Source organism: Camelina sativa, chromosome 17 (assembly GCF_030686135.1).
Source record: "Camelina sativa cultivar CO46 ecotype springtype chromosome 17, ASM3068613v1".
Taxonomy (NCBI): Eukaryota; Viridiplantae; Streptophyta; class Magnoliopsida; order Brassicales; family Brassicaceae; genus Camelina; species Camelina sativa.
The window spans coordinates 38980878-39231887 of NC_141896.1; the positions used below are offsets into that span (position 1 = coordinate 38980878).

The 251010-nt window shown below is 36.3% G+C and overlaps 33 protein-coding genes, 2 long non-coding RNA genes, 1 other non-coding gene and 8 pseudogenes across 57 annotated transcripts; 22 read left to right on the plus strand and 22 right to left on the minus strand.

The window, feature by feature from the left end:
• Positions 1-23591: 23591 nt before the first annotated feature.
• LOC104758722 (serine/threonine-protein kinase WAG1 pseudogene) lies at positions 23592-25272 on the plus strand (annotated as a pseudogene). Its single transcript, XR_015586276.1, has one exon. The product of XR_015586276.1 is annotated as a serine/threonine-protein kinase WAG1 pseudogene (transcript).
• Positions 25273-26971: 1699 nt separating this feature from the next.
• On the plus strand, positions 26972-27391 carry LOC104758723 (small polypeptide DEVIL 22). Its single transcript, XM_010481646.3, has one exon. It carries the CDS (start codon positions 27103-27105, stop codon positions 27247-27249), a length of 147 nt encoding a protein of 48 aa, XP_010479948.1. The 5' UTR covers positions 26972-27102; the 3' UTR covers positions 27250-27391.
• Positions 27392-27772: 381 nt separating this feature from the next.
• Positions 27773-31194, minus strand: LOC109124463 (uncharacterized protein C630.12). 3 transcript variants are annotated; one of them, XR_015586759.1, is made up of 13 exons: positions 30783-31114; positions 30393-30437; positions 30106-30284; positions 29883-30018; positions 29703-29799; positions 29521-29580; positions 29340-29440; positions 29230-29259; positions 29052-29109; positions 28844-28918; positions 28606-28763; positions 28260-28517; positions 27773-28182 (listed from the first exon to the last, which is right to left on the minus strand). XR_015586759.1 is itself a non-coding variant. In XM_010481647.3 (13 exons), exons 1-13 carry the CDS (start codon positions 30918-30920, stop codon positions 27933-27935), a joined length of 1590 nt encoding a protein of 529 aa, XP_010479949.2. In that variant the 5' UTR covers positions 30921-31194; the 3' UTR covers positions 27773-27932. The 3 variants fall into 3 exon arrangements, 2 of the variants coding, with proteins under 2 accessions (XP_010479949.2, XP_087351370.1); XM_010481647.3 differs by having other exon boundaries at positions 29225-29259; positions 30783-31194; XM_087495244.1 differs by lacking the exon at positions 27773-28182 and having other exon boundaries at positions 28256-28517; positions 29225-29259.
• Positions 31195-31543: 349 nt separating this feature from the next.
• On the plus strand, positions 31544-34478 carry LOC104758725 (peptidyl-prolyl cis-trans isomerase CYP59). The gene is made up of 6 exons (XM_010481648.3): positions 31544-31702; positions 32236-32351; positions 32442-32546; positions 32714-32831; positions 32939-32989; positions 33080-34478. The coding sequence occupies exons 2-6, from the start codon at positions 32254-32256 to the stop codon at positions 34250-34252; spliced, it is 1545 nt and encodes a 514-aa protein (XP_010479950.1). The 5' UTR covers positions 31544-31702; positions 32236-32253; the 3' UTR covers positions 34253-34478.
• Positions 34479-38614: 4136 nt separating this feature from the next.
• LOC104758726 (protein STRUBBELIG-RECEPTOR FAMILY 6) lies at positions 38615-43020 on the plus strand. Its single transcript, XM_010481649.3, has 16 exons — positions 38615-39251; positions 39594-39726; positions 39821-39892; positions 39980-40045; positions 40129-40200; positions 40289-40360; positions 40444-40515; positions 40589-40654; positions 40738-40800; positions 40877-41199; positions 41284-41570; positions 41653-41924; positions 42001-42133; positions 42215-42348; positions 42441-42597; positions 42682-43020. The coding sequence occupies exons 1-16, from the start codon at positions 39155-39157 to the stop codon at positions 42826-42828; spliced, it is 2166 nt and encodes a 721-aa protein (XP_010479951.1). The 5' UTR covers positions 38615-39154; the 3' UTR covers positions 42829-43020.
• A 58-nt stretch (positions 43021-43078) lies between these two features.
• Positions 43079-46029, minus strand: LOC104758727 (26S proteasome regulatory subunit 7 homolog A). The gene is made up of 10 exons (XM_010481651.3): positions 45717-46029; positions 45266-45347; positions 45074-45165; positions 44906-44983; positions 44729-44790; positions 44401-44545; positions 44064-44282; positions 43789-43970; positions 43522-43697; positions 43079-43422 (listed from the first exon to the last, which is right to left on the minus strand). Exons 1-10 carry the CDS (start codon positions 45801-45803, stop codon positions 43265-43267), a joined length of 1281 nt encoding a protein of 426 aa, XP_010479953.1. The 5' UTR covers positions 45804-46029; the 3' UTR covers positions 43079-43264.
• A 382-nt stretch (positions 46030-46411) lies between these two features.
• Positions 46412-48517, minus strand: LOC104758728 (uncharacterized protein YDL183C). 2 transcript variants are annotated; one of them, XM_010481652.3, is made up of 8 exons: positions 48035-48517; positions 47765-47829; positions 47566-47664; positions 47365-47412; positions 47204-47273; positions 47034-47105; positions 46824-46946; positions 46412-46724 (listed from the first exon to the last, which is right to left on the minus strand). In XM_010481652.3, the coding sequence occupies exons 1-8, from the start codon at positions 48227-48229 to the stop codon at positions 46584-46586; spliced, it is 813 nt and encodes a 270-aa protein (XP_010479954.1). In that variant the 5' UTR covers positions 48230-48517; the 3' UTR covers positions 46412-46583. The 2 variants fall into 2 exon arrangements, with proteins under 2 accessions (XP_010479954.1, XP_087350158.1); XM_087494032.1 differs by having other exon boundaries at positions 47365-47407; positions 48035-48420.
• Positions 48518-48609: 92 nt separating this feature from the next.
• On the minus strand, positions 48610-51128 carry LOC104758729 (O-fucosyltransferase 14-like). Its single transcript, XM_010481653.3, has 3 exons — positions 49741-51128; positions 49055-49304; positions 48610-48963 (listed from the first exon to the last, which is right to left on the minus strand). Exons 1-3 carry the CDS (start codon positions 50958-50960, stop codon positions 48787-48789), a joined length of 1647 nt encoding a protein of 548 aa, XP_010479955.1. The 5' UTR covers positions 50961-51128; the 3' UTR covers positions 48610-48786.
• Positions 51129-52166: 1038 nt separating this feature from the next.
• On the minus strand, positions 52167-53331 carry LOC109129984 (F-box protein At1g53790 pseudogene; annotated as a pseudogene).
• Positions 53332-53758: 427 nt separating this feature from the next.
• On the plus strand, positions 53759-57063 carry LOC104758730 (uncharacterized). Of its 11 annotated transcripts, none has more exons than XM_010481655.3 (8): positions 53886-54059; positions 54136-54217; positions 54516-54908; positions 55008-55060; positions 55333-55370; positions 55474-55792; positions 55878-56179; positions 56265-57063. In XM_010481655.3, the coding sequence occupies exons 2-8, from the start codon at positions 54193-54195 to the stop codon at positions 56869-56871; spliced, it is 1737 nt and encodes a 578-aa protein (XP_010479957.1). In that variant the 5' UTR covers positions 53886-54059; positions 54136-54192; the 3' UTR covers positions 56872-57063. The 11 variants fall into 11 exon arrangements, with proteins under 11 accessions (XP_087350928.1, XP_010479958.1, XP_010479957.1 ...); XM_010481657.3 differs by having other exon boundaries at positions 53934-54059; positions 54136-54205; XM_087494806.1 differs by having other exon boundaries at positions 53956-54059; positions 55008-55070.
• Positions 57064-57490: 427 nt separating this feature from the next.
• On the plus strand, positions 57491-59869 carry LOC147924895 (F-box protein At1g53790-like). Its single transcript, XM_087497000.1, has 3 exons — positions 57491-57953; positions 58052-58135; positions 59478-59869. Exons 1-3 carry the CDS (start codon positions 57491-57493, stop codon positions 59867-59869), a joined length of 939 nt encoding a protein of 312 aa, XP_087353126.1.
• A 384-nt stretch (positions 59870-60253) lies between these two features.
• LOC104758731 (putative F-box protein At1g61060) lies at positions 60254-61403 on the minus strand (annotated as a pseudogene).
• A 6114-nt stretch (positions 61404-67517) lies between these two features.
• LOC147924896 (small nucleolar RNA R71) lies at positions 67518-67624 on the minus strand. The gene has a single exon (XR_015587832.1). It is a non-coding gene; the product is annotated as a small nucleolar RNA R71 (small nucleolar RNA).
• A 14948-nt stretch (positions 67625-82572) lies between these two features.
• Positions 82573-82995, minus strand: LOC104760022 (putative F-box protein At1g53815 pseudogene; annotated as a pseudogene).
• A 4044-nt stretch (positions 82996-87039) lies between these two features.
• Positions 87040-88388, plus strand: LOC104758733 (RING-H2 finger protein ATL60-like). Its single transcript, XM_010481658.2, has one exon. It carries the CDS (start codon positions 87310-87312, stop codon positions 88234-88236), a length of 927 nt encoding a protein of 308 aa, XP_010479960.2. The 5' UTR covers positions 87040-87309; the 3' UTR covers positions 88237-88388.
• Positions 88389-88547: 159 nt separating this feature from the next.
• LOC109129986 (putative F-box protein At1g53360 pseudogene) lies at positions 88548-89950 on the minus strand (annotated as a pseudogene).
• Positions 89951-93033: 3083 nt separating this feature from the next.
• Positions 93034-98821, minus strand: LOC147924897 (putative F-box protein At1g53360 pseudogene; annotated as a pseudogene).
• A 1897-nt stretch (positions 98822-100718) lies between these two features.
• On the minus strand, positions 100719-109027 carry LOC147924898 (F-box protein At1g53790 pseudogene; annotated as a pseudogene).
• Positions 109028-114502: 5475 nt separating this feature from the next.
• Positions 114503-116756, minus strand: LOC147924899 (uncharacterized; annotated as a pseudogene).
• A 6874-nt stretch (positions 116757-123630) lies between these two features.
• LOC104758734 (pectinesterase 2) lies at positions 123631-126606 on the plus strand. The gene is made up of 3 exons (XM_010481659.3): positions 123631-124382; positions 125015-125471; positions 125816-126606. Exons 1-3 carry the CDS (start codon positions 123747-123749, stop codon positions 126505-126507), a joined length of 1785 nt encoding a protein of 594 aa, XP_010479961.1. The 5' UTR covers positions 123631-123746; the 3' UTR covers positions 126508-126606.
• Positions 126607-127131: 525 nt separating this feature from the next.
• LOC104758735 (pectinesterase 1) lies at positions 127132-130004 on the plus strand. The gene is made up of 2 exons (XM_010481660.3): positions 127132-128470; positions 129165-130004. The coding sequence occupies exons 1-2, from the start codon at positions 127378-127380 to the stop codon at positions 129839-129841; spliced, it is 1770 nt and encodes a 589-aa protein (XP_010479962.1). The 5' UTR covers positions 127132-127377; the 3' UTR covers positions 129842-130004.
• A 165-nt stretch (positions 130005-130169) lies between these two features.
• On the minus strand, positions 130170-132309 carry LOC104758736 (proteasome subunit alpha type-5-A). Its single transcript, XM_010481662.3, has 10 exons — positions 132134-132309; positions 131968-132049; positions 131761-131842; positions 131475-131555; positions 131250-131363; positions 131060-131161; positions 130853-130911; positions 130655-130757; positions 130506-130571; positions 130170-130431 (listed from the first exon to the last, which is right to left on the minus strand). Exons 2-10 carry the CDS (start codon positions 131979-131981, stop codon positions 130339-130341), a joined length of 714 nt encoding a protein of 237 aa, XP_010479964.1. The 5' UTR covers positions 131982-132049; positions 132134-132309; the 3' UTR covers positions 130170-130338.
• Positions 132310-132947: 638 nt separating this feature from the next.
• On the minus strand, positions 132948-135632 carry LOC104758737 (uncharacterized). Its single transcript, XM_087494356.1, has 6 exons — positions 135389-135632; positions 134897-135298; positions 134711-134801; positions 134140-134614; positions 133967-134048; positions 132948-133346 (listed from the first exon to the last, which is right to left on the minus strand). Exons 1-6 carry the CDS (start codon positions 135455-135457, stop codon positions 133131-133133), a joined length of 1335 nt encoding a protein of 444 aa, XP_087350482.1. The 5' UTR covers positions 135458-135632; the 3' UTR covers positions 132948-133130.
• A 1191-nt stretch (positions 135633-136823) lies between these two features.
• On the plus strand, positions 136824-138395 carry LOC147924900 (uncharacterized). Of its 4 annotated transcripts, none has more exons than XR_015587283.1 (5): positions 136824-137015; positions 137187-137251; positions 137585-137690; positions 137765-137813; positions 138073-138395. It is a non-coding gene; the product is annotated as an uncharacterized LOC147924900 (long non-coding RNA). The 4 variants fall into 4 exon arrangements; XR_015587284.1 differs by having other exon boundaries at positions 136833-137015; positions 137915-138395; XR_015587282.1 differs by lacking the exon at positions 138073-138395 and adding an exon at positions 137441-137487 and having other exon boundaries at positions 136868-137015; positions 137765-137942.
• A 2781-nt stretch (positions 138396-141176) lies between these two features.
• On the plus strand, positions 141177-142176 carry LOC104758739 (protein LURP-one-related 3). The gene is made up of 2 exons (XM_010481665.3): positions 141177-141612; positions 141712-142176. Exons 1-2 carry the CDS (start codon positions 141316-141318, stop codon positions 142069-142071), a joined length of 657 nt encoding a protein of 218 aa, XP_010479967.1. The 5' UTR covers positions 141177-141315; the 3' UTR covers positions 142072-142176.
• Positions 142177-144017: 1841 nt separating this feature from the next.
• Positions 144018-147777, plus strand: LOC104758740 (uncharacterized). The gene is made up of 7 exons (XM_010481666.2): positions 144018-144450; positions 144542-144860; positions 145098-145537; positions 146586-146738; positions 146823-146964; positions 147078-147319; positions 147415-147777. The coding sequence occupies exons 1-7, from the start codon at positions 144124-144126 to the stop codon at positions 147619-147621; spliced, it is 1830 nt and encodes a 609-aa protein (XP_010479968.2). The 5' UTR covers positions 144018-144123; the 3' UTR covers positions 147622-147777.
• Positions 147778-148759: 982 nt separating this feature from the next.
• Positions 148760-149512, plus strand: LOC104758743 (FCS-Like Zinc finger 17-like). The gene is made up of 2 exons (XM_010481669.3): positions 148760-149070; positions 149168-149512. Exons 1-2 carry the CDS (start codon positions 148883-148885, stop codon positions 149358-149360), a joined length of 381 nt encoding a protein of 126 aa, XP_010479971.1. The 5' UTR covers positions 148760-148882; the 3' UTR covers positions 149361-149512.
• A 2909-nt stretch (positions 149513-152421) lies between these two features.
• LOC104758746 (ethylene-responsive transcription factor RAP2-12) lies at positions 152422-154353 on the plus strand. Of its 2 annotated transcripts, XM_010481675.2 has the most exons (3): positions 152424-152899; positions 153257-154045; positions 154134-154353. In XM_010481675.2, exons 1-2 carry the CDS (start codon positions 152587-152589, stop codon positions 154027-154029), a joined length of 1086 nt encoding a protein of 361 aa, XP_010479977.1. In that variant the 5' UTR covers positions 152424-152586; the 3' UTR covers positions 154030-154045; positions 154134-154353. The 2 variants fall into 2 exon arrangements, with proteins under 2 accessions (XP_010479976.1, XP_010479977.1); XM_010481674.2 differs by having other exon boundaries at positions 152422-152899; positions 153257-154353.
• Positions 154354-156046: 1693 nt separating this feature from the next.
• Positions 156047-158179, plus strand: LOC104758745 (GDSL esterase/lipase 5-like). Its single transcript, XM_010481673.3, has 5 exons — positions 156047-156508; positions 156596-156720; positions 157211-157435; positions 157525-157777; positions 157874-158179. The coding sequence occupies exons 1-5, from the start codon at positions 156193-156195 to the stop codon at positions 158122-158124; spliced, it is 1170 nt and encodes a 389-aa protein (XP_010479975.1). The 5' UTR covers positions 156047-156192; the 3' UTR covers positions 158125-158179.
• A 392-nt stretch (positions 158180-158571) lies between these two features.
• Positions 158572-159075, minus strand: LOC104760024 (polyubiquitin-like). The gene has a single exon (XM_087497002.1). It carries the CDS (start codon positions 159073-159075, stop codon positions 158572-158574), a length of 504 nt encoding a protein of 167 aa, XP_087353128.1.
• A 6988-nt stretch (positions 159076-166063) lies between these two features.
• On the minus strand, positions 166064-166626 carry LOC147924901 (uncharacterized). The gene has a single exon (XM_087494156.1). The coding sequence runs from the start codon at positions 166622-166624 to the stop codon at positions 166064-166066; it is 561 nt and encodes a 186-aa protein (XP_087350282.1). The 5' UTR covers positions 166625-166626.
• Positions 166627-167637: 1011 nt separating this feature from the next.
• LOC147924902 (uncharacterized) lies at positions 167638-168504 on the minus strand. Its single transcript, XM_087494157.1, has one exon. It carries the CDS (start codon positions 168266-168268, stop codon positions 167768-167770), a length of 501 nt encoding a protein of 166 aa, XP_087350283.1. The 5' UTR covers positions 168269-168504; the 3' UTR covers positions 167638-167767.
• Positions 168505-169307: 803 nt separating this feature from the next.
• LOC104758744 (GDSL esterase/lipase 1-like) lies at positions 169308-171098 on the plus strand. The gene is made up of 5 exons (XM_010481671.3): positions 169308-169761; positions 169840-169967; positions 170066-170299; positions 170381-170636; positions 170713-171098. Exons 1-5 carry the CDS (start codon positions 169494-169496, stop codon positions 170955-170957), a joined length of 1131 nt encoding a protein of 376 aa, XP_010479973.1. The 5' UTR covers positions 169308-169493; the 3' UTR covers positions 170958-171098.
• A 7501-nt stretch (positions 171099-178599) lies between these two features.
• On the minus strand, positions 178600-179135 carry LOC104760025 (polyubiquitin-like). Its single transcript, XM_019239462.2, has one exon. It carries the CDS (start codon positions 179126-179128, stop codon positions 178754-178756), a length of 375 nt encoding a protein of 124 aa, XP_019095007.1. The 5' UTR covers positions 179129-179135; the 3' UTR covers positions 178600-178753.
• A 1055-nt stretch (positions 179136-180190) lies between these two features.
• On the plus strand, positions 180191-183162 carry LOC104715606 (uncharacterized). Its single transcript, XM_087497003.1, has 5 exons — positions 180191-180535; positions 180618-180668; positions 180775-180834; positions 181751-183070; positions 183157-183162. Exons 1-5 carry the CDS (start codon positions 180191-180193, stop codon positions 183160-183162), a joined length of 1782 nt encoding a protein of 593 aa, XP_087353129.1.
• A 17-nt stretch (positions 183163-183179) lies between these two features.
• LOC104746870 (uncharacterized) lies at positions 183180-185396 on the minus strand. Its single transcript, XM_087497004.1, has 5 exons — positions 184883-185396; positions 183834-184381; positions 183392-183736; positions 183252-183305; positions 183180-183194 (listed from the first exon to the last, which is right to left on the minus strand). The coding sequence occupies exons 1-5, from the start codon at positions 185211-185213 to the stop codon at positions 183180-183182; spliced, it is 1293 nt and encodes a 430-aa protein (XP_087353130.1). The 5' UTR covers positions 185214-185396.
• A 2962-nt stretch (positions 185397-188358) lies between these two features.
• Positions 188359-190100, plus strand: LOC104758747 (GDSL esterase/lipase 2-like). The gene is made up of 5 exons (XM_019239337.2): positions 188359-188712; positions 188794-188921; positions 189010-189240; positions 189332-189587; positions 189674-190100. The coding sequence occupies exons 1-5, from the start codon at positions 188430-188432 to the stop codon at positions 189913-189915; spliced, it is 1140 nt and encodes a 379-aa protein (XP_019094882.1). The 5' UTR covers positions 188359-188429; the 3' UTR covers positions 189916-190100.
• An 8764-nt stretch (positions 190101-198864) lies between these two features.
• Positions 198865-199389, minus strand: LOC147924903 (uncharacterized). Its single transcript, XM_087497005.1, has 2 exons — positions 199378-199389; positions 198865-199272 (listed from the first exon to the last, which is right to left on the minus strand). Exons 1-2 carry the CDS (start codon positions 199387-199389, stop codon positions 198865-198867), a joined length of 420 nt encoding a protein of 139 aa, XP_087353131.1.
• A 3357-nt stretch (positions 199390-202746) lies between these two features.
• On the plus strand, positions 202747-215475 carry LOC104758748 (GDSL esterase/lipase 3). Its single transcript, XM_010481676.3, has 5 exons — positions 202747-203109; positions 214020-214147; positions 214479-214709; positions 214777-215032; positions 215129-215475. The coding sequence occupies exons 1-5, from the start codon at positions 202842-202844 to the stop codon at positions 215371-215373; spliced, it is 1128 nt and encodes a 375-aa protein (XP_010479978.2). The 5' UTR covers positions 202747-202841; the 3' UTR covers positions 215374-215475.
• Positions 203103-207094, plus strand: LOC147924904 (uncharacterized). Its single transcript, XM_087494100.1, has 4 exons — positions 203103-203400; positions 203478-203532; positions 203663-206540; positions 206627-207094. Exons 3-4 carry the CDS (start codon positions 203663-203665, stop codon positions 206707-206709), a joined length of 2961 nt encoding a protein of 986 aa, XP_087350226.1. The 5' UTR covers positions 203103-203400; positions 203478-203532; the 3' UTR covers positions 206710-207094.
• Positions 215476-223607: 8132 nt separating the features above from the next.
• Positions 223608-224388, plus strand: LOC109130155 (uncharacterized). The gene is made up of 2 exons (XR_002036253.2): positions 223608-223784; positions 223875-224388. It is a non-coding gene; the product is annotated as an uncharacterized LOC109130155 (long non-coding RNA).
• Positions 224389-230666: 6278 nt separating this feature from the next.
• On the minus strand, positions 230667-232328 carry LOC147924905 (auxin-responsive protein IAA13-like). 4 transcript variants are annotated; one of them, XM_087494160.1, is made up of 4 exons: positions 232258-232322; positions 232032-232103; positions 231454-231656; positions 230667-231176 (listed from the first exon to the last, which is right to left on the minus strand). In XM_087494160.1, exons 3-4 carry the CDS (start codon positions 231654-231656, stop codon positions 230762-230764), a joined length of 618 nt encoding a protein of 205 aa, XP_087350286.1. In that variant the 5' UTR covers positions 232032-232103; positions 232258-232322; the 3' UTR covers positions 230667-230761. The 4 variants fall into 4 exon arrangements, 3 of the variants coding, with proteins under 3 accessions (XP_087350286.1, XP_087350287.1, XP_087350285.1); XR_015586053.1 differs by lacking the exon at positions 230667-231176 and having other exon boundaries at positions 231572-231646; positions 232258-232328; XM_087494161.1 differs by lacking the exons at positions 232032-232103; positions 232258-232322 and having other exon boundaries at positions 230667-231173; positions 231454-232013.
• A 59-nt stretch (positions 232329-232387) lies between these two features.
• On the minus strand, positions 232388-234040 carry LOC104760026 (dolichyl-diphosphooligosaccharide--protein glycosyltransferase 48 kDa subunit-like). Its single transcript, XM_087494162.1, has 6 exons — positions 233513-234040; positions 233290-233415; positions 233081-233134; positions 232833-232946; positions 232610-232665; positions 232388-232516 (listed from the first exon to the last, which is right to left on the minus strand). Exons 1-6 carry the CDS (start codon positions 233555-233557, stop codon positions 232480-232482), a joined length of 432 nt encoding a protein of 143 aa, XP_087350288.1. The 5' UTR covers positions 233558-234040; the 3' UTR covers positions 232388-232479.
• A 253-nt stretch (positions 234041-234293) lies between these two features.
• On the plus strand, positions 234294-235916 carry LOC104758749 (fasciclin-like arabinogalactan protein 2). The gene has a single exon (XM_010481678.3). The coding sequence runs from the start codon at positions 234460-234462 to the stop codon at positions 235720-235722; it is 1263 nt and encodes a 420-aa protein (XP_010479980.1). The 5' UTR covers positions 234294-234459; the 3' UTR covers positions 235723-235916.
• Positions 235917-251010: the final 15094 nt, after the last annotated feature.

The window sequence follows — 251010 nt, forward strand, 5'->3', positions numbered from 1 at the left end:
CTCGGTTAACTTTCAGTCGGTGAAACTTTCCTCGGCCAAGGTTCTGGGCTTCGGATCTAGGAGAGAATCAAACGAGGGAAGCGGAGTTTGAAGGAATTCAAACGAGCCGTTCGGGAGATACGTCGAGAAGCCACGAACGGTTCAATCGGACAGTACGGATGCGGAACGAGCGGGTGGACGTCTACGAGAGGAAACGATGGTGGGGATGATTTGAGGTGATTCGTGGGGAACTCGAGAACTGATGAAAGAGGACTCGAGTTTAAGAAGAGGACAGATGGAAACGAAGTGGGGGGGGGGGGGAAATACGGATGGATCGAGTGACGACACAAGAGGTTTGGCTCTCCTCTTGATACGGTCTCTAACAAGGTCGAACCCGGTTCGAGGCTTGTTAGTGTTTTCTCAAGGTTCAATCCCGGATTGAAGAAAGAGAAGAGTGAGACAAGTTTCAAGAATCTCTCTTGAGGAAAAGTTTTATTTTCATACAAGTCTAAAGAGGAACAAAGCTAAGAGAGAGTTTAAATACATTAGGTCAAGTGAGGACTTAGGGACACGTGGACTCTTAATGGTCCGCACAATCGTCCTTAGACGTGTTTCCCTTGTAAATGGAACACGTCGCCTCTGTTGACTTTCAACGCTAAGCTCTCAACGTTCAAAATCTAAAGGATCAAAGGAGAATATTCTCAAAGTTTCAAATTAAAACCAAAAACTAAGAGGGAAAGAGATAACCGCCTTGGCCTTGCGCGTGAAGCAACTTAGTCTTTAGGCGTTTTGCGTTTAGCTTCATGCCTCGTTAAAACCTTCTCCGGTAAACCCATTGGGACAAACCCGGAGTGAGGGAAAAGAGTACACTTCCTTGCTTAACGACTTGACCGTCTTCACTCTTGGGTAAGAGTGAAGACTAAGCGGACTGAGCCTTCGGAGTCTTCGTGGGGTGGCTGGTGTTCGACGTAGGTTCGGACAAATAGGTTGAGCCGCTGTTTGGCCGCCTTTGCTGAGCTCTTGGAACGTGTGGTGGCTCCGGGAAGGATCGTTGGAGCCTTGGCCGCGTCTGACGAGGTTGCCCTGGTCGCGTCCGATGCGTCTTGGTCTTCTTGGCCGAGGTCGTGTCCTGCGATCACATCATTCCCTCCCCCTTGAAAAGGTTTTGTCCCCAAAACATCTTCGTCTTCACCTACATTAAACGGAACGAGGTCAGCGACATTGAATGAGGTGGACGTACCAAACTCACCTGGAAGCTCGAGTCAGTAGGCGTTGTCGTTGATCTTCTCGATGACTCGGAATGGGCCATCTCCTCAAGGGCTAAGCTTGTCCTTGCGTTTCTGCTGGAACATCTCCGGCCTTAAGTGTAACCAGACCCAATCACCAGGCTTGAACAGCATCGGTTTACGTCCTCGGTTGAGAAAGCGTGCATACTGCTCGTTCCTTCGCTCTATGTTGGCTCGGACCTCCTCGTGCAAAGCCTTGGCCATTTCTGCTCGTGCGACTCCATCTTGATTCTCGGCTTCATTCGGTGGTATAGGGAGGAGATCCAGGGGCGTCAGAGGCTTGAACCCGTATGCGACCTCGAATGGCGACCTTTTCGTAGCTGAATGCACCGCTTGGTTGTATGCAAACTCGAGCCAGGAGCCTTTGTTGCTGGCGATAGCTGTGCGGAGTAAGGCGCCTATTGATCTATTGACGACCTCCGTTTGGCCATCGGTCTGAGGGTGAGCCGCGGTGGAGTAAAGTAGTTTCGTCCCGAGCTTGCGCCAAATAGTTCGCCAGAAGTGGCCAAGAAACTTGGGATCCCGATCGGATATGATGGTGCGCGGAACGCCATGAAGCCTTACGACCTGACTAAAGAACAAATTCGCCAATTGCACAGCATCATTGTTCCTATTGCATGGAATGAAGTGAGCCATCTTCGAGAACCTATCAACAACCACCATGATACTATCTTTATGCGCCAAGAAGGGTAGGCCGAGGATGAAAACCATGGAGAGATCGATCCATGGTGCGGTGGACACGGGCAAAGGCATGTAGAGGCCATGCGGGTGAGTTGTCGATTTGGAGGTGCGACAAGCAATGCAACGACCGACGTGTTTCTCCACCATACCTCGCATCTTTGGCCAGTAAAAATGCTCCTTGAGTACGGCCAAGGTCTTGGTGATGCCAAAATGACCCGCTAAACCTCCACTATGGGCTTCACGAACTAGCAACTCCCGGATAGAACCATTTGGTATACACAACCGTCGACCTCTGAACAGGAAATCCTCATGAATGTAGAACTCGTGATCAGTGTGAATCACAAACTCTCTCGCCAATAAATAATGTTGCCAAACCTCCATGGCACAAACGAGGGCGTATAACTCCTTGTCATATGTCGGGTAGTTGAGCATGGCTCCATTAAGCTTCTCACTAAAGTACGCCACCGGTTTGCCTCCTTGAGTCAGGACAGCTCCGACCCTGACTCCCGACGCATCGCACTCGACTTCAAAAGTTTTGTTGAAGTCGGACAATGTAAGCAAGGGTGCTTGCGTGAGGCGTTTCTTGAGCTCGGTGAACGCCTTGTCTTGTTCTTCTCCCCATCGAAACTCGCTGTTCTTCTTGATCACGGAGGTGAGAGGCGCGGCGATCGTACTGAAATCTCGCACAAACCTCCAGTAAAAGCTGGTTAGGTCGTGGAACGACCAGACTTGAGTGATGCTCGTTGGCGTGGGCCACTCCTCTATTGCGCGTATCTTCTCTCCATCGACCTTGAGGCCCTGCGAACTCCCAACAAAGCCTAAAAAGACCATTTCATTAGCAGCAAACACGCACTTTTTCAAGTTTGCGTAGAGTTGCTCTTCGCGGAGAGTAAACAAGACAGCCTCTAGGTGTTTAACCTGATCAGTCAAGCTAGCGCTATATACCAATATATCATCAAAATAAACCACAACGAATTTATTGATAAACGACCTCAAAACATGGTTCATAAGACGCATAAAGGTAGAGGGGGCGTTAGAAAGACCGAATGGCATTACCAGCCATTCGTACAAACCCTATTTTGTCTTGAAGGCCGTTTTCCATTCGTCTCCCTCCTTCATACGAACTTGGTGGTAACCGCTCTTCAAATCGATCTTGGAGAAGATGCTGGCGCCACTAAGCTCATCCAGCATATCATCGAGGCGCGGAATGGGATGGCAGTATTTGATGGTGATGTTGTTGACGGCTCGACAGTCAACGCACATCCTCCATGATCCATCTTTCTTCGGAACTAGGAGCACTGGCACGGCACACGAACTTAAGCTCTCTCGGACGTAGCCTTGCGCCATAAGTTCTTTGACTTGTCGCTCAAGCTCCTTCGCCTCTTCGGGGTTGACACGGTAGGCTGGCCGGTTGGGAGCTGTGCTCCTGGAACTAGATTGATCTGATGCTCGATGCCTCTGGTCGGTGGTAGGCCTTCGGGGAGTTCTTCGGGGAAAACATCGGCGAATCGCTTGAGGACGCCGCGTATGACCTCCGGTAAGGCCTCTAGTGAACCATCAAGACCTGAAAGCAATGCATCTCGAAACAACATCAAAATCACTTGGGCTGAGTCCTTAAAAGACTTTCTAACATCACCATACTGAATCAGGAAATTCTTTTTATCGTTCGAGTCTTTAGACAACTTGTCTTGCATTTCATGTACTTGCGTGGGGCTCAAGGGTTTCAAGCAAATACGTTTGTTGTCATGAACGAAAAAGTATTGGTTAGTATGGCCGCAGTGTGTGGTGCGCTTATCAAACTGCCATGGGCGCCCCAATAAGAGGTGGCTAGCTTGCATAGGCACCACATCACAAAGGACTTGATCCTTATACGAACCGATACTGAATGGGACCGTGACCTGTTCCTTTACTTGGATCACAGTCTTATCATTTAACCATCTCAAGCGATAAGGGCGGGGGTGGTTTGTGGTTTCAAGAGAAAGTTTCTTGACAAGACTGGAACTTGCCACGTTAGTGCAAGAACCTCCATCTATGATCAAGCCACAAACGCGACCACTTACAGTGCATCTCGTATGGAAAATGTTGTCACGTTGGTTGGCGACATTCGTGGCTACACCGGCGTTCAGGATGCGGCGTATCATGAGCAGTTCTCCAACCTCGGGTTCCGCGACATCTTCTTCCAGCTCGGCTTCTCCTCGCACAATTTCTTCGGTGGCCTCATCGTCGGACTCGATCTCGCCAGCCTCGGTCAGTATCATCGTCCGTGCGTTCGGACAATCACGAGCGTAATGGCCTCTCCCTTGACACTTGAAACATACAATGTCGCGGCTCCGGACGTCGGTAATGTTGCGTCGCGGATCTTGGCGCTCATTGGTGGCCGGCTCCCTAGGTTTGAAGCTCGAGTCCGCGCTGGTCGCCTCTGGCTTTTCTGGCAATCGGTTTGATGGCGACGCGTTAGGAGTCCAATTGGTAGCCCCTTGAGTTCGGCCACGAGGCGCAGAGGCGCTCTTCTTCTTGATTTGATTTTCAATTTGCACCGAGAGATGCAATAACTCCTCAAAGGTTTGATAGGGCTGGTGCTCGACCTTGCGTGCAATGCGTTCTTGCAATCCGTCCAAGAACTGAGCCATGAGTGATTCTTCGGAGTCATCGACTTGCAACCGGTTGCGCAAGTGTTCAAATTCTTCGTAATACTCCTCCACGTTCCGTGCGCCTTGCGTTAGTCGCCGAAACTTTTTCTGGAGCTCGCGGTGGTAGTATGGAGGTACGTAGCGCCTTCGCATCTCTGCTTTCAAGACCTCCCAAACAGTGATAGGTCGGTCACGGTTGCGTCGCTGTTCAGCTTCGAGTCGATCCCACCAGGTAAGGGCGTGATCGGTAAATTTTGCCACCGCATATTGGACCTTTCGCAGCTCCGGATAGGTATGAAACGAGTACAAGTGGTCCATGCGACTCTCCCATTCAAGATAGGCCTCGGGATCTGACTTGCCCGCGAACGTTGGTGGAACCATCTTGTGGTTCGGCTCGTAACGTCTCGGGCCTTCGTCGTCTTGTTCTTCATAGCGGTGTCGTCGTCTAGGCCTCGGTTCAAAATCCTCATCGGACTGATCACTCGCCGGCTCGCGTCGTGGTTGCCTTGCGGGTAACGGATCTTCGCGAGGAGGATTCATAAGCTCAATCCTCGTGAGGCGATTAGCTAGTTGCTCTAGGCTGGTTCGTAATGCGGCGAGGGTGACACCAATCTCTGGTGGCGCTGGTGGAACTTCTTCGGCCATCATACGGACTGGTTGTTGGTGACGTGGCGTGGCTCCGCGGTATAAGTTTGAATTTAAACCTTGCAAAAAGAAATACCACACGTGAGTCTCACACGCTCAAGAGGACCACACAAAGATTCGTTTCACCAACAATGATTGAGGACAGCTATGACACATTCAAACCTATGACTAAAACAAATAAAGCAAAAGCAAAAGTAAAAGTACTACGCGACAAGAACTGCTTTATGCCTAAGACCGGAAACACAAAAATAAAACGCGTAACTAGCTTTATGGATCTAAAAGTGAACTCGCAAGAACACAAAGGAACAGAGATATGAACACGACGAACAAATTCGAATTCTAACAACCTAAGCGAACGAAAGACAATCCTAAGCATGCACCAAATTAAACCAACAAGAACAAGCGAGTCCTATGGAATTAAAAGATGCAACTTTAAACTCAAAGATTTAAACTTTAAAGGAGCAGAAAGTTCTGGAAAGAAACAACCTCGTAGGAGCTTTGAAGCTCTGATACCAAGCTGATGTGACCCGAAGACACGGTCACGGTACGGTCGCGGCACGGACGCGGCTTGAGCTCTCGGTCAACTTTCAGTCGGTGAAACTTTCCACGGCCGAGGTTCTGGGCTTCGGATCTAGGAGAGAATCAAACGAGGGAAACGGAGTTTGAAGGAATTCAAACGAGCCGTTCGGGAGATACGTCGAGAAGCCACGAACGGTTCCATCGGACAGTACGGATGCGGAACGAGCGGGTGGACGTCTACGAGAGGAAACGATGGTGGGGATGATTTGAGGTGATTTGTGGGGAACTCGAGAACTGATGAAAGAGGACTCGAGTTTAAGAAGAGGACAGATGGAAACGAAGTGGGGGGGGGGGGGGAATACGGATGGATCGAGTGACGACACAAGAGGTTTGGCTCTCCTCTTGATACGGTCTCTAACAAGGTCGAACCCGGTTCGAGGCTTGTTAGTGTTTTCTCAAGGTTCAATCCCGGATTGAAGAAAGAGAAGAGTGAGACAAGTTTCAAGAATCTCTCTTGAGGAAAATTTTTATTTTCATACAAGTCTAAAGAGGAACAAAGCTAAGAGAGAGTTTAAATACATTAGGTCAAGTGAGGACTTAGGGACACGTGGACTCTTAATGGTCCGCACAATCGTCATTAGACGTGTTTCCCTTGTAAATGGAACACGTCGCCTCTATTGACTTTCAACGCTAAGCTCTCAACGTTCAAAAGCTAAAGGATCAAAGGAGAATATTCTCAAAGTTTCAAATTAAAACCAAAAACTAAGAGGGAAAGAGATAACCGCCTTGGCCTTGCTCGTGAAGCAACTTAGTCTTTAGGCGTTTTGCGTTTAGCTCCATGCCTCGTTAAAACCTTCTCCGGTAAACCCATTGGGACAAACCCGGAGTGAGGGAAAAGAGTACACTTCCTTGCTTAACGACTTGACCGTCTTCACTCTTGGGTAAGAGTGAAGACTAAGCGGACTGAGCCTTCGGAGTCTTCGTGGGGTGGCTGGTGTTCGACGTAGGTTCGGACAAATAGGTTGAGCCGCTGTTTGGCCGCCTTTGCTGAGCTCTTAGAACGTGTGGTGGCTCCGGGAAGGATCGTTGGAGCCTTGGCCACGTCTGACGAGGTTGTCCTGGTCGCGTCCGATGCGTCTTGGTCTTCTTGGCCGAGGTCGTGTCCTGCGATCACATCAGAAACAGTTATATATAATTTGTGAAATCGTAAAAAATGTAAGAGAGTTTTCTAAAACTCTATTACTTGCAAGTTGCAACTTTTTCTTTCACTTCCACAAATACATGTAAATTTCAAGAAATCAAAAATAATATGTAATATAACATTCATATGTATATTTAAAGATTTTTCATAACTATATACACTAGATTTTTGTAAACTTAAATATATATAAGTGGTTTTGAACTTTTCGTATCAGTGATTTCGCTTTAGTATTATATTTCTCAGAATTCTACAATTTGATGATAGTAATAACATGATAATTTATTGTTGATGAAACCATGGAAAGCTCAACCAACGAACATGGACGTGAGCAGCAGCTTGAACCTGAGGAAGCATTGGAGGAGCAGCTTGAACCAGAGGAAGCACCGGAGGAGCAGCTTGTACTAGCGGAAGCAGCGGAGGAAGCACAAATCATTCCGGCGGGTCCTATAACAAGGTCACGGTCCAAGAGGTTCAACCAATCAATCCAATGTCTACTCAAGGAGCTGGACAAGAAGCTAGAAGACGTGACTCAAACCACTATGACGTTGCTCACAGCTCAAGGTGCTCGGTAAAGGATAAAGTGTTACTTTGGTGCTCTTTTTCCCTTGGTCAAGTTTTGTCCCATTGGGTTTTCTTGACAAGGTTTTTAATGAGGCCTAAGTAACATTTTTATGCCCCTTTGCCAGCCCAATTCGTGGTCCAAGGTTCCCCACAAAGGCCTTGGCCCATTTTCTATCTCTTTCTCATTCAAACTTTGCATTTATTGCTTTGTAATTTCCAAGACTTTGTGCATGAGCTTGCATGAGTGTGGACTCTTGCATGAGCTCCACCTCTTCTCTTCTAGATCCTTCTCCTTCGTTCCCCTTCTCCTATTTAAAGACCTTGTATCTCTCATTTGTTTCTCATCAAACATTTTTATCAAAAACCTTTCTTTTACTTGTTTGATCTGAGAAGTGTGTAATATCTTCTCAACTTGTTTTCTTCTTAGTGAGTCATATCTAAGTTGAACTCGAGCTTGAAGTCTAAGAGATTTTCATCTCTCTTGGAAGTTCACTTCAATCCCCCTTTCTATCAGCTGCATCATTTCACCATTCCATCTCTCTCAATCCGATGCATAGTCAACCCCCTTCACCTACCATTTGTCTGATCTATTGCATCTTCGGTCTCTTGATCTTCATCAGTCCGTCCATCTCTCTCCAAAACCTTGCGAGTGTGTTCTTGGGAAGCAGATTCCTCTCTAGGAGTCTATCATGTGGTATCAGAGCAACCACTCTGCAACCAGGTTTTGAAATTCCAATCGTCATTTTTTATGTTTTTTCAGATCTGTCGCTTCATCTTGCGAGAATTTTATTAAATGTTTTACTCGTTCAAAAATTATAAACTCAACTGTTTGAGAACCAGGAACGAGTCTAGTAATTTTGAAAATTGATTTGAGAATTTTTGGATTCGTTTTCATAATTTTCCCATATCTGTTTTCATTTACGTGTTTTTAGAACTATTTACTGGTGGATCTTTGTTTTTCTTTTCAGGTACCATGGTGACATCAGAAGAGGAAGAGTCATCTACATCTAGTCTTGAAAGTCAGTCACCGCAGCTATGACAACCATGCTTGATGCTAGACTTGGCACTCTACACTTGAATCAACCAAACCCGGAAGCAAATCAGCGTCAAAGGCAGAACCAGGAGGAACCAAGGCAAGACGACGAAACCAGGCGGTATTATAGCCATGGTTCTTCACACAGCAGTCAGCGGAGGCGTCGACGTGAAAGTCCAGTACCAAGAGATCCGTTGGGAGGTCTTAAGTGCAAAATCCCAGCCTTTCACGGAACCAGCAACCCGGATACCTACTTGGAGTGGGAACAGAAAATTGAGTTAGTGTTTGTTTGTCAAGAGGTCACCGAGGTCAACAAAGTTAAACTTGCCGCAAACCGAGTTCTACGACTATGCTCTAAGTTGGTGGGATCAGCTTGTTACCAGCCGCAGACGTACCGGAGACATGCCAATCGATACATGGAACCAGCTGAAAACCGTCATGCGAAGGAGATTTGTGCCGAGTTATTATCACCGCGATCTTCATCAACGATTAAGGAACTTAGTTCAAGGAAGCAAGACTGTCGAAGAGTACTTCAAGGAAATGGAAACCCTATTGCTAAGAGCTGATGTTCATGAAGATGGAGAAACTATGATGTCGCGATTCATGGGAGGTCTCAACCGCGAAATCCAAGACCGTCTAGAAACCCAGCACTATGTGGAAATTGAGGAGATGCTTCACAAAGCAGTCATGTTCGAACAGCAAATCAAGAGGAAGAACTCTCGATCCAGCTACAGCACCGCTAAGACCAGCTACAGCTCAGGAAAGTCAAGTTATCAAAAGGAGGACAAGCCCGGCTACTGGAAGGACTACAAGCCATTCGTCAAGCCAAAGCCATTTGAGTCAGACCCAAAAGGTAAGGGTAAGGAAGTGATCACGAGGACAAGGGATATTCGTTGCTTTAAGTGTCAAGGACTTGGGCATTACGCAAGCGAATGTGTCAACAAAAGGATCATGGTTCTTAAAGATAATGGCGAGGTAGAGTCTGAAGAAGAGCGTTCGGAAAACGACTCTGTGGAAGAGGGTTTGGAAGCCTCAGCTAAAGGAGAGCTGCTTGTTGCTAGGAGATCGTTGAGTGTTCTAACCAAATCAGAGGAGCAAGCGCAAAGGGAAAACTTGTTCCACACGCGATGTATTGTCAAAGACAAGGTATGTAGCTTGATTATTGATGGTGGAAGTTGTACTAACGTTGCAAGCAGGACTATGGTGGAAAAGCTTGGCTTAGAAGTACTCAAACATCCAAAACCATATGCGCTTCAATGGCTCATCGAAAAAGGTGAGATGTCCGTTAAGGAGCAAGTCAAGGTGCCGCTTTCTATTGGTAAGTATTAGGACGAAATCATGTGTGACATACTTCCGATGGACGCTAGCCACATTCTTCTTGGACGTCCATGGCAATCAGACCGACAAGTTCACCATGATGGCTTCACCAACCGACACACCTTTGAACACAATGGCCGCAAGACGACTCTCATTCCCATGACGCCGCATGAGGTCTATCTAGATCAGCTTAGCATGAAACAACGAACCGCCAAACAAACTGAACCAACCGATAACAAGGGTAAGAGCAAGGTAAGTCATAATAGTTTGCTATTTGTTTATAAAGAAACTCTTGCTTGTTCTACTAACCCCGAACCGGTGCTACCGAGTAAAGTTGAGTTGGTTTTGCAAGAATATAATGATGTGTTTCCGGAGGATAATCCCATTGGTCTGCCACCAATCCGAGGGATCGAGCATCAAATCGACTTTGTGCCGGGAGCCGCTTTACCAAACCGACCAGCTTACCGCACCAACCCAACCGAAACCAAGGAGCTTGAAAGACAAGTGAACGAGCTGATGGACAAAGGACATATTCGAGAAAGCATGAGTCCATGTGCCGTTCCAGTGTTGCTAGTACCTAAGAAAGATGGGAGTTGGCGAATGTGCGTGGACTGCCGAGCCATCAACAACATAACGGTTAAGTATCGCCATCCTATCCCTAGATTAGATGATATGCTTGATGAATTGCATGGCTCTAGCATCTTTTCTAAGATTGATCTTAAAAGTGGATATCATCAAATCCGTATGAAAGAAAGTGATGAGTGGAAAACGGCTTTTAAAACCAAACAAGGGTTATATGAATGGTTAGTCATGCCGTTTGGGTTAACTAATGCGCCTAGCACTTTCATGAGATTGATGAATCATGTCCTTAGGAAGCATATTGGTGTATTTGTTCTGGTCTATTTTGATGACATTTTGGTTTATAGCAAGAACTTAGAAGATCATGTCATGCATCTTAGACTTGTTTTGGATTTGCTTCGCAAGGAAAAACTTTATGCGAACTATAAGAAGTGCACCTTTTGCACAGATAATCTTGTTTTCCTAGGCTTTGTTGTGAGTGCAGATGGAATCAAGGTTGATAAGGAGAAAGTCAAGGCAATCAGAGATTGGCCGAGTCCTACCAATGTGAGCGAGGTGAGGAGTTTTCATGGCCTAGCAGGGTTCTACCGACGGTTTGTCAAGGACTTCAGCACTATTGCCGCCCCACTAACGGAAGTGATTAAAAAGGACGTTGGTTTCAAATGGGAAACTGCACAAGAAAATGCATTCCAGGCTTTGAAAGAGAAGCTCACTAATTCCCCTGTTTTAATTCTTCCAAATTTTATGAAAACTTTTGAAATTGAGTGTGATGCCTCAGGGATAGGCATTGGAGCTGTTTTGATGCAGGATCATAAGCCCATAGCGTTCTTCAGTGAGAAGCTAGAAGGAGCGACACTCAATTATCCGACCTACGACAAAGAGCTTTACGCTTTGGTCCGAGCCCTACAAACGTGGCAACACTATCTCTGGCCGAAGGAGTTTGTCATTCATACTGACCACGAGTCTCTTAAGCACCTCAAGGGTCAACAAAAGCTGAACAAACGTCATGCGCGGTGGGTCGAATTCATAGAAACTTTCCCATATGTGATCAAGTACAAAAAAGGTAAGGATAATGTCGTTGCCGACGCATTATCTCGCAGGTATGTTTTGCTTACTTCTTTAGATGCAAGATTGTTGGGTTTTGAGCAAATAAAGGACTTGTATGCTGATGATTCTGATTTTAGCAAAATATTTCAATCTTGTGAGAAGTTTGCTTTTGGAAAATATTATCGCCATGAGGGTTATTTGTTCTTTGAAAATAGACTTTGTGTGCCTCACTCTTCTTTGCGAGAATTGTTTCTAAGGGAAGCTCATGGTGGTGGTCTAATGGGTCACTTTGGAGTTGCTAAAACCTATAAGGTGATGCAAGAACATTTCCACTGGCCGCACATGAAACGAGATGTTGAACGACTTTGCGAACGGTGTGCGACTTGTAAGCAAGCTAAGGCTAAGGTTCAATCCCACGGTTTGTATACCCCTTTACCTATTCCTTTGCATCCTTGGACTGATATATCTATGGATTTTGTGGTTGGATTGCCTAGGACTAGGGCAGGTAAGGATTCTATTTTTGTGGTGGTTGATCGCTTTTCTAAAATGGCGCATTTTATTCCTTGTCATAAAACTGATGATGCATCTCATGTTGCTAGCTTGTTCTTTAGGGAAGTTGTTCGATTGCATGGCATACCTAAGACTATAGTTTCTGACTGTGATACTAAGTTCCTTAGTTATTTTTGGAAAACTTTGTGGTCTAAGTTAGGAACTAGATTGCTTTTCTCTACTACATGTCATCCGCAAACAGATGGGCAAACTGAGGTTGTGAATCGAACTTTGTCTACCTTGTTGCGTGTGCTTATCAAGAAGAACCTTAAGACTTGGGAGGATTGCTTGCCGCATGTAGAATTTGCTTATAATCATTCTATGCATTCTGCGACTATGTTTTCTCCATTTGAAATTGTTTATGGGTTCAACCCCACTTCTCCTTTGGATCTAATGCCTTTACCTTTGAGTGTGAGAACAAGTCTTGATGGCAAGAAAAAGGCCGATTTAGTTAAACAGGTTCACAAAAAGGCTAAGGAGAATTTGGAGGCCCGGACGAAGCTGTATGAGAAGTATGCGAACAAAGGGCGAAGAGAGGTCATCTTCAATGAGGGTGATCAAGTGTGGGTTCATCTTTGGAAGGAGAGTTTCCCGGAGGAGCGAGCATCCAAGCTAATGCCGAGGATTGATGGACCATTCACAGTGCTGAAAAGAATCAACAACAATGCCTACCAACTCGACCTCCAAGGTAAGTACAAAGTTAGTGGCAGTTTCAACGTTTCTGATCTTCTTCCTTATTGTGCAGATAATTCGGATTTGAGGTCAAATCCTTTTCAAGTGGGAGAGGATGATGAAACCATGGAAAGCTCAACCAACGAACATGGACGTGAGCAGCAGCTTGAACCTGAGGAAGCATTGGAGGAGCAGCTTGAACCAGAGGAAGCACCGGAGGAGCAGCTTGTACCAGCGGAAGCAGCGGAGGAAGCACTAATCGTTCCGGCGGGTCCTATAACAAGGTCACGGTCCAAGAGGTTCAACCAATCAATCCAATGTCTACTCAAGGAGCTGGACAAGAAGCTAGAAGACGTGACTCAAACCACTATGACGTTGCTCACAGCTCAAGGTGCTCGGTAAAGGATAAAGTGTTACTTTGGTGCTCTTTTTCCCTTGGTCAAGTTTTGTCCCATTGGGTTTTCTTGACAAGGTTTTTAATGAGGCCTAAGTAACATTTTTAAGTCCCTTTGCCAGCCCAATTCGTGGTCCAAGGTTCCCCACAAAGGCCTTGGCCCATTTTCTATCTCTTTCTCATTCAAACTTTGCATTTATTGCTTTGTAATTTCCAAGACTTTGTGCATGAGCTTGCATGAGTGTGGACTCTTGCATGAGCTCCACCTCTTCTCTTCTAGATCCTTCTCCTTCGTTCCCCTTCTCCTATTTAAAGACCTTGTATCTCTCATTTGTTTCTCATCAAACATTTTTATCAAAAACCTTTCTTTTACTTGTTTGATCTGAGAAGTGTGTAATATCTTTTCAACTTGTTTTCTTCTTAGTGAGTCATATCTAAGTTGAACTCGAGCTTGAAGTCTAAGAGATTTTCATCTCTCTTGGAAGTTCACTTCAATTCCCCTTTCTATCCGCTGCATCATTTCACCATTCCATCTCTCTCAATCCGCTGCATAATCAACCCCCTTCACCTTCCATTTGTCCGATCTATTGCATCTTCGGTCTCTTGATCTTCATCAGTCCGTCCATCTCTCTCCAAAACCTTGCGAGTGTGTTCTTGGGAAACAGATTCCTCTCTAGGAGTCTATCAATTGTACTATATTACTTTTAATTTTGTTAAACTGATTTATTTTCTTTTTGAAATGAAATATTTAGTTACAAAAAAAAGACGACTTAGAAGCTATTTCACATACGCCATTAATATATAAATAAGAATCTGATTTATTTCTTTTTTATATAATGCAAGAGAATAATGAATATAAGGATGTGGTTATCCCGTTGCTATTCTTTTGATTTGGCAAAATTCAAAATAAGGGGTCTCATACAACAAGTAACAGCCATATTAATTTTCACACGGGAGCAATGGCTGCTGACAATTTTTATTTTATAATAAGTTAATACCTAGAGAAGACAGTTTTAATCATTGAAGAAAGAAAAGGGTGTATAGTTCAATGTATCTATATGAAACCCATATGATATGTTTATGTTACAAAATTAGAATATAGTGTTTTTTTGTGGGCACCATTATAATAATTGTTATGTTTTGATCTCAACGAACGTTGTTACATGCATGTGACCATTTCAAAGTTGCTGAATTTGAATCTAATGCTTTAAATTTGGACTGATCCTAATATGTGGGGTTTAAGTTTTAGAGATCAGCGATTATAATATTTTTTGAAGAATATTACCAAAGAGCTAATGAATAATGTGGACTGCACCTCAAAGAAGAATCATACAACATATATACCCTCATCATATTTCACTGTTATTATAATTGGTTTAAAGAATCTATATATAATAGCAAACCCACTTTTGGGATCAACTTTAATCTAACGGATAAGATTGTTTTTATTATCTCATCTAACAATTTAGAATTATTAATGATCCTAACAGTTGTAAGTTTTTTTTTTCCAATGATCGTGTTTATTCGTCGTATCCTCATCTTTTAAAAATCGCACCTATTAATTTTTACACCTTTTTGTTTCACACCTTTTTGTTTTTATATATATACAAATTATTGTACACTTTGAAAAAAACTTTGTTCTTTGAGTATTATTAATGATCTCACTCTTTGTTAATGATCTCAAAAGTTGCAAAGTTTTGATCCAACAATTGTCTTTCTTCGTCGCACCCCCAGCTTTCCATGTTGGCACCCGTTAGTTTTCACACCTTTTTGTTTTACACCTCTCTGTTTATATAAAGTTGCAATATTTTAATCCAACAATTGTGTTTCTTTGTCGTACCCCTAGCTTTCCATGTTTGCACTTGTCAGTTTTCCCACCTTTTTGTTTCACACCTTTTTGTTTCACACCTTTTTGTTTTTATATATATACAGATTTTCATGGACTTTGAAAAGATTTTTTGTTCTTTAAGTATTATTAATAATCTCACCCTTTGTTAATGATCTCAAAAGTTGCAAAGTTTCAATCCAACAATTGTGTTTTTTTGTCGCACCCCCAGTTTTCCATGTTGACACCCGTTAGTTTTCACACCTTTTTGTTTTACACCTCTTTGTTTATATAAAGTTGTAATGTTTTGATCCAACAATTGTGTTTCTTTGTCGTACCCCTTAGCTTTCAATGTTTACACTTGTTAGTTTTCACACATTTTTGTTTCACACACAATTTTGTTTCACACCTCTTTGTTTTCACACTTTTTTGTTTTTATATATATACAGATTTTTATGGACTTTGAAAAGAGTTTTTGTTTTTTGAGTATTATTAGTGATCTCGTTCTTTGTTAATGATCTCAAAAGTTGCAAAGTTTTGATCCAACAATTGTGTTTCTTCTTCGCACCTCCAGTTTTCCATGTTGGCACCTGTTAGTTTTCACACATTTTTGTTTTACACCTCTTTGCTTATATAAAGTTGCAATGTTTTGATCCAACAATTGTGTTTCTTCATCGTACCCCTAGCTTTCAATGTTTGCACTTGTTAGTTTTTGCACATTTTTGTTTCACACCCTTTTGTTTCACACCTATTTGTTTCCACACATTTTTGTTTTTATATATATACAAATTTTATGGATTTTGAAAAGAGTTTTTGTTCTTTGAGTATTATTAGTGATCTTGCTCTTTGTTAATGATCTCAAAAGTTGCAAAGTTTCGATCCAACAATTGTGTTTCTTCATCGCACCTCCAGTTTTCCATGTTGGCACATGTTAGTTTTCACACCTTTTGTTTTACACCTCTTTGTTTATATAAAGTTGCAATGTTTTGATCCAACAATTGTGTTTCTTCATCGTACCCATAGCTTTCAATGTTTGCACTTGTTAGTTTTCGCACCTTTTTGTTTCACACCATTTTGTTTCATACTTATTTGTTTTCACACCTTTTTGTTTTTATATATATACATATTTTTATGGACTTTGAAAAGAGTTTTTGTTCTTTGAGTATTGTTTCACACCTCCAAGTTTTAAAAATTATGAGTATTATTTTCTTTTAATTTATTTATCGACATGATTAACTCATCTTCGGTAAAATTTGGATTGTTTTATTTATTAATTCTTTCATCTAACTTTTGTTTGGTGTCGTTTTCCATTTATACACGCATCGATCATTTCTTCCAAGTATTAATCTAGGTAATTGATTGTGATATCTAAATTTTCATAGATTTATCTTTTTAGTCAATTTGGTTGGTTGCAGCTATGAGCTCTTTCTCCCTGTTTCTCTTATTATTTTTTATAAATTTCGATAGAATAATGATTTAAATTTTGTTTTATGTAAATATCTTTCAAAATTGATTATCTGAGTATGATTCAGTAAATCTAAATTTATATACCTTTAACATTATTCTCTTATTGTCACTAAATCGATTTTCATTTTTTTATATACAACAAATATTATATATAACTGATTTGGTTGATCAATCTTAATTAGTCATTATTTATGACTTTTATACTATACAATTAAAGAATTACCAGAAAGTTTTCACTGGAAATGTGAGATTAACAATGTTAGTCATTTCAAGTTTTTACTTTCCCGTGCGGTAACGCACGGGCCAACATCCTAGTATATATAAAAGAAAACTTCTAAAAAGTACTATAAAATATAGCACATTATATTTGACACTTTTACAATTTCATCATTCATTAAGTATTCTCAGTGATATTTCTGAATATATTATACAATATTATGACTAGTTTAAAAAACTATACGGTATGTATATGCTCGTATGAATTTTCATGTGTAGCTTTTACATATTGTATATGTATATAATTGATATATACATATATAGGCGAGAGAATGTTTCTCTTTCTGTTAGAGGTAGTTGTGACAAAATGCAACTACACATCACATGAAAGGTCATATTCATTCAATCTTCCAAATATTCTTCTTTTCTAATTTATTAGTCCAGCTTGGATTATATATAAGCCCTTGTTGGTTATAATAATAATAGTACTACTTGCATTATTTAACGTTTTCTTTTCCGCAAGTTGTAACTGTAAGTGTTACAACTTTTAATTACAGCCTACAAGAGTTAGATTAGTAATCTCTTTTTCCAAAGCAGTAAAATGTGAATTTTTTATTCTTATATGTCTTGATAAAGAACCGGCTGACAGCCGATATAGTTAGTTGATTTAATCCCATTAACTAAAATTTCGTTAAGTATGATGTCCTAAGTGACATTATTATGATGTTTAATCATCGGTTAGCACAATATATGGGGAAGATCCTCGTGTTTTTTCCTAAGATCTTTTTGGCTTTAAAATTTTTCATCTATATGCAGCTTGTGTTATTAAATTGTAACTTATAATAATTTTCATATCTGTCAATATGACTTAACATTTTAGTTAGATCCAAAACAAAACGACCACCTGTCTTTGTTTAGAACCAAAATAAACGTTTCTTTCATCAGGTGGTCTTCATCGTTTCTTCATAATATAGCATAAAATGAAATATATGATTAGTTACTTTGGGGAGAAATTTGGGTATAACATTGTTGTTAATTTTCTTGAAATTGCATTGACGTTGACGACAAAATAAAAATAAAAGTGTAACTGTTTTAAAAATATTTGTTATGAACCGAATGGAAGCACCAACATAGTTTGCTTTGATTGATTGAATCTGATTGATAATTGACGATAGTGTTTATACATAACAAATTAAAGCCAAACTTTTTCGAAACGACTAAAATAACTAAGAAATTGGCAACTAAACAACGAAATATTCAAATATAGTATAAAATGGAATCAACTTCTTTAACAAAAAAAAACAAAAGAAAGAAAGAAAGGAGACTCTTACCACTATTAAAAACCAGTAATGCATGTGTATACATTCAAGATTGTTGAGCTTGGCTCACTTCAGCTTCAGAGCTCTGGCTATTGCTTGCTTAGAGGAGGAAGCAGGCGTGTGATACTTATATCACAATAAGTCAATAACACGTAGAGATGTCAACATAAGAAAAGAAAAAAATTGTTAAAAATATCTCTTTTAAAATACTTTTTTTTAAAAAAATACCCTATATTTTGAACAATTTCATTTTTGTTCTTTTTTACATAATTACAATATGTTAAATTAGTTTTTAAAATATTTTTTAGGTTTGGATTCTATATTTTACATTTAGAGTATAGTTTTAAGGGGATAGAGTTTTAGTATTTGGAGTTTAGAATTTATACATTTTGTATATTAACAAAAGGTATTTTTGAAAATAAACAATATGAAAATGTATTTTTTTAAAATAGCTTAGGAAAATATGTATTTTTGAAAATGTTCCAAATAATAGTCACGTATTGCAGAATTTATATAAATATATATATATATATCATGTTATTTTTTATTTTTACATGATATTACAATATTTGTTAATATTATGTAAATTTTTACAGAAAAAAAAAGAAAATAAAAACATACATTTGTTAAAAAACCACATTTTTTTGTTTCCCGCAAAGCCCATAGTTTATTAATTATTTTTGAGTCCATAGTTAATTAATTATTTAAGACCAAATTACAAAAGCAGCTAGAAAAAATATACCCATAACATCCTACTATATTAATTGGGAAGTACAAATTTGAAACTAACCTTAAATGTGTAAAAAATTACATTCAATTGCAATTAGAAAAACTTAATTAAAATTAATAAATTAATGAAATACATATAATTAATTAAAAACGAAAATCAGGGACACATTAAATAATACAAATTGTAGAAAAGTAAAAAAATATATTAGAATCAAAACTAATCCGTATTTAAAAAAAAATTAACAGCTAAGATTTTAAAAATCTAATCAAATAAAATTTACAATTACAAATTTTATCCTACTATATTAATTGGAAAGTACAAATATGAAACTAACCTTAAAATGTGTAAAAATTACATTTAAGTGCCATTAAAAAACTGAATTAAAATTAATTAATTAATTAATTAAATAAATTAATTAAAAATGGAAACCAGGGACACATCAAATAAAATAAATTGTAGAAGAGTAAAAGAAATCTATTAGAATCGAAACTAATTCGTACTTAAAAAAAAATTAACAGGTAAGATTTTAAAAACCAAATCGAATAAAATATAAAGCTAAAAATTTTATAAAAATAATTTACACCACATGTTAAAATTATTACATACAAGAAAAGGAAGCCAGGAAAAAAAAATGAATGTTGTTTTCAAAGATGTTTTTAGAACTTTTACTAGCTATATTTAGTTGTTTTTTTATATATGTTAGTAAGGATTGTGTTTAGTTGACAAAGGTTTAAACAATTTTATTCATTAAATGCAAATGTTTCAATAAAAATTTTTAAAATACAAAAATTATAATATAAGTAAACCAAATTTTTATTCACAAACTATTATAAATAACATAATAATAAAATAAATAATTACAAATTTTGTTTGGTTGAAAAAAAAGGGGCATTCTCAAAAATGCCCCTTTTTCCATATCCCTTTTTAAAAATACCCCTTCATGTTGACCATTTTTAAAACTACCCCTCTTTATATACAAAATGACCAAATTACCCTTTTTGAGTGACAGCAAGAATGTACAGTCATCAAAATCGAAAATATTTTTCCGCCAAAAAAATTTCCCGCCAAAAATTTTTTTTCCCGCCAAAATCGAAAAATTTTCCCGAAAAAATTATTTTTTCCCGCCAAAAAAAAAATTTTTCCGCTAAACTCGAAAATTTTTCCCGCCAAAAATATTGAAATTTATACATTTTAAAGACATTGTAAACGCTTTTAAAAAGTTTTTTAAAAGCGTTTACAATGTTTTTAAAAGGTTTTTAAACACATTGTAAACGCTTTTAAAAACCATGTAAATGCTTTTAAAAAGCTTGTAAATGCTTTTAAAAGGTTTTTAAACACCTTGTAAACTCTTTTAAAAACTTTTTAAAAGCATATACAAGGTGTTTAAAAACTTTTTAAAACCCTTTTAAAAATCTTATAAAAACTTTTACAAGGTTTTTAAAAACATTGTAAAAGCGTTTACAAGGTGTTTTAACACCTTTTAAAAATCTTTTTAAAAACCATTTGAAAACCTTTTAAAAACATTTTAAAAATCTTGTAAAAGCGTTTACAAGTTGTTTAAAAAACCTTTTAAAACTCTTTAAAAAATCTTGTAAACCCCTTTACAAGGGGTTTATAAGGCTTTTATAAGGTAGAAACCTTATAAAACCTTTTAAAAACCTTGTAAATTTTTTTTGGCGGGAAAAATTTTTTGTCGAAATTTTTTATCAAAATTTTTTTGGCAGGAAAATTTTTTCGAAAAATTTTTGGCGGGAAAATATGTCGAAAATTTTTTGGCGGAAAATTTTCTTTTTCTTTTTATTGAATAAAATAATTTTCATCTAAAGGTAAAATAGTCATTAAAAATTAAAAAAGGCCAAAAATAAAAATGGCCAGAAAAGAGGGTATTTTTGAAAAGGGGTATATCAAAAGAGGCATTTTTAACAAATTCTCAAAAAAAAATTACAAATTTTAATCAAAAAATGTTCAGCCCACGATTTTCCATTAGTAACCGATATTAAAAAAAAAAACCTCATTTTAATATCACATTAGTAATTCGAATAAGAAAAAGGGGTTAATGTGTACTTTAATTTTCGTAACGGAAAAATCTAATCGAAGAAGAATAATTTTTTCGAATTAGTTTGATACTTGCATGTTAACAACCTGATCATCACGACACAAGCAGCCCACAACTTCAATTTTTTTGTGTCAATAAGTAATTTAAAATGATGGAATCTCTTTTGTATACTTACATAACATTAATCATTATATAGTTAGGAAGTTAATGGGTGTCATTATTGAAGAATAATTAGTAGTAGTAATTAACTAAAATAATACAGTATACTCATACTTACATTTAATTAAGCCAGGGTCCAGAGGGAGCATATGTAACGCGACAAAGGTGGGTCCTGTTCCACCACGTGGCAGACAAAAATAAGATTTTTATCGAACATGGATCCAATTCCCATATTCTTCTTTTAACATATGCGAATTTACATTTCTGTTTTCTCTTACAATTATGTGTATACTCTCCTGTTTTAAAAATCGCTACGTGCTAGTCGGGCGGTCAAGATGGACATAGCGCCTAGCGAAAAAATTGGAAATTATAGAAAAATTAATCAAAGACTAGTTTTAGAGTTATTTTATTAAATTAATAATAATAAAAAATATATAGTATTAAATATATGTATAATTCTGTTTATATTAAAATAAAAATATCAAATAAAATATAAAATTATAGAATTGTCTTTAAAATTACGATAAACACATAAAAACGTAATTTTAAAAGAAAATTTATGATTTTTATTAAAAGTTTGTACATTAATTATTGTAAAACATCATAAACTCTTAATTTAAATGTTTAAATAACAAAAAATATATATCTTTAATTTATATCTGGCTCTAAAAATAACCATTATATACAAAATTAAGCGGGAAGTAATCGGAGTAGACAAGTTATAATCAAATTAGACAGATATATTTATATAATCGATGCTAGGCGGGGATTAGTCATTAATCAAAGCGGAGAGGGTGGGCCTAACGATTTTGCGGAACGTAATCGGTGCTAGACGGGGATTTTTAAAAGAGATATATTCCAATGAAAGTACTGTGCACACAAAATGAAAAAAAAAATTCTATTACACTAACATTAGATTTAAATATATTGAATAAAATTAATTAATTAGTTTATTTAATCCAATAAATTATATTATTGGAGCCGAGAATATCATGTAAATGTCCCAAGTGCCGCATTTCTAATGTTTTTTTTCTTTGGATTCCACGTGTATCATTTCTGTTTGTATTACAATGGTGTTTGTGTTGTGTTGTGTTGTTTTTTAGCTTTTGGTTTTTTGAGACTATTTGTATTTCTCTGTAATTTTTATCAAAACTTGCAAAATAGTATAAACTATTTCACATTAATTTAAAGAATTGTATATATATTACCTAGGGCAAGGTATAGTATAGTATAATCTTGATGTGAAGGTCGGCTAAACTTTGGTTTTAGGCGGTCGCTTTAGCTTCTTCGTTCTTTTTTATAAAAATCCATTGCATATGCCATTAGTGGCTCATTATCAAAATAGTAATAACAATAATGTTATTAATAATTATTATTAATATTATTATTATTATTATTATTATTAGTATTATTATTATTATGCCATTTGCTAGCTGTTATGTACTTCTTATTTAAATATGGATCCGGTCAAACAAGGTTATGAAGCATTAATGCACTTGAATTTATTGTCACTGCGAAAAGGTTAAAAGAAATCTAACCTTTTTTTCCTTTGAAGATATTCCTGCATTCATAATACTGATACTAGTGTGAGTGAGCTAAATATAACATTGTTGTTTATCTCGTTATAGCTTATATATATATATATATTTTTTTTTTTTTTGTGAAGAAGCTTTTTTCATGTTTGATTGTACAGTACTTTTCTATATTTTATATCTCTTTATATAAAGAGTTTTATAATTTGATGTCAAACAAATAAAAAAAAATTAGTTTTCGAGCTAGGTTTTTTTATTGTAGGTTTGTGAAATTAATGAATTGGTTCCATAGGATTTGAAGACGATTTATGACGTTTGTAACATTGAACTGAACGGCTTAATTACGTTGGGCAGTGAGTAGTGACGCACCTAAGAAAAAGGCATTACGTTGTTCGACGTGACAACGATACACAAATAAAACAATCCATAAACGTTTCATATGCTATTGAGCCTGTCTGTTATATAAACAACCCATAAACGTTCCAATTTCCCCTTATATGATTATACTATATATAAAAATGACATACGATGCTAATTCTTCAAAACGTTAAAGCCGACAAGCCGTTACTCCTTCGTCAATCTTAAAAAAAAAAAAACAAAAAAATTATCTCCTCTTTTTTTTTCTTTAAAAATAAAAAATGCTTATGACTTTATTGTTACTCTCGACAGAATCCCAATGCAATATATTACTACAAAACAACGTGTTAATTACAGTATTTGGTTGCCAGCCAACGTTCTCTTTTTATAAAACACTACTCCATTTTGCATTTTCAACTCAAAATTGCAAACCAACCTCTTCTTTTTTACTCTATCCAACCAATCTACCCGTCAAAATATTAAAATGATAAGAATTATATAAATGTTTTGAACGTATAGCATTGAATAGTATAACACATAAAATTTCTGCTATAAGAATTAATTTCTCTTAAAACGTAATTCTATATATATAGATGGGAAGAAAAAAACCATTTGCTTCAGTGCTTACACACCAAAAACAATTACAATCCGAGTCATCATTATTAATTAAGAAAATGACACATTGGGAGGTCAAACTACATCTCATATTTGTCCTTTCACACAAGTCAACCCTAATTTACTCCAAACACAAACAAAACGAAATTAAATAATCACTAATCAACCATTTCGTTACCCATCTCCCCCCCTTTATATATAACTCCTCATCATCACCTTCAACCTTAATAATATAACAACCCACAAAAACCTAAGAAATATAAACTTCACCGGAAAACAAAAATGGAAGACGACGTTTATTACCTCGACACAGATCTCGATCTCAGCTTCACCTCCACCACCACAGACCGTACATTCACCTCATCAAGCGCTAGATCGAGTCTCGCACGCTCAAGCCTAACCCTAAGCTTTAACGACAGACTCTCAACCGCGACAACTCCTTCAACCACCACTTCTTCCGCCGCAACAACACTCCACCACCGTCGCTACGATCCTCACTGGACAGCTATCAGAGCCGCAACAACTCTCTCCTCCGACAGAAGACTCCATCTCCGCCACTTAAAACTCGTCCGCCACCTCGGAACTGGTAACCTCGGCCGTGTTTTCCTCTGCCACCTCCGTGACTGCCCTAACCCTACCGGATTCGCGCTTAAAGTAATCGACCGTGATGTTCTCACGGCGAAGAAGATGTCACACGTGGAAACAGAAGCTGAGATCCTCTCCATGCTAGACCACCCGTTCTTACCTACACTCTACGCACGTATCGACGCTTCTCACTATACTTGCCTCCTTATAGATTACTGCCCTAACGGTGATTTACATTCCTTGCTCCGTAAGCAACCTAATAACCGACTACCGATTTCTCCGGTTAGATTCTTCGCCGCCGAAGTACTCGTCGCCTTGGAGTATCTCCACGCTCTAGGAATCGTTTACCGAGATCTCAAACCGGAGAATATCTTGATTCGTGAAGATGGACACATCATGCTCTCAGATTTCGATCTCTGCTTCAAAGCCGACGTGGTTCCAACTTTCCGATCTCGACGTTTCCGGAGACCTTCGTCTCCTCCGTCTTCTCCACGGAGAAGTCGCCTTCGAAGAGGTTGTTTCTTCTCCACGGAGGTAGAGTACGAGAGAGAAGAGATAGTAGCGGAGTTCGCGGCAGAGCCAGTTACGGCGTTTTCGAAATCGTGTGTTGGAACTCATGAGTATCTAGCGCCGGAGCTAGTAGCCGGAAACGGACACGGAAGCGGTGTAGACTGGTGGGCGTTTGGGATATTCTTATACGAGATGTTACACGGGACGACGCCGTTTAAAGGTGGTACCAAAGAGCAAACACTGCGCAACATAGTATCCAACGACGACGTGGCATTCACGTTAGAGGAGGAAGAAGAAGGTATGGTTGAAGCGAAGGATCTGATTGAGAAGCTGTTGGAGAAAGATCCGAGGAAGAGGCTAGGATGCGCCAGGGGTGCGCAGGATATCAAAAGGCATGAGTTTTTCGAAGGGATCAAGTGGCCGTTGATCAGAAACTATAAACCGCCGGAGATCCGAGGTCTGGTGAAGAAGACGAAGGGACATGGTGGTCACGTGACTGCTGTCGTCACGCCACGGAGGAAGAAGTGGTTGTGGAGGGCGCTGTCGCATTTACTGCGCAGTAAAGGCTTGAACAAGAGCAGCAGTAAAATTCAGAGCAATAATAATTACTATCATTATGTGGGTAAAAGCTGTAACGCTAGTGGCAAACGCGTTTAAGGCGTTTTATAACCTTGAAAATATATCTCATACGATTCTCTCTAGAGGTAGCAAAATTAGCAGTCTGATCATTTTTGATTTTGACATATTCTTTTGTTGGTTCTGAAATTCATACAAGAAACTATATAAGTAAATTTACCTTTTCTTCATCTTAACCAAAAGGAGTTCTAAATTATAAACTACCAAACGAGTTCAGGCATGCATACTTTTCTTTTGTTCTCTTTTCACATTTGTCTAGCTCAGAAGTGGGAACAGAGATTAATGGGCCTTAGCATTGGGTCCATTTGTATAACAACCTTGTTTTTTGTTTGTTTTGGGTGTACGTATTAGAGTTTTGGGAAATTGAAGAAAATCAGAAGCAAAGCAAATACATTCAATGCTTTGTCTTCTTTACCACAAGTATGTATCCTCTTTTCATGCTCTACCTTTCTTCCTTTTCTACTCTTTCTTGTAGATTTCACTCTCATATATATTTGATTTAGGAAAAATGTCATTAAAATCCCCAAGTCTACATTTTCGTTGATTTAAATCCCGAACTCTGCTTTTGGAGAAAAAAACACCAATTATTTGTTGACTTCCAAATAAATCGCAAACTCTCGTTGACCTAGTCTTTTGAGACACAACATTAAGTGGTCAAACGGAGAAATTAAATGAGATTAATTATCTGTTAACGAGATCCGTTAATAGCAAAACGACGCTGTTTATAACACCCTAAAACTCCCAAATTAAGAAATTGATTCTCAATTTCCCTAGTTCACAAACCCTAATTGATCTCAATTTATCTTTTCTTCTTTAATTTCTCTTTTCTTCTTCGATTTCTCTCTTCTTCTTCGAGTTGACGAGATGAGTTCTAGCTCAAAGACATCGGTGGTAGCTTCGTTTGACCATGGAGTGCCATTGAAGTACGTTTGTGGAGCCGGTGTAACGATCTTTACATGGAGAACTAAAGATAATCCTGGTCGACCGTTCTTCCGGTGTATAACAAAAAAAGATCTGGAATCTTCTCATCATCGAAGATATCATGTTCGATTAGGGTTAGATTAATTAGGGTTTGTGAATTGGGAAAACTGAGAATCGATTTCTCAATTTGGGGGTTTTAGGGTGTTATAAACAGCATCATTTTGCTATTAACGGATCTCGTTAACGGATAATTAACCTTGTTTAATTTCTCCGTTTGACCACTTAACGTTGTGCCTCAAAAGGCTAAGTCAACGAGAGTTTGGGATTTATTTGGAAGTCAACAAATAATTGGTGTTTTTTTTCTTCTCCAAAAGCAGAGTTCGGGCTTTAAATCAACGAAAATGTAGACTTGGGGATTTTAATGACATTTTTCCCTATTTGATTTATATGCAAGTTGTTCGTGTGATTTTCTTTTTTTTTGGAGTTATATTTATAGGAATACCAAATTATCATCACTTCAGTATATTTGCTTAATTCAAAAGGTACACAGTTTATAAGTGACTAAGTGAGGGATCTTTTAAATAGTTTTGGCCGGCTGTATATTATTTGTTGTTGGGGAAGGTAAAATACATATCCAAAAGTAACTTGTATCAATGAACTATATATTATTAAAGCTATATATATGATGAGCATACAAAAAGTTTATAATAGAAGATATAATAAATTATTGATGTTTTGATGATTCCATGAAAGATGAAACTATACTTCCTTGGAGAATCAAAAAAGAGATCCATGCAAATCCCAATGTCAATTAATGAACCAAAACTCATACCATGTTCATCTGTTTCTTCTTTCCTTCGTATCTAATTCACCTTTTCCCCCAAGATTTCTCTTCTTCCTCTTCACTCTATATATATTCTTCAATCCCCTTTTCTACTTCCCCCACAACTCTCTTTTCTTTACCCACAAAAGGGTTTTTTCTTTTCTTCATCAAATTCTTCACACAAAAGTTTCAATCTTTTTATTTGTTTTCTTTCATTTCATATAATATAAAAAGCATAAAACTTTGATTGTGGCATTAATGGCTGAGTTCAAGAGTAAGTTAAACAAAGGTCACGCCTTTACAAGCAAATGTGCTTCCTTGGTGAAGGAGCAACGAGCTCGTCTCTACATTCTCCGTCGTTGTGCTACCATGCTTTGTTGCTGGTACATCCAAGGCGATGAGTAAAGAGATGACTCTTCCTTAATTACATATAACATCCGAAACGCTATATATATACACATATATCTATATATTAATATATATATCACCCTGTCCCTAATATCTAGTTCTTGAAGCTCCATGGACATTGAAGCTCTCCTTTGGCTGTTTGGCAAAATCCTTTCACAAGAAACTTGATTCTCTCTTCTGATATATGCTGGTGCAACAAAACCCTTTTACAAGCCTGTCGTTTTTTAACCTAAAGGATCAATCTTTTAGGTTTTTTTTGGTTTGCTTTGTATCAGACAAGACAGAAAGAGAGCAAGAAATTTATCCGCTAATCAAGCCAGAGTTTTTACTGTGTCTGAGACAGAGACACTGGAGATGCTAGTTCCTTAATTAAGAAATGGAAGATCTTTGAAGGGTTTTGATTGGTTTCACTTTGGACCGGAGAAGACTGTGTTTTGTTTCATCAGTGACATTTTCCTCTGTATAATTTCAGTTTTGTTTCTCTTATATTGCATCATATTCTAATAATTAAGACCAAATAAATAAGTCTATGGTTATGTTGAACCATATAGACTAAACATGTCTCTTTTGATTCTCATATATTCTAATAATACAACAACAGTTTTCACTTTTCACCACAAATCCTACAGATGATAGTTTGCTTGATCCAAAATTTCATGTCAATGAGATTTATCTTTAGTTTATCCCTCTTGCTCAATCCAATCCTTGAACAGCAACATCATGTAAATGGGAACGTTTAACGCCGCAATGACAATGATCATCATGATTGTACGTATTACTCTCTGGATCACAAGTTTTGTTCTTGATTTTGATGCTGATCTCGTCAGAGGATCAGACCCACCAGCACCTGCATTTACATCTGAGTCCATCACAAGCTCAATCTGTTCGTTAGTGTTCTTTCTAGCCGCTGATCTCAACACCGCGTTACCCCTAGAAAGAAAATAAGATGACGAGAAAATCAAAACTTGAGTCTTGTACTGAGAATCCAAAGGATGTTGATCTCTTACTTTTCTACAAGAGCTTTATCGCTTTGACGTTTCAAAGGAGTTGGAAGAACTTTCTTCACAAGATGCATAGATCCTTCTGCGTCCCATACCATTTCATACTCGCAGTTCTCATCTTCATTCTTCTCCTTCGTGACGCTGCTTAAAAAGCTTGACTTCATCACATTTGAGATACAGTCTGCAGTGTTGTTTAAGAAGCTTATCCCATGATTTGGCCACAGAAGGAGAGCAAGAAGGGACATAGCGAATAGAGAAAGGTACCTGGTAGTTCAAAATTAAACTCAAAAATTCATAAACATGCATCAAGACAATAATCATAGAGCCAAGAACTCTCTGGTCAGGAGCATACCACATGTAAATGTATAATTGGCACGGAAGGAAGCATAATTGGGTGTGTAACATTTTATCTAGATCAGATGAGTTTTGATGGATGGCGTTGGGAACAGATAATAGCATGAATGACGGATATATATTTCCTTGTTGCCAGCTTATAGTACCTAAAGTATGCTGTAATATGATATTCACGTATCAAAAGATTGTCCATAGTGGGATCCAAATATTTTGTGGCCATTACTTATTTGTGTTACCTCAATTACAGATCCTGCTTCCGACTTGTGGGTTACAGTGCACTGGTCATGATCATGGCCAGACAGAACGAGTATCTGCAGCAAAAAATGGTAAAAACGTTGCTGCATTGTTTGGTTTAGTGTTAATGAGAGTTGTGTTTGAAGTGACATTCACAAGAAACACAGACAGAACTCTCCCATGAACATAAAATAGAAGAATTTATCTTACGGGTTTGATCATCTCCAGTAACTTCTTTGATGATTCTGAAGTAACATAATTCTGGTATCTGCAAATGAAGTTAATAAACAAAAATGAATACATTGGATTAGTTATGCCCTGATTCTGGTTAATTAAAAACTAACTCAAGTTCTGTATAATAAAATGGAAAGGTAGAAGTTTACATTACTTCTTGATCTTGAAAATGGCGCCAAAACCGCTGTACATGAAAGAGTAGAAATTAGACCAATACAAACTGTTCTTATCTGAACTACACTACGATCCGTGTTGAAAAATCACCTGATCAATGACAGAAACGCCACGGTGAGGGCCGCATGGGGTTTGATCAGGCCGATATAATGGGATGTGGGTCAATAAAACTCTAGGATGTGACTGTGCATCTAAAAAGATGAGAAAATTGTACGTGTAAGCTTCAGAAAGATAGTAAGTGCAAAAGAGGATTCAGTTGAATAACACACACCCGTGGAGACATTTTGTACAAACTTCCAAACTTCTGATGCCAGATCCTTTTGAGGATTCCCTGCAAAATATACATCAGCTTTTTAGTTACAGATCCTTTGTTTATCTTTGAGGATAAATTCTAAGCATGTAAAACAATATCTTAATGATCAAAGCGTAGATCAGAGCGAAGTTTGTAATTACCATCAATAGCTTGTGCATCAATACTGATGAACTCAACACTTCCAATCATAAATCTGCGGTTTCTGATCCCAAAAACTTTTTGGTATCGATCAATCACCTGTTGAAAATGTGAAGTTATATCAATACATAGGTCGCTGACAAATGTGATATATTTGAGAAAAAGGTGATAAGTGTTAGTACGTCTTGCTTATGGGACGCAACCCGAGAATAGCCAACATCATGGTTCCCAGGGATGTAAAATGTAGGGATGTCCCCAACTTTGCCTTGTGAATTCACACCAAATACATGTTTAAACCGGCTCAAAGATTCCTGCCATCTGATAAAAATAACAAGTTAAGCATCTCCACGAACCATTTGAGCAGAAAGAAGAACAAGTGAAGAGACAAGAACAAGGAGATCTTACTCTTCCTCAGGCAGAAATGGCCCGCCATCGAAATAGTCACCTAAAAACAAAACAACGTCTGGTTTGAAGGGCAAGACAGACTGAAAGAACGATCTCCGCATGTTTATATCAGCATAAAACTGAGCAAGCTCCAAAGCAAGCGTCTTTGACGACAAACGAAACGATGTCTTATCCATGAGCTGCATAAAGACACCACCAACAACAACAACAACAACACATAATCAGATGATCAAACTCCACTAACAAACACAAAACCAAAATCTAAAAGCATTTGAAAAGCTCTTCACCTGGGGATCAGTAACAATGGCCACTTTAGTAAAATTCCCATCACTCTGTAAGAAAAACAAAAAGCTAGCAGATATGAACAATCACAACTCAACAGTGACTAAAATAGTGATGAAATCAAGCTTCTGCAGATCTATTGAGATTCTTTACACATTGGCTATTTTTAGATCAGTGAAAGATAACATTCCCAATAATAGTACTACCGAAGATGACGGATTTCAATTTCAAAGCTTCGATTTTTATAGACATTTTCAGTAAATCTCGCGACTTTCAGAGAGAAATAAGCAAATACACAATCGAACTCGAATTAGATTCACTGAATCCCCAAAATTGAGCATTCAGTTATTGAAAAAGATGAGAAATGTAATTGGAGACTAGAGAGAGGGAGAGACCTTATTATGGTGAGGCCAAGAACAAGTGAAGAGAGAAGGAACCCAATAGGCGAACATTTCGCCGTAGAGGATCGTGGCTGCCCAAATGAGACATAACCCCACCGTGAGCTTATGGTGGTGTTTCATTTTTCCGAGCATCTGAATCTCCCCCCCCCCCCCCCCCCCCCCTTCCTTCTCGGCTTTTGCTTAGATTATCTGGTGATTGTTGTTGACCAAAAATAGCGGTCAAGACGTGACGCGACGCGACGCGACGCTGAGAACGCCGAGACTGCGGAATGTGGAGAAATCCACAAAAACGTCGCGTAGTTTTAACACTAAATAAAAAAAACAGCAAGCATAGTTTTTGGGCCTATCCTTTATATTTGGAAATGGTAAATAGTAAAACAAAACAATGGTAATTTGCTAAAATGACAATGAGTTTGAGAAATTAGGCAATGATATAAATTGTACTATATTGTTTCTAATGGATTGCATAATTAATTATTGCTATTTCAATTAAAAGTATATGATTTAATCATTTTTATAATAAATTAAATATTTGTTTAATATATTATTCGATGTGTTTTAGTTTATATTAATGAAATTATACATTAAATATTTAAAGAGAAATTAATTATATTATTATTTCACCAATAGAAACAATATTTAGTAATAAAATTTTTAATTTAAATTATACTACTGTATATCAGTTATGGTTAAAAGTACGGTTAGCATGTGATTTTGGTCATGCCTATTATTGGGCTTTTTCTCATTCGAACATTGACGGTCCCTAAGTTAGGCCCATTAAAAGAGCGAAATTCAGAATAAGTTAGGCACACATCACAGACGACGACGGGAATCAAGAATCATCATTACTCGCGAATCGCGACAGTTTCCGGCTAACTCCGAGAGCGCCTCCTTTGGTCGTATTGTTTTCTGAGGTTAGTTCGTACTTCTCACCGGTCGTCTCTTCGTGTTTTCCTCGATTCAATCCTATATCATCACATTGCTCGCGAATCTCGATTCTTTTTTTCTGCATAGGTTTAGGGTTTTTTTTTGTTCGTTTTGATGTTTTAGATGAGCGAGATGATATCGATTTTTTTGCAAAGGAAAACAGTTGTAGTCACATTTAAGGAGATGATTTAGGGTTTTAGTAGCGATTCATCGGTTTGTTTTGAGATAAATTTAGGGATTTCATGTTGTCGAATGCTACTGTTTGGTTCTTCGTTTGAATAGTTTTGTTGTATACATATGAAGGAGATGATTTAGGGATTTAGTAGCGATTCATTGTTTTTTTTTTTTAAGATAAATTTAATAATTTCATGTTGTCGCTACTACTGTGTGGTTCTTAGTTTGAATGGCTTTGCTGTATACCGTCTTTATCTAAGGTAGAGTCTATTTTGTAGTATGAATTCTCTATCAGTTTATTTGGTAACCTTACAATGCCTTCCTTCGGTGATTTTTTTGGTTTCAGGTTCTAGAAGAAGTAAACATGTCAGTTCTTATTGTGACGAGCCTTGGGGATATAGTGATTGACCTTTACTCGAATAAATGTCCTTTGACCTGCAAGAACTTCCTCAAGCTTTGCAAGTAAGTGTCTCTTTTGCCTATCTACTACCTAAGAAACGTTTTCTATGGTACAGTCTCCACGGGGTTTTAACTTTCTTTATTTGGTTTTAGGATCAAATACTACAATGGGTGTCTATTTCACACTGTGCAAAAGGATTTCACAGCACAGACGGGTGATCCAACTGGTACTGGAGCTGGTGGAGATTCAATCTACAAGTAAGATTTGTGGACTTTGTACTTATGATCATTCTTTTGCCTTTTGTATCATTTAATTAGTTTTGCCTTCTGTGTTGCCTTTCCCACCTCCTTGTTCGTGTTTTCTCCAGTCAATGTTTGAACTTTTTTTCTTAACCATCTTGTGTTTGCTATGTTGGATTTTTCAGATTTCTGTATGGTGAGCAGGCTCGTTTTTTCGGCGATGAGATTCATCTTGATTTAAAACATTTAAAGACCGGCACTGTTGCAATGGCCAGTGGTGGAGAAAATCTTAATGCTTCTCAGGTAAGCTGGTCTTATATTTTCGTTATGAAATCTCTGGGTTCAGTATAATTATCAGTGTGTTCGTGATCAATATATCCTCATGTGAATCTTTTCTACTCTTTTTTCAGTTCTACTTCACTCTTCGCGATGATTTGGACTATCTTGATGGGAAACACACTGTAAGTACAAAATTGTAAATGATCTGCGAATTCTTTCTTTTGTATATATCGTTTATCTTTTAATATGCCATTCTATATACCATTTTTCAGGTGTTTGGGGAGATTGCTGAGGGGTTGGAAACTTTGACTAGGATAAACGAAGCTTATGTTGATGCAAAGAACAGACCTTTTAAAAACATTAGAATCAAACACACATATATACTTGATGATCCATTTGATGATCCCCCACAGCTGGCTGAAATGATACCAGATGCTTCCCCCGAAGGAAAACCAAAGGAAGAGGTCAAAGATGACGTGCGACTTGAAGATGATTGGGTTCCAATGGATGAAGAACTTGGTGCTCAGGAACTGGAGGAGGTTATTCGCGAAAAGGCAGCCCACTCTAGTGCTGTTGTACTTGAAAGTATAGGCGATATTCCTGAGGCTGAGGTAAAACCACCTGACAATGTGCTGTTCGTCTGCAAACTGAATCCTGTGACTGAGGATGAGGACCTCCATACCATCTTTTCACGCTTTGGAACCGTTGTATCGGCTGATATAATCCGTGATTTCAAGACAGGTGACAGTTTGTGCTATGCTTTTATAGAGTTTGAAATCAAGGAGGCATGCGAACAAGCTTATTATAAGATGGACAATGCTCTGATCGATGATAGACGAATACATGTGGATTTCAGTCAGAGTGTGTCCAAACTTTGGTCACAGTTCCGGCAGAAAGACTCCAAAAAGGGGAATGGATGTTTCAAATGCGGCTCGACGGATCATGTTGCTAAGGACTGTGTGGGTGGTAATCAGTCTTCAAAGTACATTGTAAAAGATCAAAACAGACAGCACGGAGGAGGTGAAGGCTATGATATGGTTTTTGAGGGTGATGCACCTGAAATGCCCAAGAGAGAGCATAATAGTCATGAGAGGGATGAGAGGGAGAGGAGGGACAAGATTGGTCGGAATAGTCCTCATGGTAATGGGGAAGGCAAAAGACGTCACAGAGATGATGAAGTTGATGATGGTAGAAAACAGCGTGGCCGGGAAGAGGTAAGAGAAAAGGAGAGGAAACGCAGAGAGAGAGAAGAAAGAGACAGCAGGGAAGATGAAGACAGAAGAAGAAGAAGACGCCGTGAAGAGATGAGAGATGGGGATAGGCGTGAGGAGAGTCGAAGATATAGAGACGATGATCATCGGAGCCATAGAGATTATAAAGAGAGGAGAAGTGAGAGAGACAATGGACATGGAAGAGAAGCGAGACATGAAAGAAGGGATAGGTGAAAAACATGGTCTTGGCGTTTAGGGTTTAAGGTGGGTTTTGTATGAAGTGACTGAAGTTTTTTAAATTCTGGAGAGATGTATCTCTTGAGTTTGTGACTAGTAGTCAAGGTCTGAATTGTTTCACCTATGAAGTTGTGAGCCATTGGAGATGAATGGTTTTAAAACATGACTACTAAACTAGACTTCCTTTGGTCTCTTTCTTTATATAAGGCTTTTTTGACAACCATCCATATTCCTATCCACTTTTTAATTGATTTCTATGGTCTTTGTTTTTTTCTCCGTTATGTTATGATTTTCACGTTATCACATTCAATAAGTTTCAAACTAGCTTCAATAACACACACAAGGTAACACACATCAGCCGTTTTTATAATGTAACAAATTTGTGATCATTCTTCCAAATCGAGCTACCAAATTAACGCAAGTTAGGTTACCTATTCTTTTTGAATAATACTAAAAGGGAAAAAAACGGCACGCCGTATGTCTTGGCTGGAGCAAAAACGACAGCGCATCTGTCGTAATTAGTTTAATCATTGAACAAATTAAGAGGGATTAAAAAAAGGTTTCCCACCGACAAAACTGGAGAAGTTGTCGTGGGAATTTGGAAGCAACCTGGTCGTTAATTTTCGACATAACACTTCGTATTTATTTATAATATTTTTTTACATTCTTTTCTGCGTATAATATTTGTGCTGTTAAATTTGTGAAACATTGTTACATTCCTTTCTTTGTATAATATATTATTACATTGTTAAAAATGGTCGTATACTCGTATATTGTTAAGATTTTAAATTTGTGCTATTACATTTGTGAAACCAATATATTGGTTGAACATAAACATGAACACGAGCGAGTTAAGATTCTCTGTATGACTGTATCATTATATAAATAACAGAAATACGAATTTCCAATAAGTTATCCTCAATAATATATACATATACGTACCAAATAACTTATATAAATTATATGTTAATTAAATAAATTAAATGTCTTTGTCATCCATACTCGGTTCTTGCTGGCACTTTGCTTGACAGTTCAAGTTTAGATTCAGCTACCCAAATATATAATCATTGAGAAGTCAATTTTTCTCACATATTCAACTCCAAACATTAGCACATACTTACACGAAACTGAGATAACAGAGAACTCTATGAGAGATTTCAAATCTGAAGTACTATGATTTATCAAAGCATCATATCTTCATAAAACATAAGTTAGCACAAAATTTGTGTGCTTCGTGGATCATGAGAAAAATGATATTTATAGTTAAAAGAAATCAAAGACAGCGAAACAAATATGATCACGAGATGTTCAACGAAGAAGTTATCTCATATATTTAGTTGCAACTTGCAACTTACAAACCACATAGTACAATAATATTGATAAACAATTATTTATATTATTAAAATATCATGATAAAAATGAATTACAAACTTTGAATTACTAAGTATCATGAATGGGTTCACGATCTTCTCGGATATAAAGTAAAAAATTTGCTTACGTAGATTAACTTATTCTTCTTACGTGAAAAAACAAATTTGCTTTATTTTCGTATACAAGATTGACTTTAGTTTAGTAAAGGAAACACATTTGCGTCGTCCTCTTATATTTAAGAGAATTAGTTAAAAATGCCCCTTTTGATATATCTCTTTTCAAAAATACCCTCTTTTTTAGCCATTTTTATTTTTGCCCTCTTTTAATTTTTAATGACCATTTTACCCTTAGATGAAAATTATTTTATTCAATAAAAAGAAAAACAAAATTTTCCCGCCAAAAAATTTCCGACATATTTTCCCGCCAAAAATTTTTCGAAAAAATTTTCCCGCCAAAAAATTTTTGTCAAAAAATTTTTGAAAAAAAATTTCGACAAAAAAATTTTCCCGCCAAAATTTTTCCCGCCAAAAAAAATTTACAAGGTTTTTAAAAGGTTTTATAAGGTTTCTACCTTAGAAAAGCCTTATAAACACCTTGTAAAGGCTTTTACAAGATTTTTTAAAGAGTTTTAAAAGGTTTTTTAAACAACTTGTAAACGCTTTTACAAGATTTTTAGAAGGTTTTAAAAGGTTTTTAAAAGGTTTTCAAATAATTTTTAAAAATATTTTTAAAAGGTTTTTAAACACCTTGTAAACGCTTTTACAATGTTTTTAAAAACCTTGTAAAAGTTTTTATAAGAGTTTTAAAAAGGTTTTAAACACCTTGTAAATGCGTTTAAAAAGTTTTTAAAAGCGTTTACAAGGTATTTAAAAACCTTTTAAAAGCATTTACAAGCTTTTTAAAAGCATTTACAAGTTTTTTAAAAGCATTTACAAGGTTTTTAAAAACGTTTACAATGTGCTTAAAAACCTTGTAAACACTTTTAAAAGTTTTTTAAAAGCGTTTACAATGTTTTTAAAAGGTATAAATTTCAATATTTTTGGCGGGAAAAATTTTCGATTTTGGCGGGAAATTTTTTTTATTGGCGGGAAAAAATAATTTTTTCGGGAAAAATTTTCGATTTTGGCGGGAAAAAAAAAAATTTTGGCGGGAAATTTTTTTGGCGGAAAACTATTTTTGATTTTGATGACTGTACATTCTTGCTGTCACTCAAAAAGGGTAATTTGGTCATTTTGTATATAAAGAGGGGTAGTTTTAAAAATGGTCAACATGAAGGGGTATTTTTAAAAAGGGGTATGGAAAAAGGGGCATTTTTTAGAATGCCCCTATATTTAAACTTAAAAAACGTAAAAGTAAAAAAGTAAAAAAAAAAAAAAGAAAAGAAAACGATCAATTCAGCAAAAAGCGATGATGGGACAATATGTAAAGAAGAGAGTAAAGAGCCAATCATATCCATTTAGCCCAACCTTCATAGTGATCTCCATCGTATGAAAGCTACCTCTATGGTGTTAAAAAAAGAAGAAGAAAGAAAGCTACCTATAGGCTATATCTAAATAATTAAAGAGATGACATTCAAAATAGAATCAATAATATACATCAACCTCCAAAAGCGCGTATGTTATGAAATGTACGGGGAGCGTCATCGTAACTACTACTGTACTATTTTATTACTCACTAGAATTTGTATTCGCATATGGGCGGGATTTTTAATTAAAAACATTTTCTATCAAAAATATAAATTTTTAAATTCAAATATAATTATTCAATTTTTTGAGTATAATATATATATACACTAAACTTATTTTACAAAGTGATATACAACATATATATTGTTGATAATAATGTTTTTGTGACAAATAAATAATTTGATATATATCACGTGGTAATTAAGATCACCTTACAAATCACAGAAAGAATAAACGTCATTGATGACTACCTCGTGATGTTTTATCTTTCAGAGAGTTTATTTCTTATTCATATTCCAAGAAAACACTCTTTTAAAAGCTTTGATGTTGATTATCGATTGTTTACCTAATTATATATAGGGTATATATATTATTTATGATTAAATGTTGATACTTGATACTAACATAACACTATTCCGTATGAAAGCTGAATATACCAAATTTCATGAATATTACGTAGTGTAAAAGTAAATATATAATATCATATTGTTATAACATTTTTACTGAGCTTGATTTACCAATCGAAGCAAGTGCAGCTTACTATATATAAATGAACTCTAGACCAATTCATGAATGTATCTATCTTATTTTACTTTCTATGATTATATGACCAAACGGTTAAGGCTGACTTAGAATCTATTAATCTATTTAATAATATATATTATGTATTTTTCTACAAACTCATTCGTTTCACACAATGAATAAGATGTCAAAGATTTTAATTTCGTCACGTGTTTATCTTTTCAAGTTTTAGTGGTTTATTTTCAAACACTTTTAAATTACAATTCTTTCGTCATTATTTATGGTGCACACAATGCCTTTCGACATCTACTTTATTTTCACATCTATTGGCTCATATATAAAACATATTAGACTGTAAATTGATTTTCAAGACATATTAAAATAATATCTCTTTAATTTCTATCTTTAAATACTCAAATTTGTATTAAAAGCATTTGATTAAATTTATGAAATATCAAATTTGTTTTTCTTTTTTATCATGTATAAACGAATAACTTCCCTGTTTAAAATTTTATAAATTTAATTATATAAATTTTGTTTTATTTTTACCATAAATTTAAAATTTACTTCCATTTGTAAAACTCATTAACACATTTAAAATTTTAAACTATGATCAGATTATAAGAAAAAGTTGGATTATATTATTACTACTAATAAAATTTATAGATTTTTTTTTTTAATTTTAACATTTCATTTATTTTATATAATTAAATTTTTATTTAGTAAATTATTTATTAATTGTAAATAACATAAATATGCATTTCTTTTAAAGCAAAAAAATAATGTTGTTTAGATAGATGCTTAGGTGACAGAATGAGAGGATAGAGAGAAAATCTAACTTTATGTTTTATGTAGATGTATGGGGTCAAAAACTCATAATTATGATACACCAAGAAATTAACAAATCATTGTGGAAGGAACAAAATAATACTCTAATTAATGTTCATATAATTGAGAAGAGCAAAAAATTTGAAGCATATTATATTATAAGCTACTTATTAATTATACAGAAGGAAACAAAATGAGCCTAATCTTTATCTTTGTGCCTTTGGCTTCTTCTTACTGCTAAAATCGTGCTTGACAGCTTTACTCTGTAAAAATTCGTTTTTTTCTTTACGAGCTAAATAAAACAGTATATATAATGATGAATCTCACTTAGCCAAGAAAAAAAAAAATTACTATTAGATTTCAAAAAGAAAACAAACACAAAAAGTTTCTAAATTTCTTTCCTTTTCTTTATAACTTTTCACAAGACTAGATTTTGGAATCTCGTTCTTGAGAGAGAGAGAGAGAGAGAAAGAGACAGAGACAGAGGAAGAAGATGAGGAGGGTGAATTGGGCGGTGGTGGCTCTGTTTACAGTATGCATTGTTGGGTTTGAGCTTAGATTCATCCATGGAGCCACAGATGCATCAGACAGTGAGTTTCTTCTTCTTCTTCTTCTTCTTGGTCTGAGAATCTTGTTCACTTTTTTCCGCTTATTGGGTTGTCCAAAGTCTCAATCTTTTTCGTATATCCTTCAATTTGATTCTGTTTTCATTCTTTCGTCCATATTCTCAAAGTTTCAATCTTTGCCTTTTCTCAAATCTCAAATCTTTGTTGGGTTTAAATCTTGAACCTTCCTCTTCTCTGTGTATCTTCAAACTAAAACTGAGAACAAAGATTTTAATTTATAGTATAGACTTGGTGAAAGCAGAGCTGATTTATGATTTATGGTTTGTGTGCTTTAATTGAATGGTCTCTGATTTCTATTTATTGCAGCTTCGGCATTAAACACATTGTTCAGCAGTATGCATTCACCAGCTCAGCTAACACAATGGACTGCAGCAGCTGGTGATCCTTGTGGCCAGAATTGGAGAGGTGTAACTTGCTCCGGGTCACGAGTTACTCAAATGTTAGTGATTTTTTGTATCTAATTTCTTGTTTGCTAGTTTTAGCCATTTGGTTTACATCTAACGTAAACTGTGTTATATCTATCTACTTGGCAGAAAGTTACCAGGTCTTGAGCTCTCTGGAACACTTGGATACATGCTTGATAAATTGACTTCTCTTACCGAGCTGTAAGATCTATCTGTCAAATTTCAAACTGTTAAATAAAGTTGAGATAACTAGTTTTCTAAGTTTGTAATCTTTTATGGAACTTGCAGTGATCTAAGCAGCAATAATCTCGGAGGTGATTTACCATATCAGCTTCCTCCAAATCTGCAACGATTGTATGTTCCATCAACCCTCCTTTTTATTTTGGTTTTCTAATTTAGTAACAGTGTGTTCGAGTTTATAATCCTCGGTGTTTCAGGAATCTTGCAAATAACCAATTCACTGGAGCTGCTCAATACTCCATTTCTCATATGACACCACTTAAGTATCTGTAAGTAATTCCTTCACTTCATATTTCTCTAGACATCATCTCTTATAAAGATGTGAACATTAATGTTATGTCTTGTGCAAAAATTCAGCAATCTTGGTCACAATCAGTTTAAGGGACAGATAGCTATCGACTTCTCAAAGCTCAACTCTCTCACAACCTTGTAAGATCCTAGTAAAGATTCGTATTGTGCCTCTCTCAGTTTTGATCGTAGTCAAATATTTGACAAAATCACATGTGTTGCAGGGACTTCTCTTTCAATTCTTTCACGAATTCTTTACCAGGAACTTTCACCTCTCTAACAAGTTTAAAATCATTGTAAGTTTTCAGGAACCTCTGATTAAACTGAAACTGTACCAGTTACTAAACATGTGACTTTTTAACTTCACAGGTACCTTCAGAACAATCAGTTCTCAGGTACAGTCGATGTCTTAGCCGGTCTTCCTCTTGAGACTCTGTGAGTAACCAAACCTTATTACACGTGAAGCTGTTTTTTCTTTTACATTCATTAACGTTTGGTTCTTCTTGAATGTAATTCAGGAACATTGCAAACAACGACTTCACGGGCTGGATCCCCAGTTCGTTAAAGGGCATTACATTGATGTAAGTTCTCATTTCACACACATTTGCTTCTTTCTATAAAACTTTTGATCTCACTTTTCTTGTTTCTTGCTAACAGAAAAGATGGCAACTCATTCAATACTGGGCCTGCGCCTCCACCACCACCTGGAACACCTCCAATCCATGGATCCCCGAGCCGTAAATCTGGAGGACATGAAAACCGGTCTAGTGGTGATCAGTCCACCAGCAATGGAGATTCCAAGAAATCAGGAATCGGAGCTGGTGCAATTGCAGGCATAATCATTTCATTGTTAGTAGTTACAGCTCTTCTTGTGGCTTTCTTCTTGTTCAAAAGAAAAAAAACAAAGAGATCATCATCATCCTTGGACATTGAGAAAACCGATAACGAGCCTTTCACTCTTGCTTCAAACGACTTTCACGGTATGCACACATACACACAACACAACATTTCGCCTTTATATAAGTTTGAAACGTAATTTAATCTAAGACTCCATATGGTTGCAGAAAACAATTCCATTCAGAGTTCTACATCAGTTGAGACAAAAAAACTGGATACTTCATTGTCTATTAATCTTCGGCCTCCACCAGTTGATAGAAACAAATCATTTGATGATGAAGATTCAACAAGAAAGCCTAGTACTGTCAAGAAATCCATGGTGGTGGTTCCTTCACATGTGAAAGTCTATTCAGTTGCAGATCTCCAGATTGCTACTGGCAGTTTCAGCGTAGATAATCTTCTTGGAGAGGGGACTTTTGGACGAGTATACAGAGCTGAGTTTGATGATGGAAAGGTAATATTGTTATCTTATAATGTAATTCTAAACTTTCTCTTGAAACATGTCATGATGTTTTTGGAACACTCTTACCTTTCAGGTTCTTGCTGTGAAGAAAATAGATTCGTCTGCTCTTCCACATGGCATGACCGATGATTTCATTGGAATGGTATCAAAAATCGCCAGTTTGAATCATCCAAATGTGACCAAGCTTGTTGGTTACTGTGCTGAGCACGGACAACATCTCGTGGTCTATGAGTTCCACAAAAATGGATCATTACATGACTTCTTACACTTATCAGAAGAGGAAAGTAAAGGCTTGGTGTGGAATTCACGAGTCAAGATTGCTCTTGGGACTGCACGCGCATTAGAGTAAATTCCAAAAACAATTCATTGCTTAGCCAAAGAAACTGAGTATTTTGGTTAACAGAAAGTATTGTTCTTGCAGGTATCTGCATGAAGTTTGCTCACCATCTATAGTTGACAAGAATATCAAATCAGCTAATATTTTACTCGACTCAGAGCTGAATCCTCACTTATCAGATTCCGGTCTGGCAAGCTTCCTTCCCACAGCTGATGAGGTTTGCATACACAGTCTCTTATCCAAATTCTGTACTATTCTTCAACTTATTTGGTTGCTTAGATCATTCTGATACTTGCAGTTAATAAACCAAACCGATGAAGGGTATAGCGCACCTGAAGTATCAATGTCAGGTCAATATACTTTAAAGAGCGATGTTTACAGTTTTGGAGTAGTGATGCTTGAGCTCTTAACTGGGAGAAAACCATTTGACAGGTAAACACTATTATGATTATAACTCAGCTTGATTTAGATGAGGATTGTGTTTCTGAATTTAAGTCTTACAACTGGTAATATAACTTGAGCAGCACGAGGTCAAGATCTGAGCAGTCATTGGTTCGATGGGCGACGCCACAACTTCATGACATTGATGCCTTAGGCAAAATGGTTGATCCAGCTCTTAAAGGGCTTTATCCTGTTAAATCTCTCTCTCGATTTGCAGATGTTATCGCTCTCTGCGTCCAGGTAAAATAATCAAAATCAAAATCTTGTAAGTAACTTGCAAAATCAAGAAAGTCTTAACTGATGTTGGGTTTTGTTTCTTAACAGCCGGAGCCGGAGTTTAGACCACCGATGTCTGAAGTTGTGCAGGCTCTGGTTGTGTTAGTGCAGAGAGCTAACATGAGCAAGAGAACTGTCGGAGTTGATCCACCGCAACGTTCTGGTAACCCCGACACCACCAATGATTACATGTAAAAGTCCTCTCTCCGTCGGATGAAGTCACAGAAACAACAAAAAGAAAATTGGAAGATAAATAGCATTGTATAATCCCATTGTTTTATTGTATTTGTATGTTGTTCCAATGGTTGTAGCCTCTTGAACAAAATTCTTTCTTGATTTCTTTCAACATCGGTTCTATATTGGCTTGGTTCAATTCGTTCTTGATCATTTACTTGTTATCAATTTCAAAGGACGTGACATCAGAAAAGACCAACTTAACAAAGAATTTATGGAATCCAAAAGTATCTGACACTGAAATTTGAAAATATCCGAGTTACTGGAACAAGAAGTAAACAAAGTACTGCAAAAGAGAATGAAGGGGAGAGACACAAAGAACAAAGAGTGTTTCTGAGTTTTGCTTTAGGAGCCTTGTGATGAAGCAAATACGACTTCGATCTCTCTCTCTCTCTCTCTAATTGTAGACCATGTACTTGGGAGTGGCACTGAACTTTTGGTAACCTTTGATGACTTTGTTTACTGCGTCCAGAAAGTCTTTCTCAGTTACAGTCTTTCTCCTAGCTCTGATTGCGTACATTCCAGCTTCAGTGCATACACTTCTGATGTCAGCTCCTGCAAAAGACAAGAAGATTAACAAAATCCAAAGTCAAAACAAATTTTAAAGGCAAAAAAAAAAGTATGAGAGCTGTTTCATGGTTGAGGGATCATTACCAGTTGAGTTTGGGCAGAGGCGAGCAAGGAGTTCGAAACGGATGTCTCTTTCGCAGTTCATGGTTCGTGTGTGAATCTTGAAGATCTGTGTTCTGCTCTCCAGATCAGGAAGACCAAACTCAACCTTACGGTCAAGACGTCCAGGACGTAAAAGAGCAGGGTCAAGTGTGTCAGGCCTGGATTAGAGAGTTAATACAGAAAACACCAATGAGTCAATCGGTTAGGGTTGTGTAGTTTACTTAAAATGGTAAGGGGATTGTGACTGACCTGTTTGTTGCCATAAGAACCTTGATGTTACCACGTGCGTCGAATCCATCAAGCTGATTCACAATCTCAAGCATAGTACGTTGGACTTCATTATCACCACCTACACCGTCATCAAATCTTGCACCACCAATGGCATCAACTTCGTCAAAGAACACAATGCAAGCTTTCTTGGACCGTGCCATCTGAAAAGAGAGTATTATACAGTTCAGAACAAAATCTACCAGCATTGGCTGACAAACTCAGATAGCAAAAACGAGTGTTTACAATCAATTTACCTGAAACAGTTCACGAACCATCCTAGCTCCTTCCCCAACATACTTCTGAACAAGCTCACTGCCAATAACCCTGATAAAGCAAGCATCGGTTCTATTGGCCACAGCTCTAGCCAGAAGAGTTTTACCGGTACCAGGAGGACCGTAGCAGAGAACACCCTTGGGAGGATCTATTCCAAGCTTCACAAATTTCTCTGGATGAAGCATTGGCAGTTCAACAACCTACAACAACAAAGAAACTGTTAATCTTTGATGAAGATATTACATCACACCACTTGGTTAAACTTTAGCAAAACATTCTAAGACAAGAACACATAACATCAACAAAAGTTCAACATACCTCTCGCATCTTTTCAATCTGCTCCTTGCAGCCACCAACATCATTGTAAGTTACATCAGGTTTCTCTTCGACTGTCATCATGGTCACACTAGGATCGATTTTCGGAGGTAGAGGGATCTGTATCTGATATTTATTCCGATCAACTCTGCAAGTACAAATCAAAGACAGAACGTTCTCATAAGTTTTTTCATCCATATGAGAATTGCATTAACGACTAAAGGGGTTCCTCTGAAGCAAATAAAACATCTAGAAAGATACAACGGAGAACTGATAATTAGTACATAAAACAACAAAAAGATACAAAACTCAGTTCATAAACAGAACATACCCCACACGCATGCCTTCTTCAATATCAGTGGGAGAAACTTTATCGCCAAGTCCAACAACAAACTGGAGTTAAGAACCAAAAACTAAATCAGTATAACCAAACATAAAAGTCTCTGAAACACACAATTGATTATGCAGCTAACCAGTAACAGCAGCAAAGTGCTATAATATAATGTACCTTAGCAATTTGTTTGACATTGATAACGTATTTGGCGTCTTCAGTGTTTGGACTTATAATCTTTGTGCATCTCGCAACCTGGACAGAAAAAAACGTTTACCTTAGTCCCTTATAGTCACCATGAGACAAGAAGACCTATCAGACAACTACCTAAAAAAGAAAGCCTACCTGAAGAGGTTGCTCCTCTTGCATCATTTGCTTATCAGATACAAGATCCCATTGACTGGGAGGAGCTAAACCAGTATCAGACTCCTTGATACCTGCAAGTTACCATATATATAAGCAAACCAGTGACCATAAACATATGAAATCACTAGCTAATCAAAGTAAGCCCAACACTTTGAGTGTGCACAAACATACCACATAGATCGTTGATCTTCTTAGCTAGATCTTTAATTTCTTTCTCAGCTTTCTTGATAGGTGCAGAGTAAGGCCCTAACCCCTGCATAGGAATGATAAATACCAAGGTCACCATATGGAATAAGAACAGATACAGTGAGGCAGATTCACTCGTCTAAGTAGCAAATAGCACAAAATTGACCTAAGTAGAACAAATCAAAGCTCATCATAGAGCAATTAAGAACGAATCTAGCTCGAATTACTCATGAGAAAACAACAAATTGGTTTACAAAGAGACGAAACCCTCACATTCGAGGAAACCAGACCTAGCAAATTTGACTAACACATGGACTCGTAACTAAAATCTACGCTGGATCCGAAACCTCCGATGAACCACAAAGAGTAAAAAATCGAAACAAATCTGAAACTCCCAATCAAATTTATTTAGGGTTCAGAGAGGGGGGAAGCTTACATAAGTCTTAAGGAGAGCGATATCGTCTTCGTCAAGGGGGCGAGGATTCTTCTCGTCTCTGATCTCGTCTTCAATATCCCTCACCATTTTTTCGCCGGAATTTGGAATCGGAGACTTAAGATTCTCTGAGAAGAGATTGAATTAACGATTTATGTGTTTGTCTTGCACGAGAGGAAAAGAAAAAGAGCTCTATTGGTCTCGTTACTGTATCTGAAGCGTATATGAAGAACCACACGTGTAAACTGGGCTTTCTAAGCGAGGCCCATATTTTGTGTCTTGTTCGAGAGGTCAGATCAAACTGAGGGATGAACCCGAGATTAGAAACTGAGGATGAACCGAGATTTATTTTTCAATTATTCGGTTTTAATTGTAAAATCCGGATAACCAAAACAGTTTTATATATAACCAAACCGACTAACCAATTTTTCTTAACTAACAAAAACCAATATTTGTTATAAATTATACTTATATCAAGCATATATACTGTATAGTAAATAAATAATTACTTATTTAACATTTGAAAGTTGTATTAAAATTATAACCAGATCATAACCGAAAAAAATCCCAAACCGAATTCCCGTGAAACCAAACCGTAACCGGACGTCTACCCCCTCCCAAGCGTAAATTAGACCGTTAATCGCAGACCATATTTTCTTTTACGTCTGTAGTTCTTGTTTCATACTATGATCCAATCATTTTGAGAATTTATGTTCTAGAGTATCCTTGTAGTTCAAAATCGTAACAAGAAGTTTCTAAAGCAACAAGGAATCAAAAGACAAAAAGAAAAAGAATTGGAGCGTAATGTTATAGCTTCAAACAGCTGAAATCATTATGTTCTAAAGAAAGAAGCCTAAAATGCCAAACGAGTTAAACTAGATTGCGATATTTAAGAACATCGTTCTTATTGAGATGAAAAGATTTGCAAATCTCTAATATGGTCGCCTCGTCAAGTCCTTCCTCACCAGCTTCACGGATTAGCTGATGTAACTCTTCTGATGGAAGCAAAATCTGTTTCATGAGAAAAAAACAAAGACAAATTAGAAAACAAACTTTCCATCAAGTTTCTTTGATGACAGAGAGATGGAGAAAGAGATAAGATCAGCTTACACATGTGGGAGATTGGGAATGTTTTTCCAGGTTGTTTTTCTTGCTTTCGTCTGCATCATCACTTGAGTCTGGTTTCTGAGGATTCGACTGGTTTGAGATGAGCTTAAGCAGCTTCTCACTTCCCTAACATGTCAATAAAGATGATCTTGGGTTTATATAAAACCTCTACGACAATATGGAGTTATGTATCGAGAAGCAAAGATGACAGACCTGAAGAGCCCGCCAGTGAGAATATGTACGGAATAAGACCCAGAAGAACGGTATGTTTGGTAATGGCAATACCTAAATGGAAACAACAAAAGGCTTTGGTGGTTATCATACTCGAAAAAAGATAAACCCGAGTCAGTTGCTAAGGTTTCTTGAGGGCTATAGCTGCATACCATAAATGCACTGGTCACTGGAAGCAAAGTTACTGAACCAACTAGGTACTTCTTGTGCAGGATTGTTCCACTGCAACAAATCCAATTAAAAACACATCCGTGACAGAAGGTAATTGGATTCTGAATCTACGACTACACCTGAAACTAGCAAAGTGATTTACCTCATGGCAATGTGCCGTAGTCTCCTGCGTACAAGTCTAGGATCTAAACTGAAACATTTGACACGGATTAGCTAAAACGGTAAACCAATCCAAACTCACTAGAATTATACTTATAAGTTATAAAGACATGAACAAATCATTCATTCGAGAGATACTGGTCCTCAAGTCTAAAGAATTCAAGAAAAGGAGAGAGAATAGAACCTCGGAGGGTAAGTGATTTGTACAGAAGTGACCTCCTTAGATATAGACTTCAAGAAAATCTCAGTCGGCTTAACACGAGCCAAAAGCTTCAATCCAAACCTATACATTCCAACCCAAAAAAACCACAACTTGACATTAAGATTATCAACAAACATAGACCAAAAAGCCAAAACTTCAAGAAATGTCTCAAAATACAAACCCATGAATCTTGTTCTTCATTGATCCATCTGGCGCTTTCTCAAGACCCACCCAAGCTTTATTCATCTACCATTACAATCACAACAACAAGAACAATTCTTCAGACTTAGTATTGACTGATTTTTAAAAAATCCCTTTTATCTCATTCCTAGTGGTCCTAGATGAGGTTCGTTGCCAACAAAATCTCACTAGACGCCACATTGAACAGAACAACACACGGGTATTGTATTGTAAACTTTATATATATATATATAAAGAGAGAAAGTTTCACCTTGTCAGAGATGAAATCAACGAGAAGCTCTGCGTTGGCATTGATGGGCTTCGATTCAGAAGATAATTTCTTCCATAAACCTCGTAAAGTGGTCGGAGTAACACCGGACGGCGATTGAGCAGCGAAAGGATCAACAGATCTGCTGAAACACCACTTCTTCCCTTTGATCGGGAAAACCACCAATCTCGCTCTCATGATCACTCTCAAACTCTGAAAAAAAGCTTCGATCTTTAAGTTTAGGAGTTGTCAATTTGTTATCTGGGTATTGCTTCTTAGACAACGTGGGTTGTTGTTTTGTATATTCAAAGGAAAAAAATCAATCGAAGCTTTTAAGGTAATTTATAGCTATGAACCGACAAAGCCTAATATATTTCACGAGGAAAGACGAAGAAGCGGCGGCGCGTCTTTGGGTATATATGGACAAATTTTATATATAAGCGTGTTCGTGTATATGTGTGTTATACTGAAACAGTCTTTGAGATTTGGTATTAACAAAAGTTGTCTTATTGATATGATATTGACAGATTAGATTAGTAGCAAATAACGAATGGTTAGTATTAACTTAACCGAAGCTATGATAAACTGACACATCACTCAGATTATATATTAGAAGAAACTGTAGCATGGCTTTATTGTATGTATGATACACTAGTAGTAGACTATATATACACCAAAAAGGAAGAAGAGAATTAGGCCGTTTATGATGATGAGAACTCACAAGACAGAGACTAGTTTGCGTGTTAATGGTTTGTTTATTCATGATCTGCTACAAAATTAGGCTGCTCGTTTGCACAGAGATACTCATCGCATTCTGAAGCGGTTCCCCAGTCTTTTCTGAGTCTGAGGATATCCTCTGTAAAGGTGGAACCCGAGGCACCAATGAATACGCTTGACATTGCGCATATTGTCTTATCCAACATTGCTTCCACCTTTTAAAAATAAGAAAACACCAAAGTAAGATTTTTGTTGACTTGTGTCTTATCATCATTCATCCAATATGGGGGAGGAAAGAAGACACACCTGTGAGTCACCTTCGAGACCATGTCTGTATAACAATGCATCCCATTTCTCAGCTGAATCACGAGCTGGTCGCTTCACAAGGGGGATAGTCTTTCCATTCAGGATCAGCAGCGATTGTAGCAGACTAGTTTCGCTTTCGGCTGCATCAGTAGAAAGGTATATAACCGGTGCCTCGACCTTCTCAATCAGACGAGTGATGCAGTTAGCAGCTTGAGGAATCGGGTAAAAGCAACTCGGATTCTTGGCATTACTGGCACAAGACAGAAAATTTGTTAGCTACGGTTCTTGATTTAATCTTCATAATGAAATGAACAGAGCTTCACCAAAAGCTACTATGAGTATTAAAAACAGGAACAAGTGATATTAACTTATAATACCATACTTATTCATAAATATGATAACCTGGTTAATGGAATTCACTAAACTAAGTCGATGTGAAACTCCAACTATTCATTCACATTAGTACAGCCACACTACTACATGTTAGTATGTTACCATATCAGTAATGCTATAACTTGGTCAAGACTAAGATACCTACATTGTCACCAAATCTAGAATTTAGATAAGCACAACAGTTCTTTACCATTCTAAAAGAGAATTAGAAGAGAAAAACTCAAGCATATAATTCTCATATTCAGTTACTATACTACCAGAGAACTCAAAGAAGTATTAAAAATAGATCATACCAAAACTTCAAGAATCCATGCCTGCGGAAATGAAGAGAGACGTAGTTCTTGCCAAGGAAAGTCTGAATAAATCTCTGTGCAGTGAGCAAAATAAGCCGGTTAGGTTCAATCAAAGTCTTGCACTTGTGAGCAACAGGACCACCAGGCTGCATCACCCACTCTCTCTCAACATTAGCATAAAAAACATCCCCAATCGCAATCACATCATCATCTGATCTGAAATTAGTCTCCACTTCCTCAGCAGTCTTGTTACTTGGCCTCGCAATATCTTCTTCCCATGGCGTGTCTAGCTTCCCTCCAATAGTAATCCCCAAAGCTTTCAACTTTGTAATATGCTCTTTATCAACATAACAAGGCTCCGGTTTGGAGAAGTAACATATGAATCTATCAATATGAACATGATGATGCTTCTTCCTATTCTTATCCTTCTTCCAAAACTCCTCAAAAGAAACCACAACAGTTCTCCCTAAACAAGTATTGATTCTATCAATATCAATGATTCTACTGTAATGGTAATCAAATCTATGGCTAGGGATCACAAGAACACGATTCAGCAATGCAGCAAAGAACATATGCTTCTCTAAGCAAATCAAGTGATTACTCATTTGACCAGACAAGCAAATGGCGAATAAGAACTTATCCGGCCTCGGCTTCCATTGAATCGTCCTCCTCCCATTCAACTTCCGATCTATTTTCCGGCAACTTCCGCCGGCGAGTTCAACATTTCCAGTATTGTGCGGAGACAGTAATGCATTTTGGATCTGTCTGTTCAACGAAACCTGCCGGAAAACTGCAGATTTCACGTCTTCGATCGATAAAGTGTAGTTCCAGAGAGAGAAGAGATCGCTCTCTTGCTTCCTGAGAAGATACAGCGCTTGAAGTAGATCCGATTCATGAGCCCGACGACCCGTCAATGTATTTGACCGGAATACAGAGTCGGGGACTTTGACGGAGAAGTAATTGGTGAAATCGGTAGATAAGTAAATGAGGGTGATGACGATAGGGAGGAAGATAACAATGGACTGTTTCTTAGTGAGGTTGAGCTTCAAACTCCGTCTTAAACGTGATCGGAGACTCTCCACGTCGAAGGTAGGTCGTTGCTCTGCCGCCGCCGCGTCGCTGCCACGATATTGGTTTATTTGAGAATCTGATTCCTCAAGCAGATTCTGGATATCGGCTTCTTCATCTGGGGACGACGACGAAGAAGACTCTTTCACCATTGATGATGCGTCACTCACAGTCGTTGCCGGAAATCAACCCGGAACCGTCGACCCATATAGCTAGACTTTTATCTAAGATCCGACCCGGTATACACCACGTGGCATGTCTTCATGTGTTCAACATGTCACATGTCTTAAAATGGAAATCTTAATACGACGCCGTTTATTAAGAGAACTCTTTAAAGGCCGTAGACCAATAAAAAGGTAATACGCGTCGGGTCACTGGAGGTTAGGTGACCTTTCTTTGTTCACGTTACGGTGACCAGCACAAAGTAGTGCGTCGTCGTTTCATATCAAGATAAAATTACTAAGGCCCATTAGCCCAGTAAAGGGTAAAACGGGTCGGGTCATTAGAACGAGTCGGGACTCGTTATCCACCCTTTGTTGCTAGGCCTGGGCAAAATATCCGGATCCGAATATCCGATCCGAACCCGATTCAAAAAATCCGATCCGAATCCGTATCCGAAATTGTAAAATATCCGAACGGGTTCTAAATCTCCAAATCCAAAAACCCGAATCCAAACCCGATCCGAACCGAAATTCGAACGGGTATCCGAATATACCAACATTATTAATATATAGTAGTAATATATTAGTAATATTTATAATTTTAATAATATAAGTGTTTAAAATATTCAGATTTTTAGATATTTTCGACAATTTGAAGTATTTAAACTGTTTATTAGTAAATTTGGGTAGAAAAATACTTTAAATTTTTAGATATATTGCGTATTATTGAATATTTTAGACTAAATTAGATACTAAAATTTTGAGTTTTGTGAACTTTGGATAATCTGAATCCGAACCCGAAATACCCGATCCAAACCCGAAGTCTAGAAATACCTGAACGGGTTCTATACCTCTAAACCCGAAAACCCGAAAACCCGAAATATCTAAACCGAACCCGAACGGGTACCCGAATGCCCAGACCTATTTGTTGCTGCGTCAAAGCCAGACAGAACACGGAAGTATCAATCTTGTTAGTTAAAATTTTGCTATTGTGTGGCTTTAGTCTTTTAGTTATCTGGGTTTTTTTTTGTTTGGTTACTGTTTAGAATTCTACTTCAGTATTGATTGAGACTCTCTTTTTTTTTTTTTCAATTTTGTTTCTTTGTCAGTCCTTGGAACAAAAGAATGAAATGTTACATTTCAAATGTAGACACTAATCAACTGAAAAAAGAATAAACTAGACAAAGAGTTGAAAACTTAGATAAGTTTCAAATTTTCAGCATAGTCTAGAGAGGTGTAAAGTCTCTTACCCTTAAACATTGCAAGACTTTGTTGAATTGGAACACTTGTGAGACCCTCACTCTCAAGGTTGAAGTAATATATGTAAAATGCGTCTACTGGACAGTAGCAGGGTGACAAGACAACTTCACCTCCACTAGTCATTCCAACAATGACTAATTCTATACGTTTAAAATTGTCGTTCCACAAAAGAGGCAATGTGTAACTATATTCGGTCCAAATATATTTCTCAGCATCTTCAAGAACCCACAACTCAAGATGACTTTGAGAGACAAAACGAAACTGAAGTGTACCTAATTTACCCTTGTAGTTGATCAAAGTACAAGAAGAAGTCATTGGCATGGATTCATCTATGTTGATAAAGCTAAACTTCTCACACACAACATCAAAGCACGCTACCATGAAAACTCTGATTGGCATATAGAATATAGCTGTATAATACAAAATACCATCAACGCATATTCCATTTGATATAGGATAATGAGGTTCGCATTGGACTTTCCTCCATAAATGTTTTCCAGAGTCCAATGTCAAAACTTGATGCTCATCACACGTATTAGGGATATAGCCTGACTTGATGAACAACACTTTTAACTGTTCGTGAATCGAATCATACCCTAAATAAGGTCTTGTCCTAGTATGAACAACACTCTTCAATTCCACTTTGGGTAGGGTTACAGACTGCCCTGTGACTGGGTTACAAACAACTAAAGTATCTACACTCCCCTTATCTCGATGGCAGATGAATCCACAAAGAGGAGAAGCCATCTCAAACGAAAAATCTGCGGGAGAGTTCTTACGTTGAACTTGGTAACGGGTGGGTACAAGAGAGGTATTATTCTCATCTAGATTCTGAGGGAGAGGTGAAGAGAAGAAGAATAACTTGCCATTATTTTGCACGGTGAAAAGGAGTAGGGGTGAAACTGAAAGAGTCTTCGTCAAGAACAAGTCAGCGAAATAAGGACTGCAAAGAAAAGATTGCAAGAGTTTCGATATGCAACGAAACCTAGCTATAGACTTTGCTGGAACTCTCGAAAGAATATCCATGAGGAGATCCATTGGGATTTCTCTTGAACATCCCACAGGCGGCTTGCCTTGTTCAAGATCCCTGGAGGATACTTTATCACCAACCACAACATCAAACTGGAAATTACCAACCAAAACTAAATCAATCAATATATAACCTTAAGTAAATTAGTATGCATCAATCAAAATTTAGGGTTCTAAAGGCGAACGCTTACACAAGTCTTGAGGAGAGTACGAGGATGCTTCTCGTCTTCAATCTCCCACCATTATTATTATTATTATTATTATTATTAACTTTGTTTGATCGGAGATTTGAGATTCTTATTAAGGTTTTAAAAGTTAGAAGTATCAAGGAAACAGAGATCTATCAAGATCAACTAGAATCTAGAAGATATACATTAGAAAATACATACATTTTTTATCTCTTATGTATTATTTATATTTGTATTTATCTTAGAACTTATGTTAATGAATAAACCAAACCTTTCTAAATTATATCAAGAAGAGATAGAGATATTTGAATTGTATACAGACAGAACCAATTTGAACTTCGAAGGGTTTGGTCGTAAAAAAACAAAACGACCCGGATGATACGTCGGCGTATTCATTATATACAAGGTTAAGGCCCATTAGCCCAGAAAAGGGTAAAACGGGTCGGGTCATTAGAACGAGTCGGGTCTCGTTATCCATCGCCTCTCTCTTTGTTGCAGCGTCAAAAGCCAGACAGACCAGAAGTATCAATCTTGTTCGTTGAAATTTTGCTATTGTGTGGCTTATCCTTGTTTGTCTTAAATTCCTGCAAAAACCCCTCGCCTCTCTAAGACAGTAAGAGAGGAACATCAATTTCCTTAAATTTTATTGTTCCGTATAATCTTACAAGACATTCTGGTTGGTGTTGCAGAGCAGAGTGATTCGATTTTTTCTTCTTTTTAGTTTTCCTTGGCTGAATGAGCTCCCAATGCCTTCTTTAGGTACCTTTCCTGGTAAAGTTTCAAAATTTTCCAACATTTATCCACCGTCTGATGGCTTTTACTCTTTTGGTTTTCTTGGGGTTTGTTTGGTTACTGTTTAGAATTCTACTTCAGTTTTTTTGAGACCCCTTTCTTTTCTATTAGGTATCTTTCTTGATTAACAATTCATTGCATTCCAATCCTGGAGTTGAGAAAAGACTATTGCTTTGCATAGTTTCTAGAGAATGTTCACTGGTGTTTTGTCCAGTTTCTTAGCTCCAGGAGATAGCCCTTTGATTTTTGATATCGAACCTTCTGTGTAATTTTGCAGATATTGCTACTATCCAACCTTCCTTGCAAGCTCATCTTGTTCCATTGGGGGCTCAGAGTATTATCCATGCTAAAACTCTACCTAATCCATGGAGACAATCCCGTTTCTCCAAGAATTTGAAGTTTTACACGGGTCATACTCATGTCCGGAGAGGCAAAGTCCTTATTACTGCAGTGGCCACTCTTGAAACCAAGTTTCCTGCTCAGAAAGAAAACGTACAGAGCTCTTCCCTGTCTTCTGCTTCTTCGGTGTCCTCTGATGCTCGAAATGGAAGTGCTGATGATGGCGAAGAGTTGCAACAAGTGGATGATAGAGAAAAGTTGAGAAGGATGAGGATTTCTAAGGCAAATAGAGGGAACACTCCTTGGAACAAAGGCAGGAAGCATAGTCCGGGTGAGTAGTCTTTGCTTAGCTAGCCGTATGTACAGCAGTATCAGTTGGTTCTAGATTGGACACATTGTTAATAACTCTTTCACTTTTGATTATATGCAGAGACCCTACAGAAGATTAGAGAACGGACAAAGATTGCTATGCAAGACCCAAAGGTGATGTCATGTAAGAATGGTACTATATGTAGTTTTAGAGGAGTCGCCGGTAGTAACTCTAGTGGGTCTTGTACCGATATCAATTGTTAGTGTCTTAGTGCACACAAGAAAATGTTCTTTTGTCAAACAGATACTACCCTTTTGTTATTCTTGTCTTGAGGTATATACCTTTAGGAAAGCGTTGCAGGTAAACTTATGTTATGTTAGGGCGTTTTGTGTTTGCTCTAATTTTTCAACCTCTCATAGAACCTTTGTGTCTTCGTCATGTACAGATTAAGCTGAAATTAGCAAATCTTGGGCACGCACAAAAGTCAGTACCGGTTTTTCTTTTGCCTTTAAACTTGTTGGACCTTTTGGTTTTTGTTCTGCTTTTGTTATAACACTATCTTCCCAAATTTGCATGATTTTTACAGCAAGGAGACACGAATGAAAATTGGGGAAGGAGTGCGGATGCGATGGGCAAGGCGGAAGGAGAGGAGAAAAGTGCAAGAGACATGTCATTTCGAGTGGCAAAACTTGATAGCGGAAGCTGCTAAAGAAGGATATACAGATGAGGAAACGCTTCAGTGGGATTCTTACAACATCTTGGATCAACAGAATCAACTGGAATGGCTTGAAAGTGTTGAGCAGAGGAAAGCCGCTAGAGGAGCTAAAAGTAACAGAAGAGCACCAAAATCTCCTGAACAAAGAAGGAGAATTGCAGAAGCAATAGCTGCTAAATGGGCTGATCCAGTGAGTTGTCTAGTAAATTTAACCTACTTGCTTGATGTTTTGTGTTCTTGACCATGTTTAACTCAGTTTGCTTTCTCTTTATCAGTCTTACCGTGAAAGGGTTTGCTCTGGCTTGGCAAAGTATCACGGTATAACTGAAGGTGTCGAGAGGCGCCGTAGAAGACCAAGTGGCAATACAGAGCCTAGGAAGAAAAATCCTGCAAAGAAAAGTACAAGGGATTCAGAAACCGAACGGCAAAGCCAAGTTCAAGTAGTGAAAGTACGGAAGCGGAAAACGCCGGTGTATAAAGATCCTATGGCAAGTTCAAAGCTAGAAATGATAAAAAGCATCAGAGCAAAACGAGTGGCGGAAGAATCAAAGAAGATGGATGCTGTGGACAGAGCAAGGTCAGTCCCCACTTAAAAAAAAACAGAATTGTTAATAGTTTCTCTGTTTGGAGTTAAAAGAATTAACTTTTTTTTTTATGCGTAGGCTTTTGATCTCAGAAGCTGAGAAAGCTGTAAAAGTGCTTGAGATTGCTGCTTTGAAAAGCCCGGTTGCTCAAGCATCTTTGTTAGAGAGTAAAAAGCTCATCGCAGAAGCAACACAGCTGATTGAATCTATGGAGATGAGGCAGATAGCTTCAGATGAAGATGAGACTGACCCTAATAATATTCTTCAAGAGGTAGACAGTGAAGTCGAGACCAAAGATACACACGATCAAGAAGAACAACCAGGAGAGATTAACGGAACACACACGTTCCTGATCAACGGAGAAAGTCTTCTTCACTTGAACATGAGATGTAGCGATTTGCCAACATTCAACATAGAAGGTACTACAGATCAGTTTGTTTCTGATAAGGAATCCAACACTTCCCAGGGAGATAGAGAAGATATCAAACACGGGATAGCTCCCCAACCAAATGGAACCAGAGTTCATCTACCAGCAGAGTCTAATGGAGCTGTCAGACATGGTGAGGATCATCCTCTTCCGAATGGTTACCACGGAATGGAAGAAAAGGTTGCATCTTTGGAAACAGGAAACGTAACGAAGAAGTGGGTTCGTGGAAGGCTAGTCGAAGTCACAGAAGCAGCTTGATGTTGTAGCGATTTAGCAGAGAAAAAGGTCATATTTTTCATATTAGTGATTCAAAATTTTGGCTTATAATATTGGTCTCATGCTTGAGAGAGAGAGAAGCAGTTTCCAGTTTGTGATGTGCCAGTTGTATCTATAAACTCAATTGTATCTCAGAGTTTCAGCTTAGTAAACCAACTCTACAAAGTTGCACTACTTCCATAAGCTAAGTTTACAAAACAGAAACTCTTTTGACTGCAGGAACTTCACTTCTTTACTCTTGTTAGAATGTTCCTCTCAAATTTGTACTTTTAATATTAAACTCTAAATAAGTAAATACAATTTCCAAACCATTTACTTATTAGTACTATCAGATTTTAATATTTTAAAATATATATTCCTAATTTTTAAATTATGTGTAATTTCCTATTTATTCTGATAAGTACTACTTTCATACAATAAAAACTACAAAGTGCACTTTAGATTCCCGAATTTGTCCTCCGTTACGACCTCTGTTTTCATACAAGACACACAGTCAATTTTAACTGACGTGGAAGAGTTGTCGGGTCGCCTGACTATTTCAGGATGCAATTCAATATCATCTTCTTCAGTGGTGTCGGATTCGATCCCATCTGATGTCCTAATGGACATCATGAGCCTGTTCGTTTCGTCCTGTGTGCTGCCTGCGTCAACGAAACGAACACGCCCCATCTCGAGACTGCCGGCGAAATCTGTAGGCAAGTGCCGTTGCGTGTGCAAGTTTTGGGCTTTGATACTTGGGCGTCCCGAGTTCGAAGAGTTGTTCCTGACCAAGTCTTTGTCTCGTCGTCGTCAGTTTCTGTTCGCCATCATAGGTGACCCTGGAGTTCCTTTCTTCACTTCACAACCTCATCGTATTCAAAATCCGCCTCTTGTATGTGTGACTCCTCACCATACGTATTTGCCTGCTGCTCGTGGGTTATCTAAGATTTCTCAACCTGTTCGTGGATGGGTCTGTATTGAAGATCGGATAGAGATGTTTGTGGTTTGTAATCCAATCACAGGAGAATCTGTAATCTTACCTACCTTGAAAGAGAAGATGATGATCTGGGTGAAATGTCTTTGGGGTATGATCCGATTGACAAACAGTTCAAGGTGTTGTGCTCGACTTGGTCACCATTCAATTCACTAAGTATTCCTGCGGAGCATTATGTTCTAACGTTAGGAAGTGCTGAAGAAGAAGAACAAATGGTTTGGCGAACCATTGAATGTTGTAGACCTATTCGTCATCTTGTACAAGGCGGTGATGGTATTTGCATCAACGGTCTTTTGTATTATATGGCTGAGTCCAATAACTATTATTTTCATAGTTTGTTTTGACACTAGGTTTGAAAAGTTGAGCTTCATCAACAAACCTGACGACATGTGGCCAGTAGGTATTGATATGTTCAAATTAAACCCTAGATCTACTCTCTCAAATTAAGAGATCACTGCAGTACTTAGGGTTCGAATTCCACAAGGACTCAAGACTACATAATAAATTATAGAGTTTTATAATTATGCTAAACAGATTAAATTGAATTAAAATAAACAATGCAAAATATTAAATAAAAACTGTTGTAAATTCAATGGATCAAAAAGCTAGGCCTAGGGAATTTCTCAGGAAATTATGAAATATTAAATCAATCAATAAATTAGGATTCAAACAATTAAGAACAGATCTAGAACTCTAAACACTTTTGTAAATTAAATCAGTTCTCACTGCAAATAATATCTAAATTTAAAACCGGAAAGTCCAAATCTCTTTGTAAAATTCTAGGTAAAAAATCAGCAATAAAATCAGGTTTAGATTGTTCACAAAATTATTAAATCAAATCTCTTTGCAAGAAATAATTTTGCTCATCAAAAGGTTTTATCAGGAAAATCAATTATATTCTCATATCAATTTATTTTCCTAAAGTATTAATTCTAGATGGCCAATCAAGGATTAATATGAAGAACAACCTAAGATGAAGATCTAGATAGATAATGAATCCTAAATAATCAGATCTAATAATTCATAAAATCCCTGTGAAAAACCCTAAACCTAACAAGCAAACTACTCAGACATAATCATTGAAGAACAAAACATAATTCTGAATAATAAGCAATAGAGATTTAAAAGAATAAGAAGGAGTTTAGAAATTCTTCTCTCAAAGAGTTCAGATCTCTCTCAAATAGCTCTCCAAAAATATCTCAGGGTTGCAGGAAAAATAAAATTTGATAGAATAAAACTTAAAGGTTTGGAAAATCTAAAAACTATATATATATATATATATGTATGTCCTAAAACACGTCAGGGACTAGTTTTGCAAATATGGAAAACTTCGGGCAACTTTGTAAAACTTCCAAATTTGGCTCTCTCGTCGGTTTGGACTGGGTGTCGATCGATGCTAAGACAGTGTCGATCGACACCATCTCCTCTGATCGATTCCAAGTTGATTTCTTGCGGATTATTGCTCCAAACTGATCCAGATTGCTCCACTTTGCTCCTTTCATGCCAAAATCCAAAAAACCTGTAAAGACTCAAAAACATCCTAGAAAACAAATCAAAAGACACTAAAAGACTCTTTATATCATGGTTAAAAACCACAAAAACCATGATATATCAGGTATTGACTCACGACTCGTTAACCACAAGGGCCAACTGGGTATTATGCAGTGTTCAAACCCCAGTAGAATTGATGGACACGCTACAAGTTTTTGTTTGTGGCTTCTTCAAGGAGGAGGTATCCAATGGACCAAGCATATCTCCCAGTTGCCTTTTTTGTGGTGGGACCTTGTTGGAGAGACTGAGTTGTGCATAGTTGGAATCAGGGCAGGTACATGTGAACTTGTCTTGTCACCGCGGTTTCTATCAGACCGGTCTATCTATCTTCTCTACTTCGATCTCGAGCGAAACATTGTTACAAGAGTTAGAATCCAAGGTTTTGAAGGGTTTAACTCTAATCCATTACTAGCTTGCTGCTTCTTAGACTATGTGGAAAATCTGAAGCTTATATAAGGGTTTTTGCTTTGTTTTGGCTTTAGACTTTGTAGCACTAGCATGAGTCATAATGGAATGTTGTTATCCAAACAGGATACACGTTATATTATTACACGAACACGTTTAGAAGGAATTACATGTTGAAAATCATATGGTAATAAGCAACTAAGAAGTGGGTTCATGGAAGGCTCATCGAAGTTACAGAAGCAGCCTAACTTCTTCTATCAACTGGACATGAGGTAATGTGATGTTATAGCGATTTAGCATAGAAAAAGGCATGTTTCAATTACTAGTGATTCAAAATATTTTCGATTATTAAAGAATTATAACAATCGGAAATCAACATTAGAATCATAACTCATAACAAAAACAAATAAGGGAAATAGTAAAAGAAGTAAACACTTACATCAGCTTCACATCCTCCACAAAGTTTGGAAATGTTTGAACTTCATGATACACAACATAATCAAGTCCTGGAACTTGAACACTTACGCTTGTGATAATGTTTTTCTCGAGGTTGTAATAGAGAATGTATAAAGAATTCTGTGAATATATTCGATACAATACAACCTCGCCACTACCAATCATTCCAGCGGAGAACACTGATTTTATTCGGGTTGGATGCATCACTTCGGGCATTTTGTAGAAATGGTCTGACCATTTATGTTCCTCGGCATTCTCTAAAACCCACAAATCAAAATAATTAGAGTAAATATCACAATGAATAATACCTAATTTACTACCCTTGTAGTTTATCAGAATCAAAGGTCTGAAGATCTTTGCTGCCAAGTAATGATCAATGTTGACAAAACTGAACTTCTCAGACTTAACATCAAAGCAAACGATGGAACGTTTTTGGTCAATGATTGCTTGATAATACAAAACACCATTGATGCATATTCCATCATCTTCATGAGGTTCATGAGGTGTGCAACATTGGATCTTTCTCCAAGAAAGGTTTCCAGTCCCTAATGTCAGAACTTGATACTCGTGTGAGCCGTCACAAGACAACCAGGTCATACACATGACCTTGAACTGCTTTCCAATCGGATCATAACCAAAGTAATTTTTTTTCCCTTGACGTATGAATCGCCTCTCTTGTCACTTCAGGTGTTCTTACGTACTCTCCTGTGATAGGATTAGAAATCACCGCATATATATAATCCTCTCCAATATACTGACGACAGACCAAACCATTGACCGGAGGACATATTTTACTACAGTAATTTGTGGCTGACCTTGTGTGAAGAGTGGCTACAAGAGATTGATACTTATCTGGATTTTGAGGCTGAGGTGAAGAAGAGATGAACATATTCTGTCCGTAGAGCCCATTTTTAACGATGAAAAGGAACCTTGGTGTAGCCGGAGACTTGATCGGGATCAACAGATTGTAATTTGGACGGCGAATGATGGACGACCAGAGCTTTGATACGCAACGACACTGAGCCATAGACTTCACCGGGAGTCTCGACAAGATTCTGATGACGAGATCAACAGGAATCAGATCAAAGACCGAATCATCTCCGGCGACGTGTTGCTTCGTTTTTGTCATGGCAATGGACTAAAAAAACCCTAGACTGTGAACCAAAGTAAGCGGCTCTTTCAAGTCATGGCAATGGACTAAAAAAAACCTAGACTGTGAACCAAGGTAACTAATTAAAGCGGCTATATTGGGCTTTTTAGGACCAAAATATACTCACTAATTATAGGCATCATAGAAAGAGTTTAGCTTATTTGGCGTTGAGCATACATCTTCTTCCCTTAGTAAAACAATTTACCATAGCTTTTTTTTGATATGTAGCTGGATTCATTCATTCAGCCATTGAAGGGAAATTATTAATTTTGTAGATATGTAATTTTTAGGTGTTTTTAGCCATGATATAAGTCTTATTTATAGAGTCTTTTTGGTATTTTTAGAATCTTTTGAGTTTTTATAGGATTTAGCATGGATGGAAGCATAATGGAGCTAAATAGGAGGATTTGGAGCTTAATCAAGCATTGAGGCTGAGCTGTAGAGTTGGGAGACGAATTCAGAGATCAGCATCGGTCGATGCAAGTGATGGTGTCGATCGATGCAGAGCCAAAAAAAGAAATTGGAAGTTTTCCCACAAGTTTTGAAGATTTACAAAGCTGCCCCAAAATTTTTCATATTTGCATCATTAGTCTCTGGACGTGTTTAGGAATATAAATAGGATTTTTGGGTCATTGTTTAGATCTAAACTTTATTTTTCCTTGCAACTTTTGAGAGCAAAACACTGAGAGATTTTTAGAGAGCTTTTGGAGAGAAGTTTCATAACTCCTTTACTTTTTCCTCTTAAACTACAAGAAAACATTGTTGATTCCGACCAAATCTCCGACCAATTTATTAGTCAGTAATTTTTACGACCAATTTCCAACTGTTAATTGACAAATATAAAATTCGGTTGTAAATCGGTCGGTAATTTCCAACCTTTTTAAATGATTGGAAATCGGTCGGTCAATTTCGACTGATATATCCGTCAGTATTTACCGACCGTTTTCTGACCAATTTTCCAACTGCTTTTAATTTTTGGTCGAGAATTGGTCAGTAATTTCCAACCTTTCAAAACGATTGGAAATCGGTCGGTAATTTCCGACGAAATCTCAAACAAATATATCCGTCGATTTTTACCAACCGTTTTCCTACCAAAATTATTCTAACAACCCTAATTAAAGGCAACCCTCATCCTCTCTATATTTTCATTCTTTATCTTTTTTACGCTATCTCTTCGTTCTTCATCTTCTCTGACCAAAATCTCTTTTTTTTTTCTAACCAAAATCTTTCAAAGCAGATGAATCAATTGATGTTACTGAAGAGGAGGAAGAAAAGTCTCGCAGATCCAAGCCAGCTTAGGTTATTTTTTCTTCCATCATAGATGTTTAAATATTTAGATTCTTTGAATTGATTTCAATTTTGTTAATTTCATAAGAACACCAGTTTAATTAGGGTTTTCAGTTACATTTATTTTGATGCTCTACTTAGAGAATCCAAATTAGAAACTTTGATTTTAAAATCAAAATTAGGGTTTCAAAATGAATTGGATTTTTTTTTTCCAGATCTATGGTTTAGTTTTTTTTTTGTTTACTAGGTTTGAACCCGCGGTACACCGCGGGACAAAAATTTATAGATTATATATATTTTTTATGTTCTTTACTTAAGAGTTTGTTTATTAATTTTGATACTATTTATGTGATTTTAATAATATGTTAATTTTTAATACTATTATTAGTGGATATGTTTTAAAAATTAAATATGTTAGTTACTTATATTTACTCATTATTTTAGTTACATATTAATAAATTGATTGGAACCTTTAGTACACCGCATGATAAATAATTTATTGCGATAATAATTTTTAGTTTATTCAGTTTTCAAATTTACAATATAATTTTGTAATTAGTTTAGTTCATATTATTATTTATATAATTTAAAATTATATACATGTTTTTAGTGATTGTATTTTCTAGCAAATGTGTGAATTTATATTAATGTATTAAAATGATTTTAGTGTAGTAAGTTCGGACAGACCAATACTTGTTATCCGTATTTAACCATTTTGAAGAATAATAATACCAATAAATGAATAAATATTATTTCATTTACTCATGGTAAAAACCTAGCATCGGGGATTGATTTTTTACTATATGTCCTGTTACTCGACCCGTTACACCCAAATTATTACCTAACTCGTAAGTACAATTTTATTAATATAATATAATTGATCAGTATTTTATTTTGATGTAGTGTATTCAATATACAAACATATATCTAATTTATATTATTTATACATAATGGAATAAGAGAAATAATAGATAGAATTTTTATCATTATTTATAGTTTCATTTTGTAAAAACATAATATATTGTAAAAAAGCATTTCAGTAAAAAGTGTGTTACATGAATATGTGAAATCTTTGAATTTGTGAATAAGGATGTAAGTAACATAATGTAGTGTGCATTATTAATATAACTTCATACAGTTTTAAATTTGGTTGTAAATGTGTATTTTCCTAGTTTGGAATAGTTCTATATTTTGTTTTGGTAGAAAAAGTTGTGTAGCATTTATAGATTACCTTTTTTTTTTTTTAAACTCTACTTTAAAAGTGAAGTAAAGTATAATTATGTATTTTTTAATTATTATTTTTATGGAGTTCCATGTCAAATGTATGACTAATGACGACTATGTGTTGTACATGATCGACTCTGCCTCCACAAGGTTAATCTTTCGGTTATTGGGCTTGCTCTTGCATGGGTTTTGCCCTTTATTTTTATTTTGTTATTTATGTTTCTATCTTAATAAAAACGAAACAGAAAAAATAATTTAACTAAAAACCCTGTTAAAAAAGACTGTAAATGACATCTTCTTAGTTACTATCGAAGAAACAATTTCTTGTCGGCAACACACACCCGTCTCTTGTTTGAATATTTTTTTTTTTATTTGCGAAATAATTAACAATAAAATGAAGAAGCGCACTTGACTCATCTCCATGGACCCGTGAAACAAAGCCGCTTCAATTTGATTTGATGTATGAATAAATTGTTCCGGTGTCAGCATCTACATTAGGGTCTTCTTCCTTGGACTCACGCTTGATTCTCCGGGAAATAGTCGATCCAAGAGACAAAGCCATTGAATTGAACACTACAAACTTCGATTTAATTCTTAAAGACACCAGCAAAGGTAAATTAGTTTATAAAATTTATGTTTCTGCAATAGAATTTTGGATAGTATGGTCAAATTTTTGTGATCTTTCTTTGATTGGTCTTGGATGATAAGTTAAGAAAATTGGCAAAGTACTAACTCTGCAAAAAAATGCACTCACATTAGTAAAAACAACCCTTCTGGAAATAAAAGAAAAACCAAATTATTCATTAGATGATCGTGATCAAGCACGAATACGCCAACATGAAAAAAAAAAAAAATTATATTATAAAGTTCAGAAAGCAACAATTAAAACCAAATAAAAAAAGCCTTGTATTTCTTCTCACTCATCCATCTACTAATTCTTTATCTTGCAATAATCTTTCTTTTTTTTGTTTTTGTTAAAAATAATCTAGTTTTTCCTTCATCAACCTTATCACCCTTCACGCTTTCAGTCTTCAGTTTAATCGCTTCATTCATCATTTGAGCATTGCTTATCTATCAAAACTGATATGTCTGTATTTTGCATCTCCTTAGCCTGTATTTGTCATGCCTTTAGCTAGGACAACTAGTTGTTTTGCATCATTTTAGAACCTCTTTCGTACATTTTGCATGTTTAGGAAGTTTCTGCATCATTCTTGCATACATTGCGCATTTCGGAGTTTTTCAGGTGTTTAGGAGACGTTGGAAGCGCACACAATCGAGCTGCTCCTCACTTACACAATCGAGCGCTCCTCACTTCCTAAACCGAGCCCTCCTCACTTCCTAAAACGAGCCATGCTCCTCACTCCCTCAACCGAGCCATGCTCCTCACTTCCACATTCGAGCGCTCCTCACTTCTACAACCGAGCCATGCTCCTCACTTCCACATTCGGCTGCTCCTCACTTCTACAACCGAGTCATGCTCCTCACTTCTACAGTCGAGCCCTCCTCAGTTCTACAATCGGGCTACTCCTCACTTCCACAATCGAGCCATCACTCGAGCCACCGGTCTAGGGATTCAGCTTTTGACGTCTTCATGAAAGTTGTAGAGAATTGAGTCATCTTTCCAATGCCGTTTATTTCAAGCCAATCGGAGGTGCGGTTCAAGAGTTATCATCGTTTTAGTGGATACGTATACACCCAGCTCGAGCCACTTTCACAGACCATGCTCGAGCCATTTTCACTCACACCACTGGAGCCACTCCTACTCATTCCACTCGACCTCACTCTAGGGAGAGACGACACACGACTCGACCGCACATGTCAGGAAGACGTTCCGTCTTATGCGCTTCAGGAGATTCCCAAACCGACGCTTCACCTTGTCGTTTTAAGTTTTAGGGATTTACATGTTTTTTACTATAAATACATTTTGTTAAATCTTGTTTTGGATATCTTAGTTTTTATCTCGTTTTGTTCTTAAGGTTTACCTAGCCTCCAAAAAACGTTCTGAGACTTGTATTTCCGATATCTTTGAGATTATTGAGATTTTGCATCTGATTCCTTTTACAAAGTTGTTCACCTTATTTTTATCCACCTAATGATGCTTGATTCAATGATTTATGTGTTTGCATGCTTGATGATGAATTTCGGATCTGAGTAGTGTAGTAGTTCTTGAGGATGGGATAGATTAGGTGGAGGATCTTAGGATGTAGAGTGTTTAAGCTTTGATTGTATGACTCCCTTCTGGACTAGAATTAGAAATACTAGTTTCTCTCTGATCAATTGGAACTAGGTTTTAGACATCTCCGCACCCAAAAGGTGTTCGATGAAATGTCTGACCAACTAGTGCCAGAGACTTACGTTCCTAGCCTAAGAGATTAGTTGTCTAGGATGTTTGTTGACGTGAATGAACTTGTTTTTCATGCCATGCTTGATCATGTTTCTCTAGCGAGAGCTAGGATTGGAAGTGGTTGAGTTTGAGTAGCTTTTGTCAAGAGATTGGATTAGCTAAGAAGTGATGCTCATTATTTAGGGATGGTTTGCTTGTGACATGTTAAACACGCTATAGACTAGGATACTCCACCGACATCAATTACTCCCATCCTTAGGACTTCTTTCTTTCTGATTTTTATTACATTCCCGGAACTGTTTCGTTTGTTCATGCTTAGAATCGTTCTCAGTTTCTCTCATTCTTGCTTGCTTCTTGTCATACATTTTCGTTTCTGTTTCTGTAATTCATTTCATTTTGTATTTTGACCATTCTAGGATTGTTAGAAAAACTCTCTCTTGAATTGGCTTAACTTGTGATTGCTTGATTGCATCTTGAGTGACTAGCATCATCCCATTTGGATTGACACCTTAAGTATTACAACGCATAAGGTTAATTGAACCTACTAGGAGAAACAAAAATCTTAGTATCAATTTGGCGCCGTTGCCATTTGGGAATCGTTTTGTTACATTTAGGATTTCAAGTTTTGCAAGATTAAGTTCTGTTACACAATCAATCTGAGTACTAACTTGTTTTGGTTGTCTGCTTGTTTGTTTTGCATCTCAGATACCTGTTGATTGCAACCTTGCATGCACACCAGATCAAGAGGGCATCAAAATCTCGTTCCTGTTATTGACGAAATCAATCGGTTGCAACGCCCACGACAGGCTCGTCAACCCACTGATCATCCCGCACAAGTCACTATGGAACAACAGCATGAACCACATCAGGGACCGCGAAACATTAGTGCTGGGGATGCCCCGAACACTCATACTCAGCGTGCTGGAATCGTCCCTCCCGCAGTGCCGAACAACAACTTTGAGATCAAAAGTGGTTTGATCACCATGATCCAAGGAAACAAGTTTCACGGGTTGCCTATGGAGGATCCACTCGACCACTTGGACGAGTTCGACCGTCTTTGTGGTCTCACCAAGATCAACGGCGTGAGTGAGGATGGTTACAAGTTGCGCCTCTTCCCATTCTCCCTGGGAGACAAGGCTCATCAATGGGAGAAAAACCTTCCCAAGGGATCAATCACCACCTGGGATGGCTGCAAGAAGGCATTCCTGGCCAAGTTTTTCTCCAACTCTCGAACAGCACGTCTCAGGAATGAGATTTCCAGCTTCACTCAGAAGAGCTCAGAATCATTCTGTGAAGCATGGGAGCGTTTCAAGGGTTACCACAGCCAGTGCCCACACCATGGTTTCAGCAACGAGTCATTACTGAGTACTCTCTACCGTGGTGTCCTTCCCAAAATACGTATGCTGCTTGACACCGCTTCTAACGGTAACTTCCTGAACAAGGACATCGATGAAGGTTGGCAACTGGTGGAGAATCTCGCTCAGTCCGACGGCAACTACAACGAGGATTATGACCGCACATTTCGCGGCGACGCTGGGTCTGAAGAGAAGTACAAGAAGGACCTCAAGAATGTAAATGAGAAGCTTGACCGTATCTTGCTGAGCCAGCAGAGGAGCGTCCACTTCGTCTCTGAGGACGACCCTTTCCAAGTTCCAGATGGGGAGGGTGAGCAGAGTGAAGAGATCAGCTATGTTCAGAATCAGGGTGGCTACAACAAAGGTTACAACCCCTACAAGACGAATCCCAATTTGTCTTACCGAAGGACCAATGTTGCTAATCCACAAGATCAGGTGTACCCTCCTCAACAACAACAGCAAGGGCAACAAAAACCTTTTGTGCCTTACAATCCGGGATTCGTTCCAAAACAACAGTTCCAGCAGGGTTACCAAGCTCCCTCGGGACCACCGCCAGGATTCCGCCCTCAACCAGTTCAGCCTACACCAACTCCAGATCAAGAACTGAAGCAGATGATGCAACAAATTCTTCAGGGTCAAGCTAGCGGTTCCATGGATACTGCGAAGAAGTTCGCTGACCTAAGTCAGAGGATGGAATGTTCCTACAATGATCTGAACGTCAAATTCGAAACTCTGAATTCGAAGATAAGGTACATGGAGGGCCAATCGGCTTCTACTTCTGCACCAAAGCCTGGCCAATTCCCAGGTAAAGCTGTTCAGAACCCCAAGGAGTTTGCCAATGCCATTACGCTGAGAAGTGGGAAAACATTGCCTCCCAGGCAAGGAGTTCCAGACGTCACTGAGGACAGTGCAGAATTAGATGGGGAGGATTTTGGTCAGGATGACACTCAGATGGAGAACCCCGTCGAGGCAGTCAAAGATCCAATCGAGCCAGTGAAGCAATCCGAGCCTGAAGCTGTTAAGGAGCCTGCTGTTCCTGAAGACAGACCTGCGAGGTTCATCCCTCCACCGTACAAGCCTCCTCTACCATTTCCAGTGAGGTTTAAGAAGCAGCTTACTGAGAAGTACAAAGCCTTGTTCGAAAAGCAAGTCAAGGAGATTGAGTTGAGAATGCCATTGCTAGATGCATTCGCACTTGTTCCTCACTACCAGAAATTCCTCAAGGACTTAGTGATGGAGAGATCAAAAGAAGTTCAAGGCATGGTGGTACTAAGTCTTGAGTGCAGTGCAATCATCCAGAAGAAGGTTGTACCCAAGAAGCTCAAAGATCCTGGATCATTCACTCTTCCCTGCTCCATTGGGCCCATGTCTTTTGAGAGGTGCTTATGTGATCTTGGCGCTTCAGTGAATCTGATGCCATTCTCTGTGGCTAAGAGGTTGGGTTTCACAAGGTTTAAGGGATGCGACATCTCCCTCATCCTTGCAGATAGATCAGTGAGACTTCCACATGGTATCTTAGAGGACTTACCTGTCAGGATCAGAGACGTGGAAGTACCAACTGACTTCGTGGTTCTGGAGATGGATGAAGAACCTAAAGATCCTCTGATTTTAGGAAGACCGTTCCTAGCGACTGCTGGAGCCATCATTGATGTCAGAAATGGCAAGATTGATCTTAATCTGGGCGATGACTTCATCATGAAGTTTGATATCAAGGATACTTTGAAGAAGCCAACAATAGGAGGACAAGTCTTCTATATTGAAGAGATGGATAAGTTGGCTGATGAGCTGTTGGAGGAATTAGCTGAGGAGGATCATCTCAAAACTGCTCTAACCAAGGATGGAGAAGAAGGGTTCCTGCATGGGGAGACCACTTGTTACAAGAATATGCTAGATTCCCACAGAGAAACGGATGGATCAGAGGAATTCGAGCAGCTATCTGACGCAAAGGAGGTACGTGCAGTTGAGACAGAGAGTTCAGAACGTGATATCTCCCACTCGACCGCGATCATTCCAGACTCCCGTGCTGACGACTGGTCGGAACTGAAAGCTCCGAAGGTAGAACTCAAAACTCTCCCTTCCGGACTCAGGTACGTTTTTCTGGGAACCAATTCTACTTATCCTGTCATAGTGAATGCTAGGTTGAGTGATGATGAATTGGGGTTGCTAGTAACTGAGCTAAAAAAAGTTTAGAAAGGCCATAGGTTATTCTTTAGATGATATCAAAGGAATCTCACCTAGTCTTTGCACACATAGGATCAATCTTGAAAATGAGTCTTATGCTAGTATTGAACCCCAAAGAAGATTGAACCCTAATCTGAAAGAAGTAGTAAAGAAAGAAATCCTAAAACTGCTTGATGCTGGAGTTATCTATCCTATCTCTGATAGTACTTGGGTATCTCCAGTGCACTGTGTACCTAAGAAGGGAGGCATAACTGTGATCAAAAACGACAAAAATGAGTTAATCCCAACTAGAACCATCACAAGACATAGGATGTGTATAGATTATAGGAAGTTGAATGCTGTATCTAGGAAAGATCATTTTCCTTTGCCTTTCATTGATCAAATGTTGGAAAGACTAGCTAGTCATCCCTATTATTGTTTCCTTGATGGGTATAGTGGATTCTTCCAAATCCCTATTCACCCAAATGATCAGGAAAAGACAACCTTTACTTGTCCCTATGGCACTTTTGCCTACAGACGCATGCCATTTGGTTTGTGCAATGCTCCTGCCACCTTTCAGAGGTGCATGACTTCAATTTTCTCGGATTTAATTGAGGAGTCAGTGGAAGTGTTTATGGATGACTTCTCTGTATACGGTTCCACTTTCTCCTCCTGTTTGTTAAATTTGTGCAGGGTATTGACGCGATGTGAGGAGACGAACCTGGTGCTGAACTGGGAGAAGTGCCATTTCATGGTTGAAGAAGGGATTGTTCTGGGACACAAAATTTCTGAGAAAGGGATTGAGGTTGACAAAGCTAAGATTGAGGTCATGGTTCAGCTTCAACCGCCTAAGACAGTGAAGGACATCAGGAGTTTTCTGGGACATGCTGGGTTTTACAGGAGATTCATCAAGGACTTCTCAAAAATTGCAAGACCTTTGACAAGGTTGCTGTGCAAGGAGGTTGAGTTCGAATTTGATGCAGCATGTTTGGAAGCCTTCAGCAAGATCAAGGAAGCCTTGGTTTCAGCACCCATAGTGCAAGCTCCTAATTGGGATCATCCTTTTGAGATCATGTGTGATGCTTCAGACTTCGCAGTTGGAGCAGTTCTGGGATAGCGAATTGACAAGAAGCTTCATGTCATCTACTACGCCAGTCGCACCTTGGACGAGGCCCAGGGAAGGTATGCTACCACGGAGAAGGAACTCCTAGCAGTTGTGTTTGCATTCGAGAAATTCAGGAGTTATCTTGTAGGTTCGAAGGCATTGTGTATACCGATCATGCCGCTCTGAGACACATATACTCGAAGAAGGATACCAAACCGAGACTGCTGAGATGGATCCTGCTTCTCCAAGAGTTTGACATGGAGATAGTAGACAAGAAAGGAATAGAAAATGGAGTTGCAGACCACTTGTCAAGGATGAGGATTGAAGATGCTGTTCCAATTGATGACTCAATGCCTGAGGAACAACTTCTCGTCGCCCAGGTTTGTGAGCGGATGCATGACACAGGGGTTGAGAACCTAAAAATCAGATGCATGGCGATCACTTCTGAGACTGCACCCTGGTATGCAGATGTTGTGAATTACAAGGTATGTGGAGAAGTTCCTGATGACATGGATCCATACAGGAAGAAAAAACTTTTTAGAGAGGTCAACCACTACTTCTGGGATGAACCCTATCTGTACAAGAGAGGTTCTGACGGTCTGTTCAGGAGGTGCATAGCAGAAGGGGAAGTGCAGGGAGTGCTTGAGCATTGTCATGGTTCCGTCTATGGAGGTCATTTCGCCACATTCAAGACAGCTCAGAAGGTTCTCCAAGCAGGTCTCTGGTGGCCAACCTTGTTCAAAGACGCTCACAACTTCATCACCAAGTGTGACGCTTGTCAGAGGATGGGCAACATCACAAGAAGGAATGAGATGCCCCAGAATCCGATCCTGGAAGTAGAAATATTTGATGTTTGGGGTATAGACTTCATGGGACCTTTCAACCCTCCATCTAATGGTAACGTCTACATTCTGGTAGCAGTTGATTACGTTTCCAAATGGGTTGAAGCCATTGCCAGTCCTACCAATGATCACAAGGTAGTTCTGAAGCTGTTCAATAGTATAATCTTTCCAAGGTACGGGATACCCAGAGCAGTGATCAGCGATGGTGGTACTCATTTTGTCAACAAAGTGTTTGAGAGTAAGCTGCGAAAATACGGGGTCAAGCACAAGGTGTCTACTGCATACCACCCTCAGACCAGCGGACAGGTAGAAGTCTCGAATAAGCAGATTAAAGGTATCTTGTCAAGGATTGTTGGGTTTTCAAAGAAAGATTGGTCTGTGAAGCTGGACGAGACTCTCTGGGCGTACAGAACAGCATTCAAGACGCCAATAGGCAGAACACCATTTCAGCTGGTTTATGGTAAAGCATGTCATCTCCCTGTAGAAGTTGAGTACAAGGCGCTTTGGGCTATTAAGTTGTTGAACTTGGACATTGACACAGCTCAAGCTAAGAGAACTCTAGACATCCATGAGCTGGAAGAAATACGACTTGATGCTTATGAGAGCTCTAAGATTTACAAGGAAAGGACAAAGAATTTTCATGACAAGAAGATTATTGTCAAGGATCTCAAGGCTGGGGATCAAATTTTGCTTTTCAACTCCAAACTTAAGTAATTTCCTGGAAAGCTTAAGTCTAGGTGGTCTGGACCGTTTGACATCAAGGAAGTTCTGCCATTCGGAGCCATCACTCTTCTGAACAAGGATGGTACTGAATTCACTGTAAATGGTCAGAGAGTCAAGAAATATTTAGCTGATCATGTCCGACCAGAGGGGTTTTCTGTGCTCCTCCATGAACCCCAAAAAGCATAAAAAGCTGAAAAGTCAAGCTAGGGACTTTAAACAAGCTCACTTGGGAGGAAGTCCCAAAGGTATCACTGTAAATATTTTTAGGATCCTTGTGTTTTTAATTTTTGTTTTTGGTTTTCCGTGTTCAGGAATCTACAGAAGGGAGTATGTGCAACAAGGATAGAGGTACAGAGAAAAGCAGAGTGAAAAAGGAGAGGGAGTTTAAAAAAAAAAAAAAAAAAAAAAAAAAAAAAAAAAAAAAAAAAACGAAAAAACGAAAAAACAAAGAAAAGAACCACTTGCTCCTCTCCCTTTTTCTTCCCACGTGAAAGCAGAGTGAATTATCAAACCCTCATTATTCCACTCTCCCTCATTCTTGGTATTCCACCCACGTGCCTATCACCTCACCCACTATCTCTCTTGTTCCCTCTCATGAAACACATAAACTTTGTGTCATCTCAAACTCTCTCTTGTCACCTCATCCCACCAATGCTCACCCACCACACTTCCTCTCCCCCATACTCGACATTCACTCAACCATTTCTCCTTCAACACCGGCGCGGAGCTGCAACTCGAACGACACCGTCTTCAACTTGTGATTCTCACCCACTCGATCCACCCCGCTCGATAGCACCAACCGAGCCGTCGTCTTCACCTGCTCCGGCGAAGCTGCACATCACAATCGAGCCGTGTCTGAGAAGCCTCAATCGAGCTGTGTCCGGGGAGCGTCAATCGAGTCGTTGTCGTGACCACTCGACGCGTCCGCTGTTGAACTCGTCAATCGAGCCGTGTTCAAGAATCACCAATCGTGCCGTCCTCATACCATTAATCGAGCCACGGTCGAACGTCTTCAATCGAGCCACGCTCGATTCTCTCCTCCACGCACGATTCGAGCAGTCCCTCAAGCTCTCAATCGAGCCACGACCCGCGCACGAATCGATCGGTTATCTCTCTCTTAGCACTCTTCATTTTCAACTCGGTAATTAGTTTTGTTATTGGCTCACTAATCTATTAACGCTTAATTTTGAGTTTACATGTTTCAGAGAAACAGAAAAAGTACAGAGCTTATACATGAGATGAGAGAAGCATACAGTTGTGTTGCTGGAGAACGTTCATCCCCCGAATCCATGGCGAGGCGTTTCATGGAAATGAAGAACATGGTTGACGTGGTTGTTGGGGGTTCAGGCCAAGCAGCGGGGTCAAGCAGACCAGCAAATCCGTTTACTAAAAGCAAGAGTCGCGGGAAGAGACCGGCGCAAGCTTCAAACTCAAGAGAGGAGGGAAGTGATTACGAACAGGAGGAACCTAAGTTGCGCTCCGAACAAGCTCCCAGAAAATCTGTAAAACGGAGGAGCGCTGAGACGAAACTAACTCCCAAGGAATACTATGAGTTGTTCCAGCAGGTGGAGTTCGCTGGAACAAGATATCCCCATGTCGAGACTATGCAGCAACTCGGGATTTTGGAGGATGTTCAATATCTGTTTAGGCGGTGCCATCTGGAGAGAATCATGAACACACCCAAAAACGGATATAGGGAGGAGACAATTCAGTTCCTTTGTACTCTGGAGACGCACCTGTATGCGGATGAGCCGGGAATGATGTCTGATGGAGGTCTGGGCTACATTACATTTCGCGTTCACGGCCAGTTCTACAATCTCACCTTCAGAACCGTTGAAGAGATGTTTGGATTTCCCAGCGGAACGGGGACTACGCCGCAGTTTGATCGGGATGAGATGTCCGCACTCTGGGCAACGATTGGGGGCACGCCCTCATTCACTTCATCGAAGACAAAAGCGCTGAACATGCGAAGCCCAGTGTTGCGCTACTTCCAAAAGGCGGTCACCAATGCATTTTACGCCAAAGAGATTAAGGGGTACATGACAAATGGCGAGCTTGAGATGATCGATCTGGCGATTAAGGGACTCTCATTCACTGCCATGGATTGCACCGCGCTGCAAGGTGACATATCCAACACTTCCGTCTCCCTCTACCTTATCAACTACATGATGACATACAAGAATTGGGTATCGCGAGTCAGCAACAACAGCACTCCTGGAGTGATGTGCATGGGAGGCGTAGTGACTTGGTTCCTTGAGGCTGCTGGTGTTCCCCTAAACTCTGAGCCGCACCCACCACGTTGGATTGACATCAACAACCTGCGACAGTTGAGCACTCTGGAGCGGGGTCTGAGACAGGGACGGTTGATCTACAAGTTTGTGCATCCTGCGGTCGGTCCCTCGAGATTACTCCTCCCTTGCGTCGAGTTAACTTCAATCTTAGGGGGAGAGCATATCGAGTTCATCCCTCCCACGGATCTCTTATACAATTCTGACGCTGAAGGGGAAACGTGCGCCGAGCCAATGGAAGAGGACACAGCGGAATATCGCCCAGAGGAGTACCGCCCAGAGCAGTTCCACTTCGAGGAGTACTCGGATCCGAGAATGTCAAAGGGGGTCAGAGCAGCTCATCACAGACTCAACCTGCTTCAACAATGGGGGAAAGCCAGAGACAAAACGGTGAGCCGTTTCACCAAGACTGTCATGAACTTCATGCGTAAGTTTAGCTGTTCCACTTCCACAACCGCGGTCCCTAGGTCTATCCCCGAGGATACCAGACCAATGCCAGGACGCCCTTCCGCGAACCTAGAGCGAACACCTTCTCCGATTCCATCTCCAGCACGTCAATCCTCATATGTGCCACGGCAGCGCCAACCTTCTCCCGTCCCTTCACGCCACTCGTCACATGAATCTAGGAAGAGAAAAGGAAACGGTTCGCGTGGTTCAAGAGCCTCCTCAAGTCGTCGATCAGCGCGTCGTTCTGCAGCTCAAGCTGAGCAAGAGGTTGAGCAACAAGTTGAGCAGCAAGACGATTATCAGCCTACGGATGTGGTAGTATTAGTCTCGGACCATGGTGAGTCCAGAGTCGACGACATGCAGTGTGACGAGCAGCCGAACATATATCAGAACACGCAAGCTGTTGAGCAGCAAGTCGACCAACCGGCTGACGTCACACCCGCGGATCCTGCACAAGGCGAAGGGCAGAGTCAGTTTCACACACCAACTCCTTGGGCGAGCTCAGACTCCTTCTTCTACTACTGAGGTACTCCGACCCTCCATTTGTACATACCATTTCATTCCTGCATTGTTTCTGTTGTGATTCTTAAATCCTCCGGCAAATTTTTCTTACACAGGAGACTGTGTAATTTAAGTTTGGGGGAGGGTTTGAGATGATGTATCTGATGTTGTGTTCTGTGATTCTTATTTTAATTTTTACACCATATCATATTTGAGTTTGCATCATATCTATTGCATAAAAAAAAAAAAACAAAAAAAAAAAGACAGAAAAAATCGAAAATCTCCACAAAAACAGAGTGTTCATGTAGTTTGCATTCGCATTTTAGGATTGAGTCTAGTGTTGTGCATGTAGGGTTGTTGCATTTAGCATAGGGGTTGATGATGATTGTAACCTTGTTAGCATGCTGGATTCAATAGGATAGGATCAAGACCCTTGTTATTAGTTCTTTGATGCTTATTGATTGAACTTGAAAATGTAAAATTGAAGCATGTTTTGAATTGATATCATTCCCTATCTACCTGAACCTAATCTTGACTTGCAATTATCATGTGATGCATTGAAGTTGAACTCATGGATACCATACACATACTTGGATTGTCTTTCACATTTTTACCACCCTTGTCAATCCAAGTAGCTGATTCCCATCTTTGGAACAGTTCCCCGCACCCTTAACCAACCGTTCTTTCAAGCCAATTGTTTTCTTGAGTGTCAGGCCTTTTCCGAGTTGAGCTTGTTAGAAAGTGTTAGGTTCTAACCGACAAGAGTAGGATCCTGTGTAGTTCTAGTTCGCGTTATCCGGACTAGTAGGACTAGGTGAGAACTCGAATTTTGGGTATTGGGTATGGATTTGTGCAGAAAAGTAAAGAAGTGGAAAGTCTTTAGGAGGGGGATGTGTTTACATAGTTTACAAGTCTAGTAAAGGATTTGGGGTGAGCAAAGTAAAAAGAGTTATTGGTTCTGGGCATAAAATAAAAAGATTAGACAAAGAAAAGAAAAGAAAAAAAATAAAAAAAAATACTTAAGATGTCTAGAGTCCCTAGAAGGAAAGAAAACGAACCATAATGATAATAAAGATCTCCCAATCCGCTAGAATGAAAAGAAGTGAACTCTTCCTAAGACTAAGTGTAAAAAGTTTGAGATGAAGTTTCTGATGAAGGGTAGAGATAGGACCAACTTCGGTTTGGAGTGTTCTTTGGGTAGACAGGGCGCTGCTCTTGTATGTATCAGTTGGTTTCAACCTTTAGCCTTCTCTTAAGCTCAACTCCTTTTCGTGAGAGAACCTTGTTCTGTATTGATAAAACCACGTGATGAGGAGACCATCTATGTCTCAAACCTTTACCCTAGCCAAATGAGTTCAATGACATTGTTTAGCTTGATTCACGGTTCTCTGTTAATGAATGTTAAAGGGGATGATTGATAGGATAGCATGTGTAGATTTGAAATAAAGTTCCTTCACCATGCATCATAGAACTAAAAACAAGGACCTTGATTCTAACTACTCTATTCAGCATGTTTTAGGTTCTGAGACCCCATCTTCACACCTCTCTTCCATACTCTGTTCTTGATAGTTTGCTTGAGGGCAAGCAAAGAATAAGTTTGGGGGAGTTGATATGTCTGTATTTTGCATCTCCTTAGCCTGTATTTGTCATGCCTTTAGCTAGGACAACTAGTTGTTTTGCATCATTTTAGAACCTCTTTCGTACATTTTGCATGTTTAGGAAGTTTCTGCATCATTCTTGCATACATTGCGCATTTCGGAGTTTTTCAGGTGTTTAGGAGACGTTGGAAGCGCACACAATCGAGCTGCTCCTCACTTACACAATCGAGCGCTCCTCACTTCCTAAACCGAGCCCTCCTCACTTCCTAAACCGAGCCATGCTCCTCACTCCCTCAACCGAGCCATGCTCCTCACTTCCACATTCGAGCGCTCCTCACTTCTACAACCGAGCCATGCTCCTCACTTCCACATTCGGCTGCTCCTCACTTCTACAACCGAGCCATGCTCCTCACTTCTACAGTCGAGCCCTCCTCAGTTCTACAATCGGGCTACTCCTCGCTTCCACAATCGAGCCATCACTCGAGCCACCGGTATAGGGATTCAGCTTTTGACGTCTTCATGAAAGTTGTAGAGAATTGAGTCATCTTTCCAATGCCGTTTATTTCAAGCCAATCGGAGGTGTGGTTCAAGAGTTATCATCGTTTTAGTGGATACGTATACACCCAGCTCGAGCCACTTTCACAGACCATGCTCGAGCCATTTTCACTCACACCACTGGAGCCACTCCTACTCATTCCACTCGACCTCACTCTAGGGAGAGACGACACACGACTCGACCGCACATGTCAGGAAGACGTTCCGTCTTATGCGCTTCAGGAGATTCCCAAACCGACGCTTCACCTTGTCGTTTTAAGTTTTAGGGATTTACATGTTTTTTACTATAAATACATTTTGTTAAATCTTGTTTTGGATATCTTAGTTTTTATCTCGTTTTGTTCTTAAGGTTTACCTAGCCTCCAAAAAACGTTCTGAGACTTGTATTTCCGATATCTTTGAGATTATTGAGATTTTGCATCTGATTCCTTTTACAAAGTTGTTCACCTTATTTTTATCCACCTAATGATGCTTGATTCAATGATTTATGTGTTTGCATGCTTGATGATGAATTTCGGATCTGAGTAGTGTAGTAGTTCTTGAGGATGGGATAGATTAGGTGGAGGATCTTAGGATGTAGAGTGTTTAAGCTTTGATTGTATGACTCCCTTCTGGACTAGAATTAGAAATACTAGTTTCTCTCTGATCAATTGGAACTAGGTTTTAGACATCTCCGCACCCAAAAGGTGTTCGATGAAATGTCTGACCAACTAGTGCCAGAGACTTACGTTCCTAGCCTAAGAGATTAGTTGTCTAGGATGTTTGTTGACGTGAATGAACTTGTTTTTCATGCCATGCTTGATCATGTTTCTCTAGCGAGAGCTAGGATTGGAAGTGGTTGAGTTTGAGTAGCTTTTGTCAAGAGATTGGATTAGCTAAGAAGTGATGCTCATTATTTAGGGATGGTTTGCTTGTGACATGTTAAACACGCTATAGACTAGGATACTCCACCGACATCAATTACTCCCATCCTTAGGACTTCTTTCTTTCTGATTTTTATTACATTCCCGGAACTGTTTCGTTTGTTCATGCTTAGAATCGTTCTCAGTTTCTCTCATTCTTGCTTGCTTCTTGTCATACATTTTCGTTTCTGTTTCTGTAATTCATTTCATTTTGTATTTTGACCATTCTAGGATTGTTAGAAAAACTCTCTCTTGAATTGGCTTAACTTGTGATTGCTTGATTGCATCTTGAGTGACTAGCATCATCCCATTTGGATTGACACCTTAAGTATTACAACGCATAAGGTTAATTGAACCTACTAGGAGAAACAAAAATCTTAGTATCAAAAACTGAAAACGCAAAATAGATGTTTAGATTAAAGCGAGTAAATCTAACCAAACAAACAAACAACAATCTTACCAGCATCATTCTCCATTGTCCTAGAAAATAACATTTTTCAAAACGTTTTAGATGCTCTTTTTCACGAAAACATGGAGTTTTGTACCCTGTAAAAGAAAGTTTACGTGAGTATTTCTACATGATATAAAAGTTTAAAAAGGTGAGATAATATTATAAGAATATGTATATTACCTTCACATCACTGAGCACCATGTCGAATGTTCCACCAAATCTTGTTGTGTATGTACTTCAGGTATGGAGGACCTTCATTTTCACACACCACAACGTCTTGTACGGGTTCACGTCATTGAGGAATGCCAGAGACTGAGTCGCTATTGCTAATTACTATGAAAAGAAGAATTAAAAAAGTTTTTACTATGAGATAAGTTGATGGCTTGATGAGTTAGGACATCTAATGATATTCTATATTTATAGAGAACTTAGATAATTAGGTTATTACTTTGATCGTTGAATAACTTGGAGAGGAAGCACAACATCTTAGATACAATCAACCGTTTAAGGATCTTTTTAAATTAAAAGTCAAATGAAGATACCATAGTTTTAAGCAAGATTAGAAGATATATGAAGATTGATTGATCATTAAGATCTTTTATGATTGAATGATTGTTTATGATTGAATATTTCATGCAATTCTCTTTAGGAAATAGCCGTAAAAGTCGAGCATGTAGTTAATACAGTGGAATAAAGAGAGAATATGCTTTGACCAAAAAAAAAAGAGAATATGCATGCTTTTGATTGAATGGTTAAGATTGCATCTATCATTTAAAGCTTTAAGAACCCGATTAGTAAATTGGTTAGTATTTGATCCAATTAAAAGACCCATGGTTAGACACGCGGATCCTATGTTAATTTTGCAATCGATTAATTATTCTCACATTTGGCCTTTTTGATTTCAATTAAACGTTTCCTTTTGTCATAATTCGATGGCAATTGCTGTAATTAGTGAAGACATTTTGGACATTTTTTCAAATGTACTCCTCTTTTAATTATAAGAAGATAGAATCAAGAATTAGATTCTTGGGTCATTTACTCTCTTTTGTGATTTCAAGTGCTCTTTCTCTTTTATGCAGATTTGGTCATGAAGTCAAAACATGGAGAATTCAAGGTGATGACCATGTGTGAAACTCCATTGAAGAAAAAGGAAAAGAGTAAAGATCCAAGAAGAAGATGAAGATGAAACTAAAGAGTAGATTAATGTTTTAATTTAACTAAGTGTATTATTTTAATTTATTTTGTTGAGATTTCAAAACTATTTTTCTGGTTTTAATTGACAATTTGTCTTATTTATTTAGCTTTTCTAATTTTAATTTGATATAAAAATTCTAAATATCAATTATTAGCATCCATACGTTTTAATACTTTTGGTTGGAAAATCGTCGTAATTTTTTTCCGACCATTTTTAAATCGTCGGAAATCGGTCAAATATTTCTGACAAATTTCCGACCGTTTATTACCAACGAATTTCCAATCACCTTTTCGGTTGGAAATTTCCGACGAATTTCCAACCAAATAAATTTCCGACCAGCGATTTCCGACTGATTTACTGTCGTCGGTTAATGGTTGGAAATGCTTGTTTCCGACCATTTTCCGACTGATTGGACCGTCGGAAATTGCTTTGTTTTCTTGTATCTCTATTTTATTCATGATTTGTGTTTTTACAATTATGTCTGAGTAGATCTGTTTGTTAGATTTAGGGTTTCTCATTAGGGATTTCATTGTTTATTAGATCTGTTATTATTTAGGATTCATGTTTGTTAGGTTTCTCATTAGAGAAGATTTATGTTTGTTAGGTTATTTTTAATGCTAGATCTTTGATTAGTCATCTGGATTTAGATTTTAGGATTATTGATTGATATGAGAATATAATTGATTTTCCTGATAAAAACTTTTGGTGAGCAAAATTACTTTTTGCAAAAAGATTTGAATTAGTGATTTTGTGAACTTATCTAAACTTGATTTTATTGCTGGTTTTTAACTTAAATTTTGCAAAAAGATTTGGATTTTCTGGTTTTAAAATTTAGATAATATTTGCAGTGAGAACTGATTTATTTTATAATTGTGTTTAGAGTTCAAGAACGGTGCTTAATTGTTGAATTCTGTTTACTTAATTAATTGATATGATTTTCCATGATTTCCTGAGAATTTCCCTAGATATAGGGTTTTTAATTCCTGAATTTACAACATTTTTATTTTCTGTTTTTGCATTGATAAATTACAATTTTGGTTTAGCATAATTAAAATATTATTAAATCTATTGTGTGAATGTTAGAATCAATATGTTTCGACCATTTATGTTTCTCCATAGCTCATAGAAACTACGTACGATTATCAATATTACAATCACTCACACCTCCTTTTAGTTCATGATCAATATCAATCTTTCTTGTTCAACGTATAAAAACTGAAATTCTCAGACCCAACATTAAAGCAAACAAAATAATGGTATATATGTTTTTTTATCATTGGCTTAGAAGCCGAAAACATAACTAATCACAGAAATAGTCACCTCAAAATATGGAGAAATATAAGAAACACAAAGATAGATAATGCTATTAGTCCTGCATGAAAAGAACACACTTACATAAGCTTCACATCTTCAACATAGTTTGTAAATGCGTGAACCCTACTGTACTGAGAAAACTCTTCAAATAATAAACCTTCCAATTTTACTTTGGTGAAAGTGTTGCTCTCAAGATTGTAGTAGAAAATGAAGAAAGGACATGCATAGCTCGTTTTACTTTGGTCAAACACAAACACCATTTCGCAACTACCAATCATTCCAGCAGGACGTACATGGCTCATTTTTTTTAACCATCGAAGAGGAATTCGTTTGACACGCTTTGACCATATATGTTGCTCGACATCCTCTAAAACCCACAACTCAAAAGAATCAAGGTAGATACCACTCTTATAGGCACCTAATTTACCCTTCTACTCGATCAAAGTGAAACCGAAAGAGTCTATCCTTGTTGCCAAGTCTCAACACTAACAAGAAAGAATTTCTCAGACCGAACATCAAAGCAGACGATTGTAGGTTTTCCCTTCTCCATCTCCGATGGATAATAGATAACACCATCAATGCATATCCCACTCTCGTTTAGATTTAGAGGATACAGAGTTGTGCAACATTGGATCTCTCTCCATAAGAGATTTTCATTCTCAGTCCCTATTGTGAGAACGTGATACTCACTGGAACACTTTTTGAAATCGAAAGGAAAACTCCACCAGGTGATACACAATACCTTGAACTGTTTGTCGATTGGATCATACCCATGATAATATTTTTCTTTTCTTGCCTTTGAGCTTACTTTCTCCATTCTCAGGTTCGGTAAGGTTAAAGACTCTCCCGTGAAGGGGTTAGAAATCACAGTAAATGTTGAAACTGTCTTCATCAGTATGTTGACGACAGACTAGTCCTTGGATAGGTTGACATACTTCATAGAGATCTTTTCCAGAAGTCTTATGATGGAAGGTGGCTACAAGAGACAAGTTCACATCTGGATTATGAGGTGAAGTGTAGAAGAACAAATCTCCTGCATATTCGATGGTGAGCAGGATCCGCGGTGGTGGATCTGGGAACGTGATCGGGAACAATAGGTTGTTGTTTGTACGGCGAATAACCGATGACCAGAGCTTGGATACGCAACGACACTGAGCCATAGACTTCATCGGCAATCTCGACATGATATTGATGACGACATCAACAGGGAGCACCGGATATTCTCCAGACGGTTTATTGGATCCACACTTGGACATGGTCTGCTCCTCCTGATTTGTCATAGCGGTGGAGTAAGCCCTAAGTAAGCTTCTAAAAAACTATACTCACTCGGTTTCATATTAAGTGTCAATTTAGACTGTAAATTTTGTTACAAAATAAGTGTCAATAGATGTTTGTTAAATTTTCCAATTTTATCTCTACTAATTTAATGTATTAACCAATAGAAAAAGTTGTATAATATATTAATAAGGGGTAAAATAGAAGATTTAATGATTTTCTTAATATGTGTGAGAAATCCTAAAATAACACTTAATATGAAATGGAGGGAGTATTTTTTTTTTTTTTGTAGGCTATCTTGTTGTTCTAAGAAATCATTTGGCATTCTATTTTTGCAACATTTGTTATTTTCTTTTTAATATTTTTAGTGTATTTTTTTCAGTTAACTTCTATGACATACATTATCTTATTTATATTTATATTTAAGATAAAATATAATGTGATATTATACATTATAAGATGTTTAATTTAAATCTTTAATTTGTGCAGTATATTGTCTAAAATCATGGTTTTTCTTTTTCTCTAAAAAGTTGTCATTTGACACTCTCTTCTTGCAACATGTGTCATTTTCTCTTTATAATATTTTTAGTGTATTTTTTTCAATTAGATTTATATGACATACATTATTTTATTTTTATTTTTATTTAAGACAAAATATAATTTGATATGATATTATACATTATAAGATGTTCAAATTTCATTAATTTGTGTTGCATATTATCCAAAATAATGCTTCTCTCTTTTATTTCTTTTTCCTTTATTTCTTTATTATAATAGATATATAATTTATTTTGCTTGAAATTCCTTCAGATATTATTAGTTACATTAAAAAATTATATTTAACAAAATAATAAATGTATGTATTTATGAACATTCTCGCATATTTTATTATATTTCATATTCTATCACATATTTTGTAACTCTCATATTAATTTCATTCTGTTGAAATTCCTATCATATATTTATAGTTATATTAACTAAAAAAATTATACTTAAAACAACTAATAAATGTATTTTTGCTGAACCTTCTCACATATTTTATTAAATTTAAAATTCTATCACATATATTATAACTCTCATATTAATAATCATATACATCTTTAAGGTACTAAATTTCATTTTATTGAAATTATTTACTTATGTTATACTTTGACACTTTTGTAACTTCCATAGTATTATTAATATTGTAATAAATGACTAATAACAATTAGAAACATAATAAATATTAAAATACATTAATATGTGTTTATTACATTTTGTAACTCTCATATAGCTTATGTAACTCCTTATAAATATAAATTGATATAAGAATTAGTGCACTAACTACCTAATTAAATAATGAATTTATAATAGGCTTCTAACTCCAATTTTTCCTATAAAAAAAGACAGACATCTCAATAACCATCATATCTCAAACCTCACATAAATTTGTAAACTCTATAAATTTTCAACTAATTAATATTATCTTAGTGTATTTCTTTATTTTATATAATAAAGTAAAGTTTTCTTAATCTCATACTTTAAAAAACTGACAAAAGGCACTCATTCGTCACAAAATTGTGTACATAAAAAAATATCCAAAAAAGATATCTTGACATTTTAGCAATGTCCTTTTCGAAATTTCTTGACATTTTAGTAATATCTTTTTTTGACATATCTTGACATTTTAGTAAGGTTTTCTTTTGACAAGCTCTAAGAAGTTTTTATTTGGCATTCTCTTCTTGCAACATGTGTCATTTTCTCTCTAATATTTTTAGTATATTTTTTTTAATTAACTTTATATGACATACATTATATTATTTATATTTATATTTAAGTCCGTTTGAGCAAAAGTAACCGGTTCGTGAAAGTCTACAGAAAACAAGAAATTTAGGTCGAAAAGTATCTCTTTATTGATCAAGATGTTGATAACAAGTACAAGAAACAAGCCACAGCTAATCAACTAGAACCCTAATATTGCTCTTAAGTCGGTTGCTGTGGTTTTGTTGCGCCTCTTGTACTTGCTCCTTATCTCGTGTCCTTCTCCCTTTGAGAGGTCGCTTATTTATATGGTTTTTGAACCCTAGTTCCTCGTGGGAACTGTCTTCTTCCTTTCCTTTTTTTTTTGATAACTTCCTATTTTATTTATGGTTAGTTTCCAATTACTTGTCGGTTGTTTGTCCTCCAAGGTAAAGGATTGGGCTTCTCGTATATGTCGGTAGGCCTTTTTACAGGTTGTTTATGATCTTTAGGAGGTTGTCTAGAACCTTCCATCAAATGAACCGGTCTTCTTAACAACCGGTTAAATATCATCAATAGCCTTTGAGCTCTTTTAGACAACCGGCCACATGGTTTAGCAACTGTCACATGTTGTTTAGTCGATGAATTATTTTTACCCAACAAAGACAAACTATAATTTGATAGTATACATTATAATATGTTCAAATTATTCTTTAATTTGTATAGCGCATTGTCCAAAATAATGATTTTCTCCTTTATTTCTTTATTTTATATATAATAGATATATAATTTATTGTATATGTATTAATTTTTTAAAATGTAACTCCCATAATGTTTGGGAGAAAAAGAAAAACTTATTGATGTAAAAAATATAACACTCATCATTTTAATACATTTTGATGTATTAATCACTACAAGAAAACCTGCAATTTGGGACTCCAGTTTGTGACTGTTTTTTGTCGCAAAAATTTGCTACTTTTGTGATTGTTTTACTACGTATTAACGAAATTAGAAAAAATAAAGGGAAACACGTCGCCTATTAACGCCAAAAATACAACGTCGCAATTCCATCTCAATTTAGCGAGACCATATACGTACTCTTTTGTGACTCAATATATTTAGTCGCAAAACAGACGCATTTTGTGACTACTTTACAACTACCGTTTTGGTCTTAACAAGCAGTCTCAAATGAGTCGTGATATGGCGACCTATTTACAACGACGTTTTCGAGTATCATTTAGTACAAAGTCGTCGCGGCATGTCAACAAAAAACGTTGAGGATGTGAAAGTTAGATGTACTCAACTTTTGGAACTCCTTTAAAAACGGTCGCAAAATAGTCGCAACATGTTGGCAAAAAACTTGAAGAATGTGTGTCAGGTGTAATGAACTTTTGTGACTCTTTCTGAAATGGTTGCAAAAGCTTCACAAATTTTCTCCTATATATATGGCACCACTTCTTCCTTCATTTACATCCACATCAAAAAAAGAAAACAGAGAAGAAGAAAAAAACAGATAAGGAAAAAAAGAAGGAAAAAAGAACGGAAAAAAATGGAGAAAAAAGAGAGTAAAAAAGAAAAACAATGTGGAACAATCCGCTACGAGCATGGATATACAATCAGATCGATCCATCCACTAATCTTATCTCATTGGATTATTCGGCGGGTGTGGAAGAGTTCATCACTTTTACCAGTAGTCGTGCACAAAATAGTAGAGATAGTTTTTATTGCTCTTGTGTAGTATGTCAGAATTCAAAGTCTTTGAAAGCTGTCTCAATTTCGAGTCATTTGCTAAGTAGAGGGTTTATGCCTAACTATTATGTATGTTATGAACATGGTGAAGATTATGATGTTGTTGGGGAAGGAACTAGTAATATACATATGGTTTACCCCTACTATTATGCTTCAACCATACTCCTTAAGATGGGTTTTGTTAAGGCCCAATCTACTCACTAAATTGTAATACATCATACCAAGGAATAATCAATTAGCGAGCCTCACCTTTACTGATAAAATATAGGTTTTTTATTGGTCTTCTTATGCTTGAGACTTGAGAGAAGCTGTTCTAGTATGTGCCAATTGAATCTATAAACTCATTGTATGATATATATACAAATATATCATTTGTACTGTATGTTTAGTTTCAGGTTATAAAACGTTCTTATCTCAAAGCTGATGTTTACCTACATGATCTGGAGAAATTGACTAAACCAAGTCAAAACCCCAATAGCGTGTTCCACTGACTTGTGTCCATAACTTTATAAAAATTCTTGAACCAGTCTTGATGCTCATCTACATACATATTGCCGTGGATCCTGGAGCGAGAAGACAAATTCTTCAAAATTAATGGACCTCCAATTAGATTTCAACTTCAAAAACATCTCCTTATTTCATTTCATTCCGTTTGAATAGCTTCACCCCTTTTTATAAAGCATCGATTTTTCGGGTTTTAAATATGTTCTGTTCTTCTAAGTCTTCACAATCTTTGTCTTGATGTGAGAATCTTTCGTTTTCCTTTCTTTCCACGCAAAAAGTCTTGAGTTTTCTTCCCTTGAATTTTGAACCAAATTCATTAGGTTTTTCACCATTTTTTTATCAGCGATATGGACGAAGAATCTAGTAGTTCTGTTTTCAGAAAATTCGAAGGAGAAGAGACTATGGGAAAAGTACTTCTATTTGCAACCGTATCAATTTTCACAGGGGTTATGTTCCTCCTCTTGCTTCATCTCTACGCTAGACTCTTTTGGTGGCGTGTGGAACAACATTTCAACCTAAACCTAATCCAATCCGACGATCCTGGCTCCACAGTCATCGGCCGTAACCATCGAAGACGTCGTTTCGTCTTTGCTCAAGCTCAAGAAGATCCTCCTTGTAATACCGGTCTTCATTCTAAAATCCTCCAATCGATCCATGTTGTTGTTTTCAAGTCAACGGACTTTAAAGACGGGCTAGAATGCGCCGTTTGTCTCTCTGATCTCGTTGACGGCGATAAAGCTAGGGTGTTACCAAGGTGTAATCATGGGTTCCATGTTGATTGCATCGACATGTGGTTTCAGTCTCATTCCACTTGTCCTCTCTGTAGAAACACAGTTGGTTCCGTGGAAGAGACGGCACATGGAGAAAGTTCTGAAGACCGTGAGGCTTTATCTCAAAATCAAAACTTTGAATCAGGGAACTCGAGTAATCAGCATAATCCATCTCAAGATCAGAGCCCTGTTTTTGGATCTTGCTCTGTTAGAAGCGCATGCCTCCTTGTTACTGAAGATTCTCCTACTGGAAATTTTGCAGATTCTTCTAACGATCATCAACAAGAATCTACTGATACATGTGACAGAGCACAAGAAGTGACTACGGTTGTAGTGGACATTCATGCGGATACAAATGAGAATTTCTCCGAGAGAGTCGGCGAAGAAGAACCTAAGTCACCGATGTTCACAAGGCTAAGTTCGCTTAAGAAGTTTTTGAGTAGAGAGAAGAAAGGTGTAGTTTGCATTATTGGTTCAAGCGGGACCAACAACAACAATGTTTAAATAAATAAGAAATATATGTTGAACCCAATCAAGAGAGATCTCGAGATCAAAATATGAATTGGTTATCTTTGTATATGATACTAGTGTTACATAAACATTACATATGTACGTACACAGTTTGTTTTGATTCAAATCTCTTTTGTTTTTTTTTTATATTAGATATGATGATCAAGCCATGGTTGATATAGTTTAGAATCCAATTCTTGCAATGGTATGGACTGAAAACATAACTAAGAAGTATATACACTGATCAACTGAAGTAAGACAAAGTTTTGCAAGTGCAACATCATAATATAGGGGTTTTAATTAGATCTGTTTTTAAGATAATATCCAAACATTAATTAATCGGAACACACTTTAAATTTTACATAAAGTCTCACCTACTGAAATCCAAAATATAAAGTCTCACCTACTGAAGCCTTGAACTCATAGTCCAGAAAGGTGGAAACAGAAGTCATACTATGCTCAAACTTTTCAAAACCCTGAATATTGATTCTTGTAACCGTGTGCCTCTCTATATTGTAGTAGTAAATGCAGAAAGGGTGATAGCCTGTGACCGGAGAAAATACAATCTCACCGGTACCAGTCATTCCAAGAAAGAAACATGCTTTGTCGAGTTGGGATGGCAATATGCATATACGTTTCGACCATATATGTTCTCCAGCATCTTCTAAAACCCACAACGCAAATCTTTCTTCATAAGACCCACAACGCTGATGTGCACCTAATTTACCTTTGCAGTTGAACAATTGTAACCTCCTATTAGGGACAATGTCTTTATGTAATTTAACAAAGCTGAATTTCTCAAACCTAAAGTCGAAGCAAACCATCTTAGAACATCCATCAGGAAATGTAGCTCCGTAATACAGAACACCATTTATGCATATGTTATAATCCATGGAATCATGGGGAAGTACTGGGTCTTGGATCGTCCTCCATCGACGTTTTATTCCAGTCTCCAATGTCAAAATCCGATGAGTATCGGGTGTTCCATCACGAGACCATGTGATACACAACACTTTGAACTGTTTGCTGATCGGATCAAAGCCAAAATAGCTTTCCGTAATACCGCTAGCTTTCACACTGGGTAAAAATATGGACTCCCCAGTGCCGAAGGAAGACCAATCCACGGACTACTTGGGGACTGATATCCCATGGAATATATTTGCGAAGCCGAAAACACTTTTTATAAGGGGTGGCTACGAGAGAAGAGTTGTCATCTGGATTTTGAGGTTGAGGCGAAGAGGAGACAAATGACTCTTCATTAACTGGATCTTCATTATCTGAGTCTTCATTATCTGAGTCATTAACTGGGACGACGAAAAGGAGCCGTGGACGAGACACAGATTTAGTCAGGAACAGCTCTGTGAAATCAGGACGACGAAGTATGGATTCCAACGATTTGGATACGCAACGAAACCTAGCTATAGAATATGCCGGGACTCTCGAGAAGATATCAATAAGAAGGTCAACAGGGATTGGGTCTGAGTCTTGTCTTACCAAATTTGAAGATTGTGCGATCAATAGATCCTCCGAGAACTGCTGCTCCAGATTATTTTTCATGGCGGATGTTTCAAACCCTAGAATCACTTTTTCAGAGCTTACGCGAACGAAATCGAACTGACTTTATAGTGCCACGATCATAATGGGCCCTCTCTAGGCCCTGCTATAATTAGGGCCAATGCTTAATCGCCGATTTTTATCCATTTCCGTGTTAACGTTTTGTTTGGTGAGCATTTTTATTTTAGTGATCTTAGCCCTAATTTTTTTATTTTTTTTCTTTTCCTAATTTCTAATTGAAAAAAAAAGACAAAGAAAAAAAATCGTCAGAGGTTGATTAGTAGACTACCATGGCGGATGTTATAGGTAGACTTGATTACCGTCTCGATCTACACTACTAGAAATACTTGGTAAAATGTTTAAGTTTAATACAAAAGCGTTGTTTGTATTTAAAAAACAAGACCAGATGTTAAATCTATTGGGATACAAACCAAGTCCAAGTCCTACATCTGAAGTTTAAAAAAATTATTATTAATATATAAAGGGTTAGGGTCAATCTACTAATTGCCAATTGGTTTTTAGTTAGAAAACCAAAATAAGCCCAAAATTTAACATGGTATCAGAGCCCAAGGTTAAAATTCTGGTGGACCTAGAAAAGTGGATACAAACATGTCTATTGTTAACCCAAGTAATAGGCCCCAAAAAGGGGTTTATTATCGGTCCAAGTGGGATCGATTCGAGATGGAGTTATCATCTCGAGGAGACATGTGGTCTTTGGTTTGAAGGGGAGATTGTTGGGATACAAACCAAGTCCCACATCTGAAGTTTAAAGAGATTATCATTAATATATAAAGGATTAGGATCAATCTACTAATTGCCAATTGGTTTTTAGTTAAAAGCCCACCCAAAATTTAACAAAACCAAGATATGCGTATGCCTTCAACTCACGGTTCAGTGTGGTCTGACTATGCCTATGATTCGGTTACGAGATCATAAATTGAAACTATTGTTGAGAAAAAGTCCCGTGTCAAAGCAATCTGAACGCTCATGTAAACTTCACATCTTCTACGTAATCTAAGAACAAGTGAGCTTTTGTACTAATCACAAACACTTAGCTGTAGATGATGAGAGAATACGACAACGACAATCACGAGAGTATATATATAGAGATGATGAGTTGAGATCGTTGGAAGATCTGTGTTGTTGCATCGAGAGATTGTTTGGTGATCATCCTTCGAGAATTGCAGATCATGGCGAATGTAAATCCTATAGAGTCCTAAATAGATGATGGAGAACGAAATATGACAGCCAGAAGATTACTCATAATAAAGTTACAAGCTGAACATTATTGACAATGGAGAGATCGTGAAGAGTTTCTGCCTTTTGTCCATGCCTTTATCTAAGTTACAAGCTACTCATAATTAAGTTCCGACTTTGGTTCATGCCTTTATCTAATGATAAGCACATAACCGAAGTGAACCGGTGGTGTCAGCTAGGTTAAATGTAGAAAATAGATGTGGTTTCGTTATTGCTTTGTTATTTCTCCTATATTAGTGAGATGTATCACCCACCTCTCCAGGTACGTTTCTTAGTGGTAGATTTAGTAAATTGTAGTTAGTTTATTTGATTCATGGTGTTATATAAAGACATCGCTAAAGAACCTAGAGAGTATATGAAGAAAAATATTGTTAAAAAATTTGTGTTTTTTTGTTGTTCTGATGACCGAAATTAGCTTTTATAGCTGACATCTAATTTAATAAAGCAGAATTTCTCAAGCCTAAGAGGTGTATTGAATTTAACATTTGAAAGACTTTGTAGGATATTAATATTTTGAAATTTTGCAAGATTTAAAGAGTTTTTAGAAGAATTGATTATCTTTTAAAGTTTTTATATTAAAAAAAAAAGTAAATAAAATGTGAATCTGTGAGATTCTATTATAAACTTTGGGTGATTTTAAAATATTTCACAAGACAAAAAAAAAAGAGAATTTGACTCCAATCTCTTCAAGGACATTCTTTTTTTTCATCAGTTTTGATGCAGAGCACAAATGTAATAGCAAACCAACCCAGAAAATTAGGAAATTTGGTGAAAATATCAACAACAGCCATAGGAAGACAAAGAAAAAAGCAGATCACGGTTTGGGTTTACAGATTGAAAGTTACAGCCACTTTTCCAGAATAGATCTAGGATGATAGAACCTGCGAGTAGCCAACTTTGAGACCAATTTTCCATAAAACCACAAGGAAACAGTAGACGATATTTATATCATTGGAAATATATTGTTCTCACGTTTCTAGAACATCTTTCAGAGCTCAATTCCGAGGTCTGCAGGCAAATAAAACGAAGAAGAAAGAATCAACCCTGAAACAGATAATTATCTTTTAAATATATTTTTCTCACCATTCTTTGGTTTCTCTCTGCAAGTACCAGCAACATCTTTAAGAACCATATGCTACAGGCTCCGTCTTTGATGCTCTTTGCTTTTTGTTTCAACAGTCTTTTCCCCCTTGTTGATTTTGTGTCTCAACTATTAAAACAAAAGCATCCAAGCCAAGACAGATACATACATCAACACAACTCCAAGAGTTCCTATATAAAAAAAAACTGAGCCTCCAAACCTTCTTAACAGCAAAAAGGGTTTAATCATAGTTGTCTTTGTGAATCACACCAACAAGATCAAGTCTGCTCCAGAATTCCATCAAGATTAAAAACAGCCAAACCTCATATGACACCACCAAACTCAAGCTCAAATAACTACCAGAATGATTATTAATAACCAGAGCTAAGAACTTGGCTGTTATGTGAGTGATTTGGGAGAGAGAGAGATGAAGAAGAAGAACAAGTAAGTGTAAAAAGAAAAACCAGTTTGTTTCACCAGTAGGTGGTCTCTCTGCAGTCATCCTTCTCTCTCAATTTTGATTTCATAGAAAAATACATGATTGAGGTAAGTTGCAGGTATCGATAGTTTTTCTTTTGAAATCCATCAAAATTCCAGCTAAAAGGGTATGATTTTGAGGGAGATATTTTACAACTAAAAAACAACATAAAATCTCTTAAAATCTTTTAAAATAACATTTTTTAAAAAAGTTGTGATGTTTGAATAACAGTAGATTTCAAGTAAGTTTTATAAACTATTGATTGAATAACAAGAGATTGTGTATTATTTTAATTGATTTTATATGAATGTCAAGTTGAATAACATTGGATTTTGAAAGATTTTAAAAATCATCAATTGAATAACAAGTGATTTTAGGAATACTTTAAAATCTTTTAGAATTTCAAATTTAATACCTCCCTCTAAAGTCGAAGCAAACTATCTGAAAACATCCAGCTAGAAAATAAACTTTGTAAATTGTAATACAAAACACCATTGATGCAGATTCCATCATACATAGAATAATGGGGAAGTACTGGATCTTGGATGGTTCTCCATAGACGTTTTCCAGTCTCCAGTGTAAAAATCCGATGAGTATTGGGTGTTTCATAACGTGACCAAGTGTTACAGGAATTCCAATGTTGAGCCAAATAAAACAAATAAAGGAAGCTGGAGGATGTTCAGCAAATAAAAGAAGTTTAGAGAGAGTTTTTGAATAAAGTAAATGAGTGAATAAAGAAGTGACGCGTTCCTTCAGTTTGGGTATGACACGTATTGTCGGTGGTTTTGGATGAGAGCAAAGGCACATGATCGAGAGTGAGGAGTCAATGATGGTTCGAGCTGGAAAATAAAAGAGTGAAGTGAGTCATCACTCGGATCATTACGAAATTTGTTGAGAAAGTTGATTTTGTAATCGTCTCTCCGCTTTTCTCTGTTTTGGTGTGTTGCTCTTGTTACTAGAGTGGTTTCTTGCTATCAAACTCTTGTACACTTGAGATTGAATCTTTGTTTATTCACGAACATTGGTTCTTATTTGGAAATTTCTAATAAAGTGTGTTTATCGTTATCAAAGGTATCAGAGCTCAATCGACCTCGGAATCCATGGCCGAAACACGTTCACAGACGATTTTGAAGGAGACGAAAGCTCGCAAAACTGGTGTTGTGGTTCGTGAGGTGGAAGAGGTGCTCAGTTCGCAGATCTGTCAAGTAATCTTGAAAACGGACGCACTGGAGGAGAAGTTACTGGAACAAAACCAGAAAATGGACAAAAATATTCAGGAGATGTTCACGGCGATACGTTTACTAAATGGATCAAAGGAGCCGATTCAAGTCAACTTGGTACGAGATCTGAGTCCACCTCGAGCTTCGACCTCGCAAGATGTGTGTACGGAAGCTCATAGAGAGAAAGGTATAGCACATGCGACGTCTCCGGAGTATCATGATGGTTTAACCAGGCTTGGTAAGATTGATTTTCCCAGATTTGATGGTAGTGGTGTTAAAGAATGGCTGTTTAAGGTAGAAGAATTTTTTGAGTTGGATAAAACACCACAGACGAGGAACAGCAGCAGTTCATTTGATGGCCACGCTGCCCATTGGCATCAAGCACTGGTTCAATCGGGTCTCTACTATCATCTACTTCAAGATTGGAAAGCATACAAGCAGAAGTTGAAGGAGAGGTTTGATGACGTGTTGGAGGATCAGATTGCTGAACTCAAGAGGTTGGTAGAGACTGATGGGATTGTCGATTACCATCAGAAGTTTGAGTTGCTCCGGACAAGAGTGAACATGTCAGAGGACTACCTGGTGAGTGCTTATATGGCGGACTTTGTATGCATACGCAGATGCACGTTAGGATGTTTCAGCCTCAGACTGTTCATCATTGTTTGATGCTGGGAAGGCTTTATGAGAAGGCTCACCCACTGAAACCTTCTCAACAGAGTACGGTGGTGAGTAAACCAACTGGAGGAATGAGTTACAGTGGTAAGGGATTGCTTGGTGTTTCTCCCAAAAAGGAGTACCACTCGGAGAAGAAACCAGTAGACAAGGGTGAGAGTTTGGGGGCGAAGAAGTTCCTTTCTAATGCGGAGATGAGTGAGAGGCGAGCAAAAGGGTTGTGTTACTTCTGCGATGAGAAGTACACACCAGATCACTATCTCAAGCACAAGAAGAAGCAGTTGTTCCTTATCGAAGTAGGTGGGGAAGATGAGGATAGTGAGAGTGAAGAGATAAGTTCTGATGAGGAGGAAAACCAACCAAGACCCTGGGTGTCAGTTAGTGCAGTCTCGGGAGTGGAAGAATATGATACCATGCGGGTTAAGGGAATGTTTGGGAAGAAGATCATTTTCATGTTGGTTGATTCATGGTCTAATTATAACTTTATGGACCCATGATCAGCTGGGAAACTTGGATGTGTGGTAGACGTTTCTCAGTTAACTCAGGTGTCTGTGGCTGATGGGAGACGACTTCCTGTGAGTGGAGTGGTCAACAACTTCCAATGGAAGCTCCAGAATACTACCTTCACTGCAGACTTCATGTTGATTCCCTTGGGCAATTGTGATATGGTGTTGGGAGTGCAGTGTTTGAGGACCTTAGGAGTGATTTCATGGGAGTTTACTCAACTGGAGATGAGCTTTAAGTATGGTAAGCAAATAGTAATGTTGCATGGTATTAACCCTGATTTGGTTCGTGAAGTAAAGGCCAGTAAGCTGAAAAAGATCAGAGAGCAGGAGGCACAGATATCTACGATTTACGCAACTGAATTGGGGGACTATGAAGACGGTAGATTGTGTAATATGGAGGTTGATATGCAAGCTCAAAAAGAATCGAAGGAAGTTCAAGTTGTTCTGCAGGAGTTTGAAAACATTTTCGAAGAACCCACCACCTTACCTCCCTTTCGAGCCAACCATAATCATAAGATTCCACTGAAAGATGGAGAAGACCCGGTGAATATTCGTCCTTACCGTTATGCGGTGCAGCAGAAAAACGAGATTGAAAAGATTGTGGGGGATATGTTAAGCGCGGGAACGATACAAGGTAGCTCTAGTCCGTTTACCTTTCCAGTGGTGTTGGTGAAGAAAAAATATGGTACATGGAGGTTGTGTGTGGACTACCGAGGGTTAAATGATTTAACAGTGAAGGACAGATTTCCCATTCCACTGATTGAGGATCTGTTAGATGAGCTGGGGGGATCCAAGATCTATTCCAAGATTGACTTACGAGCTGGATATCATCAGGTGCGTATGGACCCGGCTGATGTCTACAAGACAACATTTAAAACGCATACAGGACACTATGAGTACTTGGTGATGCCTTTCGGTCTCACCAATGCTCCAGCCACTTTCCAAAACCTCATGAACTCGGTGTTTAGGGAGCATCTCAGGAAGTTTGTACTCATCTTCTTTGATGATATCTTGGTGTATAGTGCTGATGAAGAGGAGCATGTGAAGCATTTGCGCATTGTTTTTCAACTTATGGTGGAGAATCAGCTGTTTGCAAAAAGAAGTAAGTGCAGTTTTGCAGCTGACAAAGTTGAATACTTGGGGCACTACATTGAGGGAAGAGGAGTGTCCACTGACCCGAGTAAGATCGCAGCGGTGGAGTCGTGGGTAATACCAACTACCTTGAAACAGTTGAGAGGGTTTCTGGGGTTAGCGGGTTACTACAGGCGTTTTGTACAGAACTTCGGATCCATAGCAAGACCGTTGATAGCTCTAACTAAGAAAGATGCGTTTGTATGGTCGGATGAGGCACAAGAAGCATTCGAGGGATTGAAGAAGGCTCTCTGCGAGGCACCAGTGTTAGCTTTGTCTTGTTTTGACAAACCTTTTGTGGTGGAAATGGATGCGTGTTCTCAGGGCATTGGTGCAGTCTTGATGCAAGAAGGCCATCCGGTGGCATATATTAGTAGACACTTGAAGGGAAAGCAGTTGCATCTCTCAATTTATGAGAGGGAGTTGCTAGCTGTTGTTTTTGCGGTTCAAAAGTGGCATCACTATTTGCTTTCTGGACATTTTATCATCAAGACCGATCAGAGGAGTCTCAAATACCTCCTCGAACAAAGGTTGAACACACCAATTCAACAACAATGGTTACCGAAGCTTCTTGAATTCGATTATGAGATACAATACAAAGAGGGGAAGGAAAATCTAGTGGCAGATGCATTGTCACGAATGGAAGGGTCGGAAGTTCTGAATATGGCACTGTCAGTGGTGGAGTGTGATTTATTGAAGGAGATTAAAGAATAGTATGAGGCTGAAGAAGAGTTACGTGACACTATTGCTGCACTTAAACAGAATCCGAAGGCCAAACCAAATCTCTCATGGGTTCAAGGAATTCTACGCAGAAAAAGCAAGATAGTGGTTCCATCTAAGAAGGAGATTCGAATATCGATCATGCAGTGGCTTCACAGTGATGCTAGTAATGGACATTCAGGGAGAGATGCGACTCATCAGCGAATTAAAAGCTTGTTCTACTAGAAGGGTATGTCTAAAGATATACAGCAGTTCATTCGAACCTGTGAAGTATGCCAACGTTGCAAATATGAGACAGTGGCTTCTCCAGGATTGTTGCAACAATTGCCGATTCCTGAGACGATTTGGACTGATATCTCTATGGACTTCATTGATGGGTTGCCAGTTTCGGAGGGGAAGTCAGTCATTTTCGTGGTGGTGGACAGGTTGAGTAAGGCGGCTCACTTCATAGCTTTAGCCCATCCTTACTCAGCACTAACTGTTGCACAAGCCTTCATGGATAACGTTTTTAAGTTGCACGGCTGTCCTAAATCTATTGTCAGCGATCGAGACACGGTGTTCTTGAGCACCTTTTGGAAGGATCTGTTCACTTTGCAAGGTGTAGCTCTTAACTGTTCAAGTGCTTACCACCCCCAAAGTGATGGTCAGACAGAAGTTGTCAATCGCTGCCTCGAGACATACCTGTGTTGTATGAGTAGTGACAGACCGTATGAGTGGTGTAAGTGGCTGCCTCTTGCAGAATTCTGGTATAACACCACTTTTCATTCAGCTTCTCAGATCACTCCGTTTGAGGCGGTCTATGGTCAACCTCCTCCTATTCACCTACCTTATTTACCTGGAGAATTTGCGGTGGCAACAATGGCTAAGAGTTTGCAAGAACGCGAAAACATGATCCTCATTCTAAAATTCCACTTGCTCAGAGCACAACACAGGATGCTGGTTTTTGCTGATCAACATCATACGAAGAGGAACTTGGAGATTGGGGACTATGTGTATGTGAAGTTACAGCCTTATCGACAACAGTCTGTGGTTCTACGGGGAAATGAAAAACTGGCTCCTAAGTTTTATTTCCTTACAAAGTGATTGATAAATTTTGCAAGGTGGCGTACAAGTTATTGTTTCCTGAGGGCTCTCAAATTCATCTGGTTTTCCATGTTTCTCAGCTAAAGATCTTTGTTGGTAACTATCATACTTCCACTAAGTTGCCTACGATGTTGCATGATGTCTTGCTTAAGGAACCAGAGTATGTGCTGGAGAGGAAGATGGTTAAACGTCAGGGTCAGGCTGCAACTAAGGTCTTGGTTAAGTGGACCAATGAAGGGGAAGAGGATGCTACATGGGAGTTCCTGTTTGACTTGCAGAGACGTTTCCCTTCCTTCAAACCTTGAGGTCAAGGTTCTCTCAGCAGGGGAGTTTTGTTACAGACAATGTTGTGTCTGTCTTGATGTGACCAGAACAACACTTTGTACTGTTTGTCGACGGGATCATATCCGAAATGGCTTCTCGTCTCAATATCCACATTGGGTATGTTTATGGACTCTCCTATGACAGGATTACAAATAATCGTCGCCAAGTTTTTTCCTACACCTTGAAGATAGACCAACCCGTAGAGAGCGGGACAAATGTCAGCAGAAACATCTCTTAGAGGATAATTATGATAACGAGTGGTTACAAGACACAAGTTCTCATCTGGACTTTGAGGTTGGGGTGAAGAGTAGAAGAATAACTTTCCATTAGCATGGAAGGTGAACAAGAGTCGTGGACGAGTGGAAGACCTGGTCAGGAACAGCTCGGTGAAATCCCATCGATGAAGTATGGATGCCCAAAACTTTGATACGCAACGAAACCTAGCTATAGAATATGCGGGGACTCACGAGAAGATATCAACAAGGAGATCAATTGGTATTGAGTCCGAGTATTGTCTTCTTGCGATTAAGAGCTGCTGGTCCAGATTTTTCATGGCGGCCGGATTTTAAAGTTTCCTTCAGACCTAGAATCACTTTCAGATCTTAAAAACTACAAAATCGATCGGCTTAATCGATGATCCTAAATGGGCTCAGTTGCGCTTAATACCCACTCACTCACCCAATATTAGCCAGTATGGTACGAACTCACAAAAGAAAATGATATAATTTCCTCCTAAATGAAATTGGCTATGAGAATTTAGGGTTTGGTTGTTTAACACACAAATATTTGTGTTCAATGTATACTGCAATGCAAATTTATGTTCAATTTTAACATATCAAAATAATACCATTGTTTCTAACTATTATCTAAATTCTTACTAAGAAAATAGAGAGTGAGGGACAAACTGTTGGGCATAATTTTATCATCATAAATAGATAAATATAATTTATCTAGTCAACGCATATTTTGCTGGATAAAGTCAACATAAATATGAATTTATCTTGTAAAAGGAATATCTTCCTGATTGGTTCAATGGACCGAGAATCTCGTGACTGACTCTGTCACGAGATCGAGAATCTTGTGACTGACTCTGTCACGAGATCGAGAATCTTGTGACTGACTCTATCACGAGACCGAGAATCTCGCGACTAACTTCGTCAATAGAACGACAGTCATGCGACTAGATCCGTTAATGGACCAAGAGTCTAACGACCGACATCGTTAATGGGCCAAGAGCCTCGTAACCGACCTTATTATGGATAGGGTCGGCAAGCCCTAAGATATATCCTAAGGGATTAGGGTAAAAAGATCTCTATATAAAAGGAGAGCAGCGTCCACGAGAGGAAGGATCGAGAGCAAAGCAAGAGACCTAAAACACAAGACACACGACTCAACTCTAGAACGAGATTGGTTCGCTGTGCCTTGAATTCTTGTATTTGAGCTCGAGATTTTGATCAATAAAAACAACTATTTAACATCTATTTCTTGTTTCCGTAGTCTCTAGGGGGGGTGTATTCAACTTGACATTTTAAGTAATTTGTGTAAAAGTTACAAATCCTATGTTATTCAATCATGAATTTTAAAAAGTCTCTTGAAATCTACTGTTATTGAAATGATGATTTTAAAATCTACTTTAAAATCCACTGTTATTCAAAACAGTTTGTGGATTTGGATTTTAATAAGTTGTAGGGATTTTGGAGGATTTGAGAGGATTTGTTTAGTTAAAAATACACAAATCCAAATCTCATAGTTTTAGGTGGGATTTCAAAGAATTTTACTATAAATCATATTAACTTCCCTAAAATCTATCAAAATTTCAAATTTTCTAAATCCCATCAAATCCTCCAAAATCATTATTTCAATACACCCCCCTAAATGAATCGATTATTTTTGTCCAAACACCTTTATCTAAGTTACAAGCTAGCTACTCCTAATTAAGTTCGGACTTTTGTCCATGCCTTTATCTAATGATAAGCACATAACATTAGATATGGTTTCGTTATTGCTTGTTATTTCTCCTATATTAATAGTTAGTTTCTTAGTGGTAGATTTAGTATTTAGTTTATTTGCTTCATCGTGTTATATAAAAACATAGCTAAAGAACTAAGAGGATACGAAGAAAAATATTGTTAAAAAATTTGTGTTCTTTTGTTGTTCTTATGAATAATTCTCTTTGACTTTGAAGACTGACTGAAATTAGCTTTTATAGCTAACATCTAATTTAATAAATGAGTATTGGGTGTTGTGTTCCATAACGTGACCAAGTCAAACACAACACTTTTTGAACTGTTTGCTGATCGGATATAAAAGCCAACAGAAATCAGAATTCCCTGTGAAACGAGGGAACACTAAGATCATGTGTTGAAAATTTGAACCAAAAACTAAAAGTAACACAACCATAAGACCTTGGAATCCAAAGTATACAATTTTTAAGTAATACGCAGTAACAATTACATAAGCTTCACATTCTCTAAATAATTTAAATTGGTCACATTCTCTAAAAAATTTAGATTGGTGTAAACATTATGATGCTTAAACTCTTCAAATCCCTGGATATCGACTTTTATTAATGTGTTCCTCTCAAGATTGAAATAAAAAACACAGAATAAGCCTCCTAGGTAGTAGTGCGGTGCCAAAACAACTTCACCTCTACTAGTCATTCCGACGATAAACAACATGGTCTTCGTAATTATCTTAGAATACAAAGGGGGCAATACGTAGATATGCCGAGACCATTTATGATGTGATCGCAGGACGCGACCTCAGCCAAGAAGACCAAGACACGCCGGACGCGACCAGGGCAACCTCTTCAGACGTGGCCAAGGCTCCAACGATCCTCCCCGGAGCCACCACACGTTCCAAGAGCTTAGCAAAGGCGGCCAAACAGCGGCTCAACCTATTTGTCCGAACCTACGTCCGACACCAGCCACCCAACGAAGACTCCGAAGGCTCAGTCCGCTTAGTCTTCACTCTTACCCAAGAGTGAGGACGATCAAGTCGTTAAGCGAAGAAGTGTACTCTTTTTCCTCACTCCGGGTTTGTCCCAATGGGTTTACCGGAGGAGGTTTTAACGAGGCATGGAGCTAAAACGCAAAACGCCTAAAGGCTAAGTTGCTTCACGCGCAAGGCCAAGGCGGTTATCTCTCTTTCCCTCTTATTTTTGGTTTAATTTTGAACTTGAGAATATTCTCTTTTGATCCTATGTTTGTGAACGTTGGAGAGTGTTTGTGGCTAAGCGTGTTAGTCAAAAGGTGGCGATGTGTTCTCTTTGTAAAGGGGACACGTCAAAAGGACGATGTGCGGATCAAGATGAATCCGCGTGTCCTTAAGCTCTTATCTAGACCTAGCTATTTAAACTCTCCTTAAGCCCTTGTTCCTCCTTAGACTTGTATGAAAATAAAACTTTTCCTCAAGAGAGATTCTTGAAACTTGTCTCACTCTTCTCTTTCTTCAATCCGGGATTGAACCTTGAGAAAACCCTGACAAGTCGCGAACCGGGTTCGCCCTTGTTAGCGACCGTATCAAGAGGAGAGCCAAACCTCTTGTGTCGTCTAACGATCCATCCGTATTTTCTCTCATCACGTTTCCATCTGTCCTCTTTCATCTTTCTCGAGTCCCCTCGAATCACCTCAAGTCTTTCCGCTATCGTTTCCCTCGAAGACTTCCACCCGCTCGTCCCGCATCCGTACTGTCCGATTGAACCGTTCGCGGCTTCCCGGAGTATCTCCTGAACGGCTCGTTTGAATTCCTTCAAACTCCGTTTCCCTCGTTTGATTCTCCCCTAGATCCGAAGCCCAGAACCTCGGCCGTGAAAAGTTTCACCGACTGAAAGTTGGCCGAGAGCTCAAGCCGCGTCTGTACCGCGAACGTACAGTGACCGTGTCCTCGGGTCACATCAGCTTGGTATCAGAGCTTCAAAGCTCCTACGAGGTTGTTTCTTTCCAGAACTCTCTGTTCCTTTAAAGTTTCAGTCTTTGAGTTTAAAGCTTGCATCTTTTAGCTCCATAGGACTCGCTTGTTCTTTTTGGTTTAATTTGGTGCATGCTTAGGATTGTCTTTCGTCCGCTTAGGTTGTTAGAATTCGCATTTGTTCTTCGTGTTCATATCTCTGTTCCTTTGTGTTCTTGCGAGCTCACTTTTAGATCCATAAAGCTAGTTTCGCGATTAGTTTTTGTGTTTCCGGTCTTAGGCATAAAGCAATTCTTGTCGCGTAGCACTTTTACTTTTGCTTTTGCTTTATTTGTTTTAGTTATAGGATTGCATGTGTCATAGCTGTCCTCAATCATTGTTAGTGAAACGAATCTTTGTGTGGTCCTCTTGAGCGTGTGAGACTCACGTGTGGTATTCTTTTTGCGAGGTTTAAATTCAAACCTATACCGCGGAGCCACGCCACGTCACCGACAATCAGTCCGTACGATGGCCGAAGAAATTCCACCAGCGCCACCAGATATTGGTGTCACCCTCGCCGCATTACGAACCGGCCTAGAACAACTAGCTGATCGCCTCACGAGGATTGAACTTATGAATCCTCCTCGCGAAGATCCGTTACCCGCGAGGCGACCACGACGCGAGCCGGCGAGTGATCAGTCCGATGAGGACTTTGAACCGAGGCCTAGACGACGACACCACTATGATGATCAAGACGACGAAGGTCCGAGACGTTATGAGCCGAGCCACAAGATGGTTCCACCAACGTTCGCAGGCAAGTCAGACCCCGAGGCCTATCTTGAATGGAAAAGTCGCATGGACCACTTATACTCGTGCCATGCCTATCCGGAGCTACGAAAGGTCCAATATGCGGTGGCACAATTCACCGATCACGCCCTTACCTGGTGGGATCGACTGGAAGCTGAACAACGACGCAACCGCGACCGACCTATCACTGTTTGGGAGGTCTTGAAAGCAGAGATGCGAAGGCGCTACGTGCCTCCCTACTACCACCGCGAGCTCCAGAAGAAGTTTCGGCGACTAACGCAAGGCGCACGGAACGTGGAGGAATATTACGAAGAATTTGAACACTTGCGCAACCGGTTGCAAGTCGATGACTCCGAAGAGTCACTCATGGCTCAGTTCTTGGACGGATTACAAGAACGCATTGCACGCAAGGTCGAGCGCCAAACCTATCAAACCTTTGAGGAGTTATTGCATCTTTCGGTGCAAATTGAGACTCAAATCAAGAAGAAGAGCGCCTCTGCGCCTCGTGGCCGAACTCAAGGAGCTACCAATTGGACTCCTAACGCGTCGCCATCAAATCGATTGCCGGAAAAACCAAAGGCGACCAGCGCGGACTCAAGGTTCAAACCTAGGGAGCCGGCCACCAATGAGCGCCAAGATCCGCGACGCAACACCACCGACGTCCGGAGCCGCGACATTGTATGTTTCAAGTGTCAAGGGAGAGGCCATTACGCTCGTGATTGTCCGAACGCACAGACGATGATACTGACTGAGGCTGGCGAGATCGAGTCCGACGATGAGGCCACTGAAGAAATGGTGCGAGGAGAAACTGAGCTGGAAGAAGCTGTTGCGGAACCCGAGGTCGGAGAACTGCTCATGATACGCCGCATCCTGAACGCCGGTGTAGCCACGGATGATGCCAACCAACGTGACAACATTTTCCACACGAGATGCACTGTAAGTGGTCGCGTTTGTGGCTTGATCATAGATGGAGGTTCTTGCACTAATGTGGCAAGTTCCAGTCTTGTCAAGAAACTTTCTCTTGAAACCACAAACCACCCTCGCCCTTATCGCTTGAGATGGTTAAATGATAAGAACGTGATCCAAGTAAAGGAACAAGTCACGGTCCCATTCAGTATCGGTCCGTATAAGGATCAAGTTCTTTGTGATGTGGTGCCTATGCAAGCTAGCCACCTCTTATTGGGGCGCCCATGGCAGTTTGATAAGCGCACCACACACTGCGGCCATACTAACCAATACTTTTTCGTTCATGACAACAAACGTATTTGCTTGAAACCCTTGAGCCCCACGCAAGTACATGAAATGCAAGACAAGTTGTCTAAAGACTCGAACGATAAAAAGAATTTCCTGATTCAATATGGTGATGTTAGAAAGTCCCTTAAGGACTCAGCCCAAGTGATTTTGATGTTGTTTCGAGATGCATTGCTTTCAGGTCTTGAAGGTTCACTAGAAGCCTTACCGGAGGTCATATGCGGCGTCCTCAAGCGATTCGCCGATGTGTTCCCCGAAGAACTCCCCGAAGGCCTACCACCGATCAGAGGTATCGAACATCAGATCGATCTAGTCCCAGGAGCGCAGCTTCCCAACCGGCCAGCCTACCGTGTCAACCCCGAAGAGGCGAAGGAGCTTGAGCGACAAGTCAAAGAGCTCATGGCTCAAGGTTACGTCCGAGAGAGTTTGAGTCCGTGTGCTGTACCAGTGCTACTAGTCCCGAAGAAAGACGGATCATGGAGGATGTGCGTTGACTGTCGAGCCGTCAACAACATCACTATCAAATACTGCCACCCCATTCCACGCCTCGATGACATGCTAGACGAGCTTAGCGGTGCCAGTGTCTTCTCAAAGATCGATCTGAAGAGCGGCTACCATCAAGTTCGGATGAAGGAGGGTGACAAGTGGAAGACGGCCTTCAAGACAAAACAGGATTTGTACGAATGGCTGGTAATGCCATTCGGTCTTTCTAACGCCCCCTCTACCTTTATGCGCCTTATGAACCATGTTTTGAGATCGTTTATCAATAAATTCGTAGTGGTTTATTTTGATGATATATTGGTATATAGCTCTAGTTTGACTGATCATGTAAAACACCTAGAGGCTGTCTTGTTTACCCTCCGCGAAGAGCAACTCTACGCAAACTTGAAAAAGTGCGTGTTTGCTGCTGATGAATTGGTCTTTTTAGGCTTTGTTGTGAGTTCGCAGGGCCTCAAGGTCGATGGAGAGAAGATACGCGCAATAGAGGAGTGGCCCACACCAACGAGCATCACTCAAGTCCGGTCGTTCCACGGCCTAGCCGGTTTTTACCGGAGGTTTGTGCGAGATTTCAGTACGATCGCCGCGCCTCTCACCTCCGTGATCAAGAAGAACAGCGAGTTTCGATGGGGAGAGGAACAAGACAAGGCGTTCACCGAGCTCAAGAAACGCCTCACGCAAGCACCCTTGCTTACATTGCCCGACTTCAACAAAACTTTTGAGGTTGAGTGCGATGCGTCGGGAGTTGGAGTCGGAGCTGTCCTGACTCAAGGAGGCAAACCGGTGGCGTACTTTAGTGAGAAGCTTAGTGGAGCTACGCTTAATTACCCTACGTATGACAAGGAGTTATACGCCCTCGTTCGTGCCATGGAGGTTTGGCAACATTATCTATTGGCGAGAGAGTTTGTGATTCATACTGATCACGAAACCCTCAAGCACCTCCGCGGCCAGACCAACCTCAAGAGACGTCATGCAAAATGGTTGGAGTTCATTGAATCGTTCCCATACGTCATTAAGTACAAGAAGGGCAAGGAGAACGTAGTCGCCGACGCCTTGTCAAGACGGCATGCACTAATCACTACAATGGACGCGCGCGTATTGGGTTTTGAAAGCATCAAAGATGCTTATGCTGGAGATGCTGAGTTTGGAGATTGCTTCCAGAACCATGGGAAAGGAATCTACACCGAGTTCTACATTCATGAGGGTTTCCTGTTCAGAGGTCGAAGGCTGTGTATACCAAATGGTTCTATCCGGGAGTTGCTAGTGCGGGAAGCCCATAGTGGAGGTTTAGCGGGTCATTTTGGCATCACCAAGACCTTGGCCGTGCTCAAGGAGCATTTTTACTGGCCAAAGATGCGAAGTATGGTAGAGAAGCACGTCGGCCGTTGCATAGCTTGTCGCACCTCCAAGTCGACAACTCACCCGCATGGCCTCTACATGCCTTTGCCCGTGTCCACCGCACCATGGATCGATCTCTCCATGGATTTCATCCTCGGCCTACCCCTTTTGGCGCATAAAGATAGTATCATGGTGGTTGTTGATAGGTTCTCGAAGATGGCTCACTTCATTCCATGCAATAAGAACAATGATGCTGTGCAATTGGCGAACTTGTTCTTTAGTCAGGTCGTAAGGCTTCATGGCGTTCCGCGCACTATCATATCCGATCGGGATCCCAAGTTCCTTGGTCACTTCTGGCGAACTATTTGGCGCAAGCTCGGGACGAAGTTACTGTACTCCACCGCGACTCACCCTCAGACCGACGGCCAAACGGAGGTCGTCAACAGATCAATAGGCGCCTTACTCCGCACAGCTATCGCCAGCAACAAAGGCTCCTGGCTCGAGTGCATTCCGATCATCGAGTTTGCATACAACCAAGCGGTGCATTCAGCTACGAAAAGGTCGCCATTCGAGGTCGCATACGGATTCAAGCCTTTGACGCCCCTGGATCTCCTCCCTATACCACCGAATGAAGCCGAGAATCAAGACGGAGTCGCACGAGCAGAAATGGTCAAGGCTTTGCACGAGGAGGTCCGAGCCAACATAGAGCGAAGGAACGAGCAGTATGCACGCTTCCTCAACCGAGGACGTAAACCGATGCTGTTCAAACCTGGTGATAGGGTCTGGTTACACTTAAGGCCGGAGAGGTTCCAGCAGAAACGCAAGGACAAGCTCAGCCCGCGAGGAGATGGCCCATTCCGAGTCATCGAGAAGATCAACGATAACGCCTACCGACTTGAGCTTCCAGGTGAGTTTGGTACATCCACCTCATTCAATGTCACTGACCTCGTTCCGTTTGATGTAGGTGAAGACGAAGATGTTTTGGGGACAAAACCTTTTCAAGGGGGAGGGAATGATGTGATCGCAGGACGCGACCTCAGCCAAGAAGACCAAGACACGCCGGACGCGACCAGGGCAACCTCTTCAGACGTGGCCAAGGCTCCAACGATCCTCCCCGGAGCCACCACACGTTCCAAGAGCTCAGCAAAGGCGGCCAAACAGCGGCTCAACCTATTTGTCCGAACCTACGTCCGACACCAGCCACCCAACGAAGACTCCGAAGGCTCAGTCTGCTTAGTCTTCACTCTTACCCAAGAGTTAGGACGGTCAAGTCGTTAAGCGAGGAAGTGTACTCTTTTTCCTCACTCCGGGTTTGTCCCAATGGGTTTACCGGAGGAGGTTTTAACGAGGCATGGAGCTAAAACGCAAAACGCCTAAAGGCTAAGTTGCTTCACGCGCAAGGCCAAGGCGGTTATCTCTCTTTCCCTCTTATTTTTGGTTTAATTTTGAACTTGAGAATATTCTCTTTTGTTCCTATGTTTGTGAACGTTGGAGAGTGTTTGTGGCTAAGCGTGTTAGTCAAAAGGTGGCGATGTGTTCTCTTTGTAAAGGGGACACGTCAAAAGGACGATGTGCGGATCAAGATGAATCCGCGTGTCCTTAAGCTCCTATCTAGACCTAGCTATTTAAACTCTCCTTAAGCCCTTGTTCCTCCTTAGACTTGTATGAAAATAAAACTTTTCCTCAAGAGAGATTCTTGAAACTTGTCTCACTCTTCTCTTTCTTCAATCCGGGATTGAACCTTGAAAAAACCCTAACAAGTCGCGAACCGGGTTCACCCTTGTTAGCGACCGTATCAAGAGGAGAGCCAAACCTCTTGTGTCGTCTAACGATCCATCCGTATTTTCTCTCATCACGTTTCCATCTGTCCTCTTTCATCTTTCTCGAGTCCCCTCGAATCACCTCAAGTCTTTCCGCTATCGTTTCCCTCGAAGACTTCCACCCGCTCGTCCCGCATCCGTACTGTCCGATTGAACCGTTCGCGGCTTCCCGGAGTATCTCCTGAACGGCTCGTTTGAATTCCTTCAAACTTCGTTTCCCTCGTTTGATTCTCCCCTAGATCCGAAGCCCAGAACCTCGGCCGTGAAAAGTTTCACCGACTGAAAGTTGGCCGAGAGCTCAAGCCGCGTCCGTACCGCGAACGTACCGTGACCGTGTCCTCGGGTCACATCAATTTATGTTCCCCAAAATCGTCTAGAACCCACAACACAAGATGTGTTCCCTTCCAATCTGTAAACTCAAGTGCACCTAATTTACCCTTGTAGTCGATTAGGGTCCAAGAAGAATGCAGTTTCATGCCTTCATCTATGTTGATAAAGTGGAACTTCTCATACCTAACATCAAAGCAAACTATCCTAGAAGATCTTTCGAAACTATCTAGGTAATACAAAAAACCATTGATGCATATCCTATTCCGATCAAAACTAGGATAATGGGGTTTGCACATGTTGTGTCTGTCTTGATGTGACCAGAACAACACTTTGTACTGTTTGTCGACGGGATCATATCCGAAATGGCTTCTCGTCTCAATATCCACGTTGGGTATGTTTATGGACTCTCCTGTGACAGGATTACAAATAACCGTCACCGAGTTTTTTCCTACACCTTGAAGACAGACCAACCCGTAGAGAGCAGGACAAATGTCAGCTGAAACATCTCTTAGAGGATAATTATGATAACGAGTGGCTACAAGACACGAGTTCTCATCTGGACTTTGAGGTTGGGGTGAAGAGTAGAAGAATAACTTTCCATTAGCATGGAAGGTGAACAAGAGTCGTGGACGAGTGGAAGACATGGTCAGGAACAGCTCGGTGAAATCCCATCGACGAAGTATGGATGCCCAAAACTTCGATACGCAACGAAACCTAGCTATAGAATATGCGGGGACTCTCGAGAAGATATCAACAAGGAGATCAATTGGTATTGAGTCCGAGTATTGTCTTCTTGCGATTAAGAGCTGCTGGTCCAGATTTTTCATGGCGGCCGGATTTTAAAGTTTCCTTCAGACCTAGAATCACTTTCAGAGCTTAAAAACTACAAAATCGATCGGCTTAATCGATGATCCTAAATGGGCTCAGTTGGGCTTAATACCCACTCACTCACCGAATATTAGCCAGTATGGTACGAACTCACAAAAGAAAGTGATATAATTTCCTCCTAAATAAAACTGGCTATGAGAATTTAGGGTTTGGTTGTTTAACACGCAAATATTTGCGTTCAATTTATACTGCTATGCAAATTTATGTTCAATTTTAACATATCAAAATCAAACATTTTTTTTTAAATATATAGATTGTTTTTTTAAAAATTGGCTATAAACATATAGGCCCTGAATGGTGGTAGATTCTAGTTCTACTATAGTTTTTGGATTTTGTTTTTCGAAAATTTATTTTTTCTCCAATAAGATTTTAGGATAACTAGATTCCCTAAATAATAGATAGGGAAAGTAGTTTTTTTTAGCTTTTCTTTGTAATTATTAGTAAAAACTATAATCCATAAAATTTGAGATTTTAATAAAAAGTCACGACATTTTCCTTGAAAACCAAAATCTATAAGCCAAAAACTTTAATCTACAAAACTCATTTAAAAACCAATGCCCATTCATGACGATAGGGTTTGGTTGTTTAAGATGCAATATCTGCTTTCGATTTGTAATGTTATGCAAAAAAAAATTTCTGTTATGCAAACTTATGTTCAAGTTTAAACATATCAAAATCAAACTTTTAAAAATATATATAGATTGTTTCTTTAAAATTGGCTATACACATATAGGGTTTGGTTGTTTAAGACGGCAAATATTTGCATTCAATTTGTACTCTTATGCAAATTTATGTTCAAGTACATATTATTTTTTTTTTCTTGAAAATTTAATGGAGATGCGGGGGATCAAACCCCGTGCCTCTAGCTTGCAAAGCGTAGTTATAACCAAGAAACAGGTTTATTATAATTGTTACCGATCGTGAGTGAAGATATGCATCAATGGATTTTGGCTCGTCATCAGAGAGCCCTAATGACTTTGGCTCGTCATCAGTTTCAAACAAACCTTATGTTATGTGCCACGTCCCACGTTAAGATTTCCCCACTTAATAGAGTCCGTTAATAAGGCTAGTAATTTCACTACAAATGTTGACATGCATAGTTACTATATATTTTGTAGGTATAATAAATATTTTGTTGCAAGAAAATAATTGTTACAATTTAGTTACAAATAAATTTAGTAACTATAACATCGTCGCAAATTTTTCCATCGTAAGTCTTCGTTGCAAATTTGCTATACAGTTGTGACAAATTAATCTGTATGACTGTATCCATTGCTATACTTATTGCGTTTAATAGGCGTCGTTGTTCTTTTGTTCTTGTATTGGTAAGTCGGCGTCTCAAAGCAGATCTAGGTTTAGTAATTATGTGGTGAATAAAATGGTCAACCACGTTTGACGAATTTTCGACCAAAATAATTGACCATATTTCAACAAAACTAACTGGTCTAAAAGTTTTGACCAATTACTGACAATTTTAACTTTTTATCAAAATTTTGTCACAAATTGTCAAAAATCTGGTGGAAATTTAGGATTTCTTTTGTAGCTAAATTTGATCACATATTTTTGCTACGAATTTGTTACGTTTAATGTTGTGTACGTATCAGTATCACAGTGTTACGATATTTTGTGTCGCTAAATGTGTAGCATTTTTGCTACAAAATTATTTTGTTAGTATTTTGTCATTATATAGTTACACTTAGTAACCAATTAACTACAATATCTATTATCTTAAATTTTATCACTAATTTGTAACCGTTTGTATCTATTATTTGGTATTAACTTTTTTTTGTAGCAAATTTTTGTGCTTATATAATACAAAAATACTAGTGTAAGGGTTAATCACTTATTTCGACCCAACATACACTCATAATTTAGAAATATTAAAAGATAATTTTTAAAAATAAAAATACTTTAGTAAATTACTAGTTCTTTAAAATATAAGAGACTAGGAGAGTTACCCGCACGCTTGTGCAGACAAGAATTAAATAAAAAAAAATGTCAAATAAATATCTTATTTTCAAATAAGATTTGTGTTATTTTAAAATATGTTCAAAATTGTAATTAATTTTGTATTTTAAATTTTTAATCTCATATTTCTAAATGGACAATTAAAAAGAGTATTTAATAAAATCTTCTATATATATTATCTTGTTAAAATAATTTTTAATCCCATTTGCAAAATGGGAAAAATTTAATGAGCCCGATCCATATTATGTGGTTAATTTAAATTAGGTAGAATTTGGGTCAAAATAATTTATAATTTCGTTTAGACCATTAAGAAAATTTAGAAAGCAACCCATAAAAGGGTTTGTAGTACTTGATCATACAAACTTTAAAAATAATTATAAGTTAGCATATACAAAAAGTTTGTTAACTAACGTGCCTTCAGCTTATACTCCTCCAGTTTACCCTTCATGATGCATTATGTGCTTAATGTAATAACGTCCAGCAAATTCCAAACTTAAAAATTAGAAAACACATCCATAAGTTAGATTTGGGATACACCACTTGATATTTATGAACATTAAAAACTTACATAGCCTTGTGATTCTCAAGTCCTTCAAACTCCGATTTTCGATTAACTGCTCTAACCTTCATATCCACAAGAAGAAGAACACGTTTTCTGAAGAACTCAGTAACATGCCAAGAATTCAAGACTTTAGCGTGAATACACCAGTTCGTTCTTCTTCGGTGAAGATCAGAAATGTAATCGATTCTCATGATTTTTCCAAATTAGGGTTTCTTACTCTTCCATCACTGTTATCGAAGACGAAAATGGGATTTTGGATTTGTAAGAATACAAACAGTCACGATTAAACATAGCGTTGCGTCTTAATCGTTTTAGTGTCCTTTTTTGTTTTTAATATTTATAATTTTAATATGTATAATTATGATTATAATTACAGATTTATAGTATTTTTTATAGTCGATATATTTGATGTTAATTTAATTTTACAATGGTCTAAGCGTTTATATAATTAAAAAATACATTTTATGATACAGCAAAAATATTCATTTGCAAAAAACATTTTTGAAACTAATTTATCTTATCAATATCGTCATTTCTTGGTCTTAGAAAAGCGATTTCACTAAAGAAATTTGTAACAGTCCTCATAGTAGTTTATATATAGACATTATGATACAGATAACAATTATTTAATTTCATATAACATTGTTGATAACAATAACAAAACGGTTTTCTTCAATATGAATTTATATATCCTAATTTCATAGAAATCTTATGATTTGTGATATGTTACATGCAGCAAAAAAATAACGATGAGGATAATGGCCAAATTGCAGTGTTAAATTTATTCTCTTGATATATTTTGAAAACACCTATGATCTTTAAATTTTTTATAGTAGTTAATATGCTAGACGTTGTTAATATATCAAGAATTACGACTATTTGGTAATTAAAATTAAATAATTATATTGCATAATATTTAATTACCGCATATATTATCTGATATCTTTCGTTAATATTCATATACCATCTTTGGGAATTTTAACTTGATGTAATCATTTTGGTAGGGAAAATAAAAAATCTTAACTATGAGAATCGAAATCTTACTGTTTTATAAATGGTATGCTTTGGTCTTAGTTTTTTAGACAATTATGTTTAAATTAAATTTTAAAGGGCATGCATCTGTCATTCATGAAAGATACTCTGTCAAAAGTATCTTTAAAATTTGATATTATGCATAAATTGTTTAAAATATATATTTGAACATAAATTAAAGATTCGATAAAAGTTTTTGGCATAATACGCGAAAATATAGGTTCAAGATTAAAACAACAAACAGCTGAACTTATTCGAATAATAACAAATCTTAACATTACATCGAATCATTAGAATCACTTTCATCTTCTTCTGAGCCGTTGTAATCTTCATCGTCTGATGTATCATGAAAACAAAGACTGCAGAAGATAAAGGAACATAAGAGCTAAAACATCTTATAGTAATGACTCCAAATTAATATTCCGTCATAGTATAGGAAATTTATGAACTTACAGTGCCGGATCTGTAGTGAACGATCTTGCTTCATTACCAAGTAAAAGTTTAGAACATCTTATTTGAGACATTAGACAATGCCGACCTTTTTAAAAAAAAAGTAAGTTCCAAATCTTAAATTTGATATATTGGCTTATCTAAAACAAATGCTTTTATATTGCTTAATACCTTCAAAGACAGATATTCTCCAAAACATAAGCAGACACAATACTGGTTCACTGGCATAGGAAGGACTTGCAACATGTTGTTCCCATTTTTCACGAAATTCTGAACATGTATCACCGACGGCAATACATTCAATATGTTCGTTACTTTGCAGTAAAAAATCAACAATTGACAACTTCAGTCTTAATAATAATTATGTATTATTTTCATTGGCATAAATAAATCTAATGAGGTAGTACTTCTTTTAAAAATTTTAAAACTATTTACTTACTTGAGCATTTGTTTTAGATAAGCCAATATATCAAATTTAAGATTTAGAACTTACTTTTTTTTAAAAAAGGTCGGCAAAAGCAAGGAAGCATTTACAGGCAAATGCTATGGTAAAGAAGGGACAATATTTCAGAGTATGAGCCAATATATCAAATTTACCATGCTTCCTTGCTTCTAAACAAATGCTTTTGAAATATTGTCCCTTCTTTAGATAAAACAAATGCTTTTATATTCTATCATTTTTGCTTCAGTGCCACCAAATCTTAATAAGTCATGTTGTGATTGTGGAGTGTATGCACTTAAATACATAGAGTGTCATATGCATAATCTGGATATGAGTTTGATAAACGATGACAACATTAAAGAAGCTCGTACGAAGATTGCAGTTGACTTGTGGGAAGCAGCATCTGACCCTGTGTTCATTGAGCGAATGGCGAAGTATGAGCCTCCATCTGTGTCACCTCATATTGTAGACCTTAGTTAAAATTTTAATTGTGCTACGATTTTTATTGTTTCATCTTGTGCTTATTGGCATTATCATTTCTTTATTTATTTGGTTGTAATTCACGTCTTTTAGCTCATGTTTTTTATGTATGTTATCTTATTTAGCTTTTCAACACCATCGAGGCACACACAAATATTTCAAACACGCCTTCTATAACTTGGGGTGTCATGCTTCTAAAATTCACACAATCCAATAACATTGACAATAAACATATGAAAAAAACATAAGAAATCCAATAACGTGTATTTGAAACATAAGCAATTGAAGATTAAAAAACATAAGAAATCCAATAACATGTATTTGAAACATAAGCAATTCAAAATTAAAAATCATAAGAAAATTGATTTAACGTGAAATCCAATAATGTGAACTCTAAATAATGACGAAGAAGATTACATGTCATGCATCTAAACCTCCATGTAAGCTAACAAGACCAGCCTGAGATGAAAAAAAATATATATATTCATTGTTAAATTAAAGAAACTAAAACATGTATTTGAAATGATGTGTAAAAGTTGCTGAACAAACCTATTATTAGATCGTGTTTTCACATGTCGATCTATTGTGGCCTTCTTTACCACAACGGCCACACTTACGCCTCTTTGCTCCTTGTGACGATCTTATCTTGTCTTCCACTGATTCGTATCTTCTTTTTCTTCTTCTACCAGCTCCTCTTCTTGTCTCAGGTGGTACAATTTTTACATCACCAACAGTTTCGGGAACACACCATTCATCTTCAGGAACACCTATAGGATTAATGTTTTCCTCGTACAATGATCTCCATGCAGCAGTAGTGAACACATCATCAGCGTATGGGTACAGACTTTTCCCAATACTAAAACATGCTTTTATGGCATGTCTACAAGGAAGTTTTCCTATGTCGAACTTTCCACATGAACAAGTCCTCTTCTCCAAATCAACAATAAAATCTACTCCTTTACCTTTAATTTGTAATATGAATTGAGAAATAGGATAAGCTTTAAACTTTTCACCCTTCTCTATTCTTCTAGAAATCTTCTGCTCCACCTCAATGGTTAAAGGGTCGTTCTGCTGCTCACTTAATGCCCTACGCTCATAAAACCAGCGGTTAACATTTCTTTAATGCTATCTAACAAAGGAATTATTGGATACTCTCTTGGTGATCTCAAAGCTGAATTTATTGATTCAGCAGGGTTGTTGGTGTTTATGTCATATCTATATCCAGGAAAATGACATCTAGCCCATTTTTTCACATCAGCCTCCTGTAGATAACCTCCAATCGCCGGACTGATATTGCAAATTTCCACAAAATGTTTATCAAACTCAGCAACTCTATAAGCTTTTGACGCTTTTGCAAGACGACCAGCCACACCTCTTCCTTTATAATTTGTTACCACATTACCTATCAAGTGGTGGATGCAAATACCATGTTTAGCCAACGGATAGATTTTTCCAATCATTTTACCAATAGATATATGTCGATCTGACACAAAAGCTAAATCTTTGTCATCCGCAATAACAACCTTAAGCTGCATTAAAAACAACTCCCATGAAGCATCATTCTCAGAATCAGCAATCCCAAATGCAATTGGATACAAATTAGAGTTACCATCTATGGATGTAGCAACTAGTAGAACTCCTTTGTACTTGTTCTTTAAAAATGTTCCGTCAACTACAATGACCTTCCGAATTTTCTTGTAGAACCCTCTTATTGATTGACCAAATGAAATGAATAGATACTTGAATCTACCATCACAATCAATATCATAATTTGTATGCGTACCAGGATTCGCCTCTTTTAGCATGTGCAAGTAGTTAGGTATCTTAGCAAAACTTTTCTCTGGGATTCCTCTTACTTCGTTAATAAGAGGAATAAGTTAGCTCACATCCATTCTCCGTACGCATAATATTAATGATGTCATTGGGTTTAGGTCCCTCCTTGACACCTTCATAATTATGTTTGATGAGATTCCCGATTGTTCTTGCTGAAGGTGTTCTACCAAATTTCGTTTTCCTTGAAGGAGCACAAGTATGGCTACCCACATACTTGTTGATTTTCCAACACGTAGACTCTTCGAAGCACTCAGCACGAACACGCCATTTGCAAACATTATCAATACAGCGTATACACCAAAATCTTGTACCAGATTTAGTAACTCTGTAATCGAAGTTATGCTTCATCGCAAAAATTTCTAAACTTGCCTGTAAAGCTTCCTTGCTTTTGAAATATTGTCCCTTCTTTACCATAGAATCAACCATCATAGATCTAGCACCAACTTCAGCGTCCTTAGAATTTATGAAGTTAGAATCATTCGGTTTTGCTTTGTTCACAAATTTTGGCAGCTTTTCACACAGAAGATCGTCAACTTGAATCGTTTGGTTCCTTATTCAGATCAATATTGCTTCTATCATTCACCGTGGCTTTAAACGTCACACACAACCGTATGTTATTCTTCATTCTCCAATAAGCAACAAAATTTTTCACTTGACCATCATTCATCATAACAACCAGAGGAGAATCAACACTGAGATCAAAGGGTAAATAACTAAATTCCACATCAACCATATTTTGCTGTATTTCATAGTCTTCCAAAACCATCATCTTTAGCTCTTCAAGAGTTGAATTGGCTTGAAAAGTAAAAAGTCTCCCACGTTTTTCTTCATCAACAATAAATCTCCATTCATTTTGGCCGATACATCTCCATACACCACATGTTAGATAGATTTGCAACATACTGCAAAATGAACTCTTGAATGAAATTTAGGTTGGAAAATGTTGAAAAACCTTGAACAAAGTCGATTAAAATTGGTGTTTAATGTTTTCAGAACACGTTTTCTAAACATGTTAGAACGTAATCTTAAGAATATATATGATTAGCATAATTTCGGGATTACGTAAATATTTTGTTTCCTTAAATTTCAGATTCAGTTTCCTTGTCTAACATAGTGTAGAATATACTTTCTAAATTATGAAGAACATAGAGGAAAGTGTAGAATTAGTGTTCTAATTTTCGCAGGACACATGATAAAATGTAGATTTCATATTCTGACTTTAGTAGAATATGTATAAAGTGAAGAAAACAAATTCTAAAATTTGTAGAATATAGAGTTATGTGTAGAATATGTATTCTAATTTCTGTAGAAGACATACAAAATCCGACTTCTAAAAGTTTTAGAAGATATATTTTTTCTAAAGTTTTCAGAACAAGTAGAGTGCGAAGAATTTGTAATCTACATTTTTTAGAACATGTACAGTATGTAGAATTTATAATCTAATATCTTCACAATATATACAATTAGTAGAACATGTATTCTAAATGTTGCAGAATAATTTTTTTTCAATGTTAAAACACCAAATTTTTATCAAAAACACCTTATTACAACCTCTTTCTTATTTGTAGAATTTGTTTTTAGGTGATTGAACTTTTAAAATTGCTTAAAAGTTAGTTTTATTTTTTTAAAGGGTAATTTAGGCATAGTGGCAAATTTGGCGTAGAATGCATAATGGGACAAATTGAAGAAAAAATATTCTTTTAAATCAATTTATTTTGTATTGATGATGTTTAAGTGAATGAAAGACGATTGTCAAAAAGACTATTACAATCCAAAACGTACGTTTAATTGAAATCGAAAATTTTAGAGATAAAATCATATATATAAAAGTAGAGTTTCAGTCTCTCCTTATTGGTCCACTTGGCAATGCAATTTTAACAAAAAAAAAATTTATATTAAAACATAAATTTAAAACAATTAATTTTCACATTTAACTCACATAATATAAAACTGAAATCTTTATAGCTTTTCCCTATAAATTATGCATTAACTTTATTTCTCCACTAAGTTGTATTAATCAATTGTATTAAAACAAAACAATAAATTAGAATTGTAACTCTAATTTTTCTAAATGTAATTTTTCATCATTTCTCTTCCTATAAATACTCATTATCTTATTCTCTTAGTCTATCACTCTTTCATTCTCCATCTTCTTCCACTATTCTCAAATCTCTTTTTTGTTTTGTTTTGTTTTGTTTTGTATTTTTTTTTATTGTTTGTATGGGTTATAAAAAATCAAATCACATATCATTGTAAAAGCTTAGTTTTAGAGTTTGTATGATATGTATATCTTATATATTTATTTTAATCTTTTAAAATGTTTATCTCCATTTTCTATTTTATATTAACATCTTATAAGTCATTATTTTCATACTTCCTTACAATATTCACCACACAATAAGATCATAAAGTTGAAATGATCCATATGTAATTATCTATTATGTCTCTGGTTATCTCACATATTCATGTATCATTTTTAATAATTTATAAAGATCAATATAATATTTAAAGATCAATATAATTATCTATTTATCCATTTATAAAGACTATTTTGTTTTGTGATCCAATTGTTAAATCTGCAGAGATCAATATAATATATATATTTTTTATTATGATTTGAGGTTTTTGAAAACAAAAAGAACATAATTAAACAATTGGTTTTTTGTGTCTTTAATCAAAATAAAAAATGATCCAAAAAACAAAACATCTTTAACTGGAACTTAAATATAAAAATAAAATATCATTTTAAAAATATCATTTCACTAAATTCTCTAAAGATGTAACCACTAGTATGAAATCTAGCACTATAAATTAAATTGATGAGTGAAAACCAAAAAAATATAAGTTATCCATGGGATTTTTAAAAATTATTAAGATTGAAGAATTCATATAATTTTATAAGAAAACTAATTTAGTTTGTCACTTAAAAAGTAATATTTTTTATTTTGAAATATTATGTGTAACTGTTGAGTTTATATCAACAAACAACCAAATCATGTGAATTTTGATTCAGCCACTTGGTATTCCTTTTATTTTAGGTTATAAAAAATTAAAATATTTATTTATAATTAAAGACATGTAACTCCATTTAACTCAAATGTAACTCCTATCTAATAATTGTACATTAATTCATTCCTCCTACTAACTTATTATCTTTCAAGAGAAATTATTTTTGGTTAAATTTCATATTATTTATTTATTTTGGCTGGCTAAACTTATATTCATATTTTGGTTGGCTAAATTAATATATTTTTCATGTAAAATTATTGTTTATAATATATTTCTCATTTCAAAGTTTAAAGCAATATATCATATATATAAAAGTATGGTTTTGGTCTCTCCTTATTGGTTGATTTTCATTTAATGTTTTCTAATTTTTTTTTTTTTTTGCTTTCTAATTGCTTTAAACAATATTTAAGATCCAATAAACACAATACATTTAACTCACACATTAAAATAAAATTATAACTGAAAATAAAATAAATTATGAATTAATCATATTCTACCACTCAATTTTATTCAAACACAATAAATTACTATTGTAACTCCATAGTTCTAAATGTAACTTCCATCATTTCTTATCATATAAATAAGCATTCTCTCAATCTATCATTCTCTCATATTGACATTCTTTTACTATCTCATTTTCACATTCTCTCATTCTCTTCTACAATATCTCAAATCATTTTTCATTTTTTTTGTTATTTTTGATTTCTTATTTTTGTTGTATTGGTTGTAAAAAAAAAGAAATATCATTGTAAATTGTTAATGCTAAATTTTAATTTTAGAGACTACATGATATATATTTTACATTGTTCTTATTTTAAAAGATTTATCTCCTTTATCTAATTTGGATTATTATCTTATAAGTAATCATTCTCTCTTCCTCTCCCACCAATATCAAATGTTGTTATATCTCATATGTGTTGTAAGAGTTTGATTCTATATTTTAATTTAGAAAGTATTATATATATAGATATTACATTGTTCTATTTTTTAAAGATTCATCTCCATTATCTAATTTGGATTACCATCTTATAGTAAACATTCTCTCTTCCTCTCCTACCAATATCAAATGTTGTTATATCTCATATGTGTTGTAACTTGTAAGAGTTTGATTCTATATTTTAATGTATATTTAACATTGTTTCCAATTTTTATTTTATTTATATAAAAAATATTTCTTTTATATTTCTTGCCTTTCTAATCTATTCATATTTATTTTTAAAATTTGCATAGTTAAATTTAAATTCACATATGTTGGTTTTAACAAAACAATCAACTTTATTTGAGAATTAGATGTTCCTATTCATTTTTAAACGATCAATGTGTAACATATAAACATTTTGTCTTGCAATCACAAGTTCCATTTTCATTGCTTAACTCCATGGTTAAACTATAATATATGTTGTTCTATTTGTAGGAATAACAACATACTTATTTAATTTATTTAAAAGAGCAGATGATTAAACGAAATAAACATTTCTCCAAATTTTATAATTCAATCAGTGAGTGTACTTATTACTTTGAAAAAATTTTACATTGAAGTTCATAAAATCATATAAGAAAACTAAAATACTATATCACTTCAAATTTGGAAGGAAACACTTGATATTCCTTTTAAAAAAAGTCAAGACACATATAAAAATTTATTAATATTTCACTCACTTTAAAGACATTAAAAGTCATTTAACTCAAAAATAACTTCTATCCAATAATTTCATACATTCCTCCCACAAATAAACATATATATATATATATATATATATATATTTTTTCAAGATTGTATTTAAATATTACATATTTTTTTAGTTAGCTAAATTTATAGTCACATATATACAATATATATACATAAGAATTTATATTACTTATTAACACCATAATTCGACCTATTATTTGCTTAACTCAATATTGGTTTCAAAGTCAACTAAAGAAAAACATAAACGATCTTATTGATATTAGACCAAAACATGGGCATACAAACATAATCACTTACACGGAAGATATTTTTAAAAAATAACTTATTATTGCAACATCAACGTATGAATGGTTTACGTAAGCAGTTAATTAGAAAATCTATAATACAATAAATGTATTGGAAACAATATTAGTCAATGATAAGATTGGATCCTCAAAAGCAAGAAACAACTTCTTCATAATTCATAAAAAATAAACGCCACAATTATACATATCTGAACGAAATGGTATAAACATATAGTGTATAAATAAAAGTGACGGCAAAGCCCGTATATGCCTAATTAAAACGAAATAATACAAAAGAGAAAACAAAAAAGACCAAAAAAACAAGAAAGTGCCAACTATACTACAACCCACGCGTTGCATGGGGAAGCACCTAGTTAGATTAAAAAAACAAAACCATATATACTACTACTACTACAAACATGTGTCGACAGTAATTATTAGTGGTAGTCGTTTGTAACGCAAATAATAATTATGACATTAATGTACATAATTAGATATTAGTGCCGACCACCCTTTTTTTTGTAATTCTTTTTGATGAAAGAACAATTTTTAAACAAGCAAATTAAGGGTATAGTTGGCTAAAAAATTTCTGTAAAACATATTTCACCAAACTTATCTATATAAAGTATAGATGGACAAACTTTTAATAAAACATCCTTTATTCTCAATAAGAAATCAACAATAAACTAACCAGATAGGGATTCGAACTCACTTGGAAGTAAATACGTGACCTTCCATTGAATGAAATGCACAATTTGTCTAGTAATAATTAAATTCTATGGAAGTAAACCAGGCGCGATTTACGGCGATATCTGATTATAAAATTCCACGTACAACGAACAAATGTTTTAAAACAAATTGAAAAATGTTAATAATTTCATGACATTGCGGAAATAATTACGATGATAATTTGTCAATGCATTCAGCCACCCCATAATCTTTCGGCGAAATAATTGGTTATCTATCAACATAACAGAATCACAACGTTTTAATTTTTGTTTATAACTCTATGATATAATATAAAAATTTAAGGAAAGATTTACAAGCAGGAAAAAAAAGAATCATTGACTAAACACCTAAAGTTAACAATAATTAATTAACAAAATAAGTTTATAATAATTCACAGTGCAAATCAGAATTTTAATTTTTGATCGATCATGATCCAACATCCACCAAGTTCACTGATTATGTATATAATTAAATACAGTTTGTATGATTGCAATAAATATAAAGTAAAAGGAAACTAGATAGAAATTTTGATCAATTAGATTATAGAAGAAAAAAAAAATGTCGTCGTCTCTAATAATTAAGTTGAATTTAGGCTTAGCTGAATGTTTCTGGCGTTGTCCAAATGTGGGTGTCCAACAGGCAACGTTCACATGGTCCTTTCTCAATACCCCCAACATGATATTGATAAATTATCCTCTTCTTCTCTAATCTTTATTAAAATTAATATATTTACGCTTGTTTTTTAACTAATACTCGTGGGTTCGTTTAATTATTTCCACAAAAATTATATTAAAACAAAAAAAGAAAACAGAAACAGACTATGGTGTGATATGGATTTCAATGTTTCAAAGCATCAAATATGATTTGGAGTATTTTATCTTCTATTTTCTACTCTTCATATTTTCTACAGATATATGATTTTGACTTATAACATACCACTGGTCTTTTGGGCCAAAAGTCGCTGTTGAATGATTTTGTTGCTTCCTTACGGTTAGAAAAAAAAGTACAAGACAGCCGGAAAAACAAATGAAAATTAAAAGCCACGGAGATAAGTTGTATGATAAATTAGTATAGAGTCTTGTGTAGTATGAAATTTGTAAAAAATCTTTGTGGATGAATAATGAAGTAACCAAAATCACTCAAAATCCGAACAACATAAAGATTCCGATTGTACCAATACGAAGATGGATCCCGTGACAGTCCTGCAGCCTAGTAGACGCCAACAGCGAATATAAATTTGATTCACTTTCGTTTGTTTTGTTTGTCAACATTCACTTTTTATTCGATACATGCTTTTCTATCAGAGATTTTTTTTGTTCTTACGTTGAAAATATGTCTGTCGTTCAAAAATAGATGAGTTGTAGCCAAGAAGTACTATCATTTATAACTTTTCAAATCTTGTTTTATATTAAAACACCTATTAAAGAATATTTGTCGTTTGCAGTTATACTTACATCTAATCTAGCATAGTATATTATATGTTCCTAGCATAAATTTCCGGAATAGCATGTGATGAAGGAATATATATTCTGAAGATATAGTTGTTGACAAACAAAAACATTAATTCTATAGTTATAAATTGATTTAGAGTTAGGAAAGTGTAAGAAAAAAAAGCATCATTTATTCATGATATACCAAAACCTATTAATGATAGACAGTTTTCAACAATATTTTGATATGATTCAAAGTTTCATAATCTCATATAGATCGATTTCGGTGTGTTATCCTATCCATATACAACTAAAATGATGGACAGTTTTCAATGAAATATATTTGAAAAAAAAAATTAGTTTTATACTTTTTCTTATGTTGTCTCATGTATTATATGAGTCTCAACGTGGATGAAAGTGGTCGCTTCTTCCTCCTCGGAAATCAAAATAACGCATGGCATGTTCATGCAAAAAAAAAAAAAAAAAAAAAACTTACAATCCAAATTATCTGAATAATATTAATTATTATATAAATGTGATGATCAGCATAATTGAAAATATTATAAACAGGTATTTATTTTTATTAAAGTATATATATGATACCAAAAGTGGGCCTAAGAAAGTTTGAAATGTATCACTCAAATTATGAATACATACAGCCAAGCAAGTAAACATTTACAAAGACAAAAATATAGTATAATTTTTCATCTTAAAACTCAACAATATAAAACCCTACTCCACCATCTTCTATGTCCTCACAAACAACATTGTTGAAAACAATGGCACCAATCAAAGATTTTATATCCAAATTCTCAGATTTCAAGAACAACAAGAAACTCATTCTCTCCTCCGCCACAGTAGCCTTGCTAGTATTTGCCACCGTAGTCGGAGTCGCCACCACAAAATCAAACCAAAACAAAAACCAAGAAATCACAACTCTATCTTCAACGTCACATGCCGTTCTAAAATCCGTTTGCAGCTCAACTCTTTACCCGGATCTATGTTTCTCCGCCGTGGCAGCCACCGGAGGAAAAGAGCTGGCGTCACAGAAAGACGTCATCGAAGCGTCGCTTAACCTAACTACCAAAGCCGTGAGACACAACTACTTCGCCGTCAAGAAGCTGATCACAAAGAGGAAAGGCTTGACGGCGCGTGAGGTGACGGCGCTTCATGATTGTTTGGAGACGATCGACGAGACGTTAGATGAGCTCCATGTGGCGGTGGAGGATCTTCATCAGTACCCTAAGCAAAAATCTCTGAGGAAACATGCAGATGATCTCAAAACACTAATCAGCTCAGCCATTACTAACCAAGGGACTTGCCTTGACGGTTTCTCTTACGACAACGCTGATAAGCAAGTTCGTAAAGCGTTACTGAAGGGTCAGGTACGTAAATGTTTAACTCTTTTAAAAGTTTAGATCAGATATTAAAATGAAAAATTATGAACAAACTATCAAATTTATGCTTAGAAAGTTTTGTTATCTAGCTACTTTATCCCTATAGTCAAATTTAGTATCCGAGTGGAAAGTTGTTCAGATCTGAAAAATCTTTGAAACATTTTAAAAACAAAAATTATACCAGTGTACGGTTATATATTTCCAAATAGAAGCATATCAATTTCTTCTTCAAAACAAATTATGAGTACAAACTTGTGCTTTTTACTTCTTGTAATTTTATTTTGATGACTGAAAATAAAATGCATGGTTTTTAAAGATATACTATGCTTTATATATCAACATTTTAAATGACAAAAAAGCTCAACATTTCACAAATTTTGGTGTTAACTCGGTTTTCAACACATATGATTTATCAGCTTATTCATAAAAAACACAAATGATTAATAATATTTTGTAATATTACTTATCTTTGACATACGTTTTATTCGGAAACCAAATGTAGTGACTAGTCGGTCCATATTTAGAGCACTAACTCTTTGTATACAAACATTTGTTTTTACTCGGAAGAAAATATAAAATATATGTAACACAGCTTGATCATTGAATGGTAATCGAAACAGGTACACGTCGAACACATGTGTAGCAACGCATTAGCAATGATCAAGAACATGACAGACACAGACATAGCCAAGTTCGAGCTAATAGATAAATCTTCCACCCCCACCAACCGCAAGCTCAAGGAGATCACCGGCGACTTAGACGGCGAAGGATGGCCACATTGGTTATCCGTAGGAGACAGAAGGCTTCTTCAAGGGTCAACGGTCAAAGCAGACGCTACGGTGGCAGCTGATGGAAGCGGTGACTTTAGGACGATAGTGGCGGCCGTAGCTGCGGCGCCGGAGAAGAGTAACAAGAGGTTTGTGATACATATAAAGGCAGGAGTCTATAGAGAGAATGTGGAAGTGACGAAGAAGAAGAAGAATATAATGTTTTTGGGAGATGGTCGAGGCAAAACTATTATCACCGCAAGTAGAAATGTCGTCGACGGAAGCACCACTTTCCACTCCGCTACTGTTGGTAAGTAAATACAATTCTTCTTTGAAATTTTTTTATTAATGAAAATGGATACTGATATGAAATTGCAAAAAGATACAAATATAAAGCATATGAGTGTGAAGAAAAGAAAAGAACAAATGATTAATATTAGTTTTTGGACAGGCCATATTTTCAATTATATGTTACATACTGCGATAATAGTGCCATGACTTTTCGTAAACGTATCACGTACACAAGAGACATTTGTTCGTATGGACAAAATCATATAATGATGTGTAACGTTTCACTGGTAAAAGATGACGTAGACACCATTGTAACTAAATCCACGTACGGTTAAATAATTTTGTTTTTTTCATTCACTGTAGCTGCCGTCGGCGAGAGGTTTCTAGCGCGTGACATCACATTCCAAAACACGGCGGGTCCGTCGAAGCATCAAGCGGTGGCACTCCGAGTCGGGTCGGATTTTTCCGCTTTCTACAATTGCGACATGTTAGCTTACCAAGACACACTCTACGTTCACTCAAACCGTCAGTTCTTTGTGAAATGTCACATTATCGGAACTGTAGATTTCATCTTCGGAAACGCAGCCGCTGTGTTACAAGACTGTGATATAAACGCACGTAGACCAAATCCGGGCCAAAAAAACATGGTCACGGCTCAAGGACGGTCCGATCCGAATCAAAACACGGGGATAGTGATCCAGAATTGCCGGATTGGTGGCTCGCCGGATCTTTTGGCCGTAAAAGAAACGTTTCCGACGTACCTTGGTCGTCCTTGGAAAGAATATTCACGGACGGTGATAATGCAATCGGCTATATCCGACGTGATCCGACCGGCAGGTTGGCTTGAGTGGAGTGGGAGTTTTGCGTTGGACACTCTGACTTATAGAGAGTATTTGAATAGAGGAGCAGGGGCAGGAACTGCGAATAGAGTAACGTGGAAGGGCTTTAAAGTAATTACAAGTGTCACAGAAGCTCAGCAATATACAGCTGGTCAGTTTATTGGTGGTGGAGGATGGTTAGCGTCAACTGGTTTCCCTTTCATGTTAAGTCTTTGAAATTAAAATTTGAGTTATTATTAATTAAATAAAGATTGTGTTTGTCAAAGCTTACATATTTGTTATCTACATATATCAATAAACCGAGATTCATTAGTATATAACACCTGAATTGAACTAAAGGCATTGCAAAATCAAGACTGGTATAGTTCTTTGGTAAGCATGTTCATTTTATCTTGTGTTAAAAAAAAAAAAAATCAGATAACCCGGGAATCATGTGTTTTCGGAAGCCCAATGTAGGTGTTTGTGTCCCTTGTCGGTTTTAAGTCCCCCAAGAGATATAGATGGAGATCATGCCACTTGTTAGAAAGGCACATGGCTATTTTTAATGTTGTCAAGATAATGTTCTTTGTTTTTCTTCAATTTGTATACTTGAAAAATATCCCAATGATCCCATAAATTTTGCAGAATGTTCGCTTTCTATGGTCCTACGACGAAGTTAATAGTGTTGATCAAAAACTATATTTGTGTAGTATTTAAACCAAAAAGCATCTTGGATAGTAACTTTACTTATGAATGTTTACAAAACATGGTGTTGTTGCACTTGATTGCGAAGATAAAAACAAAAAGTTTACATAAAGGAAATTATAATCAAAGGTTTTATTAAAGAAATAATTACAACGTAATCATGAATCTTCACATGCAAATAGATCACATCACACACACTCACACACCAAGGAAGTCACCATGGAACAAGCGCGTCACGTTCACAGATTCACATTCTGCGTTCCCACACTTATATAAAAAAGACAACAACACATACACATGTGTATCTCTGACATCAAAGAACAGAACAGAACAAACCTCAAGAATCAGTAGGAAACAAAAAAAAAAGGAGTTAGCTTTAAGCCTTTTTTTTTTGTAATACTAATGGATTCTGTAAACTCTTTCAAAGGATATGGAAAAGTAGACGAAGCTCAAGATTCAGCATTGAAGAAAAAGACAAGAAAACGTATACTTCTACTATCCATCTCCGTTGTGGTTCTCATCGCCGTGATAATCGCCGCCGTAGTAGCCACCGTCGTCCACAAGAAGGATAAGGAGTCAACACCGAGTTCACCTCACGGGTTAACACCATCCACTTCACTCAAAACCATCTGCAGCGTAACTCGTTTCCCTGAATCTTGCATTTCAAGTATCTCAAAGCTTCCATCTTCAAACACAACAGATCCAGAGACTCTGTTCAAGCTCTCTCTGAAAGTAATCATCGACGAGCTCGATTCGATTTCCGATTTACCGGAGAAGCTGGCAAAGGAGACAGAAGACGAAAGGATCAAATCTTCGTTAAGGGTTTGTGGAGATCTGATCGAAGATGCTTTGGATCGACTCAACGACACTGTCTCCGCCATTGATGACGAAGAGAAGAAGAAAACTCTGTCATCTTCCAAAATCGAAGATCTCAAGACTTGGCTTAGCGCAACGGTGACAGATCACGACACGTGTTTCGATTCGTTAGACGAGTTAAGACAGAACAAAACAGAGTACGCGAACTCGACGATCACACATCATCTGAAATCCGCAATGGCTAAGTCGACAGAGTTCACAAGTAACAGTCTTGCAATAGTGTCCAAGATTCTTGCTGCGTTGAGCGATTTGGGGATTCCGATTCACAGGAGAAGGAGACTGATGATGAGTCATCATCATCAGCAGAAGCAAAGTGTGGATTTTGAGGAGTGGGCGAGACGGAGGTTGTTACAGACGGAAGGTGTGAAGCCTGATGTGACGGTGGCGGCTGATGGAACAGGGGATGTGAAGACGGTGAATGAAGCGGTGTTGAGGGTTCCCAAGAAGAGTTTGAAGATGTTTGTGATCTATGTGAAGAGTGGAACGTATATTGAGAATGTTGTGATGGATAAGAGCAAATGGAATGTTATGATTTACGGTGACGGCAAAGGGAAGACCATTATTTCCGGCAGTAAGAACTTTGTCGACGGGACTCCTACTTATGAAACGGCGACGTTTGGTATGTCTTCTTCCCTTGCTGCTACTTTTTTAATTTCTAGGAGAAATCATTCAAGCCAATTGAGAATTATAAGAGAATTAGAAAGTTTTTAGCCAATCGTTTATTAGGTTCGATTAAGTTTCTTAACATTGGTGAATTTAAGGTCAAATTTGGCATTGAGACTTGACATTGCTACATGATTTACTCATTTGGCTATGGTTTGTGACTCCTTATTAGTACTTAGTATTAGTAGTAGTAATTAGTATCATGTTCAAATCTAGAATTGAGAGTTGTCATTGTTACATACCCATTTGGCTATGGCCTTGTTAGTCGTTAGTTGTTACTCCTGATTAGTATCAACTAACAAGTAATTCATGAAATGACCTAATATCAAAGTGATGATTCTTTGTGTGATTCCGGATATTTCTTTTGCTTATCATATACTTTTGTGAATTAAAAAAAATATATGGCGCACTATAGGATGAAATGGCATACAGCATGTTGATCAGAAAAATAAAAATATATTATTAAAGTGCGTGTTATATGTCACCTAATCCAACTGGTTGTGCTTTAAACGGCAACAAAATCATAGTTATATGTCTAATTAATAAAGTTGGTTTAAAATACACTCAGTTGCCTAAGTTGTTCATGTTAGGTATTTGAAATAAGCAACACAAAAGTTGCGCGCACGCTAAACTTTTACTTTTTAACGCAGCTATACAAGGCAAAGGATTTGTGATGAAGGACATCGGAATCATAAACACCTCCGGAGCAACAAAACATCAAGCGGTGGCGTTCAGATCAGGCTCCGATTTCTCCGTCTATTACCAATGCTCTTTCGACGGTTTCCAAGACACGCTTTACCCTCACTCCAACCGACAATTCTACCGTGACTGCGACGTCACCGGGACGATCGACTTTATTTTCGGAAGCGCAGCTGTCGTTTTCCAAGGCTGCAAAATCATGCCTCGACAGCCTCTTCCTAACCAGTTCAACACCATAACAGCTCAGGGCAAAAAGGATCCGAACCAAAACTCCGGGATGTCGATCCAGCGTTGCACTATTTCTGCAAACGGCAATGTGGTCGCTCCAACATATCTTGGCCGACCGTGGAAGGAGTTTTCCACGACCGTTATAATGGAGACGGAGATTGGACCGGTGGTTCGACCTATCGGGTGGATGTCGTGGGTGTCTGGAGTTGATCCGCCAGCGAGTATCGTGTACGGAGAGTATAAGAATACAGGTCCTGGGTCAGATGTTTCCCAACGAGTCAAATGGGCTGGTTATAAATCGGTTATGTCGGAGGTGGATGCTGCAAAGTTTACTGTGGCTACGCTTTTACATGGCAGTGATTGGATACCGGCGACAGGAGTGACACATCAGCTATCTTAATTCAGTAGTGACATTATACTTGCGTTATAGGATTTTCTTTTGAAAAAACATCCGAACCCTATCTACTTTATAGTATTTATTTGACACTGGCGTGATCTGTATTTTACCCAACTTAGTTGTTTTTTGTGTATCCCTAATACTATGATATCTTCTTCAGCTGAAATAATCCAAAATCTAAAGAATTTTTTTCATCACAATTCACACGCTTGAACTCAAATTAAAGCTCACAACGATAATACTATCGCATACCACCAAGTCACCAACTTATCCTCGACTTCAAAAGGGTCAATTTAATGCTTATCTAACGACACTAAACAAAGCCAGGAAATTCCTAAGTCAAAAATCCGAGAGATGTTATTGAATGACATGGGAGACAAAAGATTCTCTTACACAACAGACTAAACATCTGTCTGACACGAGTCATCAATTTAACAGACAGAAGTAACAAGTTTTGTGACACAAGCGGATTGGTAAACTACCCGAATTGAGTTATTTCATCATAGACGAGCGATGACTGCTTCGACTTCTTGTGGAGTGTAGAGATGATAAGCTGGTGCTACCTTGGCAATATCCACGTTATTTGGAGTCACCTAACACCAACCAGAACAATTAGATTGATTTAAAACTTCTGTGAATTGTAAATTTTGGATTGAAAAGCTTGTACCTTTTCTTCCATAACTTGTTTGAGGATTGATACAGCGATCGTCTCAGCTTCTTGAAGAGACAAATCCTGAAACAGAAGGTTTTAGTGGATAAGTTGGTGATGAAATCAAATGATTAATTGAAATACAATTGGAAAAAGGTTAAAAATACTTTGTTGAACTGCTCTTGAAGAGAACTATCGGCTCCTTCCGAGCCTGAACCAATTGCCTTTGCATTGCACTGCCAGAATGTTCCAGACGGATCCGTGTAGTACCTGTAACGAGACAGAGTGATTTACTATTAGATCAACTAACTTTCTCACAAGCCATAAGTGAATCATATCAGTAGAAGAGAGCTACAAGAACTTACAAGCTCGGTCCGTTTTCATCATGACCAGCAATGAGCAGCGATACTCCAAATGGACGAGACTATAGTAACATTGATTGAAAGAGATAATCAGTAAGTATGCCCCAACTCCCAAATGATGTAGTTAAGTTATGGTAATCAATTATTTTATCCAATCATAAAGCTTATGAGATGTGAAAGCAACCAAGGATTCCAATTTTGATTATTTACCATTGATTCTTCATCTCCTTCACCAAACCGTAAAGCCAGATCACACAATGCTTGTGTTGTCGATTCTACAGTCATTGGCTCACCATACGAGAATCTATGGTTCTGATCAACAGCAAAAGAGGCCTTCAATAAAACATAAAAAAGGTCTTTGAACGCTAAAAGAAAAGAACCTAGAAACAGAAACCCTCACTTGAGTCTCAACTCTTGCATGCTCAACAAGTGTACGTGCATCAGCAATTAAACCGCTCATAGCACAACCAATATGGTCATCAATTTCCATAATCTTCTCCACACTGCTCGGTTCCTAGTAAAAAAAAAAAGCATTTAACAAAGAGACTGAGAAAGCTAATATCACCATAACTAACACACAACGCTAATACTTCAAAAACAGAGAATTCAATGTTAGAAACTAAACCAGCAATGTAGAAGTGATACGCTTCTCGACAGCAAGCACAACTCCTTCTTTAGTCTTTACTCCAATAGCAGTAGAACCAAGCTGCAACAAAACCCCACAGACATAATCAGATCCTCAACATATAAATCCAAACACATACGAAACCCATAATACATCGATTAAACAAAGAAGAGTGAGCTAGATGTGTGCAAAATAAGCTAAAAACCAATCAAAGAAAACCCTAAATCAATCATAACCCTTTTCTTCAAAATTCTCTCCTAACAAAATGGAGGAATCGAGAAGTTACCTTGATAGCTTCAATGGCATATTCGACTTGGAAAAGCCTTCCTTCAGGAGAAAAAGTGTTGACTCCTCTGTCGTACTCGGTCCTTTGGCACAACAACAAAATCAGAAACTAGATATAAGGGCAAACCACGATTGAAGTAAAGGACGAAAATTTCGGAGAACCCAGAAGCAGAAGAAGATAGATTTGGTTTAAGACGGAGATATATACCTAGTGAGAAACATCTTCTTCTTTGGCGATATCGATCTGTAAAACCTCTGTGAGTCTCCTTCGCACAAACGGAATCAAAACCCTAGAAGAAGAATAACGGATCTAAGTAAATCGAGAAACTCAGAAACTTATCACAATTGAACTTGATGAGAGTAGAGAATCAAACCAGCTGATATGATCTGCGAATCGAAGACGAAACAGTTGCTTTTGCTCTTCTTTTGGCTTTTTGATTTTCACTTCTTGAAGAACAAGTTAGATTGATTCGAAACGCACCGTTTTTTAGTGGGCTTTTTTTGGGCCTAGTTATTTACCATCGGCTTTTAATTAGGCCTTACCCTGCCCATTTGTACTGAAAATGATGCCACAGCTATAATGAGACTGGAATTTGAAACATGTCCAATTGATCTCAGTGTCAGAAGTTAAGTGTAACAATAAAAGAAAAGGACAAAAGTTGACAGTCCAGGTTATTATTTTTTGCTGTACTCAAAATTTCAATGATTCTTTTATAATAAGTTTTTTTCTTTTTTAAAGCGAATGAAACCAAACAGAAGAGAACAAAACAAGTGAAAGAGTGTTGTCTCGTAAAGTATTGGGGAAGGATGAAAAAGCTGTGACTTGTTGCGAGACTTCTACTCCTTCCAGACGCAAAAGTTTGTTTTTGGGTCAGGGTCTCTCTTATTTTCTCTCTATAATGAAACACTTTTGCATGACAACAACTATTCGAATTTAGTTACCAAAATAGACAACAAGAACAAAACTCCATTGTACAATATAGCCTTCTCTAGTGTTTGTGTTTTTTCTTGTACAACTCGACAAAAAAAAAAAAAAAAATCATAAACTTTAGTTGTGACTTATATTCTAGTGGTTTGTTTCTAGTTCAATTATGTTACCACTCCAATTCAAACCACAAAGTTACAATTCTGTATTCAACTTTTGTTTTTCTTTTCTTCTATTACTTCAAAGTAATTGACACACAAAAAAAAGTTTGCTCTACTTGATTTTTGCCATTCACTTCTTTTTTTTTTTTGCATAAACAATAAACGAACATACATTTTGATAATTTAAACACATAAACAGTAATTTTCTTGTGTTTGTTTTTGTTTATGTGTATTTTAATCTCTAATTTAGGTTTATTTTCCTTTTAACTGAGTGAGCGACAAGTATTAATTATTGCAAGGTAAACAACCACATGAGCTACGGCCAGTAACCAAATAGCCACGGCGGTTAGTCAACTTCCTGGCCGTCTCGGCGGCTCTCTGCATCTGCTCAACATGTTGTTGCCTCGCCGTAGCTCTCCAATCCTCTGCTCTTCGGTGCACCACATCCATTCTCTTCATTAGTTTCTCCTCTAAATTTGATCTCATCTTCTGTATTTTCACCTAAAACAGTAACATACCACCCCCAAAAATCAAACAGTAATTAGTTTAAAAATTATCACTCAACTGCATTCTTTAGACTGATATGATTATGTATATATCTAGATTAATAATTCTCCAACTTCCCAAGAGAGGAAACTACTTTATGGACTGTTACCTATCTTTTCACATGGGACTAGCACAAATTACAAGTACGACTATCATGTAGCTACATACCCTCCCAAAAAATCAGACATTAATTCTTGAAATATCATCATTTCGACTGGTATGATTATATTAGCTACATAACTAATGCAAAACATGTAGCTATGTAATAAAATACTATGATGATTAATTACTTTAATCTAATAAGTCTCCAATTTCCCAAGAGAGTACATTACTTTACAAAGAAGACTAATCTCTTCACATGGGACATGCACAAACTACAAGTACAATACAAACATGTCATCCTAAATTTTAAATTCGAAACTCCATGACTTTGCGTCCATAAAGAAACAAAGACTAGTCAATGAAGACATCATGCCATCTCATTTTATTTCTCTAATCTTGGCGCGTGGCTCAACAAATCCGTTACAAGCTAGAACATAACTCTAAGAAATATAGGAACGTAACGTAACACATACCTCAAGTTTTCTGGACTGAGCTTCGGCTTTAGCGTTTTCGAGATTAACCCATGCCTGGATTTTGGCTTCTTCTCTTTGATACCTACCAAAAATATTCAATTTTAAAAAAAAAAATTTACCCAAAACTCAATTCTTGATTTTTACATAATTTTATCAAGATTTTGGTTTCATACCTTTGACAAAACTTGATCTTGTCGTCTTCGTCATCCCACAAAACAGCTTTAGATTCAGAGACACTTCTCCGTAACTCACTCTCCATATCGAAATGTCTTAAACTCTTCGATATCTCTTCCTCTTCTTCTTCCCTCGAGTTCCAATGACTCGTCACCGAGTTACCATACTGACTCGCTGTTGACCCACTGAGTCTAAGCTTGTCTGCGAACTCTGAGATGTCTATAACGTTCTTGGTCTCCGTCAAAGGACCGGAAAGTTGCGAAGGCGTGTTATGTCTCGCCGGAGACGTGCTTTTAAACGGCGTGTGACATCTTGAAGCCGCTAAACTCCCGACTGGTGTCATCTCTGTTCCGATGTCTCTGTGCTGAGTTTGAGCTTGAGCTTCTTCCTCGTACCGGAGAAACTTGTCGGAATCTTTGAATATAAACCCTTCCGTTGATGGAAGAATCTGTTGCACTTCGTTTGCTAACTTATCTAAAAGAACACAAAATCCAAAACTTTCAACTCATCAAAAAGATCAAAACTTTTCAAGATTCTATATATTAAAAAAGGTTTCTTCTTTTTGTATACCTTTAAGGACAAGATCTTGTGGAGATAATGAGACAGATCCATTGTAACATTCTTCCGTAACTCTAGACTTCTCTGAGTATACAACTTCCACCTGCCCAAAAAAGTCATTCTTGATTTCAGTTTACTGATACATTCTCTCGTTTAAAGATTTGAACTTTATCCAATATGTTAAATGAGAGCAAGAACCTGGTGTTTAAACCCATCAAATTGGGTGCTTTTGAGGGAATGTGCTGGAGAATCATGACCAGAGGTGGTGGTGACCCATTTCTCAGCATCAATCCATTTAGAAGGGAAGTTTCTTCTTCTACCAGAGACATTGCTACTGAAACTGAAGACTCCTCTACCTGGAGTACAAGGAGACTCCATTAGCATCACTCTTCTATTCCCACTGCTTCTTCCTTCTCCAATGCTCTTTTGTGATGAGAAACTTGGTCTTCTTTCGTTTACCATCTCGCTACTGCTGCTACTGCTTTGGTTTGATGAAATTGGTAGTGACTTGATGAACTCTGCAGTTTCCTTTAGATTGATTCTGCTTGTAATTAGTGAGTCTTCTGCAAATGGGTTTGTGCTAACATTTGAGTTTTTCTCCTGAAGAAAACAAAACAAACAAAGTTCAAGAACACAAGTAAAAGAGATGCTTTTGAGCTGTGCAATCAAAAGACATTTGTTTTGTTTTACCATATTATGAGGAAACAGAAGCTGAGTCTGGAGATGGAGCTTATTGTTGCTGTTTCTTGTGAAGTCCATGGAGTTCTTCTCTCTTTTGTTTTTGTTTCTAGTACTACTTACTGTTGGTTTAATTTGGTTTAGTTTGTTGTCTGCATCTGATGGAGTTGTTATATTGTTTTTTGGAAGTGATGAAAGAGAAGTTGTAGATGTCTATAGAAGGAAAAAGGCTTGACTAGTTTCTCAGAGTAGACCATTTGTCTAAAGGGTACTAGTTTCATGTAATAGAGTACACATTTTACATTTTCATTAATTCTTTATTTTTTTGTTATTTCATTTTCAAGTTATTGTTTTATACTACTCTTTGGATTCTGATCTGAATCACTATAAAATGACAAAATTGTGATAAATAAACAATGTTAAATAGAAAATACTTTTGATAGAATGGCTAAACAAACAAACAAACAAATCAGAAGAATTAATTTTAAAATCATAAAATTTTCCTGATAGTTTAAATTATGGATTTCATGAAGTTTTATCACTTTAATCGTTTAAATTTTTTACGAATTATTAAAACCATAATTTTCTTAAAGTAAATAAACTGATATAAACTCATGAATGTAGATTATAATCACTTTAATCGTTTTATCATCTTATTATATACACAAAATCATGGGCTTATGTTGATTATTGTCGTGTTTATAAAAACAAGAACTTTAACAAGTTGAGTTAAACCATGCTTGGCTTATTACAGGATAAATCAAAGTGAACTAAATAGATTTGGATGGTGGTAATCTAGAAAGAAGAAAGAATTGGAGGAATAGGTGAAGAAGATATAATAGTAGAGTATAGAATTAGAGTAGTACATAGAGTGGTCATGGACTCTTTCACTCTTGGGAGAAGTACGAATGCATCAAAAGATGTGGCTCCGCTGTCTCCTATAATTTGGTGAAGTCTCTCTATATTCGTATATATTATATTAAGGCCCATGAGCTATATGAAAGAGTGTAAAGGCCCATAGGATTTCACATGTTTCAAACATTTTTTTTTCACATGTTTCAAACAAATTAACACTTTGTGACAATTATTTTTTATTAAACTTTTATAGGTGAACAAATAAATATAAATTGCTAAGTCCTTATGATATCTATATTTTATATGAAAAGCTTAGATTTTTTTAGAAAACACCAAAACAACAATTTCGAAATGCTAATAAACAACAATTTTTAAGAACAAATCTGTTAGTCCTTTTTTTTATTACACAAAATATTTATACCATATTGGACTTAGACCATTTTTACTGGGGAATACTCTTTGGAGTACTCTCATAATTGGGCCCCAAAATCCCAATTAAAAACCCATTTCCGAAAAAAAAATGAGAGTATCGCTGCTTTGGGCTTTGGGAAGCAATTGAGCACTCCTCAGAGTAACGCGACGTGGCATGTTTTGGTTCGTTGGAGAAAAATAATTTTTTTTTTTTGCCAATTTCTTTTTTTTTTGCGATCCTCTCTCTCTTTCTTCTTCCCGATTCTCTTTCTTTTCTCTCTTGAATCCTTTGATTTTTACGACTTAAACTCGATATTTTGGGAGCTTCTATTGGTTCGATTATCCGATTCAGCACTGGTGTTTTCGTTTCTGGGTAATTTGTTCCTTTCTCTTTTCCCCTAAATTTGAGTTTCTGGGTCACTTTTTAGTTTGAGCTTGAATTGTGTGTCTGTGTGGTCGTATTAATACTTTTTATACCTGATTTGAATCGATGTAGTTGTTGTAGTTTGATCTGATTTCTTTGAATTTTATTGTATTTGAGTAGGTACTCTGCATCGTTCGTGTCCAAGGAAGAGATTCCAGCTGACCAGTATGCTTTGTGTTTAAGAGGTAATCATTCACAAATTTATAATCTTTCACTTTCTGTTTCTCGTGGTTTAAGATGTTAGAGGGGATTTGATGCATATGTGTTTAAGTTTAGGATTAGCTTCCTTCACATCTGGGCAACTTTTATGTTTCAGAGGAGTTTTGTGCATAATTAAAACTCTTTCTGTTACCTTGTCATTGTGATCGGTTTAGGTTTAGATGGAATTTTTACCTTTTACGACTCAATAAAGGCTAGAGAGGTATGTTCGAGATTGGTCTCTCCCAAGTCTCTAATTGTAGCCGTTCTATAGAATGTATATGTAATTGACAGTTGTGTGTTCCTTTTCTTGTGTGTAGGATCGTTCAGTCATCTATAAACGAACTCTCGTCACCCAAAAGCTGGAGCCAAAGCTTCAAAAGAAACAATAGAGATGTGGCGAGAAGACTTTCTCGGATTCCCTAGGTAAGTAATATTTAAGTGTTTCTGTGAATAATATTGGATTACGTTTCATCACTAAAAGATACTCTGATTTGCAGCCTAATCATGGCTGCACAAGACCAAGACCCTTGGAGCTTAGTTAAAGATGTATTGCCACTGCTCTCATATTCTGCCCCCTTTGCAATATATCATCAGTATATCAGAAGATCAAATCCCTTACTAACTGCTCTCTAACCGATTGTTTAAAGGGTTATGAAGAACCAAATTTCTGTTTCACATTGTTGGTGTTTACTTGAGCTGAAGAATCAAGTTATTGTTTCACATTGTTGACGTTTGATGGGTTGCTGTTAAATTGGTAATTATATAATGGTTACTTGTTTTGATTCTTGTTTCCTGCATCTTTCAGTTCTAATAAGCAGAACAGTTATGGCTTTTCATTTCCACCAACATCATCAGCAGCAGCACCACTGACCTCATCATCATTATCAACACCAAACCCTGTCCTCCTAAACCTTCTACGTCTCCGAGCCTAACAACGAGTATATCCAGAGTTGTGACATCGTCGCATTCAATAAGACCTAGAGACTTTAAACCCTCTCCTTACCAAAACATATTTGATTTCCAGGTTTTGTTTTCGTTTGTATGGTTTGCTGAAGATGTTTCTTTTCTAGTTGCAAGACCTTTTTCATATTACAATAACACTAAATTATAAAAGCCTTTTTATTCCTATGCCTTGTTATTGAGAAATTCTCTGATACTTTGAAAAATTATTGCTCCCATCTTCTTCTATATTCTTTTCTCTAATCTCTCTTTGATGCTCTGTTTTTTGCTTGCAACAAACAAAAAGTTTTAATTGGTTATTTGGATTAAAGCTTCTTTTCCTTGAGGATTCAAGCTTGTAAAATATGTTTGTAAAATATGTTTAATATTCCAAAGTTTTATGTAATATAAAAAAAATTAATAATTGATTTTTCATATTAGATTAATAAAGTTTGATAATTAATAAACATAAATTAAAAAATAATTATTTAAATGATTGAGTAACCTTCTTTGGGTTCTCTAATGGAGGGATGATTTTGCTAAGGTTCTCTTAAGATTGTTTTGATTAATTTAGTATTATTTATAAGATTAATTTATATGTGAGTACCTTAGGAGGATTGCTCCACTAATGATGCTCTTAAGACATGTGCTGGGGGTGCTAGAGCACAGGGTCCAAGGGTCAAAAAAAAATTTTACATGTAATTTTTTTTAAAAAAAATAGTATGTGTTTAGGGGGTTTTTAGAAGATAGCACAGGGTCTAGCCGTCTAGGCAAAGTTTGAGCCGGTGCCTGGTCATACTGAAAGAGTAATCGATTAATAAAATATTGGGGGAATTAGAAATAGCATATGGATCGAGTAACTTGAAAATGTTCTAGCTGAGTTAGTCTATCAGCTACTAAATTTCATATATGTATAAGTCAAATGATTAGCTGCAAAAAGATGATCCAATATGATGCATCTCCCCCACCCCAATTCAAGTTTGACATATATATATGTGTGTCTTTTCGTCAACCTCTATGAGTAAATTCAACAAGTTGTTGGGAGCCACCTTCCATGACGATCCAAAGGATTCCACTTCCACTACAGTATCAAAGGTTCTATAATGCGTGAAGAATACTAAAACCTTCACATCATCAAGAGCATTCACGCTCTTTCCAATAGATGTATTTCTTGTGAACATGAAGATAGCCGACTCGTCTCAAGCTATATCTAACATGAACCCATCGAAGCATTTGCTCCTTTGAAATTGCCTTCCATATGACGGGTGGTGCCAAGTTGTATAATTGCTCGATCCGTTATAATGTTGTTAGATGGAGGCCCTTGTGTGGGATATCAAATGCATGCTTTACATACCCAATTGTGACATACATTTTCTGACAGACTGTTAGACTTGGTGGTATGGTGTTTTTCCCAACCGAATGACGAGCATTCTCAACTTATTTGGAGGAGATACAAAGTGACAAGGGTAATTTCAATTTTCAACTTGTTCTCTTTATCTTTTTTTTTCGACAAGCTAATGTAAAAACTGATCATTTGGCACGTAAGATATATATGTAAATGATATTCTCTGGCTCTTTTGAGTTCTTATTAAAGTTGTTGACAAGAAAAAAAGGTTTCGAACAAATTTACACTGTGTGACAATTGTTTTTTATTGAAATTTTATATGTGAACAAAAAAATATTTATTGCTAAATCTTTATGATATCTAAATTTTATATCAAAAGCTTAGATTAGGAAAAAAAAGAAACACGAAAAGTACAATTTTGAATATTAATAAACAACAAATTTTAAGAATTAATTTGCTAATCCATTTTTTTCAGTACAATATTTATCAACATATACCATATTGGACGTCGTCCTGAAAGAGTAATTGATGAATAAAACATTGGGGAGTAATAAATAGCATATGGATCGAGTAACTTGAATTTGTTCTAAGCTGAGCCAGTCTATCAGCTACTAAATTTCATATATAAGTCAAATGATTAGCTATAAAAAGAGATGATCCAGTTTGATGCATCTGCCCCATCTCAATTCAAGTTTGACATGTATATGTATCTTTTCGTCAACGTCTGAGTAAATTCAACAAGTTGTTGGGAGCCACCTTCCATGACGATCCAAAGCATTCCACTTCCACTACAGTACCAAAGGCTCTATAATGCGTGAAGAATACTAAAAACTTCACCATCAAGAGCATATTCACGCGCGTTCTTTCCAATAGATGTATTTCTTGTGAACATGAAGACAACCGACTCGTCTCAAGCTATATATATATATATATATATATATATATATCTAACATGAACCCATCGAAGCATTTGCTCCTTTGAAATTGCCTTCCATTAGAAGGGTGGTGCCAAGTTGTATAATTGCTGGAATATTCACATTTGTCAGCTCTTTTACATCGTCTCGTGCCTTTCTTATATCCGCTAACAGATATTAATTTATATAATGAAAAATCAAGTCATATATATCTTGATTTACAAAGAGTTCAGATAAGCCAAAAAGGCGAAAGCAACAATTCGACATTGTCTTCTAGGTTACAACAAGTGTGGTTAAATTGATCATGATATAGCGGGAGGTTGGAGCCAAAGTATGTGTCCAGTTGTGAAGAGGACGTGATGAATTGTCTCCCTAGATTGGCAGCATCGTTGGGAACGTGGGGCCAATGGGTATCCTGTAGAACTTGTTCTTGTGCAGTATCATTTCAAGAAACTGACAGCATTTATTAAGCAAAGAGAATGCAAATGCAATGAACCGAAATCGAAGACCAATTCTAAGCATATAAACTAATAAATGAATCTCTATTTACTATATATATTGAATGTGCATGGTATATATTTCTCTATTATTCGAATCCCACACGTGACAACGACCTTTACGTACTGTATGTACGTGTTAAAAATAACTATGTGAGATATATGTTTTACATGAATTCTTATCTCACATATTCAACATGTGGATGAAGGAAGACCTTCGTATTGATAAATATCTATTTTTTCATGATACACCATAACCTAAATTATATGTATATATTACTAGTTGAAGCTATAAATACGAAGAAGCTATAACTATAATATCTATCAGTGCCACAAATAAAGTTTTTCCATATATGCAGATATATAATCCGATTTCTCCGGTGAAAACCATGGTGAAGATCTACCCTCACCTGGCGTTTCCGGTGGATTCGGGTGTAGTAGAAGTCAAGAATATTATGTACTTAACGAAGGAGCAAGAGAGTTTCACGATTTGGATGAAGTCTTTGGTGTTCCATAGCAAAGGCTGCACGGTGTTTGATTCCAAAGGAAACTTGATCTATCGAGTGGATAACTATAACTCCAAGACTTGCGGTAATGAAGTCTACTTTATGGATTTATGCGGCAAAGTTTTGTTTACTTTACGTCATAAGGTAAATATATTTAACACTTACATCAATGTTTTTATAAGAAATCATAAGTTTATTTTATTTTATTCTACTTTGAGATTAATTTTTGTTATGTGTATATAGAAACTGGGATTATTCAAATCTTGGGAAGGATATAACTCAACCGGGACGACAAGATTTCGACTAAGAAAGAATTTCAAGATTTTACCAAGAGATTCATCTTCGTCTTACAAAGTTGTAATGGGATCGCGCATAGCTGATGGTGATCAACAATCTTGGTATAAGATTGTAAACCGCGGATCGGTTTTTGCAATCGAGGATGGATCCGGAAGAGTAATAGCAGAAGTTAAAAATAAGCAGTCGGATATTAGTGGTATGGATCTTGGAAAAGATGTTTTAACAATGATGGTGGAGCCACAAGTAGACCACTCTTTAATAATGGGTATTGTTATAGCTTATAGTCTTACCAAATGTAAATTGTGATAATTATATGGGTGAGAGTGCAACTGTAATATCAGGTGATACTCTTATATATAAACGTTGGTATAGTCTTATATATAAAGTTAAACCTAAAGTCTCGACTTAAAATGAGAAGCTCGGCGTCGTTCATCCTCGATTTATAGAATTATGAAATATGTTCATTCTGTTTCTATTTGCTTAGATCTCACTTTCAGCAGATATATAATTATAACTAACTATTCTATAAGTACATTGAGTAGTTGGAGAGAAATAGAAATATTTTCGTGATACCAGCAGAGCTAGTTTCAAGGGGCTGTTCGTCGTTATCCTGACCATGATGACTCGGTTTCTCCAGTAGCGGGAAGACCCTTTTGCGTGATCTGTGTAGGGATGCATGTATGTTAATAATACTAGTAAACGTACCAATTCCACAAACAAGTCATTTTTATGTAAACAATAACTTTAACTAGCTGAGTAATTAACCATATGCTTGTATCAAAAATTTGGATGGTAATTAAGGAAGCATATTGGAGTAAAACTGTAAAAGTAGAGTGGTCATGGACTCTTTGGAAGAAGTACGAATGCATGAAAAGATAGAGATGAAAATTATCATCATACGAATTTATTAACGACAATGGGCTCAGACTGTACTTTGTAATAGCTCATTCATAATGAGTAATCTTATTTCAGGTTTTAAATGGACTTGTCCATTTGGGTTCGTATCCGTTTTGAATAATCCATCCCATATTTGATTTTTATTTTTCAAAAAATTATGTATTTAAGAATATATATTTTTGAAAATATTTATAGGACAATATACATGTATTATTTTAAATATTGTTTACAAAATTAATGAAAAAGTTAGATAAGTTTTTCTGACACACCCGTATCGAAAGTGACCTTTTATTTATCTATGCTGAGAATTTGGATGATAATTTTAGCTGCTCAATTTTTCTGAACTCGTTTCATTACCCATGATTTTGTCCCGTACTTTACCGAAAGTATGCGGATAATGTTTTTCGTTATCCAATTTACCTGTTCTTGATTCTTATATGTTGTTTTTTATGTTCCCATATCCCAAATGAACACGTCTAGGTTCAACAACAAATAGTAATTGTTTTTCTTTTGGTAAACTAATACTCCTCCTGTTCATAAAAAAATATCAGTTTTTCTTGTTACAAAAAATGTTATTTTATGTTTTCAATGCAGTTTTTAAAATTAAATTTATGTTTTATCCCTTTTATTTGAGTTTATAAATTATAAAAAGAAACTTTTCTTAGTTTATTTATAAAGATAAAATAGAAATTTACATATAATTTTCTTAATTTGTGTGCATTACGTCAAAATTGACACTATTTGTAAAAGAGTAAGCAGTAATTTCTTACATTTTCGTTTTTAAACACATAAAAACACTCAAACACATAAACTGTGACATTTTTCAATTATTGTTTGGGTATGTAAATAATTAAAACTACTTTTTCTAGTGTTCTAGGGGATAAAAGATATGATATCAAATTTATTTGCAAATATAGAGAGAAAAAACCCTTAAATTTTGCAAATATAAACAAACAATAGAACTTACAGTTGATCTGCTTGTCAAAAACATTCTTTTGTGCAGTATCATTCCGATAAACTGTCAGCATTTGACAACGGAGAGAACACAAATACAATGGACCACAAACCGAAGACTGATTCTAAGCCTATCAACTAATAATTGAACTTATCTTATTATATTGTATGATCGTTTTTATTTATACTTTCTCTATTATTCGAATCTCACGATCACATTAGTCACATTACAACGACCATACATGTGTTACCAAACAAAAAGGACCATACATTTGTTTTTTGTTGTTTAATAGAGAGGAGAGGACCATACATGTTATCGCTATATGATTTTTCTCTGTTATTTTTATTTGGTATCTCACATTGAACATGTGGATGAAGACCTTCGTATATATATTTTCTAATGAGTCATGATACACTCAAGAAACTTCATTACTACTACTACTAGGTCGTATAAATGTCGAAGAAGACATACCATTATTCAATGCCAACCACAAAGTTTTTCACTATATGCAAATAAACAGTCGAACGATCGAGACTAAAGTTCCAATTAACCGGACTTTTTCAGCGAAGAACATGGTGAAGATTCATCCTGATGACAAGGCATTTCCGGAGGATTCTGACGTCGGAAAAGACAAGATTTCTCCGTACTTGACGACGGATAAAGAGAGTTTCACGATTTGGATGAGGTCTCTTGTGTTCCATAGCAAAGGCTGCACAGTTTATGATTCCAAAGGAAGCTTAATCTATCGAGTGGATAATTACAACTCCAAGAGTTGCAGTGAAGTTTACCTTATGGATTTATACGGCAAACTCTTGTTTACTTTACGTCAAAAGGTAAATAAAATAAAGCATTCCATTGTTTTTATGTGTCTTATAGAAATTGAGATTATTTGTGTTAATAAACTCTTTCTTTTCTTGGTTATAGAAATTGAGATTATTCAAATCATGGGAAGGATATAACCAAACCGGGACAAGATTTCGACTAAGTAAGAACTTCAAGATTTCTCCAAGAGGTTCATCTTCACCATACAATGTTGTCATGGGATCGCGACAAACTGATGGCGATCAACAACAACCTTGTTATAAGATTGTAAACCGCAGATCGGATTTCACAATCGAGGATGGATCAGGAAGACTAATGGCACAAGTTAAAAAGAAACAATCTGATATCAAAGGTTTGAATCTTGGAAAAGACGTGCTAACAATGATGGTGGAGCCACAAGTTGATCATTCTTTAATAATGGGTATTGTCGTAGCTTATAGTCTTCTCAAATGTAAATTGTGATAATTTTTTGGGTGATATTAAACTATTTTGTAAAGTTTAGGGTAGTAAATGAAAATATACAAATGTTTGAGGAGCAAAATGTTAATATCTTTGTTAACTACAGTTTTAAGTTCTTAAAGCTAATCAAAACGTTATTACAGGCATAAACCTCTAAAGTCTCTACCTTTGAAATTGGGATTTTTTCTTTTTGTTGAAGAATTCACCAAAATGTGGAGAAGCTCGGCTTCGTTCATCCTCGATAAGCATCTGAACAACAAACCCATTTCTATAACTCATTCAATCGACTCTCCTCCTCCACCATCTGCTTCAATGGCGGATGAAAACCCTAACCCTAATCCTAATCCTATTTCGGCTTATTACGAAACCAGAGCGGCGCATCATGGGATCGTGACTAGCGAGTGGCTGGAACAGGCACAAGCCGCGGTTCGACGTTACCCTGATCATGATGACTCTGTTTCTCCAGTTTCGGGGAGACCCTTTAGCGTGATTGAGGAGTTTAATAGTTGGAGACAGCAGCCTGATTTGGCGGAGGCTGTTGCGGCGATTCGTGCTCTTGCGGCTGTTATTAGGTCTAGTGAAGCGACTACTATGATGGAGCTTGAAATTGAACTCAAGAAAGCTTCTGATACTTTGAAAGTAAGAGTCTTTCTTCTTTGTTTGGGAGTTTTGGGTTTTGAATTTTGGATTACTTGGTGTTGGTATTGCTTATTGGTTTTGGATTCAATCTTTGATTAATATGCTTTTAGGTTTGCTACTTAGCATTGAGTAATTCAGTTTTGTTTGCTTCATGCTCTGACAATAACTTAGGTTAGTAGTTGTGAACTTGTGAACATGGCATTGCATTGACTTGTAGAGTTGTGATATGTGTATTCTACTTGGCATAGTAATTTATGAATGCTAAGTAGCATCTTTAAAGAACATGCTATTAGTTTTTGCAACTTAGAATTGATTAATTTTGATGATAACTTAGGTTTAGCATGTGGGTAAATGGTTGACACTGCATTGACCTTGTAGCGTTGTGGGATATACTTGGCATATATATGTCTGAGTAATTTCTCCATTCAGCGGGTTTCGTGATCGTTATGACACTCTACTAGCTCTAAAGAGAAAGTTTTATCTTTCCGGATATCTTGATGGATTGCTTCTGGTTTCCTTTGCTTCTTCTGTGATGCTAGATTTCTTTGAAATATATTCTGTGTAGCTGAAAATGAGCGACTGGTCGTTTCATTAGTTTTGAGTGATCAGATGGTATATTTGAGTCCTGCTCAACTTGTAGCATTCAGTTTTTGACGACAATACTATTAGTTTGCAACTTAGCATTGATTATTTTGAGATATTTTGGGTTTAGCTTGTGGCGTAAAATGGTAGATTTGATCATGGGCTTGCATTGACTTGTAGAGTTCTGACATGTACTTGACATTTCTGCAATCTGCGAATTACTTGGTAGTTAAGACTCTCTGGTGGCTCTAAAGAGAAAGATGGGTTGAAAGTTTTATTTATTATGTGTTCATAATTGTAATTTATATCTACTTTGATTTTAAAATATTCTGTCTATGGAGATGGGGGATTGATGGATTTCGTTAATCCTGAGTGTCAGATAAATATTATTTGATAATATTATTTGAGAGCTCTCAGTTATTTTGGATGTAGAACTCTAAAATGTAAGGTTGTCTTCATGTTTCAGGCATGGGACACAACGTCTATATCCTTGACAGCCGGATGTGATCTATTCATGCGCTATGTGACTCGAACATCTGCTTTAGAATTTGAAGACTTCAACTCTGCAAAATCCCGCGTGCTTGGACGTGCTGAGAAATTTGGGGAAATATCTTGCAAGGTCAGTGGTTTTTCTTGGAATGGAAATAACATACACAGATGAAACACTAGAAGAAGAGTTTAAACAAGAATTGCATTTTTGCAGGCCCGAAGGATAATAGCAATTCTTAGTCAAGATTTCATATTTGATGGGTGTACTATACTGGTCCATGGATTCTCCAGAGTTGTATTTGAAATACTAAAGACATCAGCGCAAAACAAGAAACTCTTTAGAGTTTTGTGCACAGGTGTTTTTCTTAGAACTCTGAGATCAATTGTGTCCGTTTTTTTCTGGACGTCTCATTCTGATTTCTATAACTGACAATCACATTTCCGTGGCACCCATGGAAACAAACTCCAGAGGGAAGGCCAGATAAAACAGGTGTCCTGTTAGCTAAAGAGCTTGCAAAGCTGGATATTCCAGTGAAGCTTCTGATAGATTCAGCTGTGGCATATAGCATGGATGAAGTAGACATGGTGTTTGTTGGAGCTGACGGAGTAGTTGAAAGTGGCGGGATAATTAACATGATGGGAACTTACCAAATCGCCCTCGTTGCACACAGTATGAACAAACCAGTCTATGTAGCTGCAGAGAGTTACAAGGTAACCACTCAAACTTTATAAATCTTTCCAATGTGGTTACAGAAACATCAGTTATTCATCATCCTCTTTGTTCTTTTCTTGCAACGGCTGCACAGTTTGCACGGCTCTACCCGTTGGATCAAAAGGACTTAGAACCGGCCTTGCGACCTATTGATTTCAATGTTCCTGTTCCTCCTAAGGTTGAGGTAGAAAGATCTGCAAGGGACTACACTCCTCCTCAGTACTTGACTCTGCTCTTTACTGATCTTGGTGTTCTCACTCCATCTGTAGTAAGTGATGAGCTAATTCAGCTTTACTTGTAAGTAAAGCTGTCTAGCCTGCCTTATTCTTCTTGCTAACGCTGGTCTGAAGACTCTCATTTTTTTAGGTAGTAGAGATATCTATGTTACATGTAATCTTTACTCAAAATTTACCTTCCAAGTTTCAATATATATAGTATGATCATTTCTTGTTTTCGATTTCTTGATTTGTAATCTGGTTTATAAAAAGTGAATGGTGTACATGATAACTAACCAGCCTTAAAAACATTACTGACTAATGACTATTATAGAACTTACGTAGCATCACTAAGTGAGTTATATGCTAACTCGCAACCATGTCAAAATTTAATGTATTTTTTATTTTCAATTGGAAATGAATTATAAGTTTTTATCATATTGCATCAATTATTGTTTGAATTATTTGTAGTATTTGTTTTAATTTATTTAAATATAATCTCTCAACATTTTCAAATGTTTGGTACAAAAAAAGGGGTGATATTTATCATCATACGATTGAATTGATATTGAAAAGTTGAAATTATTGTAGTGAAGTGATAGATGACCTATAATATAGTATGATGATATGATGTTTAGAAAATGAAAGCATGAGAAACGTGATTGAATTAAAAGATGGATGGTAACTTCTTACTACTCCCTCCGTTTCATAATATAGGATGTTCTAGATAAATTTTTTGTTTCATAATATAGGGTGTTTTCAAGTTTCTATGTAACTTTTAAATTAGTTTAATACTTTATATTATGCAGTCTTGTTTATGATTGGTTGAACTTTTTAAAAGTAGTTATTTCTTAATTTGTGTGCTTAACTCAAATTATTTAGACACCGGGTCCAAGTAAACTCTGATTGAATGTTGTAATAAAGCTAACTTTTGGATCTAACGGCTAACGTTGTGACTTGTGAGATTAATAAAACACCGGCCACACTTTTTGGCCACTTAAATATCCCACGTTTTTAAACAAAACAAATAGGAGTAGTACGTTCTTTCTTGGAATTTTACCATATACACAATTTAGTACTACTATTCATCTAACATACAATATGAGTTTAGGGTTACTTTCTCATGTATGTGAATAGCAAAAGTGGTAATTTCCGACAAGAAATTGGCCAATGTCGAAAAAAGGTCAAACCCCACATTTAAATTGAGACATAAAGACACATCACTCCACAACCAATACAGTGAAATACTCCCAAAAAACCAACCATTCGGCTTCGACTTCTTCATCTCTTTCTTCTTTTTTTCTCTCTCTACTCAGATATTCAAATCCAAAATATTATTTAGAGAGAATGACTAAAATCTCAGTTGGATTGCAGCTTGTGACAAGAGATTCAAAGGAAAAACTTAGGAACATAGTGATCAAATCTTCACTGAGACTAAACCGATATAATCCAAACATCTCGGAGCTTTGTTTTCTCAAAACATGTCATCTCTGCATGAAACAGCTCCCCCAAGGCAAAGATGTTTACATGTACAGGTACTACTTTTAATTTTTTTTTTATGATATACCTATTCTTGATAATCAAGATATGTGTTCTTGATTATTTAACTTTTTTGGTTTTTGTATAAAACAGAGGAGATTTGGGATTTTGTAGCAAAGAGTGCAGAGAAAGTCAGATTTTGATTGATGATAGAAAAGAATTAGAGGCTTCGACGAAGATGATGTTGGCTTCTTACAGACGCTGTAACTCCGGCGCCGGGAAAAACGAGTCTCGGAATCTGTTTAATGATCTCCGGCCACGACGCCAGTTATTTATTGTCCCTTGAGGCCGCTCTTAAGTAATCACTAATTATAGTTTTGTTTTTGGTTAAAACATTCAGTTATTAGTAAAAGAAAGAGGTATATGTTGATTTGATTGTATCTCCGTTGTCACTTTATAAAATGGTAAATGTTTAATTGGATTTGTTTATGTGGTAAATGATTACTGATAATCCGCACTAATTTGGTAGGTTAATTGTAGTTGTTGACCAAAGTAAAGATAACTTGTAGCTACAAGTTAATTAATTGGGGATCAAATTCTATCGATTAGTGAGATAATCTTATCCAAAGTGTCATATAATGATATAAATTAAATCACAATTAACACAACTAAACATTGATTTATTCGAAAAAGATAGTTATATTTAGATTGGATCTTGTCACGACGTATATGAACTGGATAGAAGCATAATTAAAAATGGAAAATCTTTCTGAAAAATAAATTATTCGATTTGTTTTTTTTTCTTATTCTAAGATATGGAGATATTTTGATGTATGGACATAGAGACTGGTCGAAGATATGAACAACTCATTTAATCACGTGTGGAATATCCGAATATTATTTTATTTCGTCGTGTGGCCTACTTACAAGTGTACTTCATGCTATTTTTATAGTAGTATTAAAATACTGCAATTATTTATTACTGTTTTTTTTTTGGGTCCTCGTCAACTAAACTCTTATTTATAGTGTGAGAGTAAAAAATAAACAGGTTCGTCGTCTCGGCCCAATTATAAAGGCCAATAAGTTAAACTAAATGCAAGTGCTGTTAAGCCCCCCCACCACCCTAGATGATGAGCTATAGGGCCCAAAAAGAATATAATAAGTTCACTTTGTATGCAAGTTTGATTAAAATAAAATGTATTTTTTTATTAAAAAAATAATAATAAATTATTATATTAAATTATTTATGGTTTTTCATGATTAGAAAACATAATCTATTCAATATCTAATTATTTATATATCTCTAATCTATTCATTCTTATAATTAGTTACTTTTTATATATATTTTGAAAATAGTTATTAATTATTTTTATTTAACTATTATTTTTGCTTTAAAAATAAAAAGTAACTAATTATAAGCAAAAATACATTAGAGTTATATAAATAATTGGATATTGAATAGAATATGTTTTCTAATCATGAAAAACCATAAATAATTTAATATAATAATTTATTATTTTGTTTAATATAAAAAATTAAAATATAATTTTTTTGGTCAATGTTGGTCAACGCCGGAGTCAACGTCGGTCTTCGCCGGAATCATTCGACCGGTGTATCGGATTGTATGTCTATGGTGTTGACCACATAACGTCAGATAGTTCATGCATGTGGTCATGCAATACATATACTTCGTGTAGTTGAGGATACAATATTATACTTGGCATGTGTGACCATGCATTCTTCTATACTTCATGTAGCTAGCCATCTTTTTTCCTAAACAAAAAGAATAAGGTTTATATCTATCTATAAAGACAAACAAAAGTTGGTCTAAATGTGTAGTTCCGAATCGAGTAAATATACTTGTTTGTTGTATATATGCATGATTACTTCCACTTTCTTAAAGTCAAAACAGTGAAACAAATTATTGGTCCATGAATGAAATTATCTTTGAGATAAGCTAATTTAGGAACTTGTCTCAATCGGGAGAAAAAAAATATTCGGACCCCTATACCTCCTTTCATTAGTCTGTCTTTGTGTTTCTAATATAAATATATATACATACATGAATGTACTTTTTGGTATAGAATATACCAATCCACTTGTTTATATATTGGTAGTACTACAGCTATACAGTATACACCTATAAGACTGAAATTGATAAAATATGAGAAAACTTAACTGAATTTCTAACAATTGTTTTATACATAATTTAAAAATTTTGAAATCATTGAAATATTTTTTACCAAGAACAAAACTAATAAAATAGGTTCAGTTTTGTACCGAATATTACCTAATAATTGGAACCTAACAAACTTAATTTGAGTAAACGATACTATTATTAAGGAAAAATTAAGTTGAGTTTTATGAAAATTAATTGATTTGGAAATGCGAGCATCCAACTAAGATATATGAAAACGACAAAGAATAGTTATTTTTTTTGTTTGTCATGAAACGACAAAAAACTCAACTTGCTTCGAAAAGCTTCAAGAGTATCGTACGTGTCCTTGCACACGTAGATTCGTAAATGTGGTTTGACGGTTTTACTATTTTAGCCTTATACAGAAGAAGTATTTAATGGTCCCTGTCGTGTAATGAAAATTACATTCACCACGAAGTCGTCATTTATTTATTATTAGTATTTTTTTTTTGAGAAAGAAGTTGTCATTTATTTTCAGAAGTAATCTCATTAATTATTTATTGTTTTAGATGTATTTAAACATTTTCAATAATCCGTTTATATATTCAGTTATAGTTTTAGTTTTCAACTTACCTAAGTGGATGAACAACCAAGTATAATTACTGGCTTACTGCTAATGTATATCAGAATAATTAGTTGTGTTTCATTAGGTAGATGCCGAGATGTTTAAAATAAAGATCTTTATTTGTTTTAAACAAATAGTTACTTAAAATAGGGTAAACTAGTTGTACGATATCAGTCAAAACAAGTACTTCAGTGCCATATCTTTTTCATTTTTTGAATCATTTGATTACCTATTGTTTTTTTGTGTGGTAATTAACTAATTATTAGATTACTTACTGTTTAGTTATCTTTATAAAAATGGTATAGAAAAATAAATTTGTTTCAAAATAACCTATCAAAGATTGGATTGACTTCAAAGTGTTATACTATGACTTAAATTGTAAAAAATAAAGTAAAAAAAGGAAATAGACCGTATGAAAAAAATCAACAAACGTTAGGTAAAAAATTGTTTAGACTCTGCTTTTTGTCTCCTATCAGTCAAATCTGACCAAATTTAATCCTATTTACTGCAACTAACCATAATTAAATGACTAAAATCTTGATTCATGCAATAAAATCTAAAGAAAATAAACATAAAGTAGGGTAGTATCGTAAATAGTACATCAAGTTAAGGGTATAACAGTAAATTACCATCATAGCTTCATCTTTATTTTACTCTAAAAAGCCCTTCCCTTACTTTCTCTCAAGAACAAAGCAAAGCAAAGCCGTTGAAGAGAGAGTAAAACAAACCCCAAAGTTTCAATTAATTTCTATTTTGGCCGGTAAGATTCTATTTCTGATCATTTAACACCCCTGAAGAGTCACACCCGCCATGTGTGGAGGAGCTATCATCTCCGATTTCATTCCACCGCCGAGGTCTCGCCGTGTTACCAGCGAGTTTATCTGGCCGGATCTGAAGAAGAGTGCGAAAGCAGCGAAGAAAAGCTCGAAGAAGCGTTCGAACTTCTTCGATCTTGACGATGAGTTCGAAGCTGATTTCCAAGGTTTCAAAGATGACTCTTCTATCGATTGCGATGATGATGATGATTTCGATATCGGTGGTGATGTTTTCGCCGACGTGAAACCTTTTGTTTTCGGCGCGACTCCGAAACCCGCCGTCTCCTCCGCAGCTACCGCCGCCGAAGGTAAACATATTTTGGGGATTTGGTGTGAATTAGGTTTCGATTGAATTAGCTCGGTACTGTTTCAGATATGAATGATTTGGTGTGAAATTGAAACTTCAGATTTCTCATCTCTTGAGAAATTAGTTTGACGGTGTTGTGTTTTATGAGCTAGACTTTGATTTTGAGTTGCTGTGTGAAGCATGAAGCTTGATTCGTTGTTCTTTGGATACATACATATTTATGGATATGATGATTTTGAGTTATGTTTGTTTGTTATGAGGCTTTGATTTGTGTGATTGAAACTGATTTGAGTCTGTTGATTTGATGAGTCATATAAGATCTCTTTTGACTTTGTTGTTATTTTATACGCACTACTAGGGAAGAAGGGTGCTGGTGGGGAAGCAGCTGAGAAATCTGGAAAGAGGAAGAGGAAGAATCAGTACCGAGGGATAAGGCAACGTCCTTGGGGAAAATGGGCTGCTGAGATCCGTGATCCAAGAGAAGGTGCTAGAATTTGGCTTGGAACGTTCAAGACAGCGGAGGAAGCTGCAAGAGCTTACGATGCTGCTGCACGCAGAATCCGTGGATCTAAAGCTAAGGTTAATTTCCCTGAGGATAACCCTCAGAAACGTTCTGCTGCCAAGGCTAGTCTTCAGAAACCTGTTGCTAAACCTAACCCAAACCCGAGTCCAGCTTTGGTTCAGAACGTCGACAACTCCTCCTTTGAGGATATGTGTTTCGTGGAGGAGAAACACCAAGTGAACAACAACAACAACAATCAGTTTGGCTTAGCGAACTCCATTGATGCTGGATGTAATGGTTATCAGTATTTCAGTTCAGACCAGGGTAGTAATTCGTTTGGTTGTTCTGAGTTTGGTTGGAGCGATCAAGCTCCAATAACTCCAGACATCTCTTCTGCCCTTATCAACAACAACAACAACAACAACCCAGCTCTATTCTTTGAAGAAGCCAATCCAGCTAAGAAGCTCAAGTCCATGGATTTTGAGACACCGTGCAACAACAACATTGAGTGGGACGCTTCACTGGATTTCCTCAACGAGGATGCTGTAGCGACTCAGGACAATGGTGCAGACCCTATGGATCTGTGGAGCATCGATGAGATTCATTCCATGATTGGAGGAGTCTTCTGAAGAGATCCATTCTCATGTATATAAAGCTGCATGTTAGTGAGTTTCCCGCATCGTTATCAACCTCCAAAAACTTTCTAATCTTCTGCTGTCTCTGTCTCTCTCAGGAGTTGCTGTCTGAAAGCTTGTTTGCATTGCAAGGGCCAAGAGCCTCTCTATCTTGTGGGTGTGATGAAGTTAAGTAGAACTTAATTAGGGGTTGTGTTGTGGTAGTTTTTGTTTTATAATATTCTGAACTATTTAGTGAATCTTTGAATTCGTTTGTGTTACTTTGTACCCTTCAAAACTTCTTTAAAGTTCGTCATCAAAACATGTTTGAACCTCTCATCTCTGTTTAATCAAATAATCTTCTGTGCTACTTAAAGAGAGTTTGTGAGAAATGGCAAATCACAAACTTAGTTTGAGGGACCAAACCGGACGAAGTTAAAGGATCGGTTATCGTAAATTTTGTGATGAGATAAAAAGCGGTGGTACATCATCAAAGTGGTTTGCCTAGAGAAGTGAGCCACTTTGGTTATTTTGTCGTACAATGAATCTAAAGGAAAAAGAAGCCAAACCGACGACGTTAAACGACAGAAGAATCTAAAAGTTGAACTTTCTTTTTGCAAGTGGTAACTGGTGAGTTTGCATCTTTCTCGTGACCCATTTTTTTTGATAAGAGGAAATAAATATAAAGAAGAGAGTAAATTAATAACACTCTTCTGGACAGTTCTGCATCTTTAGGTCGTTTTCACCCATCTGTATATATATATAAGTACACAATTTTACTGAAATATGTACACACACATAGATCTTTATTTATAAGGGTTGTAGGTAAATAAAAATATTGAATTATCAAAACAAAGAGTGAGATTTGTTTATCTATATATATATTTGGAGACATTTATAAAATAAATTCTGAAGTTAACATTTATTTACAGGCATGTCATTAGTATTAAATAATTAATTTAATAAATAAATTAATTCTACTTATATTTGATTTTTTTTTTTATAGAAACTAAGTGTTTTATAAGATAACAAACATAATTGTAAATGAATATAAATTTTATTTCCTTATTTTATAAGAAGGTGAGTGAAGAGCTATTGTTCTTAAAAAAATTTGAAAAACTGATTTGATAAAAAGTGACTTTTATACTATATTTTACTTTCACGAGTTTCGTATGATGAGTTTTTGCGAATTAAAATTTTTTGAACATGTTGCGTGATCCGCCTAGCATGGCAGATTTGGACTATAGAACCAACACTAAAACTATTAGTTTATTTTATATACTATAGATTTGTAGTTATAGTTTGGAAAATTAACGTATAAATTATTTAGTATATGAACTATAAAATATTACACATACTACAACACATTCTTAATATTCTAAAAAAAAAAAAATTGTATACACATAAAAATATACACTAACATACCAAACAAAACTAAGTATTTTAAATTTTTATTTTTATCTAATAACAAATTTAATGTAATTAGGTTATCAACTGTAAGAAGAAGAAAAAACATTCTAAACAAAATTATAAATTAATTAGATAAATTTAATTAATTGGGAATTCAAAAACTAAATAAATTAAAAATTATTATTTAGAATACATTAATTTATAATTTTGTCTCGCGGTACACCGCGGTGAAAACCTAATTTTTTCATTTTTATATTAGAAGGTTTAATTTTTTTTATAACAAATTGTAAAAGACAAAAAGAAACTAACTTCTTTTTCTATTACTGTTTTTTAAAAATTTACTTAAAAGTCTTTTTCTATTATTACTGTTGTTAGTTAGTTACAGTGCTACTAATAAAATGTAATCCAAATTAACATTAAAAGGTGTATGCAGGAGTTATAAGAGTTAAACGTATGACACAAAATTTGGTGTTCACAATTATAAGAGTTAAACGTATGACACAAAATTTGGTGTTCCTCCTATTGTGAAGAAATTAATTATCTCACGGTTAAGAATAATAAAACAAATTTAAACATTTGACTTTGATATATAAAGTCTTTGTATAGTATAGGGCTTTTACATAAGTGTGGACACACATTTTTATATTATAAATAGATACATAGTCTTGTCGACAATCGACATGTCTATAAGTTAGATAGAAAAGCAAATGATTTGGTCTATATATGGTTAAGTACACACACAACACGAGTCTTAGAATTTTGTGGTGAATGAGAGAGTCAACATTAATGGAGATAGTCAGAAGAAGAAGAACTATCTCCTTCTCCTTCTCCTTCTCCTTCATCTTCTTAATTCTCTTCTCTTTTAACGTTATCTTTCTCGTCGGAGCGAAAAATTCTCACGACGGTGAGAATAATGTGACGACGGCCTTGTTCCTCTTCGGAGACTCTTTCTTGGATGCGGGAAACAACAATTACATAAACACCACAACACTTGACCAAGCTAATTTTCCACCTTATGGTCAATCATTCTTTGGCCTCCCCACCGGAAGATTCTCCGACGGTCGTCTCATCTCCGACTTCATCGGTATATATATATTAGTCTTATAATAGCTAGCTCGTGGTCTTATATAAATATATATAGTATTGACGATAATGTATACGTTAATGATAGCGGAATATGCGAATTTGCCGTTAATTCCGCCGTTTTTGGAACCGGGAAATAGTCAAAAGAAGCTTTACGGCGTCAACTTTGCGTCTGCTGGTGCTGGTGCTCTTGTAGAAACGTTCCAAGGTTCGGTACGTTAATCATCTCACTAATCTTTTTATTCAATTCTAATTCTCTTATGTTTTTTTTTTTGTATTTGCAGTGAATCGAATAAATAGATATATCATTTGATTGACTTTCGTTTAATTAAATTGGTATATAAATTTGATTGAAGTTCATTTTTATATAAGTAAATATGTTTGATTAAATGATTGCATATGGAGGTGTTGAGTTTTGACCCGATTATCGTGGCTAAATTAATTGAACAATCTTCTTTATAATGTTTTTTTTTTTTGGTCCTACCGACGATTTATTTTGTATCGTCTTTTACATGCTTTATTTAGATATAAATTTATAATATATATAAGCATTATACCTTTTTATCATTATTTAATTAGAGAAAATGTAGTACCCACTTACTTGTTTAGGACAATTAGGTTTTTGAAAAATTAAGGTTAATTAGGTAAGATGTATTATTCTATGTTGTACAACGTGGTGACCAATTCTCCTAATAATTGTAAGGTGATAAATTTGAGAACACAATTGGATCACTACAAGAAAGTGGGGAGATTGTGGAGGACAAGATTTGGTAAAGAAGAAAGCAAGAAGAGAATCTCAAGAGCTGTCTATTTGATAAGCGTTGGGAGCAATGACTACTCAAGCCTTTTCCTGACCAATCAATCTCTTTCCATTTCAATGTCTCAACATGTTGACATTGTCATTGGTAATCTGACTACATTCATTCATGTAAGTTCATCATCATCATCACCATCATCTTCATAATATAAAACTTATTTTTTTTGCATTCATTTATTCCTTATATTGTTTTGTAACAGGATATATACAAGATTGGAGGACGTAAATTCGGGTTCTTGAATGTGCCGGACTTGGGTTGTTTTCCGGCTTTACGAATACTACAACCAAAGAGTGATTCTTGCTTAAGAGATGCTTCAAGATTAGCAAACATGCATAACAAAGCTCTGAGTAATCTCCTGTTTAAGATGCAAAGACAAGTGAAGGGCTTCAAGTTCTCCCTCTTTGACATGAACAAAAGCCTTAGACTCAGAATGCAAAACCCTTCTAAATTTGGTGAGTGGGCTCTTTGTGAATTCTGTTGGCTCTTCTTTAAATGGCCCATTATAACATATGTTCATAACTCGATACCCTTTTTGTGATAACTAAAAGGGTTTAAAGAAGGGGAAGAAGCATGTTGTGGAACTGGGAAGTTGAGAGGAGTATTCAGCTGTGGAGGGAAGAGAATTGTGAAAGAATATAAACTGTGTGAAAACCCTAAAGATTATATCTTTTGGGATTCACTTCACCTCACACAAAATACTTATAACCAGTTTGCAAATTTAATTTGGAAGGGTGGGCACATGTCAGATTCTCTAGTGGTTGGCCCATACAATATCAATAAGTTATTTCAGATTCCTTGATATGAATGTATTACACTATATAATACACATGAATGTTATGTTCATTTGATACAAACATTTTCGTTCATTTAAAATAATGTGATGTCATGTTTTCCGCTGCTCCTTTCTCTCGCATCAAAACTAACAAGCGTGATAGCCAAGTTGTATTGTTGTTGAATTGGTAATAGTAAGTAATGTTTACACTAATTAGTATTGAAAAAAGTCAAAAAGAAATCTGTTTCCAACAAAATTTTCCTGTATGCATGGCTAACTAGAAGGTTTTTCTAAAGAATATATGGTATAATTAGAAAATTGGAAATGAAAAGTTGCTCAAATGTCTTGATTAAAAAGAGAATTTTTATAAAAAATACAAAACATCTTGAAATGATTAAAAATCCACTAATGGCATATTCTTTTACAAGAAAAAGGAGAAATACAAATATGAAATACCAAATTAGCCGCCAAGTCTTAGTGACATATCAAGTGAAGGATCGAGTTGTTTTGGATGCTGTAGTCGTCTACTCTGAGACCATCATCGAGTTGCTTGGTTTTAAACAACAGCGTCTGCTGGCGCACTGGGATGCCTTCTTTCTCCTGGATCTTGGCCTTGACGTTTTCAACTGTGTCGCAGTTTTCCACACTCAAGGGGAAGCTCTTTCCTGCCACAGACTTTATAAAAATATACATGAATTCACAATGACGAAGGTCTGGTCCAGTATTTTGACGGGTCGTAGGATCTTCGTGGATCATGAGGTCGACAATTTTGGAGCTATCGACTTCGAAGTTGATCGTTGTTTTTCCATCCCGAGTATCTTCAAAACGCCGCATGACTGTACTATGACGAACGGTCGGTCGAATATTTCGGTGGGTTGGGGTAGCTTCTTCGTCGATTTTGAGGTCGATGGGTTTGGAGCTATCGACCTCTAGGTTGATCGTTGTTTTCCCATTGACAGTCTTCATAGAAATCTGCATTTTCGACCACGTACGTACTCCAGAGAATTTGAAAAGTTTTAAACAATATCGAAATATGAGACCAAAGCAGATCCAACTCTTATATTCTGAATGTCTTATAGATCTTTGTGGGAATTTATTTTGTTTAACAATTTCCCATATTATTTCATTTATTATTTTGACGGCTTTTTGAAAACGTCGTTTTGATTACTCGGCTAGTCGGCTGTAATCGACCGTCGTGAAGAAACCAAGTAGTGCATGACTCTTTGGTTTCTTTCCTTTACAAATTTCGATTTTCAATAATCCCCTTTTTAATAAAAAGGAAGTACACAACATAGTTTTTGTGGACTTTATGTTTTTAATAAATGGTTACAAATATGTTATAGATGGGTTATAGATTAATCTATATATTAATATTAATAGTTGCATTTGTTTATTAAGGATATTCCAAACTTTTTTTTTTTTGTGCACCAAGATTTTATATCATGCTAAATCAACCTCCAAGGGGGAAAAGTTACAAAGGGAGGAACCAAAGCTAAAACTCCTTGATCCAAAACAAGATCAATAGCCGAATAAAAGCAGATAGATTGATAGAACAAAGTAATCCTAACACATCGACAATAACTGAAATCGTTGAATCCTTGATCTTGATCCTTGATAACAATAAAGCAGATAAGTGAGAAGACACCTTGGACAACACCACTCACATGAGATGAGATGTTGCACGAGATTGAGTCTACCACATGGGCAGATAAAACAATCCACAATTGGGCTGCAGCGACAAAGGTGACAGGGCACCAGGCTGACGAGCTAACGAAACTATCAGAGAAAGAAATCTCTGGGAAGCATCCCTCAATAACAGGTGCTGGCCGCACAAAACAATAGCAGCAGTTGAAGCACCACAGAAGCAAGTGTGGCGGTTGAATGCTTTTCTCCAAAACTTGGACAAAGAAGCAGAGGCAAGGTGGAGGATAGAAGTATATCGAGTCCAACCACGGTAATGGATAGAAGTATATCCAAAACACAAAGCTCTTCTAACACCGGCGACTCCTAAGTAGACCGGTGGCTCCCATTGCAGAAGAAAACAAACCCTGCAACAAGCTCTAAAAGCTCCAACAAAGATCCAAGAAGTATTGGACCAGGCCCACCAAGAAAACAACTTCAGGGGCCTCCGCACAAGAACTAACACGGTCAAGACCCCATCACGGCGGCGGAAAAGAGGGTGGGAAACAAGGAACAGACCGAAAGGCACCAGCAGGAAGAGGCTAGCGGCGGAAGCGGAGATAACGGAACTCCCTAAAAACTTTGAGGGACAGCCAGATCCAGATCCAGATCCGAGAAGGGACCTCGCCACACCATAGAAAACGCCGGACAGAACACCGGTACACGGCGGTACCGGAGACAGGAGATCGGCTAAGGTGGTTGGAGAAGACAAAACACGGCGGAAGTAACGCCGGAGAGGAAATCGGAAGTGCGGTTTGAACCAAGAGTTGAAACTAAATAATTTTGGATTTGACGGGAGAGAACTGGAGCAGCAAAACGACGGCATGGTTCGATGCCGGCGAGCCAAAGCTACACCGGCGTCGGAGAGCGGTGGCTCTTTTGTCGATTCGGAAATGATGGCTAGGGCGAACGGTATCGAAGAGAGAGAAGAGAGCTCGGAAGCCACTTATTTTAAAGACTATGTCTTCTTCTTCTTCATGTTTTTATTCCAAACTTATAATTGATATATTAATGGTAACAAATAAAATCATGAATATTCCAAACTGTATTTTTGTAAGATTTTAGTCATATGTCACGTTGTTTCCAAAGATCAAACATAATATTACAAATTTATTTTCCACATATTTTATCGATAGACCACAACGTTAACCAAAGATAGATTACGAAATTGATAGATTGATTGGTTACAAGTTAAATAGTGGGTTACAAGATAAATTACGAAATAAAATTTAATCAGTGTTATAGCATGTGTAATTATCTAGAATCATTAACAATATAAAACTTACAAAATATGTGTTTTTTTTCAAGCCTTCATATTTAGCATATGATTTTATTGCATAATGTTTTATCCAAAAGAAAATTTTTAAAAACAATAACATAAATTATATTTTATATTAAAAATACAATATAAATAAAATGAATTTCAACCCGTGCTTTAGCACGGGTCTTAATCTAGTTGTAAAATAATAAACACGCCGTATTATAAAGTTCTTTGTCAATAAACAATTATTAAAGTTCCATTACTGTTATTTCTTAATTTTTTTTTTGTTTTTTAACTTAGTTTTTCAGTCTTTCCTAAGTTTTCACACATGAACAACCATTTTTTCCATTTCCATTATTAATTTAGGTTATTTTGGCCAATTGGCCCGTCAATTATTATGATATCTTTTTTTTTTCTTTTACAATATACGCCAACGCCATCGTATCTTGTTAATATAAATAGTGCTATATTTTCCCCAGAATATGTATATGAGGGTCAAAATAATATTTTAATATGGATAAAATAAAAATATTGCAATGTTTGGTTAGTATTACGAGTGATCCACAAGAAAACGCTTCCTTCTAGTCTTGTACGTAACTTTCTTCCGCGTCGCACATGATGTGTCAATTTTAATTTAGAGAATTGTGAAAGAACATAAATTGTGTGAGAATCCTTAAGATTATATTTTTTGGGATTCACCTTATCTCACACAAAGTACATATAACCAATTTGCCAATTTAATTTGGAATGGTGGGCACATGTAAGATTCTCTAGTGGTTGCCCCATACAGTATCAATAAGTTATTTCAGATTCCTTGATTTGAATGTATTACACTATATAATACACATGGATGTTGATTATGTTCATTTGTTACAAACATTTTCGTTCATCTCTAGATCTAAAACTTCAGAGTAGTGTGATGTCATGTTTTTCTTTACTCCGTTCTCTCGCATCAAAACTAACTATTGCGATAGCTAAGTTAATTATATTGTAGTTTAAATGGTAATATAGGTGGAGCAAGAACCTACATTAAATGATGTGATAAGACTGAAATAATATATATATTTTAGATAATACATTAAATGGTTAGAACCAATTCACTTATTATTAATTGGTTTTAAGTTGGAACCCCATAGCAAACTCTAATTTAACATGATATTAGAACCTATACATGTTGGCCAATTAATTAATCTGACATGAAAAGATGTCTGATCACCCTATTAATTAATAGCCTAAAGGAATGCCTAATTCTATCGAAATAGCTAAAAAAGAAAAACATTATCTCGAGGGAGCGTAATGGATTCTGTTGAGATTAATAGCTATAAGAGCCATTATCTCGAGGGAACGTGTGGAAAAATATCTCATATTGAAAAATATGATGAGACTTAAATAATATAAGAGTTAGGGCCAATCCACTCGTTGCCATGAGTTTTGAGTGGGAATCCACACCAAACTCTAAATTTAACAATATACTAATTACATTTATATGTTTTCACTAACTAGTATGAAAAAATGTCTTTTCAAAATTTTAGTTGGAAATAGAATTTTCCTATATGGCTAAAAAAGTGTTAAAATGTTTTTTTTATATGGTATTCTAGGAAATTGGGAATGAAAAGTCGCTCAAAATGTCTTGATTAAAATAAAAAGACATTAAGAAAAATATACAAATTAAACATCTTGACTTTGTTTCTATGAGGACCAAATTTTGTTTCTTCAAGTGGAACTAGAGGCTTGCTATACATTACAATCAGAGCCGGCTCCAAGCACAGGCTGATGAAGCATGTGCGGCCCGGTAATAATATGTAAATTTTCGGCCTTCAAACTGTTGTTTATGTCTCTTTAGTGTAGTGGTAAAGGTGAACAACTTTACAGCAACAACTTTTACAATTTTTTTTTTCTTTTTTCGGTCTACTAAAAAATTGGCCTTAATATAGTTTTGGGCTTGTGGCTCCAATATATTGTGCGACGGCTCTGATTACAATATAAGCATCTTTGTCTCATCCGATAGATTGCCAAGTCTTTAAAACGTAAGTGCCCGAAAATGGTAAAGATAATTCCATCATGGCGAGAAGAAAATATCATCAACGTCGGTTCTACGGGTTGCTTCTATGACCATGCAAAGAAAATTAAAGGCAATGAAAATCGTAACCATTACTTTTAACCAGTCGCAAAACAAACAATGGAAGTGACGCATTAACCAGAAAGATCCAACGACTACTAATTAATCTATAAAATAATAACAATCCAAATAAATGTGACCAACAGTTGTGTTTTTTCAATCGTACCTTTTGGATATTTTTTGAAAAGTCGTGATGGATCATTAAAACGGTTATTTATGTAAAGTTACAACGGTTCACTGTAAAATTGTGCTGTTTGGAACATTCATATCTTTTGAAATCTATATATATTTGTCTGTTTGAACTGTTTTCATTTTTTTACCATGATACAAAATCAACTAAAATTTCAATCTCAAGGGTTTATACATTTTTCTAAATTATTTTCTAATATTCATTCTAGAAATTCCTCTAATTCTTGATTTAACATTTTTGGAATGATGAATCTAATTTACATCTTTTAGTTAATTTTAAAAATAAAAGTTTAATGAAAATACCTAGAGTGTTTTTCGGAGATTTCGATGGATTACATAGTGAGTTTTTGGATTTGACTTTTCAATATATTTAAACCCAATCCGAATAAATACCACCAAAAGTTGTGTTTTTTCAATCGTACATTTTGGATAATTTTTAAAAAAAATCTGTAAAAATTTAATGTTTTACAAAAAGTTGCGATTGTTCATTGTAACGGTTTTTTTGTAAAGTTGCAATTGTTCATTGTTGAGTTGTGATTATTCGACTATTCATATCTTTTGAAATCTATCTGTTTGAACTGTTTTCATTTTTTTGCCATGACACAAAATAATAGAAAATTTTAATATCAACAGTTTTTACAGCTTTCTAAATAATTCTCTAGCATTTATTCTTTTAAAAGTAAAGAAACTTTTCCAATTCTTGATTTAACAAAAGATTTTTGGAATGATGAATCTAATTTACAACTTTTAGTTAATTTTAAATATAAAAATTTAATGTCTATATATAATAGCAATCCAAATAAATACAACCAAAAGTTGTGTTTTTTCAACCGTACCTTTTGGATATTTTTTAAAAAAATTTATAGAAAATTAAATTCTGTGTTTTACAAAAAGTTGCGATTGTTCATTGTAACGGTTTTTTTGTAAAGTTGCAACTGTTGATTGTAAAGTTGTGTTTATTAGAATATTCATATCTTTTCAAATCAAGATATATTTGTCTTTTTGAACTGTTTTCATTTTTTTCCATGACATAAAATAATATAAAATTTCAATATCAACAGTATTTATAGCTTTCTAAATTATTCTCTGACATTCATTCTTTTAAAAATAAAAATATTCCTCCAATTCTTGATTTAACAAAAGATTTTTAGAATGATAAATCTAATTACAACTTTTAGTTAATTTTAAATATACAAATTTCATGAAAATACCTAAAGTTTTTTTTCAAGAGTTAGATGGATTATATAGTGAGTTTTTGAATTTGACATGTCAATATGGTAATAAATATGTCTTCTATCTAAAAGCAGTTTATATGGATTATTAGGTGAAATCAAGTGCAGACACAACATTTGCAATTTTTCGTAACATCTTTTCATAATTTTTTTTTTAATTCTAACGGTTGTATCTTTTCATTGTAAAGTTGTATCTTTTCACTATATTTTATTTATACCTTTTCATCATAACTTTTCGGTCTAATAGGTGTGTCTATTTAAATAGTCATGTCTTTTAAACTCTCTTTATATTTGTCTCTTCATTAGTAACTAACAAGTTCATTGAAACAATTTTCCATATTATGTTGAATCTAAATAATTAAATATTAATATCTAGTATTCAACGCTATTCTATAATCTAACTAAAATTTTAGAAATGATTATAGCAATATAGAAATTTAATACAACTTAATATATAATTTACATTTGTGTCTATTTTTATCATAACTTTTTGTTAAAAAAATAGTTTAATATTTAAAAATAAAAATAACAATCTGAATAAATATGAACAACAGTTGCGACTTTGCTTAGTATTTTTTGTAAGAAAATTGTTTTGATTCTTTTTTTTTTATTAACTCAAACAGTTGTATCTGTTCATTTTGGAGTTGTGTCTTTTATTATATTTTATTCATATTTTTTCATTACAACTTTTCGTTCTAATAGGTGTGTCGATTTAAATAGTCATGTCTTTTGAACTTTCTATATATTTGTCTTTTCATCAATAACTAACATATCATTGTTCGTTGAAACAAATGTTCTGTTTTATGTTTAATCTAAATAATTTGAATATTAATATCTAATATTCAACGTTATTCTATAATCTAACTAAAATTTTAGAAATAATTATAGCAATATAGAAATTTAGTAAAACTTATAGAATTTACGGTTGCCTTACGTCTATTTATCGTAACTTTTCGTTAAAAACTATCTTAATATTTAAATTTTATATTATTTTGTTTTAATTATAACTATTTAAAAGAAAATTATATTTACTCATTACAACCATTAGTTCAATATTCTCAGTTATGATCACTTTGTCATAATGATTTTTTTAATTGTAGCTTTACCATAATTCTTCATAAAAACCTTATATTTATAATACTTTAAACAATATTTTTTTGCAAAGTTGTGTCTATTCTACATAATATTTTTTGTTATAAGTTTTATTTTTATGGTTGTGTTTTTAGTAACAGTTTATGTTTAATGTTTATGTATTCAAATTATTTTATTACATTCAAATGATTTTATAATGTATAATTTTAATTTTTAATTTTTTTTTCTGAAATACTTTTCTCGCAACATCGCGAGGTCCGAGTACTAGTTTATTTAAAAAGAGAGAAATTAAGCAAAAACAATATACAAGACATCTTGAATTTATTAAAACACTGACTTTACTACCAAGAAAATAGAAATACGAATATAAAACTCCAAATTAGCCGCCAAGTCTTAGAGACGCAGTACCAAGTGAAGGGTCGACTGCTTCTGGATGTTGTAATCCGCTAAAATGCGACCATCTTCAAGCTGCCTCCCGGCAAAGATTAGCCTCTGTTGGTCCGGTGGTATGCCTTCTTTATCCTGGATCTTGGCCTTGATATTATCAATAGTGTCAGATTGTTCCACCACTAAGTCTATGGTCTTTCCTGTCAAAGTCTTTACAAAAATATGCATGCTTCCACCGTGACGACGAAGGTCCGGTCCATTATTTCGACGGGTCGGGTTTTCGCTTCCACCGTGACGACGAAGGTCCGGTCCATTATTTCGACGGGTCGGGTTTTCGTCAATCTTGAGGTCGATAGTTTTGGAGCTATCGACCTCTAAGTTGATCGTTGTTTTTCCATCCCGAGTATCTTCAGAACACCGCATGACTGTACTATGACGAACGTTAGGTAGAATATTTCGGTGGGTTGGGGTTGCTTCATCGTCGATTTTGAAGTCGATGAGTTTGGAGCTATCGACCTCTAGGTTGATCGTTGTTTTCCCATTGACAGTCTTGATAGAAATCTGCATTTTCGACCACGTACTCCAGAGAATTTGAAAAGTTTTAAGCAATATCGAAATATGAGACCCAAAGCAGATCCAACTCTTATACTCTGAATGTCTTAGGGTTTCTTTCAATAGATCTTGGTGGGAATTTATTTGTTTACAATTTTCCATATCTTCAATCATTTATTAATCTGACGGCTTTTTGAAAACGTCGTTTTGACTCGGCTGTAATCGACCGTTGTGAAAGAACCAAGTAGTGCGTGACTCTTTGATATTCTTTACAAATTTAGTTTTTCAATAAATTGTAAAACAAAAAAAAGAAACAGGCCGTATTAAAACTTCTATGGGTCAATAAACATCTATTATTGAAGTTCAATTACTGTTAATTCTTAATCAGAGTTTAAAAAAAAAAAAAAAACTTGAGTTCTCAATCATTCCTAAGTCATCACACATGAACAACAATTTCTTCCATTATCAATTACAGTTTTTTTTTCTTTTACAATATATATACGCCACCTTATCTTGTTAATAAAAATCTTGCTATAGTTTTTCCAGAATATGTCTATGAGGGTCAAAATAATATTTGCCATATAAAGAAAATGAAAAAAGTGAAATGATTGATTATTACTTATCCACAAGAGTGATCCGCAAGAAAACGCTTCCTTCTAGTGGATATTAAAAAAAAAAAAAAGATACAAAACATCTTGAATTTGTTTGTATGAGGACCAAATTTTGTTTGTTCAAGAGGAACTGGAGCTTGCAGAGTATTAATATATCAAGCATCTTTGTCTCATCCGATAGATAATTGCCAAGTTTTTGAAACGTAAGTGCCCGAAAATGGTAAAGAATAATGGTAAAGAATAACGATAATTAGTTGTCTTTCTGGCGAGAAGAAAAGATCATCGACGTCGGTTCTATATGAACATGCAAAGAAAATTCGAGGGAATGAAAATCCTAACCATTATTTTTAACCAGTCGCAAAACAAACAATATATGGAAGTGAGTCAGTGACGCATAAACCAGAAAGATCCAACGACTACTGATTAATTTATTTAAAAAGAGAGAAATTAAGCAAAAACAATATACAAAACATCTTGAATTTATTAAAACATTGACTACCAAGAAAATAGAAATACGAATATAAAACTCCAAATTAGCCGCCAAGTCTTAGAGACTCACCAAGTGAAGGGTCGAGTGCCTCTGGATGTTATAGTCGGCTATGGTGAGACCATCTTTAAGTTGCCTGCCTGAAAAGATTAGCCTCTGTTGGTCCGTTTGTACGCCTTCTTTATCCTGGATCTTGGCCTTGATATTTCCAATTGTTTCAAAGTGACCCACCTCTAAGCCTAGGATCTTTCCTGTCAAAGTCTTTACAAAAATAGGCATGCCTTCACCATGACGACGAAGGTCCGGTAAATCATGTCGACAGGTCGGGTTTTCGTCAATCTTGAGGTTAATAGTTTTGGAGCTATCGACCTCTAAGTAGATCGTTGTTTTTCCATCCCGAGTTTTTTCAAAACGCTGCACGACTTTGCCATGAAGAACGTTCGGTGGAATATTTTGACGAGTCGGTTCTTCGTCGATGTTGAGGTCGATGGGTTTGGAACTATCGACGTCCTCTAGTTTGATCGTTGTTTTCCCATTGACAGTATTGATAAAGATCTGCATTCTACCACGCACCCTAGTGAATTTGAAAAATGCTAAACAATATCGAAATATGAGACCAAAGCAGATCCAACTCTTATACTCGAATGTTTTAGGGTTTCTTTGAATAGATCTGATAGGTCCCAATCAAGAGCTTAAGAACACAAGAGTTTTTAAATGGATAGTTTAGAATTGAGTTTTAGGAGGTTGAGAAGAGATAACACCAATCCTAGAAAGCCAAATCCTCGCAAATACAACCTTATCAAATAAAAATAATAAAACGCAAAAACCAAAACCGATAACTCCTCTTCTTTCCCGACTTAATCCTCATAGCGGGGATTTGGTCGTCGTACTCGTACAGGCCTGATGGACCGCTCCATCTGTGGCCCATCAAGATCTTCGTGGGAATTTATTTGCTTACAATTTCCTATACTTCTGTCATTTATTAGTCTGACGGCTGTAATCGACCGTTGTGAAGGAACCAAGTAATGCATGACCGGTGACTCTTTGGTTTTCTTAATATATTGTATATTTTAAAAAAACTTAATTTTTCAATCTTTCCAAAGTCATCACACATGAACACTCATTTCTTCTATTATCAATTATAGATTTTTCTTTGGCGCATCAACTGCATGTTTTTTTCTTTTACATGTATACGCCATCTTATCTTGTTAATAAAAATATTGCAATATTTTTTTCTCGAATATGTCTATGAGGGTCAAAATAATATTTTCCATATAAATACAATTAAAGAAATTTGCAATGTTTGATTATTACATCCACTAGAGTGATCCGCAAGAAAACGCTTCCTCCTAGTTCTGTACGTAACTTTCTTCCACGTCGCACATGATGTGTCATTTTTTTCAGTTATATATATGCTAAACTTTCAGCAAGACGTGATTATAGATTTTTAAAACACCATGATGAAGTAAATTCAATATATTATTATGATTTCCACAACAATTTGAAATGAATATATTGACTAGTCGGTCTTTTATAAAAAAAAGGAGCAGGTAGAAATAGATGGATTATATAAATCGTGAGGCTGGCTTCGTCAACTTTCACACCTTCACTAATAAACCACATTTCGAAATCGAAAATTCAAAGTGTAAAACAATTTGACTACATGAATTAAAAAAACCTAACCAAATTTCCACAGGGATTACCTATTATCTACAAACAAAACAGAGCATTTATATATAAACAACACATATCATTTACTATAACACCAAGAACACAACATTTCAACATGGAAAACTCTAGATTAGCTTCGGTCTTCTTATTCGTTTACGCGATAATCCTATCGATCGGATCGATCATCTGCAAAGACAGCAACAATCTAGTAACGAACCAAGCCGCGTTGTTCGTGTTTGGAGATTCTCTGTTCGATGCCGGAAATAATAACTACATCGATACTTTCTCAAGATTCCGGGCTAATCTCTGGCCGTACGGCTTAACAACGTTCAAATCTCCCACCGGAAGAATCTCCGATGGACGTTTGATTCCTGATTTTCTCGGTAACAATTATAAAGTGTTCGATTCTATAATACTCTGTCTTCTCATTAGTTACTAAGTTTTTTCTACTTACGTGGCAGCGGAGTACGCTTGGTTACCGTTGATCCCGCCAAATCTACAACCAAGTAACGGTAATAACCAATTTACCTATGGGGTAAATTTTGCTTCAGGTGGTGCCGGAGCTTTGGTCGGAACCTTTCCCGGAATGGTATACTAATACTATATTTAATCAGTTAGCACAATTTATTACATCTATATAAAACGGTGAAATTTTTTCTTTCTTAATAATTTGTTACAATGTTCAAGGTAATAAATTTGGAGACACAGTTAAATAACTTCAAGAACGTTGAGAAGAGGTTGAGATCTGAGCTAGGAGATTCAGAGGCTAAGAAGATTTTCTCAAGAGCTGTTTATCTATTTCATATTGGAGCCAACGACTATATTTATCCGTCCCTTTTTGCAAATTTTTCAACTTCCCAATCCAATTCCAAAGAGAATTACTCAGATTTAGTTATTGGTAATATAACTATTGCAATCAAGGTAAATAAAAGTATATCAAATTAATCTCAAAATAATTTTTTTTTTTGGTTGAAATGAGAGAACGTGTTTCTGTGTCCTTAGGAAGTCTATAAAATTGGAGGAAGAAAGTTTGGATTCTTGAATTTGGGAGCGTATGATTGTGCACCAGCCTCATTGATTATAAACAGAACAAATATAGTATCTTGTTTCAAGCCGCTCACCGAGCTGATCAATTTGCATAACAAGAAGCTTCCTAATGTTTTAAGGCAGTTGGAGCGTGAACTATCCGGATTCAAGTACGCCCTTCACGATTATCACACTTCTTTATCCGAAAGAATCAACAATCCTTCAAAATACGGTAAATCAACACTCATAGTAATTACATGTAACTAAGTAAAATATTTTATAATTTGTGTTACGGTTTTGGTTTGAAGGGTTTAAGGAAGGGAAAAAGGCATGTTGTGGGACTGGACCATTGAGGGGAATCAATACGTGTGGAGGCCGAGTTTTGGGACCAGCACAAGGCTACGAGTTATGTGAAAACGTTACGGATTACTTGTTTTTTGATTCATTTCATTTGACAGAGAAGGCTCATCGACAGATTGCCGAGCTTATTTGGAGTGGACCGTCGAATGTTACCCGACCTCATAATCTCGAAACCCTGTTTGGATTGAAGTAGATATTGTCGATGTATACAATGCATATATAGGTAATTAGGTATGAAAATAAAGACGAGGTTACTATATCTTGTCTAGTCCTAGATATACGTCATGTTCTTTGTGTTGTTTATAAAATAATAAGAATTGATGAATGTTTGCAATTACAACCGCTCTGAAAAAAAAAAAATTGAACTACAATCACTGATACTTAGAAAAGGAACATGCATATGAGTATAAAAATCATGGGTTTATTAAGTACGGTGAGACCGTTTTGTTCGATCAGAGAATAAGAGATTGGGCATATCTTGCAGGTTTCATGTATATATTGTGCAAACAGTGTGTGTGAGCCATTTACTCACTTGTTTTTGATCGAAGTGTTGTATTTTGTTTCATCTCTGTAATTAGTCGGATGCTTCAGCAAAATACCTAGCTAAAATACATAAATGAGAAAAACCCCACTAATCTTAAGCATATGGGATTTTATATAATGTAAAAATTATAAATTCATAAGAAAAATAAAAAATAAATGAGCTCAATTATCTCAAACAATTCAGCCCAACACGAAAAATATAGTATGTTATACACAAATTGTGTAGCATAAATCAGAAAGAAACTATAGATTGTAATTTTATTTTATTTAACTCATAGGAAATACTAGATTATTCTTACTTCCCTAATATTGCCTTGAGCAAAACTTTTTATTAAGGGTCTTTAAAATCACAAATCAGTCGTACAGACCACAGCGGAGGATGACACGGGTAATAAAGTTAACTGATGATCCATTCTGGATGCCACAGTCAGCTAAGGTGCGATCATCCTGGAGTTGTTTCCCGGCATAGAAAAGCCTCTGATCAGCAACCAGAAAGCCCTTTTTGTCTTGGATCTTCTCCTTGACGCTTTTGATGGTGTCGGATCCCTCAACCTCTAGGTTCATGAGCGTTTCAAACATATCCCTTATAGATATCTGCATCATCACTCCACACCTATCTTGAAAATATTTCTCACCTTTTTTCTTTTAAATCTGCTCGAGAAAAATCTTCGAGTGGTTTAACCGTTTAACAATGCGTATGAGCATTTATATAGGTTTTATAGATCAATGGGTGATTTTTTTTTTTTTCACAATTTCCCAAGATTATATAAATTTTCATATGTGTGACCCTTTTTGGAAAACGTCGCTTTGACGACTAATCGACCGTTGTGAAGAAGAGCAAATGACTTTATGGTTTTCTTCTTGAAAATCTACAATATTATTTCGTATTATATTTTTGGTTTTTCGAAAAAAGGAAACAAGTCGTATTATCGATAAATTACTTCAATTTTAGCCCTAGTTCTAAAGGCTCTTTGATTGTTACTCCCTATGTTTCAAAATATAAGATGTTTTGGAAAAGTTTGTTGTTTCATAATATAAGATGTTTTCAAATTTCAATATAACTTTTAGATTAGTTTAGTAATTTATATTATGCAGTATTGTTTCTGATTGGTTGAACTTGTTAAAAGTAAAAACTTCTTAATCTGCGTACTTTGTTTAAAACATCTTATATTTTGAAACGGAGGGAGTACTTTTTATTCTTAGCAATCTTTCACGTTGTAGTACTTTTTTAACATTTTTGTTTTTTTATTCTTTTGTCAAAAATGAATTATATTGATGAACCAATGTAATCGGAATATAATTGGTTTGAAGCTAAAGAGTTGGTGAAAAACACCCTCAATAAAAAGTGTTTGTGGTACGACCAAATTTTGCTAGTAAATGAACAATATTATTACAATTTCGATTTGGAAAACAAATTGAAATCTCTGAAAATACGATATCCCAGCAAAAGAAAAGTAACAAAAATCCATATGTGATTTTGCATATATTTTGTTAGTGGTCAAACGTGTTATATAATTCCTTCTTTTGACCCCCTAATAAGATATTTGTTTTAAAAAAAATTGGTAGATTAATTTTTTTTTTTCTTTTCCCAGAGCTGATTTCTCAAAAAATTTCTTCAGATTTATATAATAAAAATTTATAAAAAAATATGAGAGAGAATGATATAACTTTTTCAACTTTTCTCATTTGAAAAACTCTAAAAACTGTTTGAGAACTTTATTTGCCATGTGTCTCTTTATAATTAGATTAATTCTTTAATTATCACTTTAAATATAAATAAATAATTAAAATGATTAAAATATTATATATGAGAAAGTGAAAATGGTTCTCACCGATGCACATGGTCTAATAATCAGACTTAATGCTAATTAAAATTGTATAGATATATAAACTGATTCCTTCAATTAAAATCATTCAAAATAGTTCAACAATAATTTGACATCTTCACTAAATTATATTCCTTGTGAGCATGTCAGAGAAAATTACCAGAAAGAAAGCCTAAAACATCTAAGGGGGTGATTATGGATTGATTGTAGAGGCTTTAATTTTTTAAAAAATCTTTGAAATTATATTGTTTCCCAATCACACTTTAATATCCTAACAGCCTTAGCTTAAAAGCACTCTCACAGCGAGCTGCTTCTTATTTTTTCTTGTTAAGCTCTTTCTTTATATAAATCCCACTAATTGTGACTTTCATTCATTTTTATTTTTAAATTACAGCCATTTAAAAAATATCTTTAAAATAAAAAATAATAATCACATAGCATAGGTTTTATAAGAACAAACGAACAACAAAATCAAAACAAATGGGCAGTTAGAAGATCTATTGTGCAAAATTATTTCTTATGGATGATACTAGCTTGACCACAACAAATTGTTTTTGGGCAAATCAACAAAGTTTATTGAAATAAACTATTAAAAATATAAATAAAAGTAAAAAAACAGAGCACTTGCTATTATATGAAGAAACAAAACAGATCATCTTATATATAAAACGAAAATTATGTTTCAAAAATAAGATTTCACTTGTATTCTATCTTTTTTGTTAATTAGATTTGGTAATTATTATTTCGAGTTTTTTCAGGATGTCGCCTTCGGCCTCCCTTTCTCTAGGCACCGCTCTGTCACTGCACCCAAACGTTAATATTAGTATTATCAATTATGTGGTCTAAGTAAAAGATCCAATTAATTTTAAAAGGCATATAAAAATATCCTAAAAACGAAAGAATATAAATTTAAAATAATGTGTTTCATTTGTTTCTTATTAGAAAAAGATGAAATCTTATATTGTAATGGTCATCTTTTCGCTGTCAAAACATTCGAGACTTATAAACATATTACAAATTTAATAAAAAATTCTTTAAAGAAAAGGTATATTTGCTAATATGAAATTGATATTATATGATATTTTCAAATGTATCATGATGTGTATACCATAGATAACAAAATTTAAAATTTCATATACTTAATTTTTTTTCTTTGATATACAAAACATCATCTGTAGTATAATATATAGTTATTACTACCAAGTGAAAAGTTTATTAGTTCAACTGGTAACTCTCATGCAAATTCTAAAAGTCGTCGGGTTGAATGGAACTTGAGAGGTCTAATAATTTTTTTTTATTACTAACCGAGTTATGTATTGGCCCAAAGAATAATATTAATATTATGCGGTCTAAATGAAAGGCCCAATAATTTTTAGATACCTATCTAGGAAAACTCTATAAAAAAATATATATATATATAAACCTAAAATATTGTGTCTGTTTGATTCATCTAAGTAAAAGATGACATCTTATCTTGTGATGGTCATCTTCTCGTCGTCAAATCGTTTCAGATTTGTTAAGAATTCTAAATCCGATCTAGACATTCATGACAGATTTGAAGGTATCTTCACTAATCTCAAATTCATAAACTTGTTAATCGATAATTAGTTTTTTTTCATTTTTTTTCATATTATGTATTGTATTTTTTCATTTGTTAAACTGAATTATGATGAGATTTATTTAATCACTGATTAACATGTTCTCCACAAATTAACTCCTAGATTCATTGCATACTTATCCATAATTTTTCAAATCTATGCAAGTCTTAGATCTTTGATTTTTATAATTTTTGTATTGAATAATTCTCTAATTCATATATATTCCAGTCTTAGATCTCGATTCTTATTTTAGTTAAATCGAGATAATTTATGTATTGAACATGATAATCATCAAAAACGTTTTAGTATTGGAAACATTTCCAAATCCAAATGGCTAGCTTATGAAAGATTTAAAGGTATCTTCGATAATATCAAATTCATATAACAATTAACGATAGTTAGGTTTTGTTTTTATAGAGTACTGTTCTTTAAATTAGATATTGTAAATGGTTTCATTTGTAAAACTGATGAATTTAGATGAGATTTATTTAATAGCTTATTAATTAACATGCATATAATCTTAATTTTATAGTGTGCTTATTTGTAATGTTTTAAATAAATCTTATTTGTAATGTTTTAAATATAATGAGTAATTGAGTATGCATATAATCTTTAATTTTATAGTGTGCTTATTTGTAATGTTATAGTGTGCTTATTTGTAGTGTGCGTTAACATGTTATACGAGATCAACATGAGGATTCCAATTACTACAAAACAAACAAAAAAAACATGTTAAGAAATACATCACAATTCCATCTTATACATACATGATGTCTCTACATTAAGATTTCAGTTACATGGGTATATTGTCTTTTCCATATTTGATAACTAATGAGTAATTGAGTATGCATCAATACAATAAAAGAAGGATGTGTTGCATTCCTGATGTGACACATCAGCTTCAACATTAAAGCTGGTGTTGACACCTTAGTAAAAATCTATAACCTATCAAATTATAACATTAATATATGTCACCTGATTTTACTCTTATGTGGACAAAACAAAAAGAAAACGATTGCGTTTAATCAATCGATGCTCGATTTCTTCTTCTTTGTCGCCGTTTAGATGAGATTGAGAGATGCAGCCTAATCTCTTCCCATTCAGTTTTGGGGAATCCATTTCTCTCCAATGGGGGAGATCTAAACGAACTTGATAATGGTGCTGGATTCGACAGCTCTCTAGGGTTTTCTTCTTTCTCCCTTTCTTATTATCCCAAGGCAGTTATGGGATGGATTTGTCTAAGGTTGGTGAAAAATTCCTCAGCTCTGTTACATCGCTTGGTCTCTTCTTTTTTCTGATCATCCTGAGGTAATCTCCAATTCATAACATCAATGGAGTTTGTTTTTGAGAGAATTGAAATTACTTTAATTGTGGAGATGAGTTATAAAAAATCCATTTTTTGTAGATTCTTGCACGTGTTGCAGTTGCTGGTGCGGTTGCTCGTCCTTTAGCTAAACTTCCTTCTGATCAGGGATTGAGTATATCTTCTACTGCTACTAAGCTTAGCTTTACTAATAGGAATATACCTCTTCCTCAACAAGTTATATACCTTGAGTAAGAGTTTTATGAAGAGGTTTGTTTGTGTGTGTGATGTGTCTGCTTTATTTTGGTGTTTGTGATATAGGGAGCTTTTGTTTCATCACTAAAGCCTAGAGGTGGCATTCTGGTTTTGATTTTTTCGTGTAGGATTTTGATTTGTTAAGGCATATTTTGGAGAATGTGCCGAATGATTAAAGTGAGCTAGCTTATTTTGAGAAGGAGGTATTAACTCCTCTCCGGGAATTGAGTATTGGTATATACTGAATGACTAAGATGCTGATGAACGTTTTAGTTATGGATTTTATAAGGTTTTTGTCTACTATATAGGCCACCTTGCAATCTGATAAGATAAATGTGATATATTATCTAACCATTGCAATCTAATTTTATTTATTTCAAGATAAACACCATATAAAATTAACCAAAAAAAAAAAACAAAAAACAATTATGCAGTGTAGCGCGGTTACTATCCTACTAGTTATTTAAAGTCAACGTTCATAGTGTTCACTCACCAATTCCTATGACACATTCGTATTGTGCCTCAAATTTTCAAGGTCCATTTTGCTAATTTTTTTTTAAATACTTAATAAATTAAAAGTAATAATGGATCCATAGTTAGTAAAAATCCCTATAAATATTTTAAAAGGCCCCAAAATTAGCAAACAAAAACTAAATTAGCAAAAATGCCTTATAATTGATAGAAGAGGCCTCATAATTAATAAAACAGGCCTCCTATTTAATAAAAGAGAAAACTAACATACGAAAAATATAGTATGTTATACACAAATTGTGTAGCATTAATCAGAAAGAAACTCTAGATTGTAATTTTATTTAATTTAACTCATAGGAAATACTAGATTATTCTTACTTCCCTTGTATTGCCTTGAGCAAAACTTATTATCAAGGGTCTTTAAAATCACAAATTAGACGTACAGACTACAGACCATCTTCCGCTATGGGCGACACGGAAAATAAAGTTAACTAATGATCCATCCTGGATGCCACAGTCAGCTAAGGTTCGACCATCTTGGAGTTGTTTCCCGTCATAGACAAGCCTCTGATCAGCAACCAGAAAGCCCTTTTTGTCTTGGATCTTCTCCTTGACGCTTTTGATGGTGTCGGATCCCTCAACCTCTAGGGTCATTAACGTTTCAAAGATATCCCTTATAGATATCTGCATCATCACTCCACACCGATCTTGAAAATACTTCTCACCTTTTTTTTTTCTTTTAAATCTGCTCGAGTGGTTTAACCGTTTAACAATGCATATGAGTATTTATATAGGTTTATAGATCAATGGGTGATTTTTTTTTTCTTTTTTCACAATTTCCCAAGATATATATTTTTAATATGTGTGACCCTTTTGGAAAACGTCGCTTTGACGACTAATCGACCGTTGTGAAGAAGAGCAAATGACTTTATGGTTTTCTTCTTGAAAATCTACAATATTACTTCGTATTAAATTTTTGTTTTTTCGAAAAAAGGAAACAAGTCGTAATATCGATAAATTACTTCAATTAATTAGCCTTAGTTCGAAAGGCTCTTTGATTGTTACTTTTTATTCTTCTCAGTCTTTCACGTTCTAGTACTTCTTTAACATTTTGGTTTTATTTTTTCGTCAAAAATGAATTATATTGATGAATTAATACAGTGGGAATACAATTCGTTTGATAGCCAAAGAGATGGAGAAAAACACCCTGAGTAGAAAGTGTTTGTAGTACAACCAAATTTTTGCTAGTAAATGAGCGATACTATTACAATTTCGATTTGAAAACAAATTGAAACCTTTGAAAATACGATGCCCAGCAAAAGAAGAGTAACAAAAATCCATATGTGATTTTCTGCATATATTTTGTTAGTGGTCCAACGTGTTATATAATTCCTTCTTTTGACCCCTAATAAGATGAGTATTTGTTTTTTTTTTAAGGTTTGGTAAATTTAGTTTTGTTTCCTTTCCCCAGAGCTAATCATCAGACTTTTTCCTCTTTATTTCTTCTGATAATCTCTTTTAACTTAATGCTAATTAAAATTGTATAGATACATAAACTGATTCCTTCAACTAAAACCATTCAAAATATTTCAACAATAGTTTGACATCTTCACTAAATTATATTCCTTGTGAGCATGTCAGAGAAAATTACCAGAAAGAAAGCTTAAAACATCTAAGGGGGTGATTATGGACTGATTGTAGAGGCTTTAATTTTTAAATTTTTTTTTTAGGTTTTATTTTTTCCAATCACACTTTAATATCCTAACAGCAGTGTTTGATTTTCTTCTCACAGCGAGCTTCTTCTTATTTTTTCTTGTTAAGCTCTTTCTTTATATAAATTCCACTAATTGTGACTTTCATTCATTTTAATTTTTTTTAAATTACAGCCATTTAAAAAATATCAATCATAAAAGTGAAAACCAATCACCCCATAAATTGTGTTTAAAACACACCACGTATTTAGAACAGATAAACTTTCGAGAAGAAAAAACATTCAGCAAATGCAACCACTCTGAATAATGACAAGGTTCGCGCGGGGTCTGATGTTGTAGTCAGCTATGGTTCGACTGTTTTCAAGCTTCGTGCCATGAAAGTTCAGATTCAGCTGGTCCACTGGTGGTCCTCCTTGATCATGGATCATGGTCTTGACATTTTTAATGGTATCGGACCCCTTAACCTCTAGGATGAATGTTTTCTCCTTTATAGTCGATACAAAAATCCGCATGACTACACCCGGACCAGGATCCGGACCAAGGCCAAGAACCAATTGACGTGTAGGTCCGTGGATCTTGAGGTCGATGATGTCCGAGCTATCCTCCACTTCAAGGTTTATGTTCTTTCCCTTCACCGTAGTAAGCGAGATCTGCATTGCAACGCTTCTCGTGTCTGTCTCTCTTGGGGTTTTATTTTATAGATGTTTGGAGAGTGTTTGATAAAATAATAGTATAAAAAGCTTTGGAGAGTGAACAATTTGCTTTCATTTACAATTTCCCATAATACTCTGTTTGTTATATTGACCGTTTATTTGACTATAATAAACGTTGTGATTTGTGAAAACTGAAAACGTAATTGCCTTTTCATTTCTTTTTTTGCGATTTCCAATTTTGCCAATTGTAATTTTTTTATTTTTCGTCAGTCATCAGTGAAAAAAAAAGGGGAAGTTTTATTGAATTATTAGTTCATCAATTATTAGTATGCTTTTGCCTAATATTTTTTCTAAAAGTTGGAAAGCAACGTACGTAAATATGTATTCTTTTTTAACACCGGTGTATTCTACATACAAAAGAGACAAATGATTAATTTCGGAGAATTTGTTACTAATGCCCTTTCTTTGATACCCCTTTTTAATAATATCCCTTTTGATAATCATTTTTAATTATACCCTTCCATTATTTTTTAAAGACATTTTTGCCCTTGTTTTATAATTATACCTTCCTTCGCCGTCGACCTTCTTCGTCTTCGTCTTCGTCTTCGTCTTCGTCTCTTCTTCTCCGGAGACATCTCTCCTTCTCCGGTCGGATCTCTCCTCCGCCGTTATCATTGTTTCTCCCATCGTCTTCGTCTTCGTCTCTTCTTCTCCCATCGTATTGAGCAATTGAATTTTTAGGTCTTATAAAGCAAATCTCTCCTCCGCCGTTATAAATTGAAATTTTTTAGGTCTTTTTCTCCCATCGTGTAAGCTTGTTTCTGTATTTTTGTTTTGATTTCAATTTCAATTTTGTGTTAGCTATTAGATTGTTGTTTCGATTTCAAATTTGATGTCAGAATTTTTTTAGGTCTTAACACTTGCTCTTTTAGATCTGTTCGTGATAATAATGTCCTTTATTAGATCTTTGGACATCTACTGTTATTCTTTGATATAGTTGTTTGGATCTCTCTTCTTTTAATGTAGTTTTATTGGTTTGTTTTCTCAGGTTTTGTTTGGATTGAAATGATTGAATTGTATTCAGTATGTGGTTTGTGGAAGTTGAACAACAACATTCATTGGGAATTTGAGATTGATAATGAAAGGGGAGCTTCTTTGATTAACATTGATGAGAATACTAGATTTAGTGAGTTGGTAAAAATTCTATTAGAAGATTTTGACATTGATATTCAGGCACAATGTTTAAAGCTAAGTTATTCATTGCCTGCTAAGTCTTCTACTATAGGTAGTATTCCTATCTTTATTAGAAATGACAGGCAGCTTGAAGCTTTTAAACTCAAATATGCACAAAGTGGAGGAGTTCTTCATCTATGTGTTACTGTTGAGGATTTTTGTGAGATTGTAGAGCAGGTATTTTTAGTAAACTCATTCTCTTGTTCTTTCTAATATTGTTTTAGAAAAGTAACTGATTTGAGTAATGTTTCTTTATCAGGGTCAACCTAGATCTACTCCTTTTATTGAGAGTGTTACTGCTGTTACTCAGGTAACTTTCTACTTTAGAATTTTAAATTATTTATTGCTTACAAAACCTTATAAAATTCTTTGAAAACACTTGTAAAACGTTTTAAATACTTTACAAATCCTTTCAGGATCAAACAAGCTCAAATCTGTTAGTTGGGAATGTTATTGATGTTTATACTCATACTCGGGTAATTTACAATGGTATAAATGTTTTTATTGTCTTTTCAACCCGTTTTAAAAACCTTTGAAAACAGTTGTAAACCTTATTAAAAACTGTAAACCTTATTAAATCCTCTGAAATCACTTGTAAAATCTTTTTAAAAAACCATTGATTTGTACTTTCAGGGTCAACCAATACCAAATCCATATGTCGAGAGTGATCCTCCTGCTGCTTCTTCAAGTCAATATACTGGCACTTCTGATGATTTTACTGCTACTCATACTCAGGTAACTTACATTTAAACACTTTAAAAACCCTTTTGAAAACGGTTGTAAACCTTATTAAATCCTTTGAAATAACTTGTAAAACCTTTTAAATAACTTGTAAAACCTTTTAAATAACCATTGATTTGTACTTTCAGGGTCAACCAATACCAAATCCATATGTCGAGGGTGTTCCTCGTTTTTATTGTTCTCCTGTTGCTTCTTCAAGTCAATATACTGGCAATTCTGATGATTTTACTTCTACTCATACTAAGGTAACTTACATTTAAACACTTTAAAAAACCTTTTGAAAACGGTTGTAAACCTTATTAAATCCTTTGAAATAACTTGTAAAACCTTATAAATAACTTGTAAATCCTTTTAAATAACCATTGATTTGTACTTTCAGGGTCAACCAATACCAAATCCATATGTCGAGGGTGTTCCTCGTTTTTATTGTTCTCCTGTTGCTTCTTCAAGTCAATATACTGGCAATTCTGATGATTTTACTTCTACTCATACTAAGGTAACTTACATTTAAACACTTTAAAAAACCTTTTGAAAACGGTTGTAAACCTTATTAAATCCTTTGAAATAACTTGTAAAACCTTATAAATAACTTGTAAATCCTTTTAAATAACTTGTAAAACCTTTTAAAAAACCATTTATTTGTACTTTCAGGATCAACCAATACCAAATTTATATGTCGAGGGTGTTCCTCGTAACATGACAACCTCTGTTGGGTATCCATCTTGTTCTTCACACTCAACTGGTCTAATCGATGTTGATTCACTGTTTTGTGGAAAGTTATTCAAAGACAAAACAGAAATGAGAAGTCAGATGCGGATGTATGCAGTCAAGCACAGTTTTGAGTTTCATACTTTTAAGTCAGACAACAAGAGGTATGTTCTTAAATGTATTGATGAAAAATGTAGTTGGAGGCTACTTGCAACTAAGGCTAAAGCATCAGATAGCTTTGTTGTTCGAAAGTATAGTAGTCAGCACAGCTGTGACTCTGCTTTAAGGAATGTTAATCATCGCCAAGCAACTGCAAGGACTTTGGCTGGTTTGGTTAGTAACCATTTTGCAGGAGGAAAGCTTCCTCTCAGACCCAAACAGCTCATGGAAATTTTTAGGAATGACCATGGAGTTGGTGTCTCGTACTCAAAAGCATGGAGAGCTCAAGAACATGCATCAGAACTTGCTAGGGGTATACCTGCTGATAGTTATGAGGTTTTACCGAGTTGGTTTCACATGATAGAAAAGAAGAATCCAGGTACTATCACTTACATCAAAGCTGATTCTGATAATAAGTTTAGATATGGTTTTCTGGCTTTTGGTGCATCAATTAGAGGCTTTAAGTTGATGAGAAAAGTTATTTCTATTGATGGCGCCCATTTGAAATCAAAATATAAGGGAACTTTGCTTGCTGCATCAGCTCAGGATGGTAATTTTCAGTTGTATCCTATTGCTTTTGCTGTTGTTGATTCTGAGAATGATGCATCATGGGATTGGTTTTTGCGGTGTTTGAAGACTATTATTCCTGATGAAGAGGATCTAGTTTTTGTGTCTGATCGGGCTTCTTCAATTGCAACTGCGCTATCAGTAAATTATGTACATGCTCATCATGGGATCTGCACTTTCCACTTGCAAAAGAACCTGGAAACACGATTTAGAGCTTCTGCTTCTCTTCTTCCAGTTGTTCATGATGCTTCAAGAGCTTACACTCAGTATGATTTTGATTATTTGTTCACTCAAATTTCCAATGGTGATCCGGTTCTTGGAGAATATCTTTGGCAAGCTGATATTAGGAAATGGTCACGTGCATATTCTCCTTCTAACCGGTACAACATTATGACATCTAATTGTGCCGAGTCCTTTAACTCCAGGTTAAAAGAGACTCGTGAGTATCCAATTGTCTGCCTGTTTGATACAATCAGGTCTATTTTGACTACATGGTTTAATGAACGACGTGAGGAGAGCTGTCGACATCAACATTTTGTTTGCCAGCCTGCAACAAAAAAAAAAGAACATATAACAACATCATTTTTAAGGTTTTACATTCTGTTTCAAAAGGGTTTTAAAAGGTTTAAGTCACTATGGTTGCCCTTTAATCAGTGTTATGCTGTAAATCCGTTAAAAACACTTTTTAAACAGAAAAACTTTTAAAATAGATACTGACCTCTTCATTTATAACCTCTTCATTTCTATTCTGTCCATCTTCATCTTCGTGAGACTGCAAATGGAAAAGAAAAAAAAGGACCTCAGTTTAAAGAGTTTAGTGTCGAATATATGCGAAAAGGTGCGATTTTGTAATCTTACTCCTTTATCCTTATCTTTCCCTGATGTGGTTTTGACAGCTTCTTCAATGGCTTCTAGTCTTTTGTTGAAGTCATCTAACATAAAGAGGATTATGTCAAGTTTTTCTGAATCTGACAAATTTTTCTCCATTTTCTCTTGTTTCTCAAAGTCTGGCAATTTTTCCCCCATTTTGTCACCCAACTCTCCCAAAGCACAGTAAATATCAACTAATCTTGTAGACCATTCTTCTTTCTTCAACCTATAGCCTTTCATAACCAAGCCAATAACTTCTTCAAAATCATTGTCATCTTTATCAACCAAATGCTTATATTCTTCTGGATCTCCAATTATTGTTTTGACTTCAACCTACAAAAATAATCAAAATCCATCAAAACAAAACTCATCAAATATAGATAACCAATGAATAATCAAAACTACACTTTTAATAGAATTCAAAACTTACACAAGTTGCTGTCTTAATAGCTTCAACAACATCATCAAACCTTGCATAACGACTTGATTGCCAATTGAGAATCAGTGGATAGAATGTTCTTGAAAAATTACATCTTATCGCAAATTTATCACCAAAAATTGGAACAGCACTCAAGGCCCATATATATAATGCCATGGGAAATCCCTTGACACTATACTGACCTTTGAACCAAGTATTTTTATCGAATTTCTGAATGCATGTGGCGAGAATGTTATACGCTTCCTTGCCCCATGGTTGGGCTGTATACATCTCGAAATCTGATGCATGCTTCAGCCTAGACAGAGGTATCTTCTCTGTTGAATTTGGTGTCATCAAAATACCTTCTGTTAATACCACTGCAGCGAGGCATTCCTTTTCCTTGTCATCCAAAGGTTCTTCACCCTCTTCTGGTTCATTAAATAGTCGATATTGAAGTTGAGTTAAAGTGTAATCTCCTCTCACCGCCCAAGAATATGGTTCACTAATTGGATCTTTTCCGTTATTCCTTGGTTCTCTATGAATAGGTTCGCATTGAATCCCTATGTTTAATAAAACAATGATGTTAGTTTGTTCAAACTTTGCCTAATATAAACTGTTCTAAAACCCTTTTAAATCCCTTTTAAAACTCTTTTAAAACTCTTAAAAGGTTTTAAAAGAGTTTTAAAAGGGTTTAAAAACTTCTAAAACAGGAAAAACCCTTTTACAATAGTTTTAAAAGGTTTTAAAAAGGTTAAAAATCCTTTTAAAACCCTTTTAAAACCATTTTAAAACCCTTTTAAAACCCTTTTAAAAACCTTTTAAAACCCTTTTAAAACCCTTTTAAAACCATTTTAAAACCCTTTTAAAACCATTTAAGAGTTTTAAAAGAGTTTCAAAAGAGTTTTAAGAGGGTTTTAAAAGGGTTTTAAAACATTTAAAACGGGAAAAACCCTTTACAATAGAGTTTTAAAAGGGTTTTAAAAGAGTTTAAAAGAGTTTTAAAAGGTTTTTAAAAGGGTTTTAAAAGGTTTTTAAAACCATTGCAAACACTTTATAATTACCTGTTGTAAGGAAGAACTCTCTCATGGAAAACCGAAGAGGTTGCATGTCGACTGTAAACCATAAGTTTCTCCCTCTTGTCTTCAGCCTTCTCAGCATCAAGTAGTGGAATATTTTCCCAGAAAATCCAATGTCTCTGGCAGAAAGATTGATGATGTGCCCAAGGAAGGAAGATTGAAGCTTCGTGAAAGATGCTTTTCCTAATGTATGTTTAACTTTGGCAACTAGGCTTAAGTCCGAATGTTGACATATGTTTGCTCCAACAATTGGTTCTAAACCCATACCATATGTTGGTTCTGGTAGTGCAAGGGGTTCAAAATCAGTTGATGCCATCTGTTAAAGAAACACACTTAATTAGACTTTTCAACGGATTTACAAGAGTTTTAAAAGGGTTTTTAAAAATCAATATCACACGTTATCGATCTGAAGTCATCTTATCAACACACTTTATCGACATAATTCAACTACGACCGATCTAAAAATTGATATCAAATGGTTTAACAGGGACTTTCAAAAAGTGTTTTACAAGAGATAACAAAAATCCAAATTTACAAGACTTTACTAATTTCAAATCCATATCAAACACAATTATCGATCTGAATGCATCAGATCTGAATCTGGATCGATATCAAAGAAACTGAAGAGGCTTTTAAAAACTGTTTTAAAAGAACATAAATCCAAATTTAAAAGAGTTTACATATTCCAAATCGATATCAAAGAAATCTAAAAGCCCTAAATTTAAAAAAGCGATAGTCCAAATTGATAAACCCAGAAAGAAAAAAAGAAAGAATGAACCTGCCTGCGATAGAACCAGAATCAATGTCGGGAATTACGTATACGAGAGACGAAAGCACAGAATCGCCGCGAAGAAGGATCGAGATTAGCCGCGAAGAAGAATCGTGAATCGCCGATGAACGAAGGAGAGAGAATCGTCGGTTGAGGAAGGAGAGAAGCACGGCGAGTGGAGAGAAAATTAGGTTTTCTTCATTAAGGGTAAAAAAGTCTTTTTCACCCAAAAAAGGGGTACCTTTAAAAATGGACCCTTCCCAAGGGCATTTTTAAAAAGTGGAAGGGAAAAAGGGGCATTTTTGCTTTTCCCCCTTAATTTCGATGGAATAATACTCATTTTTACGTAAACCATTGTCTTTTAGATCACAGAATAATACTCATTTTTTTATTAGTCATTATTAGCCTTAACCAATGTTTTAGAAAATGTTTACTGTAATTTAGTTTCTTAAACCGTACTTATCACTTAATCCAAATCGTCATATTTTTTTGCGACTATCTTACATTATCACATTAGTTAGATTTTTGTGTTTGATTCGTCAAGTTAGGCATGCACGGCAGAAAATTGATATTACGACTTGGATGTAATCGATATCTTATCGTTCTTGGTTTCTTGCGCTTTTCTTTCAAGTATTAAGTAGTAATGGTTAGCATCGAGGTTCTTTAGCAAAAAAAAAAGCAGTAATGGTTATTTTCCTTGTCACGACACAGAATGAATCAAACATCTACTGAATAGTGTTTGGAAATCGAACACCATGTATTTGGAAGTTTGGAACTGATATTGATAAAAGCTTTGGAAAAGAAGAGGGGGGGGGCGGAGATTTTAGCAACCGCATTGACGTACCATCAAGAGAAGTGTCGACTCTGAAGATGCAACATTTGAACAAGGGGATGAACTACTTCAGAAGAACTCAGCATTAGTACAAAAACAGAGTATCAGGTATTTATGTCGGCGTTTGTCAAGCTGGAAGATCTACACAGGATTAGAAGGCCCAAGAAGCTTCTGGAAGGTTAAAGAGCTTCATGTTTACAATAGGAATGTAAACATGAAGAAAGGGGGAAGCATAAAGAAAAAGGAAATTGTCCAATTCCTATTAGGATTAGAATAGGCAGTTTGCTTCTTGTGTGGCAAAGGTCTAGTTCTATAAATAGGGTGCTAAGGCTGATTGTAAGCTTTAGCACAAACAAGAGAAAGTTAACCTAGCTATTAAGTTTTAGTCTTTAAGAAAAGAAAAGAGCTAAGAACTTAGAGAGAGCGTGAGGTTTCTTTAAAGAGAGTTTTGAGAGATTAGAAAATTGTTTAGAACAAACTTGTAAACAGATTTTCTATTAATCAAAAGAGAGTTTAAAGAAATCTTTATTTCATTGTTCAGATCATAAGTTCTCACACTTTCAGACTCATCCTCGATGTCATAGTCAGCTATGGTGAGACGGCCATCGAGTACCTGGCCACCAAAGCGCAGACTCTGATCTTTCACTAGAATGCCCTCCTTCTCCTCAATCTTGGCCTTGATTTTTCCAATGGTAACGGACCTCTTAACCATGTAGGTGGAAGTAGTACCTCTGAGAGTTTCTACAAAAATCCGAATGGCTTCACTTGGACTAGGATCAGGAACAGGACTCAGACGCAAAACCAATTCACGCAACGGCTCCCCATGGATCTTGAGGTCGATGGAGTTGGAGCTATCGTCAACCTCTAGGTTTATGCTCTTTCCCTTCAAAGTCTTAATAGAAATCTGCAATGCAAAATGAAAACCCAGCTTCTCTTTTCCTCTTTTCTAAATCTCTCTCTCGTAAAGGTTTTGTTTTATAATAACGTTTGTGGGAAGAGTTTACCTGTTTTACGATTTCCTATGATACTTACTCATTATTTTGACCCTTTTTGGAAAACGTCTTCTTTGATTAAAGCTATTAATGATCGATAAAGAAGCCAAATGCTGCTCGTTCGAATTCTTTTTAAAGAGTGGTTTTGCAACTTTACACTTTTTGTGTTCCCTCCACCGTTAGTACATGTTTTACAAGTTCATTCACGAGCGTATAGTACAAAATCCTTTGTTTCTATTCCCACTTCATGCATGCAGATAAATCACTTCTATTAATTTCGAAGATTTTGTCTCATAAATCCTTTCTAATTATAAATAGAACCCTAGTTTCTTCTTTCTTGTGTCTCAAGACTAATTTTCAGCTTGACATCAAGTTCGATCACCAAATTGAATTCGAGGAGATATGCGAACCGTTAATTTAAAAATGTATTTCCGGTTTAGTAGTGAGTACCGGTCATTGTAGAGATACTATTTAATTCGGGTAATATAGGCAACGTAGTTCGTTATCACTATCTGAAGTAGTTACACTAAAACGTTATGTTTCTACTGGCCATTATTGTACACAACAATAAGCGCACGTATGCAGTGTGGCCACAATGATTGGATTGCTTAACAACTCAAAATCCTTACTTTTTTTCACAATAATTTCTTTAAAAAAAAAAAAAAAAAAATCAGATGGCATATGTTTATAAGAACAAACGATTCAAAACAAATGGGCAGTTAGAAGATCTACTATGCAAAATTATATCTTATAGATAATACTAGCTTAACCATAACAATTTGTTTTTGGGCAAATCAACAAAAATTATTGAAATAAACCATTAGAAAATATAAATAAAAGTTAAAAAAAACAGAGCACTTGCTAGTATATGAAGAAACAAAACATACCATTTATATATAAACACAAAACAGAGCAGTTACAAGTACACAACATTAAAACATGGAAAGCTCTCGATCAGTTTCAATCACCTTCTTTGCGTACACACTAAGCTTTTTAATCGGATCCATCAACTGCGGAGACGACAATAACAACAACAACAACAATTTAGTAACAAATCAATCTGCTTTGTTTGTGTTTGGAGATTCTGTGTTCGATGCCGGAAACAACAACTACATCGATACTCTTGCCAGTTTCCGGTCTAATTACTGGCCGTACGGTCAAACCACTTTCAAGTTCCCAACTGGAAGAGTCTCCGACGGACGTTCAATTCCTGATTTTATTGGTAACAAAATTGTTCTGTTTTGTTTCCCGCCAAAAATTTTAACGCCTTTAAAAAAAAAAAAACTAATCGTCAACGTGGCAGCGGAGTACGCATGGTTACCGTTGATCCCACCATATCTACAACCAAGTAACGGTAACAATCAGTTTACTTATGGAGTTAGTTTTGCTTCCGCCGGTGCCGGAGCTTTAGTCGGAACCTTTCCCGGAATGGTTATTACTTTCAAATTTGTATATATTTTTACTAGTTAAAATCGATGATAATTATTTTGACTTTTTACTTCAATTTTTAACACTAAAGGTGATAGATTTGAGAACACAATTAAACAACTTGAAGAAAGTTGAAAGTTCGTTGAGGTCTAAGTTGGGAGATGCAGAGGGGAAGAGGGTTATCTCAAGAGCAGTTTATCTGTTTCATATTGGAGTCAACGATTATCAGTATCCATTCTCTACAAAATCTTCCCTTTTCCAATCCAATCCCAAAGAGATTTACGTAGATTTTGTTGTCGGTAACACAACGGCCGTGATTAAGGTAAATCATATCAAAATTGATCTCAATAAACTATTTGTTATGGACTAATTTGTTTGGTCAAATTAATGGGAGCTTGTGTTTCTATTTTTAGGAAGTGTATAAAATTGGAGGAAGGAAGTTTGGAATCTTGAACATGGGAGCTTATGATTGTGCACCAGCGTCATTGATTATAGACCAAACAAAGAAAGGATCGTGTTTTAAGCCGGTCACGGAGCTGATCAATCTGCACAACGAGAAGCTTTGGAATAGTTTGAGGAGGCTAGAGCGTGAACTATCCGGATTCAAATACGCTCTTCATGACTATCACACTTCCCTATCCGAAAGAATGAACAATCCTTCGAAATACGGTATCAAAACCTTGCTTACTAATTGCAATTCATGTAACAGATTATTTAGTATAAAGTTTTGGATCGTTTTGTTATCTTTCTAATAGGGTTTAAGGAGGGAAAGAAGGCATGTTGTGGAACCGGACCGTTGAGGGGAATCAATACTTGTGGAGGCCGAATGGGAGTATCTCAAAGTTACGAGTTATGCGAAAACGTTACAGATTATTTGTTCTTCGATCATTTTCATTTGACTGAGAAGGCACATCGACAAATCGCAGAGCTGATTTGGAGCGGACCGACCAATGTCACTGAACCATATAATCTCAAAGCACTATTTGAACTTAATTAAGCTCAATTACCCGTTGCATCTTTCTTTTCATGTTATTTATATGTGTTTAAATTTTATTTTCTAGTGCTTTTCTTTGGGTGTCCTATTATATAACCAATCCATGTTTTAATATTTGTTTACAATTTCATACCGTTGAATAAAATGTACATAATTTTTTACCGCTATAAAAAAACGTCTATTTTCTGGCCTCTCAAATTTTACAAACCCTTCGAAATTTGACTCCCGCCCTTGTGAAGGAAACGTCTCTTTGGTTTACTTTTTCAAATATTTTTACATTTTTTTTTTCTGTTATTCGAAGGGTTTGTAAAACAAATTGGGATGTTATACTGGCTCATATTAATATTGTCAAAGCGAAGATCTTTCAAAGCCCATTAATGTTTTCAAAGTTTTTTTTTTCCTCACATCTTTGTACATGTATCATTTATTCATTAGTATCACTATTTTGAGACATTTGGTCTCAGCAAAAAACAATTACATTTTAATTCTAAGGTTATCTCCAACGAAGGGTTTTAGGGAGGAGTTTTAGTGGAAAAGTAGAAAAAAAAAATTAGAAAGGAAAAAATAAAAGAGCTCCTCTTATTTAGTATAGTCGATTTCAGATAAGAAACTGTGACTTGTCAGCGCAGGGTTGGGTGAAGAGTTTGATTGAAAGCAATTTTTTTTTGGCCCGATTGTGTTCTTTCCCTTCCTCTCTTTCTCTCGCTCTCTGTCGCGAATCTCTTAATTATTTTTTTTGGCTCGATTGAACTTGGACAAGATTGTATCTGAGAAGATTGAATTTGGAGTCGAATCAATCGGAGGAGATTGAATCGATTAAAATCAGAGGAGATTGAATCGGAAGAGCTTGAACCTATTTCTCATGGTAAGTTTTCTGATAGGAAGAATTCGCGACAGTTTTTGTTCTGCATGTTCGATTAAGTTTCACCTACGGTCTCGTGAGTTCAGAAACCATGAAGGTACATGTGTGGTTTTGTTTCATTCTTCTATGGCTTGTGTTTGTGATCAGTGATTGTCGATGTGTGGATACTCTGTTTTGTTGTTTCTGTTTTAATACTACTTCATGTTGTCTTCACTCACTGTCTTCAGGTTTGTGAGATGTCTCTTACTTCTGCAACTGGTGGCCCCACTGGACCACCTTCTTCAAGCTTTGTGAGAGCTGAAATGCGACCAAGCGGGTTCCTTATCCGTCCTTGTGAGGGTGGTGGCTCTATTCTCCACATTGTTGATCATGTTGATTTGGATGTAAGTGAAGTGACAACTCAAATTAGATTTAAACATATCAGCTCTCTTTCATAATATGTTCATGACTTTGTTTTCTGGTTTTTGTAAGGCCTGGAGTGTCCTTGAAGTCATGAAGAAGCATAAAAGCTGTTGGTCTGTTTGTGTTCTTGGTCGATTTATCTTCTATTGTGTCTCTGTGTGTGTGTGAGCAGGAGTAACAGGAGGAGTTGGGTTTACACCTCATGTCATTGAAGTTAAAACTGGAGAGGTAATGTGTTGTGTTGTTTTAGCAGATCATTGATATGAAATCATTTCTCTGTCACGTTCTTTCTTTTTTTTTTTTTTTGGCTCAACATCTACTCTTCATTCACCAAAGGATAGTAACTAAATCCTTACACAATCTTACACAAATTCTAAATCCGCTAATTGTTTTAACCAAATAGGCACTAAAGAAAATATGCGAGGAACATAATTCTCCAAAGAGATAGCCTCTCTCGCAACTTGTCGGCCACTTGATTACTCTTTCAAGGCGTGTATTGCAGCTTCACCTCTTCAAAGTGCTGGAAAGCTTGTCTTATGTCCTGAATTATTGGTCCAAGGAGCGGGACATCTCTTCCATCATTCATCATGGATACAAGTTGTTGAGAATCTGACTCAAAGATCACTTTCCTATAGTTGAATTCTTTCTTGAATTCTGAGAGTAATGGTATCGAGATAGGCTAAGCTGCTTCTGGTTATCCTAAAAATTGATCTGACATTGTTTTGTTTTGGACAACTTTGGCATGTTTTCATTTTTGTTTCATCACAGACTGCATTTCTTTGTTTTACATATTTTTCATGATGAAAAAATTTTAATTTCAAAAAACTATATTTTCAAAAATAAGAGACTTCAAATTATATTCCGATATTAAATAATTTTATAATTTGTGAAAGGTAGACTTTTTTAGAAAGGTACTTTGAATTGAAATAGAGGGCGGCGTTGAAATTAAAAGAATTGTGTTGTTTTTATCACATTTACATCAACCGATCCGATAATACTGTATAGTGTACATTTGACTAGATGACATTTTTCACTTTTTTTTAACCTTAAAGGTGATAAATTTGGGATATATTGTTTTCTCTCAGACACAAATATCAAGAATCCCTCACGCGAATCCTGCTCCGACGCCGGTAAAGCTCCGGCTTGCTGGCGTCGGGTCCTCCGTTCTCTTTCTGCTTCCGTTTACCTGTCCTATTTCTTTTTAAGCTTGTATTGGTGCATATCTCAATCAATCAATTGCGCTCAGTTTCACCCCTAAATCTTCTCTCCCCTATTGAAAACTACTCTTATCCGCTTCTCTCCCAGAATCAGACGGCAAGGGATCTCTCTGCTACCCCTCAGTCCGACCCAACCCCTCTACCCAAATCCCCTGATGCGGCTAGTAGATCTGACGCCTCTCTCAATGTACAGATCCGAACAAATCCTTGCTTTGCCTGAATCCCTATGCCCGGTGTGTAAGACGACGACTCTCGGCGGTGTCGCCTTTCGGCTAAGAACCTCATGTCCGCGAGAAGCTGAGAAAACGAGGCTACTTTTTCTACTCCTCAATCCCTCTCCCACCGTGAAGTCTCGGGACTCCAGAGTTCTGCTGTCCACGCCCCTCCCGGTGTCCAGTGGATCCAGTCGGAAAGCTACTTGTCAGCACGCCGCCTTTCTCTCGCCAACCCCTGCTCATCCGGTGGTTTCCTAGGGTTTCTGTTAATGGACCTGGATCCATTGATAGGCCCAGTAACCTTATCTCGGCCCACTACAAAAGCCAACGATCCTTGTATCCATCTTTTAAGGTCCAGGTCTGTATTTTCTCTTTCCACGCGAACGTTTGTCCTTGTGATGCATCCGTTCAATCATCTTAATTGCCTGTTGCCGGATTCTTGTTGGTCGTTGCTTGCTGCGTATGTGAAGTTGCTGTTCCATTGTCGACAATGCTTGTTTAGTGTTAGATTTTATCTACCTAGACCTGTTATTGAGAACCTTAAGTCAAGTTCTGTTTCTGTAGTATCAATAATCTCTGCTAGATCAAGTCGAGTTTCCCTCGATAGCAGTATGTTGGTGTCTTCTGAACTGCTTTATAAATCGGTTTGTCGAGGTCAGCTAAGTAGCCTTGTCCGGATGCCTGCCCTGTATAACCTTAGCTCTGAATCGGATCCGATAGTTGGCTTGAACCCCTGGCTTAAACCCTTCAACCCCCTGTACCACCTACCACCAGTAGATCGATTGCTTGGGTCTGTAGAAACTTTCCAGGACCAAACTGTCTACAAGTTTTGTGTGGAACTCATTTACCTCCATTATCATGAGAGGGATGACCCACCTGCTTTGTTACAGTTTGATACCCTCTCCCTGCGATCCCCGTGTATAGCTTCATCTACAACAATGAGGTGTGTTCTTCAAAGCTTAAAGTATCTCATGCATTTGAATCCTCTCATGTTGGCGACAAAACTCTTTGAACCCTTGTACCACCTACTGCCATTAGATCAAAAGCTTGGGTCTGTTTCCACTTTCCAGGTCCAAACTGATAACAAGCTTTGTGTGGAACTCATTTACCTCCATTGCCATGAGAGGGATGAGCCACCTGCTTTGTTATGGTTTGACATCCTCTGCCTGCGATCCCCGAATACAGCTTCATCTACATCCTTGAGGTCTGCTCTTCAAAGCTTAAACCATTACGTGCTCTTGACCACTCTCAAGTTGGCGATAACACCCTCAACCGTTTCCTCCATGGAACACCCTTTTAAAAGCTCATCGGTATCATCCGCTAGAGCCGCTCATGACCACCAGTTGGTCGAGGATCTCGTGAAGCCTGACTTCAAGAACGAATCCGCTCTGGTTTCAATAGACTTCTCAAAACTTTTTCAATGTGAAAATCCTTTTGTTAAGCTCATGGGGCCCTTATCTTTATCTTTTTATATCTGTCTGGGTTTATGCTGTAAGAACACAATCCTTTATGGGTTTTAATTTGAATGAAAATTTATGGTTGTCCAAAAAAAAAAAAAAGATGATAAATTTGGGAACACAGTTAAACAACTTCAAAAATGTTGAAAAGAGTTTGAGGTCTGAATTAGGAGATGCAGTGACCAAGAGGGTTTTCTCAAGAGCAGTTTATCTGTTTCATATCGGAGGCAACGACTACTTTTACCCTTTCTCTGCAAACTCCTCAACTTTCCAATCAAATTCTAAAGAAAAATTCGTCGATTTTGTTATCGGTAACACGATATCTGTGATCGAGGTAAAAGTAAAATCAAAAACTAGTTAAAATTATTAACTTTTGATCTAAAAGTGATAAATATTTGTAGGAATTGTATAAAATGGGAGGAAGGAAGTTTGGATTTTTGAACATGGGACCATACGACTGTGCACCAAATTCATTGATAAGAGACCGGATAAAGATAGGATCTTGTTTTAAACCTGCCGCTGAGCCTATCGATATGCACAACAAGAAATTTCCGGATGTTTTAAGAAGGCTACAAAGTGAATTATCCGGATTTAGATACGCTCTCCACGACTATCACACTTCTCTTTCCGAAAGAATCAAGAATCCCACATATGTAAAAGAACGATCTATATAATATCTTAACCAACATTTTTGTGTTTCTGTTTGTTAATTTTGAAGGGTTTAAGGAAGGGAAGAAGGCATGTTGTGGGAGTGGACCATTGAGAGGAATCAATACGTGTGGAAACCGAATGGGACCGTCACAAAGTTACGAGCTATGCGAAAACGTTACCGATTATTTGTTCTTTGATTCCTCTCATTTGACTGAAAAGGCTCATCGACAAATCGCAGAGCTGATTTGGAGCGGACAGCCAAATGTCACTGGACCTTATAATCTCAAAGCTTTATTTGAACTTCAGCTTACATAAAAATCGCCTACATGTGTATATGAAATTAATTAAGCAGGTCGCCATATATTTGTCTTGTCCAATCATATTAGTCATTAAGTACTAAAACTGATGATTTTTTTTTTTTTTTGGCGAGAGGTCATAGCCCCACATATATAGGTATACATGTTAGTTTTTTTTCTTCTTGATGATGAAATATTGGGCTACACGATAAGGCCACAAGAAACAATGTGCTAGCATCCAGAACCATTTGCGTTTACCTTTTCTTGCACCGGAAGATTCGTCACCGGCGCGAGCAATCTAATGATCTACGATGAATCGATGATGATTAAATTACGGTTTATTGCCATTTCGAATACTAATACAAACACTTGAATTTTTAAACTATATAAGCCCGACAAAATATGTTACTAATAAGTCTATAATCGACGGACCTATAGTATATACTATTATCTTTGATGCGATCCAAATCTATATTTACTTTTATTTTGTCGACTTGGATTTATTTATTATCAACATGTCACGGAGCCTCTAGAGGAGTCAAGATCGGTGTGCACTGCAGTCAATAAAGGTTTTCAATTACGTCTGTCTGTTTCCAGTTCCATCTTGGGAGAAGCACTTTGAGAATTGCCCTATTTAAATAGGCACCTTTGAGCCATTTAATATTGTGCTCTAAAATTTAGCCACTTTGGACCACTTTTATTCAAATAGAAGAAGATAACTTAAATTATGGCTTTGCAAAAAAAAAAAAAAGAACTTAAATTATGGCCAGATGACTGGATGAGATTGGCTCGGTCTTATTTTTACTTTTATAAACTTGTGTCGCTTAATGAGATTGACTTAAAGTGTCGCTTGTGAATAAAATGTTTATGATCCACAAAATCAGATCATACTGCATACTCTGTTTATTTACTGTAAAAGCTATTATATCTCCCAACTGGTAAAAAGATAGCTATCATATTCGTTATATATATTCAGAAGATTATATTAATTATATTAGTTTCCAAAATCTTGGACCTATCAATATTTGCTAAATCAATATCCGATGTTTATGGAATATTTTTGTTAAGTTTGTTCTAGCAGTTAATGATGATTTGATTTAATTTTTATTGTTAACATGTTAGTAAATGTTAATTTTATACGATTAATCTATAGTAACTACTTAATTTTATGAGTTACCAAAACTTTAGGACAAAACAATTTCTTTTGAAATTAATGTGTCATATTTATAGAAGATTTTATACGATTAATCTATAATAACTACTTAATTTTATAAGTTACCAAAACTTTAGGACAAAACAATTTCTTTTGAAATTAATATGTCATATTTATAGAAGATTTTGTTAAGATTTTTTGCGGCAATTAATGATAATTTTATACATATAAAAAGAGCTTTTGATGAAGACCAAGAAGCATTATAGTGGAAATTGTACAATGGATATCCCGAAAACATTTGTGACTATTTTCTTTGTAGTCATAATGACAATTTCGTTTTCTAACAACAACATTTTGGCAGAAACTGGTTAGCTACTATTGTTCGATTGTCTTTGATCATTTGTAGAGTTGTCTTTGATCATCTGAAGAGAATTGTTCAAATCATGTTATTATTTTTTGGCTATAAAAAGATGAAGTATTTTATTCGAATATCTTACATATATGTAACTTGGGTTGTCTAATTGCAGTGATCCAGCCATCTGCTCATTGCATTGAGTCATGTGGGCAGTATTATGGAAATACGAAATGTTACATGGACTGTAGAAGACACCATTATGATGGAGGACAATGTGATTCTACTATTAAAGGTCAACCAGTACCACAATGTTGCTGCTACAAGTATACAAAATGATACTCCTCATAATTGGCGATTTGAGTACTGTATTAGTATTATTTTTCTCTTTATCATATTTTAAAAAGATGAATTTTGTTTTATTTATCTCTTCAACTTCTCATTAATGAATTTAATAATAAAATAAAAATATATTCTTGTCAAAATTGTAAACAGAATTTTGCACAGTTAAAACTTAATTTGATAAATTAGAAATTATAATCTATATAAGATCTCCGAAAGCAGTAACAAATTTGTTTTTTTGGGACTTGAGCAATATCAAAATAGTTAAGGAAGTCGTGCAGAGTCAGATATTCTAGGTGACGAGGTGTCAGAATGGCTAGTGGTAGTGGGCATGGTCTGTAGATTTGTCTCCGGAAGGATGGTCTGTAGATTTGTTTCCCAATCCATACATCTAGGTAATCATATGGAATACATCTAATCATGCTGCTACTTTGTGGTCGGTGAGATTAAGTGATATGACCTTTTTGGTCGCTAGGGAAGACTAGTACGTACACATGCAGAAGCATGTACGTGTAAGGATTAGAAATTGTAGAAGAATGATCTTTGCACGTGTAACTCATCTTATTGCCCGTACTCCTTAAGCCATAACATGAAAGTTGTTTAAGATAAAATGCTTTAAATTTTCGTTCCGGTGCCACTGAGAAACAAGCTCAGAAATGAGACTGCTGTTTAAACTATCGTTTTACGATTCTCATAAATTTCCAAATAACTTGTTGAATGTCAGAATCTCATAACAAAAACAAAAGAGACATGTTTGAGATGGAAAGAGGAAGATCATTGTAAAGGGAACTAAAGTGCAGAAGATATGGCTTGAAGAAAGAGAGGATTCACATCTTCACCAGAGAACACCTCCGACTCCAACTTCTCCATGTAAGGCCATAGTTAGATTCAGTCTAAATTTCTTAAAACAACATCCAACTCTTAGTATTATTTTTTTACCTCGCTCGCATATTGCCTTGTAAACGCTGTGAGATAGCCAAGTGTTGATATGGACCAGTGTTCTCTCTCACCGATGCATGGTTACCGTTGATCCCACCATATCTACAACCAAGTAACGGTAACAATCAGTTTACTTATGGAGTTAGTTTTGCTTCCGCCGGTGCCGGAGCTTTAGTCGGAACCTTTCCCGGAATGGTAATCATCAGTTATTAGTTATAACTTTCAAATTTGTATAATTTTTACTAGTTGAACTGATGCTAATTATTTTTGACACTTTATTTCATTTTTTTCACCACTAAAAGGTGATAGATTTGAAAACACAATTAAACAACTTCAAGAAAGTTGAAAAATCGTTGAGGTCTATCGACAAATCGCAGAGCTGATTTGGAGCGGACCGACCAATGTCACTGAACCATATAATCTCAAAGCACTATTTGAACTTAATTAAGCTCAATTACCCGTTGCATCTTTCTTTTCATGTTATTTATATGTGTTTAAATTTTATTTTCTAGTGCTTTTCTTTGGGTGTCCTATTATATAACCAATCCATGTTTTAATATTTGTTTACAATTTCATACCGTTGAATAAAATGTACATAATTTTTTACCGCTATAAAAAAACGTCTATTTTCTGGCCTCTCAAATTTTACAAACCCTTCGAAATTTGACTCCCGCCCTTGTGAAGGAAACGTCTCTTTGGTTTACTTTTTCAAATATTTTTACATTTTTTTTTCTGTTATTCGAAGGGTTTGTAAAACAAATTGGGATGTTATACTGGCTCATATTAATATTGTCAAAGCGAAGATCTTTCAAAGCCCATTAATGTTTTCAAAAGTTTTTTTTTTTCTTCAACCAAACATTTAATTAAATTAAAAAAAAAACTCCAAGATTGGTTGCCCAAACATGAGAAAAAGAATTTATAAAAGAAATTTCAGAAATTAAAAATCTCAAAGACGAGCAAGACAGTCTGCTCTCACGTTGGACGTACGAGGGATCCTGATAAGAGTGAAGGAGGGGAAGGAGGGTCTGAGCGAGGAAAAATCGTCTAGCAGATTCGAAAAAGCGGGCTAATCATCAGGCATCTGAATCATCGCGACTAACTCTGCACAATCCGTCTCAAAAACTTGACAGCCGACACCAACCGCTAGAAGAGACTCCATAGCCCAAATCAGAGCTTGTAGCTCTGCGTTCAAGGGGGTAGGACTACGTCTAAGACTACGTGCTCCCAGAAGGAGTGTTTTGTCCTCCTCATTACAATAACACCAACCCAGACCTTCCAAAGGATCCGAGCCTTTCCAGGATCCATCAACCTGATACCGAGGTAGGGGTTCCCTGTCTTCCAGAATTGATGAGCAATCTAAATATCTATCAGAAAAGGATTTGGCTTCCTCCCATAATAATTTATCATTAACCGCTTGATTTATAACGTCAATAGGTTCTGCCTCAATTCCCTGAAAAACTTTTTTATTCCTGTCCTTCCATATTGACCATAAAATCTATGGTAGACGGAACGCTATATCTGCAATCCCAGAATGAGAACGCTATATCTTCTGTATTCTCTAAGTTTGTTTTTTCCTCACATCTTTGTACATCCCCTATATATTAATATAGAAACATTCTCAAGAAAATGTTGATGTGTCATCGTTAAAGAACTCGAGACACCAATGAATTTATTGCTCTCATTTTTATGGATATTTACATATAACTACCATTGAATGATTAAGGAATATTCCTTTTTTATTAATTTAAAAAATCAAACATCTAACAAAATATTTCAATTTTCAAATATATATGAATCATTCTTATAACATATCCCCTATATATTAATAGAGAAGCATTAGAGAAGCATTCTCAAGAAAATGTTGATGTGTCATCGTTAAAGAGCTCGAGACACCAATAAATTTATTGCTCTCATTTTTATGGATATTTACATATAATTACTATTGAATGATTAAGGAATATTCTTTTTTCTTAATTTAAAAATCAAACATCTAACAAAATATTTCAATTTTCAAATATATATAAATCATTCTTATAACATATTTAATTATTAAAATATATAATTATTAGATTTAAAATATTTTCAAAACCCAAAATTATTCACCTATTAAAAATCTGATTACTATCCACATATTTAAAAATTCAAAAATTAAGTTATCACGGTAATCATTATGATAAGGGATTGACTAATTAAATATCATTGATATAATATTTCACGGGTGAAACATATTCGAAATAAATGTGTTTTTTGAACTTGACATAAAACTTGGTCTCAAATTCTAGCAAACTAGCAACTAATTAACGATTCTGTTTTAGTGCGAATATATGACGAACACATGATTATTGATTTGTAGCTTTACTAAATAGAAGTAGGAGCTATAAGCATATAAGACTGTCTATCTAGGATTTAAGACATCCAATAGAGATTAGTCACTTCATTATTTAAACAAAATAAGAAAAACTTAGTTATATATTTTGCTTTTACACAAACTAATTTTAAATCTGAAAAAATAATTTTATTCATAACTCTAATTTTATTTATATAAATTTATCACACACATTGTACGGATTGTTACCTAGTGTATCATTATTCATTCATCATAAAGCTTCGTGGTTAAAATTTTCTTACAAAAGTAGTAGCAAACTAGCAACTAATTAACGATTCTGTTTTAGTGCGAATATATGACGAACACATGATTATTGATTTGTAGCTTTACTAAATAGAAGTAGGAGCTATAAGCATATAAGACTGTCTATCTCGGATTTAAGACATCCAATAGAGATTAGTCACTTCATTATTTAACATATTTATAATTTACAAAACTTTCTATATTATTAACATCTAATAGGGATTAGCTACTTCATTATTTAACATTTTTATAATTTACAAAACATTTTATATTATTAACATCCAATAGGAATTAGCCACTTCACTATTTAACATTTTTCTAATTTACAGAATTTTGTATATTCAGATTTTTTAAATGACTAATCGGCATGAGACATCTTAATATTTAACATTTTTGAAATTATTAAAAATTTATATATTAATATATTTATAAATAAGTATATGTACAATGTCACATATCGGTTAGAAAATTTTTAGACACTAGCTGAGAACTATTATATATAATACTAATATCCTTCCAACTACGAATGAGCAGGAAGCTTGATTTATCAAACGTTCAAATTTAAATTTTTATTTAGGTTACTCCGTTTTTTATTTGAGCAAATTAGTAACCTTATAATTAGTATAGACTATAGCAAATTAAAACTTCTAAAAAGTTTTATGATATTATAATATTTTAAAAGGTTTTAAAAAGTTTAAAAATATTAAAAATATCGAAACTTTAGATGTAGTTTAAAAATTTAAAATATTATAACTAACAAAAAAAATTAAAAGGTTCAAATATTATAAATATTAAAATGAATAGAATGTTTTAAAATATTATAAATACCTCAATAGAAAGTTTAAAATATTATAAATACTTAAACTTTATATCATTAATATTTAACTCTAAAAAATTAAAAATGTTATAAATATTAAAACTTCATCTAAAGTTTTTTAAAAATATTATATATATTTAATCTTTATTAAAATTTAAAGTTAAGTATTATTAAATATTATATATTCGATTTTCAAATATCTTAAAAATATTTTATTTATCTATGTTTGTGATTTTTATTTCTTATGAGCTGTAAAACATATTTTTGTGTATGATTTTATAGATGAGTTGATAATCTTTCAGTAATTTTTTTATTTTTGGGTATAAGGAATAAGGATTGACATCGCAAGACCTTGATTTGATGTTTGAATCAAGTTTTGGGGTTTAAAGAAGAAAGATTGACGATAAACACACATGTTTTATTAGCTATACATTTGTTCATATTACTTTATTTCCAAGTAATTTACAATTTTGTAGTATTAACGATTTGGTCTGAGAAGTTTCAATACGTGTGAATCTAAAACCAAGTAAGTATACCGTGAAAGTATCAATAATTAAGTGAATATGTGACTATGTTGGTTTTCATGAATTGCACAAATTTTATGAGAAAAAGACAATGATTTTGGTTGTGGATTTTGATTGGCTAACAAGTTGTGTGGTAGTTTAAAAATGAGGTTTTAAATGATTAATCAGCGGAAGAATGTGAAGAAGCTGACAAATAAGAAGAAGAAGCTGACAAATAATTATAAATTCATGATTCTTTTTATTAGATTTGAATTTTTAACACAACTGATTTTTTTTTTTTTTTAAATTGTGTATTTGCAATAATTTTTTTTGCCTTAAAAGTAATTTAAAATTTTTTATAAGTTAATATTTCATAATTGTTATCGTATAATTTTCACCAAAATATATTAAATAAACTCATGCGTAGCGTGGTTTCAAAATCTAGTATAGATACAAATTGATGAGTTTTTAACATCATTTTTCTTTTCTTTATTGTTACTCCCTCCGTTTCACAAAGAGTGTCATTTAGACATATTTCACACAAATTAAGAAAACATTAAAATATACAAATATGCCCTCATTTAATAAGTATTTAATGAGTTTATTTAGTTATAAATTAAGGGTAAAACTAGGAAATCTAATGTTAAATATGCATTGGAAATATAAAATAATGCATTGGAATTGTAGAGTGACACTCTTTGTGAAACAAAGAAAAATCTCCAGAATGACAATCTTTGTGAAACGGAGGGAATATATACTATCTTGTAGATAATATATTCAATAATTAGTTCGACCAAAAATATCAAAGTACTATTACTCGAACAAGAGCCCACGAACAAAAAATTATGACAAACTATTCAAGCTGTCTTTGTTAACTTCATACTTTTATGATTTTATCAACACAAGACATCATATCGATTATGATAATTCAAAGTCGTGCATCAGAAAATAACGCTTAGAAAAAACAAAACAAAAACAAAATGACATGACCATACGAATACTGTTGAGATAAAAATGATTTGAAGTTATATATAGTCAACAAGAGCTAGCTAGTGTTAAAAAAATCATAAACGTTAAGTCGTTAACCATTAAACATGAAAAACTCTCGATTAGTTTCGATCATCTTCTTCCTCTACGCAACAATCTCGTCGATCGGCTCAATCAACTGCAGAGACAATAATAATCTGGTAACAAATCAAGCTGCTTTGTTCGTGTTTGGAGATTCCCTTTTCGATGCCGGAAACAACAACTACATCGATACTGTCTCAAGTTTCCGGTCTAACATATGGCCGTACGGTCAAACCACTTTCAAACATCCCACCGGAAGAATCTCTGACGGGCGTTTGATTCCAGATTTCATCGGTAACAAGACCATAAAAACTACTCTGTTTCGTCACCTAATTTTATTTAGGGATTTTTATCAATTATGCCACTTTCATTCAAAAATTTCTGGTAAATGCCATTTTTTTTTTCTCTTCAAAAATGCTATTTTTGTGGGGTAAGGAGAGGACAAAAAGACCATCATGCCCTCGCGTTAAATCTCGTAAAATTGAGGAAAAGTTGTGGCGGGGGAATTCAAATTCGGCGTCATTAATGAGGAAAAGACCTGCATTAATTGCTTGATGGACAAAAGATTTACGAGATTATATTGTGGTAAAAGGAGTTTTCTGTAGTTAATGCTGCCTTTCTCTTTCCAAAACTAAGTTTTCCACTTGCCTAATCTCAAACAGATCTGAAGAAAAGGGTAGGTGAAAGAAGGTGGAATTGGCTGTCGGGAAAGTGGAGGTATGTAACCTTCTTGCATTTATTATAGTCGGTTATCCTAAAATGGTGTTCTTGCATTAAATCTGGCCAACTGCACATTAACCTGCATTGATTGTGTTAAAACATGATTCTCTTTCCATTAATGATGCAGATGTACGAGAGAGTGTGTCTCCTGCTGGGTGAGTGGACATGTTCAGACGTTGGTGTGTGGAGGTTTTCTGTCCGTCATGGACAAATGGCAAGATATTTGTCTATTGAGAAAGATACAACGTTTGCGGGGATGAAAGCCAAGATTGCAGAGGTTTTGAGTGTCGAAGAAGAGGAAAGCAACATTGAGTTAAGCTTTTGGCACCCAGGAGACACAATTGTCTTTACACAAGGTAAGATGCCTCCAGTTTCAGTAGACAGTGATGTTGAGTTTCAACAGTTTAAAGTGAAGAATGAAGAGTGTGGTGGACTGTATTTGTATGTTTCCCTGAAGAAGAACGCGACCGACGAGGGAGGACATAATATTTTGTCCACCGGTCCGAAGACAAACACGACTGGACTGTTGGTAGAACCAGATGGACAAGGGTATATGGCATCTGGGGGAGATCTTGTTTTGTCTATCGACTGTGGACATAATGGAGATGCTACTGGGTTGTCTACCCCAGTCTTTGATAACAGTGTATGTCCATCTCGCGGAGAAGTCCCCGATGAATTGTTGTTAGAATGTCTGAGAAATTATGAAGATAGCCATCGTGCGGAGTTGGGGCACAAGGAATCAGAAGCAGGTGATAAGCATGGAAAGAGAAAAGTCGTGGCAGGCGACAAAGGATACGAAGCGGAAAGTGGTCCATCGGGTACCTTCGAAGAATTGCCATGTATCGAAGACTCGGAAGACTATGATTTTGACGAGTGGTCAGAACGGATTAACAAAGAATATCCGCCAGAATGGGATCCTTACAAGGGTAGGGTGGAGAGGACAATGGATCCCATTGGTTTTAGGTTAGGAATAGAGCTGGATGAGGAGTTGCCGAACGAGGGCGTTGAACGTGATGATGTGATTCATACTACCGGGATGGAAATAGTCCCACACAATCCAGCGGTGATAGATGACGGACCACCAGTGCATTTTGAGGACATTTTACGTGGTGTTACGACAGGGATGGATGATGCACCACCAGTGCGTGACAATGCTGTAGGGCAGCCTTCTGAATTTATCGGCAGTGGCTTGGAGGAGATGGACTCTGGGTTGGGCGTTAGTGAACGGAGGATCATGGAGATGGACTATTTACGGAGTAATAGAGCAATAATAAGGGAAGACGATCCTCATCTACTGAATGATGCTCCTCCAGTGCATGACAATATGAGAGGAGCCCCAGAGGAAGAAAGGAATATGGATCTTAAAATGGCGAGCGACGGTCTTTATGTGGGGCGAATATTTGCAAACAAAAAGGAGATGCATAAAATGTTGTCCCTATATGCGATGACAAGGCTGTTTAGTTTCCGGATAAGTAAGTCTGATCCAGGCAGAGTTATAGCGAATTGCGTAGACAAGAACTGTGGCTGGAGAGTGTATGCAACAACCCATGCCAATTCGTCTAACTTGGAAATAAAGACATTGACATTGAAGCACAGTTGTGATGTCGGGGCAAGGTCGAGATATGGAGAGAAAGCAACTGCTAAAATATTGGCAGATTTGCTAAAGGCCAAATTCGCAAATGGCAAGAAAGGACCAAGAGCATGCGAGCTCCCTGATATTGTTTTTTCTGAATTACACGTGACAATTTCGTATACGAAGGCTTGGAATGCGAAAGAGCTGGCCATGGAGCAAGCCAGAGGGAATGAAGAAGACAATTATCGGTTTCTATCGACATACTTGCACCTACTGAAGTCAACGAACCCAGGGACGTTGACTGCAATGCACAATACGGTGGACAAAAAAGGGAACGCATTGTTCAAGTACCTGTTTTTTGCTTTCGGTGCTTGCGTAGCTGGTTATCAATATTTGAGGAAAGTGGTTGTAATTGATGGCACTGCAATGAAAGGGAAGTATAAAGGTTGCTTGGTTGCAGCGAGTGGACAAGATGGTAATATGCAAATTTTCCCCTTGGCATTTGGAGTTGTTGATGGGGAAAATGAAGGAGGATGGGTTTGGTTCTTTGAAAATCTGAAAAAATTTGTACCAGATGAAGAAGGCTTAGTCTTTGTCTCTGACAGACATGCATCAATATATGCAGGCCTACGGAGAGTGTATCCTTTGGCGCAGCATGGGGCATGTTCTGTTCATTTATTTAGAAATGTGAAGCACAACTTTCATTGTGAAGGTTTAGCTACAGTTGTTTCTAAAGCTGCAAGGGCATATACAGTTGGCGATTTCCGTTACTGGTGGAGAGAAATAGAGAATCGTAGACCTGCGTGTGCTACGTATCTCACAGAAATTGGACTACCACACTGGACACTTTCTCACTTCCCCGGAGATCGTTACAATATAATGAGTAGCAACATTTTTGAGTCGCTGAATGCAGCAATGCAAACTGCTGTTGATTACCCGATTGTGTCGATGGTGGAGTTCATACGAGCTATGTTGATGAGGTGGTTTTATTGTAGGAGGACAAAGGCAAATAAAACCAAAACACGATGCACCCCGGAAATAGAAGAAATACTGATTGATCACCTGGAAAAAGCGGTCGACTGCCGGGTGCTATCAGCCAGCGAGTGGATTTACCAAGTCAATGATGGAAGCGGCCTTGCTTTCACGGTGGACTTGCAGAATAAAACTTGCACTTGTCGTGTCTTTGATGTATTAAAGGTGCCTTGTTGTCACGCTTTAGCTGCGAGAGGAGTGCTGCAAATTGATATTTACAGCCTCATTGGGGAATTCTACTTTGTTGAGCCGTGGAGGAAAAAATATTCACAAATAATTATGCCGGTACCAAAAGAAAGGGATAGTGATATTCCAGAGGCTGTAACTGAAGAGGCTGTTGATCCACCTCGAACAAAACGCAGTGGTGGGAGGCCGAAGAAGAAAAGGATACCGTCACAAGGTGAAAAACAGTTTCTGATGAGTGATAACTTTGTCTGTGTTTTTTTTTTTTAAGTGATCTAATGACATAATTTTTTATGTAAAAAGAGGAAAAAGAGGAAGACACAAAGCAAGTGTGGAAGATGTTTTGGAGTGGGACCAACAGGAAAACCTGCTCGCAGTTGATTTGAAGGAGCGGTTCCAAAGTCGGGATGTTTTTTGTAGATGGTATCTCGTGTTTGTGTTTGGGATGGGTATTACCTTTTAGAGACTGAAACATTGTTGATTGTTGAGTTCAACAGAGGCTAATCAACTATTTTGCAGGTGGGCTTCTATGAATGTAAGCTGGCATTACTCCTTTTTGTTTGTTATCCTTTATCGGTTGTATTATGTCTACTTTTAGCCTCGGTAGACAAGTCGAACTATTAATTGCTATTCCATTTGTAATGTCATTATTATGTCTATCGTTAGTAATGTATTTTGGTTTTATATCTTCCATCGGAATTGTAATGTAATGTCTATTGACTTTGTAATATCACTATCGGGTTTATTATGTCTATCGGTACTGTAATGTCATTATTATGTCCATCGTTAGTAATATCTTTAATAAGGGTCTGTTTCTTATCCTGTATCGGTTGTATTATGTTTGTTATCCTTTATCGGTTGTATTATGTCTACTTGTAGCCTCGGTAGACAAGTCGGACTATTAATTGCTATTCAATTTGTAATGTCATTATTATGTCTATCGTTAGTTATGTCTTTTGGTTTTATATCTTCCATCGGAATTGTATTGTAATGTCTATTGACTTTGTAATGTCTATCGGTTTATTATGTCTATCGGTACCACAGATATAAGAGCTAAACACCTACATAAGTTGCAACCAGATTTCAGATAGACAATTAAAAATTCGCATACATGTCCCTCCAGTACTAAAACCGCAAAGCAATACAATATTGCGAGTAAAACAAAAGGATAGACATAGTCGGGGGAGACAACAAAAGACATAGTTTCATGTCCACCGCATTGGATTGACATTTCGCCAGAGATACTCAGTTTCCAAATTTGTTTATGGAAAACCAAACTGCGAGGGAAAGGACAAGGAAAGAAATGAAAGTGTAGAAGACAAAAGCATATGTTGGCCGGTTGCGTTTCGGGTGTGTGGTAGGAGGTGGGAATCGCTGAACATGAGACCTGAAGTCCGTTAACCCAGCACTTAACTCTGCGACCATCTCCTGGAGAATGTCGATCTGTTCGGCATTAGCCTTGACACGAGTCAGGACCGAGCGAGGGTCACATCTTTCACCCTCATCTGTGTAAGTTATGAACCGCAGCATACGGTCATCTGTCTCCGAGAACCTTGCCTTGATGTCGTGTATCTCCTCCATAATGGCTTTGTCCCACCACTTGCTGTAATGATGTCCACCAGTCTTGCGAGAAGAAGAAGTTGGATTAGGGTTCATAAAGTGGCAATGGACAAAATAAAGAGTGACAGATGGAGATCTCAAGTATAATATTCTAAAAAGTTAAAAACTTACACCACTCCTTTTGCATTCATAGACAATACGTCCAATGCCTGGTTCCTCGGTTCTAGTTCCCGTTTTAAGATGACTACCACAAATGCACTTCTTAGGTATGCCATAGGTAGGATCTCCGTAACGTCGAGACCGAATAGATGAAGCAGATGAAGGAGATGGCGGAGACCGAGTAGCCGAGGGTTGAAACTGAAACCCATTAGATGACTCGGAAGAAGATGAAGGTTGAGAATAACTATACTGATGACCCATTTTTTTCTAATCAATTTTGGTGAGTTTGAAGACAAGAAGGCGAAAGAATTCGTAGAAGGGTCATGGTGGTATAGAAGGGAGATGTTCCCCTTTTAATGACAATTATTAAGGGTATAATGGACAAAATAATATTAGTTTGACTTTTAAATATTAAAAAGGGACTGTCAGATGTTTAACTGTGAACACGCAACAAACACTTCAGTGATGTGCCGCAACTGTAGAAAGCATAGAGAAGAGATAAAGTAGGTATCACCCCCACGTGAACATAAAGAAAGAGAGACGCCTACATTGGGTTTCCACCCACTTGTTCACATAAATATCCGGGTCCTAATTAAAATAAGTTACAAAAGGACAAGGAAGTACGAATAATACAAAAGGTAGGGAAAGGTAATAGATATTGTCATTAGGAAAGGAAACAAAAGATTTGTTGCCTTATAAGGAGACAACAAACTCCTGGTAGACATCTACAGCGTAAGACATCCGAAATTGGTCCACCAGTTCTTCGGTAAGGGATTCCGGATCCGGCAGTATTCCTTGGGCATGGAGCTCGATGAACTTACAGGTGAGAGGACCACAGTCGCCGGTCCTTTCATTCTGGTAAACATTCTCCAACCTCGACATACTAAAGACGTGTGGCAGAGGGATGTCCGTCGTCTCGTGGTCGACCAAAGTCTTGACAATGACTGGGAGCAAATCCATGAAAGGCTTCATAAGGCCAGGGACCTTCTTCGGACCATTGTTGACAATTAACGGATCAAGGACATAGACATGGGACTTTTTCAGGTTAATAGCTACTGCGACCCAGTGGCGTTTCCCCCAATTCATAGGTACGTAGACTGTATCAACGTCGGTGTACCATGCCAGTCTGTCCGATCGGTTAGGGACATCCCCTCTGACATAGTTTTTAATAATGCTGTTCCAGGCGAAGGTATCCTTATGTTTGCAATTCTGGTAACGCCTTAAGTCAGTGGTTAACATGCTGGAGAACCATGTGTCAAGGACAGCTACTCTGGACTCCCGAAACTTATCCCCGTAACGCCTCCAGATAAGGCTGAGCATTGCTTCCATGTGCTGCAATAATCATTTATTTCTCCATTACTAATATAAATATAAATGATGCCAAACTCTTTGAAAGGTCGGAAGTAACTTACAGGTGTATCCACCCAGTGTTTTGGCGTGTATAACTCTTTGAAGAAACTGCGCTTGACCTTGATACCATCAATATTGTACTCTCTGCAAAATATGATCATGTCCATATTTAGAATTTGTCCAATATAGACATATGGGAAAGGTAGACAAAAAAAGAACGAGGGTGGACAATACTTTTTGGCGTATGCTTTTAGCTGAGCGAGAAACTTCCGCTGTACTGATGGTCTGACGGGTTTAAGAGACAGGAAAACATCCTCATCTGAGCTTGATTCTGATGCTTGCTGTCCCCTCGGGGTAGTAGAGCACTGTCCATAACGCCTAGGAACTGTCCTACTTCTTTTCGGCGGGAGTGGAGTAAGATATTGGTCGGCAATTGGGTTACGACGTTTCCTACTAGCTTTGGTGGGTACCTGTAAAATTCCATTGCCATCAGGAAGGAAGCAAGGTAGATAATGATACACATTAATAATTTAATGTCCATCAATCATACCTCAACAACAGATACATTGGTTTCATTAGGACACACATGTAAAGCCTGTCCATCTCCATCTGCATCTTCATCTGCATGTCCATCTGTATCTCCACTGGCATCTCCATCTGCATCTCCATCTACATGTCCATCAGCTGCATTAATGTCCTCCTGCTGAGAGACAATCTCTTCCTCAGCTTCAGAATGGTCACCGCGGGACATGTATGTTTCCTCGTCCCCGGAAGAGTCAATCGTACCATGCTCCTTAAAATCCGGTGGACATAAGTACATGAGTGGACAAGTTTTGTTTAACAGCAATATTTGTCCATTTAATATTTACCTGATTCACTATGTCGATGTGTGGTGGCTCATGTGTATCACCGGGTTGGTTAGAAAGAACCTGGTTCTCAGGCTGATCATCAGGTGTCCAATCAGGTGTCCAGTCAGAGTCCTGTCGAAAACAAGGAAGTTACGCAACATTTATAAACTCGTCCATCAGGTCAAAGAAAGAACAAGAGAAAAACTACCTCATGTTGATCCGGAACTAGTGATTCCGTTGCGTTGTCCTCTTCATCAGCTGATGCAGCTTCCTCCTGATGAGTAGATAATTGTACTGGATTTAGGCTGTACATATGTTAAATAAGAAAAATAATGCATTTGTTATTATGTTAAACCTCATCCGTAGAGGAGTTGCCCAGATCAACATTATCTTGGATGTGAGCGTCTTCATTTCTACCATCATTTCCCTCCTAATTAACGATGGCAGATCATGTTAACACAAGTTAGGCATGGAGAGTAAAAAGCGGTAAGGACATATAGTTACTAGATGTACTATATCCCTATTTGCTAACCTCTGCGTCTTCGTTCTCCTTGTTGATATTTGTGTTAATGTTTTGGATGTCCATCCCGTAACTATCCCATCTTGAGTGGGTGAACTTGTCCACCGAGTTTGGATCATTGGTAGGTGGTGAGCTACAGAAAACCCCTTTTCTCCGCAAAGTGCAGAGTATATCATCATAAATCTCGACCTTTAAGAGACTTTTCTCAACAGCCAACATCTGCTGAATTTTGGATAAATGTTCATTGTTTCTCCGGTCAACCTCAAGTAGAAGTTCATTTGCAGTGTAAGAATGAAGAGGAACATTTTCTTCTCCCACAGACGCACTCGGTTTCCGTTTGCCTTTGTTTTGTCTTGTGGTATTCGGAATAGTAGACTTAGTTGACGCTTTGGAAGGTAGTTGCACCGGCTGGCTAGGTCCATCGTGTACTATACCCATAAGTGGGAGAGTCGCCAGTCCTCCGTGCCAGACATCCAGCTTAAAATCGTGGCCGTCCTTGATTTTTTGGCAAATGTAATCAACTCGCTGATCTTCCACCTCGTCATTCCAAGAAATTGCCATTCTGTCTACTGCGTCGTTTGAGTGCATAATCCATTCGACGTCAAGCTGTTTATGAAAACGTAAAAATGAGATGACATAAGAGAACATAAATAGAGTATCTAACTATTTACGCTGTGTGGATAAAATACAGTAGAACTTACAGTTGTTGCCATTTCTGTTTTGAGGATGTTAGAATTGTGGAATGACCTCAGCTTTGTAAGATGTTGAACAGAGCGGTCCGTAAAATTGAGCTCATCATCAGCGTCAGGAAGATAAGTCTCCAACATGGGGATAGCATTTAAGATCAACAACTGGAAAGAAAGGGTGAAGCCATGTGTGGCAGTATGGGACCGCATCAGCTTTTTGCGTAAGACATCAGGAGTGCGGTTGAATTTGCCAACCATAACCGTCTCTATCGTCCGTTCAAAGGATTTCCTTCCCCATGGGTAGTTGACAAAGGCCTGCAAGTCTTTCAGCATCTCTGCTACTTCCTTTGATGCTCTAACCTTTGAGGAGTCGCAAACAAGTATACCTTCTACTATAACAATGAGTGCAAGTCGTATCCTACGTTGGCCGTCCCTCATCATCAGCAACAGGAAGATAAGTCTCCAACATGGGGATAGCATTTAAGATCAACAACTGGAAAGAAAGGGTGAAGCCATGTGTGGCAGTATGGGACCGCATCAGCTTTTTGCGTAAGACATCAGGAGTGCGGTTGAATTTGCCAACCATAACCGTCTCTATCGTCCGTTCAAAGGATTTCCTTCCCCATGGGTAGTTGACAAAGGCCTGCAAGTCTTTCAGCATCTCTGCTACTTCCTTTGATGCTCTAACCTTTGAGGAGTCGCAAACAAGTATACCTTCTACTATAACAATGAGTGCAAGTCGTATCCTACGTTGGCCGTCCATTCTTTTTTCTTGCGGCAGCAACTTATCCCGCTTCAACATGCTAACAATGTCACGGATTGAGTACGAGTCTTTTGGACCAACCAGAGTATACCAGTAAGGCTGACAGCCTTCGTCTGGTGTTTGCAACTTTTTCGTCTCTAACTCAGAAGGGTAAGGTGTACATTTCAGGCCTGTGAGGAGACCAAACTCACGGAGGGAAAATCGAATAGGTTGTCCGCCAAAAACAAACCACATCTCGTGTAGCTTGCGGGTTACAAGGGACCGACAGAGAATCTGGTGGACAAGTTTACCAGACAGTGAGCTCTTGCGGACCGGTAGTTGAAACAGATGTCCAAAGGGAGATGCTTTCAACCATTGAAACTCCGGAGTTCCCTGAAAAACTTCAACAATGTCCAGCAGATACTCTGGCTTTGAGTATGAATTGATGCGACCTGTAGCAGGATAGCGATTAGTCGCAAATAACCTAGGAGGGAGTAAGGAGGCGTCAATATCTTGAGTAGCTTCCGCAGGCAAGGGATTACTATTGTCCCCGAACACTTCACCCATCCTGCTAAGCGAGGTAGACACAAAAATGTTCATCAAACATTTGGTGGACAGTTAACGGTAGACATCAAGATAAAAAATTGGAATGGTCCATCTTAGAGTGGACATCTACCTTGTCTGTCTGGTCTGGTCCACCATTGGCCCGTCAGTGTCACCACAAGGTACAAACTGCTCCATCGTAGGCATAACAGACCCAGTTCCATCGTAGGCATCAGACCTGCATTCGAGGCATAATAACGACCAACGTAAGTAAATTTGGTGGACAGTTTACGGTAGACAAAAGGTTAGAAGATTGGAGATGGTCCATCTTATAGTGGACATCTACCTTGTCTGTCTGGTCTGGTCCACCGTTTGCACATCAGTGGCGACACAAGGTACAAACTGCGCCTCCGAAGGCATAACAGACCCAGTTCCATCGTGGTCATCAGACCTGCATTGGAGGCATAATAACGACCAACGTAAGTAAATTTGGTGGACAGTTTACGGTAGACAAAAGGTTAGAAGATTGGAGATGGTCCATCTTATAGTGGATCTACAATTAGGTCTATCAACAATTTGGTCTATCGTCCGAAATAGGTCTATCAACAATTAGGTCTATCAACAATTTTAACGAAATAGGCGGCTATGAGAATTCGAACCAATAAACACAAACAAACCTGGAAGAGGCGGTATCGGCCATTGTCTCTACCTCGCTTAAATTCACGGAATCTGGTCCACGCAGACTAAAACGAGAAAGACGAGAACTTAGGTTTTCCGATCTTCTTTAAAAGTAAAATAATAAACGCAAAAGTTATCTCAAGTACCAAGGGTCGGGTTCGGAAGGATGTTCCTCTGTCTCGCCGACTTCGGTGGCTGGAGGCGGCAGCGGCGGAGGATTCGGCCGTAGGAGTGACTGTATTAAGTTCATCATGACACTGGGTGTTCGCCGAGAAAGAGGAGACGAAGAAGAAAGAGAATTCTGAGAAGAGAAGAGAAGACGATGTTCTTTCGAAGAGAAGACGAAGGGGTGGGTGTAGTTTCCGAAGTGATTAAAATATAGTTTTGTTTAATTAAAATTGTTTTCTTTATTTTTTAACGATAGATCAATCGGAGGGTAAATTCGTCTTTCTGTAGCGACCGTGTGGCAGGCGGGAGAAGGAAAAATCGGAAGTGGCATTGAGGAGAAAGTTGGTCACTGTTCATGGCATTTTCCATAAATTTCTCTTTTATTTACTGAGAGTTATTATTTTATAAAATAGTAAATATTAACTGATCGTTAGTGTCGCAGCTGAGAAAGCATGGTTACCGTTGATCCCGCCAAATCTACAACCAAGCAACGGTAACAATCAATTTATTTATGGAGTAACTTTTGCTTCAGCTGGCGCCGGAGCTTTGGTCGGAACCTTACCTGGAATGGTAAATATCCTCAACTTTATTAATGTTTTATTTAAATTTCTTGTGCGACTTAAACAAAAAAAAAAACAAATCACTGAAATTTTAATTCTTCCAACCTTAGTTTGCTTTATAGATTTTAATGAATTTTCATTATGGCTAAATAGATATTAAATAACTTTATAATTTGTGAAAGGTAGACTTTTTAGAAAGTTACTTTGAATTGAAGTAGAGGGCGGCGTTGAAATTAAAAGAATTGTGTTGTTTTTATTACATTTACATCAACCGATCCGATAATACTGTATAGTGTACATTTGACTAGATGTCATTTTCACTTTTTTTTTTAACCTTAAAGGTGATAAATTTGGGAACACAGTTAAACAGCTTCAAAAATGTTGAAAAGAGTTTGAGGTCTGAATTAGGAGATGCAGTGGCCAAGAGGGTTTTCTCAAGAGCAGTTTATCTTTTTCATATCGGAGGCAACAACTACTTTTACTCTTTCTCTGCAAACTCCTCAACTTTCCAATCAAATTCTAAAGAGAAATTCGTCGATTTTATTATCGGTAACACAACATCTGTGATCGAGGTAAAACTAAAATCAAAAACTAGTTAAAATTATTAACTTTTGGTCTAAAAGTGATAAATATTTGTAGGAATTGTATAAAATGGGAGGAAGGAAGTTTGGATTTTTGAACATGGGACCATACGACTGTGCACCAAATTCATTGATAAGAGACCGGACAAAGATAGGATCTTGTTTTAAACCTGCCGCTGAGCTTATCGATATGCACAACAAGAAGTTTCCGGATGTTTTAAGAAGGCTACAAAGTGAATTATCCGGATTTAGATACGCTCTCCACGACTATCACACTTCTCTTTCCGAAAGAATCAAGAATCCCTCGAAATACGGTAACTAAACTTAGTAATTACATATATTTATGTAAGAGAACGATCTATATAATATTTTAACCAACATGTTTGTGTTTCTGTTTGTTAATTTTGAAGGATTTAAGGAAGGGAAGAAGGCATGTTGTGGGAGTGGACCACTGAGAATCAATACGTGTGGAAACCGAATGGGACCGTCACAAAGTTACGAGCTATGCGAAAACGTTACCGATTATTTGTTCTTTGATTCCTCTCATTTGACTGAAAAGGCTCATCGACAAATCGCAGAGCTGATTTGGAGCGGACAGCCAAATGTCACTGGACCTTATAATCTCAAAGCTTTATTTGAACTTCAGCTTACATAAAAATCGCCTACATGTGTATATGAAATTAATTAAGCAGGTCGCCACATATTTGTCTTGTCCAATCATATTAGTCATGAAGTACTAAAACTGATGATTTTTTTTTTTTTTTTTTTGGCGAGAGGTCATAGCCCCACATATATAGGTATACATGTTAGTATTTTTTCTTCTTGATGATGAAAATATTGAGTTACAGGATTAGGCCACAAGAAACAATGTGCTAGCGCATCCAGAACCATTTGCGTTTACCTTTTCTTGCACCGGAAGATTCGTCACCGGCGCGAGCAATTTACGATGAATCGATGATGATTAAATTACGGTTTATTGCCATTTCGAATACTAATACAAACACTAGAATTTTTAAACTATATAAGCCCGACAAAATATGTTACTAATAAGTCTATAATCGACGGACCTATAATACTATTATCTTTGATGCGATCCAAATCTATCTTTACTTTTATTTTGTCGACTTGGATTTATTTTATCAACAGGTCACGTAGACTCGTAAGGAGTCAAGATCGGTGTGCACTGCAGTCAATAAAGGTTTTCAGTTACGTCTGTCTGTTTCCAGTTCCATCTTGGGAGAGGCACTTTGGATTAGGTTTTATTTAAATAGACACTTTTGAACCATTTAAACTGAAACTGTAAGCTGTTATGCAATAGTGCAAAGCTGTAAAAGAAAGTTGTACATAAAAACTATACAAAAAGTTGAAAGTAAAGCTTTTAATAAAGTTTTTGTGATTGGTAAAAATTGAAAACGATATCATTTGTAAAGTTTTGTTTTGGTTACTAATCAAACTCATTGTGCTCTAAAATTTAGCCACTTTGGACCACTTTTATTCAAATAGAAGATGATAACTTAAATTATGGCTTTGCACAAAAAAAAAACTTAAATTATGGCCAGATGACTGGATGAGATTGGCTCGGTCTTATTTTTATTTTTATGTTCGTGTCGCTTGTGAATAAAATATTTATGATCCACAAAATCAGATCATACTGCATACTCTGTTTATTTACTGTAAAAGCTATTATATCTCCCAACTTGTAAAATACTTGTTCCATTGACACATAAAAATCCTCCCAGGCACAACTATCGAGGACACTCCCCCAACCTCACCTTCTGACGCCGGTGAAGCTGTTGCTCGCCGGCGTCGGGACCAAACCATTTCCTTTCCTACTCAGCTCTTCTCTGGCCCCTTTTGTTTGTTTTACTTCAAGTTTTTTCTTCAATTTTTCCCCTTTTTAAAACTTTATATAACCCTAATAAAAATCTCTCCCGATCCAAACCATGACCATCGAATGCTCCCGCCGTGCTACCACTCACCGGAGAGTCTCTCTTCGCAAATCTCGGGAAGCCAGTCGACCCATCCCTCTCTACGGCAATCAATCGAGAATCTAGGGTTTTCCCCAGTAGACCTAGATCTCGTCGTCGAACTAAACCGAAGGCACCAGTTGTTCCCACCGCTCTGTCACTCACCGGAGATGCTTCCTTCTCTGTTTTTCCCGGGCAACTGTCACAGTCTCTGTTCATCTTTTCAATCGGTTCAAAATCTAGGATTTTCCCCAGTGGACCTAGACATTAATGACGACCTCTGCCGCGGCCACCAACAACCCCCGCCGAGCTCTCATTCACCAGAGAACATCCCTGCACCGCAGCCATCTCCGCTAAACTCGGGCGGCCGACAGAACCAACTCCCATGGTGCTTCTCTCTTGGTATCCTAGAGTTTTCCCTAGTGGATTTAGGGTCCAATATAAGCCCATTAGCCCAAAAATGGTATGCACTAATATGCTCTTCTCGAGAAGGGGAAAGTAAAAAGTCGAGACTCTCTGTATCACCCCTCATGTCGTACCAGTGTCAAGCTATGTCTGCGTGCCCTCTACTCAATGGTCGAAGACTCCATCGGAGAAAGGTAATCACATTGCTGCTCTGGCTGTTCATGAATTGTGATCGGAACCTGGCTTTAGTTGATTCTAAGGGATCGAATTTAGTTTTTAAAAGCATTCTCGTGTATGGTCTTTGCTCCTTGACTGTCTCTAGCAAAAGTGGTATGTTGTATCTTGAACGCCTTATGTTCATTAACGGCTACCAATCAAGCTGGTCATCTGATGATTTACAGCATCGTACCCCAACCTCCTCCCTCACATGGATTCAAGCTGCATCTCCTGATTTTCCTCAGAATGATCCAAACCCTATGCTTTGGATGTTAAAGCAACCCCTATCTGACTACAACAACATAGTCACCCGATTCCTTGCTGTGCTGTTACTGCGGATACTCTTCGTCCCGGTGAACACCAACACATTGAATCATCTCTCAATGTCACAGTGTCTAATGACGACCATGACAACTAATCCGTCCTTTGAAGCTTTTGAGGATGGACTCTCGATTTCCATGATCTCTCATGTGCCTTTAGGCTCCCAAGCCTTTGGTCTCATAGCTCTCTTGGATCCAAAATCGATGAACTCTTATTTACTTATTTTTGGCATTGGGGATTGCCGTGTTATTGTAATGTCTCAAACTTTAGCAAGTTGCTCATTCTCTGTACTGATACTAGTGTTTCATATTGAATGAATGAAGACAATTGTTTGACAAAAAAAAAAAATCTCCCAACTTGTAAAGAGATAGCTATCATATTCGTTCTATATATAACTAAAATCAGCTTATTATTTTTAATTCAATTTCACAACAAAACATATCGTCATACACTGTTGATAAAAAAAATTCGTTGTATATCTACAATCTACATATAATTTCTATTTATTAAACATATTAGATAATCTCCAAATAGGTTAATTAGAGTGAACCGATAGGTTAATGAACACTCGAATCATTCCAATACGTGGTAAAAGTTGCAAAGATCAATCTTTTATTAAAAAGGAAAGCTCACTAGAGAAAACTGCAAAAAAAAAAAAAGAAAAAAAAAAGATGAAAGGTAGACTTTAATACATCAAGATTCCGATTTTAATACGGTTATACTCTCTTGTAGAGTATAAGAAAAACTTTGTGAGCAAGCAAAGCTTCACAATTTAGTTATAATTGGATATAGGATTAGGAAAATATTGAATACTAATGAAGGTAGTGATGGAATCAGTTTAGAAAATCTATGAAAATAAGATAATTTGGAAACTACGATTAGATATGTAAAGAATATGGAATATTTATGGAATATCCGTTGTTTATGGAATATTTTTGTTAAGTTTGATATAGCAATTAATGATGATTTGATTTAATTTTTATTGTTAACATATTAGTAAATGTTAATTTTATACGATTAATCTATAATAACTACTTAATTTTATAAGTTACCAAAACTATAGGACAAAACAATTTCTTTTGATATTAATATGTCATATTTATAGAAGATTTTGTTAAAAAATTTTGCGGCAATTAATGATAATTTTATACATATAAAAAGAGCTTTTGATGAAGACCAAGAGCATTATAGTGGAAATTGTACAATGGATATCCCGAAAACATTTGTGACTATTTTCTTTGTAGTCATAATGACAATTTCGTTTTCTAACAACAACATTTTGGCAGAAACTGGTTAGCTACTATTGTTCGATTGTCTTTGATCATTTGTAGAGTTGTCTTTGATCATCTGAAGAGAATTGTTCAAATCATGTTATTATTTTTTGGCTATAAAAAGATGAAGTATTTTATTCGAATATCTTACATATATGTAACTTGGGTTGTCTAATTGCAGTGATCCAGCCATCTGCTCATTGCATTGAGTCATGTGGGCAGTATTATGGAAATACGAAATGTTACATGGACTGTAGAAGACACCATTATGATGGAGGACAATGTGATTCTACTATTAAAGGTCAACCAGTACCACAATGTTGCTGCTACAAGTATACAAAATGATACTCCTCATAATTGGCGATTTGAGTACTGTATTAGTATTGTTTTTCTCTTTATCATATTTTAAAAAGATGAATTTTGTTTTATTTATCTCTTCAACTTCTCATTAATGAATTTAATAATAAAATAAAAATATATTCTTGTCAAAATTGTAAACAGAATTTTGCACAGTTAAAACTTAATTTGATAAATTAGAAATTATAATCTATATAAGATCTCCGAAAGCAGTAACAAATTTGTTTTTTTGGGACTTGAGCAATATCAAAATAGTTAAGGAAGACGTGCAGAGTCAGATAGGTGACGAGGTGTCAGAATGGCTAGTGGTAGTGGGCATGGTCTGTAGATTTGTCTCCGGAAGGATGGTCTGTAGATTTGTTTCCCAATCCATACATCTAGGTAATCATATGGAATTCATCTAATCTTGCTGATACTTTGTGGTTGGTGAGATTAAGTGATATGACCTTTTTGGTCGCTAGGGAAGACTAGTACGTACACATGCAGAAGCATGTACGTGTAAGGATTAGAAATTGTAGAAGAATGATCTTTGCACGTGTAACTCGTCTTATTGCCCGTACTCCTTCAAAGCCATAACATGAAAGTTGTTTAAGTTCATGAAAATGCTTTAAATTTTCGTTCCGGTGCCACTGAGAAACAAGCTCAGAAATGAGACTGCTGTTTAAACTATCGTTTTACGATTCTCATAAATTTCCTAATAACTTGTTGAATGTCAGAATCTCATAACAAAAACAAAAGAGACAGGTTTGAGATGGAAAGAGAGGAATATCATTGTAAAGGGAACTGAAGTGCAGAAGATATGGCTTGAAGAAAGAGAGGATCTTCACCAGAGAACACCTCCGACTCCAACTTCTCCATGTGAGGCCATATCTACAGTACAGCCCGTATACTAAGAGTTGGATTTTATCTAAACATGTTTCCATACATACTGCGTCAACACCCGAGCCCGTAAAGAGGTCAAGGACAAAATTTACAGAATATTTAAAATCATGACAAAGAAAATTCATGTTTGGCAGGTGATCTGTTTACCTGCTTAACTTTATCCCAGTAAGACCTGCTTAACTTTATCCCAGTAAGACAACCGCACTTCTCTCTGCAAAACCTCCTGAACAAATACACGCTTAGGGGCCCATTTGGGAAGGTCCAAAACATAAGCCCACTCTTCCCACGGCCAGATGAATTGGAAGTTGGATCTGTTAAGTATAGACATAAGAGAGTAGACAAAATATGTAATCAACTTCATGTGATGAATAACTGATTTCTCAATTGATCGACAAATCAAGGCTCAACGACGACCATTGAATTAGGTAAACGGAACATCAGTATTAAAAATACTGTTACTGAGATTCCATATTCCGTGTTTCAATATGAACTTGACTAAATAAAAGCTGATAAGCTAGGTAATCTCCAATCATATATAATACTACTAGAAAGTTGTCCGCCGCGATGCACGGGTTAATACTGAACTCAGTTATAAAAAAATTCCAAAATTCCAATATTTTAGATAAATTAATTAAATGTGAATTGCAAACTAAATTGTGTTACAATTTTCATCTGATTTATAGAAAGAAAATCCTTTTGCTGTAAATGTTAATAAATTTATTTTTATAAAATTATATGAGTATACCCATATGATGGCGAAATGGCCAAAATCGATCCCAACAAATTGTCAAACATTTTTTATACCTAAGTTTTAGTATGTTGCAAATAACAATCTCAATCGTATTTAAATTCAAATTTCCTAACTTAACTATATAAAATGTTATCAATTTCAACATCTGTTGGAATAGTGTTAAGTGAAAGTTTAACAGTACTGAGTTAGACAACCCGTATCTTCCACATGGCACACGACATTTTTTCATCATTTTGGGTGTGTTGTGGGAAGAAACAAAACAACGTCATTTTGTCTTTTGCAATGATTCGTAATGCATGACGACATGGGAGTCCACTCATCTCCCACTCGCAGCAAGCACACGTCTGCATTACCTTATGCAAACTGACAAAATTTCCACAATCAAAAATTTCATATTAAATTTTTCCTACAACATTCCCATATGCAAACAATGTCGACTTTTATCCCCAAATGTAAAAGGACGTCAATTTTAATCCCCAAATGCAAAATGATGACGTTTTATTTCTTGCCACATCACACCCAAAAATGATCAAAACGACAACGTTTCACAAAGTCCTACTATCACGTGAACACCACAAGCTGTCTGACTCAGTACCGTCAAACTCTCACTTAAAACCGTTCCAGCAGATGTTGAAATTGACAATATTTCATATAGTTTAGGTAGAAAAGTTGAATTTAAATATAGTTTAGGTAGAAAAATTATATTTAAATATGGTTCAGGTTGTTATTTACAGAGTATTGAAGTTGAGGTATGAAAAAATATTTGGCAAATAGTTGGGATTTTTTTCCACCCATATGTTACGTGGACAAATTAGCATATGGTTGAGGTGTTTGATGGAAAAGTGTGGCGTTGCTTATTTGTGTCATAATCAAATATATCTCATCAATTGTTTCCGCTCTACGAATAATTTGTTATAAACCATAATCTTCGTCTAAATAATTTTTTGTTTTGTTTTTTGTCATCATTGAATCGATAGTGCTCAATTCATAGTCAATTTCTACTACGCGAAGTAACGCGACTTAGTGGAGTCAAAACCTCATTTATATGTATAACCTAATTTTTTTTTATCAAAAAAACTATATAGTGTGCAATGCTTTTACGATTGTAACCAGATACAGTTAAGTATGAAAACGGTATTCCAACAAAATTGAAACCCATTTAATTACGAATTTTGTAAATCACATCAATTATTTGGGGTTAATAAAGCTACCAAAAATGTTTTTAACAAGTACTCCCTCCGTTAACATAAACATGTAAAAAAAATTTTAACCAATTTGTTAAAAACATTTTTAAAATAACATAAACATGTTATACAATTGGTTAGGAATCTTAAACAATCTATCAATGTAACTAAAATGTTGCATCTTCTGTTCCGTAAAGTGATAAAATTTCATAGATTTATATGGAGTTCTAGGAATTAAATGTATCTCAGATAGAAGAGAACCATAAAAATGAATGAATGTTTATATATAAGTTACAGAAGTTTGCAATTTTGAAATCAATGAACACTTTTTTTTTACAAACAACTTATTTTTGTGTTTTAAAAATACACACGTGTTTTAAACCAAAACGCAAAGCATAGAAGAAATCTCCTATATATTAATAGAGAAGCATTTTCAAGAAAATGCTTATGTGTCGTCGTTAGAGAGTATGAGACACCAATAAATTTATTGTTTATTTTTATGGATATTTACACATACAGTAATTGCTATTGAATGATTCAGAAATATTCCTTTACAATTAATTTAAAAATCAAACATTTCAATTTAAAAATATCTCCTATATATTAATAGAGAAGCATTTTCAAGAAAATGTTGATGTGTCGTTGTTAGAGAGTATGAGACACCAATAAATTTATTGTTTATTTTTATGGATATTTACACATACAGTAATTGCTATTGAATGATTCAGATATATTCCTTTACAATTAATTTAAAAATAAAACATTTCAATTTTAAAATATAAAATCATTAGATCTAAAACGTTTTCAAAACCGAAATTTATTCACCTATTAAAAAATTGATTACTATTCACATATTTAAAGTTTCTAAAATAAAATTCTCACAAATTCACAATAATCATTATTATAGGGAATTGACTTATTTAATACCATTTGTGTAATATTTCACGGGTGAAACATACTTACACAAAATAATAATAAAAAATTTATGTGTCGTCGTTAGAAAGCTCGACACACCAATGAATTTATTGCTTATTTTTATGGATATTTACACATAATTGCTATTGAATGATTAAGGAATATTATTTTACAATTAATTTAAAAAAATCAAACATTTCAATTTTAAAATATAAAGTCACTAGATCTAAAACGTTTTCAAAACCGAAATATATTCACATATTAAAAAACATTGATTACTATTCACATATTTAAAGTTTCTAAAATAAAATTATCACAAATTCACAATAATCATTAATATAGGGAAATATTATTGATTATTGTTAAGTCAAATTAATGGGAGCTTGTGTTTCTATTTTTAGGAAGTGTATAAAATTGGTTGATGGTGTTAATTTATAAATAAATTTCAGGAAAAAAGAATTTCAGGAAAAAAGCTAAAAAATACTCCATCTATTTTTTATTTGAAAGTTTAATACCTGGTCTTTTTTGTTGTAAAAAAAATACTTTATCTAATTAGTGTTGGTCTAAAAAAACTTCATTTTTAAAGTTGTTGGTAAATTCGTACTTGTGACTTAACATCCGTTAATGACGTTCAAGAATTAGTTGACGGTGTTAATTTATAGATAAACGTGATAAGTAAATATCTAGACTTGTGTCTAACCTTATAGACAAACTATGACGTTAATTTATAGACAAACTATGACGTTAAGTTTCTCATGGTGTAGTGGTAACAAAGAGGTTTTTCAATCTAAACCTGGGTTCGACTCCATGCTTCTGCGTTATTATTTTTCCAAATTTTTTTTTAACTAATGGCAAACTCGTAAATATATCGTCTTCTTCATTAGCAGCGGCGGTGATGTCCAACCTTCAATTGAACCAACCAACGAACAGATCTCCGGCGGCATGGTGGTGGCTACGGCGGGACGGGTTGAGAAGGAGGAGTGACGTCGGTAGGGTTGAGTTTCGGGTAAACAGTGAGAAGACGTGGCGGTGGCGGGAGCGGAAGAGATCCCTAGGCATTGCGATTGGAGCTTTTGTTTTGGGTTTGGCTATTCTTACACTCGCAGGTTGGTTATGTCTCATCAGACGTAGAAGAAAGACACAAGAACCTCAGATCTATTCGGTGGTTCAACTTTAAATGACGGTTGCACACCACCCCTTGCCACCGCTGCTACAATAATAAAAATGAAGAAGAAGATGTATTTACGAGTTTGCCATTTATTACAAAAAAATAAGTAAAAAAAAACTCAATGTAGATTCGAACCCAAGTTTCGTTGAGAAAATAAATACTTTGTAACCACCACACCATGAGAATCTAATCGTTATTATTTTTCTAGCAGTTGTATATATCTACTTATCACCTTTATTTATAAATTAACACCATCAACCAATTCTTTAACGTCTGTTAACGGATGTTAAGTCACGGGTACGAATTTACCAACAACTTTAAAAATGAAGTATTTTTAGACCAATACTAATTAGATGGGGTATTTTTCTTCCAACCAAAAAAGACCAGGTATTAAACTTCCAAATAAAAAATAGATGGGATATTTTTTAGCTTTTTTCCCAATCTTTGAATGGGAAAATCAGAATATGAAACTAAAGGAATCAAATTTTGTGAGAGTAAAAAAAAAAAAGAGACTCACCAAAAGAAAAATCGATTGGGTTGTTCTACTCGATTTTGAAAAATCGATTCAGGCTTTCCTGATTTCGTTTGTGTCGAAAGAGATAGATAAAAGCAAATGAAGAGAAGAGAAAAAAAAAACAAAAAACAAAACGAGACCAATCAACTTTTGACACGTTAGAGCATGGCCAATAACTTAATCATATTGTTTACTAGATTAGTACCCGCCCAATGTGTGGGTTTAGACTTTTTAAAATAAAATTAAATTTAACAAAAAATATATTAAAATTTGTTGTAAGTTATTTCTAAATTTTATTTTTGTATGTTACTATTAAAAGTGTATTTTTTACACCTAAATATACTCTATGTTACAAATATATTCTTTGTCACCACCTAGAACATGTCTATATGAACACATTGAGCCAACTATTTTACTTTCACTTCTGCATAGTTTTTTAATTACTAAAATTGTTGGCTAAAAAATATTTTGAATAAAAAATATATTACATAATATACTAATCAATAATGTATATTGTATGACCACTGTAGAGAAAACCTCGGCTCCGCCCTCATCTGTTATGGAGAGAACCTTGCGTCCAACCTCCTCCACCATGGAGAGAATATTGGCTCTACCTTCCTTCCTTTGGGAGATAACCTTGCGTTCAACCTCCTCCACCTTCTTCCCTTAGGGAGATAACTTTGTATCCAACCTTCTCCACCATAGAGAGAACGTTGACTCTGCCCTCCTCCTGTGTGGAGAGAAGATGTTCACATCTTTTTGCTAACTCAAAATGGCTTGCTCCGAGCCTCCGACAACCAATGAAAGTAAAAGCCTTATTCTAACGTTACAAAATGTTTTGATAGTAATCAATGTTAAATTTCTCAATGTAGTCGTTGAAGTGTCTTTGACACACTATGATATAGCCTCTGTCTCTGTAACGCATCAACCGCCACCTTGCTTAGTGAGCCCATGTCCACTCAGTCCATGGGCCCACCTTCCTAAGTGGGCCCATCATCTATTCTCGGTCCGTGGATCCACCCATATTTGATGGTCGGTTTGTTACGTCTGAGAGACTTTAAAAACTTGTTTACTGATGATCCTACAAATCAACAAATAATATTTTCCTGTATTTTGTCCTCACTCGCACATTCCAAAAATCACTTCCAGGAAAGTCACCCATCATGAAGTTCTCTCAGGACCCTTGATCAAAAAAATAAATGTATTTTGGTGAAATATGGGGTCAAATCAATTCTTTTAAAGCTTTCCGCACACCAGGGTGTCACAGTCTTTGAGCTCATATGGATCTATCAAAAATGATTTATGTTTTTCCAATCTATCTATCTATGTTTGTTGTAAGGTTGTGTTTGATTAGCCTATTTTATCCATCCATTAGGTTGATGAGCTTCTACTCGTTATCTTCCTTTGGGATTGAATGAATAATGGTAACAATTATATTTGCAAAAAGAAGAAGGGTTTATGACCAACCAATCAAGGTTGAGAAATTAGAAGAAAACTAATTTGACATAATTAAAGAACAATAGAAAATTATAAGCATGGTGATATATGAATCCCAAATATCTTATTATATAAAGTTGAAAGCTGTGTTTTTGAATAAATTATTTAAATATAAGACGATATATGTTTATACCGAAGTGAGTATTTACAAAATTTAGAATTAATCATTAACTATATATTCTCCTTAATCTCTTTTCTATTTTTTTGTAGAATTAATAACTTAAAATTAAAAATTAGTAAATAATATTATAATTTCAAATTTTATGAAATATATATCTATATATATATATAATCTCTTTATAATTATCTAAAAAGCCTTTTATTTTTATTATAAATTCTGTAATTTTTGATAATTATCTTTTCTCATTACTAATATTTTTTAAAACAAAATATTTTATTTTTGTTGTAATCAAATTTCTGCTATTAAATATTAACTTTTACACATGTCAAAATCTGAGATTGATAACTTAACAAAAAATCTTGTTAATGACTAACTTTCGAAACCCAACTTTATATAATAAGATATTAAACTAATCTAAGTAACTCACTAAGTACTTCAACAAAATTCATCATCCACTAGAGAAACCTATGAAGGTTTCTCAATTATTAAAATAATTTTTTAAAAATTATTGTTTAATAATTTTGAAATTTTAAAATGAGAAATAAATTATATTAGTTACTTATATTACATTGAGTTTGGCTCTTTGAATTTGGCTTTGTGAGAATACTACTTCATTATCCCACCCTTATTCAGCGCTTTATGTGCATCAGACCGTTTCTACATCATATAACACAGACCATTGTTCAGTTTCATTGTTTCCTTTATAAAGAAGATTTGATTAGATTATCATGTACGATGACTAGTCTAGAATAACTATGAATGCTTATCATCATGCATCAATTAAAGGGAAGAAGAGTAACCTGGTAAAGGATGTGCATCCAGTTGGCATTGCTTGGACCAGGAACATGTTTCAAGATCATACCACACTTTTCAAACTCCCGTACTACCAAATTTGTATCACCTGGAGAAAATCTGAGAGCAGTTATCATGATCAGTTCTTAAGATCGAAAAGATAGGAGACAAACACAAGATAAGATACTTATTATCTGTATAAAGAGTCAGAATCCACAATGCCCAAAAATAAAATCACAACTAACAACTGATAGTTTCATAGACACATGATGGTTGACAAATGAAGAGGTAAACACAGCAGTTATTAGGAGAGGTAAACACATGATGGTTGACAAATGAAGAGGTAAACAAAGCTGAGTAGTCTGCAATACCTGACTCAGGAGAGAAATCAGACCGGTCATCCAATGTATACATTGGAGGTGGTGGAAGATCTGATCCTTCGAAGTTCTCACGTCGATTCGTCGAAGGAAGAAAGTGAGAGAGAGAGTCGGCAAAAGAAAAAGCAAAAGATGAGGAAAATATTTTTTTGGTCTTTTATATTTTAGGGACATCCAATCAGAAACTTCCACATAGGGTTACTTCAACCGTTTTCTGTTGCTCACTTAAGCAACGCTTCTATTGTTTTTGGGCTTTTTTTTGTTTTTGAATTAATTTTGGACTATAAACTCTATTACCAATCCAATAAGGATTGCCACTGGCCATGGTCTTAGGTGTCTTCTAGTATCTAAAATGATCGGGGCAGATCTCTGGTTAATAAGGATTAAAACTTTTTTTATTATTATTTTACTGTTAAAAAAATAAAAAACATCCAGGGAATGACTGAAGCTGGGTTTGACAAAGGTCCGCGTGTAAGAGCTGCTGGTCTTCTTTGTCTTGTCTCAGGTCGATTCGCAAGGTTTTTCTTTGCTCCTAGTTTGGGCCGCCCTCCATGGGGTTCTGGTTTGGTGTGGTGGTTGTGGTTTCTGTTTCTCTGTTATGGTATGAATTCTGCTTTCGTTCCTGTCGGTTTGATGATGGCTTTTCAACGGAGTGCTATCTTAGTGCTTCCGGTCTTCCGTGTACTCTCTGGCGCTAACATGTTCTTTGGGAAAGCTTAGTGGATTTCGCTCAGTTTCAGTTGGGCAGTTTTAGAGCTTTGATCCTTCTCTCATTTCCTTTGTAAACTTTTACTTTAAGTTTTGGCTTTTGTTTTTCTGTTCTTAAGTCTTAGTTTTCGGAGGTGTGTTACATGCTGGCTTAAGCTTCCAGAGATGGTCCTTTATCCGCTGGCTTTAGTTTCCGGGGTTATGTTGTTAACCGCTGGCTTTAGCTTTCCTTGTTTGGGCTTAGTATTTCCCTTGTTTGAAATTAGTCTTAGGTGATTTCTATATTTTTCACCTTTTTGTTTTCAACAGTTGTAATCTGTTAATGATAATATAAATAATGATAATATAAACCTAGATGACAAAAAAAAAAAATGCTCTAAGTGTCGGTCGAACTTTGTAACACGGGAACGCATGTTACTTTCAAATGTGACCCACACTCAACCTCTGTAGAGCCCACTTATCTACTGCTACGCTGGAAATATGCGAGACAGCTTTGTTCTTATTATTATTTTTATATATCTCTTTTCCCTCTATAATTACTTTAGACATATATATGATAAATTAATTTTTGTTTGTAAATTTTACATAATTCTTGTTTTCGGCAGATCAAATATATTTATATTTAAAAATGTTTATAAGATACATTAACATTTCAAAATTATTAGAAATTATCACAATTTCAATAAAAGAATAGAGAATAACCCTATTATCTTTAGATTTATAGACTAACAAAGATAATCACACTCTTTATTAGTTAATAGCTGATAGTTGAGACTCCAAAATGTTTTTGGCATCATTTTAATTAAAAGAAAAAACTGAAATTGTTGCTTAAAAGGAATATGAAATTTGTCGTATGAAGTTTAGTAGAACATGCCATATTTGTCATTGCAATGTGAATGAATATTAAAACTTGAAGTTGTTATTTGTAATATCCAAATTTAAATATTTTAGATACTTTTAACATGTTTAAAATTAATTATTTTAGATATTTTAGTTTCCATAATTTAAATATTTTAGATACTTTTAACATAGGGTGAGTTACTAGAATATTGCATAAAAGCTTCATTATTACAAAAGCAACATACAATTGTTTGTAATGACTAGACTAACACCTTGTACCTATACTATCCCTGAAACTAGTGTTGAGAAAAAACGTAATTACGGCTAATGCCATTAGAAAAAAAAAAAAAACATTGGAAGTTGGGACTAAGTCTACCGATCCTTTGATGGTAGATTTATACACGTGGACTGATTAAAGGTGTACGTCAGATATTTTTGGTACACTTAGTTGTAGTCTTGGTACACTTATCGGTCACTGTAGATGGTACACTTAGTTGTAGTGTTGGTACACTTATCGGTGGACGTACATGAAATCGATTCGGTAGATTAAGTTGGTAGAGGAATTTCCCTTTAATGATAGACTTTTGTGTTTAGCGCGTGTAGCGGCAAACGTAAAAGGGTGGGAAGATATTTATGGTAGACTAATGGCCTGTTGCGACAGATTTTTGCGACAGCCTTCTCTCCTTACAGATATTTTTGGTATACTTGTTTGTTTTTTTGAAATAGTTTTCGGAGTGTGATGGTAGGTTTCTTGTTCGTGGTAGATTTAGTAAGCATTTTTGACAGCTGTAAAGTCTTACCAGAATAACACGAATTTGTTTGAGCTGTCAAAGACAGTCTAGCGTTGCGATAGACTTATTGGAGGTAGATCTAAACACGTTTGCTGTTCTTCCGATCTATGGTGTTCATGTAATAACGTTTGTAGCAGACGTCTTTTTCCTACTCTGTTTCGTTAATCTTTCCTCTGGGTTCATCCATGGAAGAGCTAGATATTTGTTCGAAAATCTATATAACTCACTTTTTATAGGTTTTTAATTTAGAAATCAGATGTTGAGATGAAAATCTATAATACTCCCTCCGTTTCAAAATATAGGATGTTTTAAGCAAATCACGCAGATTAAGAAGTTTTTACTTTTAACAAGTTCAACCAATCATAAACAATACTGCATAATATAAAATACTAAACTAATCTAAAAGTTGCATTGAAATTTGAAAACATCCTATATTATGAAACAATAAACTTTTCCAAAACATCTTATATTTTGAAACGGAGGGAGTAGTTGAGTAAAAAACTCACAAGTGAAACCAAAAAAATAGACATAAGTCGTAAAAAAATAAAGTGAGGCAGGGAAAATTAGGGTTTTCAGTCGTATGTTAGAGGTAGAAGACGAGGATATTCTGGTAATTTCGGGTTCATTAAACCTAAAATCGAACGTGTACGTACATATAAACGTGTACGTACATATGAACGCATACGTACATAATGTTCTTAAGATTAGAGTACGTACATAACGTTCTTTTGCTTAGTGTAGGTCCATAAATCCGTTTTAATGAACGATATTATTGTAATTTTGTAGTCATCTTCAACATATCTTCTTCTATAACCCTAGCTAAAATTGTCGTTGTTGTTCACCGGAAATGGAACAAGTAAGAGATGTTACTAGAAAAAGTAAGAGATGTTACTAGAACAACCTATGTAATTCGTAATTGTTTATTTATCATATTTTTGAGAGGTAATGAACAATAACCATACAAAATTACATTTTAACTATAGAGGGTAATATCGAGTCTCCTTCCTTATCTTCATAAGTAAGTACAAACTCAGACGATCCATCCAAAAGCCTCAACGGTTTAGTGAACTGACCAGTTAACCCGATAGTGCCTGGATTAGTGCGAAAGAACATATCTTCTAGTGTTTGGGCCAAATTCTCGTAAGAAGAATGAGCATTCAAATCAACTTTTCTTCCAATAGCAACTCCATCCATGTTCACCTTAATAAACCCAAGTTGCACTTTCCCATTCACTTTCTTTGTCACATCTTTAGGCTGATGATCATCATTCACTTTCTTCTTACCAGCTTCTTCTTCTTCTCTTGCCGACTTTGTAGCTTGGTTATTAACCAAACTGTTCATCCTATGTGACCCAATAGGAGGCCATCCCACAACTTGACTGCTACAAACAAAGCAAACATATCAGTCAGGACTTGTTCCTATATCCAAATTCAAGAACAACCAAGAACAGATTCAGCTAATCAAGATTCCTAATTCCAAAAACAGAGCCCTTGTTCCTACATCAAGAATACACTAAATCTTTCTGAATGATTGAGCTAGAGCTCTTTAATAACAGCTAAACACACTAAAGAGTCCTTAAGAAACTCCTAAACAAACTCTGTTCCGAGAAGAATAACAATTTCACATCAAACACTTGATTTAGTTGGAAAAAAACGAACCTTGAACGAGGAGGAGATGAACCAGCGTGAGAAGCAGAGTCAGCAGCACGTTTAGAGCCAACAGAAGGAAAATCCTTAGCAGTCAAAAGCCTACCACGCTCTCCCCACGCGCCACCACCTGATTTACCAGCAATCTTGGCTGCCGTTCCACCGCCGAGACTCAGCCCAAGACCAAGCTCAAGCTCACTCTCACCTTTCCCCATCTCAAGTTCAGTAATCATCAGAGACAGACAACAACAACAACAACAACAACAACAACAACAACATAAACACAAAAAGAAAGAGCCCTAAGAATCCAAAATCAACACAAAAGAGAGAGTCTTTTGAGAGTCAAGAACGCAGAGCAGAGAGAGAGCAAAAGAAAAAACCTGGGAAAGCAGACAAAGAAAGAAAGAGAGAGAGAGAGGGAGAAGGAAACAAGAAAACAAACAAACAGAAAGAGACAGAGAGAGGATTTTAAGGGTTTCTTGAAATCTGAAAGAGAGAGTTTTTGAAGAAGAAGAAAGAGAGAAAGAGAGAAAGAGAGAAAGAGAGAGAGGATTAAGCACACAACTTATCTTGTATATCTAAAGCCATACCAGGTCATCCTTTATCTTGTATATCGCTGGCTCATCTGTTTCTCCAACCCTATGGTGTACAAGACTACCAGCCTGGGACAAAGAAGATAGGTGAAGAACATACTAATGAAAGTAACAGAGGTGACTAATTGAACAAACAAGCTATCATCTGATTATGTAAAGGAGTGTAAGCAATTAACATCTGCAGATTTGAAGGTTTAAAGGAGAGAGCAAGACAAGTATATACCTTCAAATGGCCTCTTTCGTGGAAGACCCATTTGCTAAGTTCAGTCACAAACTGTTCATTGCCAGATTTTTGTATCTGGAAAAGTGTTGAATAAGATCAGTTAATGTTATTTCAAAACGTATTGTGATATCTATCATAGTATCTTTGACAAAAGAATCCTTAAATCTGTGTAGTTACGTATCATTCGAACTACAAGTTTCACTTGACGAACTATGTGTCTACTTACTGATTCTGACTCCCTGCTTTCTGGACACCAGATCTGATTAACATGTCTCGTGCAAACCAAACTATGAATCAGAAACATCCATAGGCATAAAATTAGTTGGAGGAATACCATCGAACATTTGCTCACCTATCACTAAACAACTGCAAAGAGCCTGAGATCACAACCCTAGCATTGTTCCTAGCCTGCAGTTACAAATATCAAAATATGAGAATGAGAGCTCAAGGCAGTGAATAAAAATACTGTTCAGAAGAAGAGCGCTAACAGCAGCCAAAAAACATGATAGTTCAGGCTTCACAAGAACATCGAATTATCCAGGGTACATATATCTGGTAGAAGAAGAGAGACAAACCTGCATGACCGAGACTAGCGAAATTGCAGACCCAGTGAGCTGAGGAGGACTAGACAACTTCGAGCTTGGGTTAGCAGAATAAGCTGAGGGAGAGGCTGAAAGAACTTTGAAAACCTAGTAATAGAGTACGAGGCATAGATTAGCACAATTTATTTCCCACATCAAGGCATAGCTATTCATAAGAAACATTAATATTGTAAATCTACTCAATGGAACAAACAGGTATCTTCTTCATTCCTTCAACTTACCAGACTGTTGGTAGGGTTCAACGAATGTGCAACTCCTCTGAAGAGAACGGGAGCCTGTAATTCATAAACCAAACACAAAAATGAACTTAGTTCTCACTAATCAGAAACCCCCAAAACCCCAAATTTTCAAACATTATCTTAAATCTAAAACCATCAGAGACAATTGTGAGCATTAGCGACACAACTCAGCTAGAAAGCAAGGAAGGTACCTCGATTTTGGCTTTTCCTAAGATGACATCAGATTTCACTAAATCGTCGGCAGCAATCAAGGTGTGGTTGCCGTCAACATCAAAGACGGAGAAGCTAGTATGATCAATAAGCATAGCTGAAGAATCCTAAGAAAACAAACAGCTAATAAATCAATAATCCTAGGTCGCATTTTGTTCCCACAAAAAAAAAAGAAAAGATAAATCCACGTTCTGAGGAACCAACCTCATCGAAATCAACCCCACACTCTGTGACAATGCCCCAAATCATATCAGACGCAGGGACGAATCTTGGCCGGAACGGGAATCTGAAAAAGCTTGATGTCTCTTACAACCACCTCACCGGACTTATCCTCATGGATTTATGCAGAGGCGAGAAGCTAGAGATGTTGATACTCTCTAACAACTTCTTCTTCAGTCCAATCCCAGAAGAGCTTGGTAAAAGCAAGTCCTTAAACAAAATCAGAATCGTCAAGAATCTTCTCAACAGAACTGTACCGGCGGGGCTTTTCAATCTACCGCTAGTTACGATTATCGAACTCACCGATAATTTCTTCTCCGGTGAACTCACCGATTCTCGAACTCACCGATAATATCTTCTCCGATAACTCAGGCAAAATAAAAACTAGATCTGAAACTTTGTTCTCGAGAGAAAAAATGAATAAAATTAGAAGGAATCAATCTAATGTTTTTTGCCCACCCAAATTTAAGAGCATAAGATCTCAAGAGCAAGAGCATAAAATCTCAAGTTTTCTCAAGTTTTTTAGATCAAATTTAATTATAAATGGCATAAAACGTAATAAAACACACAAGTCAGGTATAGAAGTAATTTACAAACTTTTATGTGTTATTCTAGTAAGTCGAAAATCTCAACGTGTTAGTCTAGTAATAAACCTACTTTTATGTAATATTCTAGGTAATTTCCCTTTAACATATTCAAAACTTTTTAAAAAATTTTTATGCCGATCATGTTATGGAAACAAGTTAGAATTTACACAAAAATACAATTATATAATTTTTTATTAATTGGTCTACTAAAATACACAAAATATTTTAGTCTCATATCAAATAAGTTAACGAGAGCTGTTACGCCAATACAATATCAAACACAAATAATTATTAAAAATATTATGACAGATTAAAATCTAATACTTTATAAGACCAGTCTCCCAAATGGTACCACACACAAGTCGTCCTTCCTTCTATCACAGCCGCCTAATCCTCAGCCCCAAAATGACTTCTTTCCGGGGAGTAGCCACCACATTGGTTCTCATTTACCAGCTCCATCTCTTCTTCTCCCTCTCAAGTGCACATAACATAACCCGAATTTTGGCCAAAGACCCTGAGTTTTCCACTTTCAACCACTACCTTTCAGCGACCCATCTCGCCGATGAGATCAACCGCCGGCAAACGATCACCGTCTTGGCCGTTGATAACTCAGCAATGTCCTCAATCCTCTCAAAAGGCTACTCTCTCTACACAATCCGCAACATTCTCTCTCTCCATGTCCTGGTCGATTACTATGGCGCCAAGAAACTACACCAGATCACCGACGGCTCCACCTCCACTGCCTCCATGTTTCAATCAACCGGATCCGCAACGGGAACTTCTGGATACGTCAACATCACGGATATAAAAGGCGGTAAAGTCGCTTTTGGTGTCCAAGAAGACGATAGCAAGCTCACAGCTCACTACGTCAAATCCATCTTTGAAAAGGCTTACAACATCTCTGTTCTTCACATCAGCCAAGTCTTAACCTCGCCGGAAGCAGAAGCTCCCACCGCGAGTCCCAGCGACCTTATCCTCACCACAATCCTGGAGAAACAAGGATGCAAAGCTTTTTCCGAAATTTTGAAATCAACCGGCGCCGACAAAACGTTCCAAGACACCGTAGACGGAGGCTTAACAGTTTTTTGCCCGTCCGACAGTGCGGTCAGTAAGTTCATGCCGAAATTTAAAACCCTTTCTCCGGCGAACAAGACGGTGTTAGTGTTGTACCACGGCATGCCGGTTTACCAGTCGTTACAGATGCTTAGATCAGGTAACGGCGCCGTTAACACGTTAGCGACGGAAGGTGACAACAAGTTTGATTTCACCGTTCAGAATGACGGCGATGATGTGACGCTCGAGACGGACGTTGTGACGGCTAAGGTAATGGGGACGTTAAAGGATCAAGAGCCATTAATAATTTACAAGATTGATAAAGTGTTGTTGCCTAGAGAGATCTATAAAGCCGTTAAGACGGCTGCTCCAGCACCTAAGTCCAGTAAGAAAAAGCCTAAGAACGCGGAGGCCGACGCCGACGGACCTAGCGCTGATGCTCCGTCAGATGATGAGAGTGAGGTGGCTGATGATAAAAACGGCGCTAGAACTACTCGAATGAGTATTGTCGTAACGGCGATTGTCGGGCTCTATTTTGGAGTTTGGCTCATGTGATGTGATCTCGGTTGGGAATTTTCTTTTTTTTTTTCTTGTTTGATTTTTTTATTTGTCGGTTTAATTATTTTAAATATATTCTTTTTATTTCACGTTAATCGTTTGTGTAGAGATTTGGAATACTTAATTTGTTCCACTTGTCTTGTACTGGATCGGATTTGTTTTATTTCGTAAAAATGTGATGATTCTTCAAATGAGTGATTGATATGCTGGAATCACCTGATTGTTTACACTAATTAAGGTTGTTTGCAAACGAACCACTCTAATATTTTTCATTCAAGACAACGTTTAGAGAGAGCGATTGGATATCTTGGTTGAAAAAAAAATTTGGAGAAAGTAGTTAAAGTTTAGTTTTGATGGTTGCAAACGCCAACTCCAATCACTTAGAGAAACCAACGTTTGGTTTTGTATAAAAGTTTAAACAGTTTTTATTAGGTTAAATTTTTTTATCTAACAAAAAGAGAAAAGAACAGTGACTAATGATTGTGATTTCAATAATATCATTACTTTTAAATGGACGATCATGCATGTGATATTTGAATACTTTGTTATGAAATAAACATTTAGAACTTTGTTAATCTCATATAATAAAGATTTAAAATCATTTAGCATGCTAAGTAGTTTGTAATATGCTACTTCATTTAACTATATTCATATTATGAATTAGATAAAAAAATTATTACTTTTATTTTTCATTTCTAATTAAATTATTTTTTAATATTATTTATTATAATTTATACTGTTCAACCGCTATAATTTTACCAATCAAACTAAATATTCAACCACCATCTTTAACCGTACCATCTTTTTCATCCGCTATCATTAACCGCTTACTTTTTAACCGCCTTCTCTACAACTGCTATAAATCTTTTAACCGTCTCATTTAAACATGGTCACCAATCAGACCCATAGTAAAATTTTTTTTTGATGAAAACTATATAGTAACATTGTAAAGTAACTGAAAATACATATATAAAAAAGTCTAAAAAAACTTTTAACTAAAACAATATACCATTGATACAATTATTTTTTAAATATTGTAACATAAACAAAACAAGGAAAAAAAAAATATACCATTGATTCAAGATAGATTTGAACTCACATTGCCGGGGACAATTTTGTGATTGTCAACCAACTCTACCAAAATCAACAACGAATACATGGTAATATATATTTTTATATATTTTATGGGGGCTCATCTGACCCCGTTCATGTGAATGTAGGTCCGCATCACGTGTAGCGTTGGCGATAGTGTCGGTGGGACTCGTTATAGTGTGAGGCTGTGAGCTGTATGGGAGATGTTACATCCTTTGTAGTCGATGATGCTCAATTATATAACAATTATAACCACACTAGCTTGAAATATATTATTTAATATCTAATCGTTTATATGTTAAAAAAGAGCTATTGGTGTTTGTTAACACTTTAACACACAATAATCCTCAAAATTTTCATTTATTTATTTATTTATTTAATTATGTTATTCCAATACTTTTAATTTTGTTATCTTTATCTTATATAATAAAATAGAGTTATCTTATAAAACTTTCTTTTTGAGCTTGACAGTGACATATCTAGAGCTGACACATATCTTATAATAAAACTTTACTTCTTATTTAAAAAAAAACAAATTTTCTCTTAATCAACAAATTTCTAAATAAAAAATCAAAATTAATTATATTAGAAGAAATAATTTTGTTAAAGTTTTTATCCGAGTGTATTTATACAAAAAGAAAACATAATTTTTTTTTTGTCAAACAAATAGAAACAAGTAAAATTAACTTCTAAAACTTTTTTTAAGCTTAACACGTGGCACATCTGGAATTGACACCTGTCCTAGAAAAAAATTTACTTCTCATTTTTGTTAAACCTTAATCCACCAATTTCTAAATAAAAACTAAAATTAATTATATTAGAATAAATAATTTTGTTAAAGCTTTTACCGGGATATATTTATACAAAAAAGAATGAAACATTAACATCAAATTCTTCTTCTTCTTTTTAGTTTATTTTTGTCAAACAAACTAAAATTTTTTCTAAGATTCTCTACATTGAAAATATTACAATAAGTTAAATTCGTTAAATAAAAAAATAAAATTCTGAAGTTATATTAGAATTTATTTCATTCCTTAGACTGTTTGAAATCAAAAATATACATAACTATAACTAGGTTCGCTTTAATGGAAGATTATTTTCTTTAAACTCTAAATTAGTTTGACTTAACAAAAAGTGGATGCATTCACATATATTTATGTTTAGATTAGTCCTTGGGATTAAGAGGACAAAATTAAAAATACAAACATGCCAATAAATTATTCATATGTTACACCACCTACACACAACAGCTACAAACTGATATAATTAAACTCGATTCAATGAAAAATAAATTACAATATTTGGCAAAAACAATATACAACCCATAAAATACTAAAAATCTATAAAAACTAATAATCCAAGTAAGACAAAAATAATAATTACAATATATATGAGAAACCATAATACAAACCAATTTTATAAAAAAAAACATGAAAACAATAAACAAAACACACCGTATATGTAAAACCATATGGAAAATAATTCAATTGCACTAAAAGAGTGAGAGCAAAACAAAACTTAATATAGAAAAGTAACATGTTTGGTTTTTGCTTTGTAATCAAAACTGAATGTTTAAATTAGACACTAGGATTTAAAGATTCAAATTGATTACACAATAATAAAAATTAAATATATAAATATAATTAACAAAAAAGTTAAGATTTAATACAAAGAATAATGACAATTTAATGAGATATAATTACAATAACAAATAATCTACTCATGCACCAATAACCTACTGGTGGATTGGATGAATAGTTCCTTTCCACAGTGAGGGGTTAGGATCGATGCCCTGTAGGGCTAGCTTTGGGCCTATGGGGGCAAGCTAGCGGGGAGTTAGTGGGGTCCACGGGACGGATTGTTACAATAAAAATTAATTTTTATATGACAACTCGTCCCGTTGACCTCACTAGCCCACCGCTAGCTTGCCCCCATAGGCCCCAAGCTGGCTCTGCAGGGCATCGATCCTAATCCCTCACCGTGGAATGAAACTATTCATCCAAATCCACCAGTAGGTTATTGGTGCGCCAGGCGTTCTTCGAACCCTGGTCCTTACCTTTTAACAACCTTCCCACAGGACAAGCTGTCACCAATTGACCTGCAGGAGTACCAAGTTGCCACCAATTGACCTGGTCCACAGGACGGGTTGTTACAGGAGTATTAGTGTTTTAAAAAAAATTCACACGTTACAGTAATAATTGTTCACTCCTTAATTGTTATCAATTGGTGACAGCTTGTCTTGTGGGAAGGTTGTTAAAGGGTGGGGACCAGGGTTCGAGGAACGCCTGGCGCACCAATAACCTACTGGTGGATTTGGGATATCCACAGTAATGGGTTAGGATCGATGCCCTGCAGGACCAGCTTGGGATCCGTTAGGACGGCTAGCGGGAGGCTAGCAGGGTCCACGGACGGTCCGTTGGGGCAGTAGGGTCTGCGGGACGGGTTGTCACAACTCCACATAATATTTTTGCTATAAATTATAGTTTTCTTGTTCTCTAACCCACAAATTTATACTATTTTTTTTCTGGACGAGAGAGTAATTTTTTTTTTATTTTACGAATATATTGTTTTTTTTGGTAGTTTACTCGAATTTAGAAGTGAAGTTCTATGTTGGTTATGAGGTTTGGTTACTAGCCAAGTCTTTTAAATATATAGCTAAATGAGAAACATTATTTGATTTTAATTATTGAAGAGTCTGTGATAGTATTAGATTTCTCATTATTGTTTATTTACATATTTTAAAGAATAAGCAACGTTGAACTCAGCCACTGTGTAAAATCTACTACACTCCATAAATCTCCATGCAACAACGTCTTTGTTGACGTTACAAGCATAACCTTTCACATTTTGGGATAAATGTCATATACAATACCCATGATGAGCCAGAGGATATACGTTAGCTATGGCTTTTATGAGACTTGAATTTTTGTCAGTCATAAATACTATTTCAGAAGAGTTCCCAACAACGGTTTTCAACATCTCCAAAAACCAATTCCAACTTGCATCATTCTCACCATCAAGAACGCCAAACGCCACGGGATAATGGTGAAGATTAAGATCTTGAGCCAAGGCAAAAACAAGAACACCCGCATATCCGTTCTTAAGAAAAGTTGCATCCATAGTTATAACTTTCTTCATGACTTGAAACCCTTCAACGCTAGCTCCCAAAGCTATGAACAAGTACATGAATTTTTTATTCTCATTCCAATACACATATGATCTTGTACCATGATTAACCTTCTCTAACATGTGCAAATAACATCACAGCATCTTGTAGATTTCTTCTGGGCTACCTTTCAAATCACTAACAGCTTGAATTTTCCCTCTCAACGCCGTCGAATATGATATATCAACACCTAGTTTGGTCTTGACAAGATCCATGATAATTTTTGGAGGTGGAGTTTCTATTTGCCTTGGATAATCACCATGAAAAAGATATATACAACCAAATACAACTAGTTGAGACTCTCCTAACGTTTCCAACAGCCCAGAAACGCCCTACAACAAGCCACACAACCAAAAATGACTTTATAGCAAAGCTGGATAGAAACTTCAGAAAAGAACAGTCTCAAAGAAGAAACCCTAAAATAAAAACAAATCGTTCATTATCAAATCCCTCTGGTGAAGCGCTAAACCTAGACGTTACGAAGCTTCTCACAAAATCTCGTGCCGATCGGAAACCAGAAGAGACCACGATCTCAGTTATAATCCCGATGGTCCCAATTCGCGTCTAAGAAAACGTATCTCACGAAACTGCCAATAACTCATTGAGTTTAAATCCAAATCCATTTCTGTAAAAACGAGAATGACGATGAGAGGCTTCAGAATAACTATACCAAATTTCATTACCTTAAACAAGGATTTGATATGTCGAAACTGTTTCCACCCAAACCCAAACGATTCTGCTTCCTCTTTTAATCTCCTTCACACCACAACAGGCTTCTCTCCTCTCTCTCCCTCTTTCTTCCTCTCAACACTAGTATTGAATAACAGTCACGACCAAAGAGAGAGAAGAGGCGTCCATATCATTATAAATATTAAGGTTTCTCGAAACCGGCTCTAAACCGGGTGAACTTAAACCAAACCGGGCAAATTCATGATTTCACATAAATTGATCGGGTTTTCCATTTTTCTTTGGGACATGGGCGTTATAATTGGTATCAGAGCCGAACCCAGACGCGTGTGGAGTCGAGTGGGCTCACACCGTCGGGGGTGACGGTCTTGGTGCACAACAAGGACATTTCGATCTGTTAGTGGGGGTGAATTGTTACATCCCGGTTTCATAAACTTGCGGAGAGGTTTAAAAGAATTGATTTGGCCACCTATATCACCAAAGTGCACTTATCTTTTCGGCCAAAGGTCCTGAAAGAACTCCAGTGTTAAGCGTGCTTGAGCTGGAGTAGTCTCAGGACGGGTGATCTGTCGGAACTGTGGAGTGAGGACAAAACACAGGGAAAGATCATATGATGATTTGTAGGGACAGTAACAAGTCTTTAAAGCCTCGTGGACATAGCAAACCGGCCGTCGGATATGGATGAGCTCACGGGCCTAGTGAGAGAACGTGAGGTCCATTAAGGAAAATGGACCCACGGATAGGGATTGGACATGGGCCCACTAAGAGGTGGCAGTCGGAGCGTTACAAAGTCACTCCATTGATCTTATAGGGTGTGATTGGTGAACAAAAACAAAGCGGTACAAATGGTACAACTTTGATTTTTTACCAATCACAAAAACTTTACTAATAACTCTATTAAAAATTTTACTCTTAGCGTTTTTGTACAGCTTTCGTGTACAACTTTTTCTTACAGCTTTGCACTATTTCGTAAAAGCTTACAGCTCTAGCTTACAACTTTTTTATACAGCTCTGAATACGTTACCAATCGGACCCATAATCTCAAAGCTTTATTTTAACTTCAGCTTACATAAAAATCGCCTACATGTCTATATGAAATTAATTAACCAGGTCGCTATATATTTGTCTTCATGTTAGTCATTGAGTACTAAAACTGATGATTTTTTGTTTTTTTTTTTTTGGCGAAAGGTCATACCACATATAAAGGTCAACAGTAATTACATGTATGAGTCTTTTTTTTTCTTTCTTTCTTGATGATGAAATATTGAGTTACACGATAAGGCCACAAGAAACAATGTGCTAGCAGAACCATATGCGTTTACCTTTTCTTGTACCGGAAGATTCGTCACCGGCGCGAGCAATCTACGATGAATCGATGCTGATTAAATTACGGTTTATTGCCATTTCGAATACTAATACAAACACTTGGATTTTTAAATTATATAAGCCCGACAAAAATATGTTACTATAAGTCTATAATCGACGGACCTATAGTATATTATTACATCTTTGATGCGATCCAAATCTATCTTTACTTTTATTTTGTCGACTTGATTTATTATTATCAACATGTCACGTAGACTCGTAGAGGAGTCAAGATCGGTGTGTGCACTACAATCGATGAAAGTTTTTAATTACGTCTGTCTGTTTTCCAGTTTCAGTCTTGGGAGAGGCACTTTGGATGAGGTCTTATTTAAATAGGCACCTTGTTCTAAAATTTAGCCACTTTGGATCAGCTACTTGTTATTTAAATAGAAGAAGATAACTTAAATTATGACCAGATGACTGAATGAGATTGGCTCGCTCTTATTTTATTTTTATGTTCGTGTCGCTTGTGAATAAAATAGTTATTATGATCCACAAAATCAGATCAAACAGCAGACTCTATTTTATTTACTGTAAAAATTATTATATTTTCCAACTGGTAAAAGATACACATTCAATAACTAAAATCAGCTTAGTATTACTTTTAATTCAATGTCCCAACAAAACTGAAAGTGCATCAGAGCTCTGAAAGTGACAGGAGCTTGCGGAGTGTCTCAGAGCGCTGATATGCTGACGTGGTAGTTAAGCTAACGTGGAAGAAGATTATGGGAGTCGTGATAAGGAGCGTGAGAAGAAAGGAAGAGGAAGATCAAGATATACACGAGAAGATTGAGAGTATATTTGATCGAGAGGATTAGGGAGGATATTTCTTAGGATAAGGAATATTTCCTTTTAGTTAGGGATTCACAAAGATCTAGGTTAGAGATCATTTGTGAAGGGTTTAAAAGGACGAGGGCTGGCCGCAAAAAGAGTTAGCACTCGTGGGATAAGTTTGAGAGATTTGTAAACCTTCGAGCAAACAAAAAGAGCTTTGAAGGTGAGTGTGTTTTACTCTTTTAGATCTACACAGGGTGTTGTGTTAGATAGACAAGAGAGTAGGCTTAGATTCATAACTTGTAAAAAGGGAGTTTTATAAGTTTGAATAAAAGCGTTTGCTTGGCGCGTTTCCAAGCGATTTAAGTGATTGTCATTCTCTATACCTTTACAATTGGTATCAGAGCAAGCACCTGATAAAAAGTTCTGATATCCTTTTTCAACAGGTGAGATCTTGCGGCAAGGGTATGGAGAAATCACTGGATTTTGTTGCGGTTCAATCACCATTGAAACTCGATCCTGAATGCTTTGGTTTTTGGAAAGTGTCGATCAAGCAGGCCATCTCAAGCATTGACATGGAAGCTTGGTTTGCGGTGGAAGATGGTTGGTCTCATCCGACGGAGAAAAATGAGAAGGGAGACTTGGTGCTTAAGCACAGGAAGAAATGGACGGCCGAAGAAAAAGCGGAGTCCAAACATAACTCACAGGCTCTATCAGTTATCTTCAAGTCTTTGCCTAGGGACATTTTCAATCAAGTTCAAGGATGTGACGCGGCCAAGGAAGCATGGGACATTCTGGTAGTCACGTTTGAAGGCACAAGTAGGGTCAAACGTACAAGGTTGGACAATCTTGCTTCGGATTTTGAAAACTTGCACATGACAGAGACTGAGTCAGTTGCTGAGTATAGCAGTCGTCTGAGTGGTATTGCACAAGAAGCTGTAGTTCTGGGTAAACGCTACAAGGACAAGAAGCTGGTGAAGAAATTTCTCAGAAGTTTGCCAGACAAGTTTCAACCACACAGGTCTGCTATTGATGTTTCACTGAATTCTGATGAGCTCAAGTACAATCAAGTAGTTGGGATGATGCAGGCATTTGAGATACAGCTGAAGAAGAAGGAAAAGATAAATGAGAAATCATTTGCTCTCAAAGCCATTGAGGAACAGAAGATTGCAGAGTCTCAGGAAGTTGTAGATGAAGAAAAAGTCGGCTTGCTGGTTAAGAAATACTTCCGCAAGATGGAAAGAGGTCAGCGGAAGGGAACATCACCGGTCTTGAAATCCGATACTGATAAGGAAATCAGAAAGGGTGACAAGCAAGAACGACAGTGTGCTGAATGCGAGGGTTTTGGACATTACAAGTCTGAATGCCCAAACAACAAACGGAAGAATTCCTTGCAATGCTATGGATGTAAGGGCTACGGTCACACCAAGTTTGATTGTCCTTCACGAGAAAACAAGCAGAAGTCTTACATCACTTGGAGTGAAAGCGACTCAGATGAAGAGGTCGGCAAAGGAGAGGTTCTTAACAGCTTCCTTGCACTGCTGGGTGTTATTGAGGAAGATGAAGAAGATGATGTGGTGCTGGAAATCAAAGACGTGGATGAGAAGGTGAATTCTGATTCAGAAGGGGAAGAGGCAGATTTGTCAGTAGAAGATCAGATAGAGCTTCTCATCAAGACGGTGGTTCAGAAGACACAGGACAACACACAGTTAACCTCTGAGAGAGATACCTTACAGCTTCATGTTGCCATGATCTCTAAAGAATTAAGTGAAGAGAAGGCTAAGACTCTGCGACTTGAGAAGCAGTTAGACGAACAGCTGAAGAATATCAGGATGCTGAATAAAGGAACCAAAGATCTCGATACACTGCTGAGCACTGGAAGATCCAGCAATCTGAAGTGGGGTCTGGGTTACCAAGGAACAAACACCAACCCAACCACTAAATTTGTCAAAGGAGTGGAATCTGCACCAGAACAGAAGGAGAGGAATTTCTCTCAAACGACTAGGAGGTGTGATCAGGCTCCTGTGAATCCGAATTCAAGAAATCCAAGGATGGTTGTGTTTCCTGAGGTAAATACTAGGCCGCCATATGTCTCTAGTGGGTTTCTACAGACATCTCGAAGACCTGTTCAGCGTAGTAGACGGAGAGGATGTTGGTATTGTGGGCATCTAACTCACTATAAAGCCCAATGCTATCAGTTTCAGAATCGTGTTATGCAACGCTGTGCGTTTTATCCAGCTGTCAGGAGAAACACACAGGAGTATGTCAGGAAAGATGATCTCTACTGTCATGTGGCTTTCACAGCAGAAAAGACAGAGGCTGATCAGGCCAAGTGGTATTTTGACAGTGGTTGCTCCAGGCATATGACAGGTGCCCGTGATAATCTATCACATCTAGAAGGTGTTGCTGGAGGAAGAGTTACTTTCGGTGATGGAGGGAAAGGTACGATCCGAGGAAAAGGAACAACTGGTGGTGAGTCTCAACCACATCTTAAAGATGTCTTCCTGGTTGAAGGGTTGAAGGCCAATCTGATAAGTATCAGTCAGTTGTCTGATGAAGGTCTGGATGTCACTTTCACCAAGAAGGGGTGCAAGGCTGTGGATCAACAAGGGTCAATACAACTTAGAGGCAGGAGGTCTGGTAACAACTGTTACATGTGGAAATCATCAATACAGTGTTTTAACACGACTGCTGAGTTGGATACAGAACTGTGGCATCAGAAGCTTGGTCATCTCAACATTCGCACAATGATGAAACTGGCTAATCAAGAGGTTGTGCGCGGAATTCCTAAGCTGAAAAGTGATCCACATTTCATATGTGGTCCATGCAACAAAGGCAAGCAAATCAAGACGTCTCATGGGCCTGTGACTGATATTCGCACAAGTCATGCACTTCAGTTGGTACATATGGATCTGATGGGTCCTATTCAAGTTCAGAGTATTTCTGGGCGACGGTTCATCTTTGTCATGGTGGACGATTTCACTCGCTACACCTGGGTGCGATTTCTTCGTGAAAAAGCTGATGCTCTTGAATGTTTTCGCATTCTTGCCCTGCAGATTAAAAGTGAAAAATATTCAATCCAGGCTATCAGGAGTGATCATGGAGGAGAATTTCAGAATGACAAGTTTGATCAATTCTGCGGAAATCAGGGCATTGTTCATCAGTACTCTGCTCCGAGAACCCCAGAGCAGAATGGTGTAGTTGAACGAAAGAACAGAACACTCCAAGAAATGGCGAGAGCTATGCTGCATGGGAATCAAGTGCCACATCGGTTTTGGGATGAAGCTGTCAACACTGCTTGCTACATTATCAATCGTGTGTATGTTCGACCAGGGACCAGCAAGACTCCTTATGAGTTATGGAAAGGAAAACCTCCAACTGTAAGCTACTTTCATGTGTTTGGTTGTCTATGCTACATTCTGAATGACAAGGATCAGTTGGGTAAATTTGACTCGAAGAGTGATGAAGGGATCTTTCTTGGTTACTCCGGACACAGCACTGCTTTTCGTGTCTACAACAAACGCACAAGATCAGTTCAAGAAACAGTAAATGTTGTCTTTGATGATACTTCGTTTCAACGAATTGATATGGTGCCTGTTCTCTCTGACAAGGATCTAGTAACTGATGATGAGAAGTCTGAGCAAGCCTCTGAGAGTTTTAGTGATCATACTGGTACCAGTCCCGGACTGTCACCAGACGAGCTTCCTCCATCTTCTCAGGTTCATCGGAATCACTCCTCAGGTGATGTTATCGGTGCGATTCAGGGGGGTAGAGTTACCAGGGGCAAACAAATTGACTTTGCTCAACTGGCCGGAAGGAAACAGAAGACTGCAGTTCCGGACACTGTCACTCAGGACTCTGAAATTGTTCAATTCGCCTGTTTTGTTTCCACTATGGAACCAAAGAATCACAAAGAGGCTCTTCGGGATGAGTTCTGGGTTGCTGCAATGCAAGATGAGCTGGAACAATTTGAGCGCAGCGATGTGTGGGAACTCACTAAACGGCCAGCTAATGTCAATATAGTGGGAACGAAGTGGATCTTCAAGAATAAGAGTGATGCCAGTGGATGCATTGTGAGAAATAAAGCAAGACTTGTGGCCCAAGGTTATTCTCAAGTCGAAGGAGTTGACTTTGATGAAACCTTTGCTCTGGTAGCGAGGCTAGAATCCATCAGGTTCATGTTTGGAATGGCATGTGCTCTCAAGTTTACTTTACATCAGATGGATGTGAAAAGTGCATTTCTGAATGGGATTCTACAAGAAGAAGTGTTTGTAGAACAACCAAAAGGCTTTGAGAACCCACAACATCCTGAGCATGTGTATCGTCTGAAGAAAGCGCTATATGGTCTCAAGCAGGCTCCAAGAGCATGGTATGAGAGGTTAACAACATTTCTTCTGGATCAAGGATATGTTCGTGGAAGTGTAGACAAGACACTGTTTGTTCTCAACAACAACAAGGCCTTGATGTTTGTTCAGATCTATGTGGACGACATTATTTTTGGTTCTACCTGTCAATCTCTGGTGCAAAGGTTCGTGAAGAACATGTCACAGGAGTTTGAGATGAGTATGGTGGGAGAGCTGAAATACTTCTTGGGTCTGCAAGTAGAACAATCAGCTGATGGGATCTTTGTGTCTCAAAGCACCTATGCTAAAGAATTGGTTCAGCGATTTGGTTTAGGGAAGAGTAAAGAATCCAAGGTACCTATGGGGGTCAATGACAAGCTTTCAAAAGATGAGGAAGGAGAGGATGTGGATGAAAGACTATACAGAGGTATGATTGGGAGCTTGCTCTACCTGACAGCAAGTAGACCTGACATTTGTCTGTCAGTAGGGATTTGTGCACGGTACCAGGCCAAGCCCAAGCTGTCACACTTGCTAGCAGTCAAGAAGATCATCAAGTACATCAAGGGGACAGTGAACTTTGGTATTTTCTTCACTAAGGATACCAACACCAGTCTGAGCGGGTACTGCGATGCTGATTGGGCAGGTTCTGTGGATGATCGCCGAAGTACTAGTGGAGGATGCTTCTTTATGGGCAACAATCTAATTTCATGGCACAGCAAGAAGCAGAACAGTGTCTCACTGTCAACCGCTGAGGCAGAATACATTGCCTTGGGCAGTTGTTGTACACAGCTCCTGTGGATGCGTCAAATGTCCTCTGACTATGGTATGGATTCTGACACTTTGTTAATTCATTGTGATAATTTGAGTGCTATAAACATCTCTAAGAATCCTGTCCAGCATTCTAGAACAAAACACATAGATATTAGACACCACTTTGTTCGTGAACTTGTTGAGGCGAAACTGATTGAGATAGACCATGTGAGCACTGATTTTCAATTGGCTGATTTGTTTACTAAGCCTCTGGATTTCAACAGATTCATAAATCTGAGGAAGTCTATTGGTGTCTGTGAACTCTAACTATTTTTCTGAGTTGTGTTGGTCTAAGACAGGAACTGGAACTAGAACAGATCATAGAAATCCTGGAATATATAGAAGATCAACATCTGAAGAAGTGTGGGAAATAGCTGCCTGTCATGCCGGTCTATCTATCCTGTTAAACGTTGTCATGATTAAGGAGGTCAAAGAGCTGTGAAGAGACATGCACGATCATTCGAAGGTTTCACAACCTAAGAAATGATGAGTTCCAAATCAGTGGCTGACACAATCTAATGATGTCACTGAAGCTCAAGATGCTGAAACAGTCATCATAAGGCTGTTTGATAATAAAAAATAATAAAAAAAAAAATAATAATAAAAAAAAGGTGCTCTTCAAAGAGATGAACTCCAGCTGCCTTAACATGTTGGGATGGATTGTAGACTAAAGGCATGCCAGTGTGAAAGACTACCCACATGCAACAGTCCTCTGATCTTCGAAAATTCAAGAGGTTGTGATAGTTTCTGGTGAAGGTTCTGAACAAGTGGCTGATACGACAAAGGTCTGGTTAGTGTTCTGCACTGTTTAATGTTGAGTAATAAAAAAAAAAAAAACAAAATATTTAATGCTCATGTGTGTTTAATTCTCGTTCAGGGTCCCTCATGAATCTATCATTAGTGGCTGTGTGTATCTGTGTGTTTGGTTCATGAATCTGTTAATTAGGACTGAAAAAGGAAGAAGAATGAGATTTATTGCATGAATATTAACTGTGATTGATTGAATTAACGATTAAATGCAGTCAAATGAGGAAATAGATGCAGTGTACACTAATGTTTAATTAAGTGGTTTTAGGAAATCCTTAATGTTTTGGGCCGAGTTTGGGCAGCCCACTGAAACACACGGAGGTGTATAAAAAGGAGCAGCTAGGGTTTTGGCGTTTTCCTCATCACCCTTGAGATTTCAATCCTGTGTCGATTAATCTTCTGCTCAAATCTCTTCTTCTCTGTTCGATCAACGCTCTATCAACGATGAAGTCCATCTTTAGTGGTTTCCACTATGACTCTAGCTCAGATGAGGAGCTTCACACCCCACCGTCCTCGTTGCCTCCGCCCACTCCACTGGCTCCGATCGATCCCGCGACTGCCATGGTGGTTTACCAGCCTCAGGAGGAGTCCGTAGCTGCATCTTCGCCTCGGGTGAATCAAGTTCCCTCGCCCTCTCACGGGAACCAAGAAACTTGCGACTCTTCGTCTTCTCCGCCGAAAGAGGTGACGTCTCAATTTCCGGTCGTCGATCTCACTGGTGATGTCCCCGTTCCCACGGTGTCGAACCAGGGAATCTCGTCTCGTCTGCATAAGAGACAATCAGCTGTGGATACAGATGGTCGTGAATCCAAGCGTCCGTCTCTTCGTAAGGACAAGGGTGTGTCCTCCTCACGCGGTGCATCGTCTAAGGACTTTGACACAAAACGGTTCATATCTGCTGAGGCTGCTCGATGGTATGGTTTCTTCACCTCTCGAACCATTGCTGCTGAGGTTAGCTATACTCAGGGAGTAGGTGTTTCTACTAGGGAGTTGCTTGAGCAAGTTGGTCTGTCAAAAACGGTCACCCAAATTGTTCCCTATGATTCTGAGATTGTTTATGAGTTCTGGGTGAATCTTCCTACAGTCAAGGTTGAAGGAAACTCAGTTGATGTGCTTGTCAGAGATTGGATGTACGAGTTTTCTCCCAGCCGCATCAATGCTCTGTTTGGTCTTCAATCAGTTGATATTCGTGAGCAAAAACTACAGACGGCTGCAATCCTGGAGGAGGATCTCGCACTCTTTTTGTCTGGTGGTCAAGTGAAGACTTGCAAGCAGCTTGTATCGACGGCGATTAAGGACCCGGTGATCAAGGATCTGAATAAGATTTGCTGCAGCAACTGGTCTCCCACGGTGAATACAGGGTACATATCCGCGAACAGAGCCATGGTGATCTACATGATCATGCATCGTATTCCCTTTGATTTTGGGAGAATGATCTACGAACAGATCATACAGTTGGGTCTGCAAGCTCAGTCAGGATTTCGTCTACCTTTTCCAAGCCTTATCCATCAGCTCCTTGCAGCACAACGCCCTGTTCCGAGTCTTCAGCAACAAGACGTGAAAAAGACAAAGGGGAACCAGACTGTGTCGCGTTCCGCTGAAAAGACTGTTCGTAGGGATTCATCTGCAGAGCGCAAAGCCATCCGGTTGGCGATCAAGATTCTGCAAGATGCCTTGGACGCTGGTAAGTTGTTTCTCACTTTGATATTTGCTCCAGTTTCTAGTTTAGTTTCTTGGTATTTTTGACTAAACTGTGCCAAACAAGCAGGGGGAGATGAGTCTGATTCAGAGGTCTGAGGGGGAGGTTAAGCTATGGGGGAGCAGTTGTTATCGTTGCTCATTGTTTTTATTTACTTTCATGTGGTTCTCCCCTGTTTAAAACTTAGACTTGTTGTTATTTTGTTTCTGTTTTGGTTTTGAACAATTTATTTTAACAAGTCTTTGTCGGTTAACCGTCTTGTGTTGATTGCTGGAATATTTTGCTAGTATGGTTGTGTTCTTGTCTTGGCTGTGTTTGTCTGTGCATTTTCAGGTTTGATGCTGCGGTTGCTTGTGTGGCAAGATTCAGTCAAAAAGGGGGAGATTGAAAGTGCATCAGAGCTCTGAAAGTGACAGGAGCTTGCGGAGTGTCTCAGAGCGCTGATATGCTGACGTGGTAGTTGAGCTGACGTGGAAGAAGATTATGGGAGTCGTGATAAGGAGCGTGAGAAGAAAGGAAGAGGAAGATCAAGATATACACGA

What these genes read in the sequence shown, in the direction of transcription:
- LOC104760025 (XM_019239462.2), bottom strand. Translation starts at nt 179,128, where the DNA reads ATGCAGATCTCGCTTACTACGGTGAAGGGAAAGAACATAAACCTTGAA.
- LOC104758728 (XM_010481652.3), bottom strand. Translation starts at nt 48,229, where the DNA reads ATGAGAGCGAGATTGGTGGTTTTCCCGATCAAAGGGAAGAAGTGGTGT. An exon ending in TTGATTTCATCTCTGACAAG is followed by an intron (nt 47,830 to 48,034) that starts GTGAAACTTTCT and finishes TTGTAATGGTAG; the next exon opens with ATGAATAAAGCTTGGGTGGG. An exon ending in CAGTGACCAGTGCATTTATG is followed by an intron (nt 47,106 to 47,203) that starts GTATGCAGCTAT and finishes GTTTCCATTTAG; the next exon opens with GTATTGCCATTACCAAACAT.
- LOC104758725 (XM_010481648.3), top strand. Translation starts at nt 32,254, where the DNA reads ATGTCAGTTCTTATTGTGACGAGCCTTGGGGATATAGTGATTGACCTT. An exon ending in AACTTCCTCAAGCTTTGCAA is followed by an intron (nt 32,352 to 32,441) that starts GTAAGTGTCTCT and finishes ATTTGGTTTTAG; the next exon opens with GATCAAATACTACAATGGGT. An exon ending in ATCTTGATGGGAAACACACT is followed by an intron (nt 32,990 to 33,079) that starts GTAAGTACAAAA and finishes ACCATTTTTCAG; the next exon opens with GTGTTTGGGGAGATTGCTGA.
- LOC104758743 (XM_010481669.3), top strand. Translation starts at nt 148,883, where the DNA reads ATGACTAAAATCTCAGTTGGATTGCAGCTTGTGACAAGAGATTCAAAG. An exon ending in AAAGATGTTTACATGTACAG is followed by an intron (nt 149,071 to 149,167) that starts GTACTACTTTTA and finishes TGTATAAAACAG; the next exon opens with AGGAGATTTGGGATTTTGTA.
- LOC104758729 (XM_010481653.3), bottom strand. Translation starts at nt 50,960, where the DNA reads ATGGTGAAAGAGTCTTCTTCGTCGTCGTCCCCAGATGAAGAAGCCGAT. An exon ending in CATGGATTCTTGAAGTTTTG is followed by an intron (nt 49,305 to 49,740) that starts GTATGATCTATT and finishes GTCTTGTGCCAG; the next exon opens with TAATGCCAAGAATCCGAGTT. An exon ending in GTCTCGAAGGTGACTCACAG is followed by an intron (nt 48,964 to 49,054) that starts GTGTGTCTTCTT and finishes TATTTTTAAAAG; the next exon opens with GTGGAAGCAATGTTGGATAA.
- LOC104758730 (XM_087494802.1), top strand. Translation starts at nt 54,193, where the DNA reads ATGCCTTCTTTAGGTACCTTTCCTG. An exon ending in TTGCTATGCAAGACCCAAAG is followed by an intron (nt 55,061 to 55,332) that starts GTGATGTCATGT and finishes CGTCATGTACAG; the next exon opens with ATTAAGCTGAAATTAGCAAA. An exon ending in CTGCTAAATGGGCTGATCCA is followed by an intron (nt 55,793 to 55,877) that starts GTGAGTTGTCTA and finishes TCTCTTTATCAG; the next exon opens with TCTTACCGTGAAAGGGTTTG.
- LOC104758737 (XM_087494356.1), bottom strand. Translation starts at nt 135,457, where the DNA reads ATGGACTTCACAAGAAACAGCAACAATAAGCTCCATCTCCAGACTCAG. An exon ending in TTCTGTTTCCTCATAATATG is followed by an intron (nt 135,299 to 135,388) that starts GTAAAACAAAAC and finishes TGTTTTCTTCAG; the next exon opens with GAGAAAAACTCAAATGTTAG. An exon ending in TTGATGGGTTTAAACACCAG is followed by an intron (nt 134,802 to 134,896) that starts GTTCTTGCTCTC and finishes TTTTTTGGGCAG; the next exon opens with GTGGAAGTTGTATACTCAGA.
- LOC147924901 (XM_087494156.1), bottom strand. Translation starts at nt 166,624, where the DNA reads ATGCAGATTTCTATCAAGACTGTCAATGGGAAAACAACGATCAACCTA.
- LOC104746870 (XM_087497004.1), bottom strand. Translation starts at nt 185,213, where the DNA reads ATGGCATCAACTGATTTTGAACCCCTTGCACTACCAGAACCAACATAT. An exon ending in AGAGTTCTTCCTTACAACAG is followed by an intron (nt 184,382 to 184,882) that starts GTAATTATAAAG and finishes TATTAAACATAG; the next exon opens with GGATTCAATGCGAACCTATT. An exon ending in GGAAAGATAAGGATAAAGGA is followed by an intron (nt 183,306 to 183,391) that starts GTAAGATTACAA and finishes TTCCATTTGCAG; the next exon opens with TCTCACGAAGATGAAGATGG.
- LOC109124463 (XM_010481647.3), bottom strand. Translation starts at nt 30,920, where the DNA reads ATGCTCGGAAAAATGAAACACCACCATAAGCTCACGGTGGGGTTATGT. An exon ending in CCATTGTTACTGATCCCCAG is followed by an intron (nt 30,285 to 30,392) that starts GTGAAGAGCTTT and finishes GTCTTTATGCAG; the next exon opens with CTCATGGATAAGACATCGTT. An exon ending in TACTGGAGATGATCAAACCC is followed by an intron (nt 28,919 to 29,051) that starts GTAAGATAAATT and finishes TTTTTGCTGCAG; the next exon opens with ATACTCGTTCTGTCTGGCCA.
- LOC104758740 (XM_010481666.2), top strand. Translation starts at nt 144,124, where the DNA reads ATGCAAATAAACAGTCGAACGATCGAGACTAAAGTTCCAATTAACCGG. An exon ending in TGTTTACTTTACGTCAAAAG is followed by an intron (nt 144,451 to 144,541) that starts GTAAATAAAATA and finishes TCTTGGTTATAG; the next exon opens with AAATTGAGATTATTCAAATC. An exon ending in TAGCTGCAGAGAGTTACAAG is followed by an intron (nt 147,320 to 147,414) that starts GTAACCACTCAA and finishes ACGGCTGCACAG; the next exon opens with TTTGCACGGCTCTACCCGTT.
- LOC104758745 (XM_010481673.3), top strand. Translation starts at nt 156,193, where the DNA reads ATGAGAGAGTCAACATTAATGGAGATAGTCAGAAGAAGAAGAACTATC. An exon ending in TCTCATCTCCGACTTCATCG is followed by an intron (nt 156,509 to 156,595) that starts GTATATATATAT and finishes CGTTAATGATAG; the next exon opens with CGGAATATGCGAATTTGCCG. An exon ending in ATCTGACTACATTCATTCAT is followed by an intron (nt 157,436 to 157,524) that starts GTAAGTTCATCA and finishes GTTTTGTAACAG; the next exon opens with GATATATACAAGATTGGAGG.
- LOC104758748 (XM_010481676.3), top strand. Translation starts at nt 202,842, where the DNA reads ATGAAAAACTCTCGATTAGTTTCGATCATCTTCTTCCTCTACGCAACA. An exon ending in TTTGATTCCAGATTTCATCG is followed by an intron (nt 203,110 to 214,019) that starts GTAACAAGACCA and finishes TTAGTGTCGCAG; the next exon opens with CTGAGAAAGCATGGTTACCG. An exon ending in TCGGAACCTTACCTGGAATG is followed by an intron (nt 214,148 to 214,478) that starts GTAAATATCCTC and finishes TTAACCTTAAAG; the next exon opens with GTGATAAATTTGGGAACACA.
- LOC147924895 (XM_087497000.1), top strand. Translation starts at nt 57,491, where the DNA reads ATGGACATCATGAGCCTGTTCGTTTCGTCCTGTGTGCTGCCTGCGTCA. An exon ending in CTGGGTGAAATGTCTTTGGG is followed by an intron (nt 57,954 to 58,051) that starts GTATGATCCGAT and finishes TTCTAACGTTAG; the next exon opens with GAAGTGCTGAAGAAGAAGAA. An exon ending in TCTTGTACAAGGCGGTGATG is followed by an intron (nt 58,136 to 59,477) that starts GTATTTGCATCA and finishes ATGATATATCAG; the next exon opens with GTATTGACTCACGACTCGTT.
- LOC104758736 (XM_010481662.3), bottom strand. An exon ending in ATGCCATTGAAGCTATCAAG is followed by an intron (nt 131,556 to 131,760) that starts GTAACTTCTCGA and finishes GTTTTGTTGCAG; the next exon opens with CTTGGTTCTACTGCTATTGG. An exon ending in AAGGAGATGAAGAATCAATG is followed by an intron (nt 130,912 to 131,059) that starts GTAAATAATCAA and finishes ATGTTACTATAG; the next exon opens with TCTCGTCCATTTGGAGTATC.
- LOC104758744 (XM_010481671.3), top strand. Translation starts at nt 169,494, where the DNA reads ATGGAAAACTCTAGATTAGCTTCGGTCTTCTTATTCGTTTACGCGATA. An exon ending in TCGGAACCTTTCCCGGAATG is followed by an intron (nt 169,968 to 170,065) that starts GTATACTAATAC and finishes ACAATGTTCAAG; the next exon opens with GTAATAAATTTGGAGACACA. An exon ending in CAACAATCCTTCAAAATACG is followed by an intron (nt 170,637 to 170,712) that starts GTAAATCAACAC and finishes TTTGGTTTGAAG; the next exon opens with GGTTTAAGGAAGGGAAAAAG.
- LOC104760026 (XM_087494162.1), bottom strand. Translation starts at nt 233,557, where the DNA reads ATGATTTGGGGCATTGTCACAGAGTGTGGGGTTGATTTCGATGAG. An exon ending in GTGGGGTTGATTTCGATGAG is followed by an intron (nt 233,416 to 233,512) that starts GTTGGTTCCTCA and finishes TTGTTTTCTTAG; the next exon opens with GATTCTTCAGCTATGCTTAT. An exon ending in TAGGAAAAGCCAAAATCGAG is followed by an intron (nt 233,135 to 233,289) that starts GTACCTTCCTTG and finishes TATGAATTACAG; the next exon opens with GCTCCCGTTCTCTTCAGAGG.
- LOC104758749 (XM_010481678.3), top strand. Translation starts at nt 234,460, where the DNA reads ATGGTACCACACACAAGTCGTCCTTCCTTCTATCACAGCCGCCTAATC.
- LOC147924905 (XM_087494159.1), bottom strand. Translation starts at nt 231,674, where the DNA reads ATGATTACTGAACTTGAGATGGGGAAAGGTGAGAGTGAGCTTGAGCTT. An exon ending in TCATCTCCTCCTCGTTCAAG is followed by an intron (nt 231,177 to 231,453) that starts GTTCGTTTTTTT and finishes CTTTGTTTGTAG; the next exon opens with CAGTCAAGTTGTGGGATGGC.
- LOC104758735 (XM_010481660.3), top strand. Translation starts at nt 127,378, where the DNA reads ATGGATTCTGTAAACTCTTTCAAAGGATATGGAAAAGTAGACGAAGCT. An exon ending in TTATGAAACGGCGACGTTTG is followed by an intron (nt 128,471 to 129,164) that starts GTATGTCTTCTT and finishes TTTTTAACGCAG; the next exon opens with CTATACAAGGCAAAGGATTT.
- LOC104758726 (XM_010481649.3), top strand. Translation starts at nt 39,155, where the DNA reads ATGAGGAGGGTGAATTGGGCGGTGGTGGCTCTGTTTACAGTATGCATT. An exon ending in CCTCCAAATCTGCAACGATT is followed by an intron (nt 40,046 to 40,128) that starts GTATGTTCCATC and finishes TCGGTGTTTCAG; the next exon opens with GAATCTTGCAAATAACCAAT. An exon ending in GGGACTGCACGCGCATTAGA is followed by an intron (nt 41,925 to 42,000) that starts GTAAATTCCAAA and finishes TTGTTCTTGCAG; the next exon opens with GTATCTGCATGAAGTTTGCT.
- LOC147924902 (XM_087494157.1), bottom strand. Translation starts at nt 168,268, where the DNA reads ATGCAGATCTTTATCAATACTGTCAATGGGAAAACAACGATCAAACTA.
- LOC104758739 (XM_010481665.3), top strand. Translation starts at nt 141,316, where the DNA reads ATGCAGATATATAATCCGATTTCTCCGGTGAAAACCATGGTGAAGATC. An exon ending in TGTTTACTTTACGTCATAAG is followed by an intron (nt 141,613 to 141,711) that starts GTAAATATATTT and finishes ATGTGTATATAG; the next exon opens with AAACTGGGATTATTCAAATC.
- LOC104758734 (XM_010481659.3), top strand. Translation starts at nt 123,747, where the DNA reads ATGTCCTCACAAACAACATTGTTGAAAACAATGGCACCAATCAAAGAT. An exon ending in AAGCGTTACTGAAGGGTCAG is followed by an intron (nt 124,383 to 125,014) that starts GTACGTAAATGT and finishes TAATCGAAACAG; the next exon opens with GTACACGTCGAACACATGTG. An exon ending in TTTCCACTCCGCTACTGTTG is followed by an intron (nt 125,472 to 125,815) that starts GTAAGTAAATAC and finishes CATTCACTGTAG; the next exon opens with CTGCCGTCGGCGAGAGGTTT.
- LOC104758733 (XM_010481658.2), top strand. Translation starts at nt 87,310, where the DNA reads ATGGACGAAGAATCTAGTAGTTCTGTTTTCAGAAAATTCGAAGGAGAA.
- LOC104758727 (XM_010481651.3), bottom strand. Translation starts at nt 45,803, where the DNA reads ATGGTGAGGGATATTGAAGACGAGATCAGAGACGAGAAGAATCCTCGC. An exon ending in TCGCTCTCCTTAAGACTTAT is followed by an intron (nt 45,348 to 45,716) that starts GTAAGCTTCCCC and finishes ATTCCTATGCAG; the next exon opens with GGGTTAGGGCCTTACTCTGC. An exon ending in GTTCTTATGGCAACAAACAG is followed by an intron (nt 43,698 to 43,788) that starts GTCAGTCACAAT and finishes TCTCTAATCCAG; the next exon opens with GCCTGACACACTTGACCCTG.
- LOC104758746 (XM_010481674.2), top strand. Translation starts at nt 152,587, where the DNA reads ATGTGTGGAGGAGCTATCATCTCCGATTTCATTCCACCGCCGAGGTCT. An exon ending in CGCAGCTACCGCCGCCGAAG is followed by an intron (nt 152,900 to 153,256) that starts GTAAACATATTT and finishes ACGCACTACTAG; the next exon opens with GGAAGAAGGGTGCTGGTGGG.
- LOC104715606 (XM_087497003.1), top strand. Translation starts at nt 180,191, where the DNA reads ATGATTGAATTGTATTCAGTATGTGGTTTGTGGAAGTTGAACAACAAC. An exon ending in GTGTTACTGCTGTTACTCAG is followed by an intron (nt 180,669 to 180,774) that starts GTAACTTTCTAC and finishes AAATCCTTTCAG; the next exon opens with GATCAAACAAGCTCAAATCT. An exon ending in ATGTTTATACTCATACTCGG is followed by an intron (nt 180,835 to 181,750) that starts GTAATTTACAAT and finishes TTGTACTTTCAG; the next exon opens with GATCAACCAATACCAAATTT.
- LOC104758723 (XM_010481646.3), top strand. Translation starts at nt 27,103, where the DNA reads ATGGCTGAGTTCAAGAGTAAGTTAAACAAAGGTCACGCCTTTACAAGC.
- LOC104758747 (XM_019239337.2), top strand. Translation starts at nt 188,430, where the DNA reads ATGGAAAGCTCTCGATCAGTTTCAATCACCTTCTTTGCGTACACACTA. An exon ending in TTCAATTCCTGATTTTATTG is followed by an intron (nt 188,713 to 188,793) that starts GTAACAAAATTG and finishes TCAACGTGGCAG; the next exon opens with CGGAGTACGCATGGTTACCG. An exon ending in ACACAACGGCCGTGATTAAG is followed by an intron (nt 189,241 to 189,331) that starts GTAAATCATATC and finishes TTCTATTTTTAG; the next exon opens with GAAGTGTATAAAATTGGAGG.
- LOC147924904 (XM_087494100.1), top strand. Translation starts at nt 203,663, where the DNA reads ATGTACGAGAGAGTGTGTCTCCTGCTGGGTGAGTGGACATGTTCAGAC. An exon ending in GAAAAGGATACCGTCACAAG is followed by an intron (nt 206,541 to 206,626) that starts GTGAAAAACAGT and finishes TTATGTAAAAAG; the next exon opens with AGGAAAAAGAGGAAGACACA.
- LOC104760024 (XM_087497002.1), bottom strand. Translation starts at nt 159,075, where the DNA reads ATGCAGATTTCTATGAAGACTGTCAATGGGAAAACAACGATCAACCTA.